Raw genomic sequence first — 227,597 nt, 5'->3', positions numbered from 1 at the left:
AAAATCGTACTTCCGTTTGAGCCGTGTTATGCCTGGATGAAGCCAAGTAAGTTAAAAATCGTACTGTATTCTACATTGTAAATTTTTTCATTGGTTTTCTCGTTTTAGTACCCATGTGCCCTATCTACGAACGTTATACATGCTGCAAACCTTGCATCGAACCAGCGTGCCGTACTCAAGTCATATGTACGAAATGTAGACCGTGTACAGGGGGTTGTGTCTGTATAAATGGCTACATACGCCAAACTCCTAACGGAAGATGTATTCCAATTTCTGCCTGCAGAACAATTGAAATCTTTTTCTAATAGATAATTCAATTGTGAAATGGTCTCGTTGGATAAAAACAGTATGCGAAATGTAATTAATAAACAAATGTTGTTTTTTGAACCTACAATAAGTGAGTGTTTAAAGGCCCATAATAAGGCGAAAGCCGTCATAATGGAATAAATAAAATAAGTGAGTGTTTAAAGGTGTTATAATTATGTATGAAAACACTATGCAACCGTTATTGCAATTAATGCTTGTATACTACCAGGCTTTTCCCCCAGGGTATAGGCAGTAACATGTGTGTTCAGTTTTATCAATACCAATTTAGCATAGATAGAACAGACATCAAAGAAACGCGACATTCGTATTCCACATTTGTTTGCAATTTATGACTCTCTACTCTGCTATTATCCTGTTTTCTCTGCTTTTGTATTATCTTACCTGATTTTCTATTTGTGACCTTGTTCGTCGAAGAAGATCAACTGCAAGCTAGAAAGGCTATATTTGAATTCAATTGTTTGCACAGATGGGCTCGAAAGGGTGCGATTTTGTTCATATATAGCGTGTCCCAGTGTCACTGTGAGAGAATTTGGTTTTCTGAACTGTCTTCAATACTTCAGTATGAAGATTCATATAGCATTCCTTCTGTTGGTCGCTGCCGTCGTCCTTCATGAAGTACAGGGGCATGTATCACCTGTTGAACCCTGTTTGGCTACAATGAAACCAAGTAAGTTACAATTACTGTTTTTTTTTATTCTGTATTGTTGGTTTGATTGCGAGTGAGTTTTACCTCTTTTAAGAGCCAAAGTGTCCTGCTCATGAACGTTATACATGCTGCAAAACATGCTTGGAGGCTACGTGTCGCAATAGCATCATAGCTGTGAAGTGTGCTGGTCCCTGCCTTGGTGGCTGCATTTGTAAGAAGGGTTACATACGCTCCACTACTAAAGGAAAATGTGTTCGAATCAAGGCTTGTCCAAAAGTCGTCAAAAACAATATTGCTGTCCCAGACTTGGGCACCAGATAGGATGATCAACGATGTGTATTCAATACAGAGCGGGTGTATTCTTGCTATTTGTAAATGAAAAACTGAAATAAACTCGAACATTATATTCAGAAATGTAGCTCTGTTCTTTTTTACCATACAAGTATCATACCCTCAAGGTACCCATGACGAATAGTGAATAGATCAAAACTGTAACGCCCACATCACATCTTCAACGTGAAGAATCCGGACGATATAATGCGCGGCGGGACCCCGCGTGTCAAGGATGTTAGGCCTCTTTACTTTGAGTATGTATAGCAGTTGATATAAGCAGTTTAGTACATTTGTGTTGTTTAGTATTTGATCGGTCTTTAGGACACGATACATAACTACATTGACGTTTATATTTACTGTTCAAGTGCAATAGTCAATTCCATGTTTTAGTTTTCGTAAAAAGTTTTCAAAAAAAACATAATTGAAGACTTCGCTGAACTTTAGTCTAGCAATTAGACACCGGAACACAGATTCCTCCGGTCTCCTTACGCACATATCCTGGTCTACAAAAACATCCCTCAGCACAGAGAAAGCAGTTTACATTTAATTTTAGAGTTGAACAAGTTTTCTGAACGCAGGTGCCACAGCACGAATAAACTTCGTTCGCCCTGCAACGGGGAATTTGCACCGCAACTACAGCTGAAATTAATAGAAACGACGTTAGATTAGAAGATACAAATGCTGACTTCAGGATACATTTTTACCATTAGCTGGTTTTCCTTGCAAGGTTGAGCAATAGGGTGAAGCATTTGGGGGGCTTAACGCTGAAACAGTGCAAATTATAAGACCGCACACAAAAATAATGTTCCTGATCGACACCATGTTCCTTGTCGGAAGATCAATGCTAGTTGCAAGTGTAAACTGACTGCATCGCAATACGTGTGCGATACTTTATTCGATTGTTTCAGGAAAGTACAAAACTCGTTCGCTATTCCCGCTGTTTCAATTTGAGCAAGTGTTTTCCACGCTGCAGTGGGAGGAGTCGAACTTAGTCCGTCTAATGTCTAACAACATCGAAGTGTTTAACCAACATGTGGCTTGTCGCAACGAAACAGCACGAAAACACAACGAACATTTCTAATGATCCTGTTGTGGCCATTTGGATTGATTTTATGGAAATTTTATTTTAATTAAAGAACAGTCCAAGTGTCGCAATAGAGACATCGCTGTGTGTGAGTTGTATACTTGTTTATGCTTGTTTGTCTTGTTCTAATGTGGTTCATAAGGGATTTTGTTCAATACTTTAGCAACATATATAAGGAAACATCCTACCCAAAGACCATCGCTGTGTGTTGAGTTTAGTTGATTTTCAACTGCCTATTTCGTTACCACTATATGAACTGATTCTGATGATAAGCTGTTTGTCGAACTAACTACATGAAATATCGTTTATTTGCTAGCTCCACGTGTTTAAAAATCTGTGAGTATATTGAAAGCAACACCTATGTTCTCTGTTCAGCTGTGTGACGAGCCTGATAGATACTTTAAGTAGCGAAATCATCACCCAATACGGAGGGTGCTTTGCTACCCTTAGTCCCAATTATTCTGAAACCATCCCATTGCAATGCTAGCTCAAGCAATGCTACTATTTCTCGTTATTCTCATCATCGTACGGTTGCGCCGCCGACTGAATCAACAGTTCTTCTTATCAACTGATGTTTTTCAAAATGGATTGGTTGAGCTGAGGTTCACTGGCACAGCAACAAGCTATTCGCAAGAAAAACGTAGCGTTCATATATTTAGGTTATGCACCATAAAAATTCAATATAGTTCCTTCCTTTTCGATTTCCCTGTACTTGAAATATTCGTTATCATGATAAGTTCTCATCAGTAACAACACTTTGCCCGAAAAAGCGTACTGTTCCTACCAAAGTCATTTTGCCCCTGGGAAAATTTGTTTGTTTAACCTATTATTGTTACATTTGTACCATACAATCGTTTTAAAAATGCGTCATCAAAATATTCAAAAGATGCCACATTTTATTTTTGTAAGGGTGTTTCCTATACCAAGCTCTCGAATGGAATATCTGGACTAATTTCGTTTACTTCTTATCACTCCCTTTATCCTGCACGACCTTGTCTATCGACGAAGACCAATAGCATCCACTGAACTTTGGAAACGATTGTGTGTACAGATGAATTTTTAAGATGCGCAATTGTTATATAAAGCTTAGCATTAGTTCCACACAGCAAAAATTTCGGTTTTACTGAACAGATCTCAATTGACGAAGATCGACATGAAGGTATATATTGGATTACTGTTGCTGGTCGTGGTCGTCGTACTGAACGAAGTAGAAGGACAAAATAAACCTGTTGAGCCGTGCTTGGCCTGGATAAAACCAAGTAAGTTATAACTCTATGATAAGTTATTATAGGCTTTTGCTAGCCAGTGAGTTTCATATCTTTTTAGACCCAACTTGTCCTCTAAACGAACGTTATACATGCTGCAAATGCATGGAGAAATACTGTGGCAATCAGACCATTGTTGGGCATTGTGCTCTACCGTGTCGTGGTGGCTGCGTTTGTAAAGATGGCTACACACGCCTCGTTTACCCGGGTGGGACATGTATTCCGATTGCATCTTGTCCAAAACGTAACTGATTTGCCTCCCGACACTGTTCGCTGACTACTTGATTAGTTTTCAATAAAGTGTTCTGCTTTCGATCCATTAGCAAACCAACTTTCGATTCGTGTATTACGACCATACAAAAACAACGACCATAAGGAGTTAGAGTATTGAGAAGAATCGACTGATCTAAATGGCCACTGAAAGTACCTGCTTTATTACCAGTATACAACAACCTCTAGGTCTAGGCCTGATTTTCTGTCAGTCCTGCATTCAGGAAATTCGTCCGAATGGGATGTTGGTTCGGTCCGTTCGTGTGAAGACCGGCTCCGCTACCATCATGTCTCCGGGCACTATCAAGTACCTAGACACTTGAATTAATCAAATAAATCATTGTGAATTAATTTGAGCAGGCACGATTACTTTATTGAAGGCCATCTATTTCGTTTTCATCTATTAACTTCAGCCGTTAGTGCAGACAAGATTCTAACCATGATCCATGCACAGAGATACATTCTTGTAGATACATTTTAGAACCGATACATTGTAGATACATTTTTTCGCTTGAACGCCATCTTATGTCAATCCGTTTTCCCTGTTTTTCATTTTCGAAGAAAGCTTCTGGCTAGTGGTAGATACTTGAAACAGATACCAAAGCTCGAGTTACTAAGTAGCACTAGAAGACCTGTTGGAGATGACAAAGAAAAGCATTGCATTATAGCATTACAGAATTAATAGCGTAAGTATTTATTGTAGTAAGTTATTATTACAACCAAAAAATATACAGTTGAACTTTCGCTGATATTATACCTCAGCTTCCTCAGATCATGATCTTAGTGATTACCTCAGACCATCCTAACAATGTGCCAGCGTCTTTATACTTAGTTTTGTTCGATGTTTAATGCACATCGCTTTTTTTATTTGAGTCAACAAACTACACAAAACTGTTAGGATTTTTTAATGAATTTTGTTTGACTTATTCCGAAAATTTATTTCTCCGAAGATCCATTGGTTGGTAGGAATAAACAACTCGCATAGAAGTTGTGTCAACTTCGTATAGTTGTGTCTGTTGTGGCATGCGACACGTGTAATGTTTTTGAAACAATTTTCATATCGTTGTTTTTCAAGTACGGAGTGTTTCACTTCCGCTGTTTTGTTTTCTTGTTTTAATGCAACATTAACTTGTCTGTCGAAGAAAATCAACATATTTACACAGATCGTTTGTTCAATTGGAACCAGAGCGTTGGTGATACTTCCTATATAACACTCCATTATGCCATCAAAGGGAAAATTTGTTCTTACCTCGGTTATGCAGGATGAAGATTCATATCGCATTGCTTTTGTTAATCATTGTTGTCGCATTTAGCGATGTAAACGGTCAGAATGATTCGAATTCCGCGTGTGCGAACGGTTCGACACCAAGTAAGTAACATTTATACTACTTTATTGGGTATTTTTCAGTAGAATTGTACATGTAATTGTAATTGATTACCATGTTTTTCAGCACCGACATGCCCTCCAAAAGAACGTTACACTTGCTGCAAATGTGGAGAGCCTACGTGTACTTTCAGACGCGCTGGCCAATGCCCCGGTTTGCCGTGTGTTGGTGGATGCATCTGTAATAAGGGTTTGATCCGGAGCAGAAACAATGGTAAATGCGTGTCGATTATTTCTTGCCCCAAGAGTATAGGCACATTTTTTCGGCCCGTTATATAGACTTAAGTGAAAGTTAGACTTCAAGGGAAGATTCAAAATAAGACTTATCTGCCAAGTTTTTTGTTAAATTTGTTGAAATGTTAAATTTGTAGATGATGATTCAATAACACAATAAAAAAGATAAACTATACCATAAATACCATCAGCAAAGTATTTCGTTTCCACGATTGAGCAGAAACTCCCCCAGGCAGCTCTGGCGGATCGACAAGTTCGCATTACAAATGGTACAATTATTTTTCACCTTAACATCTAAATCCAACCGTTCGCCTGTAGTCATCCATTGTCATGGTAAAGTGCTCATCATGCATTGATGACCTACAGCAATATGGAGCCGAATGGGCAACGGGGAGGAAACAAAACAACTGGTCTGTAATTTTGATTTCACTGTTCAATATGTATCGGATCGCAGCATGGCGCGATAAAGTTACCGTCCGGAGAGTTGATAAAAAAATCTAGAAAACCCTTGACAATGTCTAAATCCCCCGTGATTGATGAAAGGCACATTGGAGTTCTGTGGTTCTGCTTAATTTTTTGGAAACATTTTCCGACATGATAATTTATTGTTTTTTGAGTCTCTCATTCTGAGACTACGAAATGCTGATAGATTATCGATCTTTTTGTAAGTTTAGCTTATGATTTTTCTATTTAAGATATATTTGTTATACATGTTTTAACTAACTTGTGTAATAAATTTTAAGAAAAGAAGTCCTAATCGAATTGAATAAACATAAAATATATTATATATTGTTTCCGCATAGTCGTTACAATGAAGTTGTCAAACAGCCAGTTTAAACTATTTTACTGTCTACTCCAACTCGCTGTGCGGCCGCATCGTAAAGCACCACCACTAGCACCAGTAGAGTTTTTTTTTCTTCTAATTACCCACAATTAACATTATTTATTACATCATTTACACTAAGGCTGGCCGCAACCCTCTGGCGGGGCAATTGAAAACAGAGAAAAGTCCTTCCCACGTCGATCAATAGCACATTTGCATTTTCTCAAAATAGGATAGCAAGTGTTTAACGCGTTTAAGGACACCTCGCAGGAGCACGGACGGTTGATGTGGGACAATAATAAGTGCACCGCGGCATTGGATTCCCGCCAATAACATTACTACCACAGTTTTAAAATGACGTCTTGTGTTTTTAAGCTCCATATTGTTCATTTTTTCGCCATGCAAGGTTGGTATACCATACGTGCACACTCACGCGGGCGTACCTCGCAATTATTCCCCTTTCTCCCATTTTGCAACAATGATACGGTCGATGATGATAATGGAAAAAAACGGATTTTGCACATCAAGCGAACTTGAATCTTTGAAGCGACCTCCAACATTTGCTAGAAGCTATCGATGGGTTTACTATTTGGCACGCCACTCAGTCAACGATTGGTGTTTGGTGGATTGAAACGTAAACCGTTGAAACAGGAAGTTTGAATAGGGAACTATAGTAATAATAGTAATACACATGTGATCGCATATTGAACGATATTGGGCGATATAGGGAAAACATATAGTGATACTATTTCAAAAGTGTATTCTTTACTCTGAAAACTCGCCAGGGAATGTTGTATCCATAAAAGTTCTTGTTACCGTTGAAACAGTTTCACATCACTTGTAAATAATTGTGAAGAATCATGAAAATTATCGACAAAATGGATCTTAAAGAGAAGAACTTTAAAAAAATTGGACTGATTTGTGTCCTGGTTCTTGTTTGTGGAATGGTGTTCAGCTACGGAATATTTCCATCAATTTTGCGCTTCATGATCAAACAGGTATGCTTCGTTAGCTGCCTAATGTTATTTTTTTAAGGTTTTCGGCATGTAGAATATAACCTTAACGGTTATTAAATGGAAATTAGTTACGGAAATTTCATTACTCGAACAATTTGCAGAACGTCTTGCTGAAACCGGGCACACAGATACGCGACATGTTTGAAAAGATTCCGTTCCCGCTGGATTTTAAGCTACACATCTTCAACGTGACGAATCCGGACGATATAATGCGCGGCGGGAAACCGCGTGTCAAGGATATTGGGCCGCTTTACTTTGAGTATGTATAGGCGGTTCATTTTTCATCCGCAAGTGAAGATTTGATATAAGCAGTTTCGTACATTAGTGTTGTTTAGTATATGATCGGTCTTTAGGACACGATATATAACTATATTAGTGTTTATATTTACTGTTCAAGTCAATTCCATTCCTTATTTTGTTTTAACAAATATCATGATTGTAGACTTCGCTGAACTTTAGTCTAGCAATTAGACACCGGAACACAGATTCCTCCAGCCACCTTACGCACATATCCTGTTCTACAAAAACATCCCTCAGCACAGAGAAAGCAGTAAACATTTAGTTTTAGAGTTGAACAAGTTTTCTGAACGCAGGAGCCACAGCACGAATAAACTTCGTTCGCCCTGCAACGGGGAATTTGCACCGCAACTACAGCTGAAATTAATATAAACGACGTTAGATTAGAAGATACAAATGCTGACTTCAGGATACATTTTTACCATTAGCTGGTTTTCCTTGCAAGGCTGCGCAATAGGGTGAAGCATTTGGGAGGCTTAACGCCGAAGCAGTGCAAATTATAAGACCGCACACAAAAATAATGTTCCTGATCGACACCATGTTTCTTGTCGGAAGATCTATTCTAGTTGCAAGTGTAAACTGACTGCATCGCAATACGTGTGCGATACTTTATTCGACTGTTTCAGGAAAGTACAAAACTCGTTCGCTATTCCCGCTGTTTCAATTTGAGCAAGTGTTTTCCACGCTGCAGAGCGAGGAGTGGAACTTAGTCCGTCTAATGTCTAACAACATCGAAGTGTTTAACCAACATGTGGCTCGTCGCAACGAAACAGCACGAAAACACAACGAACATTTCTAACGATCCTGTTGTGGCCATTTTGATTCATTTTCTGGAAATTTTATTTTAACTAAAGAACAGGGTTCGATTGTCAAATGGTTTGCCAATGGTGTGTATCAAGATCTCTATACGAAGTTTCTTAATATGGCGCCAAATCCGTTCTTAAATCAATTCAAATATTAAATTATGTTTGTCACTAAAACATTGGGTTAATTTCATACTGTACATTGCGAAGTACTCCTAGCTAGAGTTGGTAGATTTTAATCACCGTCCTTCACAACAGGACCTGATCACACGCAAAGGAAATCCACATTACCCTCCGCAATATGTTAAATGACTAGTCAAATTCACACCAAAGTGTCATCAGAGATATGTGCCTGAAGATGTAACAGTGTACAAGATGTTTAGCATTTTATTTCTTGCTGGGATCTTCTGAACCTCAAATTCATCCCCTTCTACCGATACTTTACCCTTACAGATCGCGAGTGGACCAATTCTCTTTGATTGTAGAATACGTGAAATATAAAACGAGCAACAAACGATGGACTCTTAGTACACTTTCAATTTAATTGTGATATATGTGATAATTTTAGAATCGAATTTTGAAGTTTGATGCATAAACCATGTGGATCATTGCTGATTTAGGAATTGTGCGATTGTTTGTCTCTTTTTTAATCATGAATTTATTATACACTTTTATTCGCATAAGTTTCATTATCAGTTGGAACTTTGATTTCAACTATTCAGCCCTTTAATATCCACTACTATCAGATGACCAACTGTCATGCTATCCTACGACGGAGCGACATTCCTTATCCGGAACGCAGAATCCACCCTCCCGTTTGCGAGTGTAACCGTTATCGCAGTAGCATCCTTTGTAACATCGCGCATCACATAGCTTGTCTCTTGATCTATCCGCGCATGTCTCCTCGAAACACATGCCACAGCATCGATAGACTTCATTTTTACCGCATTCCACTGTAAAATAAGAGGGAAGGAGAAAGAGAGAGAATTTTGAAAAATGTGTTCATTGATTGTTTCACATGCGTCGTGCGTACTATGACGGAAACACGTCAAAACATCTTTATTCTTCACAATCTGCTGTGCGCAACACGCAGCCGCACACGCAATCAGGAATATCACCAAGCACTTCATTGCTAAAATGTTGCAGACACAGAATTAGAAGCCCGTCGTAACACGTATTGCAAATGGGAATACCTTTTGCACAGCCGTTATATGGTATCGGCAGCTAATGTTCTAGATGTAGAATCCAACTGTTTAAACAATGATTCCAACAAGTTTTGCTGACTCAGTTTCACATATTGCAGATATTGTTTTGCTCAACAGGGTGATACTGTTGTGCCAAACAGTCGAACCTGTTTTTCACCTTGCAGAACAGAGTAAGAACCAGAATAAACTGGTTGAATGTTTTGTTATACTCACTATCTCTCGATATATTTAAAAGTGTCAAGTCATACAAACCGAAATATTTACACTCTTCTAAAGCTTTTCTCCTGAAGAGTATGTTGCTGAGTGTGTCAAGTATTCAAACATTGTTAATTTGATATCTCTCGATATCTTGTGTTATGCAGTTACAGTCGCGCTTTTACACTTGCATGATGCTATTATTTTCTGAAGTAAATCGAGCGGTAGGTACAGGACAGTAATAATATGGTAACATATTTACTACTGTTTCACATCAGGGAAATTTTGAAACTATATATTTTCATCATTCTAATCATATGCACAACTCTTCAACAAACTTATCAGTTTAAGCAATAAACGCAGTTGTTACGCTTATGCGTTAAACATCAAATCTCATTATTGAATTGCAAGAAATTATTTGAAATAAATGTTTGCATAAGTGCCGAAAGTGTCGAACGCATTACCTCTCGTTGAGTTCCTTTGGCAAGTGAAACCAAGTGAACTAGTGAATACCTATAGTGAACATATGGCTAACAGTATCAAAAATGTGTTGATAAAGTTTGTGTAAATCATCTTCTGGCCATTTTTAATCAATGTATAACTGATATAGTTACAGTTATTGTTTGTATGCATATTTACAATTATTTGTGACCGGAAAATCTTTCACTCTCATATGAAACTTAATGAGAAGCACGAGTAAAGGACAATTTTTGGCTTTGTTTAACCATATGTTTATTAGTAACTTAATAGTGCAGTGCATTCATTTCTACAGATGCTCTTAGTTTTTCACGCAATATATCGGATAACTATTCAATCATAATTACTAAGAATTTTTACCGCCATGCTATGTTGTCGGACCATTACGGACTGATGACGAAAGGGAATGATACTGTAGGACAGTTTCGGAATGGAATGCAAGGTCCCTTCGTATGTGCACGGACATAGCCTACCATACAGAAACATCCCTGCACACAGCGAGTATCAAGACATCCAACCCATCCCCGGCACGTATTAAAGCTGCACAATCCGCAGCATAGGAACACCTCATTTTGGTCACACTTTTCTGAAAGACAAACAGAATAAAATTAAATACTGTACGTTTAAAAGTAAAGAAATCAAATAATTACTCGGTATGCATTTAGAGTCAGTAGTCGTGGTACGTAATGTTGTAGCTAATGGGGTGGTTCTGGTTCCCGTGGGGGGTGAGCTATATGAGGTCAGTGGGCCTGTTGCTGGCGCAAAGGTAGTGACAGTAGATGAAGAAGCGGTAACGGCTGTAGTAGGTGTCGTGTTTCCACCAGCTATTGGTGTAGGCTCAGTAGTGGAAGAAGTGACAGTAGTAGTATTATCACTCTTAGTAGTTGTAACTGTGGCTGTTGTCGCATTGACAGTAGGTTTTACAGTGGCAGTTGAAGAAGTAGAACCGGATGTAGATGAATTCGTTTGGCCACCAGATATAGGCGTAGAAGATGTAGATCCAGTCGTCGCAGAGGCAGTAGTGGAAGCGGCAGCTGACGTAGAAGCGGTACCGGCTGTTGTAGCAGCCGTAGAACCACCAGAAGTAGAACCGGATGATGTTGAATTCGTTTGCCCACTAGATGCAGTCGTCGCAGAGGCAGTAGTAGAAGCGGCGACAGATGAAGGTTTGGTAACGGCTGTAGTGGCAGCCGTAGAAGCACCAGAAGTGGAACCGGATGAAGTTGAATTCGTTTGTCCATTAGTTGCACCAGTCGCAGAGGTAGTAGTAGAAGCGGCAGCTGACGTAGAAGCGGTAACGGTTGTATTAGCAGCCGTAGAACCACCAGAAGTAGAACCGGATGAAGTTGAATTCGTTTGTCCATTAGTTGCACCAGTCGCAGAGGCAGTAGTAGAAGCGGCAGCTGACGTAGAAGCGGTAACGCCTGTAGTAGCAGCAGTAGAAGCACCAGAAGTGGAACCGGATACAGTTGAATTCGTTTGTCCACTAGATGCCGTCGTCGCAGAGGCATTAGTGGAAGCGGTAGCAGATGAAGATTTGGTAACGGCTGTAGTGGCAGCCGTAGAAGCACCAGAAGTGGAACCGGATGAAGTTGAATTCGTTTGTCCATTAGTTGCACCAGTCGCAGAGGCAGTAGTAGAAGCGGCAGCTGACGTAGAAGCGGTAACACCTGTAGTAGCAGCCGTAGAAGCACCAGAAATAGAACCGGATGAAGTTGAATTCGTTTGTCCATTAGTTGCACCAGTCACAGAGGCAGTAGTAGAAGCGGCAGCTGACGTAGAAGCGGTAACGGTTGTATTAGCAGCCGTAGAACCACCAGAAGTGGAACCGGATACAGTTGAATTCGTTTGTCCACTAGATGCCGTCGTCGCAGAGGCAGTAGTAGAAGCGGCGACAGATGAAGGTTTAGTAACGGCTGTAGTAGCAGACGTAGAACCACCAGAAGTAGAACCGGATGAAGTTGAATTCGTTTGTCCATTAGTTGCACCAGTCGCAGAGGCAGTAGTAGAAGCGGCAGCTGACGTAGAAGCGGTACCGGCTGTAGTAGCAGCAGTAGAAGCACCAGAAGTAGAACCAGATGAAGTTGAATTCGTTTGTCCATTAGTTGCACCAGTCGCAGAGGCAGTAGTAGAAGCGGCAGCAGACGAAGAAGCGGTACCGGCTGTAGTAGCAGCCGTAGAAGCACCAGCTATTGGTGTAGCAGACGTAGATGCAGCCGTCGTAGCGGCACTGGTGGAAGAAGTAGAATTGGATGAAGATGAAGTCGTTTGTCCGCTAGATGCAGTCGTCGCAGAGGCAGCAGTGGAAGCGGCAGCAGTTGAAGGTTTGGTAACGGCTGTAGTAGCAGCAGTAGAAGCACCAGAAGTGGAACCAGATGAAGTTGAATTCGTTTGTCCATTAGTTGCACCAGTCGCAGAGGCAGTAGTAGAAGCGGCAGCAGACGAAGAAGCGGTACCGGCTGTAGTAGCAGCCGTAGAAGCACCAGCTATTGGTGTAGCAGACGTAGATGCAGCCGTCGTAGCGGCACTGGTGGAAGAAGTAGAATTGGATGAAGATGAAGTCGTTTGTCCGCTAGATGCAGTCGTCGCAGAGGCAGCAGTGGAAGCGGCAGCAGTTGAAGGTTTGGTAACGGCTGTAGTAGCAGCCGTAGAACCACCAGAAGTAGAACCGGATGAAGTTGAATTCGTTTGTCCATTAGTTGCACCAGTCGCAGAGGCAGTAGTAGAAGCGGCAGCTGACGTAGCAGCGGTAACGGCTGTAGCAGCAGACGTGGAAGCTCCAGCTATTGGGGTAGCAGACGTAGATGCAGCTGTCACAGAGGCAGTAGTAGAAGCGGCAGCAGACGAAGCAGCGGTAACGGCTGTGGTAGCAGCCGTAGAAGCACCAGCTATTTTTGTAGTAGACGAAGATGCAGCCGTTGACGCAGCTTCCGTGTTAGGACTTGTGGAGTTAACTGGGGTAGATTCAGTACCAGACCTAGTGGTAAAAACGGGTGTGGTGTTTGTATTTGGAGGTGGTGTCTTCGTTCCAGGGCTTGTCGTATCAACTACAGTTGAATACTCAACTGTATCAGTATTCTCAACTGTAGATTCTGTTTCAGGACTTGTAGTATCCACTGGTGTTGTCTCCGTTTCAGTAGTTGTAGTATCTATCGGGGTAGATTCCGTTTCGGAACTTGTGGAGTCGATTGGGGTAGATTCCGTTTCTGGACTTGTGGTTTCCTCCTGGGTAGTCTCCGTTTCAGGACTTGAGGATTCAACTGGGGTAGAGTCCGTATCAGGGCTTGTGGTATCCACAATGGTAGTCTCCGTTTCAGGGCTTGTAGTGTCAACTGGAGTAGATTCCGTTTCAGAACTTGTAGTGTCAACTGGAGTAGATTCCGTTTCAGAACTTGTAGTGTCAACTGGAGTAGGTTCCGTGTTCGGATTAGTACTATCAACTATGGTAGATTCCGATTCCGGACTTGTGCTGTCAACTAAAACAGGTTCCGTATTAGGGCTTGCCGAATCAACTGGGGTGGGTGCCGTGTCGGGATCTGTGCTGTCGACTGGGGTAGTCTCCGTATCAGTACTTGTGGAGTCAACTGGTGTAGACTCCGTTTCAGGACTTGTGGGGTCCACCGGAGTAGATTCCGTTTGAGGACTTGTAGTATTACTAGCCGTAGAAGTCTCGGATGCAGCAACAGCTGCACCATATTTAAACTTTGTATCAGTTTGGTTACCGGTAGCGGATAAACCAGCAGAGAAAATATTTAACAAAACAAAAATTATCACAGCCACCGCCATCGTTGATGCGCTTACAGGCGATGAAACAGCAGAACGATGGTACTGCAACATGGCGCTGGATAATTTAAGTACTTTTCGACTTCAACTGTGTAAACAAATGCTCTTCTTAATGAATTCTTACCAAATACATTTTCCACATCAATGTCTCTTGAATGTTATACAAGTACAGGCAACCTATCTTTGCTAACACGAATGCCTGCAGGAACCCAGATTAGAGTTTGAAAAAGTAGACTAACCTTGAAATTGCTCTGGTTTAATTTCTTGCAAAAATGTATACTGGGACAAAACCGTTTCCCCACTCTCTCAAATGCAAAGCCGTTTTTGGCACATCTGTGCATATATTTTCTTGGCTGGAGAAACGTATACGTCATACAAATGTAGGTTTTGGCAGTTAGTAACCGAATCAGAGCGACATAATTGAATTCTATGACGATTTCAACATGAGACCCACTGGTCCAGATATTTTGAGTAGAAAGCTTAATTTAATTCGCATTAATTTTTGGCGTTAAACAACCCATCAATTTTGGGGGTATGCTCAAGCTTTATTGTAACCAACAAAACAACCCCGGGGTGACATGTTTAGTGATGTTCTCGCTAATCTTTCACACTCTTAGGGAGTGGAAGGAAAAGTACGACACCGTAGATAACGTTGAGGAAGACACACTTACGTTTACACTACGCAACACATGGATTTTCCGGCCCGATCTATCCGCATTGACCGGGGAGGAAATCGTCACCGTACCCCATCCGTTGATTATGGGCGTTCTGCTAACAGTGCAACGTGACCGCGAAGCAATGATGCCGCTGGTAAAGAAAGGCATCAATATCTTGTTCAACCCACTGGAGTCCGCTTTCCTGAAGGTACGCATCATGGATCTGCTGTTCGACGGCATATTTATCGATTGCAGTAGTCAAGACTTTGCTGCCAAAGCGCTTTGCTCCGGAATGGACTCCGAAGGTGCCGTCAGCCCGTACAATGAAACGCATTACAAGTTCTCGTTCTTTGGAATGGTAAGTTAGACGTCTTACAACGGAAAACAATCAAAGGAAACAACCACTGTACCTTGTTGTATCGTGTTTCGTTAGCGCAATCATACCGAGGCTGGCCGTTGGGTTGTGTACCGGGGTGTGAAGAATATCCGCGACCTTGGACGAGTGATTTCGTACAACGATGAAACGGAGATGGATATCTGGGATGGCGACGAATGTAACCAGTACGTTGGTACTGATTCGACAATATTCCCACCATTTCTAACCATGCAGGATCGGTTGTGGGCTTGGTCGCCGGAAATTTGTCGCTCCATTGGTGCACACTATGTGCATAAATCGAAGTACGCCGGGTTACCGATGAGCTACTTCGAGTTGGACTTTGGCGATCTAAAGGTGAGTTGTTCGGTTGTGATCGATCTGGTGGTAGTATGAACGCTCCGTTGTTTTCCCATAATGTTTCTAGAACGAACCTCACAATCATTGCTTCTGCCGGGATCCGCCAGATGATTGTCCGCCGAAGGGCACGATGGATCTATCTCCGTGTCTGGGTGGGCCTATTATCGGCTCCAAGCCTCACTTTTACGATGCTGACCCGAAGCTCATTGAGGCGGTGGATGGACTTGAACCAAACAAGGAAGCACACGATGTGTACATTCACTTTGAGCTGGTAAGTTCATCTAAAAACGGAAATCCATCAACCTAACAAACTCATACCGATAACTGTCGTGTTTGATATGCAGTTTACCGGAAGCCCTGTCTCGGCCGCGAAACGTCTGCAGTTTAGCATGGAGCTAGGCCCTATCAACGACCACGAGGTATTTGGCCAACTGCCGAACGTGATTTTACCGATGTTTTGGGCGGAGGAAGGCGCATCACTCAACAAAACATGGACCAATCAGCTTAAGTATCAACTGTTCCTGTAAGTAGTACATTCAACACGCGATAGGTGCGGAAATTAATGTTTTCTCTTGTTTGTTTACTCTCACCACCGGAAAAGTGGCCTCAAATTTAATGCGACCGTTAAATGGTTGACTATCATCATCGGTACGGCTGGTGCTGTCGGTTCGGCTTATATGCATTTTCGTAAGGAAAACAAAACCACGAACGTGGCACCGGTTGACGTTTCTACGCCCGAAACGAATACTCCGTCTGGTAAGGAGAGCGTTGCGAATGTATCGCTTGGGAAAAACCTGCCACCCGTTATCGATGGCTTGGATAAGCCGCCGAAAATGTTGGCATCGGAGTTACAACAGGAACGTTACTGAAAACGGTTCAATGCTGAAATAAAGTTTTACTGTTCACTTGTTTGTGGTAGTTGGATGTTAGTACTTGGCACGTGTTATTGACAAGAATGTTGAAATAAAATTATCTAAATCTGTTTTTATCTCTCGTTTTCGTACTGAAACAATCTTACACGACACTGACCTTATTATTTCCACGAATATCAATATGAGCGATTAAAATATGACACATGAACGCATTGTAGGGTATTTTGATTTATTAGATTTTCTCTGCAATCACATATTGAGGGCAACTGTTAGGCAAGGAATGTGCAATCACATCACGAAGGGTTCAAATTTAATTATATCGAAAATCCAATATAGTTTTCAAACCCAACTCAATATGCTTATATTGCCTTTTCTATAATGAAAAATTCCACAAAAAGGCAATTGCTGGCGTGGTAGCGAAAAGGGTTCGATTAACTACTGCTTGCTCGGCGCTTGTGTTGGAATAGTTCGGGGACACTTTTTTAGTCGAATGCATGGACCATTCGGAGCGAACTGCCTCACATAACCCTTCTTGCAGTAGCAACCTTTGTAGCACACGTCCGGACATGTAGTTTCATCCTCCAGGGCACATGTGCGCTGAACGCAAGAACCACAGCATTGATACTTCTCTTTCGCTGGACAAACCTCTGCAATGTGCATGAAACGAAACAAAATCAACAATTGTAAATTACACCCAACACACCTTCATTACCTTTAACGCAGTTCGATTTTTGGGCATGGATTGTGGCGAATCCTGCGATCGCTATAAAGCAGATAATAAATGACAACTGCATCGTTTCAACGTTACACTCGTTCGCGGTAGCACGGTATTGGTTTATTACCGAAAGGGCTTCGAAGTGATGATATATCCGCTTCGGCTTTTATGCTCTGTAGATGTTGTTCGAATATCGGAATGGCGCGAGCTGTGTTAATTCATCTGAGCAAATATAAACAGCCGGAAACGGTGTTCCGTACACTGTTGTCTTCCTGTTGTTTCATTCTTATTATTAGATGTTTACGACTTCAGACACCCAACAAGGAAGCGTTTCAGGGTTTTTCTTTTGATTTTTCCACCAGCAAGATGTGCGAAGAGTTTCATAGCAATTGTTTTACTGTTTGCGCCTGCCGGGTATGCAATCGGGTGTTAAAAATGGACAGCGACATTTAGGCGTCAACGTTTTTCGCTCAAGCCACGTACGAAACGATCGCAATCAGACCGCTTCGTTGGATGAACGCATCGGAAAATAACGCACCGTGTTTCATATAGCTAAAACTGTTAAAAGTGATATAAAAAATAATAATAAAGTAATATAAAAGTAATATAGAGTAATATAAAAAAAAACTGCTTGCTTTTTTGTCATATAATAATTTATTAAAGCAATGTAGTCTCTGTTGTACGTGTTATGTATTTACAAGGTAGTGTTCATTCAATTTACAAGGTTCTGTTTCACCGGTTATAAAAGCTATATAAAAAAAACACATAAACTCCCCAGTTAAACTAGCTTTACAGACTTACCCTTTTGGTTGCTGAATTCAACCAAACGACAAAACACTGATTTGCATTACGTACGATCGTTCCCTTATGAGCAAAAGTGTACCCATACCAATAAATACAGATTCTAATCCGGCGTGTTAAAAACATGTTTTCGCGCCTTAGATAAATTGCATTTTAATACTATCATTATCATTACTGTACGCGTTACTCTTTTTGCTGTTGTTGTTGTTACCTTTTCGAGCTTCTTTCCATCCTACGAATCTATCACAACTAAGAATTATTCACAATTGTATTGTTTTGAATGATTTCCGAACTGCTACGTCGTGTCGCGTCAAGGGTCCAAAGCGTAAAGGATGCATGTGTGCTGTGCCTATGGTTTAACCATTCCCACACACTGAGGAGGGGTTTGTATTGCTCTAGCAAAACATAAATAAACATATCACATTTATTAATTCGAGAGCAATGCTTATTAGCGTTTGTTTTGTTTTCTCCTGCAATGCACTGCGCTTAATGAAACAATGATAAAGTCAAAAATATTGCACACACGTTAACGGTTGAGGGGTTCATTTGTGGAAACAATTCGATGGATATCAATACTTTGCATAAATGCACTATTGCAGATTGCAAACCCGGACACTCAGCGCGCTGGTGTGCTGGTTTGTTGAATTTTTGTTTTGCGTTTAGCAAACGGGGCTAGTAATAAGTTAGTCGTACATCTTCTCGTGCCGTTCGGTGTCATCAGTGAAGTTTTTCCTTGCCCAGTTGAACTATCCGCGAATTCAGATACAGCCGGGTCAGTGTACGCAGTAGGTAAACGACAGCGATGAAGAATAGCATCTGGTCCAGACAGTAGTACTGCAGGAAGCTAGAGACACAAAAAAAAACGTGAGCATTAATCTCTTTTCTACACAGCAAACATACTTGAACGATCATTAGACTACGATGGGGGATTTTTTTTTCGGTACACCAGCATTACTCACTTTAAATTGCGTGCTGGGGACTGTAAATGGTAGGCACCGTTGTGACGAATCACGTACTCCGTCCAGTAGATGGCCGTCTCGAGTGGTGTAGATCTTTGGTCTTTGAGTAGAATCTGTCGTCGCCTGAGGAGGAATTAGACACAAAAAGTTATAACTTACCCACCAATCTTCACGTTTCGCCCAAATATGGCTACTTACTTCGCTTCCCTGCGATACCTTGGATCGTGGATAACCTTGTGGATGGCGCGTATCAACTTTTCGCTCGTTATCGTCTCCAGCTCCAGCTTGAGCGCATAGCCATCGGTTACGGCTTTCGCAGCATTCGCGTCATGGTCACAGAACACCGGCATCGTCACAATCGGTACACCGTGGTACACGGTTTCGAACATGCTGAGCAACCCACCGTGCGTGACGAACGCACGCAACTTCCGATGGCCCAGAATGTCCTGTTGCGGTAGCCATCGGGCAATTCGTACGTTGGTTGGCAGATCGGTGAGCAATGCCGGACTCGCCTCATACTTCCACAGCACCCGGTACGGCAGGCGAGCGAACGTCTGGACGAGCAGTTTGCGCAGGTGGTCCGGCATGTTGGCCGCCTTCACGGAGGAACCCATCGAGACGTAAATGAAACCGGATTCACCCGCACCGGCAATAAAGTCTTCCAGGTCTTTCGGCAACGATGCTGCCGGTTTACAGTGAATGCACGCGATTTCTGCCACGTTCGGTAGCTGCGGTCGGGGATAGGTAACGGTTGCCTGTCCATTCTGCAGAATGAAGCTAACGTTTCGTCCCAAGCTCCAAATGTTCGGTACATCGGTGCCGAGATGGCGACGAACCATGTGCTGAAGGTACATCATCGAGGGCTGCAAACGGAAACGGAAGGAAAGTGGACGATAGTTGTTTAATATTGTTTCTTTTCCAGGTATTGGAGGCTAACTCGCGTCCAGAAGGTTCGGGACAATCCATCGAAAGATGATGCGAAGTTAATTATCTGCATTTTTCTGTATCTGTATTTCGGTATTGTATTTGTGTCTACTCAAGGATGCTGGAAAATAAGCGGTGCGAAGCGATTTTCTTACCCTTGACATGGGGAAACCGGTCAAGAGTGCTTCTGAGCCGCCGGGACGATACCGGTGGCAACGTTTAGCTGCAAGGTGTCAGGGTTACCTGGTACGCATGCCGTACACGAATCTCGCTCCGGGGAGGACGAACATGGTAATTATACTATGTTTTACCAGCAGGCTCCGAAACTAGACCAAGACTAGCAAGATGCTTACGGTGTGTCACTGAAATCCGGCACAGAGATGGCGGTGCGTACGCGTTAGGATGCGAGTCTGGAGGTCGTGTACGCCTCACAACATTTGCGCTGTACGGTTTCGCTACACTGCCTTTCCATCTTTCCAAACACGAACGACGTAACATCCAAGGGCGTCAGCCTTACCCGTCCTTCTCACCGCCGTTCTAATGTAGTCGATAAACTGATAAATAGCAGCTTAAAATGAACGTGTGCCTTCGATGTGCAGCATGTGTTATACCGAGAATTTTCCCACTTATGCGTAATATTTCCATTTACACGCATGTCTCTCTGTAAATCGCACCGACCAAGCGACTGTGAGATCAAACGTTGCTAAACCAATAATTCTATCAATGCGGTAAAAAGTATCAATCTAATAAACTCGATCACATACCGCAACACTCATTAGCGAGCGCTAATCCTTCCGGCTAATGGCCGGCGGTGAGCGATGTACGGCATGCTCGGATACTACAGGAATTAGGAAACATTCAAGCGCATGATGGTACATTTTTGCCACCCATCCGGGTGGAAGGTTGATTATTAAAAGAACATTATTATTTAACCATCCTGCACGGGCACGGGTATAAAGTTTCATGCTAAACAGACCGCACAAAGTCCACCAATTTCGGGTCAATATTTTTCCTAACCCGGCCCGTAATTGGTACGCATTAACTGCGGGATAGAAAGGTGAGCCATTAACGCACCGATCATGTCGATCTGGAATAATTAGTGATGTAATTATCTGTGACTGACCTGTGAAACCTGAAGCGTATTTGACTGGCACAACATCGACTAGGTCCGCGTTTGGACATTAGGGGGAGGGCGTTGAAAAATAGGCAACATAAAGGTGAAAGGAGTTCTCTAGAACGGTTACAGTCTGTGGCACATTGTGGCGTTTCAACTAAACTCGCTTACCAAATTACGATACGCTACGACTAATTGCATAACGAAATTGGAAGGATGGGCTCAACTAGGGCCGTGTTTAACAAAGAATCAAAACCACTGCTTAAGTTTATGTAAGTAACAACGTTGACCGGACACTTCTGACTAAACTGTACAAGTTTTCCGTTTTGGTTGCCATACTTACTGTGTACACGGCATCAGCGATCAGCGTGTGGAATGTGTTTGATAGGCGCTCAAAGAAGTTCATGTCATCCGTGGCCGGCCGGTAGAAGACAGGGGTCGTGGAGTATGGTACCGGATTTCCTGCCCATGCCATCGTCCCGGTGTAGAAGCCGACGGTGTTGATGTACATGAACGGTACGCCAAGTCGATATACCAGCCCCAACGCACATTCCGGGAACGCTCCATCCAAGATCAAGAGGTCAAACTTTCGGCCTAGCAGGTCCATCGTTTCCTTGTCCTCTAGCGTCGCATCGCATACCTGCAAAGGGATGGAAATGGAAACAATTGATAGGGAGATACTCCTCTTGTTATAATAATTTAAAATTGAAATAGGAAGTGAAAATTAATTTCATTTGTTTGCTGAAGCGAAATAATGAACACAACCATCTCTTACTCGAAGGAAGACTTCTAACTTAAACTTAAACTATATATATACTTAAACTAACTGAACTTTCTAAAGTGAAAAGAACATTCTAAAACAACGATTTGCCACACGTGGCAAAATCTGGTACGAAAGTAGGGTGAGAGAGAAAAACACGAATCCTTCTGTAAAGCTGGTCATTCGAAACGGAACATCCACTCGTAATCATTCCTCAATTTCATTGCATATCGCAACCCATGCCACGGCTACGAGTGTTTGCTAGTTCCCTTGATTTAACTTTTCCCTCGTGGGTTTCGAAGGGATTTTTATTTTGTTTGATTATCCTTTGGCATCCACTTGACGATAGGATCCCTTTGCGGAGATGTCTTGTGCATTGAAGCGATCACATTGTACGACCTGTGCCGGTGGTTGGGAATGTGCGCACTTATGAAATTGTTTGAAAAGTTTGCAGTTAGTAAACATCGTCAACTCCGTCAGTTTATTTTGGATGGGGTGTTAGGGAGAAAATTGGAGAATATTACCAGGTGCATATAAATTAGACAATATGCATTATTGTTCCTTTCAGATTGTGTCTATATAAGTTGAATTTTGTCTATATAAGTTCTACGGTCTTGGTTTTATTAAACTAATTGAATGGATGCGCTGGAACAAGAAGGTAAGCTCCTTGGTTTATGGCAAGAATAATAGCAGATAATTAAGACATCGGAACTGATGGAAATAGCTGAAAATTGGGTAATGAAAATAACGAGGTAATGGTGGAGATCTCCATATAAACTAATATAGATGCTGTTCAAAACTACAGCAATTTCGACCGATAAGAAACGGTGTCGATATCAATATTAATGGTGAGATGTATACTAGAGTTGCTTTCTCCAACAAACATGCGGGTAATGAGGTTTCTAGACCTACAATACTCGAAAGAATGAATTTGAGCATTACACTTTCGTCTTCAACATGAACAGCCCTAACGAACTAACGTTGTCAATAAAACAGAAGCATAGATCCATCCATCCATCCCATGGCTTCGTTATGTACTCACATTTCAGTTGAGAAATCACTTCATTGCACTAAAACAGCTCGTCGACAGATTGTATTGTGCAACGTTTCCACACGCCTGGCTGAAATGCAATCAATAAATAGACGACCCTGTACGATCGAGTCGCAGTGAAGCATAGTGCATTCGATAGTGAGAAGCTGCTGTTCTCTTTGTCAGAAGATTCTGACAGTAGTTTCGTAACCGTTTCGTTGAGAAGGGAACAGAGCATATTCCAAACATGAAATTATTTGTGCTTTGCTGCGTTGCGTTGCTGGCTGCAATAATTGGGTGTTCCGATGCTCAAGACACGAAAAATGCGCTTGGGAACGGAAGTCAGCCCGAACAGTCCTGTGTTCCAACAAGTAAGTGTTACTCCAAAGCAGGAGATTTTCCATTTTTGGAAGGAAACTTAACCGTAATTCAGGGACAGTTTTGTGCGTCCTTCAGAAAAAGACATCACCATACTCTTGTTTTTGTCTTATTTTAGAGGTTTGTGAAGATGGTGAGGAGTTCAACTGTTGTGGACCATGTTTTCAGCTGACCTGCTACGGCAACCCAATCGATTGCGGCGGTCAGTGCTACGCGGAGTGCTACTGTGCTCAGGGCTACGTACGCGAATACCCCGGCGGACGATGCATTCCGGAACAGTTTTGTCAACGACCCATGCTGCCAATCCTGTCTGATTACGATGAAAGCTTATAATAAATAGTGGGATTCTTTTCTGTATGCTCACCAACTATAGTACGCATTGTTCAAGATCTATTTTTAAGTAGGTTGAAATCCTGATGTACAAACATTCCAACGCCTTGAAGACTTCATACGTGTCGTCACGAAGGCGGGTCGTTGTGTCTAGCCAACTGTAAGCAAACAGTGTATGCGATGACGAGGAACTGATTCCAGAAAATAATGTATTTAACATTGTCTATTGAAACAGCTGAAGGCTAAAGACAAAGGCCTTTACGACTATACGACGGAAGCGACTATAAAAATCATGTACTGTCGCCAAGAATCTCGTGAACAGTTTCTTGTTGTCAAACGCGTGAGGGTAGTGCGTATTGTAAGAATTAATTCATCATTTTAGTTGTTCGTCATTTTCAACCATGAAGGTGCTCGTAGTTGCCCTGCTGGGATTAGCGGTGTTGGCTGATATTGCGTATGCAGAAAATTTGGTGGAAACAACCTCCGAAAAATCCGAAGTCGAAGAAACACCCTGTTCAGTGGGTAAGTTGTCTGCGAGTAGGCGTATTGTTAACCGCTAGAACTAACGCCTTTCCGTTCGGAATTCGTTTAATTCAGAGGAGACATGTGACGGACAGTATGAAGAGTACAAATGTTGCGGAAAGTGCTACCAAATATCGTGCTTTACCAAACAAATCGATTGCGAACAGAAGTGCACCAAAGGATGTTACTGCATAGAGGGATTCGTTCGTGAGTACGAAGGAGGCAAATGTATGCCGGAACGGCTCTGCCAAGTTTACCTACGCCGGGGTTTCAACAGCGGTTAAATGCTGAAGGAAGTTAGTGTATGATGCGAAACATGTAAAAACCCTTACGAAATAAAGCTTAATCTTACAAATTTCAAGGGAAACTGTAACTATTTTTTGATTGATTCATGACACGAAAGATTAGTTAGCTAAATTAAGGTTCCGAAAAGTTTTCTACGATACACATAACGGACTAATCATTGGCTAATCTACTGAATTATTGTAAACTGTCAGCTTACAGGTATAGGAGGAAACACAGGTATGGAGAAGGACTTCGTTGTTTTTACTTCACTTTAGAAAAGTTTGTCTAAAGCCGCAACAACCAGCATGTTCGAGAAATATTTTTTATCTGTTGGAGGTGTTGAGCTCGTATCTGATCCGCAGTACACTTCAGTCCCTCAATAAGGGTGTAACTCATCACTGCACACAATGATAAACCATCTCAAGTCGCTTGATTAACTGAACCAACATTTAAAAAACTGTGAAAACATTCACGCTAACGATTGGTGAACCGAAATGAGGCCATATTCTACGGATAGATTTTACCAGCGAGAACGCGATAAACCACCTTTACCATTTTGCTGTGCTAAGAATTTCTTTACGAACAGTTTTACTTTCAATTCACTGTCTTTAAAATGAAATGCTTAGAAGGAACATAATGAATTTCATTAAAAAAAAAAACACTTACCTGCCATGAATATCGGAAAGCATCCCACAGGGACAGGGGCATATCACCGCGCATCCGTGCACCGAGCAGATCCCAGTTCGTGTAGTTCCGAATGTACTCGACCAGCCCGGATGGTGTTACCTCCTGCAGGCCGTGCAGCGTAAAGTCAGCCGGAAAACCGTTCAGAAACGTTATATTATGGCCACTGGAGAAGAAACGAACAATGTAGGTGGTTGAAAATTTGTGATGCAGGATGAGCTACTGGTTCGTAACATGGAACAATTGCAGAGTGTTAGTAGAACATTGCATAAAATGGTTCCACTGTGTCGTTGTGTGCTTTCGGTTGTACTGCTCGGTTTTAGGTATTTTGAAGGTTTGTTATTTCACGAAAATAGTCATCAGGGATAACATTACACCATGAACTTAATAACCTAATGATTAAATTGTTTCATATGTTTCATAAATGAATCTACTGAAACATTTGCTGTTTACCGCACAAATGAGCTGCATCGGTGGCAACTAATGCCGATTAATTATGTTGTTAGGCTCGGTTGTTGGGCAAATCTTAGTACGGGGAATATTAAAAAATGTAAAACATTAAGCATATTCTAACAAAAAACTTTGAACGCACACGGAAGTAGGATTATTCTCAAATTGCAGTTATTTATGGTGTGCCGTAACGCATGCTAAAATGGTAAACAGATGTGATCTAGGAGGCTGTTTATTTTACATCATTATCAACTATATGAGAGAAATAAAATAGAATATTTGAATATTTTAGATAAGATATTATAATTCTTCTGCTGTATTACTACTAGATCTTAATTGAAAAAAAAACCGGCTCTAACTTCGCGTTTGATGGATTCGAAAGAACTTGTCACAACACACGACTTTTAGTTTAGCGTTTCGAGGAGTTATGCAACTATTTTCTTTTTTTCATTATGGCCGTTATGCCATACTGATGTCCGTGTGGTGAGGATTAAACGTTGTATGATAACGAAGCAAAGCTTTCAGTGAAGGGTTTGTCTTTTTTTTGTTGCTTCGATCGTTAGAGTGAGCCTTGATGCACACTGGCAGCTTTTCAATTAGCCATGAATCTATCGTGGATAGTCAGAGTGGCAAAGAAGTTCACAACGAAAAAACAGCTAACGACGATCAAAATTAATTCCACAGTGGCTGCACGTGTACCAGAACACTTGATCCAATAATCCAATTCCCGGGTTCACCGGTGCCGTAATAGCTTGTGTACCTACGCCTGATAACAACCGCGTTCCGGTGCACTACCTTTACAGTGGATGCACAAACTGTCGGCTGGAAGCTTACCTTAACACCGTTAACAATCTAACCTATGCTAGGTTGTTAGTACCTACCGTGGAATGAGCCCCTTTGCCAGCTCCAGGAACGGGATCTTGTGGGATTTGGTACCACCCATCGTGATCATCAGTATATCGGAACCGGAACAGCATGATGCGGCCAGCAGTCCCGCCAGCAGCACGATCCGCAGTGTCATAGTTTTTGTGCTAGCTGATGGTGGCTTTTTTTTACAAATGGGATAAAAGAACGTAAAACGGAAAAAGTCACACGTTAGTTCAAAGGTACAGATTTATACGAACAGAAACAGATGCGAACGACGGTTTATTCACAAAGTATGGTTTAATTCTACAGCGAACGGATTGACGAACAGAAACCAGGTCGAGCTGTTGGCAAACTGTCGAAAATCCTCTTCAGAATACATCGACCAACACAAAGTAATCAAATGAACGTTTAAATGTAATCTTCCAAATTATTTATTCCACATGTCGCAGCAATTGATTTCATCTCTGCATTGGACATGATGATATGCTTCAATTAAATTTTATCGCAGAGTACACACTTGCTTGCAAAACAAAACATATTGTACTAACGTTAATCGCGCTGACACTGATGCTCCGTGAGTATTGTGTTTAACCAACGAATTATTTTAATAGCGTTTACATTGTGAAATTAACCATTACTACAGCAAAACAGGTCGAATGTCAGTAGTAAGAACATACTTTCGGTAGCATTTATGATGCTGATTGCATTTTAAATTTCGTCCATTCCTATAGTAACTTCTACTATAACAAATGAGAATTATAAAGTATCACGTTAGTTCTTTACCTAAAGTTCCGTCATAAGGAGCTATAATAACACAATATATAAAAATAACTTAAAAAAAAAACACTCATAAATATTACACCCCTTGAAAGCTCTCTTGAACAATTCGTTTCGATAATTGTCGTCAAATCTAACATCTGGACGGAAATTGACGGCTTTTGAGAAAAAAATTAAATTCAACTACTTTTTAAACGGGGTTTGACAACACTGCAATTTGCTATCTTATCTTTAACTGAGAAATCATTTGCTGAGAATTGATATATCGTTGTACTTGTTGAAATAATCGCTAAAAACCTTCATTATTTTCAGGTTTGATTGGGAAGATTCACCTTCTAATTGATGTTCGATTAATGAAACTTTTCGATGGTATTCAGAATGGGTTCATGCTTGTAGCACGAAGAATCATCTGTTCTGTTCCACAGCACGCAGTTTGTGCGTTATTCCACTGTAGCTAATGCATCTGTGGTACACCGTGTGCAACGCTGTGGAAAACGTGACGTACGACCTAGTTTCTACTCCTAACCGTATGATTATCTGCGTTCGCTAATATGCGTTAGCATTGGTCATTTTTTGTTCGGCGTTAGTTGAGGTACCTTACTCTTGCTTTTGTAGGAAATTACCTACACAGCTGCCGATGAGAAGGTGCGTAATGACCCACAAAAGGAATTTGCACCAAACGTGCCTACAGGTTTCAAATCAAATGCAAAAGAGGCTTACCTTTCCTCGCATTAGAAGTTGTTTTGATCAAATTTCAAGCACACGTGAACCATATTCGATGACGGTTCTATTTGCACAATTGTGGGACGGTTTCGTTGTTAGCTGCAGTGCAGTTGTAGAAAAGTGGGTTTATCAGTCGCACTGGGCTTCTGTGTAATATCGAGCGTGATACAGGATGAAATACGAAGCTTTACTGAAAATCTCTTTACTGTTAGTTTTTATTACACTTGTGGGTGCGAAACGGTGGGCAAGCCTCACATTTTCCGATCCTTGTTTGGAAAAGCGCAGTGAGTGTCAGTTGGTATATGGCGTTTACGCTCGATACGCTTAGGCATAAACTTTTTAATTTGCATCAGTGTGAAAATAAATATAGACCAGTATTCTGAAATGCATTTTTATCCCTTTTACTCCTTGCAAAGTGTGCCCAAACAATGAAGAATTCATCTGCTGTGGACCGTGCGTCGAGCCGACCTGTTTCAAACCGAACCCCAGGAAAAAGTGTGGCAAAGTGTGCGTTGCGGGATGCTTCTGCCAACCAAACTACATACGTCGCGTAATTGGGGGACCGTGTGTTTTAGCGGACAGTTGCCCACCGCTCAAGAAAGTTACTAAGACACCATAAGACGTTCACACATGAGTGACGATAAATATGTTGTAAAATTGTTTGTTTTCTTTAAAATGTACTGCAAATCTGGTAAGATACTGGTCTACGTGGTAAGATAAGTTGATACGGCCAGGTCCTTCTATCGTAAAAAAAATCTAACCAAATAAAACAATTAATTCAATGCAAATGCATTAGCAATATGATAGTATTAGTTTTCTATTTTTGACATTATGGAACCACAAGTTCAACCCCAAGTTTTTGTTTTTATCAATAACGATAACGCAATGGCATGATGTTTTCCATCATCAGAACTAACTCTGATAAAAGATATAGCTGATCGTTAGCTGATCTTTAGGTTACGCGTTTTTTACGGTACACAAATGGACACAGATGACTTAAAACGTCAAATTAATTTAAACAATATCGTCATGAATGGAAGGAAAATCTTCCATTTTGTTATGCATTTGTAATACTTGCCTGTTTGCCACCGTTTTAAGTTTTCCACAACACAGTATACCGTATGATTGTGTGCGAGAAAAATGCGATAAAAGTAAGTTCGCAGTGTTTTAACGAAGAATTCTTGACTATTCATGACTGACGGACTGAAATACAACGCCACTACCGATATTACCACTTTTCCACAATGTTCTGATCGTTCTGCACCAGAACACGGTCAAAATAATGTGATTCGACAATGTCAATGCACTGGCTCATGTAGAAGCAGCTGCAAATTGTTTGTTAAAGAAGATCCTTTTTCACAAAATGAAACATCGGTTACAAGAATGAGCAGATATTTACCGTGAGCAAGGTGCATCCACATCATTCGGTCGTAGTCTTCATGCAGCTACTATCCTAAACAGTATCCATTCGGAATTACCACAGCTTCGCCAACAAAAACGGGAAAAACAGGAAGGAATCCAAAACAATCCACCACATAAACACATATTTGCACCGTTTTTTTCTATCTTCATTGTTCAGTTGTGCACAACACTGTCGCTGTTTGCTGGATGAAACTGAGGATATAAAACCAAATTCCTGACAAGATACTCTCATCATTGACCAGCTATAATGAAGCTTCTGTTAGTGTTTTCCGTGCTGCTGCTTGCTAGCAGCCTCGAGGCCGAGCGCTGTACTCCAAGTACGAATATAAGCGACCTTCAGCAAGACGTACTGCAGTTTCTAACGCCCTATTTATCCTTCCAGTGAAATGTCCGGCCAACGAAGTTTGGAGCTGTTGTCCGCCCTGCCCGCAAAGGTACTGCACACCAAAAAAAATGATGTGTGCCGCTGTTTGTAGACCAGGATGCACCTGTCAGGCGGGTTATGTTAGGGACGATGCAACTAGCAAATGTATTCCGCAAAAGATGTGCTACGTTACCAAATCTCCGCGATAAACGGAAAACATTCGTCATAGTTGTGTTTTTTAAGTGATGGAACAAAATGTGGGGCACATTACTGTGAGAAATAAAATGCAATTGCATTAACTCAACTATATCATGTGTCTTTTTGAAAGCAAATGATTCTCGTGTGCCTGTTACATTATTTTTTTTATTTCATAAATTCTACTCATCGGATAGCATACGAAGTCACAGCCAAATCAATTCGTCATACATTCGTTGAAGTGTACTAAAGTTTAGACTATGCTAAGTATGCTGCTCCACGTACGCGTTTATCAGAACGATATTCCATGAAAAGAAATATTTTCTTTCTGTTCGCGAGTTCCCTAAACTAGACGATCATTTTTCACAACCGTCATGGAAGTATGAGTGTGGTGCATCCACCTCATCCGATCGTATTTTTCACGAAGCCTTTACTTTCTTGTTTTTTGCGTTACAGATATTTAGGTAAATATTGATTCAATCTGCAGGCACAGCACTAATACCGAACGAAGCAGTAGCTACAATATTACCAGGATCTCCACGTTAACACATTCCGTTTCCTTGTTTTCATTGCTCAGTTGTGCCGGTTCGTTGCTTAACATTGTGGATATAAAACTCAAACACATATGAGCTACACGTATCATTTGCTGGTTAAAATGAGGCTTTTGCTAGTGCTTTCCGTGCTGCTTCTCGTTGGTTGCCTCGAGGCCATCCGTTGCGTTCCAAGTAAGATTTTTGTTTTGTTTGCCTGTTTGGCTTAGAAAGATTCAATCCTTGTGAACTAATTATGGATTTATCGTTTTTTTGCAGAACGATGCCCCAGAAATGAAATTTACAACTGTTGTGCGTCATGCCCGGAGAAGTATTGCACCCCAACGGATGTAAATTGTCCCACCGTTTGTCGGCCAGCGTGCGTCTGTCGTGCGGGTTACGCCAGGGAATTCGAATATGGCAACTGTATTCCGAAAAAGAAATGTAAAAGTGCACAAATTCCCACACAATGAAAACAAAGCATTTTGATAATAAGAAGAAAAATCCTTTAAAGCCACGCAAGAGAATTATTAAGAAGAATAAAGTGCATCAACTGTAGTCATTTGCACATTTGTTAGAAATAAATAACATTTTTCTAGAAGTTGCCAATATTTTTCCTGCTTTCCATAATCGTCGGGCAAGCACTGCTTCTTTATTCGTCAATTTAGCATAAAATTTACTTAAGGTCTTCCTGACAATGCTTCTGTTTCCGATGTGTTTCCGATTCAGCTCGTATGTAATAACCAAACAGCGTTGAAACAGCTACGTGAACTGCATTTGATTGTGGTTCTTCCCAGATTCTACCGTCGCTAGAATGATGTGTCTGCATGCGAAAATATTGCCCAGCAGCTCTAGCTTAAAACATTCAAATTTAAGGCGAAGACGAATATCCATTTACACAAGTGCATAAGGCGAGAAGTGACAGACACACGAGAAGGATACCAGCTGAAGAAACGTGAAAAAAAGACGAAAACGTTCTGTTTCCAGAAGAATAATGCATATCGGAGGAGAATTTTATCTTCAATATCATCCACAAGATGGAATATCCATTCTTTGTCAGAATGGACATGGAGTATTTGGCCAAAACTTCCCAGCCTCGCCTGAAGAACAGTGTACATTAAAGCGCACTTTTATCGTCGATCGATCGGCAAGCGACAAATGTTGGAAACTGTTGCAAATGACAGCACCGCCTTTTCCCAAAAGCTCCCGACAGTGTTTCGCCATGAGAACAAACAGACAGCGATTGCCGATTTGCACAGCTGAAGTGTGAAGCTTCTTCGGCGTGTTGTACATGCCTTCGGGATTACAATCGATACTGTTCAGTTTGGATAGAAACTGGTCCGTATCTCGCACTGTGTCGTGCCATCCGACACTCAGTGCGAATCGGTATGAATTGGGTGATCGTTTTGTTATTTGCTGCTGGGTGTGGAATTTGTGTGGCTCAGACCACCACCACGAGCCCACGTCCGGGTACGACCCGGACTAGTAAACCCGAACCGAAAGGACTAATTCCTTTGACGGCTGGAGCGAAATGTCCCATACGTAAGTGAAAAACGGTGCTTGGAAACACCTTGGAATGACGGGTCCGGTACGGAATTTCTAAGTCCAATCTGTTGCACAACCCTTCTTATCCCTTCCTGGCAGGCACCTGTCGACGCAATGAGGTACTGAGAACCTGTGGATTATGCTACGATAATACTTGTTCCGGTCAGGCAATACCGATGTGCCAGAAAATTTGCTACTGTGGCTGTTATTGCAAGGTTGGTTACGTACGGACGACTACCGATGGACCGTGTGTTCTACCGAAGCAGTGCCCAATAGTTCCTATAGAGGATAGCGGATAGAAAAATTGTCATAAAGTATAAATGGGGTTTGTTCACAAAGTACGCAGCAATTGAATTTTATTTACTAATGGAGTTTGCATGGTCAAAGTTCACAAAATTGGTGACGCGTGTAGGTAATAGGCATGCAAACGCTTCCCGCAAAAAGAAAACTGATTTTTGATCGCCGGAAAAATTACTACCATTTTAAATGTTCGTTTCCTGTGCTTAACGGAAAATCGATCCATTATAATCACAGTGGAACGCCATTTATCGTGGTAATGCGCGATTGGCCGGATAATAGATATATCTTTTTATCTGATAAATAATAATGTTTATTGAGGAGGCAAACTATCATCTGACTCACTCGTTTAGAATACTTTCGAAACTTCAGTGTGCTGTTGTATTTCAAAATAATCAAAATGTAAATGTAAATGCTTGAGCAGTTCTGTCAGCAATTGCAACAGCCAGTGGAATATTGCTGGCGCCTGATTTTATGCAACAAAATACCGCAAAGCAATACATGTCACCGTAAATGTACAGGTTAGTAGCAAGTTCTTATTAGTCGATCGATTAGACACCATACCGACCATGAAGAAAAGTCCAAACTAGTACACGGTGCCCTCTGATGTCAAACACAAATATGGTAAACGCCAATGCTTGAAAACATTTCAAAATGTCTGCGCCAGCATCTGTTGGAATGGAAAAACTGCTATATATTTTACCTTCACGAAGACATCATCACGGTCAGATGATGAAAGCCGCATCTAGTTGCACCGGTCAGGCAACGGAAATTTTATGAAAAACCTGTTCTAAGATAGAATATTTACCAGCACAGGTCATATTCATGGCATACTCAGAACAGTTTTTTTTTCAATTTTGAAGTGTCAACACAGTATCACTATTTACATTAAAATTTTTTTGTTTCCCTAATATGAATTCCTTTTACGCGATATCTTTGTTCATGAACTACTTTACAAATATTGAACTACTTTTCCAATTTACCACCTCTTTTAAAACATTTATTAGTCAATAATTCATCCTTTTTTTACATGAAAATTCTTTGTGTTTATTTTAACATTTTCCACACATTATAAATGTGGGAAGCAAAGCATTTTATAAGTAGTTACAACTACGAGCTATTCAGCTCGTAACGAAAAACTTTCACTGTCGCACATCGAAACACAAGAAAGGAAGAAGCAAACGCGGTGTTATTGTTGCGCCATGTAGCACCATTGGCAGCTTATAGGTTCATCGAAGCATGTGGATAGTTTATAGTGCTGACCGGTACATATGCCGCACGATTGCATAACGCCTTCGGTCATACGCGCTGTAATTCATGATCCTCGGACGACGAGTGCAATCGAGGCGTTGCTACGTTGCTGCTTTCCTCTTGACCAAGAAACGTTTTCATGAACGGTTTGCTGGGTTGACCTGCTTGACGCATGCAATTAGCAGGTTGAGATGATTTTATTTTTAATGATTTTTCAGGTCAGAGCTGTTGGCTCACCGGTCGATCGAGAATGCTTATCTTGATCTCTTTTCATGCATGCTGTGGAGTGAAAAAAAAAAGTATTACGAACCGGAGGGCCCACGAGCTCGGCAATGAGTTTTGGTGTAACGAATCAACTTATTTTTCTTTTACTCGCGAGTACTCCATTAAGAGGGGTTTTACCGACACATGATTGCGTTAATTTAATATGCGCTGTGCTAACAATATTGAGTGAATAACATAAACTCGGAAAACTACGAGAATATCTAGGTTTGTGCTTTTTAAAAGGTAAAATAACTATGAAAACTATCAAACAAAACGATCAAAGTTACATTCACTCTGTCAATAAAGCAATTGCAGCTAAACAAACAACCTAAACATGAACAGCAACAGCAAAAAATCAGGAAACCATCAATTTGGCTAACATAAACAAGACCTTTATCGTAAACACAATGTCAGCCCTGTTTGATCGTACCGTCGCGACTCGTTATGGTGGTATTCCCATCGAATTCACGGTTAGTTGATTTGTAGACGAGTTCAACCGGAGTTCAACTGCACCTTTCCAAATGACTGCTTGCCGCGGAAGAAACCACGATCAATGATCCAATAAATATCGCTTCAACATACACAATGGATAGATTATACTTGCAGCGTTGACTTACTAATTCCCTTTTGGAGAAAAATCATTATAGGACATTTGCTGCCAGTGAGGTGATTCAGTAAGGCCTTCATTTATTTTTTTACTTCCTTTTGACTGTCAATGGCCTAGTCTATTTGAATTGTGTCATTAAGTTTTCAAATTACCCGTCATTCGTTAGTTCATGCATTTCTCTTCTGATATATGTAACTTTCCATTGCTGATTGATCAGTAGGGATCATATTCGTTATTTTAAACTAATTTTTCCTTGCAAACATTTTGTATATTTAGAATAATAATAAACAATAAACAATTAATTAAATAAGCCGTAACCGTACAAAAGATAGGGTATATTTGAATTTGAGTTACGAAAACGTGACATCCGTTTAATAGTTCTCAAGCTCCCAGTGACTTTCCTGTTCCGGAACGTGAGGTAAAACATAAATTATTGACGAAATCTCCCATATGCAAGGACTGATGTATTTTGAAAAGTAGTTAGGCAGCATCAATAATATATACTTAGAGTACTCGGGAGATTGTATGAAAATGCAACTCGTGAGATGATTCTTGCACACGTGCCCGCATTTGTCAAGCATACGATGGATCCTCAAGCAGCATTCCTGAAGATTTAACCCAACCCTGTGAAACCGGTGCTGGAACGAGCAACGGAATGTAGCTTCATCATCGTACGCAACACAGCGCAGGTATCAACCAAGCAACAGTCACGAAATTAAACGTTTCACTTCGCCACGAAGCACAATTTTCTACTTGCGATGAATAAAATATTTCTTGGCGCATGTATATCGAAATAAAATTGAATATTTCCGACTCGTTTACGCCAGGGAAAAGCCGCGCCAGGTGCGCATTGTGTAACGGGAATAACCTTGATTCATGCAAATCATGCCACAATTGCTGCAAATCACTCATATCGGTTGCTTGGGGAATTGCTGGGGGAAATTGAAAAACGTGTGTGGAAATTCTTTTACAGGCAAATCCAAAAGTACCTTGTACCTGAGTGTAAACTGAAAATCTGGTACCGGCGCTGAAGGTATGTCCTTTTGGACAAGGACGAATGGTGTATGTGCACCTTCACATTTACAGTCAAGAGGCTATAAAATGTTGCACAATACACACTGGAGTAACGTAGTAACAATAAAACTGCTCACTTTAAACATTTTCAGCCGGCATCGTTATTTCGTATGCACTAGAAAACATATGCACGATTTTTTACAAAGCGGAAACAACGGCCACATCCGACCCGGAAATTCTGATCTCACACACATTGCATCTGAGCATCACAGCATTCCACTTAGTGGCCTAGTGGTCTGATGTGTCCAGTGAATAGCAGACACTTTTGTCTGTTTGTTCGAGCAAACTAACAACATGGTGACATTTAAAGGCGCCTCGTGACAAACGACCAAATGGATAAAGAGAGGCGTAAACCGAGCGTAAAGCTCAGATGCTCCAGGGTTGCGAATGATAAAAAGCACTTTCTGGCGCTGCAAGGGATTCTGGATGAAGAGAAAAACCAAACCCGTACCGTGTAGGTTCAGATTTTTCACATTACACTGAAATAAAGCAAAAAAAGTATGAATGGCCGTAACACAGGTCTGTAAAAATGTTTATTCTGGGGCGTTGATACAAATATGAAATGTGGAAAGGAAAAACCCCCGTCATCACATGTCATTTGTTTTAATGTTTTTTTTTCTCTGTGTTGGAGTTTTGCATCAAAAAAGCTGTGTGTGTACAGGACTTTTGTGGAATAATTTGTTACGGAAACACGCTGTTCCCAGCTGGTTGTTTCGAAGGGACACTTTTTTAATTGATTACCGCTCCAATTCTAGCAAATACCACGTGAAACCCCCACTACGTATGGATGGAAACTCTTTTGGCACCTTTTGGAGAAAACGGAAATCGGTGGTTTAATCGGGTTTGCTGTGCATGCGGTTTTAAATGGCAAAGTATCATGCTCGGTTGACCTTGTCTCAAGGCTATCCGGAACAGGTTAATGCACTCGTAACGATTGATTACGAGTAGTGCATCTTGCAGCCACGTATTCGGTATTCGAAAACATTACCAAAGAAGTGAACGTACATGAACGCACTTTAGCAACAACTGAAAGAATTGGGTGGTAGATCTTAAAGTCGTATTACGGGTTTGCACATTACAATGCAATACTGTTAGTGGTGGCTGAAGTACTGGAAGTTCTCCCCTAGAACGTTGCAACTTTTCCATTCACTATGTCACGCGTGAAGGTTACGTAAGACGGGGTTTTCAAGGGGGCTGCAGATAAAACGAGTTGGCTTTTGTCGTATGTATCGGTTGGAGTTAAATGCTTTTGTACAGTTCATGTCATAATTATAAGGTTACTGGCGAAATAGCAGCATATGGATTTAATCGATTCTTTTTTTATTAAATTTTGACGATCAAAAATGTTTTAAAAGCCTAGATGTTTGGGATAAATTTTAATGGAAATAATAAAAAAACTCAACTTGATAGAACAACATAAATATATCTTCTATTTTCAATATGTAGACACGTGATATAGCAATAGGTTACCTCTTTATCAGTTCCCCTTTAAGTATGTTTTAAAGTGTATGTTGGAAACATACAATGAGTCATGGTTTTATCCACCCCGAAACCTATTTCAATACTACCTTGAAATTACTATCACTACAAGTAACACATCCAAAACGGATGCTGTACACCGTGTAAGAGCTGTCAATGAAGGTAGACCGTAACGCTTACTGCGATGCTACCATTGTCTCCAGGTCGTGCGTGAATTTATGAGTAAAACATACATAACCTTACCATGACCCACACATAATAATCTAAAAATTGTTCATCTCCAAAAAAAAAAAACGCCCAAACAATCATGTACATTGTGTCACCGCGACACCGTGACACTGTGCCCTACCAAGCGCATCCCATTCGCGAGACGATGGTCTGTCATGTCTTGCCGCCGAAAGAAATGGTAGTTTTTGCGCAAAAATTCATACGCGCCAAAGCGACAACAACAACAAAAAAACGAGCAAATCAAAACACAGGTAACGTACTGCGAAACCGAAATTACGCAACGCGTATGACTGACTGACTGGCTGACGAGACGCTGAAACAATTTCGTGCTGCCTGCGAGCCATTTGCTGGAAGTGCGCTTAATTTCATACGCCCGGATGAAAGAAAGGAGCATAAGATGCGAAGATAAGTGGTTAAACGGGAACGAACTCAAGTGTTGTGCGAGGGTTGGGGGCAGGGGTGGACGGGAAAGAGGAGGAAGTAAAAGCTTCGAGAGCGCAAACGAGTGGCACAGATCATGTGGTGCTTGTGTTTATCCTTGACCTGAATGTGAGCAGCGGCCGGTGCGCTTTTCCTCGTTCGGGTATTTCGGAGCGTATGGCCCGTGTTTTGTTTGTATTTTATATTATTTGCGAGTTTCTTTGTTTTGTTTTGCTTATTTTTTTTCGGTGCAGCCCACCGGTGCTGACCTTGAGGTGGCGAAGATCACCAACTTCTTGTTTGGTGTGACGGCTTTTGTTTTTGTTTTCTTCTTTCACGACACACCTTTTATGCGCCGCGGCACGGTGCGTACGATGGTGTTCCCACGCAATTATTTTACATTTTCACCTCAAAAGCTACCAGTATTCTATCGAGGTTTCGGGGAAGTCTTGGTGGTGTGACTCACATTCAACTTTCGGCTTGTTTTGCTCTTGAAGCTGCACAAAAATCATAAAAACCGAAAGAGTTGTTAGGAAGCATTCGTAACTGATATTTAAAAACTAAAAACTATGCATAATCAAAGGGGTTGTGATGCATGTAATATGACACTTGATAGCCTCCTAAGATTTCAAATTGCATTTAGAACGATCGCTTAAAGGGCCGTTTGATTTATGTGTTTTTAAATATTTTTAAACCATTCAACAATGCCCGGTTTTGAATAGAGAAAGCTGCGCCATTATCCACTGCTTTTTAATCAAACGTGTGTCCAAACACCGACCGCCCACTGGTGGATGACATCCAATTTCTAATCAACGCACGCATGCCAACGCTGCTTCCCATCCCATCCGTGACGATGGTCGTGGATATGAATCAAAATATATTAAACTGGTGGTAGGCCGTACAGCCCATTTCCAGCTTAAGTTACGACCCCGGGGGTGGCACGATGCAAGGAAGGATTTTTGTGCCTTCTTTCCCTTACTTTTACCGCCAAACCGCATTTCTTTCTCGGCGCCGCGCGTTAGTATGCGAAACGGGTTTTTGTTTGAGAATGAAACGATCTGTTTATCCTTCTGGTCTCGGATGCGTCAAACGGTTTACGCCGATGGCCGCCAGAAATGGTTACGCATAAAGCACAAAATCGATTAACGCTGACAATTGTGAAGGAAGTAACCTTCATCCCCGGTAACGATCATCTCTATTTGGGAGTTGGGAGTTTATAAATTGCACCAAAAACACTCCCTAGACCATTGTTGAGACAATGAAAAAACAGATAACACTGACAGTGGACCATTTGGGTGCGGCGCATGTTGAAAGAGCAACAGCAGCAACAAGAAAAAGCGATACACGGTTTATAAAACCTTTCAAAAGTGTTTCCGAAACCCTTCCCTGGTTGTGGGGAATGTGCAATTAAATCCAAATTAGATTTTTGCACGTTTCACCTCGACGGCGGCAAAGCGGCACAAAGATGGCGTCCAATTTGATGTGTTGACGGATGGGTAACGTTTTGATACGCTGGTCGCATTTTAAACAATTGCAGCGGTGTGTGCCACAGTGAAGGATGCAAACTCATCCACCTACACATGGGTAATTGGATGGAACGGAGTAGACAATTCCCGATACAATTAGTGTTTCCTAGCTTTTGGGAAATGTCTACTGTACGCTGTATACTTTCATAATTTGTTTTACACACATTCATAGTTTTATAGATTGCTAAATCTATCTGCTAGCAATGTTTTCCAAGGTTTTCGGATTTAAGTGATGAAATTCGGATCATTACTGTATTCTTTTCGGGTTGATCTTCAATGTATAGAGGGAGATGCAGAACCTTTCTTCTTTGATGATCTACTGAAAGATGGATTCAGTTTTAGACAAGGTCTTCTCACCATACACACCTACGATACTATCCGACAGAACAGATATTTGTAGAAAGTGCAGTGGAATCCTGATCTATCTGAGCACTAGGTAAGCTTGTGAAGAATCCAGCAATGCCTTTAACTAGATCTTGAAAGACATTTTGAGAAAACTTATCATTTATGCACATATATCGTGATGATCATAGCTGGGACCGTTTAAAATCTATTATGTCCAGTACTCGCATACGCCACTGAGACAGTGAGACTCTCTGGCGTTAGAGAGAAAAATACATCAAAGGATTTCATTCAGAGATGCTCAGATTTGCACAGCGGAAAATGCCCAGAAGATCTCGTATATATAGAAGGACATGGGATCGACCGAGCTCTACAAGAAGATGTATAATAAAGTGAAATTTATAACTCTTATTGAAGTTACGAACTCCTTGATCGTGTCTGTCATTTTTGGCTTACTAGAATTATTTGACCACGTAGCCGGATATTTAGTTCTTGCTTTAAAGTCCTGTCGTGTGAACCCTTACCGGACCTCATTATCGCACAACGTATTAGACTATGCAGGCTTTGGTAGGTTGTTCATGGTATGAAAATGACACTAGACGACCGAGCCCATGAAGTAGTTTTAGAACATCAAAATGACCAAAGGAGGTATGATGGCGTTGATGAGTTCAGTAGCAAAAGCGCAATAATAGATTGACTGACGACGGAAATCCTTTCTTCTTTTTCTTCCTCTTGGAGCTAGTACTGAGGGATAAATCAAGTTTACTAGAATTATTTTAACACGTAATCGGTCAGTCCAGTCAGTCGTGAAACAGACGCCGTGTCGTTCCTGTTGTACTGCCGTATTAGACCATATTTACGTATTACGAATTCCAGGCATCATGCTGTTTAAAATATTAATGTTTGAACAGGCTAAAATCATATCAACCCACAAAAGTACTACTAAACGTGTTTCCAAATTTGTTTTGTATGGACAGAATCTCCCAGATGTTGTGCGTAGAAAATGCGCAAGATAAATAGTAGCCCTAATTCAATAGAAAATATAACTTTCTACGCATTTTCCTACGTCAGGAACGAAATTTATCAGTTCATGGTTTACATCTAGCTCAGAGGAAAGGAAGAGTTCGTTTAGATCTCTTCTTTATTTGTAGAACACAAACCAACCAGCTAACGCTTTCTCACGTCATTTATCAAAAGCACACATAGACAAAAAGAAAATAACAACCTGAACACATTACATTGCGCAACCCATTCCCTCCGACCCAATGGAATCACTTTAAAATGGTACGGTTCCATCAGGTAACTTTATTTACTTAATGTGTTTTCCTTCGGTACGAATGATCAATTTTCGGCCGCTTCGCAGTAAGATGGGTACGAAGAGAAACCAAACAACAGCTACGATACTGGGACAGTAATCGTAAAAGAAAAGAAGGAAAACGGCAGCACACCAGCGCCAATGTGCCAAATGTGCCGAAATCAATCAAAACACACCGTAAAAACGTTCCAGCTGAAGTCTTAAGCCCATTGACGCTGGTTGATTTTCTGTTGGGGTTTTTCCCCACGCTTCCCGCGGTCCACCGTCATGGTACACAAACTGTGCCATTCGGTGGCCGACGACGGTTCGACGGCTACCGTGCAACAGATTCGATACGACGAGCTCCAAGAGATGTATTCGCGGCTCGATGTGCATGGGAGGGGGGGTGGGTGAAAGGTGGACGGGCAAAAGTGTGCATGCATGCAATTACACAACACTCGGCAGTGGGACAACCCGCTGCAATCCCGCTCAGAAAAGCTCATCCACCGCAAGACGCAGCCATTGTGGCATTGTGTGGTCCACCCTCAGCTCGGCGGCTCCACTCCCCCTGAAAGCTCAATGGCCTCCCCGCAATGGCGTTGCGCTCCCAGGGTGGAGAATGATGAGTGCGCAGCGTGGAACACACAAGAGACGTGACACGGTTACAGGGTTCGGTTGGATGATGTCGGTGATGATCATGATGGTGATGATGATGATGATGAAAGATTAAATAACGCCAACCCGTAATGTGTGTGTGTAACTCTCACCTCGTGGCTACCGGCGAACTCATCCCAACATACTTCCCCAAATAACCACCCCCTCTCGTTTCCCCACCCCCCCCCCCCCCCCCTCCCCATTATGGAGTGGGTTGGCGCCAAACGCTCGACCACCTCGACCGGTCACGGTGAAAAACACATTAAATGTACTTACATTTCAATTGATTGTGGTCAACAAGCGCCCGACGCGTGACGTTGCCGACGCGCCGACTTGCGCTCGGGTTCGGTTGCGCCAGAAGCGGTACAGCAGGCGCTAAATTCGTGCCCGAGCTTATCCGCAAAGTCCGTCCGTCGGGAAAACCCGCAACTGGCGTTGGTGGTTGTTGGTGTAGTTTGGTTGGTTGGCCTCTCAATTTCTACGACCACCGGCCGCGCACACCTCGTGCGGTACAGCACTACAGCAGCGAAAACCGGCAGCAAATCACAAAACAAACAAACCACCGAACCACCGGAACGGTTTGTGCTGAAAAGCTAACGAAAGTGAGAGTTTTTTCGTGATCGAAGATCTTGGGCGAACTCCTAATGCAAAATCGCAAGCCGCGGGCAAATACGGTTTCTTCCTTTGCTTTTGCTTTGCAGCAAGCTTCACACACACGACATAATCAATTCACACCACACATCTGGGCTATTTTGGGGGGGTACGGAACAAGGGTTGGTTTTAAGGGTGATGAATGTACCAAACTGGCAGAAAAGTTACTCGCAACAAACGGGGTCCAAGAAAACTGTTACCGAATGTGTTTTTATTTCGTACACGCACACAAAATGGTGCACAAACTATCCCCCCAACTCCCTAATAAAAACAAGCACAAACAAATAAAAAAAAATGTAAACCAATGTTGTACAAAACACCTTCGGAACAGTTAATGGGACACCCTGTCGGACGTTCGGGGTTCCGGTTTTCCTTTGCATGTGTTACATTAATACTATTACTGCCATTTCCACTTCATCCCTTGTTTCACTTTCGGCCATGACACACCGGATTGTGATCGAGCATTCACTTACACACACACACACACACACACACAAACACTTAACACCAAGACTCAAATGCACGTGCGCGATCAGCTCTTGGGTGCCGACTGTGACTCTTGGCTATCGGTTAGCTTTCCCCAAACGATCACACTTCCGGTGGGGAACCCTTTTGTCTTCTGCTCTATCCCAACACATCAGCTACTGCAAGGGCCCGAACACTTCGACGACTTCGACACCAAAGCAACAAAACATAGTACAACGCTACCAGCAACCGAATTTGCCAACATTGGACGCATTGTTGATATGGCTATTGGGTTGCTTAAGGGGTTGCGAGCGTTTACACACAGATTAGAGCGCGAAGTTGTGCAGCAAACGACGTCGCGTATGAGAGAAAAGAATTGTTTATGTTAACCGAAACCTTTAGGTAATTCAATTAAACTCCCCTACTTCTATTATGATCACAACTTTATTAAAGCATTGTTGAATTTCTTTAAAATAATAAATAATTTGCAATCATCACAGACACAAACACCAAATTAAATCAAACACAAGCACATGACTCTGGCTAGAGATCCCCAAACAAAGTGGCAATTTCCGTTCCGTGTAGAATTTTAATATATATTTTTTATAAACCAATATGATGTACCCCTTACGTGCTTCAGTGCAGGTTTGTATACATTCGATTGGATAAAATAATAGCACAGGATAAAGGTTGGTGAGCGGATTCGAAAGTGGTACTGAGCAAAAGCGAAACAGAAAGCAGCAACGTCTGCAATCGGCCGCGGTACGATCGAAACTGAAAGCGCACGACGGGTTGCTGCGTCTGAGGTTCACGGTGGCATGATGTGTTACGAAGAGGGGAAACGGTGGGACAGGGCCGGACCGCAGGTGACCGCGGATTGGAGAAGGGAAGGCCGTCCGAATGCAAATGATGATCATGCTGATGATGATGATGATGATGATGATGATAGTGTCTGCCGATCACTGACCGTTGGGGAAGGTGCGTATGAGCACGCACAGGCTATGCGTACGTCGTATGCGCTTTGGATGCGTGGTGTCAAACACACACACAAACACTTTTCATCCTCTCAACTCGAACCCCCGTTTTCCGTGCTCCAGGAAGTTGATCGTGTGTCGCGGAACACACGCGCTCGTACCCTACGGGGTCGAAAGTGGTCCAAAACAAAAGCGCATAGAAACGTACCAAAAACCTGCCTATCGAGGGGTGTTGCTTTTTTCCACGATTTTAATCGCCGGCACGAGCTCGACAGCAGAACTCGAACATAGGGTGGGATGGGTGGGGTTAAGAGAAAGAGAAAGAGGGGGAGAAGGCGAGCAAAAGCTCTTTCCGGCTGCATCTTAGGCGGGGTGTTAGCAGATTAGCCGGGAATGAAAACACAACTTCTTCCCTGGCGATGATGGTCTCGAAGCCGGTCGAGCGGCAGAGTGCAGTTCAATCGACCGTGAATAAAGTTGCTAAATATGGGGATGGGGTGTTCGTCCGGTAGCAGTGAGGCTTGGGTAGGTAGATATCGGGTGGGTAAATGACATCATTTCAAGCGTTCCATTGGGGTTCAGTTAATTACTTGTTTTTCTGTTGTTACTGTCCACGTTTTGGCAAGCTTGGTTGACATTTCGTTGTTGCATATTTATTCTTTCAATCCTTTGGTATCCGTTTCATAATCTTTGTACAGTTTTTCGGTGGCGTTTTGTTGACATCTTTTCGGATTCGTACGTGTTATTTCTTTCTTCTCTTTACTAATGTTTAATAAGATAATGGAGTCCCACCCTGTAATCAAACATTTGTTTGAGTGAGCTGGAGTTATCTTTCGAAGAGTACATCCAAGCAAATTCAACAAATGATAAATAATTAGAATCGCATTAAACTGTTGCCAAATGCAGGATCGTGTTGAGTATAAATATAATTGATGCATGTTCTTTAGTTCTAAGGACGTAAATGCTTTGCATTTAAAAAATCCCACTATGACGTCTAAAATCAGGCTACTATGATTCAGTACAGGAGAACCAGGAACAAAGAAATTTTGACATTACCGAAACGAATCTGTGGTGTTCTGGGTTCTGTCATTTACTCTTTGAATGCAGTTTTGATACATCTTCACGCTAGTCATAGGAAATCTTGAGTTAATTCCTAAATCCACTCATACTCTGAGCTACTCTAAGTGCACTGGAATATTTCAGAGCTATGGTGAACTTCTTTGGAGACTCCGGTTTCTTCCGGATCTATCCGGATCTATCCAACTTCCGAAGGATTATTCGTTTTCCACAGCAATGTCCTGCACTTTTATATGAATATTCGCATAACTTACCAGCAAGTTTTACAACAGCTTTAAACAAACTTATGAATTATTATTTTTAGGATTTCTCGGATATAACATGTATGTGCTAGAGCAATATTTGATCGATAGAAGAAGAATAGAAATACGATAAGTAATTACTCTCTTTGATTTGGTTTATTTGGTTTCACATGAATCACTTCTAATGCTGCAACTAACATGCTGTTCACGAAACGAGTTTCAAAATTCAACCGTATGTAAATGTTTCAACAACCCCTTAACAAGATTCATATGCTTTTAGCATCGTTTTAACTGTGATGGTGCTGTACAATGTTTTATATTAATGCGCAAGAAAACAAACCCCCAATTTGAAAGTGCACGACAACACACACTTAATTTGCTTGCAATCTAATGCGGTCGGTTACCACATAAGCTCGACCACACCGCATACACGCTACCGTACACCGGGCGAACACGTGCACCTATTGGTGCTGGCGGGAAATGTTGCTGCTCGGTGCTTTTATTTGTCTTCATTACTTTTATGCGATCGTTACACCTACCTACGATGGCGTCGCTATCGCACCGTCTTTATTAAAAGTATGCTCCCGTTAAGTCGTAAAATCCTTTTTCCGAGAACCTATGCCGAAACCGGGCCGAGTGTTTGTCCAGGTTACACAACCTCGATGCTCACGATGTGTTGTTGCACCGGCGCTACTCATTAGTGTGTGATGATAAAACTAACTAAGCGGGCCATGGTAATGTCCAACATTTCCTACAGCTTTTGTCTTGTGAGGTGCCTTTTGACATGAAGGACGGGGTTTGTAATGTGACGTTTGATAAACGATATGAAAGGATTCATGTTGGACCTAATGGAATGCTTGATTCTGAGGATACTGTTACAGTCTAATTGTAGTTTTGAGAGAAGCGATGAATATCTAAGTGAATAATTCATTCTTTTCTTTTTGTTTCCTTAGAATGTCTAGGTGGTATCGACTTATTTTCCCCGGTCCTGTCGTGTCGACCACGGAACCGCGCCAAATAAATCATTCTCTTACCTATCTTTTTGCCTTCAGTTACACAACATACAGTTCATATTGATACACTTTTTTCTCAGAATTTCAAAAGATTATTTTGTTTATCTGTTTGAGAGAAGAAAGTATAACAATTACTCTCAATGTCTTTTTCTGGAAATTGTTTTGGAAATGTTAGGCGCCAAATTTGTTTTACCATTCCACATTTAATCAATCAAAAACATGACAAAAAAGAAACCTACTTCCTACACATGTCTTGTAAAAAATAGATTAAACCACCCAAAAAAAAAAGAACAACTTTCACAAACCGAGAAATGCGAGCAGTAAATCCGATGCAAGATACTTTTTGTGTTTACATACATGATCACCAGCTGACACCATGTGCCATCTTATTGTTCATCCATCAGAAGCAAGCACACCCACAGCTGGCCACAAATTGTTTACTTCCACCGTTCTGCCAGCAACAGGAAGGCACGTGTTTATTGTGTGCTACATACAGAATGCTGTCGAAATAAGACACTCTGTTCGAATTGGTCGAAAAAGAAATCTGTGTGACCAAATTTTACTCACATTTGTGTCAGCTACTTGGAAATTTTCTTAAAGTATTTATACTAAAACTAAATAGTAAATTCAAATGATATCTTTCTATAGCATAAAGAGACGTAGTATGCTCTGATCATTGGCACAAAACAAAACTTTCCTGCACGGTGTATTTGACAAGCGAGTAAATACACATCTTTCGCAAGGAAAAGACACGAACCAGTGTTGGGTGGGTGAACCAGGCCGGGTTTGTCGTTTTTTCCCGCCCGCTATTAACCAACTGTTTGGATAAACTGCCCATTTAGTGTACGGCACAAATAGACTATGTGCATGATCCACACGTCCTCCGTACGCTCGTGCCATCCACAATGTCGTATTATAACGTGCAAAAACTGTTTTCCGAAATGTTTTTGACTGTTTTTTTTGGTTTAGGGGTGACTTTTTTCCACGCCAGATTTCACAGTGTAACGGACAACGCACTGAGGTGCCCTACTGAGCATTTATGTTGCACGTTGCTCAAGACGCAGTGTTCCATCTGTTGCGCTGTATTAGCTCAGACCGTACATCTGAAGGGTGTTTGGTGTTTGTAGTACAGCATAAGAACGAACCGACGGCATCAATGTGTGCAATGTTGATACTGCTAATGCACCGCTTGTCGAGGTACGCATTACCTCATTCATAATTTTCAACCCACAACTGCGCGTCTCGATTTCCATCCACCGTCACTGTCACTCCGGCCGATGATTACGGTGTGCATCGAATGCAACCGATATTGGCCAGCAATCACGCACGAAACCGATGGCGAATCGACTTCTGCCCGATACCGGTTGACTCACTCCGTTGCGCTAATTGAGCGGGTACGGGTTTATGCTGCGCTGGACACGAACGGCAAAACGTCGATGATCCTGACCTACCAGCGTAACAGATCCTTCACAGTGGACGACGAATCTTTGATCCGATCCGGTGAGCGTCTTGCGGTGCGGAATCGCCGAGAACGTTTGGTTGTGGCAGTAGTTTACATTGAGCTCGCTGCCATGTGCGATGCAAACACGATATGCAACTGGTTTTGTGTCGACTGGCCGAACCAGCAGCATGCATTGGATTGTTCGAGAGCTTAATCAGGTGGATGCAAGTTGCTAAAGAACTTGCACAAGACAAGTAAGAAACGCGGTGCGAAATTTAGATACGCTCAATCGTTGGATACTTTTAACAGAACATTTTTTGAACACAGTTTTGTGTCCATGCGCGACCCTTCCGGATCAATCTCCCGTTCACAGGACTGACTGTTAAGTTACGGGTATATAAAGTCAAAAAATGCCAGAAATGACAGCCCAAGACCTCTTGAGACTTGAGACTATGGTGCTGGTAAAGAAGAAGATGGAACGGGTCGTGTTTGTTAATAAATGATTTTTGTTGAAACAATGTTGTAATAAATTACGCATGATCAATGTAAAATATGTAACCCAGCCGTTCCAACACGAATAGGGGAATAATAATCATAAAAGCTAAATTTATGAAAACAAAAACAACGTGTAAATCTTATAATTATATTCGATTCCTTTTTAACTCCAAGCAATCAAACGATCAAGCGAAACGTGTATTACAAATCAGGTCTATAACTGTACGCCAACATCAATAAACGCCTAAAGTTATGCAATGCTTTGTACCGTAGCACGATGGCTTTCTCACGGATTCTTCAGCCGCCTATTGTGGATGAAGACAAACATCCTTCAGTCTTTTAAATCATTTTGAAGTTCTCTGTTTACAACCCTCACAAAAGGTCGTAACGCATTGCCTTGTGCTCTCCATCTGTCAAATTTGCACGTGAGCGAAATGCACGTGGCACATCCCGGGTGGGGTGTTACAGTTCTAGTAATGAAAGTACACAAGCTCAGAGTCTTATGCAATGTCTTCAATCCCACTGCGGCAAAAGGTGCGCTCAATTGTGTGAGATACTTGTGAAAATGGCACCCACCACCATGAAACAATTCGCCTCCAATTCGGAAGCCACACTACCGGCATTTGTGTACTTTCCTTCCGATCTTTCCCATCCTACGCCATATCCCAGCCTGCCACTGAAGTAACTCGACCCTTCAGAATCTACTTACTTTTGTTTCGTTTCGGAATATTGGCCCATTCACTACCCCAGCACACAATTGTTCCTTCATTGCTAAACACGATTTAACACCTTTGAAATGATTGTTTTCTATTATTTTTATTTCTCTTTGTTAGCTTTTACTTCGAAAAACATCGACAAACCGGAATTGGTGAATCATCTACATTATTTATTTGTCCGATCCGAAAAATATTAGTTCCTAGCAATTGAATTACAGTTCTAAATTTAATCAATTGTATTTATTCCAATCCTATTCGTACAATTTACCACATTCAACGTGTAATTCTCTTCAGCTCTTAAATGCAAAATAAATATTTATTCGCTTTCGCAGCCTACTTGCTGACTATAATCGTTCCCAGGCCAACGACACGATCAGACCACATTCAGGAAATGTTACAATCTACTTATCGTCACATTCATAGGCCATTTTCAATGGGTTCTGTATCGCTAATTGGGACTCGTTTGTTGTCCTTTATACTCGATTAAAATGTGAACTTTTTCTTATAATTACGCAGTATTTGTAAGAAATACTTTCTCTACACTCTTTTACACATTCCCTCATTCCGTCTACTATAACATTCGATATCTCTCATTATCGTTCATGCTTGGTGGGTTGAATTATAATTCTTCACGTGATTTGTGTGTCTATTCCGAAAGCTCGTTCCTGTTACAATTGCATTAATTTTCTTGACTTGTATTATTTCCTAATTTAACTTGTTTCGATAAAATTACACCACGGAAATTAAAAAAAGATTTGCACTCGGTTTGGCATACTAGCATCGCTCACTAAAAGTGGGCTCATTCTTTCAGCGAGCGATGGAAAACTGATCAATAACTATTGAGCACAGTTCTTGCGATACATTCTCACTTGAATTGGTCCAGTATGAAGACGGAAAACGGTGCATCTGTTTACCCTAAACTAGTCAACTGAATAAAAACAAGGACCACTTACCACTTACACAGGTGCTTAACTGGTACATAAGGTTTTCCACTGATTTACTCCTATCACGTGCTCGCTTCTATAGTAAATTGGACCGAAAATTCTTCGACTTTATCAGTATCGATTTTCCACTATTAATCACAGATAGTTCAAAGTCTGGACGCACGAACCGGGAGCCCGCATAGCCACCGCTGCGTTCGCGTGCACCATCATCGTGCATCTCGTTCAGCACCGTTTGGTCCAGAGGGGAACGACTAGTCGCCTTGTCCGGATGCGATGTGCTCGACACATCCACCACCGACAACGGTGCGGTCGGCTTCACTAGGCTAATTTTGAAGCGGTTTTTCTTGCGACAAAAATCAAAACTGCACTCCACCATATCCCGGCTGCTCTTGGTCAGCTCGCGCTGCATGGTGGTGGTGTTTTGGTCCGCCATCTGCATGCCGCCCTTGTTGCGCACCCGGGTAAAGGCGGCCCGGAACTGCGTGTTCATGCCGACGTAGATGATCGGGTTGTAGCAGATGCTCGATTTGGCGATGAGCGCTGGCAACACTGCCAGCCCCGGGCCGATCAGTTCTGGCGGCCCGAACTGTTCGATGAGCGCAAAAATGGCGTACGGTGTCCACGCGACCATGAACGCGACGATCATCACCGCCACCATGGAGGTGACACGTTGCTCGGCACGATTTATGCGTCCCACGCGGGCGGAGTTCTGTAGCGTGGCAGTGAAATGAATAACATTTGAAATGGAAATGGGGTTAGAATGTATTTTTAACACGCCGGAATCAGTGAGGCCTTTTTTTAAATAGGAAAACATGCAACTCGCCTTTCGCATATTGACGATGATGTTGGTGTAGCTGTACACAATTACGATCAGCGGGACGACTAGTCCAAACACGAACAGAAAAATTATGTACGTTGTGGCGTTTCTCGTTTGGGATTCCCAATTCACCGAACAGCTGACGTTGGTGGCATTCGTGAAAAACAAAGCGAAACAGAAATATATTGCATAGAAATTGCCTGGAAAGATATTTGTTGTTCAAACGTGGTTACGAATGCTGAACTAAATCAATGTTTGCGTGTAGTTGCCTAGCAACCAATTGTCCATCACTATTGCAACAGCTAGTGTAAACATAGATATGTAGGTTTTTTTTTTGTATTTATGAATATATGCATCTAAAAACATTAGAAAACTATGCTTCAATTCCACATAAAAACATCCCTATAGAACACTTGTAATAACAATATTATACTTGCAAATTGTATGGGAAATATAGTTTGCAAACAAGTTGCAAACAAAATAGAGCATTTTCAACAGCATGCACAAGTTCAGCACAAATTTTCATCCAGCGGTTAATGTTACTGCTGGAGGCGCCCGGTACTTCACTAAAATGAACAGCGATCGAAGGAATGTGTTTTCATGTGAATAAAGTCTTCGAAATGAATGAAGGATAATTACATAAATATTTATTTTCATTATCTATCGAAGATTATAAAGCGATGACCCGAGAATAGTGATTTTCACTGCACTGGCCATTGGCTTTAAAATGATTGCATATCATACGATAGATACGCATAGTTCGTTACCAGCAGTAATCTACTCCGGATCATCACGACAGACAACAACACATCTCATTGTCGTTTGTAACTACGATTTCCCTAATACGATACAGAAGTAGAAATCCAATTCCATCCAGTATCCTTGGCGAAATATACTCCACTTCCCAGCATTTGTACGCCGTTTGGTCGGAATGGAACAATGCTCCAGCACCAAAGTCCAACGCTCTGTAATGCCATCAATTTAAAGTTTCAACAGTACCTAGAATGTGCACTCATCGTACCGCATGTACTGGGATGGAATTTTTCAACAGACAGCATCCCAAATCCATCCGATATGCTAACCTCCCTTTCCTATTACGTGTACGACTCAATCAATCAAGTACCTCCTGTCAAGAAGTATTATTTCCCGGGAGGAAATCTAATCTCACGAAGCATTCTACGCAGTCCCTTCTATGTTGGTAAGCTTCGATGATTAGCTTGATATTTTCCGATTGATTCGTAAGTTCGTACGATTGGAGAAGATGTGTTGCCCATGTTATTTCTGTCGTTAATCCATATTCCGATTAAATATATTTAGCTTAATCGTCCTTCCCGCACTGAGCACAGTGTATTACGAGGTAGAATTAATCAATAATTAGTAGAATGTATATTTAATCATTGTAGAAGAGTTTTCTGTGCAAACAGGGCAATTACGGCGATATCCTTAAAGATTTAATGGGAATGCTGCCCTTAATGTTGTACGTATAATTTAATTCAAAATACCTACGCCCTACCTGAGCAGACGAGGTTGCTCATTACCCTAAAACGCTCCGGTCAACTTCACCAGCTTCTCCAAACAACACTCTTGCTTCCTTTAGAACCCCAGCCACATCTACGCCTCATCTACGCATCACTGACCGAAACTACGGTTGACTTACCGGTGGTTCTGCACCGGTATGCCATTTTGTACCCACCTAATGTCAGCTGCCTCCTGGACGTACGCTCCCCAGCCAAACAGTGGCGGTGAGGTTAAGGCAAACGAGTAGCCCCAGATGAAGCATATTGCCAGGCCGGCTCCTTTGCGTGACAAATTCCGTGATGAGAATGGGCGGCTGATGAGACAGTACCGCTCGTACGAGAGCACCGTAAGCGTCGTGATGGAGGTTATTCCTGGAACGGCAGGTGATAAAAATATCAAAGAAAATGATTCCCCAAGCGAATGAGAAACCGTTACAGACATAAAAGCCAAACCGGCGAACATGATACGCTTACAACGTTCCGAGTTACCTGCAATTACAATATTCTTCCACGGCGGGCTCTAAACAATTGACTTTGAAGTGGGAATGGCGAGTAAGAACGACACAGAAGTAACAAAAAAAACGGAACGTGCATTAAACGTCCCTAGGAATAGGAGAACGGGAAAAAAGCATTAACACCCTCCGATTCACTATCGTCTATGTCTGTTAGCAATATTTATGACTTTCACCCTCAAACTCCCGGTTCGTCGCGTGCGTTATTGTTCTGATTTTAAGAAATACATCAATGAAAGAATGATTTGCATACGGCTCATACAATAACCTTTGTTCTGAAAGTAATACGAAAATAAGTCATGCATAAAATCTAAAGTTCGGCTTGTAAAGAATATTTATTTTCAAGAATTATTATTTGTATCACGGACATTCATTGAAATAATTTTCTGCAGTAAATCAATTTAATCTACAATTCTGCTGCAAACATCAGCAAGAATTATTGAGTTTTATGATTAAGCAAACCATGAGACTAATATTGGTTCGTGTGAAACAATTTCCTTACTCATGAACGGAATTATGATTCAATTCGAAGAACTAGAATTTATGTTTTATTCTGATACCATTAAAATAAAATCCCTTCCTAAAATCACTAACTGATCTTATAATGGTATAAAAATAAGAAATGAAATGTGCAGAATCTTCGGCGTGGAAAAATGCTCATGTGCGGAAGAAGAATACCACATTCAGTTGGGCAGTTTTGGTCCAAACTACAAAATGATAAAGAAAGCCTACAGATCTCGTTACGACATTCCTATCCTATTCCGAACCGAACCGAACAGATTAAATAGATTCGTAAATTGCGTATTGATAGATTTATGCCCCCTAGTTTACGATCGCATCATTGGCGAACGTGAAGTTGACTTCGGTCAGCAAAACTAAGTATAGGACAAAGTCTCTTCATTAAATAAAAGGGACACGGTCCCAATGTCACAAACATAACACAATTTCTCCATTACGAAATCGAGTAATTCTGCCGCTGGCTGTGCTAAACAAATATCGCTTTCATCCTTCGTTAGCACACCCGCACATTTGGGTGCGAATGGGAAAGTTTTGAAGAACTTTCTGCCCGTCACATGGGTATGTAAAGACGGCTAGGTAGTACCATTAAGCGAGTGCGGTGTACCACAAAGAGATAACGAGTTCGACACAAACCTCACTGGAAACCTCACGTTCTAGGCTAAATACTTACAGTTGAACGTATTTCGTATCCTTCCTCTTAAAGGACGCCGATCGGATTCATACTCGCTTCTTAAAGCCATGGAATTAGAAGGCTTCATAACGCATTCGAAACACTCGCTATATTGAACTATAGGATCAATCTCAAAGTCGGTTCATCCTGTTATGGAAAAGTTTTGTCGCGCTTAATCGTTGTACAAAATAAAAAGGTAGATGTTTGATGCTATCTATATTAATTATGAAACATAAACAAAACAAAGGTTGAAATGATTATCGGGGCATGATTCAAGCAAACCGTCTTCCGTTGCTTGCTCTAGGGCAGTAAGTAAATTAATACGAAAAAATGGTCTTTTTACGGTATCGAATCTCAAGCTCTGCTTTCCAGCGGTTTCTGCTTTGATTATTGATTGTTGTTGTGCAATGGGAAAGGTTAAGGGATGTCTTTAAAACAAGACACGGTAAAACGCAAACCCCAAACATGAAACGAACGAAAAAAGTGTTTTCCTATCGCGAAAAAAGTGGGGAAACCAACAAAGATGAAACGGGACTGTTCAGTGTTGCAAAGTAATCATGCTCTATTGATTGGTAAAAGCGGTTCTGTTTTGTTTTTTTTTTGTTTGTGCCTTCAAAACAGGAAACAACCCTCTGAAACTGTACAAGAAAGGAAACACACGGGAACCAACTAAACAGGAAAAACAATGAAAAACGGTTTTAAAAGAATGGTTCAGATAACCTGAGATGCTATCATGGAACAAGGATGAAAGAAATAAACCACCACTCGACAAAAAGTTAATTGAATAGTCGAATATCTTGAGAGGGAAATTTTGGGAAAAAAAACCTTTGAGCGTACAGTGATTAAAACAAAATTGTTGTTCGTAGTATAGTGCAGAAAATCGGGCACGTTGTTTTGCGTTAAGAAAACTAATTTCATTTTACGATTTTAAAGACAGCAGGCACATTAACCAATGAATTACCGAGCAAAGACATGAAAAACCCGTACGCCACACACAGCGTCCGGCCGAAGATCCAGCGGTGCGAGATGGCCGACGTTAGCGTCAGTGGGTTGCCGATGATCGACACGGAAAAGTCGGAGCAAACCAAATTGAATAATATGATGTTCATCGGTGTCCATAGCTGAAATGGAAGGAAAACAGGACCGGGGTGCGTACGCACGTTAGCACTAATAGGGCAATTATTTCAGACGACAGCAAATCGAATCACACAAATTCATTCACCCCGTCCGTATCTCTTATTGATCGATGAAAGATTCCCACGGGCCGATGCGGGAAAGTTTGCTATTCTGCGGGTAACCGAGGCGAATGGGATCGCACGCATATCGTGATACATGTCATATCAACAGTGAACGGGGTTGACCCGTCAAACCTGGTGACAGAATTCATTTCAACCAGGAAATGGATTTATTCTGATGCGTCTTTTCTCCCCTTTTGCACGTGTATTTCAAGCCAGCATGGCATTGGCGTGCAGGTTGCGGTGTCGTTAAACAACTCCACGGTTTTCGTTTAAACATTCGCCGTACGTCATTCGTGGAGTACAAATTTTAATGGGGAAAATCCATCTACACTCACCTGCATATCCTTGGACATCAGTGCAATCACGAACAGGTTGAGAAAAAATCCAAAAAAACCGATACAGAACAGAGTGACGGCGGCCACATTGTAGGCCCATGGTGCCATCAGTTCCTCGTAGTCTACCGCACTGGATGCCACATCGGTAGGAGCCTCGTTCATCTTCGCTGCGGCACCATGTTTCGGACGGTTCGTTCGGGCAGGTTTGGTTCGTTTCCTGGACGAAAGGCTGCGAGCCAGGCCAAACCACAGGACTAACCCGATCCTGCAACTGCGGCCCAATCAACAGATTCCTAGCAAAGGAAGCTTAAGGCATCCGAAGTATTCGTGCGGTTTATTATTTTAGCAACAACATTCTTATGCGTCTCAGCTCCAAGAATGCAATCAAATTGATGGTGTCTGATCGACTGGGACAGGTGAAAGAGATAGTGCGACGGACACACGATAAACACTAGTAGCACCACGTTCCGGTCTTGTCAGCACATTCTGCACACATCACCATTTGTCTGTATTGTCGTTAATTTCACCACGGTCTGTTGCACTCAGGCCCGTGTCTGCAGTGGCATGCAACAGCTGATATGTGTCATCAATGGAAAAGATCCGTTTTGTATTTTAGCACTTAGATTTTAAAGATTAAACCCTATTTTTAATAATTGTTTCAACCCCTTTAGATGATATTGCGCATAAACACATCTGAGCGATATATTATGGTTTAAATAATACATTTACAATAAATTTAAAAAAATGTAATCTAAAAACCAATAAAATATGAAATATACATTAAAAACATATAAATTCTGAGTAATGATTATTATACTAGGTCTCGACGCTTCCAAGAAATGTTTCGTGAGGAGAATTCTTCTTGTCTACAGCTTACAAGATATTGATTACAAATACAGAAAATTCCTTTCGCTTTGACTGCTTCTCTACATTACCGGTAAACTGATCACTGAAATGGGTAGAGACAGTGATTTTAGGAAGGAATGTCATTATAATTCTTATTTCGACGTAATTTTCCAACCGGTATGAATAAAACATGAGCTAAAATGATTTCGTAACTGCGAACCTTTCTTCAAATCAGGTGACTTTGGAATGGTCGACAATAATCCTTCGCGGCTACAACCACAATCTTTCTTAAAGAAATCGGATTGAAAAAAAAGGAACAGCAATGGTCTTTGATACACTTCTGTACAAAGTATCTATGACACAATTTTGAAATATATTCCAAACCAGTAAAGTGTTATGTACGAGTTTTAAAGAAGAATTTTTAAATTATTTTTACTTTCGATTAACAGATGGTATGAAAAGAGTAACAATTATCACAACACTTTTTATTGTATGCATTCAATCAAGTATTCAATTAAGATAATTGTTTGAAAGATCTTATATTATTTATACAAACATTCGGTAATTAATCATTGTACCACACACTAGCACCATTTTCACTTGTATCACAAACAATTTTAAGTTAATTTCCACTTTGATTTAACTACATCCGTTGAATCGTTTAACACACTTTTGTATCCATTATTTACCAATTTCCACAATAAAGCATTTGCACTAAATTTAGCCAAACTTCATCCACTTCTCCAAACGCTATCGCATTGTATCAATTCACAACACTCGTTATGCTAGGTTTTGGCACATCGTCTTTAAGCTACGACTCAATACAAGCAGAACACGCTTTCCACGCTACCATTCTACGCCAAATTACGAACGATAGCTGCCGTTTGTTCGAAAGGCCACATCCGAGGTGTGGTGAATATCGGTATGTCCGTTCGGTACAGACTCCGACCGACAACTGAATGGATCAGCATGCCAACCGCTGATAAAATACCTTCCCGCGACACCTACACCATCCAGGATGCAAAACCGGATGCTGTGACACTCACTGTTTACCGGCGCTTTCCACTGTTCGGGTGAACTTTCCCGAGAGTTTTCCGAAGATGCGCTCTCCCACGAAAGCCGGCACAGTGCAGGCATTGTCTTGCAGCGTGCCGGTGCTGGCGTGGTATCGCAGCTGGGAGGTCACGGCCATAGCGTAACCACCCTCTCGCAGTTGGAAAATGGGCAAAACAAACAGTTTGAGATCCCTTTGCCCATCATTAGGCGGGCACTCAGCGGGTAAGCTCCTTCATAGCCGGCTGTTGACAAAACCGAAAGTGGTTGTGAACAGGCATCGGTGAGCCGATTACCATGGCAACCGGGAACTCACTCTAGTGCTTCCTTGCGCGCTGCGTGATATGTGTTTTCTGAAGGATGTTCTAAAATCCCCGTTCAAATAAACATTATCAAAAGCCATGCTGCTGAAACGTGTAAACGAAACATGTGGGACGTCGAGCGAAATACATGGTGGTACAAGTTTCATGATAGCTGATGCTATTCCAAGGTACTAGAATCCTATAATATGCAACTATGTAAGACATCTCCCAAAAATATATCGCAGGAACAATTAGAGTTTATATAGCTGGGACGTGACTACGAGCACGTCAATTCATTACTTTCCACGCACATCTTCATCATCCTTCAACGATAAAGGCTTCATTTAACATCCCATAAACTCACCCTCCCATGCGATGGTGGAAATCGCAACCCCCCGATATGCCAAAGTGCCATCGTTCTTGAGCAAAAAACCATTAACCCGTGCTTGACAAGAACACCAAATCAAAGATGTGTACGGCTCGCAAATGATACATGATACACGTACCAACCGTGCGGCGAATATTTGCGGCTGTCATAACATCGGTTACGGATGATACCGAGGATGAATGCGTATTTTTATCACCTTCGACCCACCGGCATGCAGAAATCGTTACATTGGTTACGGATTGAGCAACGGATGTCACGGAATGTCGTAAATTGTGACTGCACGTCTTACGATGATTTGGCCACTAAAGGAGTGTTGAGCATGCACGATAACACCAGGACATGTGTGACTGAAAAGGGAGATCATAACTTCTCGAAGGAGAAAAGGATACATTTTTCAAATGATGTTCGAGGGATGTGTTCAACAATTATTCACAAACTTCAACGTGTTCCAATTAGACATTCTAGGACATGTGTGTGTGTAGTCGCTTTAATGGGATCTAGAGCTGAATGCCTAATTGATAGCAATAAGCGTGTCGAAAGAACTTCTAACCCTTCTTAGTCCTTTATATACAGGACTTTTTCCATTTGGTCATTCTCTCTTTTTCTTCTGCGAGTTCACATTTCTACATGTCTATCAATCAGCCTGGAAGTATACCTCATGTCTTCTATTTCTACAGCAAATTCTAGATGGTCTTCATTACTTAGAAAATTGCTGAGGAGTTATCCTTATAGTAAGGATGCTTTTTATTATCATCTATCTGTCAGCAATGCAGATTGTAACTTACAACTTTGTCTGCAGCTCCCTTATGCTAATCAAATTTCCCACACAGCAATGCACCCTGCTCAGGTGCAGACAAGACAACAGTTCTCAGCGCTGGAGGAAATTCATCTCAGTTCGGCTTTTGCACGATGTGCGATCAGCACAGCATCGCGAGTGTCGCCGATGAACAGCACCCGATTTCACATCGGGCTCAGCTCAAAAACATTACGAGAAGCTCAGTATCTCAGTGATACGTCTGGTGTTCCGCCGTGCGTAACGTAGACGATCCGACGAGAAAGTTACCGCAAGAAGGCAGCGTCAGACAAGCGTTACTTCTAATTCGACTGTCATTCATATAGCAGTGACTTTGTGACTCGAAGTCCGTTCTCTTTGTTTCAAATGCATGCTGTTGAGTTGAATTATGAGTCATAAGAATGATGTCTTATTTTTTATCATCACAAAGTCCTTCCAGCGACTATATTTCTCGCTAAGGTAAAACACACTATCAGCATTACGTTTAAAGTTTCGATTTCCTCTAAGAAACATACGCCTTCCTAACCAAGTCCTACGCTACACTGGCGACATGTTATCAAAGGTCAAGTTCAAACCTTCGGATAATTTCATCGGGAGCTGCCACGCTGCGCTAGACTGTTGTGGAGCAAAATTCGTACACGCGATGCTCCTTATTTTTGCGATGATGCTCCTACTCGTGCTTGCGAACGAACGAACGAACTTTTACCGCCCGTACCGTGCCGTAGCAGCAGAGGACGCTCACAGAGGGATCTGATGAATTTCGGTAGACGAAACGCGTGGGTACGAAATACGTATTTTATTAGAGCTCACGCCGCCACGGATGGTTTCAGTCTGGTGCCGGATGCTGTAACAGATCGTGATGGTGCCGCTGCCGGTTGCTTCCGGATTCTCAGTCCGCACCGAAACGGTGCCATTGTGAACACTGGTAAAGGCATCTTAAAGTGTGCTAGAGTGAAAGCGCTGTACTTGTTAAATTAAACGTGAAAAGGCATTGGGCAAGGTTGAGAGGATATTGGGTGCTGTGTGTTTGAAAATGTTTACCGATCGTTTTAAATAGTGCCTTAAGGAAAGTTTCGCACACCAAGTGTTTTTCTTTTAGCGGTGGGAAACAAGTGAACCATCTTTGTATCGCTGCGGTATGTTTCAAAATAAAAGTGAAAATTTACAACCAGAAAACCCGGTTCTTAAAATTGAAACATATTATAAACAAGCTTTCGGGCGGCTCCAGACAGCTGTAAAAATATTACGTTATTGTACCATTATCGGTCGAGAAAGAATTTAATTTACATTTTCTGCAAACAGCTCGTAGTGTATCCCAAAAACCCAATACCCAGTCCAACCTAAATTCAAACTGGATTAGGAAAAAAAATGTATCGAAAATGTTTTTGCAAGCGCACCGAAGGATAAAGGTAGCGTGCTGGTTAGCGTTTCGTGGTACATTCTTCACCATATTGTGCGTTGGACAAGGTAAGTCGTACCATTCCATTCGTTGTGTGTGCGGAGGGGTGTTTGGGCGAACACACTAAGGAAAAAAAGGTGATAAAGACTATAATTGAATCGAAGATAGTATAGTGCAGTCACGGGGCGCTAAACCTGCCCAAAAAATATGGCTTCCTCGTAATAAAAACCAGTACCCTACGATCGTTCATTGGTGTGGTGAGGATGACGATGCTAAAAGGTGATAGTAAATACCACAATGGGTAAAACGGTGGATGAACGATACATTAAATATTAACTTCAGCGAAGGGATACACAGCGATGGTGCCGGATTTCGTGCAGTGGTTTATGAAATATTCAAAATACTCACAAACACTTGAAAGAATTTAAATTGCAACACAAATTATATTCCACGGATGGGGACACAAAGGTTACAGCCGGGTGGTGCTCTATTGTTGCAAATTCTTTGTCCTAATTAGGACATCATAAGCATCCAAAATTATGAGGTGCACTGCACAATGAATTATCTTACGAACGACCACTTTCGTATCAGATGATGAATATGTCTGGCTTCGATGGAAAAGGGTAGTACATACCCTTTTCCATTTTATTTTTAATGTAAAAAAAACCTTTAGTCTACGTTTTACGACGAAACGATGGCACTTTTTTGTTAGGACCATGTATTCCATGTAGGACAAAGAAAAATGTTTCTACAAGCATAAGGAGGCTTCACAATACTACCACCGTTGGGCAGTAAATAAAATGACAGGATGCTGTATTCTAAGCATCGAGAAAATTGAATCATGTTTCTGTTTAATAACCCTGCCACAAAGGAAGCAAAGCACACGAAGGGAGAGCGAATGAAAATATTTGTTTTTCAATGTGTAAAACATTTTCAGCAAAACATTCACTCAACGTTGTATTTTAAGCTTTTTCGGCCGGATGCCACAATGCCAACATATGTTGTGTTATAAAACCATACCGTCTAAACCTCTGCTCTGTTTGGCTTTCTGCAAAACTTCACGTTATTTGTGGTGGGTTCTGGTTCGTTTCGAAAAACACAGTCAAGGCCGGTTCCCTCGAGAAAGTAAGCGAAATGTAAAATAATGATTCAAATGCTCTAATGATTGTGGTCTAAAAAATCAACAAGGCAAGTAAAAAACCAATTTGATCCTATTACTTTCCACGCTATGTTGGGGTAATTTTTGGAGCATTAAACAGGCAAAAAAAGGGCCGGAATAAAATGCCCTTTCGTGGTTCAGAGTAGGAAAGGTTTCAAAACTAATGTGGATTGTAACCTAGTTCAAGTTAAAAAAATAAAACAGGGAAAATGTATTTTCTATTAAAATGTATAACTAATTTAACTTCTATTGTTATAAAACTTCTGAGCCGTATTCTTTCAATCAATCAAAAAATCTTCACAAAACGATGATATTCTTCTCTCGTACAGATTGTTTGCATCGCATGTAAACCAACGGTTTCGCGTAGAAAACTTGGCACACATTGACATCATTTGACCTTCTCGAGCAGGCATGCAATTGTCAAGAATACCATCCACGAACACCGCTCCACGCTAGCCCGTGTAAGTGCTAACAGTTCCACTTCAACCTGTCAACCATATGCCGGGGGTTTCCAGGCATGGATCATCGCTAGCAGGATGTAGCATCGAAGATGTACGACGTCACCGATGCTGCCTCCATCAATTCCGACCACCAGGAGCTGATGGCACCGTGGGCCTACAATGGTGCCGCCGTGACGCTTTTCTTTATAGGGTTCTTCGGATTTTTTCTCAACATCTTCGTTATTGCCCTCATGTACAAGGATGTACAGGTAAGACACGGTACCACACCGCGGCAGTCCATATTTGCGTTGAAAGGGAAGAACAAACAGGACACACACCGGGCCTGTTCGCCTTCGTTCGACAATTGTTGACGCTCTCTTAACGCCACGAGACGGCCAAGGAATACCGGCCTGCGCCGCTGGGAAATTCCTAACGATTCATTGGAACACTGTCCGTCCGGTGACAGCTATGTGCATTCGTTACGCTTCACGCAAACTTTGTCCGAACACATGTCCAATTACTTCGTGTCGTCCTAACGAGACGAAACGCTTAAGTGCCGTACATCTTTACTATTACTGTGGTCTCCATGCCGTTTGCCAAATTTTGGCCCCCGCACTTTGATGAACTTTGGCCGGGCAAGATTCAAAAAGAAATCTCCACTCACAAAAGCAACTTTCAAGAGTCGATTCAAGTATGGACGGTTACTTATGAGGTACTCAAATATTCACAACAAATTGTAGATTTGCTGACCATGTCACGCATGCATGGTCAGGAGAACTTCGCTCACCTCAGAAAAACTTGTCCGAAAGTGTAATTGCGTTTGAAGATACTGGTAAAAATAACATCCAATACTCTCAACATTCACAATTCTCACATGAGCTCACGTGCTTTAATTTGTAAACTTTTTGATAACTTAGGAAGAAAGTAATTGTTTAGGTATTTGATCTACTTTAATGGCCTTCTAATTCTAATGTTACCAAGAATAAGTAGTACGGACTGCATACTTTCAGGCGCTTGTGCTTTAGCAAAACTAGATTTTTGTGATAGTCTTCCGACTATGCAATACATTTAAAAGTAACTTTTCATTTGTCACGATCAGCAATGTTAACTCTTTTAATAGACAGTTGTGAAACAACTTTATCGTCAATACTGCACAACTCCCGGCTCGGTTGTTTCGGTTTGTTTGTTTTTTCTATTTGAACAATAAAACAAGACTAGCGTTTCAGCACTTTCCCATCTCGATTTATCTTCCCTTTTCAGCTATGGACGCCAATGAATATCATTCTATTCAATCTAGTTTGTTCCGACTTTTCCGTATCGATCATTGGGAATCCGCTCACCCTAACGTCCGCCATTTCCCACCGTTGGCTGTTCGGGAAAAGTGTCTGCGTGGCGTATGGATTTTTCATGTCACTGTTAGGTAAAGTAAGAAAACGTTCACGACTGTATCGAGTCCGGTGGGAGTGTGTTTATAGCAAAAACAATTTCTATCTTCATTTACTTTCATCATTTAACATTTCAAAGTGCAGCTGCCGTTGTGTTTAATCCTCGATGGACAGGTGATTTATGTAGAACATTATTTTATTTCGTGGCCTAACGACTGTTTTACACTAACTGAAGAAACATGCAAATTGGTACGCTTTTGTACGCCACTAACACCCTTTAGCAGATTATATATATATAAGGGCATTAAGCGCAGCTAACCAGAGCCGCGCGAGAACTCTTTCGAAATTTATTCAGCAATCACCATCAAAGACCGTGCTACAAAGCTCTTTGTTCCTAGCGATTGCTGCCGTGCAATGCTCGGCCCGATTGGAAACAGCGTAAGATCGGCCGGTCCAGCCAGAATGATACGAAAAATATGCAAACTCGCCCTTTAATGTGACGCATAATCGCGTTTCCATTTATTCCGCCCGCAAGGTAGGACATTTAAATAGGAATGAAAAATAATCTAAAAATTGACGTACGACCGAACGCCACCAGTGATTATTATTACGGTTCAAACCTCAACGCCCACTTTGGCGGAAAATGCTGACGAAATAATAACACGCTTTAAGGACGCTGTTGAATTATTCAGCTTGCCCGTACAAGCTTGCAATGTAAAAGAAACGCAATAGAAGTAAGTAAGTAAATTACTTTCGAATCGGTGCTGTCGCACGGGCTGTCAATCATTGCCCATAGTGAAACAAAATATAATTATTACTTTCACCTATTAAAGCTCGGCGAAACGACAAGAAAATGTGCGTTGACCGCCATTGGGAAGTTTGAAGAGCAATTCACTTACTTCAAGCTATTAAGCACTCAGCAAAAGGAATAAATTTTCATTTTCATCTTCATATCATCGTCATAATTTTGATCCATCTAAACGCTTCATCATCTGGCCACAATGAAGTGATGTCGAGCCTGGGAAACAATTCCTCTGCTAAATGTTGCCGGGCGCTTGAATCCGTATGTTCGCCCCCGTCTTCATCCCGATAAGCAGAACCGGCAGTTAATTGATACCGCTGGGTTTTGCTTCCCAAACAGTGCACAATCAGCGTACGGCAAACAGAACGCCTCCCCCTCCACACGGAGCGTTATCGAAATTGATATTGATGTACGTGATTAGAAAGGAAAAGACTTCATGGTCGAAATCGTCGCACCGTCACCCAAGGGGAGAACGCGTTCTTTGCCGGCTCAGGCAAATTAATCTGCACCGTAATCCGACGCGTAGTGATTTCCATTTCCTAATACGATTAAGCTGCTTCAGCTCAAAACCAACACCGTGTGGATCGTGTGTTGTTTGCAGTCCTCTGCATCACTTTATCAACTTTGAGGCGCTTGAAATGTTGCTGACTGACATCTGTCAGCAATTTGGCGGTCGAGCCATTGCAACACGCCAATTTCGCCGTGCAAATAATGTCAATTGATTTCTGTGATTTTTTTTTATTCACATATTTATTTACCACATACGTATCATGTAAACGCATGAAGCATTTCAAATATTCGTCCCTTTTTCCATTTTCCACCCTCGTGGCAGGATGGTGAGGATTTGCGTCATAACAATTTTAACATTTCATCAATTTTAGCATTTTGGGCTACAGAAAAAAAAATCAAAATTCCATCAACGACCGTAAGCAATTTGTTCAGTTTAGCATGTTTTGATTCTGGAGTGTGTAGCACTGCCTACTATGTTAGAACCGTCCTCCACTACTAACGGGGCCGTGCTCATTAGAGGTTCAATCCGATTAGGGATTATATCGGAGCTTTTTACCGTCTACTTTTATTGGTACTTTCAAGCAAACAAACGGTAATGGCGGAAACGAACCATTGCGACTTCATTCCGCGACAGGCTGCCTTGGGACTGATGCGAGATTCTACGCATATGATAACGGAACGCGTCGTCAGGTGGTGGTTCTAACTTTTGCACGATTGATCCCATTTCTTTTGACGTGAGATTGCCATCGTCACTCCACCCCGACGCTCCTGTTCCCTTTTTTGGCATCACACCGATGAAGTTACGGGCGAGCTTTTCATTGTGCATCAGAAACGGTTTACAAATTTTACCGTGTTGCTAACAGTTTTTATTTTCCATCCCTCGATATACTTCCATCCCAATATCCGTTGTACCGTGAGAAAATTCCCTTTGCGGAGTAAATTATTCCATCGATTGGGACCCGGTTTGGGAATGGTTGTGAGCTACCGTACGCTTGGTTACGGTGCCATTCATTCAACTTCAAGCTCAAATTGATAAATTTCCATCCGCGGGAAATTGAAAAAAAAAGCTTCCATGCGTTCATACATCTTACCAATCGATTAAAATTCCCTTTTGGTTTGACTTTCGCTACTTGCCACGATCGAAAGTCGTACGCGCGGGACAACCGGAGAGATTTCTGTACGTAACGATCGATCATTCAGGTACTTGGCACACATCAGTAGACTGGTTGCGAGCTGTTGGCAACGGGATGAAATGTTACATGAAAAATTCATTATTCAGTCAGCACCATTTCCTTGTGGTTTTTGTAGTATTTGTGAAGGTAACATCAATACAAACATTAAAAATGAAATATTGGACAAAATTTAATCAATCACTCCCAGTGTGTCCTACAATTTTTTTTTCAGCCCAATAAAGCTCGTTTACAAATTTGCTCATTTTTATTTTGTTGGCCTAAGTAGGCCTAAAGTTCCATCGTGTACTATAACTGTACTAAATTAAGTATTAAGTAGCTCGTTAGTACTAAAAATGCAACATAATTTGATTATTCTTTCACAATATTTTCGTAGCTTTATTAACCATAGTCATACTCTTGAATAATTAATAACTATTTGTTCACATCTCTTTTATTACTTTACTCCATCCAACCGTGTATGTCAATGGTTCTCGCAATGGTGGAACTGAGTACAGCAATAGAAATATTGTATTATTTGTGAAGCGAACCGGGTAACAAACAAATGTAGCAGTGTGCGTTTCCTGTTTTCTTGCATGGAATCCGTTCGCAGGAATCACTTCAATCACAACCCTTACAGTGCTGTCGTACGAGAGATGCTGTTTGATCAGCCGCCCATTCACCGCCCAGAACCGCTCGAAACAAGGAGCCTGCCTTGCCGTGCTGTTCATATGGAGCTATTCATTTGCCCTTACCTCGCCGCCACTGTTTGGCTGGGGCGCCTATGTCAACGAGGCAGCAAACATAAGGTACAGTTATTGACTATTGACAAATTGACATAGTGAAAGGGGGAGAGAAAAAAAAACATGCACCACCACCGTCAGCTCCATCCTGCCGAAAAGTCGTACAGAGTCGCAAACTCATTTTAATTCGCTTTTTCGGAGCATCCCCTTTGGCACTCCTTGCGGAGCAGCGGTCCATTCTGCCTATTATCATAGAACCCCTTCATAACCTTCAGGAACACCGTCTAGGGCCATTGAATGTAGTGTATTCCACGGAACTGACGTCGCACACACACACATCCGTTGACCCCGACGTGGGTAGTTTTGGCAGGTACAAAGCGATGCGTCTGTTACCTTCTCGATGCCGACCGCTACCACTATTTCCACGCCATTCATACCCAATTGCACAACATAATCATTTAGCGAGAGATAGTAAATTCATCCCACTTCCTAACATTTGTCCATCCGTGCCGGATGCTCGATGTCACGTTAGTATACGCACCCTTGATACGCGGTGCGCCATCCGCTACTCGCACAGGCATAGTGCTATTCGCCGGAAGCGAACCGGCTCCGCACGGGAAAGGTGAATAGCGTTTCAAACCATAACGTGAATAACGTCAAACACACAGCGTTATTAGGCTGTTAGGAGCACTTTTTCCGCTTTCAATTGAATTGCCCAGAAAACCCAACATAACTATAGCCGCTTTTGTCGACACTAATCTCAACGACACTGCGGTACCAGTAATAACATTCTTTAGTAAAGGTCCATTTGGGTTGAGATGGTTTTCCACCACGCCTGATACGGTGGAACGGTTAACGGTTGGCTGCATGCAGCACACACGGAACTAATCTCCGGCTCCGGCCGTAGAGTACTGTGATGTGATTTGATTTTGTACCAACAATTCCGCGCGGTTTATCGTTGGCCGTGTAAGAATCTTTGCTCGATGCTGATGTCAATATCATGCGTGACGGGGTACCCTTGGGGATGTAATGTGAATGTATTTATAGAAATAAATCATCAAAGTACGGTCTTTTTTCTACTATAATTGCGTTTCATGCATGAATGATTTTGGAAATCAATCTTCCCTTCAAAGCGTCTTTCAGTTTCTATATTGTCAATCTTTTTTTTTTATAACTTTGACATTAGAACAACCAGGGCGCAGAAAGTTTCACAATATTCCGTTTCTTTATGAATAAGAAAAAGAGACTTTCACAGGCTTTTATGATTACATCTGCAAGAAGTACCTCTGAATATTTTTTTTAAAATCTTGTAATAGTTTAAATAGTTATAGTTTATAGTTATAGTTTAAAAACAAACTTTTTTAGTTTAAAAACAAAAGATTTCAAATTGACATGAAATAACTAAAATTAACAATCATGTAATCAAATTCAATCAATACAAACAGAATTATCTCTAAACTAGAAAATTAACAAGGTGCAATGGAGGCGCCCAGTCACACTGCTTTATTCGTCACCGACTACCTGTCCAGTACTCCCCTCGGTGTTGTTCTACAGTCTCTAACCAACCTGCTCTTGTCATCTTTTACTTTTTGTTTTATTTAAGCTATGGAAAATGATGCAAATGAGGTAGTTCCGTTGCTCGATTGAAGATAGCTAAAACAAAGGCAAAAAAACCCTTTAAGGCATCCCAACATAATCCACCCAGGGTGCCGAAACGGTTTGAAAGACCCGTCTTTAAATCTAATACAGGAAGAAACTACGTTCAAGATTTTGCACTGATCTGATCAATAAAACATTTTTTAGAGACTCGTTCTGTTTTGGAATCCTCTTATAAATGCATAAGGGATTAAATTAAAATTATTTTTATAGTTTGGAATCGGAATGAGATTATTTCTACTGCCCTTTGATGTGTTTGCTAAACTTTTGATAATTCTTTTGAAATTATCTTTATTCTACCATGGTACCATTGCATATCTACCGTTTCTATTATGAAAAATTACACTGGGATTTGTGGATTTGGAATTGTTCCTATTGCTCAAAAAAGGGACAGCTATAATGGGCATTGACTTTAATTGATCATTAATATGGCATCCTAGATTGTTAAGGTCAGTTCAGTTGATCAACTGTTCCAACAGTAAAACTCACCTTCTTCCAAAGCGTATTAAAAACTTCCTCTGTTTGTAAAACATTACCCCGTGCGGCATGACAACTGGCTCCACTGAGAAGGTTGCATCATTTACTCCATTTTCCCTTCACTGCACGAAAAATATGCAAAACTGGTGGTCTGTTGGATAACGGTTTGTTTGTACTTTTCTACCCCTTTGATAAGCTGCTCGGTGAATTGGGAGTCTCAGACGGCGAATGCAACGAGCTACATCATATTTCTCTTCATATTTGGCCTGATACTCCCACTGGCAGTCATTATTTATAGCTACATCAACATCGTACTCGAAATGCGCAAGGTAAAACTGCTGCAGTCTCGTACGCCCAATGTTCTTCGTTGTGCCTCGAGCAGAGTACAACTATGAATAGATGAATGAATTTATGCACTGGCTTGTTTGTTTTCCTTCGCACGCCTTCCTTCCAACGTAACAGAACTCCGCACGCGTGGGTCGGGTAAACCGGGCCGAACGACGTGTCACCTGCATGGTGGCGGTGATGATCGTCGCGTTCATGGTCGCGTGGACACCGTACGCCATTTTTGCGCTCATCGAACAGTTCGGGCCGCCGGAACTGATCGGCCCCGGGCTGGCAGTGTTGCCAGCGCTCATCGCCAAATCGAGCATCTGCTACAACCCGATCATCTACGTCGGCATGAACACGCAGTTCCGGGCCGCCTTCTGGCGCGTACGGCGCTCGAACGGTGTGGCCGGTCAGCTGGAGAGCAACAACACCACCAGCCGGGAGAAGGACTCACGCAGCACCGCGAAGGATGTGCTGGAGTGCAGTTGGGACTTTTGCCATTGGACGGTACGCAGCACCAGGGTAAACATTTCGTCCGACGACCGGGACGCTCGGTCAGCTGATGAACGGTCCGGGGACCGGGCGAGCGGAAACATTACAGGTTTGAAAGGGCGTGACCGACAGGTGGCACTCAAACTCTTGCACAGCAATCCACGCTTCCCGTCCAGTGTCGAACCGGTGGCCGAATGTAGCGCGTCGGACGTGGTCAATAGCGGAGATGATAGTGCCAAAATCGTTCGACAGGACTCGGAATTATCTGTGATCCATGACGGTAAGGTACTCGTTATCAAATCGTCAAAACCACCTTCAGATATGTTGTAACATTTAAGCTATTTTTATACATCGTGGAACGAAAAGGTTTGGAAGCCGGTCAAATGTGTAGAAAAGTGAATTCCTAGGCTAGCCGTATATGAAATCAAACCATACCGTAACTACTATTTATCAAACATATCCCTAAAGGATAACGTTTGCGCATCAAGGTTTCAACGTACCATAAATAGGAAAATTGATAGTAACTTCGATGCTAATTTATATACAGCTCAGGTATAGTGACAACTCGTAGTGTACTGTTTTAAAATTGATCTTCCTTCAATGAAAGCATGAGCCCCCTTTCAATGAGCGATGTGTCAAATTTGCCATGTTACATACAATCAGGAACAACGATTAGGATATGCTTATGTAAAATTCTCTTCCCGCACCAGTGCTGCATGAGCTTTTTTTTGTATAATTAAATAATAAAATTGTTTATTTAACTCGAACTAAGACTGTGTAGTTTGAAGCATATAAATAACGATAGCATCAGAAATTTTTTGTTAAATTGCTAATAGCTATATCAAATGTACGCGTCACCATCTGTACAAAACAATGCTGCTGCCCATTTTGGTATATACGTGCACGTAAAGGTGCTTTCTAATTTAATATTGCTGTATATGCCTAGCATGATGTCAATTTTAAGGTCTTAATGTAATGAAATAAAATAAAACAAAACAGTACAAAGTACGATCAAATCGAATTGGTTTTGCTGTTTACTTATGCAAACTTTAACACTTAATGTCAACTTAAAAGTTTATTGAGAAAAAGCTACAGGATACTTTCATGCTTTAAAGGGTAAGTACATGTTTTCTAAGTCATATATCCAAAACATAAACTCCTTGCTCCTCCTACACTGCATATTTATGTTGTTTTTTCTTGCGTTGTTAATTAAAGCTCCGTGTTCTTGAATGTTTATATTTAAAAATTCAATTTTGCTGCTGTCAGCAGCCACAAATAGAAAACAATTTGGAAGGAAAACAACAAGGATATGGATATCGAAAAAAAAATCGCATTCGTAACCCAAACGCAGCGTATTTATATCCGATGTTGAATTTTCGCTTTTTTATTACCATCCTGAAATGCTTCTCGTTTATGCAGCAGCTAAAACATCAAAGATTAATGCTGCTGCTCACCGGCGCCGATAGATAAGGCATCACTGAGCGGCATACCATTAAGCGTGTCCGTATCGAGATCGTGATATTACGTTCTGACGGTTCCATTTCTCTCACACGCTGTTCACAACCAACATTGATTAATGTATCCTTTTTGCCTTTTTTTGTTTTGTTTCGTTCTTATACCAAGAATTATTGCGGCCATGAACGGTACCACAATTAACAGCACGAACGATCTAGATGCGATTATGATAAGGACTGGCTTAACTGAATGTTACCAACAAAAATGTCAGACAAAACGATTGACCAATGTACCAACATCCAGCTCTAGTAAGAACAGACAAAAAAATGCAGAATGTAGTAAACGTGACAGTGGGAAAAGTTTTTCCTTCCCTTGGCAGCAATTTTTCAGACCATGGTTACGCCTCGTTTCACTCAAACCATTCGCTGTGCAAAACAAAAATTAGGGAACAAAACCTCCGAAGAGGTTAAAAAGTTTTCCAAAATTGCTTACACTGCTTCCTTCCACTTGCGGTACGTTCTACCTACAGCGAAGATGATGAAATTCTTATTCGCTAATCGTACTTACGAGAGCAACTTCGGTATTTCCAATAAATAAAGCTTAAACACATGATTCTATCCTTCCGAAAAGTTTTCCAGTTTATTTGTATTTCCATCCCTTACTTCTCGATAACTACAAGGAGAGACTGATGCACATCATTCAACCAGAACGGAATTTCACAAATAACCACTCAGAAAGTGTTCCGAGGATTAAACGAAGGAAAAGAGGAACTCAGATGCTTCCTTGCTGAATTCCTTCTTTTTGTTGGGTTGGCTCATACCAAAGGTTGTTATGTCTGTGTTACGCCATGACAGGAGAAACGAGCTGATACTTCATAATATTGGAGTTGATGGTGCCGAAAATATGACAGAATCTGCCACGTGTTGTCAAAACCGGGAAAGCCTTAACAGTAGCAAGTAGTAGAAAGCCTTACGAGATGAATCAATTTACACACGCATCCCGGCTCAGACAGGCGGCACGCCATAGGCCTTTGGACCTACTGAATATGGTTCGCTCAAAACCAGCACCAAAATCTCGCCCCCTTCAACAAGCGCTGATATAACCTAGAAGCGGTCCCTCACTAATCGTCCATTAAGCTGATGGAGTGTACTCTCGATTTTGTTGGAGATTTAACTTTTTCCTGCTTCTTCCGGGATGCCGGGTCATAAAGGCAGACAATGTTTTAGTCTCCGTTCCATCGATGACAAGAAAATCCGCCCGAAAAGAGTACCCCCCGTGGTAAAGTATAAAAAATATTCGCAATACAACACGAAAAACACGTGATACGAACACATGGCGGGGCACGTTACACATCTCTATCAAAGCCTTTAGACATGTCAACGTAATATGTTGACAATGGCATGTTGTGCGTGTGTTTATGTGTGTGTGTGTTTATGAATCGCAACATTTATCAAAGCGTCAGCCATTTTCCACTTCACTCCCACTGAGCACAGTGTCACCCAGTCACCCACAGAGTTCGAGTTCGAAATTCGTACGCCGATCGCCCTACCCGGAAAAGCACAATCCACCCGGCTTCCTACACAAAACATGCACACTCATACACACGTACAGCGAACATAATGTAGAGCGCATACCAGCGTTAACCAAACCAAAGCTGCCTGTATACCAAAGTTAACGCAACGAATGAAAAGCAAGCGACACCAAAGCTGCCCTCGAACCGTGCCCGGAAGGATAAAAAAGCAACCGAGCGAAATGAAATTCAAACAATCCTTCCCAAATTGGGTTTTAGTTTCTAGCGTTTGCTTTGGTTCGCACACCGCAACATGGCAGCAATTGTGCTTTGTTACGCGCGGTTGTTGCTTGCCGGTCGCGCTGTTGTCCGCAACAGCCGAGCTGCAACAAAATGCTGCCACATCAGCCGCCATCATCGGCGAATTTCTACACAAAAGTAGCTTAACAAAAAAAACAGCACACCATCTTGAGCGGTCGTTTATTTGCTGCTTAATTTTGGTCCATCCTCCCCAACACGAACGACGATAAACTTGGGGAAAAAATTCCCCGATGTGGATAAATCATTTATGGATTCCACAGTCGTATCGAACAAATCACCGCTTGCTTCGATTCTTGCCCAAACAAAGTCATCCTGCGATGAGTTCATTAATATTCATTTGTTTACGTTGTAACATGCGCTCAGCGGCAGCCTTAGTTAAAAACATCCTGTTGAATCCATGCCCTCCCTCCGTAAGGTCACTGGATGTATCTGATGCCATTCTGATGGTAATATGATTTTAAAACAAACACTCTTCACATCGCGAACTGATTCGTCTTTCGGACTGTTTTTCAGATTGATACACCCGATTCATCCCGCTAATGGACGTGTGCGACAACATGAACTTTAGGCGAAGCTCCTCAGTCAGGTGCCGTGTGGGACGATACAGGGTGCTTTTATTCGAATTAAAAAGGTCATAACTGGAAAGCAAAATATTGTCGAATATTATACTTTGCAATTTGACAATCCACGTCTCAATGCGTTGCGCTGTGTGCATTGTTGGCATTGGCTTCACAAAGTACACTGTCCCGAAGTCAATCTCCGGCCTGAGGAAGGGGAATCCTCGGTGGAAGCCTTGCGGTAATCATCGGCGAACTTTTGTGTGGGCCCACGAAGATTGGCATATGAAGCAAGTTGCAATCAACGGAGACGACTTTAAGAGGCTTAAAGTATTGTAAACGTCTTAACCAGATAACCCGTCCGTAATGCCGACGAATCGGGTTTATCAATTTTCTCACATTCTGTGGCTTGATGCATATAAAAGTAATTATATTTTTACCATGAAATGTTCAAGCTTTACATAACACACAAGATCATACTATTTTTACTCACCAGGGCCTCTTTATTGTCAACGAGCGTCATACGTCATACGGTTTTGCTAGAAAAGGGAAAGAAGAGGTTATGATCAGCTAGTGTAAGCTACCGAGAAAACGGTAAACGCTAAACGAACTTTTGGAGCGCGGCTTTGATAACTTTGTTCAATATGAGGTTTGGTTTTATCGCGAAGAGAAGGAACTTGAGAAGTTGAATTGATTCTCGTTGATAAATTAGGTTATCAAACTGTCAAATTAAAAAAAACAGATTGTCTAAATTTAAATGCAAGCAACTATGCAAAAGGGAGGAATTCGGCCCATTTCCTCCCCTTAGAATTACATTTCATCAAAGGTTGAAGTAAAGTTTTAAACACCCACCGAAGCCTTTAATCTGCGCACTGCGTTGGATGTGGTTGTGGCGTAGGCGTTGTTTGAGGGGTTTGTCTCGACGAGCACTCGAGCTTTAGAATTGATTCATGCTGTTGTGGAACACCATAAGCAAATTCGTGGAATCCGTACAACGTAAGCGCTTTCCAATTTGTGATCACACCGAATTTCAATCTCCTACTCGGACTCAGCGCACCCGTTCGATATCCAAACGCTTCTTCTGTTGACTTTGCAAAGCCGACATCGTCCTGGCGATGAGCTTCTAATCTGCAGGCCAGAAGATAATTCCAGTGAAAGTATTGATATTTATCAAAATTTAATTTCCATATCTGAGCCGAAACAAATTCGTACATTCCTACAGTCTTTATGAATCATCATATCGTATCGCATCGGTTCAGCAGTAGTTCTTTCTGATGTCCAAAAGCTTGTTAATAGCTCAGATCTTCCCACATCAAACTTCATTCGCGAACGAAGGACGTGATTGATATTATTCGTCAGTACAAACCTTTGAATCAAACAAGCGTATACGATGCAGGGGTTGTAAAAATCGCATTACGTTACGAGATGGGTTCGACATAACCCTCTTCTGGTTTAATGGTTTAACATCAACATGAATGGTTTAATGATTGTAATATTTTTCTTTTGACCTCCATATTTCATATTTGACCTTCACAATGTTTTACATTCAATTTCGGCTTCTTTCGCTCGACTTACAAATAATGACATTATCATCCTCGGGCAGTATAAAATGGACCAAACGGACCAACCAAATTCTTGTTTTACTTCTCTGCATTTCATGCGTCACAGCAAACAGAATTGATTTCACAAAATTACACGCTCTGTGACATAAATCACAATATTACTTCTCTGTCAATTATCGCTGCTGATTTTCCTTTCATTTTAGCTGCTCTTACGGCTAAATTTCCAGTCCTACAATGCTCTCTAGATTTGTCTTTTTGTCCCAACAAGTCACTGAATGCATCCCTCCTGCTTGGCAGAGCAACGTGTTGAGCGTTCAAGCTTACCCGCGAGGCTCGTTTGACCGGCACAAAAATTAATTATCATCCTCTGGTTAATGCCCGCTTTCGGTGTTTCTGATGCTACAGACCAATTGCCAACCAACTGCTAACGTTGAAAAAACCACCCACCACCACCTCATCTGCGCCGTGTGGTACTACACTTCAAAGAGCCTGAATTTCCCAAAAGGCAAATCACGCCGAGCCGGATGCTAAATCCCGAAAAAGGTAGAACAATCAAAATACACTCTTAATGCAGTGCATCCCGTGCCGCCGCAAATGATTACTGCTGAATTCACCCGTTTGGTCGTCTCTGCTTTAGCTTTAGCGCCTAATTAAAATATGTAAAACGTGTACGAATCCCATAACGGCGAGCGCACAGTGCAGTGTAAGGGTTGAAACGGACGTTAATGTAGTCGACCGTTCATCTTCCGGCTGTGCAATTATGGTTTTAGTGAAAAGTTCGCAACAGAGAGTGGTCGCCTTGCAAAAATCTGCTGAATTTTTAAACTGCGTTGAGCGCCTGGCACTAAGCCAAACTCCCACGAGAGTAGAGCAAGGTTGGACGAGTTTTCCAAGTAGGACTACTACTACTACTACTACTACTACTACTACTACTACTACTACTACTAATACTACTGTTGCCACACTGACCAAGGTGAATCAGAATGTCCCATAATGAGTTGCCCAAAAAACGCGCCTCGAAACCTATTCGTCACCCATGGCATTGCGCGAGCGGCCCCGAAAAGCCTTCGAGAAGATGGTTGTAATTAATTTTAATGAGGCTCAAACCTAATCTGTACATTGTGTAGTGTGGCAAATTAATTGCCACGCTGTAAAGTGGTTCGGGAAAGAAAATGGCTACTTATTCGTACACCAGCAGCGCACCACTATTCGGTGCATTTCGTGAAGAAATCGGTACAAAACGTGATGGTGCTTGCTGTTGAAGGAAGACATTATTGTTGCCTTTAAGTAGATCTGCTTTAATAAAAAGGAAGATGCAAAACCATTTGCGTTTCATTATAACAAAGTGAGACTACACAAAGTGAAAATGAGCCGAGTTTAATTTTTATAAATTATTCATCGCTGAGCTCCACGAGAAAGTTTATCGTAATTTCAATGAATATGATAAATTACACTACATTTACATCATTACGTATCAATTCCAACGTTGTGCCGGATGGTTGGGAATTCGAACATTCACCAGCAATGGAGGCTGGTACGGAGGGCAAATTTGACAGCCAAACTTCATCACTTATCCAAACAGCTAAAACCCTTTGAAGCAAAAATATTCGCAAATTCGGTGTTCTTGTGTAGGTTGAATGGTGCAGAAAAGTTTCCCCGTGTTTCAACCTTGTGTCAATGGACATATCGTACCACACGTACCACTGTTTGTACTCGGAACGGCCTTTTCCGTTGCTCTGGTTATCTTTTCCGGCAGCTAAGATGTTGTCCGTGCGAATAATTTGTGTAAAATTATTATTGCATTTTTCATTCAAAACTACAAACGATCAAACGGTTCCTCGCATGAATTAAGATTAAATGAATATCCTCATCCAACATAGACAAGGCATACAATAGCTTATTAGCTTAATAGATGGATGTTTTAATTTTGGGAGAAAAATTGAGAAATATTCCTTACACTTTTTGTACATAATGCCTTAAATATCTTACAGTACGACCTAGTTGTGCGTGAAAACTTTGCTTAAACAGTATCCAGAAGGAATTGTTCGGAAACTGTTCCTCACCACATGTCTGCTGCACATGTGAAACTTTCAACCGTGCACGACTTCCTAAACATCATAATTCATCTCGCTTGTGCAATGCAAAGCTGCAACAATTTTATGCACCATGTTCACATTTCCATCATGATGCTAACGCTGTCGGCCATAAAGTGCTGGAAAAATAAATTACATCCTTCGTTTGACTTTCCGAGGGAAACGTTACGGGCGTGCGATCCCTATTTATCTTGCGAATAGAAAATTTCTTTCCCGTTTTTGTGTTTATATTAACTTATTTGATCCCATTTCCAACACATTTTTTATCATATTGCATTACTAAAACCGAAAAGCGGTTTTTATATGCTGAATTTCGAAGAGCTGAGATATTTAAAACCCTTTAGCTACAAACTAAACAGCTCGTATGTAATGTAAGTTCATGGAAAGTGTTTCATCATCATACCTTAGTTAGTTTCTTTGCCTTTATTTGATGGATTTTTCATTCAAATATATGTAGCTGTCAGAAAATTGCAAGTATTCTCTTTGCTAAGCAATCTTACTTGATTCTTTGAATTCTTTGGTGAATACGAGAGATTAATATTGGAGAAAAATCATAAATTCCTGGGAGACAAAGGATAGCCTAACATCCTTCTTACTTAACACAGCTTACTCCATCAATCCAACGTCTATAATAGCATAGCATTTTTGGATAGCATTTTTTTTAAACATTAGGTTTTCTCTAAAAAATGTAAAGTTTTTGTTAGTAAGGGGTAAAATTTTGTTTATCTAGCAAAACATCTTGCGCTTGCCTTCAAGGAATATAAATAAAAGTCGTAAATTAAAACAATATGCTCTGATATCTACCTGGTACACAACCTTTGTCCGGACTGCATCAAACCGGTATTAGGAATTCATAAAGTTGAACATTTCTTAAAATGTTCAATTTACCCTGTTGAACGTCTATGAGAATCAATCGTTTCAACCTGCGCTGAGGACCACCGTATAACTCCACTCATAATTGACATTTACACAGAACCACGTTTTTTTAATGAGAAATGCTATATTGAGTGTTTCTAAATCCAAGACAAGACACAATGCCCCAATTCATGATGATTTCTACAATAATTTTTGCTCGAACGGCCATATCTGTGTAATCTCTGTAAAAGCATAACAAAATCGATCCAAAAACACTGCTTTTTGATATTTCAAAGAAGGGCCAACATTAACTTTATTCCTGTATTCCTCAGAAGGGTTTTGTAGAAAAATTTCCGCTGAATGGTGTCATTTTGATGTTCTCGTACCCAATCAGGTAACCGTTCCATAACGCCAAAATTCTCAGGAATTTTTCAACATTAAGGGAAAAGCTGTTGGTTTAAATGTCATGATTAGCAAGTGTTGATTGAAAATAGATATTATTTACCGAAAGTATCAATGGCAGTCTCACGATCTGTTCGATTTCCTATTTCCAACGACACTCAAATTACAAACTAAATCCTGTTGAAGAAAAACCAAACTTATATGCCTTATTCATTCTTCCATATCGACCTATGGATCATTTTTCTAATACGAGGAGCAAAACTTCTAAATCCGTTAAAAAAGCCAATGGTTCATTAATATTTCTTCAAACAGTTTGCAAACAGGAACGGATACCCATATAATCATATCAATTCCATGCTTATCTCATCACGTCACAGAACATATTGCGGTAGGTACGTTTAATTTCATGCTTCGCTTCATACGCAATCCTTTTCTTTCGAGTTATTGTATCATTTCCTACGGGGTTGTACGGGATTGTACGGGATAGTATAAAAACTTATACATACAACGATATGACACCTGCCCGACACATGTCCGGCGTGCCAGTGGTGCTGCTGATGAAAATGAATGAAGGTACGTTCTTAAGACACCCCATTATTACGTCATCAATCCTGATCAAATCCCCCAGAAAAGGGGGAGCAAAACTTACCAATAACACCAATCAACTGGTCATCGATCATTTGTCGGTGCTGAAATTGACAGTTTCGAATTCGTAACACCGCCTAAACTAAATGCTACTGTTGGTGATGCCTACTGAGATACTTGGAAGACGCACACTGTTGGAATAGTTGCAGTTTATTCCATTGCAACCAAGCAAACGGTGTAGGAAACAGAAAGCCAATGCAGCAAAGGTGATAAAACTTTCATTAAGTCTTTGTAAATTATTAATGATTTACCTATTCCACCGTACTATTTTCATCCAGTTCAATGTTGTTGTAGAAGATGAACATCCCAGGACGCAGCACATTAAAAGTCCTACGTGTAGACATTGTGCAGGAAGTAAATAGATGTGTGTAGTACGATGCAAAGGCAACCCCAAGACTGGGTTTGAGGGTTGAGGTTGAGCTACATCGATATCAGATAGCCAGAAAGTCATCCGGCCAGCTGCTCAGGATAGGAAACACGTACAACATTGAAAGTCACAGGGCCTGTCAACGTACGCGTAGGTGTGACTTTTCCTTTGCTGCTGACACAACTTTGTGCCCGACGAAGTGCCCCCAAAAAACAAGGGCAACAAGGTGAAAGACGTTTAAACTTTCTGACACTTCCTTTGTTCGCTCAGGGACACTCCCGAGCGCACTGTACCGCTGACCGTGAACTTGCTGGTGAAATTAAGTTCAATTTCGATCTTGTTTTTGTAAACTGGTTTTGTAAATTGCGCTCTCAAGCCGGAAGTTGAGACAAAATGGACAATCCCCGATGAACAAAGCTCCAAACTTTTGCTACGAAACGTTCTTCTTTCGCACAACAGTATCATTTTATTTAAACGTGTAACAATGTAATGCATTGCTTGCTTGCATCACATCAAGCCGGAGCGATGCGTTCCGAATCGACAATCTTTACCGTAAATGCAACACTCGCGATAGAACTCCCGTTGTGCTTGTTCGCTGAAGGCCACATCAAACAGATGCGGCAAAAATGCGATACGAACAATCGTTGGGATGTGAAAAGGATTCAGCTTCAATAGCTAACCTTGCACCTAAAGTCCTGTTTATCGCGCGTTCGCATACGTACGAAGCGCCTTAGCTTGGGCGCCTTCCGATTGATTGCCTTTGAGGTGCTGCTGGGCTCGCATTCCAACGCGGCTGTCCGTGTTTCTCTGTACCGTGCGAGCACACCGTTCGTTCGACCATCCTCGATTGGCCTTTACCCACTGAGATGCTGCCCGGGTGCACCAACGACAAGCGGCAACCGATGCGGAGGTCGCGGTCGTGTGTTGCAAGATGTTTCGCTGCAACCCCTGCTACCGGTCCACCGGTCTCTTTTTCTTTGTACGTGGCTCGCACGAAAAAATAAAACTGGTGCATCGCAATGCACGCTCAAACACTCCGTTGCACACCATGCACCCGCCATGCTTCGGCGTAGGCATGATTTATTTGCTACATGCCACATTAAAGCAAACGCTACAGCGACCATCGAATCCCTTCGATTAACTGTCATCAAAGATCATGCTCTTGCGGTGGCCAATTTCCCTTTCGTTGATGCGATGCGATGGCTTGCACGTTACGTTTTCTGCAGGAGTGGACCATGAGAACCGGCCACGCTAGCTGAGCGCTGTACGGCCGTGGACAACGAGAAAAAAATAAAAACACAGCGTAACATTCCACATTTGGACATTCCGCAATGTGCGGACGGGTAGGCTACGTGCAGTGGACAGAGCGATGTCGTTTGCTGGCCGATCATCTGTTCCTCGCCGTGCGCTGCTTGTTTGGGCTTCCCTTAACGAGACGGGGCCGGTTAGCGAGCCCGATGACACCGTTCAGGTTCGATCTATAAAAGCGCACGGTGCTGGAAGTGTGCGATTGAGTCAGTCCGTGTCGTTCTAGCTACTCACTAGCAAACATCACAGTGAACTTCCTCGGAACATTCGTTCTAGTTCCATACTTCCTCTACCTACCATGAAGTCTTTGGTAAGTCTATTCATCATTGTCTAGCAAGCATTTAAGTAACCGTTTCTTTGATCCGTTGTAGATTTTCCTTGCCCTCATTGCCATCGTCCGGGCAGCGCCGGGATACCCCGGTGGATACTACGGTGACCACGGGCTTTCGTACGTGGCTGCTGCTCCTGCACCGATCGTCAAATACGCAGCTCCCGCCGTATCTGTCGTACATGCGGCTCCCGCTCCAGTGCTCAAGTACGCCGTGGCACCGGCCCCGATCGTGAAGGCGGTAGCACCGGCAGCCACCAGTTATGCCACCATCCACCAGGTCCATGCCCCGGTGGTACATGCCGCGCCGGTAGTGAAGTATGCCGCACCTGCCCCGGTGGTATCGTACGTCCACTCGGCACCGGTCGTTGCACACGCTCCCGCTCCACTGCTCAAGTACGCACCAGCCTACCACGGATGGTAAATTTGTCATTTGTCAGGACCAAAGATATGTCCAGTGAAACATACTAGAACCAAGGCGCTTTCTCTCGAACCTCCTTCCCACTTCACGTTTCTGCTCGAAAGCTAGCATTTAAAGACCGTCGTGTAATTCTGTTGTTGTGTGTGTTTTTTTTAAAATAAACAACCAAAGCATATACTACTCACCTTTATTTTGTAACGCAAAGTAACACCCAAAGTAACAACCAGCTCAGCAGAAGCAAAAAAAACGTGACGTTGATAATTTGTTTTGAAACCACTTAGTAAACATCCTTAGGGACCGATGAGGCCGTTTCTTTGACTTCGTTTCATTAAACAAATCTCCTTCGCTTTTTTTTTTGGACAGCACACCGAGCAATAATGAAGAACGTAACAGACGATGTTGACTAAATGCTTGTTCCGTAACGTTACCGCTGTCGTTTACAACAATTTTCATAAATTTCCACCATTCCTCGGTGAAAACGAAGGAAACACCGAACAACATTCCATTACGGTTCGTTTTTCAAGCGTTTCCTACTTCCCGTTCGATGTTTCCCGGCGGTTTGCTCAGGTTTAATCTAACTTTATGATACGCATTGTCGAACGTTAGCGTGATGAAATGTCTCTCGGTCTCCCCAAAACAAAAACCCCTCATACCCATCCTCTACCACCACTTCCGTTCCTTTCGTACCGTACTGGTGCAGCATTTAATTACCAAACGCATTCTATTTGCTGTCCCATATTCCAACCATTTTTGGAGTGTTATTGTAGCGCCGAGTAAAGCTCACTGTTTTGACAACTGAAAATATCGCTCGGGGCTGGCGGGCGATGTAAGTTGTAAGTTACTACGCCAAAACATTTACAAACGCCGCGGTCATACCACTTGTGCCAAGTGGAAAGTGAAAAGAAGTGAAGGAAAACTCATCAAACTGTGCAACTGTGTGATCGTATTACATTGCTTTGGAAAATGAAGATTTAACATCGGTGTCGGCATCGGTTCCTCTCCATTGTCTCTCATGTGCTTCCGGAGCAAATGGTACTTTGTGATTGCTTTCTTATTTCACTCAGCTTGCGGAATCACTCCGCCTAGATTTGTTTCTTCGCTTTGCAAAGCGAGATGAAAATTGATCAACCATAGCAACAGCCGCACTGCCCAGGGACAACCCCTGCTGACGGCCCATTTTGGATTTAATCAATGAAATGACAAAATTTGCCAGGTAAGGCGGAAACCAGATGCTCGATGGTTCGATTGAGGCTTAGTGAAGAGATTTCGAATAACACTGGATGAGCCGTGGCCCCGACCGACCCGGCCCTGTAGAAGCAATCAAAAATCGGTAACAAATTACAACCTGTGCTGTCCCCTGCCCCGTTGAACGGAAGGAAACGAAAATCAGGTCCCTTGCTAATGGTACAGCAAACATCATGTATTATTCCTGCAATTTCTTTTGATTAAACAATTCAACTATATCAGGTGTTTAATTTTGCATCCAGAGCGTGCCATTTTGCTGCCATCTCTAATCACACAGTGCTATTTTGTTGGTTTCGGGAGGAACATGCCTTGCGCGGCCCGGAAGAAAGCTGTATCGCGAGAAGCAGAACAACGAAACAAAGAGAGTCACGGTTATATTATGCGAAATGAAGTGCTACAGTATGAAATCTGTCAAACTGTTATTAATTTGTGATCAAATAGACACAGAACAATCCCTGATCAGAACTTCCCGATAAGAAAGACCTTCAAGTAGTACGGGCTCCAGCGTTACCAAGCATTTTAGAATAAACATGAAAAACCTCACGTGGCAGATGAAGATGCCTGAAAAATTCTCAAGGCTCTCAGCTTCAACGACCTCCAGACTCTTGAAGTATTGGGAATTGAAGCTTTAGAGTTGAATTCCTATAAGTCAATGTCTGTAGTAAATACGTAAACGTAGACGAAAATTATCCCTTTGGGTCAGTTTTGTCTGTGAAACCACTGACTGTATAGTATTTGCATAGCTGTGCGGCCATGACAGCCTTCGCAAAACTTCTACGCTCAAAACACTTTTCATTATGTGTGCACTTGTCGTATCGCTTTCCGGCTAAAATGGTACCGGACGACCCAATGCGTACAGGCGTTTTGCTATTTTTGCTTCATTCTCGGAAGAATGGCGTACATCTATGTTTTGACTATTAATGTGGACAGGAGAAAAAAAGCGTAACAGTCCCAAATTGTGACGAAATGCGTTAATGGATTCGCCCCGAAAACGGTCAGGGCCAACAATGGTGCTCGATCCTGAGCGAAGAATTCAGAGAATGCCCTCATGCAGGTTAAAGGATCTCAAAGCGATTTCCACGCCAGCGTAAATGAAAACATGTGTTACTTACTGGAAAATCCACCTTCTTTCAACAAAAGAAAAGCATCAATGAAGCATCTCGAATGATTCAAGATGTGTACGGTTTGTTATAGGAACAAGTTAAATTACTCCCCTGGACATAATTTCGTAGAATTCTGTCTAGAGTTCTTGCGAGGTAGAAAAGTATGGAATGAACGTTCTTAGATTTATTATTCTAGTTACTTTAATACACCGTGTAGTAAAACGGTAAAAGGTTTTGTTATAAATGTATCATGGTTTATTACGGCTTTTTGACGGCATCGATACAATTAGATTATAATCCACGACGTACGAACAGAGAGAGACAAAGCGCGCTCACTAATTGCCACTTATTCTATACCCTAACTGAGTAGTCACTACTTCAGTATTTACTATCATCTAAAGCCTGCGTTACACTACAGCAATGTACATCCATAACAGTTTAGTTGATTCCACTTAGAAGGGACTGATAGCAAAAGTACATGCATGGTAGGAATTAATTTAATTCGATCCAACTAGGCTATGTTTAATTATTTTTGTTTTAGCATAAATTGGAATGCGGTTATTGCAACCAAATATCACAAATTAGACAAACGTTAATTAAACTAGAAATATACAGAGTATAACCCTTTCAAATAGAGTAATTCAACATTATTTGTTTTATAAATGTAACATAATTAACCATGGAATGTTACGACCAGAACGGTTCATAACTTATCAACCTTTCATTACCCCTTGCAACCTGGGACATATACAGTGGTATCCATTTGTCCACATACCGGTCAGAGCATGAATCATGTTTGCTCTAATATTCGACAGTCAATCAATCTAATAGTGTTGCCCATTAGCGATCAAAAGTACGCCGTACATCCCTGCGCGTTCGTAAGCAATGGCAACAACCCTTGAACAACGCCGTAATGAATGCAGCACTCGGGTGGACGAACCCTTGCGAAGCGAATGCGTGTGTGCGGTCGGCATTCAAGATTGAGCGTGGTGCTGAATGTTAGATAATGGTGGCCCTTACCTACGCACCGCAATCCAATCTGGCCTGCAGTTTCTATGACGCTGTATTAATTTCACAAATGCAGACACATCAGCACACGAAAGTTCACGGGTCAAACGAGCGAGTGTACTAACATACTTACAACAATATTAATTTGAGCATCTTACCGGACAAACGCAATTAGCTTGGCATTTGAACTGCTTTGACACAACTGACTCATATTACTAGGTGATTGTTACCGACAAAGAAGCTATAGAACTTTTCTGTTTTGTTCCATTATTGAAACGTGAAACCTTTTTGCAAAATATTATGCACTATTGCAGTGATTTTTTCTACCTTTTCAAAACTTTCGCCATTTTACTAGTGCGCACAAAGCGACAAAAAAGGTCCTTGAAACAACAACGATACAATGCACGCCTGACGTTAATTAAATGAAACTCGTTAAAATCTTGTTATACTGATATTTGCTTGCACCTATTTTTTAAACAATTAACAAGTTGTCAACTTCAGATGGACGTTACAGAATAATATTTTGTCCGAAACACATCGTAAAAAATATAATATTCGATCGCATGGTTTGAAAAGCAAGTAAAACATTCTCTTTTTATGAAAAAATCCAGTCCAAAAGGGAAAATCGTTTGAAAGTGAGTTAATGTATTATATCAGCTACTGTGAAATAGATCTCACAGTTCCGTGCATAGTGGAAAACGACATCAATTAATTGGTGAACTTTCCCGTGCTATGAGCGACGATGATGAGCATTAATCGTGTCGGAGAAATTGCAGGCAACGCTGCCCAGGAGTACGGAGCAACAATTACGAATCATGCCCAAATCCAATGATTGTCTACAATCCCCGGGAAGGTCCTTGCCCGATGCGGTACCGAAGGATGGGCGTTGTGGCGTCGTCGTCACGCTACACCGAACGCCCATGCCAAACAACAAACAGATATGGGGCTAATAATAGTGCTAAGCCTAAAGCCTCCCCAATCGTGTACGAACACACCGGGTGTTGTGGTAGTTGTTTGGTGGTGAGAATGCATTGGATTGGACTGCGGCATTCGATACCGGTGGTCAGGATCCGTGCCGATGCGGGCAAAGCACACGGCAGGGCAAGGATGTTAAGCCCGGGTCGCAGTATTGTTCGTCCTTCGGATAGTCTATGACAGTCATCGTCATTCAATGGCATAATGTAGCGTACCGTAAAGCAGCGGCCGTTGCCGGATCGTGCACATTCGCCCAGTGACCGTCCGGGCAGTCTCGGTGCATCGTACCAACAGACACGACGGGCAAAGCGTTCCTTCCTATCACAACTAGACCGCAGTGATTAGCTGTACTAGCTCCGCCAAGTGTTATTATTTAGGAAGCAATAGGTAGAGTAGTGGGAATTGTGTTGAATTTACATCAGGTTCGCAAACAAATCCCTCCACAAAATGGTGCCGACATGCTGTGAATGATTAGTGGCGCAAAATCGAACCAACCGTTTCGGGGTTGTAATAATATTCACCAACTAACAGCGACCTTGACACAATAGCCCGAACCGTGCCGGAAACTTGCCATGCAGCTCGGGTGTACCGTGGTAACGTTTAAGCGTCTTAAAAATTTCGACCGGAAAGTTTCGACGCGGTCTGCCAAAAACCGGGCAGATGTTGTGTGCCGATAATATTACCGAGTATACAAACAATCTGGTGATTTAGCGATTCGCAAACAAAGCGTTTTAAAAGCACAAACAAAAAGGAATGGAACAAGCGAGAGCGGACTGTCTATCCATCTCTACGCAGTGACTAAATCCGTGCCTAAAGTCCTTCGGGGCATGGTCCGGGTGGTTCGAAATAAACAAGTATCCAGTGCCAGACCGTGTTCCAGAGATCCATCCTACGCTCGTCCAAACATTTCAACAGGGAAGAGAGTATTAAATGCTTGTTTTGTTGGTTGCCTTTTGGTGACTCGGCTAGCACCGTAATTGTCTCCCGTGCTACATTTTCTATAGACTCGCATTCACTAACCTCTGCCAGGACGCGTCGCCTTAGTGTGGTTTGTGTGTTTATGTCCTTTCGCAGGCTTTACATGCATTCCACCAGCTTGCTAGCTGCACGGTAATAACTATGGCAAACAAATCTAACGACCGGAAAATAATGGTTTTGTGGGTCTCTTCTGTTTGGTTGTCCTTGTGTGCTTTTTTTATTTTATTAATGCATCACACAACATTAATCCACGCTGATGCAGTATGTCAATAGACACGTGCATTGTGCTGCACGTGTTGTAGGGAGAATGAGAAAGTTAGCCACCGTGTGCATCACAATGAAATATGAAAACCGGACACACCGTACGGACTGTGGAATGGTTTTACTGGCAAATGGTGTATTCGCATGCTACACGTGATCAAAACACACAAATACTTGCCGGAATCTATCGCTTCCCATCATCATCATGCAATCTATCTAGGACTATCGATCCACCACATCCGCCTCTATTGGTGTGTGTGTATATTGAATAAAGCCTTAGCGTTGTTTTTCGTCAATTTGCCACATTTCGAATGAAAACCAATCGGGCGTGTGGGTTTTCCGTGAAACTAACTTCCGACTGGAAGCGATTTTTTCTATGGTTTTATGGTTTGTTTGTCCTCCCACCATTCCCTATGTGTTTCTCTCTTTATTTTTTGGTTATTCCTTCCAGCATGAAACAGCATTAAAAAGGGGCAATAAAAGGAAATTAACGCCTTGCAGCATCCGAGTGCCTTAGACAAGAAACCCCGGCGCGCCTTGACACCGGACATGTCTACGCAACGTATTTGGACGACTGATAACAACCACGGACCCGATTATGGTACGTTATTTATTCTTTTATTACATGCTTTTTTATAGATTTAATCACTGCAGGTAGTTTTTTTATAAAGTGGTTTGTCAAACCACTGCACCACGTGCGTTATGCGCTTTCACTTTATCGCTTAGTTGTTGCTCCTAATGTGAATGTCTCAAAAGAGCAACCGGTAAGGGCGGTGGTATTAGCTTTCAAAAACAGCCCCTTCCCGGTATTGGTATCAAATCTCAGTCTTTTAGTGTTTGGTTGAACTGTTTCTTTGCTTTAGTGCCTAAAGCGTAAATTGAACCAACTGAATAGATATTGTGGGGGAGTAGAGTTGCTAATCATAGAGAGGAAAGAAAGAGATTTTGTTACTTCATTAGACAACAATTTCTAAGAACTTCCACCAATGATTTGTTTCCCTGGTGCTGTGGTTGCTTTTGTAAATACACACGTTTTTGCACGGACTACGATCGATGCTACTTCTTCAGGCATGCTGTTGTTGTCTTTTAATCTAACGCTATCTTTTGGCCAATGTATGATGCTGCATACAATAACCGAATTCCAAGAACTCCAGCTCCCCAACATAATAACCTCGGTGGTATTTGTCTTTTGCTTGAGCGAAAAACTAATAAACAGAAGATGTGTTTATATAAATGAGGTTGAGTGTTGCTACTTCTCAAGCCAGCAACTCATCAAGAAACACACTACACGTGATGGGTAATCAAAGATGAATGAAGCAACGAGATCAAATGGTTGTTGAAAGTTGGAGTCGAAATAAATCAAAGTGCCGAACCACGGAACGATGCTATTGGTTACATTTGGACTGAAGATTAAATGCAAAATCAAGCGTCACAGCTGTAGTGCGTAGCTGTGCTAAATTTATTATGTATGAGAAAGAAGGAATATTTTAAACCGAGAGCTACATATAATCCTTTACACATTGGGACTCTAAATGTTTGAGTGCGAACAATTCATCTCATGAGGTACCTCCGGAAAAATATTATATGAATATAAATAAATATGACATAGTATAACTTAGACACAATTTGAGGTCCTTCAAGTTTAACCCAAATATTGACATGTTTACCTACCAGACCTCTGTTACTAGTAACTCATTGTGGGGACACAGAAAAACTGTTCAATACTGTGGGAAATTAAGCAGATGGTTACCTGGTTTGCCTACCGTACACACCGGGAATCTAATAACTTGGTGAGTTTTCAATAGCAAAATCATGTTCACCTGATGACCTGCATAGCACCATACGTACAAATTATGCATGCATCTGGCCGGGTCAATAAACCTACCAACTATCCGCACCGCTTTGTCGTTCACAAAGAGGGGCATGAAAGCGCCAGGATACGTTTGTCAGTGGGTCATTCCTCTTTTTTTATGCCCGGTACACCCGTTGCTTAACCGCCCGGCTATGAAAGGTGGTAGATGGCCGAGCATAATTGAATCTGTCAACCAACCACTAATACATGCACTGGTCAATCATCACGCTGTGTTTAGCGAACCCTCATTTGGGCAGCAAGTGGAAATTTAGTGGGAAGGACTGGAAGGACGAAGTGGAACGGTCCATGTTCTAATAACAGGCTGACCTGATTGAAGATATCATGTGGCGAAAGTTGGAAGCTCAATCTTTATCAAATCCAACATTGCCTGCTTCGGCAGTAGAATGTCAGTGTAAGATATTAGCAGAAGTAACGCGCTACTGAGTTATTAATAAATAGTTGGACAAACATAGTATTCTGTATAACTTCAACTGTTGTGAAATTATGTTTCTGAGAATAAACGATGCACGTTTAATAAGTTTGAAGAAGAGTTTTTTTAAACAATATTTGCAGCCTTATATTCAACAGAAAGCAATGATATCTCCTTTAACACAATCCAGAAAAGAATGCCCTAATGGCCAACTGAACCACATTAATTAAACCCGAGCCTCCATTGCCGCGGCAGGAGTTTTGCATTTATGCTTACTTTGTACTATTGACATAATTAGTTTACGTTTCCTCGTTACTAGTACAAACTGATGTGCAGCCAGTACTAGATTTGATTACGATGCCTTTGCCTTTAATTGATTTTCTCGCCCAAAGTCTTGCAAAGGTTGCAAGTAAAAGTTGTTAGTCTTCTGAATGGTAGCATTTAATGATACAATTCTTCCCAAAAACGGAAACGATATTGCTATCGATTAAAACGCTGCATGAGCAATTAACATTAAAAGTTGGCCAAACCTTCGTCAGATGTGTCCTCTGTCACCTCGTGCTGCCTGGTAGTTGATAAAGTTTCTGTTTTTCTTACTCCTCCGCTTATTTTAGGACAAAATTCGGAGAAGAGCTCCATCACACATCCCAACACAGTGCCACCCGCCGGTAATCCCTACCTAATCGGTATCCAATCAAGGTAATGCGGGAAGCTCCCCGTTCCCGATTAGCTCCAAACATTGTATAACCATTAACGCTCGTTGTGCTCGCCTATCTCCACAATTTCCGTTCCAACATCTTGCCCGGTTTGGGACGGTCACCTACAGATTCCGGCGACGATATTATCACAAATCGATAATGCTATTTCTGCTGCTGATAATCTTCATCCTGACGATCGCTATCATAGTAATAGCATGTTTGCGTGAGTATCACATCAACCTTCAACTATCATAGATCTGACTCCTGTTGATGCGACTGTTGACTCCGATTCTTCCAGTACATTTCCCGCCCGAGATCTGTCACACCGCGGACTGTCTGCGATCCGCGGCCGCCCTCAAGCACAGCATGGACCTGTCGGTGAATCCTTGCGAAGATTTCTACCAATACACCTGCGGTAATTGGGAGGATGAGCATCCACGGCCCGACTCCTATGCCAGCTTCGATTGGTTCAGTGAGCGACAGGCGAAGATTTTGCGCAACATCCGACACTACCTGCAGGCTAACAATAGCGAGTTCGATCCAAAACCCGTAGTACAGGCGCGTGCCATGTACACGGCCTGCATGAACCTCACTGCCATGGATCGGCTCGGTTATGAACCGGTTTTAAAATACCTCAAGCAATTCCATTTGCCCCCGTACCCGTCTATTCTGAACGTGACGGATGTAGCCGAGTCACCCGTCTTCAAGGGATATGACTTCGACTGGGTACAATCTCTGGCCAAGATTAAGCAATTGCTTGGGATGGACATCTTCATTGGGTTCGATGTGTACCCGGATCCACGCCACCGAGACTACAACCGGTTAGTGCTGGGAACTCCCGAGGGTGGTTCCGATTTGCCATTGTAAGTACAACTTCGATCCGTGTGCGATCTCATCTTCGAATGTGGCGTACCGTTTAATATAAAAACAACTTCACAGCAACACCGATATCCTGAAGCACATCCGTCATGGGAGAACTCGTCGCAAGCTGATGGTCAGTGCAGATGACAAGGAGGAAGACGAGGAGGAAAATGACGTGGATGCAGATTCGGCGTCTGTAAGTGCGTACAAAAAGTTTATGATCGGAGTGATGAAGCTGTTGGTGAACCATACCGATCCGACAATCAACTTACAATCCTTTAATGCGCAATTCGAGAAAGCTGCATCGATCGTGGTGCAGTTTTCGGATTCAATCACCAAGGTCGGTACTGGACGTGAGTCACAACTATGATTTACTGACATCCTCAACTTGATCACTATTTTCTAGTTCAATCGAGAAGCCGAGAACGCTTCTAAAAGTACAAACTTGGAGGATCGTCTCAACTTGCAGGACATCGTGTACTACACGGTAACGGATTTGCAGAACATCACCGACACGTACCTATCTCCGAAAGATCCTCTACCGATCTGGGAAAAACTGGTGGCCAGTGTGTTTGAAGGGATACCGGAAGCGCAGCTCAATCTGCAAGACGAGATGATCCTCACGAGCAATGCGGACATACTTTACCTGAAGCTGCTTGTAGAGTATCTTTCCGTGACACCGCTTGCTCACATCGAACTGTACATCTGGTGGACGGTGGTGGAGGAGCTGATTCTCCACACCACGATGGAGGTACGCAAGCTGTACTACGATTACTACAAGTCCATCACACCAACGGAAGGGTTCAGCTCGCGGACCCTTTACTGTACCGGTACCGTAAACCGACTGCTCGGAATGGCCGTCAGTTACGCGATCTCAAGCGATAACTTTACGCAGCACACCAAACCACGGGTGCACGATATGCTCCGGTACATACGGACCGCGTTCGAAGGGCTCGTACGCGACACCACCTGGATGGATTGGCCAACCAAACAGTCGACGTTGCGTAAGTCGGAGGCAATGCGAAGCCTGATTGGCTTTCCCGAGTGGATTCTGGATCATCGTGAGCTAGAGCAGCATTACAATGGGGTACACATGGCCTACCGGCGCACCCTAACCAACCGCAACAAATAACCGCGTAATGCTTGTTTCGTTCATTGTTTGTTTCATGTTTGGCAACCCATTTTGCGGTTGTGAATATCAGCTGAAAGTTAACGAGAGCACCCACCTGGAAAATATGATGGAGGAAATACAGCGTAAAAACATCATCAAACTTCGCCGCTGGCGACAGAAACATGAACTCAGCTGGGAAACTTTGCCCACCAACGTGAACGCGTTTCACACATTCCAGGAAAATGCTATAAGTACGTACGTTTAATATTCGGCTGTTGGTGGGTCATTCCCCGAGGCTTCCCTGCTATCCCCTAGTGCACACCATCCTAGTACATCCCTTTCGCACTGGGAGGACCACAAGGGCGCATGTTTGGGCCACCCATGTATAAGGTTGTTAACCTTGTTTTTATTTTCTCTGTATGGTTGTGATTCTATTGTTTTAAATTTCTACAAATTACCACGTCCGACGATGCTTCCAGCCATACCGATCGCAATCCTGCAGTACCCGTTCTACCATCTAGGGTTGGAGTAAGCAGTCTTCCAAGATAAAGATATTCACAGAGCACAGCGAGCACACACACAAACACACAACAGCACAGAATTATGTTTAAGAAAAAATGGAAGGAACCATGCTTACACACCAAAACATCGTGACAGAGCAGCACCAGAGCTTCAAAGGTACTATGCCTGAGGTTGTCATCACACAAATAAAATAGCTGAAGTAACAAGAATTAACGCACTATACACGCACATCCGTTTCGTTGCACATAAAACTTCCCTAGGTTTAGTGAGATTAAGCTGTGCACATTAAACAGACCATTTGAAACTGGAATAGTTGAAAATCTACAACTAAAACACACACTTTGTATAGCGGAGTGCATAACTTACGGCGTTTTTGCAATGCAGATTGCATACTTTAGCTGCATTACGCCAGCAGGTATGCAATTTATCGTAGAAAAACGCTTTAATCCTGCCTGTTTGTGTACAGATTCTGTTTGATCCCCGGTAAAGGGCTGTCCCCGGAGGTTGTGAATCTGTCGTGAGGCTAATGAAGTTTTACTGCTTTCCTTTTGTAGGGCGCTAAACTATGGTGCACTGGGCACTATCCTTGGCCATGAGCTTACACACGGGTTCGATGATAGTGGTAAGCGTACGGACGGGTGTTTTTACTGATCTACAAGCGCATTACATCATTTTCTGCCCCATTTCCAGGACGTCAATTTGATAAGAACGGCAATCTGAAGCAATGGTGGACGAACAAAACTGTGCAGGAGTACGTTAACCGTACGATGTGCTTTGTAAAACAGTACAGCCAATACTACATACCGGAGGCGGACGATTATGTACGGGGCCGTTACCTTTTTAATTAAGCGATTTGTCAACTTTCGTAACGTAATTATCTGCTATCGTTTTGCAGATCGATGGTTTGCTAACGCTCGGTGAAAACATTGCCGATAACGGTGGCGTTCGCGAGGCATTCCGGGCGTACCAACTTTACGTGAAGAATGCTGGCACGGAACCGATGCTACCCGGCTTCGAGGATTACACGCACGAGCAACTGTTTTTCATCTCGTACGGCAATATTTGGTGCGAGTCAAACACGCAAGCTGCTGCGAAAGCCTATCTAGACGATTCACACTGTCCCGGAAAGTTTCGGCTGAAGGGTGTGCTAACCAACTCGCCCGAGTTTAGCCAAACGTTTGGCTGCGAGCCGGGAGCTGTGATGAACCCGAGCAAGGACAAATGTCGCATATGGTAAGCGGAAACGCGTGTCGTGTGGCATCATGTGGCCGCTATTGCGAGTGCCAGGTTTCAGCGAGTCTTCTTAACTTAGAAACTTAGCAACAGGACACTAGCGTTAAGTTAATGCAACAAAAATCTCATCGTAGATGTAATGTGTGATACAGCACCACAAAGTACCCAGTGAAAGTGATACAGAGATATGGTGAGAGATGAAAGTGATTCTTATAGCAATATTTTAAAGAAATTGTTTTCTGAATGTTTAAATAAACGTGTTGAAATGGCTGAAATGCAACTCCATATGGAGGATTTACTGTACTAGCAATTGATAACTAGAAATTTGATTGAAATTGTTTTGCCCCTGCTGAAACGTTTTATTAGTTCGAAACAATTAATTAGGTATTCCTTGCTTAATTGGCATTACAATCACTTCGTGGTCTTGGCCTGTCGCTCACGGGCGAGCGCAGTCGTCTGGCAATCCAATATTTCCACCTGGCGACGCATCAATGGCATCGTTCCATCTCAATTTGGGCCTATCACGTCTCCTCTGTCGATGTAAATTAGGTAAAAGAATTTTACGGACTGGATCTGTAGATCTTCCTCTCGAACGGAAGCTTGTCTTCTTGAAGGGGTTTGTCAGTTTTCAACAAAGTACATGTCTCAGAGGCGTATACATGTGCTAGAACTACATAAACGAACTCTCAATTTTCAATAAACACACACTTTCCATCCCATCAGTAAATATATAATTATTGTTTTTATAAAATCCATTTTGCAACGGCTGTAATTCCAAATTCAAACTCGTCCATTGGCATTCGAATTTATACCAGCACGAAGTTGGGTGACGTTTCGACGTTGACGTTCCTCTCTCCCGAAGTTGTCCGACGTTTGACAGCACACGCTAAACATTTTTTGTTCACCACAATCGTTTCAGGTAAATGAAATGATTTAGTAATGAATATCGGACGAACATACAGATCATAATCGTTGTTATTCTATTCTAATCCCAAAAAGTGAACATTATTAACACGTGTTTAGGAAAACGCTCCCAAACAGCAATTGCCCTCTCCGGATTGCGTGTGCGAGCGGACAAGAAAACGTTCCTCTTTTTCTTTGCTTCTTCCTCTACCTCATCGTATTCAGCCGTATTTGTGCCGTTGTCACAAAGTGAGCTAGCAGGGTGGTGGGTCCAAAAAGCAGTAGCAGCAGCAAAGAACAAGGTAAATTGATCGGGAATTAGTGCAAAATCGACTGTCCAAAGTGTAGCGCGTGATTGGCAAACATTTCCCTGCGCGATTTCAATCGTTTGGGGGCAGGAAACGGGTTTCCAATTGCAAATTTTGCCTGTTTGCTTTAGCCAGAGTGGAACGCAGCGGATTGACTCATCAGCAACTTTCGTGGTGTAGTGGGAAAAGCGGCTGGGCCCAGCGACATTGGCCGTAAGTGCGTGCCCCTATCGTAGTATGTGGCGACCAATTGGTGACTTATTGGGAAAATCGGAACATTGAGTGTTGGCAATTTAGCAGTAAACGAGCAAGTTCCGGTCAAATAAATCGAATGCACCATTGCTCTTCACTCTCCGTGACTTGAAGCGGGCGCCTGTGTTGTGTGCGTGTGTGTGATGGGTGGATTCGAGTGTCTGGAACTGTTTATTCAAAAACCGCAATCGGCACGCTAATTAGGTGAAAAATATTCATCTGCCGTTCCGGCGTGGACTGTGTCCCGCAGGGCGGATATTTCGCGCGGTGGCCACGCATATGTCCAAACTGTCGGGACGACGAAGAATTTCGTCGCATCGAAGAGAGTGCCCGTTTTCGTTCGTGACCGCCCGGCAGTTGGTGTTGGTGCGTATAACTGTGCTGCGGAGTACATGTGTGCGTACGCGTGTGTGCGTTCATTGAAAGCGCGGGTGCATGAGCGAGAAAGAGCACAAATCGGAAAGTGTGAACAGTTTGCTAGAAAGAGAAACGGTTATGCACCAGGTCCACATGCCAGAGCGAGATGGGGCGAGTCAAAATGGCGTTTCTGGAATGTGATGAATTTATTATTCGTTGTCCGTTGTTCTCACGCGCCCTCCAGCCGTACCCGGTCAACCTTCCTGTACCGTGCCCTGATCGCTTCGTGGGCGAAAGCTAATGGGACTGTTCTCCAAAAAAAAACATCGAAATAGTGCCAGCCCCTGTCGTAAGGGTGATCTGTTGTTGGGATGGATTTCTGTGTTGATTGTGTTATTTTTTCGGTTGTGCGTTGCCATCTTTCCGTATCGTTTGCATCGAGAAGTGCATAGAGGGACGTTCGTAGATTCAATGCTTTCTTTTGCCCGATGAAGCGCAACATACTTGGACTCTGCATACCATCTGTCAGGGCAGGTTGGCATAGAAATTGTTTTGACGCAGGCAGAGGAAAGCATCACAGCAAACCATAATTCTTTGTATCGAGTAGACAAAGCCAATAATCAAAAAGTTGTGAATGTTTTTAATTTTTCAATAATTTCTGCAGTTAAAAATCGTCTGCTGATAAAGTTGCTTATGTAACTAAAAAAAATCAATCCTATTATCAACTCAGCTGACACACATGGCGATAATACCAGAGATAAACAGCCCCCTTGATGCCAGGAGGAGGATATGTCACCGTTGAACCGTTGATTTCAGAACGAATGTTGGCAGCAAACCGGTGCTTATTAGCACAATCATTGAGATCGAAGATTGCACAGCCAAGGATGCTTGATCAATTGACCACGTTTGACCGAAGAGCATTAAAAGAGAAAACGTCTGTCTTCACTAGTAGTCGCCAACCTAGAACTATCTAGCTTCTGGGCGCCAGTAAAAACCTTCCCCTCCCAGCGGAGACAAACGCTAAGATGTCTAGAACAACTTGGGCTTTGGAGTTTTTTTTGCGATCAATAAATGGTGCATGCTTCCATCAGCAGCAGAACAGACAACATCTTCGACCTATAGCCAGCTTGGAAAGCAGGAGGAGAATCTGCTTCCCCTCAACCTCCATCACGCCACCGGAACAGCAAATGTGGAGAGCTACACTCTCCAGCAAACACGGTACACCGTTATGATGTACCCTCATTTTGCTTACCACCTTCGCATTCACGGTTTCGTGGGCATCGCGTACGCTTATCATAACCGATAACCGGGTGCGTTCTCATTCAGCGCGCTATCGCGAGATAACACTTTGCTCAAATAGTGGTGTACGCATCGCAAAAAAAATGGCCTCAATGTGTGCGATGCATCGAAATGTACACAAGATTGAACACTGTTGATTGTGTACTGTATGTTGGGGGGCCTACAGAACTTCCAGAACATGCGTAATGTGCATAATGCGAGAACTATATTGCTAACTTCTACATTTCCTCCGTTTTTTAGCGGTCGACGATAGCGAGACTACATGACTGCGTCAATGAAGGGAATTGTATAAACATTGATAATGACTGCCAATCTACAGATAAAGCACAATTTTATCGTTACCACTTGGGTATGAGTCACGTTCACAACTTGCTTGTTTGTGATTGTGTGAAGTGTTCGTTGGTGGGAATGAATCAATCATTTGTAAGAAAACGTTCAGCTATATTTTCATGTGGCCATATCGATCTAATGATACCTCAAATAGGTGATCGTTTAACACTTCCGAACAGATCGTGTGTAGACGACAAAACTGGTATCTCATAGTAGATAGCTACTGCAATCAAACCATTTGTGTATTAATTACCATTAGATCTGGAAAGATTCTCGAAATGAGCAGTAAACATTCTACTATCCTCCAATATTCGGATCATCCCTATTGCGAACTCCATGAAACGAATACGTCAAATACTCTTTCAAAATCATATCAATTTCCTTATACCAAGATTAGGGCAATAACGGGGAATTACTAAGGTTTTCCACAGGCGAAATCTCGCACAATGCACATTAGGAATCTTTGACCTGATATGGACATTAACATTGAAGAGTTTCGAATGGAGCACATGAAAGGACAATTCCTGAGAGCATTTCAGGACTTAATGATGCCAAGGAAAAATGTGGGTCTTCGAACCCACCGAATGATGTAAGGGTGTCGTAAGCATGGGATTCTGCTTCCTAATATCGTTATCTTGATAATTCAGCGGCTTAATAAGTTAATTACACTGGTGTGAGACAAAAAGTATTGCTCCATTTTGGATAACATTAAAACAACGGCAAGATTATTTGTCTAATACGAAAATAACACTCTAAAATTAAAACACTGGAATGGAAAAACTGGTTTATTTGAGGCTTGATGGAATTACTGTACTGAGACCATCGCCAAATTCATTCGGCATTGCGTCATTAGCATGCCATTTAATACCATAGAGAAAAGTGAATCGATTTAAAAATATTATTTCGTGTTTGCCTTTCTTCCCAATCACTTTTTGGACAACAGCACTTCAATTCATCACTTGATCACAAGAGTATTCTCCATGTTGATGTCCAACAGGGCCTGTTTTCGATCATCCAACAAAAGCTAAACCCTAGTTTGCATATTTTCGCCCACAGCGTTCGCGAAACACGTCGTGAAGCTGCCAGACCCAGTAGCGTATCGCTTATAACAAAGGCTAAAAGGCAGACGAGGAAGGCACACGTGTGAGACCAAGGCGGGTAGATTTGAAACAGCAGCAGAATGCAAACAATAAAGTGCGTGGTCGTCGGTGACGGTGCCGTCGGTAAGACTTGCCTGCTCATTTCCTACACGACCAACAAATTTCCATCCGAGTACGTACCGACGGTGTTTGACAATTATGCCGTGACGGTCATGATCGGTGGCGAACCCTACACGCTCGGTTTGTTTGATACAGCTGGTAAGTGATGCCGGTTCCTTGCTGGATCGAATGTCCAGACAAAATGTATGCTGCATCTAAACCTGACCAAATCCTCTGATGTTTTTCTTTCATCCCACTATGTTTACAGGCCAGGAAGATTACGATCGACTACGACCATTGTCGTATCCTCAAACAGACGTTTTTTTAGTGTGTTTCTCCGTCGTTAGTCCCAGCTCTTTTGAGAACGTTAAAGAAAAGGTACGCTGACGGGCATTTAATCATATTCATTCGTTCTATTAACACTCGATTCATTAATAATGTCTTGCAGTGGGTGCCCGAAATAACGCACCATTGTCAGAAAACTCCGTTCCTGTTGGTGGGCACGCAAATTGATTTGCGCGACGAAAACAGTACGCTGGAGAAATTGGCTAAAAACAAACAAAAACCCATCACCCTCGAGCAGGGTGAGAAGCTGGCCAAGGAACTGAAGGCGGTGAAATATGTCGAGTGTTCTGCGTTGACCCAGGTATGTTGGATGGAATCGTCACTTCAGTGGAACGAGGATATATTCGCAATTGTTGTGCAACGTTGTGCTAATCATTTTGTGTTTCCCACAATATTTCGTTCACAGAAAGGGCTGAAGAACGTTTTCGACGAGGCAATCCTGGCAGCGCTGGAACCCCCAGAGCCAACGAAAAAGAGGAAGTGCCGATTTTTGTAAAAAAAAAACACCCATACAAACACCCTACCTACTATCCGTTTTCGTGAAAACATTCTTTAGCACATGACGAGATATTCGGATGATTGTGTCTTTCGCGCACACACACAGACACAAACCGCATCGATCGTCATGAGATCAGGATAAAAATCATTAGATCTTCTTCGTATACTTTCGTTCTTCTTCATAACACTTCGGTTTTATACACAGTCCCGTTGCTTTTCGTAAGGTTTGCAGTCAGGAGATGGTTTGTAAACGGGCCGAAAGTACGGCTGGGCAGGCACAGGGCACCGATAAGCAGTGCGCTAATCCGTAGCAATGGTTTTTCGTTGTTTCACGTTCCCGCATTAAGCCTAAGGTTGTTTGTTACGAGCATGATAAATGGGTCGATGAACCATTAAGGAAGGTAAAGTTCCCGATAAATCCCACAACAGCGTTGTTACTTGCGCGCCTCCTAATTGTAGAACAGCAAATATTTGTAAGCGAAACAAATATGTGCAACATGAAGAACATACAACCTCAAAATTGCAGATATGAAGAAGATGATACAGAGACAAAGGCATATAGTTTTGTTGTCCTGTAAGATGGCAGTGCAAAAAGCAAATACCGCTAATTACATGATTTGCACACCAGCTAGGAAACAAACTAATAATACATTTTGCTAATTAAGTGAGTGAATGTAGAACTTAGAAGAAAAATCCTTAAGGAGCAAATCCTTAAGAACGAAGATTGAGCTGGGTTTCTTTCGTTTCCTTTCAACCCAACCAACAAAAATTAATGCGAAACTAAAGCACACGACGGTTTACTGTGGGTACGTGTCACGCGGGCAAGCTTTAGCCTAAGTTTGAGAGATTGATAAAAAGGCCAACATATTACCTATACGATAGGAGGAAGGAAAGACAAAGAGGGGACAGCAAAAACAAATATATATATACATAAAGAAAGCGAATTATAAAGCGCATAAATATTAAGTTACATACATGAACACAAATACTGACGGTGCAAAGAAACAAGTTAAAACTAACAAACCGCTCTTAACAGCAAGAACAAACAACAATGTTAGGGCATCAGGAAAATCCACCACCTCCCTTACTACCCGATTTGCGCGCGGGTGGTTGCGTTTCGGTCACTTTTGTTAAGACTGGACCGTACACTCGCTTGAAGTTTTGTTTTCTTGTGGCTGGAAAGTTCCAACCGTGTATATCGCACAGGGGCGCAAATTCTCCAGGAGAGTGCGCAATATTACTATAAACAGCATGGACAGAAGGGGATAAACAAGGATTTCCTAAACCTTATACAGCTTTTTTACACTACAGGATCGTGACGGTAGTTATTGGTATACAAGAAGCAGCACTGATTTAAAGAGACAAGTCTAAAGGAGACTAGAGAGAGACACACACACACAGCCAGGGTGTGTCCTTTTGTATTGTTAGCTGTGTACATACAAGGGCGAGTTGATAACAACACGAAGACGTGTTGATTGTGCCGGAAAACCCAGCAGGATACAGAGTGCTGAGTGCTTTTTCCCTCCCCATATTTAACCGGTTTGATGTTGCACTGCTGCGTAACCGCATATATATGCGCCTCAGGTTGTATTTTGCCTCGTCTGTTTCACTAGAACCCAGTTTTGTATTAAGGATATTCAGGATCCTAGCTACTAAAGAACGAATCCAACTTCAATGAGATCAATGAAACACGACCGTTTGATTAAAGTTTTGGATGCACCATCGTGCGAAAAGTTGAAATTGATTTGAATTGAACTTTTGTGAATTGATAGACAATTTTGAACTAAAACAATCGATTTGTTTTTTGTTGTTTATACTTCACCGTCGTGTCATCATTTTAATGCCTTAAAAGACGATAAATTCAATACTACTACGGTACCGATATTACTATTCTATAACACTTTGAATACACCTTCTTCTTTTCTGGCTCATTTAGTCGCCATGTATGCCACTTTTGCCCAAAAGTTGCTCGTACTGAGGCAAATTGTATGATCGGTCTCGAGTTCGTTGCGAGTCATTTTGTGGAGGATCGGATGAATGTTAATTTAGGCAAAGAATATAAAACGTTTGCGGCAGGCGAATTTCGTGAAAAAAGTTGCCCAGCTTAGGCAAACAAATAACAAATTAATAATTTTGCTCGTGAAAATTTAGACAAAAGTTTTGTTCGAAGAAGAAACACGTTTCTTTTTTTTACGATGGGACCGAACAGTCTCTAGGATAGATCGTTTGTATTATCCCGAGGAAAAAAATTGTAATAAATATATTGTATTGTACACAATCCCACAAGATAAATGCGCGATAAGGGAGACAAGAGTTAGCGTACACGGAATATTCTTGTCTTTGCACTGTACCATAATCGCCGGTCTTTGCAATTCCGGCTTGAACAACAAACTGCTGGCTTCTGCTTTGTTAATGTCGTGCGAAAGTCAATGACGACCCAGGCACACTGTTAGGAAATGTTAGACAGATTTGGTGTGTTCTCCACGATGGCTTTTTGCTCGTCCACCGGAGTGTAATATCTTGTGCAAAAGGGAATTTGGACTTTCGTTCCTTTATAGTGTAGTTTTTGGAGTTTTTGGTATTAACTGTTGCATTACATACCATTTGACTGCAAACATGATTTCACGTGCGTCTACCATTCACATGCTGCTGGTACTGTATCAGGGCTTACCTTTCTATCCAATTCTTTTATTATTTAAAACAAAAAAAACTTATGTTGATAACACAGCATGTTTCGAGAAAGAAGGAATAATTATATTTAACGGAAAATAAATATTAAAATAAAACAAAAACACATTTTTATACAGCTAAGAGCAACGGTTTGTCTGTGCGTTACTTTATTCCGCATCGTGTTTTAAAGTGGGTAGTACGAAGCAAGACTCCCGGGCTTCCGAAAGATGGAGTATTGCGAAGCTTTTCTAGCATTGAGTTTAAACAACTCGCAAATTATACACCGCAACGATCAATTACATAATTTATTGACGAAAAACAAATGCTCTGGCTCTATACATCTATCAAACATAGTGAATCAAACTTTGATGCTATTCTTCCGCACGGCAATAGAACTACGAGGTTAGGGTGGGAGCTGTGTCCAACGATGGCGCTTGTTTTGCTGCTCCAGCTCCCAGCATTTTAAGCTCTTCCGCTTGCCGAGCTGGTTTTATCACGGTGAAATACCGGTAAACACGTACTCCGAGCATGTAAGTGCCGTACAACGTCAGTCCCATGCAGGTGTACACGACTCCGCGGTGCAAACGATCGAACATAACATTCCTTGACTGTCGCTTCATGTTGGCCAGATTAATCTGCAGAAATACAGGAGGTTTGGGTTTGGGTTTTAATGGAAAAGTTTTTGCACGAATTGCCCTAACATTTTACCTGCAAATGCCAATGTTTTGATAGGTTTTTGTTTTGCAATGACAAAAACAAATTGACATATTGTGGAATGTTGTTTTCGAACTAGCATCAAGAAGTACACATCTGAGGTGTCTTCACAAGACCATAACCAAAATGAAAAGATTGGATAGGATCAAATAGCTTTTTTCCGTGATTTCCTCATAAATCTTCGATATTTTGTGTGATCCACAATACTGGGGATTTTTTCCACAAATTCTTTCAAAAGTCATCAAACGGAAAATCGGAAGTAGGCAAGTGTTCGAAAAACGTTCCAGACACCTGCCCTCTATATACGTTGGCCGTAAACGTAGCGGACAGCCAACTGCCAACCTTATTGTTCACTATTGTTTCCACGAGCTGTCAAAACGGTGTCGTGCTACGAGACCTGCTGCTCAACAAAATATCAAATAGTGAGAAAGATCGCGAATCAAGCCTTTTTCCCGTGTGGGTGCGTGCGTGCGTCCGTCCGTCCGAAAAAGTTTTCGGGATTCTGGTTGGCCATCTCCACAGCCCCCGCCAAAGGAAGAACGTTTGGAAGTCGGTTGTTAGTGTGTCGCGAAATCGTCGGGCTCATTGTTCGCTTTCTAGTGTGTGACTCGTGCGGTTGCCAGTGTAGTGAATTGTGCGTGCGTGCGTGGTGTGTGTGCAGGTCCCCGTGCGTGTGTGTGTGTGTGCGTGCGGCGGGGGTGTGAAGAAAGGGGTGCGCAGGGGTAAGAGGGTGTGGGGAAGGTCGGAGTGCAGTGTGTGGCCAATAGTTTCTGTGGGGTTTGGTGGTGTTGTAATCGCAAGTTCTATGTTCTGGTGCGTGATATCGTCGGTTTTGCATAGTTTTCTGCGCTAAACCCGCGTTGTAAATAAGTGTAACTCCATCCACCCAGCATCGATGGCGGCATTATCTTCGCGAAGGTATGACCCACTGCTTTTATCATACATTGGGGGTACTAACCCACTCCGGGGGGTTGTTTCCGTGCTAAAGATTTCGATGCAGTGGCACCGAATTGCAAAAGTGGACAAAGTGGCAGCTCCAAGAACAACAAAAGAAAAACGATTTAAAAGAGCTATGCTCGTTATCATTGAGTTCGACGGGTCATAACGAGCGTATTCTTGATAATGTGAACCCTCTCGAACCCTCCTCGGGTGGGTGCAAATGCGCGCATGTGTTTGTGTGCATCACACTGTGCGAAACATTTTCCTTTCGGATGGATTTGCTGTAGCAAAACGGTTTTGCAAAGGCTACTATGGTGCTAGTACGCTATGTCGTTCACCTTCGCCGCCTGGTTGCGCCCTGGTGCATTTTTTCTCTTCTGTTCACACCTTGTCACACACCACTTTATATCCACCCCCGGTGCAGCAGCCCGAGGAAGGACGAATTGTTCTTGCTACACCCAGAAATAAACAGCTGAGAAGGGAGAGTTAGAGTGAGACGGGCAGTGACGGGCAAAGCAGGAGCGAGATATGCATGAACCAAGAGGGAAGAGAAAGTATGTGAGCCTGACTAGAGTATGCGTTTTAGGGGTTGGGGTTTCACCCCCAGCTCCATTCACCCCCATCCCCTTCGGATGTTTACAACGGATTCATGTTGTAATATTTGGTCCGAATTCTGTGCTTGCAAATGCCATTCTTGCCGTGCACAGGACAGAATGGAGATTCCGTATATTCCATTTACAATTCTTCGTATATTACACAAGTTGCTACACTGGGAGTGTAACACTTCCTGTGTGGTGCGAGTGTTCGGATCCGCGAGTGCAGCGATTGCTGTGGACAAAGGAAAACTTCGTCCTTGAGCTATCCGAACTACAAAGATTTTTTTGGGGGAGAGCTTGGTATAAAACCAACCAAGGAATGCGGTAGAGAAGAGAAAGAAATTAACGCACATCTTCAATTGCTTCTCACCGCGGGCATGAACGCTGCTGCACACGCTTGTTGCTTACAAAGTAGCTGACTTGCTGTTTGTGTATGATGGTTCCATTAAAAGAACGAAACCCCCACCAACACCGCAGAACCCATTGTCCCCGAGGGGTTGGAAATTGGTTAGCAAAATTAGATGGAAGCGACAGCGGGATAACTGTTCACAGGGGTCAATTGAATGAAAACGGGTCAGAAAGTGCATTAAATGGTCAGTTTCACGTTACTAGCCAGCTGTTTCTAGCGTCCCAAAGCAGGCGAGTTCACCAATTCTCCCCCTCCCCTTCCCCTTCCCCTTCTCTCGTACACAACTCAACAACACCCTAGGGGGTGGGAAACGGGGGTGTGGCAAATACCGCCTGTTGTCCACGGTTTCGTTGTGCTTGTGTGTGTGTGTGCATCTGCTTTTGGATGGTTTTAACCCTTGGATGAGCAAACCACGCAAATGCGCATAGATCCATCAAAGGTGATGTAACGTGAACTTCATGGATATGTAATCTTTCGCTTACAATTGCACGTTGCAATGATGCGATGAAAATTTAAGCAAACGCGAACCGTTAAAATGTTAAGTTTTTTCTTCTAATTTTTATTTTGTTGACAAATTATCTTTATTCTATTGTTGTGTTTTTTTCCTTGTTGGGGGATAGTTGTGTTCCCTCCTGGCTGGAATCGTTTTATTCCCCTGTAAAATGACCCCTTTTAAATGCCATCGTTGAGCTCATCGCCCGTGAGAGAAAAAGTCGTGTTTCTGCGGCCTCTGTAGTGTGCGCTCTCACACAGTGGTACAATTTATGATGGTAATGTGTATAATTTTCCCATATATTGTTTTTCAATCCACGCGAACCTTCGTCACAAGATATCAAAGTAACCCAGCGAGCGAACCACCAGCCAGTCAAACATTCCATCTTTCCCCTTCAACGGAGTTGGCAACGGCCACCTAACAACGGATACAACATAGTAGTGATGATACAAAAAAAGCGAATATTGGATGGCCAGGGCAGCACAGCAGCGAGATGAATAATTAAATGGTTCAACCTACTGTGACATTGTTGCCATAGCGCACGGGGCCAGACAGCAGGCAGCAGGTTTGGAAGCTGCAGAAGAAAATTCCATAACCCCCGGGCCTGTTCCGTGTGCTGTTATTGTACGGTTATTGCCCGGCCACGAGCTTTCCAGGAGACACACCATCGGATGGGGTGGAATAAAATTTAATGACTTAATCGCGCTTAATGTGCGTAATGCTCATAAATAGCGTGATCTTTTAATAGGAGAAGATTTTTTCTTCGGTTCGGTGGTTAAAGCTGGGTTGTACGCGTGAAGCACACGCCCGAACCGTGGAGTTGAACAGCGGGCGTTAATTAAACCGCAAGGCTATTGGGATGATATCCCGCCATTAATTACATTAGTGTAAATAGTTTTATTTTTATATTAATGATGTAAAAGTAATCGAATATTTATTACTTAGAAAGAAGTCTTCCTAACATGAAGATATTCAAGAAGCCTGAAGTTTGACACTAAGTCGTCGGAGTCATGATCGTACAATGTTCACGAAGCAATTCTTTATAAAACCAAATTCTTCGACTATAAGTAGTTCCGTTTCCTGAATGTTGGAACCACGGTGCAAAAGCTGAACGGGCCCTTGCCCTGACGCACATTCATTCGCACGGCGACAGTACGTCTGTAAGTTCACACTACGTTTATGTTCGCGCATTGGCCAAAGGGATGACAGTCGTCGTGCCGGTGGGTGATGTCGGACACATCGGTCACGGTCTCTCACACTTATACCACGGTCGAAGGAAGCCAGAATCAGGCGGACACTCAATTATGTCATCAACAAGAGTACACGATGCAGAGTGTAGCGCAAACACAGCAACGCAACACTAACACATACGCCCTCTTGGATGTGTTTATGAACGGTTAAAAGAAAGGGCGCGATCAAGTTGCCGTGGGCACGCAGTCATTGAAAGGCAGATAGGACATGCACTAGCAATAATTGCCCCCGTGAAGCTCATAAAACCCCTCCCCCCGTTCGGACACGGAATTAACACGGTCGTCAACGGTCGAAATGAGTCATTATGCCGTTTCACTTTCGTACGTGGACGGGCTGAAGGTTCTTGACTTCGTTTATCGAAAGATCGGACGGAACCATGGCCGGAACCCGGTAGAAACAGGTTGCTAGGTCAAGCAAATCGACAGCTGATGGAAGGAACGCATTATCGGTGAACTTAAAATAAGTGTAGCGTGAACGCGCCTGTGCATGCAACAGGCCCTCGTGAGGATGCAAATGAATCATCGGATTAGATAAAACCCCGGTGCATCTGACGATTGAACTCTGGCACGGAATTCGTTCGAGGAACGAAGAAGGAACAAGTTTTATCGTTTCGTCTACACGAGAGGGGTCACATTGTTTGGCTGACGATCAAAAGTGGTCGATCCTAGTGCATGTGTTGCAGATGGATTGATCCGATGCAAGCGCAAGCTCTCGTTATACGGGCAATTATCGATGCGACGAGGACGGGAATCGGTTCAAATTGTTGGCACGTGGCCGATTCACCTGATGTGATGATGACAGATGTCTTTTCTATTGCATGGCTGCCGATTGGTAAAATCGGCATTCGAAAAATAGCGTCTTTCCGCAGTGGCGGAATAGAGTGTAAAATGTTGTAATCTTTGCGTTTAAAATTAGAACGATACACCAGATTCTAACATAACTATTGTGTATAATTAATGCATTTATCAATAAGAAGAAGAAATAGCTATTTTCCCCCAATTTACGATGACTTATGCTTGATTTTGCTTACAATCTCCATTTCCAGATGGTTTCATCGATCCGTGTCCGGCGTGGAGGCAGAAACAATGCTTTTGGAGCGTGGCTTCGATGGTTCGTTTCTCGCCCGACATTCCTCCTCCAGCCCGGGCGCATTCACGCTGTCCGTTCGGCGGGGTCTAGAGGTGACCCACATTAAGATCCAGAACAATGGTGATTTTTTCGATCTCTACGGTGGTAAGTAACATGCTGTCAGTTGAGTCCCGGTTGGGCCCTGCATCCGCATCCGCTAATAAAATGTTTGTTTGTTGCTTTTTAGGTGAAAAATTTGCCACCCTATCCGAGCTTGTGCAGTATTACATGGAATATGGTGGTCAGTTGAAGGAGAAAAATGGACAAATCATTGAACTGAAACAACCATTGATCTGTGCCGAACCTACTACCGAACGGTAAGAAATCTTTTCCGAACGCACTGGGAAAAAGTGTTTAAGCTGGAGACAGACAACCGTTTAGTGACCGTTAGTCACCAATTCACGAACTCATACAAGCGTTCTAAAATGTTGGCTCCTGTTGTGATTCCATCCACAATTTACGAACGAATAGAGGTTTCGGAAAAACAAGCGTGCGATACACATATAGATTGTTTAAGATTCTTTTAGAATATTGCGTACAATCCGGGAGGTTGGTTATAAAATAGGATCTGTACAATATTGATACAATACAAAAGGGAAACACCAACTGCACGGACAGTCAATACAAAGACTTCATCAAGACTTGGTCGTTAGTCTTGTTAGTGGCACGGACAAACACAGAACCCTTGTAGGTGTTAAAATCTTAGACGAGACGCTATCGTACATTTTTTTCAGGTTTCTCAATGCCCTATACGGTTTATGAATAAAAAAGGTTTGATTAAGATAGGTAGCTTAGATAGGAATAGATTAGATTTAGCAATACAATGACAAGTTAGAGGGAATTAAAAGGCTTTGAAAGTCTTACGCTTCTTAAGTGGATGATCCGTCCTATCGAGTCCAGCTTGTAGATTCCTTTAACGGCTTAAACGAAAGCAAAAAAATGGTAATTGAATAATTATTATGTTAAAAATGCTTAATTAACAAATTATGCTTAATAATGTCAATAAGTAGTATCCTCATTCCCCACATAAGCTATGAATGCTTCGTTACCCTTCGATAAATTTGGGGAAAAAACGTATCGCAAATATAGATTGACCAATAAATCGATAAGTCCAAGAGTAACGAGTTGAATATGCAGGATATAGACAGTGTGATGGATAATTCTAAAAACGTTTTAAATTATGTGAATATGCGTAATATATTGTTACGCTTATGCATACGCTATGCTTGAAGATAAGTATTCTTGAGTCTGAACAAAATAAGATTTTATTCTGTTTTGTGTGTGCATTACAAAAACGATAGAATCTGTAAAGTACTGCGATTGTTGTCGATCACACGTGACTACTTATGTACTGTTATGTATCAATTACCGGGTTACTTATTGGATAACCTAGTAGTAACTATTAATTAATAAAAATAACGGCTGAAAATTGGTTTTCCAAGACACATTTGGGGATTACTATGAACAGTTTTACATGCAGTTAAACAAAGATACCCTTTATTGATACGAATTGGGGTCAATGAAATATCGTGTCGCATCGTATGTAAATGTGAAAGACAACAAATGGACACCAGACCACTGAGTACTATATTTGGGAGGAAAAAATATATGTTATTTGTTTGTGTTTTAGAAGGTCAGTAGAGATTGTGTCAAATCAAGGAAATGGCCATCCATTGCCACCGCCAAGGTTGGGTTACTCACGCGTATGGCAGGTTGGCATGATGATGGTACCAGTTTGTCGATTATGCTACTAGACCGTCTGTCGCTAAACAAATTTTGGTAATCATCGACATTGAACTTTTCGTGATGCTGAAAATATTGCAGCTGAATCGGTTTTGACCGGTTTGATCGGATGATTATGATTTGCATAAATTTGGTTGTAGCCCTGACCGGACCAGTTTATGCTTGGGATGAATTTTATTTTTGGTTAAAGTTGAACTCGAGACCAGTTAAATGAGCAGCGTTCGAATGATTCAGTGGTTGTGCAATAATTATGTGTCTATGTTACTCATTTCAGCTATCGATTTTGCAAGGAAATTTGTGTGTGTGTGATCTATTTTCTTAAACTCATTAAGAAAGGATTAGCTTTGCTAAATGCAACATAACGTACAGTTTTTTTTAATTCATATAGAATGATCCTAGCCGTACTGCTACATAACGTGTTGTTTGTGTTTGTAAATGTTAGAACTTATTTATTAACCACATGATGAAGTGAAGCCTTTAATTCCCAAACCCACACTAGAAGAGATCTTTCTCGTGTCGCTTTAAATGAAAGCCCCCTTCCATTTCAGTATCATCGTATGAGGAGTGCCGTTGCCTAGAATATTGACAATCTGGTGATGTTATTGCATGAAGTAGCCCTTATGTTTTTCCATTCGATTGAAACCTCTATTCGCAATGACGTCATAGAATATTGGTCGCCTGTGTGCATTCGGGCATACAAATTACCTCATTTTGAATGAATCTTGGTTAACCTCCGCCGGGTCCGTCTCATTCATTAGCCGTACGTGCAGGTATACATATTCGATTTATGGAGATGCGCAAAACCCAAGTACTATTGCACCCATGTCACTTCATCACTTTTATTCACATGGAAACAGCATGAACATTTAATAGAAGTAGAATGTTTTGGGTTTGTTAAAAAATCCAGCGCTATTTCATCCATGTAGTTGTGCATTTGCATACTTCGCCAACGCTGTTAATGCGATGATCACGGGAAAACATAGCAGAGGATATAAAAAACGACTAAAAAGAACAATAAAATTAAACACTTTGCATGCATCCTGCGGATTCGTGTACTGCGTCTAGTGCGACGCATGGTGCGCCCATGTACTCGCGCATCCAACGAAAGTGACATTTAACGGCAGTGTATTATACACGCGTTGGCTTCTCCGTACCAGAATGATTGAGCACGACTGACTGCATCCTAGGTGCGACACACACAGCGCCCCAAACGGAAGCGGTAAGAGATGTGCGCACAATGATCAATATTACGGAAGTGTGGCACCCGGTACGGTTTGCGGTCACATTCAGCGGTGATCATTATCGCAAAGTAGTCACTTCCTTCCTCATGAAAGGGCGCCACGATGACGTGATTTACTTTCTGTTCGTTGCAAGCGTTGTACCTTTGGAAGAATCTTTAATGATGTGTATTGCACCCACCAAGCGGACGGTTCGCTGCAGTGAAAGGAGTAGCTAAAGGCAAGACTTGTACATTCTCTATGGAAAAAAGATGTTTCAAGGCTATACAGAAGTTAGGTACAACTGATTAAACAGTGAAACAAACCTGAAGATCGCGCGACAAAAACGAGGAAGCTGACGGTACAAGTGAACAGTACACGAGAATGCTTGTTGGGAGAGGCACATGATTGAGGCATCCTGGTTGAAGCTTTCTAATTTAATAGACCTTTTTATAAGTAGGTAGTCAAGCGTAGGGGGGACAACTCACGCAACAAATGTTCAATTCTAAAAACGGAAGGCAATTGAAGGGAACAGACTCTCTTCTACTTGCTTACTTATTATACTATTATTTTTATATCTAAAATGTGATAACCTAAACTTGTGCATCAGAATGAAAAGGATTAGTGCAAGAATAATGAAGCTTATCGCTGAGAAGTGACAAGTTTGCGCCGTAGTAACGAAGTTGATTTGCATAGGTTTATTGTTTGCAATTTAAATAAACACATAAATATCAACTGCATTGCTCAGTCAGTTGTTCAATGCTAATGTTAATTCCATCATAGGGAAGCGACTCGAAAGTGATGCCAATGGAGGCTGCAATAAAATGCCAATGGGTTGTTTTCGCTGCAACGAGAAACATTATTTAAAATCTTGTTCAAGGAAGCTTGAGTTTTTAAGTGTAATTGTAAAATGAAGAAAAACAGTTCAAAAGAAGCGGAAGAATGAATTTCGAAACTGCTGAAGGCATTTTTCTGTTGCTAGGGGCTGCTCCCATGCTATTGTGCAGTATAGCTCAATTATTGTACTTAGAATTTAAAGTGTCTGTTGGCGTACGTGCATTGCTGAACGAACGCCAGTACGACCTGGGGTATATCTTTCCGTTCGAATCGTTCCCCTTGTTCCTGCCCTGCGTGAGGTCAATTTACGTACAGAATTAAAACAAACCCCCCGTGCGGCATCGTGTCCTGCATACTAAAACTCTCCAACGATCATACCGCAAGTTCTGGCCGGAGCTCCCTGATCATGTCCCTTATGTCTGCTCATCCATCACAGGAAGCGAACGTGATCGAACGTATACAGGAAATGCGCGAAAGTCTTCGCGCAAAACAGAAGCCTTGACGGCGGTGCTGGTAAAGTTAGCGCACGATTTTCTGCACTACACAATCCGAAGCAACTTTGAGCAACCGTTGAGGTCTTATCGTTGTCATCGAAGCGTGTTTACCGCTAGCTAACAAGTATCACAGATCACGTCTTTATAGGTTTAGCTGACCTTGTCGAGGTAGGAAACAAGAAACCATCGTCCTGGGAATTGTCGTACGTGATCTTGTGCGTAGTTGCCTCTAGAACCAGGACGTACAAATTTGCGTGAACGATGAAAGGGAAAACCCAAAATTTGTCTAACTATTCGCGTAGATGGTTAAGCTAAGACTTTGATTAAAAAGACAAACGGATAGGATAGATACATTAGTTCCATCAGTGTCATTCATGCGCTGCTTCATTATACAAATACTTCAGCTGTACGGTGTACGGAATGCCAAACGAATTACTCCCTCACTTAAGAACAGTGAGTTTTTGCGCAGTTCTTCGACGAGCATTAGTCATACAGTTGGACAGGCAGATGGATATGACACCGCCCCGAAATGCGTTGGTTTGATGGTGGAAAGATCGCACCTTCGGGAACCGGATCGGGCGACCATGTTCCATGTCAGCCATTGTTTGTTCGCTCCAGTTGTTTAATTCTACTTTCTGCGCACCAAACGAACCCAAATCCGTCAGCGTGGGCGAATGGTGTCTGCTTGGTTTGTTTTTTTGTTCGTAGGCTCAATTTCTACTACAATCGGATGATCGAAGTTTCGGTGGACTGGTTTCACATTCTTCTGCACAACACAAGAAAACTATTTTTAGCCTCGTGCCGAAGGACAAATCGATGAAATGCGACACATTCCAGGGTCCCGGTACTTGCAATCCAATAGTTGTTGGTTCCTAAGTTCCTCACAAAGTTCTTTTAATCAATTCTCTAATTACTCTTGAACTCTTGTCTTGAACTTGTATTGATCATTTCCGTTTCTGCCGCTTCTTTGTAGTCGGAAAAAGTCGGCGGTTTGTCGCTGAAACATGTGCCAATAAATACGACACGAGCTTTATGCGTCAACGTATTTGTTTATTGTTTCTTCCAACACGTTCCAGCGTGCCGTCTTGTTCCCCCGTACCCTATTCAGAGCTTCAAAAGAATTAGTTTGGCAAGTACCGGGCCGTAAATCACTTGCCAATTGTGAAAAACGGCAAGGAAATGACTTGCAACGATGAGAGCGGAATTGTGGTTTATCCAAGCGCGGCCAAACACACTTTTAAGGTACCCTCTATAAATAGGTTGCATGCACATGGCGACTCCACTACAAAGTGTTAGGTGTACGATCGGTGGTAGTGCACGGTAAGGTAAGGTGTGTGTGTGTGTTGGAATTATATTGCCGTTTAATGGACGCTCAGCAAAAGGCGTAATCTAACGTAATGAGCGAATGAAAAGAAGCCCAATGCAACAGGTAACCGGGAATATGTCATCCGTAATGAGATGGAGTGCGGGAGCACTGGCCATACCTGAGAGATATGATTGGCCATGAGTTTTGAGGTTCCGTTAATGAGTTTCGCACTTCGGGGAGTCGGTCGGCACGGTAAAATTTTGCCATCAGATATAAAGAATAGAATGCGAATATCAGGTCCATTGGTGGACGTGGTCTGATTTCTGTTCGGAGCAGACTGCACGTTACCTCGACACGTGAGAAATATGTCCAGCTGTGTGCAGTGTAGAGTGCGGGTGTTGTATATAAATGGACGGTGCAAATAAAGGATCCCGTATTGGGGAAATGTTTTTAACAAAATGAAGTCTAAAAATCCAACACAATGAGCACCTAACCCCTTGAGGCTTCAATGAAGTGCCATATGAAAGGAAAAGTTACCTCAGAAATGGCACATTCTTCAACGTTTTTATTAATATCTCAAATTATATCCTTAATTTATATCCGTTATCATCAGACAACCAACAACGAACATTCCAACTATTCGTCCAAACGAACCCTAGGGTTTTATGGAGATGCCTACACACAGAAACAAATGGCCGCACCAAATTGACAAACAATTTCATTATCACCTCATGGTCGAGTGTTTTGGATGATTTCCAATACAAAGAGGTGCTCTGATAAAAAAAATAGCATAACACACATAGCAAAAACTGACAAAAATCACCCCCGGATGGTAAATTGTTGAGCAAACAGCAGAACACTTCAGTTGTGTTCGTTCGTCTACGAAAAAAGTGTAAATTTTCGCTTGAAAGCATAGCGTTTGTTCTGAGCATCCATGTCCACGAGACGATATTTGCTAAGCAAAAAGTATAGTCGACTGATGAGTAGCAGCGACCGTAGGGCAATTTTATTATAACACGTATTTATTGTGTGCGATACCAGAATAGAGATAGCAATAACCTAGGCTACAGTTCTCGTTCCAATCATAATCATCTGCTATACCAATAGGTCAAGTTCAAGATCTTTTTGTCGTCGATGTGCCTAAACAATCTCTTTTGTAATGAAGTCTTTTGTTAGTCTTTGGCAACCTTAAGCTGCGTTCACGGTACACAAACTATTTGTTATCATGCTTGTCCAAAATTTGTCATTTTCTATCACACCGAGTGAGGAGGTCACTTTGGCAGGTGTGAATTGACTGTAAGAGACGGGCCCCTTAGCGACAGATGCGCGCGCAGTGCAGTTGTCTTGCGGGCACAAAGGCTTTTTCCAACTCTCCGCAATGTCTGCAAGGTTATTTTTACTAGCTATCGCTGAATTGTTCAACCACTTTTGTACAGCGGAATACAACAAAAGGAAGCTTCACATTTCCATCTCTTGCCCGCGTCGCTTTTCTTTCTCGGCGAGGGAGGTGAGTTTGTGCATCATCAGCAAATGTTCAAATTACATCTGCAAATTGTAAATCGCTACGGTAAACTTGTGTTGTGATGTGTCTTTCACAAGCTTGAAATATGCAAGGAGGTTGCTGTTTCGATCAGGACACTAGTACTCCATAAACCCATTTCGATAATGTCAGGAATGCTTTGTTTTTGGGGGGGGTTGTTGTTTTTCCCTGATTGTACTGCGTCACGAAACAATGCGTCCCCGGTGGCGCTTTCGTTCAGTTCCGAAGCTGATTATTGGGTTTGATCGTCATCTCGTCATTGATCGTAGCGTAGTGGTGGTGGCTGTTTGCGCGCTTAATCCGCGTAAGATACAGGTGTGTGTATGCCGTACACCTGCGATATCGACAGACGGCCACGACGTCTGGCTGCGCCAAAGTGTGAGAAGAAGTCGAAGAAGGGATGCCTGGAGTACGCCGTAACGAACCCAACGACCACAACTCGCTTCAAATTCGCGCTTCGCTACCACCGTAATCATCTGGTGCGCGGGGCCTGGCTGCTGTGTATCGGTGTACCCGCAGTGTACCGGACAGATCACACAAACACCAACGCAAGACGGTGACACCCGGTTCGTCCGGTATTAAATGACACGCGATCGACCACGATCGGTTTAGTGCGGCGGATCAAGTTCAGCAAGCAGTAGCGCGCATCTCGAAAACGAGGCGATAGTTCGCAGTCAATTCGAAGCCCCAAAACCCAAAGCAGACAAAAATCATTCAACAACGTTGGGTGAACTTTGCAAAGTTGTGATATCAGTACACGGGAATTTCTGGAATTTTGGAGCACGGAAGAACACTAAGCTGCCTCAGACACGTTTAGTGTTCGCCAGCTTGTGCCAAACAGTACTTCGACAGCCACGCCGGTGCGTGTGAAATCTAACTTGCCGTGCAAAGTGAATTGTATTGCCTGAATCAGAGAAGAATCAAACTTCAGTAAACTGATCGAATCGAAGATCGTCTAGACGAAACGCAAGCAAAGAAGGGAGTGTCGAAAGTGGTAGTGCCGTGCCGTGTAAAGATGAGTGGTGGATTCTTCTTTGAGCACATCGTCGAGTTCCTGCTGCCGAAGCAGCAAACCCAGAAGGAAGCCGATGTGGCGAAGTTCCCAGCCCAGTCAGTGATGAGGAAATAGTTTGGAATTTTTGTTCACACATACTGTTTTTAGTTTTAATCGGAAACGTTACCGTTTTGGTGTGCAGTTCACGATATCCGCAAGTACATTTGAGTGTGACGTACGCTCCGTCCAGGAGAAAACAAAACGGGAGGTAAAGATGTTGAAAAAGTACGTGCTCAAACTGACCAACACGATCGGTACGGTCGACTATCTGAAGCGCCGTTCATCCACACCGACGGAAGTGATCCGCCAGCAACAGCAGCAGCAACAGCAACAGAACCAACAACAGCCAGAAAACCTTTCTACGTCGCAGAAAGGCTTCGGGAAGTTTTCGCGCAATGGCCGGAAATGTTTGCGGCGACGTTTCTCGAGCATCTCGTCCGCCGACAGTGGCATCCTGGAGGAGATCGATCAGGAGGACGAGCTGCAGGCACAGCTACAGCAGCGCCAGGAGCAGCACCTGCTACAGATGAAGGAGAAGCAACTGCTGCTGAAGGAGGAGCAAGAGGAGACTGACTCCGCGATAACGACACCCACATCGGAGGAAACGGAGCACGATCTTGCAAGCCGTTTTCCAACGACCCTCGATACGTCGCTGCTGGCAGTGCCGGTAGCACAGATCATCATCTCCACTGCGATAGCGGAACTCCGGACCGCACTGCTGTTCTATCCGTTAGTATGCACCTTGTTTGATTGATTTGGAAAAGCCTGCAGGAAACTCTAGGCGCGATTTATTCTTGGAGACGAAACCCCGGAGGTTACGCGTGCTACTTGCCGGAAACAATTAAATAACTGTGTGGATAAGAGTTGCTCACCGCACCGCACCTCGGTTGGTTAAAAGTGGTCCGAGAGCTCCGTGGTGGTGTTGGTGTGCAAAGGGTTAGATCTTAATTCCCCAGCGATCTTTGCCGCAGGTTCAGCCAGCCGCGAAAGTAACGATCGGCCACAATAGCTAAATTGGACAGGTTTTGTGTTGTTTTGTCGCAGTCTCCTTGTTTTGCTTTCGATGTCTCGATGTAGTGCGGACAGCGAATCATTTGCTATCCTCGACCCCGTTGTTCACTTCCACGAGGAGGAGGAGGGACATGGCGGTGCGGTGACGCTTGGGTTGTGGCCATCGACGCGCAGGTGTGGGGTAATGTTATTGTTGGATAAATATTACACTTTTATAGCATTGCCCCCGCGTGTCACATTTGCTGCGTAAAAGCTGTAGGTGTCAATTGGTGGACATGGAAGAGTTGCGCTGTTGGTTTTTTTTGTTGCTCCTTCGTTCCTTAAAAATATTATTTAACCTTTTTTTTGTAATGCGCAGAATAAATAGGCAGCAAGAGAGAAAGAGGAGATTTAGTTTGTTGTTTGTTGAATGGGATCATTCCGTGCAAATAGTTTCGGTGAGAGAATCGGGGGTGGGCTATGCTGGTGGCACAAGGGATATGTGTGTCCAATTTCGGTGAGGACGTCTTAAGCTAAATTGGTTCATTTGCTATGAACTGCGAGCTTAAAATATTCTCTCAACACCCACCTACACACAACTACTTTCAATTTCGGTTGAATAGACGACGCTTGCGGCGTAAAAAGCTCGAGCTGGAGGTCCAAACCATGCTGCTTTTAAGTTTCGATTTTTACACTCACCTGAATAAGCAATATTATCGTACGGTAATATGTGATCGGACACAGAGTTGTGTACACCGATCACGTGCAGATCGCATTTTATTGTTACGTCTTTTGACTAACATTGCAAAGCTCGCGAAGCATCGTAAAACGGTTCTGTGTGTTTTTTTATTGTACTTATCCCACTAAATGCGAAGTCTGTCGTTAAGGGATCTTGACCTTCTCGAGGGATCTCGACGATCGGTTGCATAACTACACAAAGATTGGTGGAGTTTGTACATAAAACTCGTGAGGTTTAGTATCCATAATTCTTCCCCTTAAACTTAATTTTGCAAATTCGCAATCGTGTAACTAACGGCCAATTGCTTGTTGCTTATTGTGGGCAACCTTGAACATACGGTGACATCTATTAACATTCCTCGGACGGCCCGTTGATCCTATGTGTCACAGGTATGACATTTCGTTTCGTGACCTTCAGCGCACGAACGGAGAGCGAAGGAGCGAGACGCATCTGTCTCCCCATCCACAGAGTTCAAAATATCACGCGAGCATTAGTTATCCCTCGGGATATCTGTCAACTTTTCTGCAAACCCTTTAAGCCCCCTTTATGTCGGCTTGTGGAGAATTACCTAGCTGAACAATATTTCCATAAACGTGAACGTGACGCCAATCTGTGCCTATCATATACTCCCAATACGACCACCCCCCCGAGGAGAGGTAAGGCGGACCTGTCAATCGACTGTGAGGGAACGGATAGGGAATTTATGCCGGGTGAGCACCGGCGGCCCCTTACGGTGCTTGGAAATAGGATGTTCGCATATCGTGACGGTGCGGTTATTTTACTATTTTGCATATTGCATCTCGTTTGCACTAGATGCTGCATTAAATGCCACCTCTAGTGTCAAGATGGTTCCAGCTTATTTTTATCTTCCCTCGTTTTCTCGAAACTCCCCGAAATGCGTTACCGCATTCGGTATAATTGCTTGGAACTAGCTAATGACATCAGTCGAGTTGTTTGGGATTGTAAAACAATTTGAATATCCGTTTGAACGTTTATTAAGCATTATACAACCATACGCTGATGAACAAATATCTTCTGCGACGGCATAGATCGGTCCAGAACGGCCAGGATGGAATAGAGGCAAGCGTGGCTCGGTGGAATATGTGAAAAGGGTTTTGCGTATAGTGCTGCTGTTGTGAACTAATAGAACCTGTTTATGTGAGGAGCTGTGTTCTGTGCGAGCAAACGAAGCGCTAGCGCTCAATAATGGCTTCTGGCCTAAAGATGCCATTGATCATCGTGAGCATTTTAGTGCCCAAACTCGTGTTGTTAATATAATTTTCTTAATTGTATTCATCTTCTCAAGAATCTGTCCCACGCTATGTAGATCACGGGCGTGGAAAAATGGCACATTTTTGAACAAACAGAGGCTCCGCTGCACGATCGTATTAATACGGCTGCTTAAACAATGAATATTCAATGGTGCGCTATTTGAATTGAATGCTAGTTTGTTTGATAGGATAATATTTTCTTACTTCCATTGCAAAAACAGTGGAAGAATTTCAGACATATGCAAGACAATATGAACACAGGGATGTGTACTGCTTTAAATTCGGCCGTGATGGTGCCGGTTTTTTACACAACACATCCAATATCAAGTCTCGTCAAGAATGGTTGAGAATGAATTACAAAACAAAGAACTTTTTTTTGCTTAAAATGAAATTCTTACACAATTGATGACTATATGAGTCGCTCAATACGATCGCGATCAAGATCACATTTATTGGTAATGAGGTCGTGTAAAGTAATGTTAATATAACGTTTTATTTCCTTTTAAATACACAAATACGCTTCCTTTGTTCGTGAGACAATATCCCATCTACGGGAGGTCTGGAAAGACACACGTCGATGAAAGATCGTGATGATCTCATGATCACATCTCACATGCATTTGGAAGCGGAACGTCTCTATATCGACTTTACTATTGGATGTGTCAACAGAATGTCGCCGTGCGGAATTGTTTACCTACTCAAACACGCACACGCAAACAGGCTACCGCAAACGCCGGGAGACGGGGTGCTCGATCTTTATGGACTCGGCAAAACATTTGCGTTTATTCTTAATTACTAAATCGCGAAGGCTCTTCGCTCCCTCGCGATCGTGCGTGTTCGCGATGTGAATTCGTTTCGTTTCGGTGTAACACGAAGTTGCCAAAATTGTCAACTGCATATTAGCATTCAGACATCAGATATCATATGAAAATGTAATCACTCTTAGTATTCTGGGCAAATGTATTAAAGTAACGCTCCATTATCAACATACAGAGCATGTTGGAGACATGTTTTCCCCCCAGACTGGAAGCTCAACACAGCTGTATCAAAAATGTAACATATCCACACTGACGAGCTTGGTTGATGGATTGAGCAATGCATCAACCAACCACCACAACACCGTATCATCTACGGATATACAGGCGTGTGCGAGTGTTCATGAGTCTCTTTGACCCTCTGTGCCCATTGAGCGAGAAACCCAAGAAGTATACAAACCGGTAAATTACGCAAACCGTCGAACCCTTTTGATAGCGTCCCTTTCTACTGCGTGTACTGCCTCTCCGCCACAATGTTGATGATCACCTCCTCCAGTGTTTTGTATCGCGGCCTCCTCCCTTGTGCACGAAGCGGCGGGGCTTGGATGAAGTTCTGTCTGTAATGCAGTGCACAAAACACAGCTTTTGGGGGTTTTCGTTTTCAACGGGTCCTCCTAGGGGTTGATTGCATACAGCGCCAGGCGACACTAGTGCGTTTAGCAACTGTTGTAACACATATGCTGGTGGTGTTCGATGCGCGCCATCGCCGCATGAAACTATGTCAAATTATGAAAGATAAATATTCATCAGAGTGTGTACAAATATTTAAAAAAAGCACACTATTTCCGTTGGAATAGTTACGGGAAAACGGGTGTTCACCCCATTACGATGTTAAACTGCGTGGTAGTATTTAAGGATGAACGCATGATTGTCTCATTCAAAAACCCACTTGACGGCAGCGTTTCTTCGTGATGTCTGCATTTCAATTAGCAAAAAAAAAGTGGAAATGTACGTCAGCTTTTCTCGTCGTGGAGTCGCATTGTCCATGTATGGACATTTTTCTAAGAATCATTGGCAACATTTATTTGCACGAAAGCTTAGCTGATTCATCCTTTGGCGGCGGTTTCAGACTGCCGAACAAATTCCTCATGAGTCACTTGCCGGTGTTGTGCCTTGCAGCAATTTTTATACACCGTTTGTGTTGCGTTACTTCTTTATATGGTTATTGCTTTTAAGAAATGCAAATTTGTGACGAATCATACCCCTCTCGCCCTCGAACGCCGCTCGGTCGGGTCATCCGTCGGGTGTGAAAACCATTTACACTACACAACACGATGCTGCTGTTGATTATTTCCTTTCAAATCAGATTCCCTCTGCCCATTGCAACACACTGTTACGTGTTTTTTTTTTGCCCGGGGAACTACTACGCTTTGTCTAGATCCGGTGATAGCACTTCCGGCACGTTTTGTTCACTGCTCTGTGAATAGCAAAGCGCTACAAAAGTCCAATGGCAAAAGCACACCAACCAAAGCTTCCCCGAGAGCTTTTGTCACGCAACATCAGCATCGAGTTGCGCGTGGTGCTAATAAATCCATTCGCGGATGAATCAAAACTTGATAGCCCTCTTCTCGCGGGCTCTTTTGTGTTTGTTTGCGGGAAATGTTCCCCCTCGCCGTCGTTCGGATACGATGACTGCATTTTTCCGTGCGTGCGTTCTCAGAACAACCCATACGCGTGACACGGTCACGATGCAACATAGTCGTGCGACACAGCCACTCCACGTGCAACAACTTGTCCGTGCGACATAACAAATCGAGCACACGCCACCCGTGCGTTCTCGCGGAACGGACGTCAGAAAGCTTCTGAGTCTTTAGCTGTGCACAACAAACTCTCAGTGTCAGGTTTGAAGATTACTCCGGACTGCACGAGTTATTCTGCACTTCTGTGCATCAGAACCCCGGGATTGGATCCGTGTGTTGTGTGTTGTGAATGGTGAAAATTTTGTACCAAAGTGTCTAGAACCGAATACACTCATCGAATCTTCCGACGTTACGGAACACACTTGAACTTGAACTTCTAAAAAAGTTAGATCGTTAGTGTGCTGCGGTCCCGTGCCGTTACGTGGGCAGTGAATTTGTTTACGGATTTATCGATTAGCAGTTCCACTGGGTAAGAGTTCGCGTTGGTGGTCCCCTGTTTTGGGTTCGATTCGACATACGAAGAAGCAAAGAATAAACAAGCAGTGGAAATATATCAGACACAGTTGCGACGCTGCTTATCATTAGTTTAGACGAGCTCTGTATAAATGGGATCCAAATTGCGCTGATAATTTTATTTTCTTGTCCAATTGTGTGAAGTTAATCCTAATAAAACCGTCTCTTTTCCTTCGTTTCCAATTTCAGATGGTTCCACGGCAATCTGTCCGCTAAGGAGGCGGAAAAGCTTATCCTAGAACGCGGCAAGAATGGTTCGTTTCTAGTGCGTGAATCTCAAAGCAAGCTCAGTGATTTCGTGCTTTCGGTCCGGGCGGACGACAAGGTGACGCACGTCATGATTCGATGGCATGTAAGTAATACCGCGGTGTGCAATAGATAAGGAATTCGCTTTTTACCCTCCCCATTCCAGCCCAGTGTCTCAGGTGCGATAAGAGTAAGCTCGTTTGAGAGTTTTCCCACTTCACCTTCTTAAATACACCTTTGGTTTAGCTAGATAAGTCCACTCTGGACGTTAGTCATTTAAAGCACCGTAAATACATATGTGTACGTGTGTGCGTGCGTGTGTGTGTGTGCAGAGCAAAGCATGACGACTCTTATGTTAATGCTCGCTTCCTTCTCAACGTGTCGCGACACAGCGGAATGACCTTGGCACTAGCACAGTATGCCGTCGACCAGTGACGCATAAAACGTTGCGGTTTTGGAGGGGCAGCAGGACAGCAGGGGGTGGGCAGGCGAACAGCAGCGCCCAGACGACGGACGGCTGTAGCCCTTCTGCCATCTGCCGAACATGGCACGGCGACGAAGGTCTTGTGCCGTGTTTGTAGCGATTTAAACCGGCAACAAACCCGAACGACTGTTGCCGCTTTAAGTTGTCCGCTGTTTACTTTTTTTATGTATACCTCTCTGGCGTTGGCCAACAACAATAATTCCAAGGGAAGTTGTCGCTTTATTTTGCTGTGGTAATTGAACTGTAGTGGAGTTGCTAATTATTAGCATAAGATATTAGACGTAGAACGAAGTTAGAAGAAATTATGTAACAGCTCTAAAAAAATAAATTAATAGATGGAAAGATGAAATGGAAAATATTCAACAGTGCAACAACTTGCGAGAAAAAAAGTAAACCACACGAAAAGCTTGCGACATGAATTGATGAGGGCCAAATGGGAAAATTATGCTAAACGCAATTCCGCCAACCTTGCCCCAACTGGATCAAGGTGACAATGGTAGAACGAAGAGCAATTACGCCCTAGAATAATGAATGGAACAGCATAAACGTTTTGGGCAGGAACGTGTATAGAGGAGGGACTAGCATTATAGATTTTTTCGAGTTTCGGTTTTGCGTAAGCTTATGTTTATTTGGCCGCCTAATGCAACCTAATACTAATGCAATAATAGCAAGGAAAATGGCATGTAAAACATGGCATAATTGGATGTTGTTTGTAGGGTTTCCGTTGTTTTTTTTTTGGGGATTATTCGATCGACTATGTGTCTGGTTATTGAGAGTTCATTAACTTGTAACTAGAGTATTTTGAGTCTCATTCGGTATCGTGAATCTCTAGAATACTATTTGATAAAAGTGTATTAAGATTAAAAATTCATGAAGATGAAAGTGAATATTGTCATGAACTTCAAAATATTCAATTATTTTCACATCTTCGGCTGCTCCCAATAGATCGTGTTCCAGAAGGTCTTCAGCTCTTCAGCAAAAGAAATAAATGATCTCCTATACGATCATTATGTTACGGACTCTTTTAGTTCTTGTGAATATGCCTGAAAACTTCCAAGGAATTATTTTGTGATTTTTGAATCATTGGTGATCAATTAATTTGGTGATATTCATGAATCTTTTGAATGGCATGATACTATGGAGATTCATTTACCTATCAAACTGACTCAGGACTCGGATGACTCATCTGAAAAGATTCATTTAGTAGAATAATCCATACAGACACATAAGAAGAGAAGGAATCGAGTCAACGTTGTGGGTAATATTCCGATAAATAAATATTGAACCGAGCGTCTATATTAAGCCTCAGAAAGTGATCATAAAGCTATAGGACGGTTAGCAACATACGACGGACGTGACAATCGACGGACGAACGCAAAAGGCACACACACACACGCTACAGGTAGCGTACGCCCTTTTGGTGGCGTTCGACGACAACCTTCGAATTAGTCATAATTAAATCGTTTATCGGCAGTTTTGCGCAAGTGTCCGTGTCGCTGCACTTGTCAGTGGAAGACACCGGTCAGGGCTGGTGCGTACTTTCCCATTTGACCGGAACTTCGCCGTTGTGTCGTTCGTTGTTGGTAGACGTTAGACAGAAACTCTTCCGCTTATGGTACGTCGAATGTATTCGCCCGATGACGCCAGTTGTCGGATGTGTACAACGGCGTATTGGAGAATGACAAATAAGGTGAATCGGTTACCACTAGGGGAAGATGACCCTCTCTTCTTCACGTACGGCACCGCACCCGGCACGAGACGACACTGGAATTCATTGAGCGATTTTTTCGCTTCGATCCCACCCGTTCCTTCATTCCTCCACCCGAGCTCCATATTAAGCGTTCCCGCAATTTATGTATCTATTTTCTTTGCAGGAAAAAATGTACGACGTTGGCGGTGGACAAAAGTTTGCTACCTTGTGCGACCTGATCGAACACTACAAGCGCAACCCGATGGTGGAAACGTGCGGTACCGTCGTCCATCTGCGGCAACCGTTCAATGCGACGCGCATCACGGCGGCCGGCATCAACGATCGGGTCGAGCAGTTGCAGCGCGAAAACGGTGGCCAATCGTACGGCAAGGGCGGATTCTGGGAGGAGTTTGAATCTCTGCAGCAGCAGGAATGTCGGCACACGTTTTCGCGCCGCGAAGGCCAACGGAACGAGAACCGCGCCAAGAATAGATATAAGAACATTTTACCATGTAAGTATAGGCCAGCGAAGCAATTATTTGGAGAACTACATCATTGTTTGTGTTGAACAGACAAATCAATCGACTTCCAAATATTATTATGTTGCGAAGGATGTTGATGATTAAGATCCTCGTTTTTCCGTCAACATGCCGTGAGCGCAACGCTTCTCACGGTCATGTGATGTTTGCGCGTTCGGCTGTGGCCGCCGTAATTAAAATCAAACAAGTTTCCAGAGCGCACTTTTGCCCACAGTTCTAGATGCGGTAAACACACACACACTTAGCGCGAGACCCACGCAGCAAACCTCCGCAGAATTATACTCTCTGCCTCGTGACGTTCTGCCGTGAGCGGCGGCACGCTGGGAGATCTATAAAAAAGGCATCTTTTCAAAAGTCGACGCCAAGATACTTGGGCCGCCCTCGTCACACACAAAACACGCGCTGCTGCTAAAGCGGTACAAGCGGGCATGCCCATATACGACGGGCGACCGACTACAGGAAGGATCGAATGCGCGTATGCACGGGTTGTTATTTACATACAGATAAAATGCCAATATTTCAATCTATCGCCCGGTCACAATCGGGCAAATAGCATCACATTTTTTGCACCGGGAAACGGTACTCCACCGTCACATCGGGCTGCCTTCGCCACCATACTTGCGTTGGTTGCGAGAATGCTAATGATCGCAATTGAATCAACACCACGAATTAATCGAACTCTGTGAGAGAGTGGTGTTTGTTTGTTTTTTTGTTTTGTCGGTAGTATGTTGGATCGATCGTGTGAACAAACTTTCCGAAGCGCATGCAGCATAATGGGCTCGGTGTGAGCTTGCTCGTGAATCAGGAAGCGATCGATAATCGTTGGCGGTTCTGTCCGGTTGTTGCACTAATAGCAAACAATTCATTCAGCAAACTTTTCAGCCAACCAATAACGGAATGTGCGAGCTGTGAAATATGCAATAATGTCGCCGACAGCTCTCGCTGTCTCGCTGTGTCCTCCATCGTCATCAGCCGTTATATTATGGCTTATTTTTCATATCTCTGCTGGTCGAATCGATAGCCGCATTAACCTCAAGGAAGGTCACGGGTATGGTCAAGGTTATGGGTTGGCATCCATACAGATAAACTGTAAGGTGGTAGCACTCTTTTGCTCTCTTCGGTTGGTTCCACGCGACGACCGTTACACAGCACCCCCATCCTCGCCCTCGATTGTGCATGCCCGATCGATTATTGTGCATCATGATGATGATTAGGGTAAATTGGTTGAAAGCCCTTTTGTTGGCCCGTAGAAATATGTCGCCAGCAACGTGCGCATTCATGAAGCGACGGAATACACATTAAACCTGGTGGCGAGAAAGAGCCTGGAAGTGGCAAATGTGGACGATTTGGTCGAAAAGCATCACTACTCCCGCTTACGGAGCGAGAATCCGCTGCCGGAGTGTCGTGTGTCGCAAATTTGTGCAAATGACAGGGAAATGACAGCAGGGGAAAAAACAACAACAAAGAAGAAAAAAAGGCCACGCGGGTGACAACGTTACGTAAATGTCGGTCAACCGAGCCGAGAGACCCGTGGGGCTGTTTCATGTGCGACGGAAAGCGCGTTTGTTTCTTCCCTCACTCGCCTTCAGGTGCGATAATTAGATTGCCAATCAAGCTTCATCATCATCACAATGGGACGGAATGGTTAAAGAACACGGTCTATATGTAGATATGATCCGTTGCTAGACAACCGACCGAGTATAAGCGGAGATGCAAATGCGGCTTTTAAAATTGCACACAAACGGGTAAATGGTTGTGTAAATTGGATGATTTCAACAGAGACGATTGTAGATTTTTTGTTAAAAGTTCTAGAGATGTACGCTAAAATGTTTCAGTGTTCGGAACTCCATGTCATGTGCGTAACACACGGAGCGCAACATTATTTGATTGAATGCAATTTAGACGCAATTGAAAGCCCTCGAAGTTGTAGTCATTAACAGAAATGAGTGTGCGTCCACTGTGGGAGAGGTTAAGGCACTATTTACAGTAAACTTCCTACTTTTTTTAACAAGTCTTTTGCACGAGATCGTGTAATGGGAGGCAAACGATCGATTACACTTTAAACGATCGTGATGTTATCGCGCAACTCCGATATCTCCGATGTCTGATCAGTGTAAACGGGAACGTACGACCAACCCGCAAGAAAAAGCTCTCAGAATTTGTAAATTGTTTGCAAAAAAAACCCAACTAGTTCTCACTTTTTTATCTCAACCAACAGAAAACATGACGTGAGTGATCTTTCTATTTGCCTTTGAACGATTTTAATGGGAACTACCAGACAGACAGACGAATGATTAACAGAGACACACGTTCTGTGCGCGCTCGCGTAGAATCGTTGCACCTTGAACGGGATAGTGAAACCTGTTTCTTTAGCGACATTGCGCATATATCTTGCAGCTACGCTGACAATTTCCGGCGTGTAGACGAAGCGTCGAAGCAGCAGAGTCCCGGTCGATTAATGATGCATGGATGATTTTTTTTGTGCCCGCACCTCATCGTAATTCTTGCATTGGCGTATTATTCATCCTTGTGCTTAGCGAATATTGTCGTAGGAGGAGTCGATTCTACGGAGCTTTAAACTTCCGGTGACACTAACTTTTTGGTCGGACTTCTTTCGGCAATCCCAACACACAGTAAGGTAAAGAATTCTTTGTTTGTGTCTTCCCATGCGCGTCCAACAGTTGATCATACCCGGGTGAAGCTGAAAGACGTGGACAGTTCGCTACCGGGTGCCGACTACATTAATGCCAACTACATCCGTCAACCGACCGAGGCGGAGCAGTGTGATATGAGCTCGTCGTCGGAAAATTTGGCCCAACCGAACGGTTGCACCGGGAGCTCGCAACCGAACGCCACCAACAACAACGGCACCAACGGTAGCAACATCTCGTCGGCGTACAGTGCCGGGTCGGGTCAGCCGACAAAAAATTGTTCCAGCTGTCAGCTGCTCAACAAACCCTGCTCCCAGTGCTCCCTAAAGGCCAACAGCGAGGTACTGGTGGAGCCACCCCTTCTCGCACCGGAGCGACGTTACTAATTTATCTTCCCGTTCCTCCATATAACCGTAGATGAAACACAAACGCAACGAATCGATCACATCCCGAATGCAGTTGCAGCAACAATCACCCCACAAGCGGGACGAGAAGGACATGTTCAAGACGTACATCGCGACGCAAGGATGCCTCACCAACACGATACAGGACTTCTGGAACATGATCTGGCAGGAGAATACGCGCGTCATCGTCATGACAACCAAAGAGATGGAACGGGGCAAGAAGAAATGCGAAAAGTACTGGCCCGATCCGCAACAAAGCAAAGAATGGGGGTACGCGCGGGTGCGGTGCCTGAGCGAGACGAGTACAGCCGACTATACGCTTCGCGAGTTCCTGCTGTCGTGGCGTGGGCAGGAGGATCGCAAAATCTACCAGTACCACTTCCAGGTATGGCCCGACCATGGCGTTCCGGGTGATCCAGGTTGTGTGTTGAACTTCCTGCAGGACGTGAACACGCGCCAGGCCCAGCTGCAGCTGGAGGGATTGACACCTGTAAGTGTTTCCTTCCGATACGGGTGTTGCGAACGATAACTAACGATTCTTCGATGTGTCGCTTTGTAGGGTCCAATTTGTGTACATTGCTCGGCTGGCATCGGGCGAACTGGAACGTTTATAGTGATCGATATGATTTTGGATCAAATTCTGCGTCAAGGTAAGAATCTTTGGAAGTGCTAAGATCGCAACAACGATCCTAATCGAATCTTCTGCTTGTTTTAGGTCACGAATGTGAAATTGACATCCAGCGGACGATCCAGATGGTGCGCTCGCAACGGTCCGGCATGGTGCAGACGGAAGCTCAATACAAGTTCGTCTACTTTGCCGTCCAGCACTATATACAGACGCTGCTGCAGCGGAAGCAGGCCGAAAAGCAGAGCCTGCAAGTGGGCCGCGAGTATACCAACATAAAGTACGTCGACGAAATCTATGTCTAAGTAACTTAAGCGCCTTCCAAACTAATTTAGGTTACACCCACATCCCGTATCACGTTCGATGCCGTGTGTATACTACTACTACTACTACTACTACTACCACTACTACTAGCGTTTTTTGCAATAGCCAACATTTACAAGATCCCTGTTATTTACGTTTTCCTTTCGTTTCCTGAACGGTCTGCAAGACGGCCCGTGTTACAAAATCGCCCCTTATGACACGGTTCTATGCGTATCTTCTACCGTGCTGAATATTGTTGATGCATTCTCATAGACTTTAATAGAATAGTGCAGTAGTAGAGGTGACAGCGTGTGGACGGGCGGGCAGGAAGGGAATAGAGAAAGAAAATGGCAGGGTACGGTCACATCGGAACGCGGAATTAGTTGTAAATATCGTACATTGTTTCGCTGCGCAAAGTCCGTGTCAGTTTGCGTTGTTGGCTTGTACATCGTTGTGATATTACTTCTACTCTATAATAATTTAAATGCTTTTCTTCGTCGCAGTACATTAGTGTTGTTTGCGGATTGACTTAAAAAAAAAAGTTTGGCAAATCAAATTGCAGCTGCAACCAGTTAGTCAGATGTGTAAGCTGTGTGTAACCATGAGCTTGAGAAATATTTTCCCATTTTTGGAAAGACAGACGCGGAGATAAGGTACGCATTGCGTAAACATACAAAGCGCCGGATGAATTTTATGGCAAACAATGCAAATATAAGCATTCACTGAGCGAGAAGTGAATGTGCCGGATGTGCAATAGATGAGGTACATGTGCAATAAATGTCATCTGTAGTTGTGATGTTGCTCCAAGAGTTCCACGTTTGTGAGAGGGTTTAAAGTACGCCTATTTTATGATAAAGTATGCCTGCTAGCTTATGATTTTGTTACAGCATTTAATTTTTGGGGTCAATCTCGTGCAGCTTTAAGCAGTTGCATCCGAAAGGTCAATGGATATTCGAAACATTAAGGAATATAGATAAATGACATTAAACATCCCGCTGTATTGCAATGATAGACAAGAGAATAGTGGGCATTAGATTTTAACTCATTTCGGTTGTGTGAGAGGGTAGAAGAAAGGCTAAATATTTATTCGCAGCATATGCCACGAAAGAAAGATACATTCAGCATACACCATCACAAGAAATGATACGAAAATTGAACATTTCAAGCGCTAAGATAGTATTTCGTGTTCGTACACATAAGTTAGTTCTTGTTGCATCTCTAATCGGTTGGATTTGATCATAAAAAAAACATATTCACTGCCGTATTCCTATCCATACATTCGATCCGCTTCCGTGTGACGGGTTTATGAGCTGATGAGTTTTTAACCGTATTCTATGCATTGTATTTCACACTCTGATCTTACCGCGTACGAGCAGATATGCATGCGACTCGAATGATCTGCAGCGTTCCCAACTGCCCCCATCGCTGTCAACACTAAGCTTAAACACAAGACAAGACTTGCAGAACAATCGTATGCAGCACAACCACACTATTAGGTACCATTTGCGCTACGAATCCGTTTCGTGTGTTGTGTTACTATTCTTCTAAAGGCATTTAGTTTAATTCATTCTATTGATTACTTTCGTTCAGTGCTTGATCGTGATATGTGTATAGTATACTTCGATTTCTATAAGTTTTAATCTTATATTTAAGTTGCTACTTGTGTACCGTACATGTTTAGCTGTGCATCCGAGCTTTTAGCATTATTATGAATTATTATGAATGTTTGTAGTGTTTACCTCCTTTACTGCGCCCATCGCGCATCGTCGAACATTTGTTGACTAATGTTTCTTCAATTTCTTTCCAGATCTACGTCTGACTCACAGTTACCATTGCCACGAACTGTGAATGATTTAAACAACTCATTATCAGGTAAGTGACCCAATCGGTCTCCTTCGGACGCGCTGATTGCTAACAATTTGTTTTTTTTTTTTGTATTTCAGTATATGAGAACATTCGTGTACCACCGCCAACACCACCGAGAAAATCATGACAAATGGATTTTTAAACCCTTTTTAAGGCAAATGCTGTGAAAACAACCACCACTCCCTCTCCCCCTCGACCCCTGGTCTTTATACATCATGGACATGTTTTCCATAAATCTATTCTAACCTCCCCCTATTCCCCCTTGTGTGTGACACCATTAGGACGTTCTTCGTTGATGTGAAGCTTAAAGACACGTTCGAAGTGTGGGTGTGTTTTTTTTCTTTTCCGTTGCAATGCAAACAGTACAGTTTAAGGGCGTTTTCCACGCACTTTGGCGCAGTTTTGTATAGTTTTGTTTTAGAAGTGTGCTGTATATGATTATGTTTATGTATATGCTACTGCAAAGGTACAATGTGATGTGTTTATTCTGTTATCTGACTATATGTTACGGCGTTAAGCAAAGGCGATGGTAGAGAGAGGGATCGTACACATTCAATTCCTGTAGGCACACCATCGTAGCGAGTAAAATGCGCCTAGTGGTTGCAAAATGCAGTAAAAACTAATTGGAACCTTTAAAGCTACTAATAACACACGCAAAATTCGATGATAATAGATAGGACCGGTTGATTAATGGTTGTCGATTCAGTTTTTAGGATATATTGTTGCATTTCTGTATCGTTGTACATCGTTGGATCTAGAACCGTGTTACGCATATGAAGCGAAGGATAATGCGCACACATAATCTGGTCTCGCTGATTGAGCGCGTGTGCGCGCGCCGATACACAGTTGTTTAGCGTAAGTGTGCTTCAGCTTTGATTGTGAATCTTAGCGCGAGAAACGAATGCAAATATTCGTGGTTTTCTTGTGTTTTTTTTTTTCACATGAATTGATTAGATATTTGTTTCCTCAAGTCCTTTTGCACAGTGCTCTGTGTGTACAATGGATAAAAGGACATCCACTTTACGCGTTACGTGCCGCGTAACGTTACGGTGGGCGTGATATGCAAACGCACCGCGGCATGTGCGTAAATGTGTAACGCTTTTTGAAGATAAAAATGCCTATTCTTCAGCGAAACATGGTATACTAAATACTGAAACTAAAACAAATACAGATAAACTGCGTAGCGTTGATAAGACGTACTATATATACATATGTAAAAGGATAAGGAATAGAATAGAACAGAACAAATTACACTTGAATAGTCGATTTCGAATTTTGACTATGGAAATATGCAAATCAAATCATCAGTAACAGACAAAATAGACTTCTATTTTTATAAACTGACAAAATCTTATAGAGAGAAAACAAACAAACAAACATACATACAAAACAGAGAACACTATTTGTTGCGTAAACACTATTCAAATGGAGATTATGATAGAAAACCGGAATACAGGAAATCCGACAGTGGGAGATACAGTGGTTAGCATGGGGTTTGAAAGAGAGTGGAAAACAATATATGTGTAATATCATCGCCAAAGGAGGAGGTACAATTGCGGATACACGCTATAGATTTGTTGTAGATTGCGAGATGCCTAGTGAAGGAAATTCAGGACCAGAAATCACAAAAAAAGACATGATCGAAGCGAGTGGAACGCATGTCCTAATGACACGTACACATTACTGTACACGCACACACAATGCAGACAAGAGAGTTTGTTGCATCCAGAAACAAATGCACGTAATACGTTTTATTTTTAAACATCAGTACATCTATTATGCGTCTGTACATTTATTGTTGTTAGCATCACATTGACAAGAGGGGAACGTGTAGCGACGTTGTTTGCTTCCCAACTTGCCGAACAATTGTTCTATGTAATCTGGCTATCTCTCTGTGTAGGTTCCCGAAAAAGGCTTCCATGTTATACGTTGTAAGCGTTTCGACGCAACCATATGATCGGTCTCCCATCACCACATAGTTGTAAGTCGTTACACACGTTAAATGGCGGCAACAGGGACAATTTGTGTAAAAGGCTAACACACTCAACTAGGATAACGTTGCTTTAAGCGTGTGTTGTACAGATCTTTCTGCACTAATCTGCTGTAATCATTCTAATTTTAATTATCGTTTGTATTGGTTTCTTTGCAACCTTTAAACTTTTTTTTTGTTGCTTATACAGCAAGCATTGTTGGGAATTTGGCCGATGATGGCTGTTGTTACACGGAGCAACCTCTACTCTATTTTGTTCTTTTATGCTTAACACACCTTTGTTATACATAGCTTGTTAAATAGTCAGTTTTACAACAATCGCAGTGGTAAACTCATTTTATCGGATTTGAAACTTTATAAAAGTTAGACGTTATCATTATCCTCGAAAAAAGTGTAAGGGCGGACAGACAAAAACTAAAGCTGAATGTGATGTAGCGTTAAACGACGACGAACAGAGACATTTGCCGAAAGTCTTATATAAAGGGGAAAGCGAATTGGAGGTTATGTTTCGTTTTCGCGCATTGTTTCTTTTTTTTTCTATCCATCCAATCCTTCTTCCCTTTTTTAAGAAACACGGATACAAAATCAAACACTGTACCGTCTCTGTACTAATGAAACGCACGATGAAGAAGGAAGGACGAGAGTGAACAAAAGATAAATAAAAAAAACACACTTCCAAGTAAACCACTCTACATCCAAATACGATAAAAGAAATTGACAAAAACGTAGTAAGAAATAAATGGATTCGTGCGCGTGGTAAATTATGTTCGCTCAGCGCAGGCCAATTAATTGAATGAAACCAATCTGAGAACTAGACATACAAATAGGCACACAGTTACACAATAAACAATAATAAACGTTATTGTATGGAATATAACATGAGATTCCGTGTAGTTGGACGAGATATGCATGCGTGTATGTATTTATTCGAAATTATAATCATACCTTGCTTGTTCATTTGTATTACGCCAATCGCTCGAGACATCGACAGATTCCTGGCAAATGTTACTAAACGAGTAGTCAAGTGCTGGTGAATGGAAACCCTTCAAGGCTCTTGCTTTCACCAAGGATCTGCCTCAAGCAGATGAGCGCTTCAATTTGGCCAATCCGGAGTTGGAAGCTCCGGGTTCCGTCTTCTATAAGTCAATCCAAATCCGTACACGATACATTGATGAGCGAAATAAAGGATGCTTTCAGTTTCATCCATCTTGCAAAAGAAACGATATACGATCCATCCATCGTATGCAAAAGAAGGGGATGGGCAAATTTATTCCACGCTGCAGGTGTTACCTCTTGAAAAACATGCTCTCCTGGTATCGGAAATCTGAATACAGCAATATTCAACAATAGACAGGAGAGTCCGTCCCCTTGCCTCAGTCCCCTGTGAGATTCGAACGAATCTGACAACAGATTCGATACTCTCACCTTGCACTGCAACCTATCCACGGTGGCCTCTAACAGCCGGATCCCATCTTCTCAGGAAATTGGTTCCACTGCATGATGGTCCATAGCTCCTTCCGATCTATGGTATCGTATGCTGCCTTGAAGTGGGATCTGGCGCTCTCGGCAATTCTGAAGGATCTGCCGGAGAGTGAAAATTTCGTCGGTGGAAGATTTGCCTTCAACAAACCCAGCTTGGTAACTGCCGACGAGATTCGTAGCCAGAGGTCCAAGTCTGAAGAACAGGACCTGAGACAGAATTTTATAGGCGTTGTTGAGGACCGTGATGGCACGAGAATTCGAGCATTCCAGCCTGTCGCCCGGTTTGTAGACTGGGTGAATGAAACGTCGTCACGTCCGGTAGTTCTTCCTGCTCCCAGATTCTCACGATCAGTAGGTACATTTCGACGGCCAACCTCTCCGGTCCCATTTTGGAGAGCACGGCTGCCAGCCCATCGCTGCCAGCAGACTTTTTGGTCTTATGCTGCTTGATGGCGCTGACAGTCTCATCCAGAGATGGCTCTCGCTCGTCTGTCAGGAGATTTCCTTCCGCATTCGATCGTTCGATTAAATTCGACAGCAATTGACCGTGAACGGTTTAGAGGACTCCTGCCTCAGGCCAACAACATGAAGCGGTTGTAGCGCTGAATAATTATTATTGTACCAATCGATTGCCAACAGTACAAACAAATTTAAATGTTTACATTATACCACTTCCGTCACGGTTACAGATTTGACAGTTGTGGAACGCTGCACGTTGGCAGCACTGTGCGATGTTATGCGAAAACGTCAAATGCCAAGCTTGCCACTATAGCTTTTCCGGTTTGGCCCTTTCTTTCCCGATCAACACATCAAGATGGGTAAGTCGCCGCCTGTCCATATCCATGAAATTACCGCTCAGAAATGAACGAAAATGCATCGGAAAAGTGTGTGACTGAGCGTGTAATGGCTCGCAGCAGAGCCTACCACATGAAGTGAGTGAAAAGTGGGGAAACGAGATGGTTTGTGCAGTGTTTTTCTCCGTTTCAAAAGTCCACGTTTTCCGATGTATTTGTGTTATGGCTGTAACATCGCCGCAGCCGTCTGGAGCACCCCGTGGTGGATGATGGGTGTATCGTGTCTGCCGGGTGGGAAATGTGGATTAATAGTTCCCCGTGCTTGGCTGTTTGTCGTTTGCAGGTATTAGCCGCGATAGCTATCATAAGAGGCGAGCCACCGGTGGCAAGAAGGCCGCCATCCGCAAGAAGAGGAAGTATGAGTTAGGACGCCCGGCCGCCAACACCAAGGTAAGTTCAGCAAATTAACATCCCGCGACCCTCTGCAAGCGATTAAACGTGCTTTGACTGTTGTCTTTTTCAGATTGGTGCAAACCGTGTCCATCTCGTGCGAACCCGCGGTGGTAACAGGAAGTTCCGCGCGCTCCGTCTGGATTCGGGCAACTTTGCCTGGGGCTCGGAGGGTATGGCTCGCAAGGCACGTATCATCGATGTCGTGTACAACGCATCGAACAACGAGCTGATCCGTACCAAGACGCTGGTGAAGAACGCGATCATCGTTATCGATGCCGCACCGTTCCGTCAGTGGTACGAAAGCCACTACCTGCTGCCGTTGGGCAAGAAGCGTGAGCTGAAGGCCGGCGAGGAGGATGTGCTGAGCAAGAAGCGCAGCAAGAGCAACACGCGGAAATACGTGAAGCGCCAGAAGGACGCCAAGATCGACCCCGCGGTGGAGGAACAGTTCAACGCTGGTCGTCTGCTCGGTATGTAGAGAAGACGTGAACGAGGAGATAGTGGCTGGTGTGTTGAATTCGGCGTGTGGTGTCGGAAGATTCTTGCATGATGATAACCAAGATGAGACTCACGTCTGCGCTTCGGTGCAGATTTTGCCAGTTGGTGTGCTCGTTTTGAGCTGCCTGTGCTGGACACAGTGGGAAATGATCCACCATCGTCATAGTTACACTGACAAAGATCTTCCGCACGTACCTGCGCCGAAATGCACCTGTTCGAATGATCGTTTAAAACAATTCTACCTTACTAATGATTTGTGTTTTCTCCTTTGCAGCCTGTATCGCTTCCCGCCCCGGACAAGTTGGCCGTGCCGATGGTTACATCTTGGAAGGCAGGGAACTTGAATTCTACCTTAAGAAGATCAAGAACAAGAAATCCAAGTAAGCAGCGCGTCGATGGCTCTGTGGTGGGTTGTGTGGTCAGTGTTCCGTGTGTTGTATCGGAGGAATTGGGAGAAGGAAACGTTGGTGTGATGCCGTGATGGTTTTCCGGATTGCAGAAAGGAAATCGATCGATCGGCAGTGCTGCTACGATCCGTTCCTCATCGTAGTTTTTTAGCACTACAAATGCCAACTGCAGAAGAGCAGCAAGACAAAAGAACGATGGAAAGAGTGCGCCGAAAGGAGGAATAAAACAACATAAAACCACAATTGCTCAAAGTGTAGGTTTGTTTTATTTGTAGACATGTCTAGAATCGCACTGCAACATTGGATTATCTAAAGGAAGAAATACAATAAGATCGTTGATTCATCATGACGACCTGAGAAAATGTTCTGGTTGGACGTACAAATTATCAGTTGCCAAATGATCCTGTATTGCTTATATGTATCCTGAATTAGTAAGTATTAGATTTTATTCATTTCGTCAGCATTTATTATATTAAATCTAATGCCGTTTCATGAAACAGAAAGGCAGTGAAAGATTTTGTGTCCATAAATTAAATTTTCGCTCGGAACAATAATTTGGTTTCTTAATGTCAAAAGCATGACCGCGGGCTGACTCACTGTTGTGATTGTTTGCGCGTGTACTTTGTGGCTATCGCGCAAGAACCAAAACATAAACCAAAATTATCTGCCTGCATGCTGGAAGTTGTCAACGGCGCGGTGCAAAAAAGCACACACGCATTAGATCAATAGAAATCGCTACAACGAGAGTGCTCCAGCAAAAAATCAGTGACTCCGTCGTTGAATACACATTTCCTGTGGATAACACTATCTACCTCACAGCAACGAAGCGCGCAGCATCCGGGAGGACATGTGTAGACGGCACGGTGTTAAATCGTAGTGCGGTAGGGTAATTAAGTAATTGCGGCAGGATGGCGCCTGACCTACATCTTCCACCAGCGGCAGAAGCTCTACGGATGGTTTGCTATTATTGATTGTTCCGTGCAACGTTGGCCGGTGACTAAATCGGTGGAAAATAATGATACCATGGATGCGTGAAAAGTTCGCCGAACGACGTGCCCGCTGGCAACAGTCCCGCAGCAACAAACAACCGCGGGGTCTCGGCGATGGAACATCTAGCTGCAGTTCGGTCTCTTCCGGAACGGGTCCGGAACCGTCGTCCGGTACATCGACGCCCGGTACAAATGTATCGCCCGTACATCAGCCAGCAGTATCACGTCACCACAAGCATCGCCATGGGCAACGTGCAGCAACGAAAGGGCATCATCAATCGCAGCAACCGTTACCGTCTACCAGCGGATCATGGCGCTCGAGGTAAGTTGTGGATGCAGGTGAATAAGTGCCGATGGATAAGATATTCAGATGGTGGTTCGGGTCTCGTAAAAATAATAAAAGCGCCAGGTAAGTTGTTGTGAGTTTGATTGGCTTTTGCTTCTGGATAGCCACAACCACCGTACACCGTTCGTATCGTTCGTTCGTAGACGATAGGTCAGTGAAGATGTTTAAATATTCATCAAGCCCCGAATGTCGTTATGTGCTAGGGATAGGACGATAAATTGGGATATTCATGTAGAGGGAACGGCGCGCTCCAAAAGCAACTCTGTGTTCCATTTCGAAAATCGATTGAAATCCGAGATAGTGTGCTGATGTTTCTTCTTCCACCGATTACTTATCAACTGCTTTTCTTTCCGTTTTTGCTTTTAGATCATCCAAAAAAGAGACCCACGATGATGGCCCGTCTGCCCACTGCTCCACACAGTCGGTTTTGCTGCGCATTATCAGTCCACGAGGTGGCATGGTTGATGTGGAGGTGCTTCGTACGCTAACGGGGAGACAGCTTAAAATGTACGCCCTGGAAAAATTTGCCAGCAATGCCTTTACGATGCCACACTTTTCGTCCGATTTGGATGAGCTGGCGGATCGGTACCGTATGATAAGGTCACACAATAGGCACATTTTCCGCGATGACGATTTGCTTAGTGATGTTAATGATGAAGGTAAGCATCGTATGAAATGCATCTGCCAGAATGGAGGATGATAAATTAAAAAATATGTTTGATTACAGAGGAGTTTCTACTTGTGGCCAAGCGTATCGATGCCACGCCAGCCGAAGAAAGTCTTAAAGGACCCTCGCCGGCGGAGATACTAGCCGCCACTCGTCACATTCCACTGTCCCGCATAAATCAGGCATCAGTTAACTTTAATCTAGGCATGCTGCAATCAGACGTAAGTTGTTTATTTACCCCAAATCAACGTCACCCTAGATACGGTTGTGTTGCTAGTACGGATGGGCAAAATCATTATTATTTTGGTGTCAGTTGTCAAAACCAGTGTCGTATCCGGAGCCGACCCTAGCGGATTCCGTTGCAAGTTCCTAAGTCGTTTTCGAAATCGATTACGGAATCAATTCTGGATACGAATCCAGAGTCGATTTGGGAGTCGATCCCGGATGCGATTACGAAGACGAGTTCAGAAACGATTTGGATGTCGAATAATGAATCGATTCCAGTATCGATTACGCTGTGTTAAATAGTATTGATTGGTTCGTATTCCTGCCACAGCTACAACAAGATCTCCGACGCATTATGATATCACTCTCGAGGGCGTCCGCTTACGTGCACGGCACGGGACCATGTGCTGACAAACTGATCGCACTGTTTCAACAACGACTCATCAACCGAAAGCGTCACCAAATTAGCTCAGTCGAGACGCTGCTTGAAATGGGATTTTCGTTGGATAAAATTAATCAAGCCTTACAAATTACGAAGTACGTACGAAGTATGAACACAGTATCTTCCACCGAATTGATACCTATTTCTCAATTCACTCTGCAGGAACGTATTCCCGGCGGCACTGGATTGGCTAATACAGAACGATAGTACGTCGAGATTTTTTAACTGTGATAAGACCGCTTCGATTGCGTCCACTTCCGCCATGACGAATCAAATTCCGGCGGATGCAAATGCTGCGGCTAACGAATCGACGATCGACACGGACTATCCCCCAACATCAATCGCCGTTGTTGCGCTACATCGTGGACGGAAGAAATCAAACATCGACAGTGATAGTCGGTCAGCTTCAACGCCATCATCTGTTGGAAACTCAATCGATGAGGAAGAGTGCGAAGACGGAGAACATGTGGATTCTTTTACAGTTGCGTTTCACAGCCCTTTGTGTTTCGTGGTTCTGTGCTGCTGTGCGCTAATTAACATATATTATATTTTGTAGATAAAACGTGAAAATATTGCTGCCCTGCTGGAAATTGTACGGCTTTACTCGGAGAAAACAGTCGTACCGATGCCGGAATTGGTTTCCTCCATTGCGGAAATGGGCTTCGAGGAGGAAAACGTTCGTGAAGCATTGATAGCAACACACAACAATCAAGCGGCGGCCGTAAGTGAATTTTCGTGATGTAAAAGGATCTTTTCACCTTTCATGTGTTCCCCCCTTACGCAGTGTGAATGGTTGCTGGGAAATCGGGCCAAAAGTGTGCAAGGGTTAAATGATGGCTTGCCGGCAGAATCGCCGATCCTGCGTGTTTTGATGGGTTCACCACAAGTACAAATTAGCCTAGGAAACCCGAAGATGTTTATTGGTAAGCAATGAAAGGATGCGTTTTGTTCCCGTGTACTGATTGAATTTTCATTCTTAGCACTGATCTCAATGTTGGACAACTCCTCAACGATGACTATGTGGCTTAGCGACAACGACACGTCATCTGTGCTGGGACACATTCTGCGCACGTACCACGAGGAGAAACACATTGTTGCCATCAATCAGTTTAACAATGCACAAGGAAATTCCAGCAGCAGCCAGCAGCAACAGCAGTAATGCGACCCTCGTCTGACGGACCCCTGAGCTGGTTAACAAAACCTGCAACAATGGTCAATATATACCACTAGTCTTTCGTACAAAATATGCAACAGCCACAGCAACATGGGGACTATGACAACGAGGACGACATATGAGATGTATTTTCTAGCTTTCCCTGTTGCGGGCAATCGTGGAGGTCAATGAAAAACATTAAAAGCGTTTTTTGGAATATTTGTAAAAAGACAACAACAAATGCCAGCCTTGAGAATTTATGCGTTTGTGCTTTGTGCTTCTTCGCCACCTGGTGTGACAACGATCGAATTGTAAGGTGTAGTGCATAGTTACGTGTTGCATTTCACAGCAAGTAGTTTACCGTTGTTGGCCTCATGTTTCGATTGCTATAGTATTAAAATGGAGAAGAGAAAAAACAAACGATAAATGCCATCCTACAACACTAGTCATGCGTTACACGCTTTTCTAAGTCAAGTTATCTGTTTTTTGTAGCAAAGCACAGGCTTTAAGATAGTTGTAACTTTGTAGCACTTGTGGACAACAGCGCGACAGATTATAAGCACCCATTCCGATTGTACGAAGAATAGATAAGCAAACGAAAGCGTGGTGAAGAAAACGCCAAAGATGCTGACACTATATGAGCAAAATCGAGATATTTTATAAGTGGTCAACGAAGATTTGTGATTTAAAATGGTATATACTTCTTGTGAGCAAACCATTCACGAAACGAAACGAACGTACATAATAGCAACCTTGCGAAGGGTTCAAATGGAGATAAAGAGAACAAGCACAATTCCAACGAAGGACAAAAGAAACATAAAATATATGATCTTAGGCTATAGTGAAACGAATGTCAATCAGATTACTCCTTGTGTTTGGTGTACTTTGTCTCAATTGCTATCACAACACTTCCTCCAGGGTTAATCGCTGCGACTTAGGACCAGCGGTGGATCAAACGGTAGGCGGAGTAGGCGATCGCCTAGGGCCTCGCCGTGTTGGGGGCCAACACGGCTACAAATCTGCAGATACACATTTTCGCAGATGCAGTATCCCTAAAAGAAAACCAACTGGTGATCGTCAAACAAGGCAACATGCATCCTACCTAGTGGGCAATGGGGCGTATTATTTCGGTTCATCCTGGCAAGGACGGAACAGTTCGCGTAGTGACACTGCGCACAGCATCCGGTAAACACGTCGTACCGGTTGGCAATGTTACCCAATTCAAATGAGCTCAGCAATTTGGATAAGAAGATTGGCACTGGCACTGAATAGCATGCAGCAATAAACCATTTTTACGTTTATTTACTTTCAGTGATAACAAGGCAAGGCACATACCCATATATATCCATAAATTCAATTTCTTTGGTGGCCGGAATGTGAGAATTAAGGTTTATAAAAGAAAATTCCTTTCACATTCCTAACAAACGCATTAGAGTGAAGGGGGAAAAGGCAAAACGGATCCTGCATCTCTTTCGTATTTTGCGCCGATCCGTCCGTCGAAAACGCTCAGAAACGGTGAAATTTTTGGTTTCTGACACCAAGAGAGCATGATCAATGAAGAGCTAGTTCAAAATATCCGTACCGCGTGGTAGCATTTCATATGCTGTACCCTTCCCTCTAGTGATCATAGCGCTTGATCCGTCGACTGATCTTTCTTCTCTTTCCGTTCGTCCAAATGTTCTAGCACCCTTATATGACTCGATCCAAGTTTATTTTTATGGAAATAACAATAAGGAGTATTGAAATCATTTATTTCTGTATGGAATCCTCCTAAACTCCCAGAAACTCCATGACGACATGAGATATAATTATTGCGAAATAATTGAACAATAAACAATACATAATGTCTTCGGAAATAGTGGGACTGCACATTTCCTACTGCTAATAATTAAAAATCTTAACTGCTGTACAATTTTGAGACGCACTGTAGGCACTGGATGGATGAAATGAGACGCAGGATTCTCCTCTCAGTACCTGAGCTATTTACTCTATCGCTCGCTCTCCCTGGTTTGATAGTATGTGTAACTAATAGCCAATAGGAGAAGATCTCTCATTCTGATACCATCAAAGCGAATGATAACGTGAGTATGCGATATCAATATGTTATGTACAAACATGGCGGATCCTGGTGCGGATCAGATTGATGTTATCTCCTTTCGTGGATGCTCTCTTGGTGTCAGAAATCACAAAACCGGTCGCTTTTGGCGTGTCCGATCGCGCATGCGCGGAGACTTCGACGAAAGGAAAAGCGCTTCAAAATAATATGCAATGGCGACTGCGATGATCGTGGGCTCCTTTAGCTTTTGTGAGGTGGACATTAAACACTAACGGTGATTAATTCTTTCCATTTTGCTCTCTGTATATGTGATATGTGATATTAACATCTATTGTACTGCTCTTCATCCGTATCGTCGTGTGCTGAGCGGTGTCCACGTCCTTCGGGCACCGGCACAGCTCAGCTCGTCGGTATATTCATGCAAACTATATACTCAGCATAAAACCGCATGCAATTATGAGGCGCGATCTGCTTCTGCTGGTGGCGACGCTTCCTTCTAAACGCTTTTACGTACATACGTGTTTATATGAAGCATTTTGTGGACAGTGTTTTTGTGTGTTTATTAAAACTTTATTTAATAGAATAAATAGTTTGATCTTCGGTTTTGTGGTTGAGTTGAGAAAAGGGATCAATGGCGGATCAAGGGCATCAATGCCCCCCAAATTCATCGTTTTTTAAATTAGAGGCCCCATTTATAATTCCGCCCTGGGCCTCCAAGCGGATTTTTCCGCCACTACTTAGGACAATGGCTGCGATCACTATTCGACAACAATCGGCCACATGTAATGGTTGAAACCATTTTTAGATTCTTCTCAAGATGATGGGGAATATCATTCTTTCTTTCTGAGACGGGTATGGAGCCCGGCACTGGAACTACGAAAACACGCTACCCAATCTTCTCTTATCAAACAGTATTGGGTTTATTTTCACATTTGTTTTCTGCTCTCTACTCCCAGTCCTCTTCCAATCTGCACACCAACACCTACTATCAGTTAACAGCTCACAAATAAATTAGTCTCACATTCTTCTGTCCATCGCTACTATTCATCAGTACAAACGCTTTCTATTGCTACAGGGTTCACAATCCTTCGCTCTTTCTCTCTAATCTCATTGGTAATTCCTTGCAACACTTTCTTTTGTAAAATTCATGCACCCGCCACCATATCATATTTACACAGCACGTGTGGGATTCCTGCTCAAGTAAAAATGTACACAGCATCTGGACTGAATTCAAACCAGCTGCATCATGACGTCGAAATGGAATATGGAACAGTTTCCTTGTCACGTACACAGTTTTCTTTTAATTACACCACCATCCATCACTCATGTAAAACGTCCCATCCCTTCATTCTCCGCGTTTCCTATATATACAAAATTGATTAAAACTCTTCAAAACGTTGTAAGTATTGGTGTTATGGGGTGCTTCTTCACGCGACAGGGGTGCAGAAATCGACCGCGTTTTACTTGTCGTTGCTACCATCGCTAGCGTCCATGTTACGGTGCACCGTCTTCAGCACGGCGTGCGTCTTGTGAATCTGCTGCTTCAAGTCTACCTCGAGCTGCTTCTTAACCTTGTTGGACGATTTAATCTTGTCGTAGGCCACCGCCAGACATTGGCGCGTTTTGTTGTACCGACGCACCAGATCCCGATAGTCCACCTCGATTTTGGCACAGTCGTGCTTTACAATCGTTGTTGCTTCGCCCTGTTCCTGTTCGCCACCCTTCGACGACGATTCTCCGTCCTCTAGTTTGACTGAAAAGAGAGAAGAAAATGGAAATTAGTCAATCGATCCCAATGGGACATATCGATTCGATTCCAACGTACCGTCCTGGGCCGGATTCAAGAGCAGATTTGACATCGATTTCGTCAGTTCCAGGGTTTTGAGCAGGGGACGCTGTTGTGGCGAGGTGGCAAACTTAATCTCTCCTCCGTGCACTAGCTCCACGTTCGACAGGCGACCAGGATCACTCTCAATGCCGAGATCGGGTGAGGAGTTCTCCAGTTGCCTTCGTCCAGTCGGTTCATCGTCGGTGCCCGACGTCGACAGGTGCCCACCGGCGTCCTGTGTGCGTGGACTACGCGTGTTCTGTTTCAACCGCACGATCGCTTGCAGCTGCTCGTTTAGCTCGTTCTTTTCCACCTTCAGCTGCTTGACCTCATCCCGCACCAGTCCAAGTTCGCTCTCGAGCTGACGCTTCTCATTGAGCGCCTTGGTACGTTCGACCGCCGCCTTGGACGCTTGGAGCGTTGCATCATCTAGACTCTTCTTCATCGCCAGCACATTACGCTCGCAATCGGCCAGCTGCTTCCGGAGTGTCTCCTCCGCCTGTGCCATCGTCGATATGTCATTGTGCGCATCCTCCAGCCGATAGTGTAGCTCGTCCAGCTCTCGCACCTTCTCCTGGTGGATGTTTTTGGAGATGTAATTTTGTGCCAGCGCTGTGTCAAACGACTGCTGCTTCAGCTGCAACTCGTTGCGGAATGATTCGGTTAAGCTGTGGCGAAGTTCGTCCAGCTGTTGCTGCTCCTTCGCGAGTATTGCGTCGAGTTCACGCTTGTGCCGTTGCTGTAGCTCACCGTACTCGGTGTGCATCGTTTCGAGCTTCATGACCGCAACACGCAAATCTACGGCCGCCTGTTCGCGCTCCTTTCGCAGTTTTTCGATCAGTGTATCGCGCTGCCGGATGTCACTCTCCAGCACGACCAACCGTTCCGCCGCTCGTTCAGCCTTTTCTCTCGACTCTTTCGCCTCTCGTTCCCACTGTTCGGACAGCTGTCGGCTACCGTTCACCTCGGATTGAACGTTCGCCAATCGCATCCGTTCGCGCTGCAGTTCACTGTCCAGATCTACTAGCCGGCTCTGGATGTTGAGTATGGTTCCGTTTTTGTCCTGTAGATCTCTATTGAGCGAAGATACCATATCCTGCAGTTGTTTAATTTCGGCTGTTGAAAACGCTTTACGTTGTTGCGCACTGAAACCACCTGCTCCGGAAATACCGGACAACGCTAATGGCTCATTGTCGGAGGTAGAACTGAGCTCCAGCGCACCGGATGCGGATGTGTTGATTGTGGCAGCTGGGCCAGTAGACGAGTTCTTCTGACTCAGCGCCGTGCTGTCCTCTAGACCGATGCGTGCCTTCGACACACCCCGATCGGGTTCGGACCAAGTTTCCGAGTCGGAGTAAATCTCCCCGACATGTACGGATTTGCGCTCCTTGCTTTCACGACGCCGAGGTCGTTGCTGCTGCTGCTGCTGATGTTCCATCAATTCACCCCGCAGAGCCTTGTTCTCTGCCCGCAACGTCTCAATCATTTGCTTTGTTTGATTCATCCCACCGAACGTGCTGTGGCTGTTAATTGTTTGTCCCTTAACGTTGGTCATTCGGTTTTCTTTGTCGTATTCTTCGGCATCATCGCTACCACTCGGACCGGGCCCTCCAACATCTCCGATCGAATGATCCAAATACCCGGACAGACAGCTAAGTTGCGCTAGACTGTTATTGCCAATCAGCGACAAACCGGTCACCGAGATGGACATGTTAAGGCTGCGCGAAAGGTCCAAACTTCGATCCACCGCATTGCGCATCGCTTTGCGGCTGTCCGTCGACAGTGAACCGATCAGTTCCTTGTTCCTGAGCAACGTGTCGAGAAATCCGGCCAACTCCTCTAAACGATGCGTCAATATGGCACACATCTCCGCATACTCCTTGCGCGATTTTTGCGCCCTTTCGGTCTCTTCCCGCGCCTTGATGAGCTCATCGTTCAGCTGCTTGATGATGGTGTTGCGATCGTTACGATGATCGCCAGTGCCGCACAGCTTGTGTATGAGCGTGTCGTTCTTCTGCTGCAGGAGCTTGGCCCGTTGCACCAACGCATCGTACTCTGTCTGGCTGACCGGCTTACGGTCTTGGTCCACGATTTCGGCCACCACTGGCAAACTACCGCCCACTGTACCGTGCTCGGACGCAAGTGATATGTTCTAAAGGGGAGAGAAACAAAGCAAAGGCGTTTCATTAGAATAAGGGGAGAAATCATAATGTCAACAAACAATCACATATATTATATTATAACACACAAAACCGTGAACTGTTTGATGGTGCAAAAGGGATGATGGGCGGTCGTGTAACGTATGCGAAAGTGGTGTTAAATCATCGTGTGCTGGGTCGATATTTTACAGACCTTTTGATTTCCCCGTTCCGTCACCAAGATATGACAATTTTCATATAAAGAAATATTACTCACAGTGGATGATTTGATTAAGCATGTTTAAAACAATTTTAAACTCCATAATATAAGCAAAACAATTTAAACGAATAGATGCAGGAAGAATAATTAGGAGGACATCTGAACGGGGTGGGGAACCCCGAGTTAAAAAGGTTCCAGAGAGCTCTGTATGGCAAGATGATTTAACGGCGACTTGTACTAATTGTGTTTGGACTAGGTTTTCCACCACGAACGCTTGGCTGCAGTTTGTTGTTTTATGCAAAGTATGTACAAAAAAGGGCATTAAAGTAATGGTGCTGCAGAAATAAATGAAATAAAAATGATAAAATACCTTCCGACTCAGTTCACGACCATTCAATTCTACCGGCTTTACGGTATACCATTTAACCGGCGATAAGGAAGGAAAGAATTAACATAGAATAAAATAAAAAAATATTTTAAGAATCAGATGCAATCATCTTACCGAATTTCGCTTTAACTTTTCCAGCTCCTTATCCTGCTCGGTTATTGTTTTGATAAGCTTCTCAACCATTTTGCACGACTTGGTGCATTCGAGCGTTTTCTCCCTCAGTTTGGCTTCCGTATCATCCAGGACGCACAGCTTCTCGGCCAGCTCGGAACGAACGTCAAAGTTTTGCTGCTTAAGTCGGTCGATCTGTAAACAATTTGAACAACACATACACAAAACATTAAAACATTTTGCCAAGGAAATAAACATACCTCAACCTGACCTTTATTGAACCACAGATAAATTTAGTTATTTCATGAGCAAATTTAGATTTGGAATAGATAAAATTCATTTTGTTGCGAAAAAGCGTCGCGAATCAGAAGCTGGGCGTTACAACGTTGCTCGCCAGTTTTAGCTTTTGCAAACACCACTGTACGGGACTGGTGGGCCAATATTCCTGTTGCTCATGATTGATTTCATTCCAGCAATTTGCTCGGTACTCATCACCCGTGGGCCGTGATTCAACAATAAAATATTGATTCACCCATTCGTTGATAACGCGACGGCACATGAGCTGGGCCATTGGGGAGTTGCTGTATCTTTTGCCCCTTTCGGCACTGTAGCTCTGGAGTTCCTCACAAGGGAAGCAAACGTTTGGCAGATTGTTCTGCTCAATTGCCGTAGTATCGTCGGTTGTGAAAGATTGTGCTACATCAACAGACTTCTCCACCGTAAAACACTCTTGCTGCTGCAGTTGGAAATATTTGAGTGTGGCTTCAGTCATTTCCTTACCGATCATGAGCATCATCGTGCGATCGTTTCGATTTTTTAATAAGCATTCGCTGCCAGTTATTGTATGAAACGATTCCTTAAGCAGAGTAATTCATAGAAAAGAACGGATGCATTCAGAGAAACCCATCCCTTAAACATGTAAATTACCGTCTTTAACACTTCCATCTAGAACTCACCTCAACGTTAGATTGCGGTTTCTCAGATTCTTCGCGCAGTTCCGCATTTTCAAACCGCAACTCACCCAGCTCCACCTCTAGCTGACTTATCTTGGCTGTCTTTTCGTCGATCACGGTTTGCAGCTGTTCCACCTGGCGGCTCAGTTCTTCGTTCCGTTCCTGGCACTGCCGTACCGCGTTGTCCATTTCGAGCAGCTTTAGCTTCTCCTGCACACTCAGCTCACTGTGTTGCTGCACCGTATCGAGGAAGTCTAGCAAGCTCTCACCAACATTATCGCGTATCGAACCTTTGCCGGTCGTGGTGTCGTCACCGTGCGCGTGACCGATCGCCCCATCTTCGAGGCCCGCTCGGCTGGTCGACAGGAGCAGTTCGCGATGCTGGTGCTGCAATTCGCTCGCCATCTTTTCCAGCGACTTTATTTCCAGTTGGTGCATCTCGATCCGGTTGTTCAAATCGTTCACCATCTCCCGGTGTTTCTCCTCCGCCTTCTTGTGGCTTTCCTCCAGCACTTCCATCGCCTTAGCCGCTTGACAGAGCAGGTCATGCTTGTTCTGGAGGTCCTGTCGTAATGATTCTACCTCGACCTGCAAGTTTAATCGTGCGTTAACATCATTGACTACCGTAGGAAATCGTCGTACAGTTTATGACCGCCTTGCCTTGCGCGTGCTAACTGATCCGTGGAAAATTGCCCCATAATTCTGAGGGATGGCTGGATACGTACCTTAAGATCAATGTTCTGCTTCAAATAATTGCCATCGCATGACGTGTTCGTCGTCGTGGATGATGAGCTGGTCACACCCAGTATGGGAGTGTCACTGTCCGTGCAGATGCCTGCCTTCTGCTCGAGGAAGTAAATGCGTAGCTTCAGATTGAAGTTTTCTTTGCGCAGCGTCGAAATTTCCTCCTCATTGTCGCGCAACGATCGCACCTGAACGGGCGAACCGTGACCGGCGAGGGCATTTATCGACGGAGAACGAAATCCCATCGCATCTGTAAACGAAAGATGTACACAAATTATACAATCGCACCGGGAAGGTTCGCATTACTAGGCGCATGGTGTTGCGAAACTCGCTGAAGTACCGGACGAAGTTTCGAATGGACGGTGTATGTGTACAGTTGAGGACGATTTATGCGAATAACCACTGGACATGATGGTTTGTTTTTCTTCTCTTTGCTGATCAGTCGGCGTAACATTTTCATTATCGCTCCAACACAATTTTCGTTTCACTCCTTCCATTTTTGATGCACTTTCAATGGAATCTAAGGAATGTTCTTCGCTAATGTCGATTGTCTTTTCTTTTCCAATACTAATTATCTTAACTGTTTAATCGAGCGAGAATTGCAAGCACTGGACGAGTCGGATTAACTATCGGTACAAGAATAAACCTGCTTTGATCAACCTGTCAGTTACTTCAGTATAGTGTGGCTAGTTTGTTGGGTTTCACAGCCTACTGCGTTAAATTGACATTCCTTGCTAGTTCTAGGAAGTTCCATATTATTTAGGAGTTCAGCTACTCAGTTGTGGATATATTAATATATGTCCTTTTTCTTCACTATTCAATTTGACTGGTTCTGGAAGTCTGAAATCTTCTTGCAATACCCATCCTTGTTGTTGAACTTAAATTCTAAACTCAAGACTCATACTCTCATATACTTACACGAGTTATCCATGGTAGCATCCTGATGTACACCGGGACTTCTGTAAAGAGAAATATGAAAGAGATACAATTAAATCAAGAAAAATCTCGATCTATCGAATCCTTTAATTAATAATGATACGTTTGAAAAATTAGATATAAACAATCTCTTTTCGTTACAACATTTCTTCCCCGTCTATGCTGCTTAAACGCTCTCTCCTACACACCATAACTCACCGAATTGGGGACACAACATGAGATTTACGCGCTAAAGATCACAATTTAAATCAAATCGATTGTTCCTGCCCACAGGTCGCAGTAAATATTGCCTCTCTTTTATGGTCTGATTGATGTGGACCATTCGTCTTGATTGTAACCCGTGGGTGAATGCCGCCGTGTTGATGTGCTGCTGCAACAGCATCATCATCTTTTGCCGGCTATAAATGATTGTTTAGATCGAGTCGAAGCAAAGTACGATCATTCAAGGGAGGAGATGATCAAACGATATTCCTTCTGAAAAGAATTTGGGGAATCGTGCCCCACGGTTGATTGGCCTACACACACACAAACAGTCACACCCACACCCACCCATTCGTACTAGGCCGACTCTCATGACCGACCGACTGGATGACTGGGTGGGTGGTGTTTTAAGTACGAAATTGCATCACTTTATAGCACTTATCATCCGAATGTTTTGTGGTTGCGCTGCTGAGTATAATCATTCTACTCGGGTCTCTCTCGGAGATAGATTAGATAAATGATGATGTCGACCGGAATTGAAATGTGATCTCATGTGTGTGCTTTACGCGTTCTACTCTTGAACCCAAATAAAATGATCTGAACATTTTTTCGCGTCAATTTGCTGCCTCTGCTGCTGACTGGGTCAGGCTGCGCCAAAAAGTACGTTCTAATTGTGCAGTGTTGTCTCGCTTCCGTGTCTGTTCGGCGGGGCCATATTCATTAGGCTGCATCGTGCAAAATACCCACACTCGGTGCATTAAAAAGCAGGTTGATTACGCCCAGGGCGTTGATCTTTTTCAATGTCGCACTGTGAGACTTTTGTCGGCTGCGGTTAGTTTGGCACTAACCATTCGCTCTCGTGGGGGAGGGACACTGGTGTCGCCGGTGAAACGGAAGCAGACCAAAGTTCTTTGGCTTTGCTATTTTCATGCACTGAAGCATCTTTTGCTGAGGATGGTAGAATCGTACATTCATCATTTGAGAATATGATTTCATCAACCGCTGCACACAACGCGGCGTTCAATTGAGTCAATTATTAACCTCTTTTTCAGCGGCTTGTGCATGGTCCAGAGGGTTCAGAATAGCCAAGCATTGGTACGTTCGTAGACCAAAAGACGGTGAGTCTTTGTGTCCTCGCACACTCACTATTTGATTTCAGAGATTCTCGACGTTACAAACCCCAAAATCCCTGAGAATTACCATGTGTTTTTTTTTTAGCAAGATAAGAACGAATATATCCCTTCGTATTTGAGTTCTGTATCGGGTGCTCTGAAATCAATAATTCCTAGTCAAACAGTGCGTGTGTTGTTCGTATTTACATGTGATAAAAATGATGTTGTTTGACGTGATTGCCACATATATTGAAGGTATGTATAGGCATGTAAAACTTGAGAAACATTTCGTAAAACCATTCGGAACGTGACTCACTTCAGTGCGATTTAAGTGACCCCTACTCTTCCATTAGGATTGCGTTAGTGTTAAATTCTGTTTCCGTGACGATCTGGTCTATTAGGGAGGGATTTATTTACCCTAAACACGCTTCTCCCATTAACGATAATAGCAGCGGTTGGGCCTAGTAATAAGTCCAAGGATTTCTCAAAATTCTTCAAAATCTTTTATGTTACTTAACGCTTATCAGTTACGGCTCACTACAGCAGCTTGAGCAACAATGTTTGGGGGTTTTCTCTCCATTCGTCAGTTTGAATTCTCCCTTTACCTCTGAAGTGTATTGCATAAAACCCACTTTGAGGGTGTACCACATGCTCTCCATTAGCCCATTACTCTCGTTCCACATTTGTACCACATGCACACTCGAATGAATTGCCGCCCGGGATGTTGGGAGGATCACTTCGATTTCAACGGCCCCCGGGGCGGAACATTTTTAACTTTTGCGCTACGCACCCACAACGCATCACTCAGTTTTCATTGGACCACTTTTGCTCTTACCCGAATCCGGTGCCGAATGCCGATCGCCGATTCGGCGTAGACGCTGCCGTCCGATTGGGTGTGTATTTGAAGATTCCAGACATGATATTGTTTGCTGCTGTCGCTGCTACACCACTGCGTGTTTTTCCCACCGATCGTCCAAATCCCGTATGTTATTTTTTTTTGTTTGCTTCCCAGCGCGTTCGGAAGCACTCTATTTTTTTGGTTTCTGGTCACTATTCTTTGGCACATAAAAATTGGTTCCTTTCGGATGTGGTTTTCCCCTCCCACGCCCAGCAACACCACTTTATTCAAAAGTGTGTGCCAGATCTGTTGGCCGGTACGGAAAGTGTAAGCATTTGGCGGAAGAACAGAAAACCCCGGGCTCTCGTGGAGCTGCTATTGCTTACACACTAACCCAACCAGATCACCGGAGAGCGATAATGGACTGTCTGCGGATTTGCCTGTGGAGCTTTTCACCTAAACACTCCGACGCACTACAACACTAACCCCCCAATAGGTTATCCCACCGGGGTTTTAACGATCATTTTGGACACCATCCTGGGCGAATGTAACTGGACGGAATAGCTGCGGGATGCTGGTACCGCTGAAACACATCGTTCATTTTTTTAACTTCAACAATTTATGCATTATTTTTTAACACGATCACATACACACACACCGGCACACTTTTCATTTATACAAACGGCATGTTTTCGACAACTAAAAATAGAACACATCGTTAAAATTTAACACCCGCAAAGCCACTAATCAATACCATGCAGGTCGATCCGAATATATCGCGATCGTTGATCTAACGTCAGTTGGTACACTTGTGTGGTGGAGGCGCCTGGTGGTGATAATTATTTGCTTAACGAAGCACGTGGCCTAATGAGATCAGCGGACCAAGTGGTGTTTATTTTTCATTATGATAAATGCTACCCGAAAAATCGATGTAGAGGATGGAAGAGGCAAGTTTCTATAGGTACTCCATGGTCCCCATGCTAGCTGTAGTTGTAGATATACGTTTTGGAATAAAATTGCATAATTAATATAATTATAGGCTAAACACAAATTTAGTCGGAAAATGTTGGGAAAATCAGGAGCATTCATGTATACAAAGCCGATGATTTTTCCCGCAACAACAACATATGACGGTCATCAACTTTTCTCCGGATAGTTTACATTAAAATGATGGCAGATTGAAATGGATTAGTACATTTCCTTCGCCTGTAAGCTGTGGCCCGATTGAGAAGATCGTCTAACACATTTCCTGCGGATCAATTGTCATTAGCGCCGGAAACGATACACAACCGTACCGAATACCGGCAAATATAACCACAACATCGTACAATAAATATGATTGAAGACAGCAAAAATGGTAAAAAAAGAACGAACCCGTGTAAAACAAGTCAAAGAGGTGCCTTGTTTTGCACGTAGCAAAGACGAGGTCTCTCCTCTACGACCAACGTCGCGTTGTTGGCTTTGCTTTCTCAACATCAGCGCCATGGTCATGTTTTGCATTTACTAGTAAGAAATACAGCCGTTCCGTACAAATCAAAACAGAACCAGACGCAAATCAACAAATCAGCTGCCTCGGGCGTTAGTCAACGCTGATCGTACGAGCACGAGCCGTGATGATTTCATCGGATAACACTTTTTCCCGCATATGTGAGCAACAAGCAGAAGCAAACCATATTTCTCCAAGTTATGCAGTGATGAACTCTGTTGATGATGTTGTACCAGAACAAATTCCCAAACCCCCATTACACGGCGGGGAACGGGTCCAGTGTAGAGTCAAGGCCTGCCCGCTCATGAACAATCAGTTCATCCTTCTCGTGAAGTCATTGTTGAAACAATGTCCAAAGACCAATGCGTACTGTGACGTATCGCGGCGTAGTGTCCGGTGCTATTTCGCTCGAAAATAGTGGTAAAAATGAGGCCAAAGGGAAATCCCTTGCTGATGTGCTGCTGGCAGACAGAAACATTTGTTTACACACACACACGGCAGTCGCTTAAAATCGATCAATTAGCTACACCACGAAACATAACCCCCTGCTTTCAACTGTCTGCCATTATGAAACTTTATAAAACAACACAACAACGGCGAATAATGATGTATTTTACAGTTGCATCTTTCAACACACGCGCACCACATCGTGCACACCACGAATTGGTTGGGCAATCAATCCCGCTACCTTTTCCGACCTTCTGATGCTTCCGGTTGAAGCGGGAGGTGAGTGAGAAGTTTCCCCATGCGGACGAAATGGATGATGATGACGAATGGGAGTTTCCTTATGTAAACACTCGCCGCCTCCACTCTCAAAATCCATGCTGTTTTTCACGTTTTCCAAACAGACTATGCTGGGGACACGTTCACGCTAAGACTAAGGCTGATAATCAAATAATATCTCCGACATTAAATAAAGAAGAATTTCTTTTCTTTTTGCTTACTATACTAAATCGAAACCTTCAGACATCCGCCCAGTTGTACACTCCCACGTACCTTTACTTTGTTATGATGTCGGAACTTTGTTGGTACATCTACACCGAACCGCTCCCGTCGTATATACACAGTTTACAGTGTGAGACGTTTATTTTCGGTTGAATGTTTTCTTCGACCCAATGCGTGTACGCGGTTCCCTTGCGATTGCACCTCTGTGTGTTGATTGAACATTGGACCGGGTACCCGACCGAGCACAGCAATGCAATGAAGGTGGTACCGACAGTACAACAGAGTTCGACGACGACAATCCGGACGTGTCTTTACCGTCACCAGTAGCACTACTACTGCCATCCGAAAGGTAGACACACAAGCAAGCAGGCGTGTGTTGTGGTGTACTAAACAAGCAACTCACCATCAGTTTGCCCTTTACTGCAAGTCCTGTGGTGCGTTAGAACTGGGTCACTATTGTACGCTCCACCGTAGGAGGTCTCTCAATCGCTCCGTACTGTGAGTTACCTGTATTAAACAGAACTTTCGGACCACATCGACACAGAGTGTTCCCATTGTCCGCGAATGGTTTCTCCTTGGAAGCCGACTAGAAGGTCCTGCGGCTTCGCAGTAGGTTCGGTGCGGTGGAATTTGTTTACACTATGCGCCAAAGCCATGGTAACCCGCCAGTATGTTTCGTGCTGTTGCGGTTGGCTTCAAAAGGGTATTTTTGTGTTTTCGTCCCTCCAAGTAAACTCCTTAGACTGCGACCGGAGTGGCTAGTGACAGTATTTTTGTAAACGTATTTAGCCTTAAATTCAGAGGATTTGTATCTGTCTCGAACATCACACGAGAGCGGCACGAAGGGCATTAGGGTAAATTGATTTGCGAGCAGCGTACAGCTAATCCATACCAATGTACCATCCTAATCCAGCATCAAAATCACACACACCACCCATATTTGACCTTTGCACGGATGGGACTATTGATCGCGCTTGAGTTATGCAGCTGACCGGAGACTTGTTGTTATGTGGCCTTTGGACGATCGATCGAGTAGTGACGCTGTGAAGGTTATGGGCGGCAATTCAATGGTCCTAAAAATAGAGTAGCTGAATGAGAAAATCAAACCAATGCAGTTCCCGATGTCTGCCAAAAAGGAGAATAATGTCGCGCATTGAATTGGATTACATCCCAACATTGGTTTTCCATTTATTTGATTGAAATTGATTTCACATGAATTGATGTTCTTTATACTGTTGATGTTTTGCGCACAAAGACTTCAATGAGTACAGCAGGATAATGTAAACAAATTGGTGTTTTACATTAATGCATCAACACCAACTATGGAGGAAGTGGAACTTTACCCAAAATCGCAAGACTTCAGCAGTCGCCACCGGTAACAAGAAGCTCGAAACATGTGTCTAGACACTAAGTTACTTTGTCTCGTCAGTGGAACTGAGTTCGGTAGTAAACAAAATGCAATTTATTGAAAATCGTACATTCGCTTTGACCATCCCCAGACATGCACAACAAACAACAAACTACGCCATCCACTGCGTGTTTACAATCATTTGTCCGACAAAGATCGATTGGCGCGCGGAACACGGCGGAGGAATGCCGAAGGGATGCACGAAACACACACACACACATTTGTACTAAAAGATACTTGACTTTTAGTCTACCGAACCCAACAACAGCAAACGGTCACCGCAAACCGCATACCAGCCACACACAATTGCACCTTGCGTCGCGTAAACGAGACGCAACAACGATTGCTTAAACGGGCGGCTGGCGACACGGTGTCGTGAGAACTTTGAAACGGTTAGTTCAAACTATTTCTTCGCTGGCGCAGCCGGATTTAGTAGCTTCTGCAAGAGTTTTTGGCACCATTTATCTTACACGTTTCCTCGGATTTGGTTCGCTGTGTTTTTCCTTTTTATTCTAGACGAAAAAAAGAACATTGCCTTTTGGTAGAGTTGTTTATGGTTCGTTTTGAAAAAAATAAATATTGTACACATTAAAACACTCAATTGAGATCACGCTGAAGGTGATCGCGCGTGTGTGCGAAATGAGCGGCACACTATTGTGGACTAATTAGCATGAAATGTATAATTCAAATTGACTGGAAGGGTGTTAAAATACGTGGGGAAGAGAATAATGTTTTCCGTCAATTTCGTCTCTCAACCCTAATGCCTCCAACACTGTTTTGCATACTAGTTGTCTCCCCTATATGAGACGTGATCGTGGTCGACACAGGTCACATCGAAATTACACAAAAATTAACGTCTCTGGAGCACAAAACAAACGGCCCTGGTGCAGAAGAACGTAGTGACAAACGTGAACGACCACATAGTTCAAAGAGGAACTAAGTCGGCCACGTGGGCGTGGATGATGCGTAGGATGGGTGTGCATTTAACCATGCTTCACCGAACGATCGTACAATATTGGGCATACTACTACCAGGCGAACAATTAGCATTCAATCGGTGATCGGCAATACACCACCAATGTTCCGTAGCTACAGCAACGTGATGTCGTTGTTCCAGTGATTTCGATTCAATTCGCCGTCGCGTCCGGTACTGCGTGTCCCACGTGCTTGCATCGTTCCAATCGAGATGATAGATTACGCAACACGTGTTCCACGCGATCTTTTGCGATCTCGGCCCAAGACACCCGACTGTTTCGTGTGTCGGAATGCCCGCTTTGAGGATGTCTATTCCCAATGGATGCGTTGAGGCATGGTACTTCAAACGACAAAAACGTGTGCTACACGAGACACCGCCTAGGCGAAGATCTTGGCAACTTCAAGAAGACGTCCACATTTACGGAAGGTAATTTCTGACCAACGCGACCAACGAGTTGTCGCGATCGGTGGAGCCACTGTCGCAGGAAGAAGAAGACAACACCGGCACCTAAGCTACGTCGCAATGCTAGGTGAGGTCGTGGACGTTTGGTAAAAAGATACCGCGCCACACGCACCACGAACGGTTACGCACGGTGCGGATAATATGGATGGATGGATGGACGAAATACTCTACACACCGCACAGGAGAAGTTGTGATTTAAATTTAGACACATCTCGCACACAGCACATCGCATCCGCGGGACACAGAACACACCGTGGCCCATAGAAACGTAGGGCGGAGTCGTTTCGTGTGTACCAAAAAGCCGTAAAAACGCGGTGTTGGAAAAATGCAATAAACAGCTCATTCAGCGGATAGCTTTAGAGAGATTTTTTAGATTCCGCCAACGTCATCGGGAAGCGGAATCTGACGAGATTAGATTGGGATACACTAATACGCTATTATCGGCTGGTAGGCAACAAATCCCACTAAATTCCAGTGATGCGCATTTGCAGGAGAGATGGTCGATGAGATGAGGTTTTACTTTTACGTATTCGTCTTAGAGCCTGTTGCCAGATTCGATGGGGGAATACGAAACTTCGAGAGTTAGACCAACCGATCGACGATGCAACAAACATTGTGGAGGGCAAAGAGATGTTAAGTGCATCGTACAAATTTATGGTATGGGATGGTAAGCGAGACACTTACGTTAAAATTTGATTTAAGCGGACAGTTGTCCGAATTCTTGGAGATCCGGGTTCTAAACATAGTGTTCCCAAAACAATCCCCGTTTTTCCTTGAGGGGAGAAGCATTTAACTCGTAGTTTGGAATATTAGGTGTAATATATTCTTCCCGAAGCCTTGATAACATTTCGGGCTTTTGTTTTGAAACCGTGCATACTATAAATATACCCAGTGAGGGATGATCTCTCCATGCGCTTATACGTTAATGTTTACAGTAAATTTTATGGACCGTTTCGCTGGTGGCAATATTACCGCAGCTGTGCGATGGTTAACGATCGGAACCCGCGACATCGCGTGGGTGAGACTTCTCTTATTATGAAATTCATTCTTTTCCCGAGGGTATTTCGTTAGAGACAATTTGATCGAAATTCTTTCCGACTCGCCAAGAGTGGTTAGAATGAATCTAACCAAAAGTGATCTTTACTACCAACAACGCCATGTATCTGCTACCGTCTCCATCCAACGTATTTTGCTTATAATTTATAGTTTGTTTTGATTGGCATCGAAACGGGCAAGATGCACCCAGAAAGGAAGCATATGTATCCGTCCGTTACCACCCGATGTGCTCCTCCCACATCGTCTTTGATCGTGCAGCACAACACGGCACGTCTGTTACAATAGATCACCGCCCTTGCGGATGGCGTTATGATGGCAACATCAAGAGAGCAGAGGAAACCAAGCACGGCCGCCGTGTGGACGAGAACACGTACACCGACAATATGATGGGCCACCCCTCATCGGGCAGGAGGACGGAAGGGTACTGTTATTTTTAAAAATTTTTCAAAAAAAAAAGCTTCCCCACACTGTCGATCAAACACACATCCTTTTCCGCCGTCGAGAGATGTGTTTCGTTTTCGTTTCGGGTTCGAGGTTTCAAGCGAAATATGCGGGTTTTTGAACTCGTTGAGGCCGTTCGTAATCCAACCGTTGTGCGCGAGGAAAATTTGGAGATCCAACGCTCAATGTATCGCTTCATTCTATTTCTTGTCCGCTTCTGGAAACTGTGGCCGTTCTTTCGGCGGTTTCTTAGTGTCCCTCACTAGGCTGTCATTGGATATGCATTTTCCTGTCACCAGTGAATGAAGATGCGATGGGAAATGGAAATGGGACCGCACACGTAACACACCACCGTGCTGCAGGCAAGCAAAGGAGAATGATCGTTAGATGATCTTAGGGGGGCCGTACTGGGCGGCAGCAATACATCCCCGTCACAGCCCCCCCGAATGAATGGTGTGTGTTGTGGAGCTCTCGGCTCTCGTCTTGAAGGTTCTAATTAAAACACGGTAAATTAATTGCCACGATTCAGTGCTTCGCGTGCCGTACGAAACCCGATGCACCGCACAAAGAGTCCAGAACTCCCTCGGGACAGTAGAAGGAAGATAGAAAGTTGGAAGACGTATTAAGCATTTATATTAAGCAAAGCTGTGAACAAATCTTGTCCATTAATCAACTTTATAGAAGTTTTTCTCCAATAGACCAAAGTTTTAGTTAAGCTCAAATTTTGTACAAACAACTTTGTCTGTTCATCAAATATCTTTATAAATCCGAGTTGTCAGAATGGTTTTTATTTCCATTGCCAAAATCCATTTTACAACTCCTGATGTGCAAATATCTGCTCATCAAAATCCAAAAATAGAAAACGTTCCAAAACGCCCAGCATCTCCACACGCTGAGGGTCATCGCTTTATGGTCGCACCCGGTCCCCCAAAAATCCATCCACCTCATTCGCTCCACAAACACAAAACTGCTCCACATTTGCCAACAAAAGGAAGGAAAACCTTGACCGACCAGAACGATACTCCCTGCTGCAAAGCGTGCCTTCATCTCCTGCGCCATTCAGGCACGTTTTGTTCGTCCTATTCTTGTGAGCCGCAATCGCTTGCTCGACGGTGCATTTCCCGTTGCCGTTTCGGGCACGCACGACCGATTTGGGATTAGAAGCAACCATTTTCATCGGCATTGCTGCAGCAGCAACAGCAGAGGGTTCGGGGTAGACCGATGCTGAGGTAGAGGAAGACAGGCGAACAAACTGTTCCACACACCAGCCGCGCACACTGATGACTCATCAATAAACACCAACAGCGCTGTGATACCAATGCGATTTTGTTGTGCCAGACGGTTTTAGAAATTGTCTTGCCTGCATTAACTGCACTGATCCGATCTCTGATCGTGGACATAGCAAACAGCAGCACCATCACCACATCACATTGGTGCACGCGCGCACCGTTTTCACTTTTATCGATGCACTTTTCTAACACCCAAAGATAAGAAGAGCAATGCGAACGGAAAACCACGGCACACACCACTGGCACAGTTGATCTGTTAATTGCCTCTGCTTGATCTTTATCTCGGGCAAAATGCAAATTACGGCGCATTTGGGCGAATAAACCACTGCAGTATTACCCGCCGTCTGGTGATGTCTAATGGATTTGCAGCTTAAGATAAGTGGACTTATCTATTGGGTGACCAAGGGGTACTCGTTCGAATCAGCACAATTGAAAGAATATTTATCTATTTATTTGTTCACGTTCTGTTTGTATGGCATCGTCCCGTCAGCAGAAAGATATTTGCACTGCACATTCATCCTGCAAATACCCACGAAGTTAAACCACCAACCAATGTGCCCGGTTTTGTTTACAATGCCATTTCCACCGAGCTCGGCAGCGTCACATTGTCATGTTGGTGGGTTTTATTTTATTAATCAACATTGAACTTCTTTGTTTAATGTTTTAACATATTTAGCACATAACAAACTAAGAAGTCGCACTAAACTATCACTTAGAATCGTTTTAAGCTCGGAGCACGTTTGGGGTTCTTTGACGTCGTAAATAATATAGACCTTTTTTAATTAGTTTCGCGTGTGTACTGTCACCAGGCCGTGGGCCTTCGGAAAAGGTAAAACGGCCACAGCGTGGCGCCCCAGTTGTGGGGTGGGCCGGGAAGCCGATACCATCAAGTGCGCATGGTCGGTGTATGCTGTGCTGAGAGTAGAATATCATCCGAAAGGGCGAGAGCAATACGGTGCACGACCCAGCATCCTTCTTTCACCATTTCAACATACTCTTCCGCTCATCAGCAGTTTGCTACTAATTCCATCACTAACACACATAAACACGCTAGCGCAATTGGATAAGCATGGTTTCAGGAGGAAGATTTTGTCTGTGTTGCGTTGGGTTTTAGAGAAAGTAATGCTACTCTTTCTTTATTAACATATTTTTGATAACGTTACATTTTTTGCTGTCTTTGTTTTGTTTCTGGCTTCTGGTAACAATAAACACATTTATATTTATTCGACAGAAATGTTAATGGAAAAAACTGAACATGATTTAAAAACACCATCCGACACACACAGTCACGCATTGGTAGAAGCATGGAACATATTTCTCTCACGGAAAGGGTAGCAGAAGCAGCGAAAGACCGCACAAACAGAGGAAGTTATCTAATTTCACAATCATACACCACATCATCACCACCAGAACGGACCACCACCGCAAAACCACCGCGTTTTCATACGTTTCCGCCTGATTGGACACAACAATGAATGCTATTGTCGTTCATTGCTGCTTAAACAAATTAACCCGACAAAATACCATTAATATCAATCTGCCGCCGAAGAAAACTCAGCAAACGAACAAAACTATCCTGCACTAAATGTACGCCACACAATATCATAAATGCAACCGAAATACACTTTAAAACTGTGCCCGAGCAATGGCAAATATTGAATCGAATGTGCGAAAGCGTGCGCGTGGGTAAAAAGCGTAATATCTTCAACGGGACCGCGGCGTGTTCCGCTCCGCGATCTGTACTTCCGAGATTTCACGTGAATACTAAAAAGCGGCGACCGATGCACGAGGCAGAGTGGCCCACAGCAGCAGCATCGTCGTCGTGACAGGGCCTGGTGTCTTTTGCGTGTGTTGGAATGACCGGGATAGATAAACGTTTGCGCGCGTACAAGAAGGCAACCGACGACGCTCCCTAAAATAACGTGAAACACTACCACTACCACGTGGCAAACGTTCCTGTGTGTAACGGACATACACGCTGTATGTATGGCCCGCTCATGTTCTACGCATTGTACGATGGAAAACGCAGCTCACAGCATTAATGCGGTGCGAAGATGTGCTGGCCGTTCACAGGAGGCCGAACCCGTAACATAAAAGGGTGCTCTCTCAGCGTACACAGGGAGAGTGTCGTTTTCGGGCCATGGCACATTGAACACACTCTGTGCGTGCAATGACGCGGTTCAAATGCAACAGATGTGATCGAGCGTGCAAAGGGAGAGCAAGGGACGAGGGCACACACATACCAATGCAGCAGCGCTGTTCAAAACACATCGCCACGGGTAGTGGACTACTGTGATGGAGAAATTGAAATCTGTTGTTCCTGGTGATATGCTGCACCGAGAGCCACCAAACATATGGGCTGGTTGGATGCGATGTGACCCGATAGCATATCGAAGCGCACGTGGTAATCGGAAGCGCCTTATGCCGGCTGCATTCGTGTGAGGCATATGATAGCAATACACACCCAAAACCGCTGAAGATGGCAAGCAAAATCGTTAAGAGGTCGAAAAAAAGGATCATCCTGAGCGTTGTGGCCCATTTCCAGGTAGTTCGCAGGAAACAGGAAATTCTTCTCCTTCGTATTTCAAATGTGTTTCCTTTGCACAACAGATGTTTCCTATTTCTACGTTTTTCTTTTTAGTCTTTTTCAGTTTTTCTACTTTTTCAACATGTGGCTGGCAAGCGTATAGCTAAAAAACAAAGAAGATTTTTTTGTTAATTCTTTGCAAGAACACGAAATGCATTTAGTTAGAAATTTTATAAGGAATTCAAGACATAAAACAGAAAAATAGAGTAAGAAAACCGATCAATTCAAAGCAGACGTTCCATTTTTCCAAATCAATTTCACAGCCTACTATGTAAGAAGGAGCTGAACAGTGTAAAAGCACATAAGCAATAGGCAGTACGCTTTCAACATTGTAGACAAAGAAGAGAGATGAATAGCCTGAAAGTGAAGTGTGTCTATTGTGGATTGCTCTTTGATTGCCAGCGTGGGGACACAACACAGTTACTGGCGCACCTGCAGAACGAACATTCGGAGACGGTCGGTTACGAAACAACGCAATCTTCTACTACAAAAGCAATGAATGCGAATGACACGCAAATCTGTGGCAAGAAGGAGGAAGCGAATTTTAACCATTCATCTTCCAGTGAAGATGAAATTTCCGAAACGGAAGTGTTACTTCAGAGAGTGCGACTTGGATCTCGGGCAAGTGATCCTCACAATAGTTCCATTGGTACCAGCAGTAGTACGGACGAAACTGAACACGTTCCATCGAACCGTGAGCGACGACCTAGGCCACAAGCATCAATCGAATCGCAACGATCGGTTCTCTATCAAACGTCACTCAGCAGTTGGCGCCCCGGGGGACAACCCGTCTGCTGTCCGGATTGTGGTGCCCATCAGATACCGATCGTTAGATCTCACTCGAATAGTGTCACCTGGTCGTCAACGGTTGCTTCCTGTTTCCTGTTTTGTTGGCCACTGTGCTGTTTGTCGTGGTTTTTGTCGGAACCCACCAGTGAGTATCTGCACTGTGCAAGATGCGATCAGCTGTTGGCCAAGCACGACATTAAATCCGAACGTGTCTCTCCAAACTATGAAATGCTAGACCGCTTGGAATAGCTATTGTAATTCCGATTACGTATTGACTACTCATAACCGTTGGCATATCGCCTTCTGTAGAGGGAGCACATATGGTATGAAATAAAGTGGACATTCCCGCATATGTTTACTTACGTATGGTCGGCGAAGCTGGTTAAACATTCCCGCACCTGGCTGAGCTGACTTTCATCAAGCGAGGTGCTAAGTTTCGGTACACTGGAGCTCATCCTCTGTGTCAGGGATCAACCGTGAACGAACTGCGAAAACTCGGCCGCGACGTTACCACCGGATCGGAGATGCTACCGATTCTGTGCGCGAAGAGGTTCACCTCAACACTGGTTGACAACGATACGAAAATAACACTACCCTTTAACCGAACACTACTTACAAACGAACTGCACTAGATTTGGGTTTCAATACGTTCAACAAAACTTGGCACAAAAATGAAATTTCATTTACACAATACACAAATTACAGCAACAATGCGCTGGCAGGCATAATGGCGGGTTTTGCCGTTGTTTTTCAAAAAAGCGGCATCTGTTTGACATTCGCGCTTTGTTGTGTTGTGGCTAGCATACTGGGCGTACGAGATATACAGCGTTGGTCATATTTTGAACTTAATTTACGCAGTTTTTAGGTTTCTACGTAGAAATGTATTTTGTGTAATTTATCCACTATGCCTTCTTTATTTAATTCATTTAGATTATTTAGCACAATTTTCCGATGGACACGTTTTGTAAAGCGGCTCTGAAGACAAATTTCAAAGAGACTTTCAAACATCTTTTTTAAATGAAACACATTGCTTTTCGATCAAAATAGGGCTACCCATTGGGGAAGCGTAATCATCAGTACGTTACACAGAGAAAATATGCTGAAATAAGAATAAATATGCTGTGCATGTGTACCCTCAGCACTGATTCATTTCCCTTTTTCCGCTAGATCAATTTTCCCCATCACAGAGTATCTACACACCTTGGCAGAAGATGTCATTTGGCCATTGTTGTGACAGTTCGTGTTTGTCTCCCAAGCGCTAGAAAAGCTGCTGTGTTTTCCCCTGGAAGCCGTTTGTTTATTGCAAACGCAACTTGGGAAAGAAAATGCATCCAGAAATCGGCCAAACCTACGAATTATCAACCCACACGTGTCGATTATGTTTGGGAAGCAAGGAAGAACTCGAACCGCTCCATGCTGCCCTGACGGAAAACGAGATGGCCAACGTCATCGGTGGCCTATTCAAGATAGATGTGAGTAGGATTGGTATGTGGAGCGGAATTTTACGCAACAATAAACGGTTTCTTTGTTTTTAGCTGGAAGAAAATTGGCCTTTCCACAGCGCCTGCATAAAATGCATCAAGGAGGTTCGCGTGATTGAAAGCATTCGTTCCGAAATCTATGAAAAGAATCGGATATTCGATGTGCTTTGGACGTACGTCAAACAGATGCATGGCAGAATAGTTACTATTGTTTTAACATGGATTTCCTTCTGTTGCAGCCAGTACAAGCGTATCCATTTAGAAGCCGATTCGATTAACAAGGGCAAAAATTCTGCTTCGAAGGACAACGTAAATAACCTACCCGCCGAATATGTCATTGAAGAACTGGTGGTGGAGAAGCCGGAGGTGGACATGCTGCAGCCGGATATGTTGCTAAAGGAGGCAAACACTCAGCCGGACATAATTATTAAACTGGAAGAACATGACGAGGAGGAACTTATGTGCGAAGAGTTGACGCTTAACGAAAGTGATCTGGACATCGATGAGATTATTGAAGAGGAAAAGGATGAAATGAACGATACGAATGATGGCAGCATGATTGAAGCACTTATGGCGGAACAGGATGACACCCTGCAAGATGTGGCCGAAAGCGAGTCAGAACATCGCAACGACAATTTGTACGAAGTTGTTAACGATGAAGAAGGTTCACTTGATGGTGAAAGTTATTTTGATGGAACGAACATGCGCTGCTTTATTTGCATGGAGTCACCAGATTCGGAGAACACGCTGGAGGAACATTTGAACGTTGCTCACCAGGATTTGTTGCCATACCATTGCAACAAATGTCTGCTGCAGTTTAATTCCTTGCACGATGTAAATCAGCATCTCATCACGCACGTGTTTCCATTCGTTTGTTTATACTGTCCAATGAAGTACTGTAATGAGGAGTTACTGAGCAAGCACAACAAGGTGTGTTGCTCGTACCGCTGCGCCTTATGTCCGGCTGAATTCGCTCTCAAGACACATCTGAACGCACACAAGCGGCAACATACGGCAGAGCGACGGAATAAGCATAAGTGCAGTGATTGTGGACGTACATTTCCACAAGCGATCAAATTACGACGCCATACTCAATTGGGCTGTACCGCAGCCAAGGATGTGCAAATGCGCAAAAACGTACGCAAACGTACGCTGGAACCCAAGGCTTCTTCTGGTGCAACGAAACGCTCTACGAGCCAAATGGCTTTAAATCTACTCATGTGTCAGGTGTGCAACAGGAAGTTTGACAACAACTCCTTTCTGGCGCGTCATATCGAGCGTGATCATTCAGAATTTCGGCTTACCCTCTTTCCGTGCAACATTTGTTCGAAAAAGTTTACCTCGTTCGAAAAAAGCCTACGCCACCAGGCGTACCATCGCCGTGCGACGGTAAAACCGATCGAAACGAAAAAGACGAAAGAATCGGATACGGTGTGTAAGATTTGCAACAAAATGTTCCGCGTCGACCATCAGCTGTTGCGTCATCTCACCGAAGATCATTCCCTTACACTCGAACTGTTTGAGTGCGATCAGTGTACACGTAAGTTTTCGACCGAATTCAAGCTGCGCAAGCATCAGTACAACAGCCACCGGGAGAATAAACCGCTGTTCGTGTGCTCACACTGTGGGCAGAAGTTTGAAAAGAAGCTTACACTCAAGGACCATGAAACGAAGCACCTGGGGATGCCGGCGTACAAATGTGATGTGTGCGATAAGACGTTCATTCACAAGCATAGCCTCGATCGTCACGCGCTGGTCCACAGTGACGAAAAGCATTTTGCATGTGATTTCTGCGGCAAGACATTCAAACGCAACACGACGTTGGTGGTCCATCGACGAATACACACTGGGGAAAAGCCGTATCAGTGTGAACCGTGCGGTTTGCGGTTCATCGATTCCAGCACACTGATAAAACATCGCCAACGGGCACACATGAAAGTGGAATGACAAACTGACGATGGTTTAAAAGAAATAGACCGGTCTGCAAAGAGTTTGAAGTCGTTTTATTTGTTTACGAGTTGAAAATGAACTACCAAGCAGTAAACGTTTCAATCAGACGGATTTCAATGTACGAATTCTTCCTGGACTACGGTTTGTACAAGTGTTTGAAATATTTTAAGTTTGTGAATGTACATTGATCTCCTTCTATTTAGTTTTTAATTGATTCTGGTACGTACTAAAATTGAACCCATCGCCCCTCTATCAAAATAATGATTTATTTGCTCATAAATTTATAGATGTAATACATCCAGAATGCGAGAATAAACACGGATATGTTAAAAGTTAAGCTAGACCATTAGAGAGAACTCTGAACTAATGGGAACTGAGAACTACTGATCTGATCTTCGATTACGATATAAATCAGCACGTTACAAAGAACTCTTTTGGGATTTAGACCTCGGTTCACTTGGCTCCAGTTCCAAGTTCATTCAAATGCTGACATAGGTTTGAAGACAACGACATCATTCACCTTTATTGCTAATGAAATTTGTCCAGAAATTTGATTTACATTATATTAGTCTCATTAGAATTTGTCTCAGAACTTACTATATCAAGAAGGCTATGTCTAAAACTGATTTATCATTAATTCAGCTATGTTCGTGAGGAAAATTATCCGAATTTCCTTGGCCTGGTAAGCATCAAAAGACGAACGAGAAGTCTTTGAGCAGTTCTAACAGACGAATGTGATTAGAATGACACCGAACTACCCAGATCACGGAAAGAGGACCAGATCCAAATTAAGATGAAGTGATGGTCCGTTCTCTGCAAGGACTTTCTTTAACAGGTTAGGTTTTAAAATTACTTTAGCGTCTTTTCCATCTCAACTTATAGTCCAGTTATGCCTCAACACATTTCTTAAACCCGTACTTACATAACTGTTACTCAAATAATGTATGAATTTTCGCAAATATTAAACGTAACCAGACATAGAATAACAAACATTCACACCGTTCCTTCGCCGACAGGTGTTGCTTCAATAAATGAAACGTTATAACCGAATCAACTGCGAGACCTTAACTACCTCTGTCGCTAGCATTTTCCCCGTGCTGAATTTCGCATTTCCATTTCCGGCCACACACAGAAGAAACATAATTTATACCCACATATCCACACTACCGGCCACCGGTAGAATCCCTGAGGTGGAATTTTTACACAACGACCGAAAACGAGCGCTCGATTGTAGCGAAACGGTAACGGTACCATTCCATACACATACTACACGTGCAGGCATATTTATGCGCCCGAGACCCGCCATGTGTAATACCTTCCGGCGATACACCATCATATCGGTTGCACGACATAATAAATATTGTTGCTGAATATATTGAACAGCATTTGATCATGTATGTACATTTTGATGAGGTTGTATGGAATGGAGATTTGCCTTCCGGCGGTCGGGTAGCATTGTGCCTGGCGTTGGATAGAAGATCGCCTTTTTTATGCTCTTCTGCACCAAATCAACTACAGCCTTCAAGAGCCTCCAATTACAACGGATTGTTAGCCAATTTTTCTACGCGTGCTAAGCGACATAAAATGTTCCCGCTTTGGAGACATATTATCGTTTCTGGAATGAATTATTTGCCTCCGAAGCGGTGTATTTCACAAGGTTTCTGGAAGGATTTTATTAATTTCTTCTAATGTAAGCTGTTTGACCACAGACTCAAACTGAAACCCTCTTGCCCAAGCCCTTCTTGCTGGTCCTGCATGGTTGAGTTGTGGAAGACGCCTTTCTCCATTTCGATAATGGACACTAATTTACTAACCAGACATGTATAGATGCAAGCCACATTCCTGCTGGCCGATTTTCTTACAATGTGTGCAAAATTGAACGGTTTTTATGTGGTGCCAGCCCGTAACCGAAACATAAATTTAGCTCCAGAATCGTGCCCGGTCTCTTCCGGGCCCTGGTGGCTGCACGAAAGAAAGAAAACCGCAGAGAAATTCAAATACTGTCAAACCCCCCTTGGTGGAGACGCAAAATAAATTCCAATTTGCGAATGCATTAACACGAGCCAAGTGAAGCCGTATTTTTTTAACACTTCCATTAAAGCATGATCTATTTAAGCGCAATTCGTTCATGTGTGTCCCTTCGGTCGGGAAGCCGGTCTGGAACGACTTTTTGGAAGATGTCTCGAAAACATTCACATACTGTGGTCAAGAAACAGTGCACGATGACTAAAGTAGCATCAAAGTTTATCCATCCGCATCCGAGGGCAAATGTGTTTATAATTTAATTAGGTACGCAACCGTTTCGTGCAAAATGTCTTTCTGTAAAGTTGTGAAACGGCTGACCACAAAGTGCTGCTGTAAATGTAAATCGAGCTCTACACTACTCCACCATACCAATGTGCAACTGCTTTTGTTTGTTTGTTTGTTTGTTTCGGTGTTGTTTCAAACCGTTTGCATTGTGCGGTTTGTATTTCTTGGTGGCGCATCTAATTTGTTTACGCAATGGGCCAACCAAGCGAGGGCGCCGGCCAAGGGATGGGTGTGAAAATATGTAACTTCTTCTAATGTGTTGTTGATGCAGATTTACGACACCCAAACGCGTAACGACAACACGCGACACTTGATGCGATCGGAGCAGGGGAACGGACGGAACACCCAACCCGCGGTGACACTTGCTGCCCGTGGCCGAAGCTTCGGTTAATTTAGTTTGCAGCCTGTAGGGTTAACTCTTTGGAATGACGCTGCTTGGCGTGTGGTGCGCATTTCCCCCTTTTTCGCAGCATCCAGGACACGTGGCCGGCACGTGGCGTGGAGGCGTTTCGTTTGGCGGTTTTGGGCGCCGGGCGGATTTTATGCGATCAGTGCGATTTGGTAACAGTGCGTTGTTTACAAGTAGTGTTTACACCATTTAATTATCCAATTAAAATGCTATAGAGGCAAGGGCATGGGAAGTAAAATATGATCTTTTCTCACATAATCTATTTTTTCCTTAGGGAATCTGCTTAATGGTACGATTTAAATATCCATTTAAACAATTAATATTTCATGTATTACTAAACTGTATTAGAGTGTAAACTTCAGTTTTCATAGAAGTAATTATTATTGCTGGTTGAAAAATTCGGTTAGAGTTTTTATTTTATTGCAAGTTTTACAACATCCTAAAGTGCCGAAAATCTGAGAATTTTTTCCAAACTGTCTCGGTTTTTCAAGTTTTAATATAATCAAAATATTCTATGTGTGAAGACACCTTCATACGAAATGGTTCATCAACAAATAGTACAAAACACTATTTTGTCGTTATTTTAAACAAATTTATTCCATTTTCATTATACAATCAAAGATATCTTTAAAACAATTCCCGAAAAGCCCCTCTTTTTCTAGACCACCCCCAGTGTACTAACCCTTCAGGCTGCTGCTAAAAGTATACAATATTTTTATGAATAATTTTATTTGTTTCGTTTTGTTTCAATTAGCAGATTGCATCAATCATATTACCCAGTAGTTACGGATGCATATCAATCGCATTGCGACAGACTGCAATTCAGATTGATGTGACGCAAGGACGTCTCACCCCCGTGGGTACCGTATTTTCTAACTGCACTCACTCATCGAACAACATTTGCCACAAATAAATGCGATAAAATATGTGAGCAGGCAGAAAAATGCGGACCCCAATTCGGACACACCATGACATACACGACGACACACCGGCATTAGATTGTAGTTTGCGCACACTGGTGCAAAACTATTTTTGATAAATTTAAATGATCAAACCATTTGTTTTGCCGGTCGGTGTCGGTGTTTAGCGTAAAGTGGTCGACCAAATTAGTCGACAGGGACCAGTGGGTGGGTGGGTGGTATCTCCTAATCTTTTCTACCCCTGTCTGCCACAAGCGGTCCGAAGGGTGGTCCGGGGGTAAGAAAAAAGACGGAAAGGAAACATTTTTGCTAGGTGCATTTATGTTTTTTTATTTTCCAGAGTGTTAACATACCGGGGACGTTTGGTTGACCATAGGTGAGATTAGGTGTCCCATCGTACGGAGTTACCAGCTCGTCGGATGTTCCTGTACGTATGCATAATGAGTTTTATATTTCTTCCATCGAAAAACATCACGGCAAATTATTCCGTTCGAATTCGAATCCTAACCATTCTTTAATATCTAAGGACAATTGGAATAACTTATCGGTTTGCTACCACAGGGCCACACCTCTTTGACGGCTATTGCAATATGATTGTTGAAAAAAGTACCAAAATCGGTGATCTTCTGTGAAGGAAATGGCATAAAAATGACGAAACAATAAAAATAAATGCATCAGCTCGATAAAAGTAGAAGTAGCAAAGGTTTAATCCATCTTATGTAAATCAGTAGTGATCTCTATCAAAGTTACAAAGTTTATATAAAGGAAAAGAAAGATCCTATAGTAAAATAAACTCTTATCTTTTCTCTTTATTTTAATCTACACATAAATTGCCGCTTTAAGTCATCACGGTTTGGTGTTTATTAATTTTTTAAATGATTTAATGAATTATCGTATAATTCCAGCGCAGGTTTCCCACTTCTCAGCAAAACGCAGTGCGAAAATTTCCTATACGCAGGATGACCTTTCAGGTGTGATCCGCAACGAAGCAATCCCTCAGGAATGCCGGTAATTTTAGCACACTCTTGCTGAATCTGCTGCAGTTCCAGCACGGTCGGTGGAAGTTCCGGTGCATGCTGATTGAGATTACCGTAATAGTGATAAAAACATCGGAACATCCTATACACCGACTCGATCGCACCGACGTATGGGTTTTTGCCGTAGTAACTGTCCTCTTTGAGCGGACTTTCAACACGCAGAAGACATTCGTTGGTACGATTCACGTACAGCGTATCATCCACGTCGGGGTTGAAGAATTGGCGCAGTAGTTCGGCGCGCAGCACATTGTGCGTTGCCTCGTAAATGCGCAGATTCAGCGCAATGCAGAAGATCAGTTCTTTCGCCGTCTGGGTATCTTCGTACCGGTGTGCCAGGTAGGGCCCCAAATGAGACGATTCGATGCGTAAATACTCGAAACAATCAGCCTGAGCTTCATCCCAGCTTTTGGTCAGAATGTGATGTTTTAATGCACTAGCGGGTAGAAGGAAACAAGCGCCACACAGTATTGTAAGTAGACGGCGCATCGTATTGTTAGTCGCACTCACGTTCACGTTGGTTCGTAGATCTACGAGAGTAGATACAAATGTGATCGTGGCTGCAGCTTTATCACGCACTCTTATACTCCGGGCTCCCGAACAGTGGGAGTTTTATGAAGGTTTTTCTACGAAAGTCGGCATGCAGTGTTGCAATGCAACGACGTCAGCCGTGCAATATGTGACAACATTGTAGTGTAAATAATTTTAATTTCTAAATTTCTATGAAAATGATATGTTAGCATCATCGTAACGTTCACAAGTTTCGTTTAAAAGCACACCTGATTGTGAGAATATCTTTTTAGTTTTGTTTAATGTTGTTTATTGTAACAGGGTGACCCAAGTCGTTTGACTATAACCATTTTAAAGTCGGTCTTTTTGAAAGCATTAATAATGAGAAGGGTAGCAACACTATTCCGTAACGCATGTGCATATGAACAAAATCATAAGCAGCGACATCTCTGACGGATTTCAGAGGCTTACAGATGCAATGTTGAGGACGGACCTCAGAGAGACCTGACTCAGATGATAACCAAAACTCGAAACTGTACAACATTGAACAACTATAGTTGTTTAAATATGTATTCAGCCAGACTATCTTTAAATGAATGTTTCAGAGTTCGACAGAGTTGAAAAGAATAATGAACAATGGTCTAACCGTGGTAAACACCAAAACGACACGATTGCGACTAGCTAATGTTGAGAGTGAATGTCTAATGCCTCCCCAAAAGTGTTAATGAGACTTATATTCGGTATAAGGCGAAGAGGATAATAATAAAATCAGTAATCAAACGAGTTGAAAAACCAAATGAAGAATAACAATAGGCTTAAAAACCCACGCTAAGCCAAATTGTGATGTTCAAGATCTCTCCAAGACGAGAGACGATCGTCTGTGAAGAATACAATTAATACTATCAATCAGTAATATTCTTTTCGTAATTCGACACCAAAATGAAGTGGATTTTGTGAAAAATTTAGTAAAGCAAACAAAATACCCTCCAGAAGTATAACAATTATGAGCCTCAAGTTATGAATGATCCCAAGCCAACGGAAACAAACACCTCACCAAAACGGGCAAAATGATAAATGTGTTTTAATTTCATAATTGGCACAATTCATATTTCGATAACGGAAAGTCAACCAAATCGTTCGCAATCGTTCCGTTTGCGTCGCCTTCGTTGGTGTGGTGATGCATGGAAGAAAAACTTTTCCCCGGTCTTTGCTTGCCATATCGGTATACTTATCGAAAAGCGGGAATTCAAAAAGAATTGCAAATGGATGGCTGCATTAAAGCGTGGAAAGAACGCGTGACGCGGAACGGGGCGAGAAACGACGGTGTGATTGTAATGAAGAATTATCGTTGATCAAGCTTCCTTGCTTGTTGGTGTTGGTGGCGGCCCCCGATGCAAGGGGAAAACGGGAAATAAGATTTGCAGAAACTTACGCCATCGGCTGCGGGAGAAGAAAACCGGGAAACGCAAGTGGAAATGAAAATTGCACTAGGCGAAATCAATTCCATCAATTGACAGTTTGGCAGCGGCCGTTTTGTCGCCCCGACGCGAAAGCACCGTGCAAAAGTCAATTCAAAATGGAAAACCCCGCAGTCAGGGGAACGAGGAATACGAGGGGGTCATTTTTCTTGCAGCAATTGTGCGTCGTTGGAACCACCGGGAAATGGAGTTGGAAATCGAAAATCGAATTTGAATAATGGACGAAAGTGGCCTTTTGATTGGGAGCGCAAGAAGCGCACGAATTGGGCAAGATCGGTGGTACAAACTTACCGAACGGTCGGTACTGCCACTGCTTGGCCAAGAGATGGTTGCAACTCGGATGGCAAAAATTCTCAACGACATCCGAGCCCGGCAGCCCGGTACGGACGGCTGTGTGACCATTGCGAGGAAAACGATGGGTCATTATTGGATGATAAATTATGAATACAGGCAAATACATTAGCGTTGAAAAACAGATTTTCCCCGATATTATGTTTCTTGTTGGGTGCTCTGCTTTGTGCTGCTTCCGATTGCGGAAACTGTTGTATTCCGTTTGCTGCCGGTTGTTGTTTCCATCACCGGAGCACATCTTATCGTCCGGAGACATGACTGGTTGTTGTTTTTGGTGCCGCTTCGCCTAAATAGTACCTTGCGCGTTGTTTTAGTGTTTAGCACTTTAGGCGTAGCAATTGTAGACGCTTTTTTTTCTTCCGTTTTTGGTGAATTTTATCACGCAACACCGAGTCCTCAGCACCATTCGTCCGGCGAGTGTTTTAATTTTCATTTCCTTGTCAACCCGAGAACTTTGACAAATGGCGTTGGCAGGTTCGGAGATTTGTTTTTTTCCTTCCTCTTTCTCTGCTTCTTGCCATGTTTTTTTTCTGTCACACTGGGTAGAACCGTGAGGCCGTAAGGATGTGATTTCTTTTCTTAATAACTTTTTTTTGGTCTGCCTGTGCACTGTGCTTTTAATTTTCGCGCACCGACTCCCTCTCACTTTGTGTCCAATCTCACCATAGGCTGGTGACAGGTTTTTCCTCTTCTGGCGCTGGGTGACATTTTCTTACCCGTTGGGTGGACAAGAAAAGTTTAGACTCCTTCGTGCAAGAAGGGAGTTTTTTTTCCTTCTTCTTCCCATCGTCTTCATCTCAACATTTGGTCAGCCAAGACGGTGGACGGTGTAATGAGGATTATTTGTTTCCGTTTTTTTCGGTGAACAATCACTGCTGAGAAGAATTTTACCCTGCGAACCGGAATGGACATTTTAATTAACGATTGTACTTTGATTAATTAAAAAAATATGCTAATCCGTATGTTAACGCCAAATGGCTACCCGGGCAAGTGCTCGCGTAAGATCATGAAGATGTCTGTTTTTTTTAGTCCTGAAGGCCTAAACTATAACTTACTTTTGCGTGACCAAATATACAGCACCAATACGCACGTCGGGTCGTAGCTGTAAAGTGTGAGGGTTTACTTTATAAAATAATTCAATTCCCTCACCATACCGGGGCCGTAAATACTTCGATCGGATCGAAGTGGATGTGAATAATAATTTGTTATAGGTTTGGCATGTGTTGCATGAAAAATTGGGCACTACCGGTTGTCCGCTCGCCGGGGACGGTGTCACTGCAGGCTGCAGGGCCACGATTCTGCTCACTATTTGGCAACATCCAATCCGCTGCAAAAGTGTAAGTTTGTGCAAAATTTAAATAAATTTTACGACCAACAGTACCGTACGGTGAACATGGTGTTCCCGGGCAAGTTAATCGAATGGGCGGTAAAAATTGATTGAGCAAGGTCACGCGCATTAGGAATTTATGGCACACTATCGCGCACTTTCCGGTAGGGCGCAACGATCGAACCGTTTCGGGGACATAGGGAAATCAATAAATTTGTCTCAAAAAAATAAAATTGCACTTCCAGGTCCCATTCATCCAGCGTTGCATATACATACGAGGCGGGAAACAAATGTTGTGTGTTGGTGATAAATAAATCAGATCATCGACGATTGCTTTGCGCGATGTCGGGGTACCGTGCACACGACTAGCGGAACCTATTCCATGCAGATGTTGCAAATTTATAATAATTCACTAGATTATCTTTCTCGAAGGTGCCGAATGCGCATGCCGCGGGGGCATTTCGATGTGGTTGTTATTGTTGTTTGTTGGGAAACGATTTCAATGGCTGTTAAGTCTATTCGTTACGAGTGCAAACCTCAGGTTATAGGAGGAGATAGGGATCAGGTTAAGTGATTTAATCGGTATAAGTTGCGCAAAGGAACATTAGACTATATTAAAAAAGGATAGTACGACATTTTGTACTTCAATCGATCCTAGTTCATCGTCCAGTTCATTCTAGCTTTAACATCAACAAATACTAGAGATCTTAATTTCCAATGTCGTCATTGACCATGCTTGATAGTTTGTCCATCCTCTGGTGATATCTGGTGAATTCCAAAATGGGCAGATACTCACTTACTTGTGCTACCACCGCGGTCTTATCCTGCTGCAAGAGTCCTCTAAACTGTTCACGGTCAAGCGCCCTCGTGCCCAGTAAAACTTCCTCCTCAATCCCTTCTGTCCATGTGGACAACCTAAAAGCGCTTTACAAACAGGGTCGTCTGGTATCATTCTAATGACGTGACCAGCCCTCCGGAGCCTGGTGAGTCTAATTTGCTGTACAACAGTTAGTTCGTAGTACATCTCGTTGAGTTCTTTATTGTAACGGCTCCTCCATTGTCCTTTTGCACATATGGGTCATACATATTTCTAACCATCAAAATGGGCAGAAATATCAAATGGTTGACTATTTCAATTAATTTGGTCGCGATTACCTTCTCCTTCGATAGACCAGTAGATCAGGACCAGAAGAGTTCGTTTCATCATTCATCACACGTGTGGTATATTGGTAACGGCGCCGATCTTCACGACAGGACTGATCCTTAATCCCATCTGGTCCTATCTGGACCAATCCTCCGTAAGCAGGACTGCCAGCTTCGAGTATACAGTCAGTCATTTTTACTTTCTGCAGCAACACAAAAGAATCCAACCGAATCGTGTACTTCCGAATTGAAACTGTCATAGGTATATATGAATTATTTTTATTGATTAAAATCATTACCACTCGATATTTTTCCCCATTGAATATAAAATATTTGGCATCAAAAACTGAAAGCTTAAAATCCAAGAACATTCTATTTCTATATTGTTAAGTTTGGAACATTATGACACAATTTCGTTATTCTACTTTCAAAATATTTAAGATATTAGTAAAGAGCAATCAAATGGAATGGAACAAAAGAGGGATATTTTAAATGTCTTCTTGCACCATACCAACCTCGATCGAAGAAAAACGTTCGATGGCACGTTCAAAAATCGCGAATCCATTTAAACCCCTTTCCCAGTGTGAGGCAAGAGCCCGAAACGCGACACAGCTCATGACAACAGCTTCATCGGTCATAAAATCGTCGTATACAATCACCTTTAACCGCTACCAATAAGGCAATTTCGATGCGCCTTCGCCCCGTCACCGAAGGGTGTTCATATAAAGGTGTATTCTTTTCGATGCTGCCGTCGAGAAACCCGGGGCCCCACATATTGAGACAGGTTCACATGCGTACTGCTCCAAAATAACAGAGCACACCGTTTGAAGGCGTTTTTTTCTTTGGTGTCCGTACGGTTGAGCATTCATTTTGGGAGGATTGTTTTCGACAGCCTCCCGGGTCAGGTGTGACCGCGAATCGTACGGCCTCCCGTCCGTTCGATGCCTTAATATTGCGATGTGAAGCAATCATAATAACAATAACAGCCACGTTCCACGTTCCCTTGATTGCTTTCGGTTGCAGCGGTCGAATGGTTCCCTTCCCCGTTTGATGCTTCGTCCTGGTAGCTTGTTCCGAGGAAGGGTTGTGGGCAACGCTAAAACAAAAAAAAGAAGGAATCACGTAAAACACAGTGAATCCCAGGACAAAATTGTATGCGTTTCGCAGAAAGTAGCATCGGGATCGGTGCGAAACGATCGAAGATGAAGATCCTTAAAATAGATATCCAGCGGCAGTGTGTGTGTGTTTGGTTTTGTTGTCATTTTGTGACTCGGGCCAAAAAAGGTTTTCAAATACCATTTTTTATTGCTTCCTTGGCCATGCTCTCGGCATCACCAACCAGCCAGCATGTTCTTTTGGTTTCGTTCACCATTCACATAAAAGTGGATGCGGTTTTTTGATGTTTTTGGATGCGATTTTTTTACGACGCTTGCAAACCGCGCCCGATTTTCCGATTGTTGTGAACGGTTTCCCCTCCTATCGATATGGGAATAGTTTTATTGCCATAAAACGCTTTTCTTTGCTGTACTGGAACAAGTGAAATGAAATAAGCGATTAAACAAGAAAGTAACGGATTGAGGGTGTTTTCGATGAAGATATAAAAAGAAGTGTTGGTTTTTAATAATTTTCCCATTTTCTTCATTGCTTTGCAGACGTCATGTGCTGCGAATCAGTGGCAGAATTGGTTAAAGTATAATCAATGTGCAGCCCTTTTGTTGAAGAACTGAACGAGAAATGGACTCAAACAACTCTATTTTCAAGTGCCATAAAGTCTTGCATTTTGGAGATCTTCATTTGGTCAAGCAAAAGAGCAATAGTGATCTACTCTTGTGTTGGCACTATTAATGCTAAAGAACGATTGCGGTTACACTTGGCATAATTTCCAAAGCTTTGATTTTGTATAGCTTTTGATTGCTTTACGAAGTTCGTGCATCGAATAGATAACGAACGCTGCACAATAAGCATAACGATGTGGCACGGTTGCTTCGATCCAGCAACCGAAAAACAATCCAACTATGTACATTTGTGAAGTAAAATAACAACACCACCCAGTGACACTACGAGCGCAAAAACGAAAGCACACAAAAAAGGCAATAGCATGAGTCGGAAAAACATAGCCACTACCCGCCGAACGATCGGAAGGAAATCGTCTAAAAGTCGTGGCAAATTGATACCGAAGAGCGTACGGGGTTTGCGGTTTATGGCATCGCCAGCACACAGTCCGGCGATGCACACGTGCTGGGACAGTAAAAAGAGGATACACCTTTATTACCATATTTTCCAGATTCAATTATTGGTGCGGTTGGTGTCCGTTCGATTGGAAAATAAAGAAAACCAACCTCAGCGGTAGGATGGCGCTGGAAGCGTTTAATCGAACCCGGCGAAGCCCGCACCCAAATCACAGAGCAGCAAGGGCAGGGTTCCGCTTCTGGATCGGTGATCAAATGTGTGATTGCAAAAAAAGGCACCCATTGATCGAATGAAAGACGTAGTTCATGTGCGCAATAACGTACATTGTAAGTGGTTATGTTTGATAAAGCGAATGAATACAGACGCGTATTGGCATATTTTGTGTTTCTGTGTCGCTTACGGAGATATTTCCATAATCTCATCCTATTCCTAGTGGAAATTGTAATCATTGAATTTTTGAATGTTTTGAAATATAAGAATGTTCCGTAATGGTTGGTAGATAAAAATGTTTACAAAAAGGCAGATGAGAAAGCAAACATCTCAAATGAATAATTTTTTATTATTGTAAAACAATATGAAGTATAAATTGATTAGCAATGTCCATGTTGGAATTAACTGCAGACATTAACGTATATTGGAGTAGCTTTCGAGAATACATTTTCTTATATAGACAGTTTATACAATCAAGACATTGAACATATTCAGGAAGGAGTGGAACTGGACAGGTCAAGATCACACAGCAGTTGCCGCAAAGTGTAGTGGACACTGCTGTAGTGGATACTACTATATTCTAGACAAACATCCCGACGCATTGGCTATCTGTAGTTGCAGAAGAAATGTGAAATGTTTCAGGAATAATTCTCTAGGATTCAACGTCTTCTTCGAGTAAACTGTATCTAAAGGATTAATGTTCAAAAACCATTGATTTTACTCCATTAGCCATTTTATATCAGTTCAATAAGACAACTAGTTCGACTATCTTCATACCAAGAAGTTTGACTTTGAGATCTCGTGCAACGAAATTTCATTGCAAAGTGCAAAGTTTTCTTAATGCTAAGATACTAGACTACTCAGACAAAGTCACAGAGTGACACAGAGTCATTTATGACTCACAGATGGTTGGCGTGATGGTTTTAGACAATAAACATCTGACAGTAACTAGTTTATAATCTTCAGGTCTAGTGGCCAGAGTCTAGTTCCTCAAGTCTTCTGAAGCATTCGGTGTATCAGACATTATTGGATTCTAGACTTTCGGTGTACTAGGTGCCTAAAATACCTTCAAGAATAGCTACAAAATTTAAATTCGGTTAACTAGTTTTCAATAATCTACGATTATTATAAGCGAAAATCAATCATCACATGCTTAGCAACGGTTATGTGCAAATGCTTATTTTTACTGTGCTATGCTCACTGCCATAATAATTACATCACCAGTTGACAATAACGACCCTTTAGTTACACGCAGTGATGGCGCTAGAATGGGAAGTCCATCCGGTCGACACCACTCAGCGAATGTGATTTATGGACGCACTTAAAAAGGAAGATCCAGTTCCAACGGGTAAGGCTGACCGGTATCGCTTAACCGGAGACAACATAATTGACCATTGAAAAACTGTTCCCCAAAAAACCGTACCGAGCACAAAGGGCAGCGAGGCATCATGCGACCTGGTCGGTTAACAGTGTGTCACTACAGATTGAAAGCGGGATAACCAAACCAGAGGAGTCGGATCTTCCCGTGCGGATCCGCAACATATCGGTAGCGAATGTGCACTCAGCATCGTACACCTTTTTGTGTCAGGTAAGGATCGCTAACGCACATCCCGGGGTGTTTCGTTGATTCTTGAGCTTTTCAGCTCTGTCAATTGAGCAACCGATTCGAGGCTCTATTTTTCCTGGTATCCGAGAGGAGGGGTGCGCTAAACGGTGCGCACTTCGCTTGAAATGGGAGCAATAATAATTTTTCACTCTAGTGTCACTTATTTGTAGCAATTAAATGTCCATAAATAACGTCAATTAATCTATTATGCCCAACCAATGCCCATATGCATGAGAACTGCAGGCATTCGGCCGCACTTGGCTGTGTGTGTTTTTGTATGAATGTTTAGCATTGCGCCCTGAGAATTGAAAAGACCTCAGCTGAGTTTGGAAGGGTCGCATCGAGCTGAATCCGGAACCGCTTACCGGGGGGTATCGCTTGCGGCGGCAAAAGAATATTTGGTCTGAATGAGTCGATTGAAATGGAAAGGTGATGGCGACGGAAGATTCAAACCGGAAACTGAATGCCATTGGCCATCATTTGTGCACCGAATGATGGAAGATTGCTCCCGAGGGATTTTGGACTGCGAAGTTGTCCTGTTGCTTCGTGAGTTTCGGTTGCGTATTTGAAACTGTGCGCTCATAAATACAAAACAAAATAAGAACTCTCGGGATGGAATCAAGACAACAAAAAAAACCGACACAGGCGACTTTTAGCCCATAAAAAATAGCTCTGTCTTTGTGCCGGGAGAATTGTGAATCATTAAAAGTGATCACAACAGACGGTTGCATACAGTGCAACCTCGTCAACCATGAAACACTATCCTTTTTTGTATTTTCGGTTTGCAACGCGTTGCAAGCCTGGAAGGGAATGGGAAATGGGAGGCAATTTAGGAGGACGCGATAGTTGGAAGCTCATAAATTATGCCACGAATCGTTTTCAGCGAGTTCATTTTGATTGTTGATGATGGTTTTTTGCTTAACTCGTGATATGGTGTGAGTGTGATATGCGAGAGTCGTTTAGTTGAAAAGTTTAGGAACTGGAACTGATCATTAAATAGGATTTTAATTTAGATACGTTCAAGACTGTTTCACACTTTTCCACATAATAATAAGTTTTGTGGTGTCCTTGAAACAACAAATTCTATTCCCTACATTGCATCAAATATTAGCATAATTTCTTTGGAGATGAATTGCTTTCATATCTAACTTTAAACATTATTTCCAACACATTTACTACATAGTTATCATTTTTATCATAAATTAATAATAACATCTTACTTTCCTTTATATCAAAACGATCATAAACGATCATGTTGTTGCACCTCTTTTGCTCACCTATTTGTCTGTTTGCATCACGTTACCATTGACGTGCCTGGTCAATGAAAAACTGCAGCAATGCGGCACGGAATGCCGACAGGGATTGTACGATGAGGCGTAGAAAATTTTAGCTGAATATTATTGACTCCTTGCAGTCGCTTGAAAAGGGTCCCTTGTGTGGGAAATGGGAACGGAAATGAAACATTCTTGCACACACATACACGCACACGCACATCGGCATGGATTGTTTAGTTTGAAAAGCTGAAAAATTCAACCAAAATCAGGTACGGGACGGATGGATACAATGCACAGGCTTAGGACGAATGCTGTAAAAGTCAACATCATTTCGGGGTGCTTAACGAAATGAATGATCCCACATAAAGCAAACAATAGCATATGCGAACATAAAGCAGGGAAACATATCTGTGAAAAGGGAATTATTTTGAGAATGTCTAATGTTTGCTCGATTAATTGAGCTAATTGTTAATTATTTTTAGTACCAAACTTAAGCTAGTTTCATGAAACATATTTGACTAGTTGAAGCTAATTTTGTAGTTATAGATATATGGGCAGACTGTCACAAATGGCTGCAAGTCAACTGTTTGAATCTCAGTGCAGACAGCAGCAAACACCGGAGCAAATACCGGATATCCGAATACTGCTCCGAAAGCAATCTATTTAGGGGTTGGAAAGTTACAAAGCAAAAAAGTCAAAGCGATCAACAGACAATGCGCTCAATGCGGCTGACTGTCACCCATCCATTAGCCATTGTTAAAGAGGGATCCGTTCAATTTCCTATTCCCTTTTTGCAACCGTTTTACCTTTGCTACGCCATTGCAGCGGCCATCCCATCTGGATCGGGGACCGGTATGGGACCGAACTTCCAGCAAACCGATGGGTCCCGGATGCATTCGGTAAGGTGTGATAATTTTACGGCAGTTTAATTTGTGCTGTGGTTTAGATGGAACGGTGATGAGGAGAAGCCGGCATGGACGTGTTTAAAAGTCGTAGAGCATTCGGTATTTCTTGTGCTTCATAATAACCGTAACCAGTTCAAAGTGATTAGCTTTGTAATGAGTTGAAGCTAATCGACTTACGCGTTGATAATGATTGCAAGACAATTAATGCATAATAAGATGTTACCCTTAGTATACATCACTGTGAGTCGCTTAACCTATTTCCCTAAAATTCAATACAAAATACTAGTCAGAAGCAACTAATGGCAATACAAGCGAGCAAATAAACTTCATGCAACACAGAACAGAAAGAAACAACAGCAAACATTACCAGGTGAAACATTTGGTAATAATGCAAGTTTCGGCACACGGAATACGTACAAACTCCCATAATAATTCCGATTGCACAAACCGGCAGCTGCAAACTAGCCCGTCAGCAAAACTTTCACGCTTTCTCAGGGTGCAAACAACATTTTTGCTCAATTTTCTACATTTTCTAGTTTTTTTTTGTTCGCTGTTCGACTCCCAAAAACAACGGGGAGATGTGAATGAATGGGTTGAATGGGCGAAGGTGGCCAAAGTTTATTTCGCGTTGTGTGTTTGTGGTTTTCGCTTCCGTATGCATGGACGCCGTATGTGCAGCATGTTGCACTATGTATGCCAAGGTGTATAGGGAAGATGGACGGTGTTTCGGCGGTTTTGGGGGTTAAGATTTGCTTTTGGCCGGAATTCTACGACATCGTTAGGCAGTGTAATATTAACTGTCGTTAGCATTGTATTTATTTATTTTTGCGGTGCTAATTGAAGGAAAATGGCTAAACATTTTATCGTGTGGCAATTGGTACTGCACATTAAGTATTGCACATTTTTTTATGTAGTATTAAGAGATTTATTAAAACTGTTCAATTTTAGAACTCTTTTTATTAATTTTCCAACATAAAAAAATCATACTTATCACACTTACTTATCTTAAATCAAACAGTTTTTAGACAAGAAAATAAAGAAAAATTGAATGCACTTCGCAAAAACATGTGAAAAAATGCAGAGTTAGTACGCGCGCGTGTGTGTGTGAGAGCTATGCAAATGGTGCGAGAAAAGGATTACAACAGACGTACACGACCCCATGTCGTTGATCTGCTGCACCCTATGCGCAATCGCCAGCGCCGGATGTCACCTTTGACGATAATCTTTCTTGTTTTCCGACGAGTGTCCTCTTCTCCCCCCTCCCCACGGCGGTAACCCGGTGACAACCCGCGCATAGAAGAGCCACAGTCACTTTCACCCTCACAAAGACAAAGTGCACGCTAAAAATTACGAAATTATAACAACCCCGTCCCGCGGCAGCCTGCAACAACCCCCCAGAACAGTTGGCCGTATAACCAGAGAAGCCAAAGCATCTCTGTAATCTGAACATCATTATTGTGTTGTATAGAAAATGAGTAAAAACCGAATCGAAGATACGGAACTTGCCGGGCAAGCGAGTGCGGCCCATTAACTCTCCTCCAGCCATGCTGCCATGTGTGGGTGTCTTGTTGTTGGTGCCACCCGAAATGCAAGACAAAAACGGGCGGTTGAAACAAAACAGAAGAAAAAGAAAGGGAAAAAAAGGATTAGCTTCACATATATGAACTTCGCGCACAGGAAGGCACTCGTGGTTGTTTATGTTGCCGCACCAAACGGGGCCACGTGTGTAAGTGTGTACCCTCCCCTCCTGAAGCTCGGCTGTGTGAAGGGATATCCGCCGGAAAGGTTGGTACTAATGTGAAATAGAAGCCTTTTCCCCCGGTCCAACACCGTGTGTGTATGTGGGGGGGAAACAAGTTTAAGATGAGGAGCAGATGTAAGATGGAGCACATGATGGAGAGAGTGAGAGATGACGATAGCCAGAGCGAGAAGGAGCGAAGAATTAATGAACTGGTGCATTGACTGCGATGGAAACTCATCCTATTTCTGCTTTGCCCCTTTTTCCGGACTTTCCTTGCATGAAAGAAAAAAGACACCAAGCGCCATCACAGCATGGCCGGGCATTTTGTTCGAGCATAAGCGGGATAGGTTGCATCTTTTATGCTGCTTTAATGTTGCCCCGCTCACATGGTATGCATGTGGTTGTGCAGCTTGTTAGTGCGCAAACGTCGACATTGGATGGATTATGTTTTGTCTCTCGCTTCCTAACGCACCCTGCTGCTATATTTCCTGTTCGTCTCGTTTATGCTCGTTCGCAGTTCAGCAGTAAGTGCGTGTATGAGAGCCAGCGCATACTTCGGTGCTCCACCTTTTTATCCCTTTTTAATCGATGGGCGGAGCGAACGGATCTCTCCGTTGTGGCCGGGGTTGTGTGGTAGACGTTTGGGATGCTGTGCTGAGAAGATGTTGAACAACTGACCAGAACGGGACGTTTTGCTGTTGCTGCTGTACGGGGTTCGCCGGAAACGGTTGCTCCTTTGATCCGAGAAACCTACGACACTGCAAACGGGAAGTCTATTTTGATGATCGCTTTTACACACCATTGTTTTCCTGCGTAATCGTGTCCGTGTGTATGTGTGCGGCTTTGATAGTGATGCGTTTGGCGAGTTGATAAACAGAGTATCGAGGCCTACCTGATCCGGTTCGAATTGCGGCGGACATCATTCTAGCACGTTGCCTCGCATCATCCGGATGTGTATTGTGTGCGTGCGGAGTTTACACTAACCGAGCGTGTGCGTGACGTGTCATGTTGTGATGGAATTGTGCCGTGATTATGATCATTTTTAATAAATGTTTGAAAAAGATGCGTGAAAGATTTTAATTTCCAACGCTATTGGAAATAAAGTTAATGTAAAGTGCTAAAATTATAAACAAATATTGATGAGTTGAGTACCACTGGGGCAGTGAAGACAGTTTAAACTAACAAGTGTGCGGAAAAATTGTGTTGTTACGAAATTAACCAAGTGAACTCAGACAGAAGCTCTTCAAGAAAGTTTTAGGAACGAAGTGTTTGTGGCAATACAAATAATTTGTGCAATTTATAAGAATTCGCAGTGAATGGAAATAAGTGAAAGTTTATCAATTGACCTATGCTGCACGAGGAAATAAAGTTGTAGTTCGAAAGGTGATTCCATAAACGGTGTTTATTTAGTGGGAACGTGATGCGTACAGCTTGTGCAGCAGTTTGAATCCAAGTTATTGATGATAAGGCTCATATAAATATGCTATTTTGAGAGAAAGATCAACAACATTTTAAGAATAACATATTTTTGAAGGTGTCCGCGTGACATAAGCGTTATTGCGTCGGAAGTGAAGCTACCCGTTGGAGGCGCTGAATTTTGGCAGCGCCTGCATTCGTGGGGACGGAGTCGTACGGTCCTGACGACCCGGTACGCACCGGGTACCAAGCGTTGACGCTGGCGGCCTTCAGATCACCTGGACTGCTCGGAACGCATGGATTTAGCTTCGGCAGCAATTTCGGCTTCCGTGATCCATCGACGACGTCGCCGTCCGCCACGTACGACACGTCCGGCCATCCTGCCCTACCGCCCGGTGCCGCCGGTTCACTGCTGAACCTTTCGCAGCACGCCACCAGCACCCACTTCCGGTCCGGCGTTCCAGCACATCACGGCGATACCGGCAGTCCGGTCAATTTGTATCTCGGCAGCTCCGGGGCGATAGTGCGTGACGGTGCACACGATCAGCATCACGGTGCAGAGAGTCCCTACGGGCGATCGTATCACAGCTCCGTGGACGGCACGGGACTTTCGGCCATTTCGGAGCATCTGACCGGGGCGGGTCTCAGCGGGTCGTACGGAATAGAGCAGGAGAAACCGGATCAGGACGACGAAATCAATATCCTGCCGGACGGATCTCGCGGCAACAGTCCGGTGAACGGGCGGCTCAATAGTAGTAACTACGGTTCGGAAGGTAGTCCGGAACCGGAAGGTCGGGAGTCCGGCTCCAAGCATCGGCCCGACGAATCGTGCGGAAGTCCACTGGGAAGTGCCCGGTCGTACTCTAGTCAAACTAAGGACGGCGAGCTGGTGGGACTCGGTAGCTATCCCCTGTCAGGAAGTCCCCACGGCGGCGAAGACAGTGTCGGATCGTCTCGAAGTCCCGAAAATCTTTCTCACGGCGGCGGTACCTGCGGCACACAGCCAGGATCGCTTCAGTGTCATCAACCATCAAACGCTTCGGGATCTTCGGTTGCCTCCTTCGCGCTCTCCGCAGTCGGACATCAACTGGCACATCAGCAGCACCAGCACCTAAACCACCATCATCACCCCCATCATTTGCATAACAATAATAACAACAGTACCGGGGCGGTAAACCACAATCATCTGGGGGCCAGCGCGAAGGGTAAAACTCCCCACACGATCTCGGACATGCTGGATCACAAGTTGCAGCTGAGCTTTCTTGGGCCACCGCTGGCGGCTCTTCACTCAATGACGGAGATGAAGGCGGCCCAGCATCAGCAACACTCGCACACACAGCCACACCCCGCCCAAGGGCCCCATTCCGGTCCGGGGAGTCCCGGCGGGCATCAGACGGCAGTATCACAGACGCAAACACACTCCAGCTCGGCCAGCAATCCGCACGGTATCGATACGATACTGTCGCGGCCACCACCCGTCACCACCGCCCAACTGAATGCCTTAGGAGGTGAGTTTGATGGGTTTTGGGAGGTGTTCCGATGTTCCAGAGATAGTAAAACCAAAAAAAAACCCTAGCTAGCTGATAGACCCGAAAATAATCTCCATTCGCACGTGCTGAACTTTTCGTTGCAGGCGGAATGCCCCGCTTCACGGCGGCCGTCGCTGCGGCAGCCAACATGGCGCAGTATCTGTCCCAGAACCACGCCAACGGTCCGATGAAGGCACACGCCGGCCCGCTCGTCGACCGAACGCATCTGTACTGGCCCGGTCTGCAGGGTTTGGTGGCCAATCCGATGGCATGGCGAGATCGGCTCGGTTCCAGTAAGTATCCTTCGCACTGTACACCGTTGATTACAGGGTTGCTCAAGGGGTACGGGAAACCCTTTACCCCATGAAGTGACACGGTAGATGACACGCAGATCGTGCCCAATTCCTGGCCATGGTACCATAAAATACCATCCGTCCGTGCGTCCAATTAATCATCGAAAATTTGATGGATCGCCGTAAAAACGATGATTGAATGTCGTAAAAGCCGACGGTCCAAAAACTGTCGATGCAGACAGTAGGCCGTGTGCATGCGTCCCAGGGGTTGCCATACGGTGTCGATTACAAGCTGTCCGTCACTGCCCCTTACTACTGTGGCGGGTGTTGTGCGCAGGCATGTGCAGTGCGTGTAATTGGGCTCTAATATCGTCGCATTAATTTCAATACCACTTATGCAGGGCGAATGTACATTCAGGTCGCTTGGGGATGATCCGTTTCTTGGGGAGAAAGTGTTGGGATGAGTGGTGCTCGATGGCAGTTGGTGATACGTTTAAGTTAGCTTATTTTTGGTAAGCTTCGGTCGCAATTAGCTGTAGTACTGCGGGATGATGGGTACTTGCTATCTGGATATATTAGTGTGTTATCTTTACTGATGAATTTTGGGGGGAATAGCTTTGTTTGTGATGTCTATCCACTTATTATGCAAAGGGCTGCTTTGAGGCATGAAATGACATCAAAAGTGAATTACTCTATTGTTGATGAAGAAATTTGATTGAAGAAAATATTCATAGTGAGATATACTAATATCAATTTAAGGCCCTGCTGAAGCTGACTGATGGAGTACATGGGAATTTCGAATTTGAAAGTTTTGGGAAGATTTAAATAGATCCAATTTAAATAGATATTTATTCACTAAAATGAGAACTTCCAGGATACTTAAAAATCCATGTGTAATTTCCTTCTTTTTGATGTATTTTACACTTATTCACTGAAGGCTACTGAATTTATTGATCCATTGATATCAGAAATTAATTTTACTCATCTCAGCACCGCCTTTCGTTGCGATGGTCTCCATTTCGATTGGGCACTATTCCAACGATCCATTAGATATTAGACAGACAGATAACTGTCCCATGGTTCTTTGTCACTTAGTGCACGCTACGCATGAAAGTGCCAATACTGGTCACACAGTTCCCAAACAACCGATGTATCGACTTATTAGCACGGGTTCCGTTCATTATGGCCTGAACTGGTGTTCGAAGAATTGCCTGAAACATTGTACGCATTGGTCTCGGGCTGTACACACGAGCGCATTGTCCAAAACCACCATCATGAAGCTGTGGTTTCGTACCTTTGTATCGGTGTATAAATCGGCTACATCCCGATGCGTCCCTTGAGTGGTCGATATCTGGGACATTAGCATCTGAAGTCATCCAGTATCAGGCAGCGTATTAGTTGCAGACATATCTCCATGGGTAGCTTGCATCTAGATTTTCCACAGACAGGGTCACGATTTAGAATCTACGTGATGCGTGACACACCCGGTGGCAAAATCTGCACCAAGTGCACATTGTTCAACCCAGTTCCCAGGTCCCGAACAGGATGAACGACGGCGAGGACTAAGAGGTTGCTCAGTGCAATGCAGCATGCTGCAGGCCATCGGTCCGGTGCATCGGTCAGTGCTGCTTTGCACTAACGTTTGTGTCCGGTGCCGCTGGCCGGAAGAATCCGTTGGGAGCCCGGGACAGGACGAACTCCTGAAGTCACCGGCAGACACGTTAACAGACTTTTGACTCTCTATTATAAGTCGTCCATTGCATGTCAATAGCCGGATAATGATGATCCCGGGGCTTGCGCTGCTGCCGCTGATGATGACGATGATGATGATGGGCCGAGCAGAATTGGTTTGAAAATTGGATCGGACCTCCAAGGCCTGCTCTAAACAGCATCACAGAAGGAACCACCACCGCTAGGGAAGGCACAGGACGCGCCCGTTTATTGCACTCAACGGCAGGCGGTCAGCATTATGGTCCGGTGCCGGTGAACGTGCTTCTTGAAATGATGTGGAAATTACGAGGCACTTCTCATCGGGTGCCCGGCCCGTCGATGTCCGGTGTTTTCTGATGAAGTTGCTGCAAATCGCAAAACAGCAAAGCTGGTGGCCGAAAAACATTCGACATGGAAGGTGACATCAGGCGGGCTTGGTGGATCCGTTCGGTGGCCAGTGTCCGGGCAGTTTTTCCAACCCCACTGGGAAAGTATCATCAATTATTCGAAACATGTTGGAGCAGTGTTCCACCGGCCACTCCTCATCTCGCTTCCATTCTGAAGAGTGCTTTTAATCGTCGCGAATCGTTCTTGTTTCTGGTGCAGAAATAAGGACCAGGAACGTCCGGTGATGATGCTTTGACAGAGATAATTGACCGATAGACAGCTGTTAAATTGTTTCTTTATTGATTTTCTACGGATTGGATGGCCGGAATGAAGCTGGGGAGTTGTTCAAAATGCACGAACAAGAAGGCAAATTCTGTGAGGCTTTACGGAAGGATATGTTTCGTATCGTAACGTACCCCGGGAAGATATTGTCAGTCGAAGGGAATAGATTGTAACTTATTCAATCAGCTTGATGTAAGTACAATGTTCCAGTACACTGCTTCCTCCGCACGGAGAAGTTTCATCAGGTGAAATATGTTGTCAACGGTGTTGAAAGCATCCTGATTATCTGATTACAAGTGAAGTGATGTAAAATCACGATCACGAGGTACGTAAAAAAGTCGTAAAGCGACAACCTCGTTGCCTTATGGGGTTAACTAATCGATGCGCAACGCACACACACACGCTGGCAGATGGGGAAATAGGGAAATTTCATTGCTAAACCCATGGGAAGGTAAATAAATAGTATTATCAGCGCGCGATATGCGTCCATTATCACGTCAATTGTATCGATAGGTCATAAAAATAAATATTGTTCCAATCGATCAAATCAGACAGCGCTTGTTTAGGGGTATGCCGAATGGAATAATTTCCTGATGTTGGAGTGTTGGAGCATGTTTGCGACTTTAACTAATTTCGGAAGTCATTTTAGGAGATATTTGTGGGAAGTAAAATTTAATGAAAGATGTTGTAAATAATTTTCTAAACACTTAAATTCCTGGACTTGGATTTATTCCCACAACAGATACAACAGGCTGTAGGTCCTTTTGGACCTGGTCGATTTTCTTATCAGATATTAGCAATCGCCACCATCACTCAGAGCTAATCGAAGGACAAACGGAACACCTAACCCCGAACACCCAACAACGGCACGTGACCCATCGCAGTTTGTTTAGATATGCAGCGTGCGTGCACGATTTCACGATGGTTGGAATTTTATTGCATTTAATTAAACCCGGTACCCGGTGCCCGTCGGTTGGCCATGTTTCCGGTACGCTTCCCGCCCAGTCCCGAACCACACACCAAACCCCGGATCGAAGTAATCGTGGCTCGATAAACGGCATGTGTTGTGCCGTCATATTCTTCCGCACGGCATATGATCAGCATACGGTAATTTTCTGTACCGCTTGTGGTGGCTCCCCAACGCCACGCATTCCGTCGCAAAAGCTTTTCCGTCCCCGGATCCGTACGGTCGACGTGCGACATCGAGCAAACATTTCTATTACATGCAATTAACAGTCGAACGTGCCATGGTTTCTGACACACGGCGTGTGTTTGGTAGTGGTTGTCGACTACAGAAGGCGAATGGCGTCGAGATTTTTCATCCGTGCGATCGCATTCAGTGAGCATATTCTTTTCTGGCGTCGATAAAACACCGTAACGTGACAATTATAATGTTCTTAATAGCTGAAAATTGTTACGTTTTTCCCACCCAAGAAAAAAAAGAGATTATAATTCCAACGACGTTACATTACCTTTACGATTAACAAAAAACACTCACACATATGGAATCCAAACGACCCGACGACGGCAAGTGCATATGTAATACGGTGTTGATAATGGAAATGGTTTGTTTATTCCATTTCGCTTGTATCCATCTGTGTGCTTACGATGGAGACGCTTTGCGCTCAGCGAAGTTCATCGAACTTAATTGCATTTGTGCAATTACAGCCAGTTCGATAGTGTTTTTCTCCTCCTTTCGTTTCAACCACTACTTCTAACTTAAGTTAATTTCATCGGTTAAGCTCAAACCAAACAGATACAACCCAGCATCGCGGTTGAGCTTTTCACGGGGTGTGGAAAAATCGATGCACTTCGTAGTACGGGGTGGATTTAAATAAAAATGGCTGCAAAACGTGCACGACCACAACCGACCAGCAGCGTCTGTGATGGGTTGGGTATAAAGGAAAATGGTCATGGTCTAGCATGCTGGGGTTTGAATTTTCCCTTTATACAGTCAGCTAACACATACACAAGTAGCGTGGTATAAGCGATGGCGATGATGCGCTTTGGTGGAGAATGTCGAAGGTTTTATGCAACGAGTTGAAGCAACACACACGATCGTCAGCGATGCTTTTGGAGAACTCGTTTGGCTGGTGTGTTTTAGTTTCAAAAGGAAAAAAAATGCACACAAAAAAGCTGCATTCGTACAATGAAATGGTTTATTTGGAAGCTTTAGCTGTGTGTGAGAAGATTCTGAATCTTGATCCTTGAATGGAGATGAAAAATTACATAAATCATTAAAGGACCATGAATGAATTTGTTCATTTTAAAATCATTTATTATACACTTTTTACATATTCTTATAAGAGACATTAACATTTTTTATCTTACAAGAGTTGGAATATTATATTTTTTAGAATTTCAATATTTATTGAGTGACTTTCTGATAAAATTAATTATTATTTAAACAATTTTCTTGTTAAAAGAAGGAACGAACAAATTATATTATTCAAGTATGTAACACTTCCAATCCCTGACCTAGAGGAACATTAATGATGCCCGATGGCATCATTCTTTTCCCCGAATCAGCAGCATCCTCTCGGACCCGACTTGTTCATAAATACCTTGTTGATTATTTTTTGAAACAAAGTGTCTCTTCCTTATTTATGCGCGGACCCTAGCACCCACCCCCCCAGGGGGTTTTCGGGCCGAGTTTCCGAACATTCCACAATGCGTCCACATGCGTCCACAACTATGTCTAGTGTTTCAAACACCATCAAATCATTGGTTCCTCGTGGTGGTGGTCGTTTTACGCTCGACGTAAGGAGAAAAACGAAAAAATCCTCCCATCCGGCCAGGATCTTGTTGATGAGATTCGATTTAAATTTGATGACCATAAACGCATATTATATGGCGCCGTTCAGTACGCCCCGAAATGGGTGTTCTATGGGTGAAAATGAAGGCCCGAAAAATATGTACGTTCGGCGCGTTTGGGCAGGCAGCGGTCGGGGCCTGCTTTGGGGCGCGCTGCAATAAAGCGATGAAAACGGAAAACGAGACACGTGTTAGAAAATAGATTGTGCGGAAAACGGCACCAACACGAACGCGCGCAGAACGCGCAGAGAGGCCGAAGCAAAATGGAATACATTCATAAATAAATGAAACATTTGCACCATTCGCTAAACATGGAAAAACGGCACAGCTAAACCTTCGGAAAGCCGGGCCCGCTTCCACAGACTATGCTCGTTCAGCAAGACGTGCACACAGTTCAGCTGATAGCGAAGAGAAAGAAATCTCATTTTCCGACGAGCTGCCCTCATAAATATACATAAAACGGCGGTGAATAGTGGTGAAGATTCAGTATCTCTCGCGTGGATACACCGTTGGAGCCCATTCGTTCCCGGCGAGCTACTACTCGCATCTTGAGATCGATGCTGACACACTTCCACACAGCTGTGTGAGGCGAATTTTCACCCATCGGCTTCACCGTGCACGTCTGGTGGCGCTGCCCGCTGCCATAATGATGTTGCTCCATAATCATCCAATCACAGAGTCTTCAAAAAACCATCCCCAAAACGTCGGCACAAACCCGACGGGGGAAAACGGAAAAGTTCGTACAAATCCTGGACGCTGTGTACATACATCCCTACTGTGGGGTGGATACTGCTGACAGAGGACGGAGGGGGAATGGTTTTAAACATCACCCACACAGAGATATTAGTATCATACCGTTGTGTATGTGTGCCCTTACTATGTCATGTTCAGAACGAGGGGGGTTTGAAGCTGTGTAAGAACTGTGCTTGATGATTATGATGCTGTGTGGAGCGTTTTCTTGTGCAAGCGAGATAACTGCAGTTTCGTGCGCCTGTGTTCGTATTGTGAAAGAGATTTTCCCAACTTGGTTGTGTGAGTGTGTGTGTGTGTGTGTGAGGGTGTGCATGTGTGCAAGGTTTTTCCCCTTTTATATCGATGTGCAAGAATGTAAGTGGAGGCATGGTCTTGGAAGGATTTTATATTTTTATCCAAGCACCCGTTGGGAAATTGAACGCAGACGTTGAAGATCTGTTTTCATGCCGGTTTTACAATTTACTTAATTTTAAAACATTTTATGAACAAACTTCTTTATTTACTTTGGACAAAGAAGATGATTTATAAATAATAATATTTTGAGGTTGTTGATAATCTTTCAACTGACACTTTCGTCTAAAAGATCACGTTGTTACTGTTTCCAAGCAGTGTTCTTCGAAACTGATCATACAACCAAAAAACGAGTGTTAAACTTTAACTGTTTTTACGGGCACAGTGAAGATGAAGACAGGCAAATGTGTCTACCTACCGACAAGGACTTCCAGGCACGGGGAAAGATGTAATGTCGGGAGTACATCACGTGATGTGTCGTTAATATAATAAGCACCATCTGCCGATAATGACGTGGCCAGCATCAAACCGGCATGCCTTCCGAGGTTCTGAGCGACTGCCATAGCCATATAGTGAAACAAAGCAGAAAAAAAAGTGCGGTGTGCCATTCGGTGTGCCGATCGTTCTACGCTATGATGAAGTTGACGTGCCACAGCTTCCAGCACGTTGACAGCTACCGTACAAAGAAAGAGATAGGCGGGTGATTGTTTTTCCTCGATGTGAGCTGCATTAGGCTGAACGTGGATGAATGCTGTCGGTTGTCACTTCCTGCTCACCCCCCACAATCGCTCCCGTGTCTGCGATGTGGGCGATTCCCTCCCGATCTCTTCCAGACTAATGATCATTAAATGTTATAATTCCGCAGTATTTCGCGTCATTTGCTGGCCATTATGCAGCAGAATGGTGCCGCTTGACTGATGCTACCGACAAATTCTTTCTCCCGCTGGAAGATGCGCAAGCACGATGGTGAGGACTTTTTCCACTGTTCGCCTAAGATTCGAGAGAAAGAACGCTTGGCTTTGGCCGTCGGTATGCTTAACATATTGTGTTGTTTTGCTCGGTGGAAAAAGGCGACATTGTTGCACAGCTGATACCCTCTACCCTCTAGCATTTCAATGGTATCATCGCCGTCTTCGTCTAACATCGCCCAAGCCAAGGTGTTGGGCTTGGATTTAATATAGCATTTTTATGTTTATGGCTCACTTGAACGGTGACGCAGCTTCCGCTAACTTTAATGGGCGTTTGTCGTTCGGCATCCGACGGTGCCGCTTGCGAAACCTCCGACGAGTTGGACACTGTTTGCTATCGGGGTGCTGGAAGTGGTGCCAGAGCGAAAGGCTCCCGGTGATTATCGTTATCATTATCGTTCTAGTTACTTTACACTGTTTAATGATGTTTGGACAGGGGTGATGCTTAGGTGTAACAGCTTCTTTACGCGGTCACCTCGGTGTGTTGAGGTTTGGGATGTGGCCTGTAAAAAGCTCGTCTAAACGTTTGTGGTTACAAGCAAGTGGGTGTACAGTTGAAATTGTTTCCGAAAGATTTTCTCGCATTCCATTCGTTTTTAATGAAGAGTATATAAAGGTAGCAAAAAATCCTTAAGTAGTTATGAATTTCTTATATTCACTATAATTGCAATGCTCTTTTCCAAATAGTGCTCTCCATAAACAAATATCTGAGCTCAGTGCTCCACACAACCGGACAATAAATTATGGCAACATAATAACCATTCTACTTGAAATAAAACAGCCTTTAATTGATGTCCTTCTTGGCTTTTGGGCAAATATTTGCTCTTTAGTGTCCTGTTTTGTGACCTCAGTAAATTGCTCCGACTATGAATCTACGACGACATTCCAGCAGCTCCCAGGGCGGGTCATAAAATTGATTTGTTTTTTTTTGGTTCTTCTTCTGCTGACCATCGAGATGGTTAATAGTTCGCTAACTGGTGAAACAATGGGCCAAGAACGGCAACATCATCATCATCATCATCATAACCTAAGAAACCGAAGCGAACTATTCATCGATAATGCCTCGATATGGTGCGGTCCTTGGGAATGGTCAATGGACGTTCCGCTTGCTTCGCTAATTATATCGCTTCAACCCCGTTCAAAAGCCCATAAAATTGCTCTATTCCGAATGGGGCCGGTAATGGTCGTAAAAGAATTATCACCCATTTGTAATGGTTTGTACGAATGTTTTGGTCAAACATTCTTTCGAAGGTTTCGTGGTACTGCGTCTCATCTAGGACGCTGGCCGCTGTATGGCAAGACCCGGGCAAAAGCGAAACATTTTGATTGGCTTGACCGTAGGCAGGATTGATGGAGTCGGTGGGTTGTTTAGCCTTTCGATACTCTCCGCCTCTAGATTGAGACTGCATCATTCGGAAGACGGTACATTTGGCCTTTATATACGTGATTAGGCGGTTGCAGCAGATCATAAATCGATAAATTCGACTGTGCTACCCAAAACCACGATCCGTGGCTCGGGTGGCTCGGGTACGCGCTACCGGACGGCGAGTAGTGACAGTGGCCGGGAATTAATTTTACGACCATCGCAATGCGCTCTCCAAGAACCATTCGCATGCCTTTCGCCTGCCAATCTCCACGTTTGCAGGTTATAACTTTCTACACACGCTACATGCGCCAAGACACTGGCAGCACGCACCTAGCGCACGAGGAGTGATGCGCTAGGGTAAAATATTTATCGCATTCATTACTTTAATTATGATTGCCGTTTTAATTGCCCCGCACGAAACGCATCCTTTCGCGTTACCACCGTTCCCGTCCGTTGGGAAATGGTGCCTTTTATTGGTGGAACTATACACGTTCCTTTGGAACGTGTTCCGTATACCGGAACACTCTGCCCGGAAGGTAGAATACCGAGGTCCAAGGGTCCAGATCAATTTCGGTGCACGATAGCGAAAAAGGGGTTACGTTCTTTTCGACATCATGCCTTGGTGGTGGAATTTTTGGGAAAACGATTATAAAAGAAAGGAGCAAAAATTTACATACAAATGGTTGGTTAAAATGGTGGAAATATGAATAATTAATCCAGTCTCCCTGGTGTGGTCTCCGATTGGGCAAACACCGAAAAGGGTTCTGCATTATACTGCACGTCGGCTCGGATGGGATGGGATTTCGGGGATTGAAATAATGTTTGGAACACTTAGCTGCTATGAGCAAGGCGTGATTTCGTTGTTAGTTTAGCTTTAAAGTACTATCAGAAATTAATGAAATGCAGTTAACTCTTTCATGGCCTTTATTTGCTTTGGTTGCTTGGTTTTAATTGAAAAAACACTCGATTTAGATGTATTTTAGTATTAATAATGTTTGCATATTGGATTAATATTTTGATGTAAGTTGAAGTCAGCAATATCATAAATTTCATCAAACATATTCCATCCGTGAAGGTTACCCATACAATCATGCAACTGTCATATGATAAATCTTTGTAGCGCATCTAGATCCTCAATGTTTCGTTATCGCAGGCATCGTGTTGCAATTACTTCTACTCTCGATCGCCAATACCCCGTTTGGACATGGGACTCCACACGTGGTGGCACTCATCCTTCGCACCTACTGTGTCTCCTGGCACTGTGATCAATTAATTACTATCACATCCCATCTCGCCTCTATGTAGTTTTAATTGTAATAAATGTTACGTTTATTTTATAATTATACCGAATCGATGTTTTATGCCTTCTGTGCGACATGCGACACGAGCCATTTTCGCCATGCTCGCACAACAAACCCCCAGCAAACCGGGGAGGTGGGGCCGCAACCGGGGGTTTGATCAGATACTGTGTGCGCGACCACAAGCGAACACCCTATCGAATGCACATTCGGCTGTGCAATAATGGCCATGCTCAAACAACCCCCACAATGCCGGTCGGATTCTCATTATCTTGGCCAACATTCATATGTCATAGGCATAATTATTTCGCTTTAATTATATTCCGTTCCACCCGGAAATGGGACCCATCGACCGAAAAGGGCGGAGGGACTCTGGAAAGCCCTGACTATCTATTGGCCCCCCCCTTATGGGGCTTGAAGTGGACGCTGGAGGTGTGGATGTCATTTCCGAATCGCTCGTTTTGTGATATAATTTTCCACGCTTTCCAGAAACACCAGTGGCGTTTGTGGGTTGGCGTGTCGCGAGAGCTGGTGACACCAGTCGTGAGGGCGGGTTTTGCCAGGGCGCGCCTTTTGGAACATTAATTAGAGTTTCATTAGTTTTAGATATTAATTCTCTATTTCGCCAAGCGTATTGTGTCCAGGCGACAGCGGCAGCAACAGCTACGTCATTTACAATGTATCACTGTCAGCTGAGGAAGACATTGAGGCATCGGACACAAAATGGGAGAACGAAAAAAAAAATGCCGACCAATAAAACGGCTGCGGCTCGTGGCAGCTATCACTCCATTTAGAAATGATACGCAAAACAGAAGCGACATTATTTACGCTGTATTCAAATTGGTTTCGACTATCATTAGCGCGTTGCTCATGATTAATTGTGTGCGTGTGTGCGACGCCGGGAAATGTATGTTTCGGTAATGTTGCAACAAATTAGTGTCAATGCACAATATTCTGCAGCTTTGTTGCATTGCGGCTTGTGAAGTATTTTTTCTTCGAGTTTTTAGCCTAATGAATGTTTTATATGCTATTCCTTTCATGTTAGATCGATTGCCGTGCTGGGTGAATAGGTTACATTTATGTTTTCCTCCCAACACACACTCACACAATGTTTTCTGTGCCAAGACAAAAATGTTGCTCTACTTTCATCAAAAAAATGAAACACACACAACGTAAACGTATTTTTCCCAGCGTTTTATTTTTTCCTGCCTGCCAGCTGTGACCACTTTTGGCGCGCCACGGAAAACCGTTGGCGATTCCCGGGGTTGTTTTCATATATATATACATATACAGCCTCGTAGCGCTATACACCGAACGGTCTATACAACATCATCATCACCACCGTCATCATCGTCTTTGCGTTTGCTGATCAACGACCTAAAGCCCACCGTTGGAGGGGGCGGTGAATGTTGTTGTACGACGCGGCTATCATCGTCGGCATTCTCTCGTTGTTAGCCAATTTGTTTCTGCACCCACGTGGCACCACTTCTTTTTTTTATTGTGTGCTCTAGGATGTAGGGTTTTGTGGGGTTTTTTTTGCGGTGTTTATCGTCACAGGAGGCTTTGCCTTTCCGCGTCCATTGACAGACTGGTTTGGTACCGTGTTGAGGAAAAACGGCGAAACATTTGTACATCGCCCTGTTTGTAGCGATGTGGTGAAAAATGAGATTTAAAGGATTTGTATCAGCTTTAATATAACGATTTTCACCGTTGTTTGACACTCTTTTTCATTGGGATTGTGTGTACTATGGCCAGGGATGGAGCTAAATTAAGGCCGGAATTAAAATGTCCACCATTATCATCCAGCCTGAAAGAGTTGCTTTTAAAAAGGATTGAAAAGCAATGTTGTGTTGAAGTTCCTTAATGATCCTTGTTGAGAATATTATAAGTAATTAACAATAATTTATATAAACAGTTTAATATACGAGGTATTCATATAAAAAAAGCATATCATCAAGTTGATGTACCACAGAGCAACGGTGTGTAGCGGTTGCTACTGTGGCGTGTAATTTGACAGCTATTCCCAACGCCTGGGACGGAACAAAAAAGGTAAACAGTAGCGTGTTTCGCACGCATCGTACACGCCTCGCCATCTTCACTGCGAGATGAAGTTATAAAATGCTCCAAAATATGCCACCAGTAGTGGTAAGCAATAATCTTAAAATACCGAGAAGCTTGTAACGACCTTGCTAACAAGACGCGCACGCCAGGCTGTTTGTGCATGCGACGCACGTAAACTCCCTGGTGCGGTCTGGAGCTACCACACGTCGGTGACAGCTGCTTCTGTGGCGCGGTGGCCTTTACGTCTCCCATGTCAAACCGGAGGGTTTGGAAGCTTAACCGAAGGTTTGTCGTGTGTGTAGAACCGGTCTCCACCGTATGGTCCAGACACACACGTCTAATTATCTTCCTTCTTCTGGAGGCGGCGAATTCTAATACCCGCCCGTTTCGAATGGTTACATTTTGCTGACAATTTTTATTTTTCCTATTTCCACCCTTCAATCTCCCGTCCAGTGTCCGCCAGCCTGTCGCAGAGCCATCACGCCCAGGACAAGGACGGCAAGAAGAAGCACACCCGGCCCACGTTCAGCGGTCAGCAGATATTCGCCCTCGAGAAGACGTTCGAGCAGACGAAGTACTTGGCCGGTCCGGAACGGGCCAAGCTGGCGTACGCTCTCGGTATGACCGAGTCGCAAGTGAAGGTAGGTTACCGAAGTTTCGCCCCGTTTTTACGGACATCTATTGCACCTCATAAAAATCATAACTGGCTGCCGGGTTTCGGTGAAATTGAAGCGTTCCCCAAAACGTTCCCCTGGTTTTGAGAGTGTAACACATTTTTCTGATTGGCGGTTACAACCGCAATCCGATCGGAAAATGTCTACAAACGTGGGATTCGGTTTTAACCCTTGTCGTAGCCCGAAAAGTAGAACCCGCCCCAAGCGTCCAAGCGGTTGAAAGTCTGGGCAATATAAATATATCTGCTGCTAGCTGGGTTTCACTCGTGCTTCACCCACATACGCAAGGATGCAGGATTTTCAATCACCCAGTTTTACAGCCTATAAACTGTGGGGTATGAGCGATAAATCATTGATATTAGATCAGCGGGTTGGTTACGGTTGTTACGAGTGTGCACAGTGCGTGTTTCTGTGCGTGTTCGTGCCGGTTTTTATTGCGAGTTGATTGTTTGTAGCTGCTGTGAGGGTATTGAAGAATATCCAGGCACATCACTGAAGATCGAATTTATATTTTTGGACCATGTTCTAAACTGCACCTCTGGACATTTGTATTCATTTCTGGCCTTGCTGAAACATGTACCAAATCATGGTTTGGGTATCGATTGAACAGTTACCAATAACTTTATGAATCTTCTAAACAAAAATCCTTGAATAATGTTATGTCTTTTAGAACACAGTAACTGTAAAATGTAAAATGTAATTTAATATGTAGTAAAATGTAATTGAAGATAATAGTTACGCAAATCAATCTATTCGAACAACAACGCAATATTAAATTGGAAAACGCTCTCCACAACTCCACAACTTAAACGAATCGCTTCTAACGCCAAGACCATTTCTAGAAATATGTCCTTACACGACCTGTAAAACGCAGAGCTTGGGCCCGTACTGTGCGACGTCCAAGATAAGCTGGGCTGTGGGAGTAGGGTCAGTCAGTTACGACGCCACACGATCGCAACCAGAACCGCAACCATCACCACCTTCTAAACCACACCAACTCGAAATGGAAAAGGCTTGAAAGGATAATCGATGGGATTTTGATCGTTCCGTCTGGTCGGTGGAACATTTTTGTCGATATGTTGTTTTTTTGTTTTGCTCTCTTTCGATGTTGATACTGAGAAGAGGATGTAGCACAATGTCCCGGAGTGTGTCTGGCGGCTGTGTACGGTGGTCAATTGAATTAAAACCTTCGCAGCATTTTCTCGGACGCAGCCACCCCTTTGCACGGAGGGCTTTTTTTCGTAATGCGAATCCGTGTGCTTTGGTTCGAAGGAAAAGGGATTGCACAAAGCCACACAAGGAAAAAGGGACGTCTTTTGGACGGGACGGGAATACCACGATAGGGGAGAGCTCGCACACGGGGGTTTTTCCGATTGGCCGGTTTGGTCGACCCCGCGTTCCACTGTTTACAAATTGGGTAATTTTGTGAGGATGTTTTTCAATTGAGGGTTTTAGCACCTTTGATTGACAGCTTTGAGTTTGAGCGAGCTGGGTACGGGTAACCCGGCTCCGAAAGCTACCGATTTGTTGGCCGTTGTCTTGCGGTTGTAACGCACCGGTACATGATTCATGCTCGTTATCCTGAAGGCGATCCCTTCCCGGATACGGGATGGCATTTTTTAAATGGTTCGATTTGTAAGGATTTCTGTCAAATAGGGGATTTGTGGGTATTAGGTGGGATTTTGCGTAGAATGCGTAAGTCATGTTTTGCTGATATGTCTATGAGGTTGGAATAGTGTGGCGGGATATAATTGTATTGTTACTTTGGATGTGCCATTTTTAACAGAAGCGAGCGTGAAGAAATGCGAATACCTTAAAGTTTAGATTTTAGGTTTTAAAATACAAATCTTTAGTTTAAAGAGAGAGTTTAAACAAAGATCGAGAAGAGAAATAATGTGCATTGCTAGTAAATGATGGTAGAACAAATTTATGCAGCACTGCTACGCTTTGCTGTACGTAATCCAACATTTCTCCCAGAGGAATACCCAACACCAAGCGTAGCATTAATAGTTTCACGCAAGAAAACACCACACACATCCCGAAAGCAAAAACAAAAAACAAACATTCAGCCCTCCACACCGAACATGGTGCGAAAATAACGAGAATCATCATCCCTGTTCATCCGTTCCAGCAACGACACGTGGCTGGTAGGAGAAATGAACGAACGAAAATCCTTTGTTCAACCCACTGCCAGCATGTTATCCTTTCGCTATCATACCCGCACTAGCAAAACATAATGCAAATCTGTTCTTTGTGCGCTCAAAAACACGACGTCCGTACAACGCCGTCTTCGCTGGGGAGGATGAGCCCGTGCCTCGTGACGGAGCGATGTCACTAGTATCAGCTATATAATCATGCAATTTCCCTAATTGGGGGGCTGAACGAGAGAAAACCTCATCGACGGGCGGTTTCTTGCCTGTGGCCCCGACGGTTAAGAATTCTTCTAGACGCTCTACCCATAACAACCACCGAGCAGCGTGCCGATGATGGGTAATGGAGACAAAACCGGTCGTTTTGCCCTGCACACCGTTTCACACATCGAGAACTTGTCCCGGCTTTTTCCCCCCGGTACGATGATCCCTCCCGCTCTTCAACCCAACGGTGTGAGTGGGTACACGCGTGGAAAGCGTTTAAACGGTATCATCTTTCCTAAATACCCTCTTAATTTAACTACATGTGTTCCGCCGAAAAGGCACAACATTCGCCAGAGGGGACTACTAACAGGGGCAGGGGCAAATTCTAACTTGCTGTAGTAGGGGAAGCAAATGTACGCCAGCGATTGAGGGGTTGTCGTGTGTTGTCATTTGCTTTCTCGCTGGTGGAAAATGATTCTGCGTCATTGCGCTTTTTGTTTTGCTGTTTGTCTTCAATCGGACGCCGAGGGATCGTTTTCGTTTGGGAAAAAAGCATATGAATAAGGTGAAAAGCAGTGAATCATTGTTGTTGGTTGCGATCATACAGACAAGAGGTTTCTTTCCTACAACATTTATCAGAAAAGTTAATTTTGGATTATCTTAAATAAATGATCATATTTATTGTTCGTTGAAGTTCTTTAGTTTTTCAGATATTCCTTAGACTACTGAACACTTTATGAATCTTTTGATAATTCTGAAGATTCATATGAAGAACTCTATTCACAGTATTAGGCAAACAAATAAAGTGAGAAAAATACGATGTTTCAAATAATAACTTTTATTTTAATGACTTCCTTTCAAAATAATTGTTCTTAGAATTATGTTAATAATGAGCTCACCAGTTGAATAAGGCTGCTTTGGTCTGTCTGTGTGGGCCTATATTCGTAAACCAATTAAGCCAAGATATAGCACACAAATTTAATTACGGAAAGCATACGTGATATGTAAATAATCCCTACGAAAGGCTTGTCCTTCTGTTCGAAAGGAAAACGGCTATGTAAATACTTTTCAACCATATCATAGCACTTATACACTTTCCGCCTTCGGGTGTTTAGGGTTTCCGTGTGGAGGTAGAATAGATGGTGCAGGATGCCGGGAATTTTCCCGGTTCAAAATTAATTAAAGTACATATGTGTTTGGCAACCGTGTCGACCCGGTTAGTAATGGCAAGGATATTTTTATAGTCATATTTATCGGCAAAATAAAAACTAAAGAGAGGTAAAAATAGGAGATGGTTAAAGGTGTAATATTTCAATTGCATGGGTAGGAATTTTATAGAATAAAATTCTTAATAATTTTGCCATTTATTTTGCGTTTTGACAATGAGGAAGCTCTAATTATTCAGTTCCTATTGTGCTATTGTAAGAGCGATCCCTCCAATTGCGTGTGGCTTTACTTCCGAACCGATCCATCAAATTTCTCTCCCATTGCGACTGCACCGTAGCGGCATAATTAGTCACTTGGTTGATCGTCTTTTCAGAGCGTACATGATGTGACTCAAAACATACCTAATCACTTAGTAATTTCCCTTCCCGTAATCGAGCGTTGCCAGGAAAAAAGTCAACTGAGACCAAACCCAAAACAGGGACAACAGTTTTCAGCGATGCTTTGTGATGCAAATTTTCCGATGCCACCTCATCCTTGATCCTAGACCCATCCCTGGTGGAAAACCGCATCACACTGCACGGTACCGTAATCGGTTACGACGAGTTTCACCCTTCGAAACCAACCATTCGTCATGGTCTATTACGAGTCGGTAGAGGCACCCGACCCTCGCTCCACAATTCCTTTATTTCCCTAGTGCAACTTCCCTTAATCGCGGCTGAGAAAAGTCACACTTAATTCCCTCGAGAGAGAGAGAGGGAGAAAGAGAATGAACAGGAAACTGAGGGATGGTGGTTCGGTTCATTTCGGTGGCGGTGACAAAAGTTTAATAGATTCAATCAAAATCCCATTAAAACCGTTCGTTACGCCGCGCACTGTCTTTGCCGCGAACTGGCATTTTCGGTTCATTCGGTTTTTCGGGGTTGCAGTTGCCGTCATCGTTTACGGGAGGCAATGTGGCAAATAATGGGTTCTGCGTTTCAGAAAAAAAAATAGTTCCTAAGACGATGCTGCCTAGAGGCCTAGATGTAGGCAAGAAACCCAGGAAACACATTTTGATGTGACGGGTTTTCCCTCTTTTGCCAGTAAGCCTTTTTTACGGATGGCGATGTGAGGTACGGCTCAGCTGTGGTTGACTTTACTAAATGGGGATTACCAATCAGATAAAATGCTGTAGAGCAGGATTTAATAGCAATTAAAATGATAATTACAAAACCCGGAAGAGAGATATCCGGTTCGACTGGGTGTGTTTTTGGTGAAGGAAAAGGATTGCTCCGAGAACGCAATTAGTGAAGCAAATAACAGTGTGTTAAGATAAATTTGATAGAATAAATCAGGATTTTTTTCTCCTAGTGGCAACTTTCCGTTAAATAGTGTGATTATAAAATGAATTAACTTAAAAAACAACATTAAAATAATGGATTGACTTTGATGTTCGCAAATTATAATGCTATGCAATAAAACATCATCTTCATCACGCTGAATGCATGTAAAGGTGAAGATCACCGCGAACGAGTGGTGATGCCTTTCAATCATGATGCTGTCGGACATTTTATTAACATGCCATAAAAATCATGATGCATTTAGTCAATTAACCTGTTTCTTTGCCAACACGTTACGCCACGGATATGGTCTTCGATGAGCCATACATTAAGTGAGCGGAGCGGCGAAGAGGCATCGATACAATCGGATCGATGTTCCGGCACACCGATTAATGCAGGCGCCAATGATGAAATGATGATCGTTTTGCAGTATGCGTTATCGAGAAAAAAAGGAACATTGATCAGTGCAACGGAGCTTGCACGGAGAAGCAAAGCAAGCGGAAAGAGAGCGATGGATCTTGAAGCACTACGCGATAAGCAATCAAACACTGATGAAACACGACAAATCAATAAGCAAATTAGTCAAGATAGAAATGGGAAAACCATTAGCGGTCGAGAAGGATGAGCCTTGGGTGGGGAGATTATTCACGGGCTAAGGCGTACTCATCCTTAGCCTCTTCAGACCAGACCCGTCCGGGCCACTCTTTCGTCGCGTCGTTCACCGACTGCGCTCACGGCTTATCTTAAAACGATGCCATAAACGTCCGGTATTGGCGTTTTTTGTGAGGCCATGCTGGCCGATCTTTCGCTCTCCGTCTGCGACCCTCTTGGCGAATGGTGCGATGATTTTACGACCCCCGGCACGGAAGATTCTCATCATATATCAATCAAACGCGCCCGTTACGATCGGTCTGCAGTGTGGTGTTTGATGATCACATCGGTATGTAGACCGAGACAGCGAAATCTTTCACCCTGTGTATGCTGTTCTGTAGCCGGAGGAAGCAGACCCCGCCAGATAAACGTAGCCGTGCAATAAAAGGTCATAAAAAACTGTACCAACACCAATACCGCATATATGCATCATCCGTACATTCCCACTCGGTCAGGAATGATAGTGGAAAAATCAATTTGAAACTGTCATAAATCGACTCATCGACTCATCGAAATCTCTCCGCCAAACCGGTCAGTGTCCATGTTTGTGCCCGCAGCATTATTACAGGCAGGTTGTATTTGGAGCCGTCGATCTTCTCGCTGTACCGTTGAATAGCCTTTCTTAAGGGGTAGACGCGACATGTCCCATAAACCCATGACCGCTGGGCCCTCTTGTTCGAACCCTCGAACGAGAGTGTTGTAAAAATTCCTCGCCTGCCACAGTAGGTCTCGAGGACAGCAGCATCACCTTCAATCTCTCGGGGTCGGGGTTGCGCTAGCTGTGAACAGCCTGATTTAAGAAGTTTTTAATGTGCCAAAAAGCTTTTGTTTTCCGTGAACAACCGTCCGGTGTAGTTGGTGGCTACATGCTACAAAAACCGATCACATTAGATTGATGTTTTTGGATGGCTGACATTAACCAGAAGACGAGCGTTTTTCTTGCAGTAAAAGCACGAAACGATGACAATCGTGGAGCCGTAAAATTTCATGATCAAAGATATCGTTTTGATAGCTGATTCATAAAATCGGCTAAAGTAAAAAAAAAAAATGGAGGAAAATACAACCCAAACACACTGCCACAAATGTGGGCATCCTCTTGTCTTTTGGGTGTGAGTGTGCGTCAAGGATGAGACCCGTTTATTTTTTATTTAATGGGAAACTCCAAATAGTATCCTTACTGTTAGCATTACCAATATATTCAAGGACGAGAGAGAGAAAAGATATCACGTATACAAATGTAGAAGAAGAGGCAAACAACAGTCAAAAACAAAAGTGAAAATAATAATAAAAAAACTCCACTCCTCATCACCCGTTTGATTGTCGTTCGAGAGCTGGGCGACTAGCGAACCCTGCATCAGGCTGGCAGTGGATGTTTTGGTGCTTTTTAGTGCAACGTTTTTTTTTAGCTAAAACATTGCTTCCATGGTAACCCCAAAAAACCAGGCAGGCAATGGACCGTCCCGTGCAGCTATAAAAATCGGAGAAAATTGAATCAATATCCCATGATAATCTATTACTTTTCTGCTGATAAAGTCGAAATGAAGCGTTACCAAATAGCTGTTATCGATTGTACCACTATCCGGGGTATGTACTTGGATGATGTGCCTTTATCGATCGGTACGGTTCGGTTCGGTTTGATTGTCTGTTCCTTTTTAGCAGATAACACAAAGAGGAAAGTTATACCTCCACTGCCCATGGGTGCATCTATTGCTTATAGTTGGTGTGTCCTGATGGAAATGTTGCCTATTGGTTTGATGAATTCTTTGGATATTTGTGCAACAAGACAATCTATTCCTTTAGTATAATATGTTAATTGCTAAATGTTTTTATTTTTACTACACAAATAATCTTTAAAATGACACAAAAGAATATTTTTTCCCTAAATTCTTGGTTCTCCAATATTACACAATTCTTTAACTCAATATGGGCTTACTAAACATTAGCTTCAAAAACAAAATTGATGAGGTGAGCGATATGCTGCAGAAAATTGTTAATTGTACCATATGCTACCGAAATCCCTCGTGGCCTCATGAGTAGTCTAAGGACGCAAGTGGACATGCTGATTGGGGTGAAATTGGAATGAAAAGTTATGAAGGTGACGGCCACAGGCTAGCAGCAAACCGGTGAGGGTGATCATTGATTGAGTCCGATTTTGTTTGTAGGTCGTTTGTAAAATATTGTGTGCCAATTTACGAGCAGTCGAATGTTCCACGCACTTTCGTTTTAGGGGTTTTGGAAAGTTTGACACTTGATGGTGGTGAAAAATGGAATTTACATTTGTAAAGTGCTACGGACTGCAAGGAAATTCAACAAACGGTAAGGGGCAGGGCGATATAGCCGCACGAACTTTATTACCGTCGGGGTAATTAAAACTGTGTCACGCTGTAAACAAATAATTAAATTCTTTCCACCTTAATAAAGCGGCTGAAGCTTGCTAGGAGGGTGGAGAATTCAATTTGCTCCACAAAACAAGCGACATATTTTAACGATCAGCCTCACCGTACCAATAATCAACCTGTTTATGGGTTGACAATGTGTAACAAGCTTTGGGTATATAAAATTTATTGCAAACGATCATCCGCCGTTCCAGTGTTGCCAGGCGATGGGAAAAAACACACTGTTCTGTGCACACACAACAAAACCATTACGTGCTAATGAATGCTTGAGAGGCGAATAAAAGATAAAAAGCGAACTCAGTGCACTGCCACCAACGCCCGGTCGCTTGTCCACTCGTCGGAGGCGTAATGACAAACCATCTTGTTGCCATGGTTTTGGCAGAAGCGAACCGAAGTCCTTTTCGGCTCAATCAGTTCAAAATTAGCATTTGTAAATTGTGTGTATCTTAGAACTTTTAATAATTATTCCGAACAGTTTCCCCCAATGCTTTCTGTTTCCCCGAAGGACGAAAACAACAGACTCGTTGCGGTGTTGGACCATCCACCAAACTTGACCCCATGTGCTGGAACGGCTGGGGCATTATAGCCGACGATTATGTTGCCAGTCTGAAGGGCCGGATATTAATGATGATGCTGAAAATTGGGTGCATGGTAGGTGGCGTGGCATAAAATCTTTCGAACAAATGGAGCCAACCACCTCGACGGCCATTAGAACAGCTGATGAAAGTGGGTTTTTGGTACGTTGTGTGTTATGGCCTAAAATGTAGCCCCGTAGTAAAGGAAAGCAACTTTTCACCGGGTAGAAAAGAATAGCTTAGCCCTTAATTCCATCATGGAGTGAATGATGGAGATGGAGAGAGAAAAGAGAACAGAGACAGAGGGAGAAGAATAATAAAGTAACATTTTTCACCTAATGCTGTGATTCAGTACAACGCGCCCAGTGTTAAGGACGCTTGACGGGATTTGCTTGCCTGTTTCTTTGTCTATCTTTCTCTCTCTGTTTCTCTCCTTTTTAAGGGTGAATCATCATCATCATCATCATCATCGGGAGAGGGTGTTTATTGTAACATATGCGTTCATAATCCGGAAATAATTCCACATAAATCTTGAATATTAGAATGCAGAATTCAATTTAAGCCTCGTTAGTAGCAGTGAAAGCAATTGGGATTTGTATTTTTTGGGTTTTTTTTTCTATTCAATTCCATTTTTTGTCATTGTTTTGGGAGAAATTTCGACAGTTTTATTTATCCCTATGTTTTTGTTTTTTTTGTCCTTTAATTTGAAGTGACAACAATAATACAGTAGGGTCGAAGAGCAATGCTGTGTGATTGATTAGTTTATCATATTTTCTTCCATAATAATGCAGGTGCAGCTGAGTTCCTAATACATCAAAATTGCGAATCGCCGATTTTTTTTTTGTATGCAAAACAAAAACAACGACTAACAACTATGTTCGCTAACTATGTTTGCCACAATAAATAATATTTCCCACTTTGGGTGCTTCCAATTTCGCGCTGCAGTGCAGTGACGTATTTTTCACTGTCACCTTATTACACAACTGTTACCCATTGGCAAGGTGCAGTACAAGCAGTCGTCGTAAAATGGTCGATCGATCGTTTCAATAAAAGTCCGGCCAAAACTTTGCCCGTCCGCCTCTTGGATTACTCGACCCTGTGACTGTGAGCGCTGTTGCATCTGTGCGCACTTTGTGATCCAAATGTGTTTTATTCAAAGTACTTTGTAAGCATTTATGTAAATACTTTCCGGGGTGGGAGGGTGGCATTGGTGGGAAATGGCGGCCGGTAGGGACGGAGGGTGGAGTTGGTTTGGAGCGATTTAGAAATGGTGTACCGTTTGTAGCGAAAGGAAATTCGTTGAATTGCGGAATACATTTGTCGCTGTTTGTAAGCGACCGTTGCTCCAAGGTTGCTCCAACAGCTCACCGTTGGAGGGAGGATACGGTTGTCCCCATGCCTGTGCCGAACGGCCACACATGCCCGAGTATGATGTATGAGTTCGTCTTTGGCCACTAGGATAATAGGTACACTGTATGTTTTAGACATTGAATGGGCTTCCACGCTGGAATTGATTCGATTTTAAACAGTGTGTTACACAAAAAATGCAGCTCGTAATAAAATGAAACATGTAACAAATGAAACAAAATAAAACAAAAACCCCTTTTCGCAACACTTTGTTACTAAAACTTCACAGAAAAACAGTCACATTGCATGCCTTCATTATGAGAATGAACTGGTGTACACTTCTGATTGGTAATACCAATAAATTCTATGCACTATGTGTGCGATAGAGCAGTTGCGTAGATGGTGTAGCTTTGTATAAACAAAAGCATAGAATTAATAGCCAGACACCGTACAGCGATAGGGAAACTCCACGCTTAGGAAAACCCGAACGCCTGCACGTCCACTCAGAATGTTCCGGACGAACAGATGCTCAAACACGAAAGCAAAGCGAAAGGATAAAGAAATCAAGTCACTCATAAATAATGATTAAACTATTTGTCCACCGTAGCGTACCACAGCACGAATGCCTGCGAACGTTGTTCGAGTTGATCTTCCGAGCGTACGGCGTCCGCTCCGTGCTAAACGATCACGTCCTTCGTTGGGCTGTTCGAGGTCGGACGGATCCCGTATGGATGCTCCAGATACGATTACTTTCGTACCGGATTCGCATGGTTGTGTTTAATTAAGTAGATGAAAAGGATTTTATTTGTCAATTCCTTCCTCCGGCGTTGCACTTTCACCGCATCCACGAGCGCCCCTGTTATCGCCCTAATTTCCGATAAATCGTTTTTAATTTATGACATACAAACAGCGATCCACCGACCACCACTGTGCCGGGGCCGAGTGGGTGAAAAATGCGCACGCGGAAAATCGCAGGGGATGTTCGTTTGTTTGCCCGTCGGTTTGGCATATCCGGCACAATGGCAACAAATAAAAGCAGGAAGCAGGCGAATTCAAAGACCGTCTCTGGGCGATGGTGTAAATTGCCCTTTCGATGTCCGATTCCCGCTTCGACAGCCATGCGAGGTGCCATGCGAGGCTCGGGAAAAATTGACAGCTTACTGCGCGTTGCGTGATTTTCCTCGCCCTGTCGGCGAAAGGGATGTTAAGGGAGGCGCAAACCTGTTTCCTATGTGGACGAGCAGTGCCGCACACTGTTGAAAAGGGATGCAAAACCTTCATCGCTATACAAGCGTGTGTTGCAATGGAGGGTGGCATTTAATTTCGCTAAACGCTTCCTTTTATTAAATTGTGTCCCGATTGACGGAAGGGACGCACCGTGGGTGAACGGTGGACGAGGGTCTGCTTAATGGTGTGGAATGTGGAAAGTGCTCTGTTCCATTACAAAGGGTAACGGAAGTGATTTTTCAAGGTTCTTTATCGAATTAGATGAGAAGTCAATTGAATTAGCTCGTGAAGATCTCGGAGAAGTGGGCTCTGAAGGATAATAAGGGACAGCCAGACACAGACACACTTCCTTGCTTCGATGTGTCATGATGATGGAAAAGGGGAATTTAAGGAACGTGATTTCACGAATTTTTCTTCCAATTTAATATTTTAATTAAGAATAATGAAGTGATCAACCAAGGTTGCTTTCTTGTTCTACAACGCACATGAAAGACGGTTTTCAATAAACACTCGTAAGTACGCCAGTAAATCACTTTACATAATGGAAATTGATGAGAAGAAAAAAAGGTTTTCCCCGGGAGCTTGAATAAAACGATAAGACAGCTTTCAACGGCCCTCTCATCGACACCGATTATCGACTGCAGCTAGATGTCAGATAGAGTCGATAATGATCATCGTCTTTGCAGCACAAAACCATAAATCACTGATTCATACTTTCCAATCAACGCATGACACATCTACGCTGCGTACGATTCGCGTGGCTCCGAGTGGCAAGATTGTCGTACCGCCGCCATGATTTGTGTGTTACTCAATAAAATTCAATCAATATTCAAACCATTCTTTGCCCACTTGGAACACAGTTCCGGATGCGAATTCCAAACATTCATCCCCATCCACTGGTGGGGAACTGGTTTGATCTAGCGAGAAATTCGATAAGCGCGAAAGGAACAGGGCAAGATAATCATTTAGTGCACCGTGGAATGTTAGTACGACCGAACTTCCGGCACTTCCAACCGGGTAGCAAATTGCATCGTGCACCGTGTCCCAAAAAACCGATGCTTGACGCAATAATTAGCTTCCCTTAAAGGCATGATGCGTACACGACAGGCCGGAACATTCCCCCAAAATGCAAATCCATGCGGCGAACCCGGGACCAGGACGATGAAATTCAAAACCGTTCCGTACCGTTAAGGATGAACCGTAGCCAAAGAATCTGCCCATCCAACTCCATTAGCCACCCGGCAGCACATCGGGTATTTGGCTCGTTCGGCGCTGCAGCATGGGTCGCCAAAAAGTCGTCAAAGATAGCAATGGTGAGATCATTAGTCGTTATCATTAGGTGAATCACGCCGGCGTCCAGTGTGTACGTAATGGTTTCGCGTACCGGGGGGTGGGTAACGCACTGGACATTACGATCCGTTCGGGATGCCACTGACGTGACATTTCGCTACGGATGGTCAGTTTTTCGTTTCGTTCCGAGGCAACGCAGTTGCTGGAAATAATAATCAACCTTATCGCCATCCTCATCACCATCATCGTCATCTTGCTCCGTGTCGTTTCGTTGCGTTCGTCACGATGGTGGGTCAACGGTGGCCATCATCATCGTTTGACATCATGCGCCTCATGAAGCCATGAAGCCAATGGTCGATGATGTGCTTGCGCTTTTGGTGGGTAATGGCGACTGTGCTGGTTTCGATGGCAGTTGTGCTATAGGGAAATCCGTAGTTCCGAAAGCATAATGGTGGAAGCCTCAATCTTGGCCGAACGTTCATTGCCGCTCGGGCTGCGGGAGATGATATTTAAACTGAAATTTATGATGTAAAATTTATGCTTCCACTGCGGGTGCGTTTTGCATCTTACAAATGATGCATGGTTTTAATTCGATTAGCTCCAAACGTGGATACGCGTATGCCGCTTTATCCTTCTTAATTTGTCAACATTATGCTGCGGATACTCAGGGCGCGTGTCGGCTATCACGTTAACACGTGGTACTTTGGTGCACTGATTTTCAAGTCGATAGACACAGTAGGCCGCGTGTCAATGTTGTTATTTTAAAAAGCGTTAAGCCTGATCGGTTGTCCCTGCCGATAGAACAACATTGAAACGACCTTTAAAGCGCTCTAGTTTTAACAACAAATATGTTCTGCATCTCAGAGGGATTTTTTTCCGAATGTCGGACTGTTTAAAGTTACTTCAGTCACGCGCTTGGAATACGGCAGCAAACCCAGAAGGACAACAACAAACGATTTATTATCGAGCTGATAGTCCCTCGTTCAATTTCGTACACGTGGTTCACGTGGTTGGGGGTGAAACAACCCCCTCTCTGGCAACAACAAAAAAACGCACACAGCATCAAGCGAGTTGTGACCGGTGACAGTAATCGTTTATCTCTCGCAAAAGCAGCAAACTTATCCTAACCATTGGCGTATGATTATTATCAACAGGAGGAATAAATCGGACGATAACCAGAACAATACGGACGCTCTTCTCTGGGTAGCAATAAAAAGTCAATGTTTTAAAATTGGCTTTTTATCGTCCAGCGCGTTCGAAGTTGCGAAAACCGCAGCGCAAAACCACATCGGATGGGGTCGTCCAGGCGTGGCAGGCGTGGGTTTTCTGCGCTTCGAATGGGCTTCGAATTGTGCGCCATTATGGGTTTCATCTTTTCTTTTTCTCCTGGTTGTTGGCAATTCGTTTTGCTACTTTCATGTCTCCCCAGAGTGATATCGTGCCCCTCTGCCTAACGGTGGCCCATACTAGCGCGCGCAAGTAAGGACAATTTGGTCGGCGAAGGCGGCCTAAGTAAGACACTGGGAAGGGTACATTATATTGCGTTTAAAATTTTCCACCACTCAACATCAGCTACACGAGCGGACGAAACGATGAAGCTGATGATGATCTTTAGTGTCGGTTTGGTGTGTGGTTGGCGTGGTAGTGATGGTCGCACCGAGACACCAACCAAGGGATGCGTCAATTGTGAGCCTTCGGTTGTCTTTGTTCCGGGGAAAAGTTTGTGTCTTTTCAATTACATTTCATCGGTTTTGTGTGAACTAATTTTGTTGCACGCCTCTCTGGAGGAATTTGGCGTTGAATAAAAGGTGAGCAGTGGATGATGACCCATGGGTGTCCTTGCGAATAAATGCTGGAAAAGTTTGATAATTTTTTTTTGCTTCGGAAAAGACGATGAAAACTTTAAGAAGCTTAAAGACTGGCTATGCGTGATGAAAATTCTGAGAGGAAACATATTGTGTTATATTACGCGAAGAATTCCTCGAAGGTCTTCGTTCTCAGCTATGAAGCATGAAGCAGGACTGACGAAAATGAATAGCGAAAATTAAACTGAAAATGCGTCTTCTTTGAGATGAAACAAGCAAATTAGAAATTAATTTGAACAATAGAAGTCATCGAATAGCAACGAAAAAGAAAGAATAGAACTGCCGCAAATGTTTAAATCTTGCCTGCAAACTTCTTTGTAAAATAACATTTGCAATTTAACAACATTTTACTTTGGTAATACATTCAAATTGGCTGAAAAACTGATATACATTTACCAATAAGGCTATCAATTACTTCAAAAGCTTGTAGCAATCCAAATTGGTTAAGGGAATTTCAAACTATCCGTTGAAAGGAAATGTAGAATATTCGCTCATCAGTTATAATAATCCGAAAGGCGAGACACTTTCGGGCTGTGCCGGCTCTTCATCCTTATCACATCATTACGAGGAACGGCACCGAAAGTTGATCGTCGCCCGAACCCATCCTTCCAGATACGGGCAAATGTTCATCAATTCAATGCAGCGCACGCCCTCCCAGCTGGTGGCACCCGAGAATGAAAAGCGGATTTCATTTTCCTTTTGCGCCCGCGCATTTTCCTCCGCACAGGAGCGACACGAAAGCGACACGATGATGGGGAAAAGTAGAGAGAGAGAGAGAGCGATAGAGACAGTGACCGTCGCTGTAAGAAAGGAATCGGGAAAAATCGGCAGCCCGCAGAGGGAGTCAAGTGCGAAACCGCCATTCTGTGCGTCAGGCCCCGGAAGAAACTCATCCCCGCCGCATGTGTCAAGACGGATGTAGACAGGATGTTGTACAAAGGGCCAAATTTGTAAGATTGGCGATGTTTTACAAGTGTGAGCACGCGCATACTCAAGCCCGCGGGAAGGAGGAACGGTCGGATGTTTTGGCGCTGGGAGGATTCGCTGCTGGTAGTGGTAGTGGGCCACTTTTCTTCGGTGGTGTTTGTAAGGGAAACGTGGCCCGGAATGGAATCACGCTTTGTACATCGTTCGAATGCCATGTTTACAGTTGAAGGGGATTGTTTTATTTGCGTGTTATTGGGTGGCAATAAATAGCACCGAAGTGGGGTTATCGTTTCACTGCAGCGATTGTAAGTTGATGAAAGATTTTGAGAAGGATACTTTCTTACCCAGGCTGGTTTATTAATATATTGACCATCAAATCATTGTAGAATAATCGTTCTTGAGGTTTTTCTTTCTACTTTCGATTGTCGATTTAATGAAGAATGAGTTGTTGGTAATTTAACATACTCCTGTATCTCGAAGTTTCTTATCAAAAACATTATCAAACACTGATAATACTTCAAGTATTTAAATTTCTTAATTGGCTGAACTGAGTTTATTGTTTTAAAGTTGATTTTCATTAATTTTAGAGATGAAGATCGGTGAGTTTGGAAGTTAACAATACTTTAATTCTGCTAACTAAAACTAAAACCAGTAGATACCGATGTATGATTAAAATATTCCCTTTGCGGCCGAGTAAATTTCCTCACTCTGATGACTTCGCTAAGCTGTCGTGTATTAAACCACAGATCTATTTACCCTTCGGAACGATTATTGGTTTCTAATTAGCTTCGAGGCTCTCGAATCAAAACTGCACTGAGAGCTTATTCGGCTGTACACACACCGACCGGACCGCTTGAGCTTTAAGTCAAACAAAGACTTTTGGGAGGCCAGCTTCTTAGCCCACGAGATAAATTCAGTGGAAAACCACAATCTTCAAACGGGTCCTCACCCGATGGATGTCACTCGGGGAGATGCGTTTACCACTCTGCGTTGACCGGTGGCAACCGCTGGAGACCGCAAGGAGAGTATTTTAATTAAAATTCGTCCAACTGTTCCGATCCTCACCTTAATCGTTCCCGTTCCCTGCTCGCCGCTCGTTGCTACCGTTGGAATTGTTTGTATCATTTTATTGTCCCTTTCGGTAGTCATAATTTGTTTCACGATGTGGCACCCGATGGTGAAGCAGTGACATCTAGCCCAAGCCCCCTTTTGCTTAATGAAATACTACGCAGTTAAGCGAGTTAAAGCTGAGCAGAGAGAGAAAAAACCAGAAGAACAAATGAATAAAAAAAACATCAGACTGCGCAATGATAGTAGACTCATAAAAAAAGTGCAGAGTGTTTAAGAAAAAGGGTTATGAAGATAAGCGGGGGTTTCATCTTCAAACATTGTCCCTTGTGTTATGTATGCGAATAAGACATACATTCTTAATTCGCTATCTTGCCGTTGGATGGTGGATGGTTTATCATTCCAAACCCCTTTACCCCTTTTACGAAAGGGTCAAGCACGATTTTTTTTTCTTTCATTTTGTGTTTTTTTTTGCTTTCAATTTTATCTTCAACTTTTAATCTCATTCGGTACAATTCATAAAACAAGAATCATAATTACAATTCTTTTTTTTTCCACGGATGGGTCTCCTTGGGTGGTGGAGTTCGTGAAGATGCAGTTACAGAGCTGCTGCTGGGGAAGGCGCAGAACTTGTTTTGTTTTGCTCTGTTAACGATATTTCACGGCAAAAGTTGAAACGCGACCGTAATTAAAATGCAGATCATCATCGCTGGCTAAAACTGGGTGGTCTGTGTAATGGAAATGAAACTAGGTGTGCCTAACTTTTCATTTAACTTAAATTTTAATGTAACAAATATTTTTTATAATTTAATAATATTTATTGCAAAGATTATAGTATTTTAAAACTTCAAATGCATTGTGGTTCTAGTAAATATTATTTTTTTACAAACTATTATATAAAGTATAACAATTATGTATGTAACAATTTATGAAAAAAATAATCAAAAGCTTGCGAAATGAAATACCATAAACATATCGTAATCGAATAACTCGACGTTAATAAAAATGAATAACGATTTAGACCCAACTGGAGCAGAGAGACATCAATTAGTGCAGGGATGGAAACCGATCCAAATGAGTGCCAGAGAACTGAGGAACTGCATCAGTAAAGGTGTGCAATAATAATATTGCAAGATGCACGATCACTACCACCAACACGCCATTCATTCGTGGCGCCATTGCTCTACAAACCAAGCATTCAGGATAAGCCCATTTGGAGCTCGCTAAAATCCAAATGGATTCACATTGCCGTTGGGGAAATGTTGGGGACAAGACAAATGGAATATTGTGCAAAAAATGAAAACCCCGAACCCCGCAGATGAGAAAGGGATGAGAGCAAGAGCAATAAACCAATTAAAATTCGGTGCATATCTTGATCGAAATTTCGAGCAGAATAAATTGAAACGGGAGTGGACTGGAAGCCCGGGACGGGACGGCGAGAGCGAATGGTAGGGCAATGTCGTCTGCTGGGATGAATGAAAAGGACACATTTTCGCCATGGGATGGGATGGAGGCGCACAGAAGCCATCTATTTCAATGGCCAGCTTGCTTGTGCCGCTGTGCAGTTAAGAGCGAAGAAATAAAACCACTCAAAATCGGACTGCAATGAAAATGGAAGAATTTTTGTCCGACAGCAACAAAAGGAGGAATAAAAGCAATATTTTCTTCTGTTTTTCTTTTTGTCTGTTTGGTTCCGAATGCCCCGCCACTTTATCGTCGCATCGGAATGACAACCATTTTGCCATTGGTCATCGCATAACTGTTTCGCTTTGTATTTGGCGTTAGCCTCGATAGCCTCGTATGTATGATTGTCTCACCAACCGCCATGCATTCCATTTGATGAAGGCAACAAAAAATGGACAGCCTCGTGTGCATTGAATCATGATCTGGCGGTGCACCGGACATTATCATGGCCCCGAAAAAATAAAGGAAAAACATCGTTTGGGAGCAATTCGTGTCACCATTTTCTCTCTCTCGCTCCCTATTGTGTACTAGTCTATGTTGCACAATTCCGTTTTTTGTAGTGTTTTCTTTCCCACATAACCGATCTATAAAAGGGCCCGAAATGGAGCTAAAGGTTTTCCTCGAGCCGAGGAGCGCATTTAAATGGAAACCCGGCACAGCGGGTTAGCATGTTTGCATTAAATTGATAGCATTCCCTGGAGGAGACTGATACGAGGAGGAAAGCAAATTGGACCCAGCGGACCGACGAACGCGCCAACGAGTACGGGTTGTTTCTTTCTGTTCTTCCTTTTGCCTGGTGGACGGAGTAAACTCACGGAAACACGAAGAAGGTGGGCCATAAAGATTGCACTCTGTTTACGAGCGGCAACTATGGAATGCAACACAGGGTCAGCACGAGCACGGGCGTAAAGTGATAAAACCGGAAAGACATGGATGTAGTTGCGCTTGGTCCATTTACTGTAAATGGCTGTTGTTCATTCAAATTTGAATTGTTTTTATGATCATTTTATGCATCTTTACATCTGCTGTTATAGAAAAAAGGAAATGATTTAAATGTATCGATCGATGTAGCGCATTTGAAGGTGCAAATGTCTGCCCAAAATTGAACAATGCTAAAGCTCCGATCGGATTAGTTAGTGAGGCTAATGCTCTGTCAAAAAATCACGGCTCCAAAAGTGACCGAAGTTAATGAGATATACTATACAGGTTTCTTTTTCATTTTCCTCCACTCTTGGCGCTCCCATACTATGTGTCAGCCTGTACAGAGTTAGAGGATGGCCAGACAACTCACAGGGAGCATGAACAAAAACTTAATGAGAAAAATGCCACCGTCAGTTTAATGGATTTACATAGCTGCGACTTTCAACACGGGACTCTTGAGGACAGCAGCAGCAGCAGCAGGACTCCGAAATGAAGAAAAAAAAAACCTAAAACATAATTGTTCCATGATTAAATGCACAAAAAACATCACGCAAAAAGTGATGTCATATCGTAAAAAACAATAACACCAAACCCCGGACACCATGTTGTCGTGGTGTTACTGACTGTGTTGTTTTATGCTTTTCATGATTATGCACGGTGCTGTTCTGTGTTCCTCCATTTCTCGCTCTGTTTTGCTCTCTCATTTTGTCATTCTTTGTGCAAGTGGTAGTGGTTTTACAATCCATTGCTGCAACAGTTATTGTAGAAATGTTTGCAAGTTTATCTAATCCTGGGAGTGGAAGCCAACAATAGAAAAGTGTAGATTCATATTCGTTACAATTGCCTACCGCTCCAGTGGTGATTATGGAAAGAAAAGAAGTTGCTGAGCTTCGTCTTAATTAAAGTTGATTTTAAATTTATTATTCTGTCCTTCTCTCGGTTGTTTAAATCATTCTAAAATGTTACTTCAAATCATCTAGAGTTTTAGAATTTCTTTCATTGCATATCGCTTGAGTACTAAAGAGTTTTGGAATCAATTATTAAATTTAAGGAAATTGATAATGTAAAAGCTTTAAGCTCCCTTGACACGAAACTGCCAACGAAGATAGCTTATCATTAATGAGTAACATTGCTCCTACGGCAAGCGTACATCTGTGTTATCGTTCAACTTTTACCATCAAAAACCTGAACCCAACTCCCACCTACTCAGGACAAGCTTCCTTCAAATCCTTGCTGCTAGGGGGCCAATTAATACCACTTGACGATTATTAATGAATCTTCATTAATAAACACACATTTAAAAGTAATAATTATGCTGTACTACCGCCAGGCAATGGTTCGAGTCCGCTGTTCCTGTTTAAACGGTGACCTTTTTTGTGCTCCAAAAACCTTCCTTTCTTGGGTGAGTGCTGGAAGGACAAGACTCATTTGTTCGTGACTTTACTTTCCAGGGCGAACGAAAGAAGGGACGATACGTCGGGGAAATGGGGAAAATTAATTATATTAGCTTTAATTACGAGCAAGAGGAAAACGATGATCAACTGTGGCTGGAGAGCGTTGTCACAATTACACTACCCAAAGTACGTTCCCTCTATTTTCCATCGATTCCATCCCGAGCAGAAATCTCGTCTGTTTGGCTGTATTTATTTATTTTTTGTATTGCTCACATAACAGCACGAGGAAGCATATGAACGTGTGCGTGTGTGTATCGTTCTGGCTGTCTCGAGCGGAAGCGGCAACATAGGGAAAAGCCACATGTGTTCCATTTGCTTTCTCCGGACCTTTGCACGAAACAATCGGAATGAGAATGAAGATTATATTAATATAAATCAGTGCACTCCATACACTCCGCACTATACGTGCTTGACCAGGAGCGTGGAGAAGGCAAAAAAAAAAACGGTCCCAACACAGCTCCACTCCATGCTATCCGGTTTGGGTATGTACGGATATCCGGCACGGACATTATGGGAGGCCGCCATCCCGAAAGAAAGCAAGAGGTGAATAAAAATCGGTAAGACAACTCCACATCGGTGCACGTGGGCGAGGTAACACAATCTGAAACCACGCGCAAAATGACCAAACAATGCGAACAGCAGCCGTGTGTAGCCATTTGTGTTATGTTTCTATCAGACAATCGGAGTTGCATCATTTTTACGTTTGCGACTCTTTTGCACAACATCTTTACACCCGGCCCGACCAGCCCGGCGGCCAGCGTTCTTGCGAATGTGAGATTGCTAATGCTTCCTTGCCGGGCAGACATTAAATGCGCTGGCCACCCTCACATAATTACACGTGTTACAGCTAGTAAATTAAAACAACCACGTGCACAAAACGCACACAAACAGGATGGTTCGGCAAGGCGTTTCTGGTGGAAATCGGACACCGGTGTGTTTGGTCATTTGTGAGTATTGCATACTAATTAGGTGTGTCGGCGAGGAGTCTACGGTTTGGGCACTGTACGCCAGCCCGACCGATTCAACCGCAAGCATAAACATCGAAACTCTCTGCTAATGGTCATTTACACAGCTTCCGGGTGAGTCCCAGCAGAGGTGGAAATGGTGGCGCTTACGACAGCTCCCAAGGTGAAAGATATAATCTAGATTTAATGGAAGAAAATTAGCAGTGCACCAGTGGGTCTGCCAGCAATGGCCACGTGTTGGAGACATTCCAAAGGTACCGGAGAGCGTTGAAGAGCGTGCTGGAATAATTTAGGTGAACCCGAAACGCTGGACAAAAAACATTTCGGTGTGTGTTTTAATATCTCGTTTTTTTGTTGCCTCACAAGCGACGACGATCACGTCCGACATGCAAAGCGGTAGTGCTTCATGTACCCGAAAATAATGTCAAGTACCCACAACCACATACACGGACAATGCATCGCACTTGATTAAATCATAAAAGGGCCACGGTTTTCGCTCCATGCTCAGCAAGCTTGGGAAGATGAGCTCGCCCATCACGCGGCACCCTTTAAAAAGGGGTGGTTTTGCTGAAAAGAGATCCAAGATATCATTGGGACGCTTCGTTTCCGGGGCAATCAATCACTCAAGCTTGCGTGTGACATGCAAAAGCGTAGCGTTACTGCCGCTGGGGCTTTTTAGAAGTTACGAGTTGCCAGCATTCGCATGGCGGTATATTGTTGAAGGTCCGCTCATAAAAGCGTGTGTTGTGTTCGGTTATTTGGCGGCATTGTGTTAAAAAGTGTATGAAATGTTCTAGCAAAGTTGGTGGAGAATGTCAACCAGCTAACCCCATCCCTATTTGGGGGTTTTTGGTTGCATGACTTGAAGTGACCTTTTCACGCTTGCTAGTGTAGCTGGCAAACAATTTATCGTACTTCGGTGCAAGCATTGGGTTTTGGTGGTTCGGAGGACTTTTCTAAGATTGTTGGATTTAATTAAATTGATCCTCACATCTTTCGTATACCATGCGTGCACATCTTTCGTATACCATTCGTATACCATCTGATGTGTTATATGAGATGTAATTGTATTACATAAAATTAGTTTACAAAGTGTTCCCAAAATATATACAAATTTTATCAATGTCACGTTATAACATCACCAAACTGTTTAATATTGTTTAATAATTCCCCAAACCTGTTCACAAGATGAACATTCAACTTCATTTGCATACGAGTTCATTCTCATTTACGAGACTTTCTATCGGCGGAATTACGTTCAAGTGATGATTTTTTCCCGAGCACACTCGCGCTACAATATTCAATCAATTAATTATTGTTTACTCTGTGTTCAAATTGTACAAATCCGTGCTCGAGGGTAGACAGCGGGACGATTCCCAACACCAACTGTTACCACCAGTATATGCGAGCATGCCCACTGTCGGTTTGTTCATTGAAATCAGCTTCATCGGATGGTTTTACGGTTTTTCGTTTGTTAAGTGATACGCTTTTTCGTTTGTTTCCATCGTTCACTAACCGGGAAATCGCTAATGCCTCGCATGTCAATCGATGAGTTTGGAAGTTATGTCCATTTCCTGTCGCATGTGCTCTCTCTCTTGTGTTCGTTGTATTTACTACTCAGCTCACCACCTCTCCCGGTCAGTGGCCACCTTTCATCGACCATGCCTACGAAGGATGATTAATTATGCTGCTGTTTTCACCCTTTCGTCCCACAAAAAAAACGACACATGCATACATTCTTTTCGACTACAAGCGCAGGTTGGAACTCGCGTCCCGTAACCGATACATGTGTAGGGACACAGGCTCTTACACCTGCCCGGCGAACAGTTCCACGGATCGTACAGATCAAACCGATTGTCACCGTCATTATGGACGCTTCTGCGTTCGGGTGCTTGCCTGCCATCATTGTCATTTGTCAGGGAAGTTGCGTTGAAGGGATGAAACAGGATCAGCACCTTGCTTCCATTGCCTGCCCATCCTTTCAACTCCGGTGTGGGATGAAATTTATTATTAATGAGTATTTATTTACATTGGTTGCGCTGGCAGCTTTCGATGGGATGCATTTTGAGGTTATGTTTTGAAAGGTCGGTGATGTGTTGTTGCATTTTTTATTAGAGAATACATCCTTCTCACATCCTTTAGTGAGCTAGTATTTTTATTTCATCGACAATGAATGATAGTTTGGTGATCAATTGATGAATAATTGCTATATTGTGTGAAAATGTGCCTATTTTGTATAAGTACATCACTCTATCACTCTAATAAAAGTATGCAATTTAGAAAAATTCATATGTTTATCAAGAATTCATGGCCCTCTGCACCTGTAAGCACAATTTCCTCTTACAATCATCTCCTAATATGCCGGCGGGATCACGCACAAAGTGCCAGTGGTGGTCAGAGATTTATCATACTTTTATTCCACAAGATCGTGTGGTGAACTTCCAGCTCCGTCCCATTGAAATCTGTGCCGACGATCGATATGCCGCCGTGTAAATGTTTCGCATGTGCCGCGGTACGTTAAGCGGATTATTAAAACATGACTGCTGGTGAGGCCGATAATGATCATTGAGAAGAGTAAAAGGGATTCGGTGCAAAGAAACTACGAGTCATTGTGCGTCTTAAGAGGGCTTGAGTTTTTTTTTCCATCGGTTCGGTTTGGCTGGTTTTAGAAAGACATTTTTTGACACAAATAATTAAATTATTTTGACATAAAAACGTTCTTTTGAACTAAAACTTCTTTCTTTGTATTTTATCTCCTCACAGGTATGGTTCCAGAATCGACGCACCAAGTGGCGCAAGAAACATGCGGCCGAAATGGCGACGGCCAAACGGAAACAGGAAGAGCTGGGCGATGGTGATGGGGACTGCAGCGAACCGATGGATTCCGATTCCGAGAGCCTGGATCTAGTCGACACCGGAAGCAACCAACGGAAACGCTGCCGGATGGAGGACGATATGCGACATTAGCGTTAGCGAATGTTGCGTCCGCCACGCCCGGGGTAAGACTATATCACCGACCTTATCAGTGATAACTCATCGAAGCGACCAGTATGTGCTTGTACGTGTGGTACTTTGAAGGGATGCAAACTATATATAGGGACAAAGGATGCAGCATCACCGCAACGCACACACGCAGAGCAGAAGCGAAAAGAAAAATCGAATTTATTACACGTTAGTTTTAGCCATTCAGGGCAAGGGAAGCACGGTTTTTACTAGAAAGCTAGCCGTGGCAGAGGCAGATGAAGCTTACTCGCATGATATGCCGAACCAGTTTGGTTGTTTATTTTTTTTTTGTTTAATTAGGGACGCTATGTAAATGTATGATGTATGATTGTTGTGTGCATGAGAACGGGACGGGTCTAAATCGATGGGCGACTGTATGTATGTACTTTACCACTCTACCATACTACTCTGTAGGAGACTTTTTTCTTAAACACCCCAGACCAGGGTGGCCCGATATGTTCCTCGAGCTGAGGGTTTTTTAGTGTACAAACAGTAAAGTAGCAATTAACGGATTCATTCCAGTACGGTAGGGCACGATAAAGCATTAATCGGAAGCAGCTTGCAATAGGATAGAGCGTATTGTGTACGATTAGGTTCCTTGTAATCCCACAACGAGGCATTCCATATAATTTATAAACGAGTTCCGATGCACTCAGGCAGTAATAAACGATTCACTGTGTTCGTTATTCGTTGGAGAGACTAAAACACATTTGTTCAATTATCAATGGATGATGCGAGTTGCAATAAGACAGAACAGAAAAACCGGTACCAGAAAAGGAAGACAGTTCTTTTGCGCTGCACTCTTTCGTTTCGTTTTGTTGGTGTTGATTTTAAACAAATAAACCAATGTATAAATTTTACAAAGCCATTCCTATAATGACATAAATTTGGAGCTGCAACCGTATCGAAAATACATTCCAAAACAAACAGTGAAAGCAAGGCAAAGCGAAATGGTGTATAAAGTAGAAAGTCATTTAAGTTGACACCTTACCACACACACACACACACACACAACACTCATGTAATCTATTCGAATTGTCTCAACCGACATTTCAGCAGGGAAGATCACGGCAGCAAAAACAAGCATGCCACGGAATGGAGGTAACAGATACAAATGTTTTAGTTCACTAAATGAAACGCGATTTAAAACAGTCGAAAGAAAATTAAAAAATCAACATAATCCGTGTTGAAGAGAGAGGTTAAGAGCGAGAAAGGCACCAGGACATGCCACCAGCAGTGGGTTTTGAGCGAAGCGAGCAAACTGTACGTCAACAGTACGTCAACAATAAAGTCAGCAAAAGTTTAATAAATACACTGGAAGGTAATCGAAATTGGGTAGCACGACTTTGGCTTGTTGACTTTTGCAATGCATCCGAAACTTTACTTTAACATTTATTTATTAATAGTTTTAAGGTAATTCCGTTCTAATTGATGAAGTTAAATCAAAACTCCCCTAGAATGTGGTGCAACGGAATTATTTCCTGTTCTCATGTACTTCTTCTAGTTCCGAAACTCTGTTGAGCTGTTAGCTGATCTGTGTTGGATTTATCTTCCGAATGATCTTGTCTGAGGTCCTAGCTGTTTTAATTTTCTGACGTCTGACTTGTGTTAGGCGGTAGAGTTTTGTTAAGCTTTGTTTAAGGATACTACAGCGAATGAACAGGGTTTATTTTGGGTTGAGGCCTTCTTTGAGCATGTTTGAGAATTCTTCTGCATTTATTTTAGAGCTTCTTCAAGTATTTAGCAGACAGTCACCGTTGCTTATCAGGTTGCCATATTCTCCAAATTAAAACTCTTGCAAATAGCTAGTTCACCTGGACGAGTCAACCATAGCCTAAACTTTGCATCTTTTAGGTTATGGCCAGGAGATCTCTTATGGCCAGATGATCCGTTGTTATTCTTAAAAGTCGTGACATTATCTGATTATTCCTCTCTAAAAACTGGAGCTGCTTCAAAACAGTTTGTTTTTTGTTTAATCATACGTGGTATTAGTTGATGGTTAGCTCCTCTCAGTAAAAATAGCGATATTAACACATTGTTCTCTCACTTATTCAATTTCGCTGCCTGATCCTTATTACACTTATTTGTCATACCAATTTATGACTATTTCTCCAGCATAATGAACAGTTGTTACATGCATTTCGCCAATATGACAACCATTAATTAATTGTTGCCGAGCAGTACAACAAAGCGAAATCGGTTCGTGTCCCTTTTCGAGTAGAATGGGATCAATTTACTCCGAGTTAATTGCTATCAATAGCCGTATCATTAATGTCTTTCGGGTGTACGAAAGAAGGAGCAGGCAAAAACCAAAAGGCAGGACCATTCCTATAACGGCCTGTTGACATGTAACCCCCCCCGGAACAGGGAAAACTCTCACCCGGGAAGACGATATAAATTAATCTTCCCTGCTAAACTGCACTGCTAAGTGCTACAAATGATTGGTGCGAGTGCGTGTGTGTTGTTTGCTGCATTTTGCCAAAAATTGTCACCATTTCGCACAGTCACATTAGAATAGAAGCAAAACAAGAAAATTGGGAAAATCACCCCAAAATGTGCACCTTTCGTAGCACCCAACAAAATCCAAAAGACCATCCGAGAGGTATTGATGGATTTTCGAAATCGTATTATTGTGTTTTGCCAACCCAGAAAGCAAAAAAAAAAGGGACCTCAAATCCGATATCGAGCGTTTGATTTGTGTTCGTTTTTATTATTTTCCAGCCAGGGGAAAAATATTTATATCCTGATTGACTTTTTGCACAAAAGCTTTTCCACACACCGCACATCTGCTTTGGCATTATTACGGGTTGCGTCGCATGGCCCGGCAATGAATGGGAATGGGAAGGATAATCGAATGGTTTGGTCCGTTTTGCTTGTCTGGAAGCAGCATTTTAATCTGGCTGGGGCGCTTTTTCAACTTGCTTCCGGTACAGCTCGTCCACATCAGCCACTTTCAAAGGTGCAGACACGTCTCGTCACGAGCTGTTTCCTTACCTTCAACGGTGATGCGCTGTGTCTGGTGGGCGAAGAAAAATGCCGGTCTAAGGAGGCTACGGATTTCTCAAGTGACAGTTGCTGCTACCGAAGCGGCGAGAGTGGTGAAACGTGATGGAATGCAGCAGTCGGACGGTCATCTTGATGGGCGAGAATGCCGGATGATTGGACGACCCCCGGACACGGTTGATAAATATTGAACGCATCGGCAAAGGTTGGTACGGATCCGTATGGAAATTTGTTCAGCACCAGCAGAGTATCATCATCCTCATCATGCAACGTTGCAATGTGTTGCTGTTGGCAACAATGTCGACTTATCATTCGAATGTTTGCGTTTGCGCATAATTTGAGGAGAGTTTCAAAGTTTTTCTTCTGCTTTGTATTGAACAACTTCGTATGGTAATGTGTGTGGGTGCTTAAATCATGTTTTATTCTAAAATTGTAAGCCCTCAGCCCCCTTACTTGATAAACGAATATAAAACGATAGATCGATTGACCTGTGCGTCAATCTCGCACGAGATGTGATTGGATTCTTCATGATTGATATTGGGACAGCATAATCAAGGCTCCACCAAACTCTAGAACAGAAAAAAAACGTCACAACCCGGGGGTATTGAGGTGAAGGTGAGGGTGTTAGGGGGTGAGAATTTGATTATTAGCCAACAGATGTATTTGAGATGAAATTCATTCTCACTCAGAAATGCCTTTTTATTCGTTGTTTATTTAGCCACAGATTGAACATGTGATTGGAATGAAAATGGATTTTCTCGTCAGCAGTGCATACCTTACAAAACTTCGACAAAATTTGTATAAAATTACCACATTTTGATTAGGGTTTTCATCTTGTCCATTTGTCCGAATTTCTTCTTAAATTGTGTTAAAAACTTGATTTGGATGTAGAAGGAAACATAAACAATTACACCGAAACTTGTGATGTGTAACTGAATTTCACCCATTAAATTGCAATCTTATTTCAATTGGGAAAGAAAACAAAACGAAGCGCAAACTTTTTCAACCCCCAGGTTTTGTCCGGGGATGGAGCTTTTCTACCGATCCAATCTAATTTGAATGCTTTCGTAACGTGACGGTGTCACTGCTGATGGGATGATACTTATTTTAAAACATCCCTTCAGATTAGTGGCCATGCCATAGCTTGCTGCCATCGGCAACTGCTAGCCAAAAAAAGAAAAGCCTTTAAGCCTTCAACAATGCCGCAAATCGATTAGCTGATGGAGGTGGATCATACAAAAGCAAACAAAAAAACAGGCAATCAAACAAAACCATCCCCACCCACCCCAAAGCATTACGCCCTCAAGATCTGCTTTCAGTTATTAAATGTGGCTCTAATGGTGCTGAAAACGATCGTCTATTGTTTAAGTACATCCAGCATTGGAAGCTGCAAAAGGAACAAGATCCTTCTCCGTCACCAACGAAACGAACACCAGCGGAACCATTATAGGCTGAGTACTTTTTTGTGGTCTACTGGTGTGGATGTGTGTGTCGTGCATAATTACGATGCGAATGGGATTACTCAAAGTTTTCGGCAGCCGAAATAAAAACGATTCCTCCGTTCATCAGGAAAAGCCCCTTAATCTTGCCTGCAAGGCATTTAGCGGTTTTTTGAACGGCCATTTTTGTTTTGTGTCACGTCATCGCGTAAGGTGCGATTTTGTCCTCTTTCTTTCGCGCTTACGTGCACAAACGGGGTGAGTAAATTATTCCACCACCCGGGACATGTTACCGTACCTCAACAAGCAACCGTTTAAAAATGATTTCCACTTCGAGTGGAAAGAGAAAGACGATGACAAGGACGGAAAACAAAAGAAAAAGCACCAAAATAAAAATAAAAATAATTACACCCCAAATTCGACCGACCGCAGAAAGCCGACCCAATGAGTCACAAAACAAGAGCAAATCCGTCATTTCATTTAAATTATAATCGATTTTTAAACAGAAAATAATTGGTCTCTTGTATAT

General features: G+C 43.1%; 21 protein-coding genes across 27 annotated transcripts; 15 read left to right on the top strand and 6 right to left on the bottom strand.

Moving 5' to 3' along the window:
* The first annotated feature begins 7,226 nt into the window (after positions 1–7,226).
* LOC128298792 (sensory neuron membrane protein 1) lies at positions 7,227–16,400 on the top strand. The gene is made up of 7 exons (XM_053034577.1): positions 7,227–7,364; positions 7,484–7,641; positions 14,760–15,156; positions 15,232–15,528; positions 15,599–15,802; positions 15,876–16,054; positions 16,133–16,400. Exons 1-7 carry the CDS (start codon positions 7,227–7,229, stop codon positions 16,398–16,400), a joined length of 1,641 nt encoding a protein of 546 aa, XP_052890537.1.
* Positions 16,401–16,838: 438 nt separating this feature from the next.
* Positions 16,839–17,197, bottom strand: LOC128298797 (chymotrypsin-elastase inhibitor ixodidin-like). Its single transcript, XM_053034581.1, has 2 exons — positions 17,116–17,197; positions 16,839–17,050 (listed from the first exon to the last, which is right to left on the bottom strand). Exons 1-2 carry the CDS (start codon positions 17,195–17,197, stop codon positions 16,839–16,841), a joined length of 294 nt encoding a protein of 97 aa, XP_052890541.1.
* A 1,439-nt stretch (positions 17,198–18,636) lies between these two features.
* LOC128298793 (UDP-glucosyltransferase 2) lies at positions 18,637–26,376 on the bottom strand. Its single transcript, XM_053034578.1, has 6 exons — positions 26,237–26,376; positions 24,888–25,071; positions 21,260–21,556; positions 19,077–19,741; positions 18,879–19,001; positions 18,637–18,763 (listed from the first exon to the last, which is right to left on the bottom strand). Exons 1-6 carry the CDS (start codon positions 26,374–26,376, stop codon positions 18,637–18,639), a joined length of 1,536 nt encoding a protein of 511 aa, XP_052890538.1.
* LOC128298795 (uncharacterized) lies at positions 22,954–23,417 on the top strand. The gene is made up of 2 exons (XM_053034579.1): positions 22,954–23,077; positions 23,203–23,417. Exons 1-2 carry the CDS (start codon positions 22,954–22,956, stop codon positions 23,415–23,417), a joined length of 339 nt encoding a protein of 112 aa, XP_052890539.1.
* On the top strand, positions 23,816–24,220 carry LOC128298796 (cysteine-rich venom protein 1-like). Its single transcript, XM_053034580.1, has 2 exons — positions 23,816–23,936; positions 24,012–24,220. The coding sequence occupies exons 1-2, from the start codon at positions 23,816–23,818 to the stop codon at positions 24,218–24,220; spliced, it is 330 nt and encodes a 109-aa protein (XP_052890540.1).
* Positions 26,377–27,894: 1,518 nt separating the features above from the next.
* LOC128298804 (cysteine-rich venom protein 1-like) lies at positions 27,895–28,341 on the top strand. Its single transcript, XM_053034591.1, has 2 exons — positions 27,895–28,006; positions 28,139–28,341. Exons 1-2 carry the CDS (start codon positions 27,895–27,897, stop codon positions 28,339–28,341), a joined length of 315 nt encoding a protein of 104 aa, XP_052890551.1.
* A 1,050-nt stretch (positions 28,342–29,391) lies between these two features.
* LOC128298910 (uncharacterized) lies at positions 29,392–32,077 on the top strand. The gene is made up of 5 exons (XM_053034719.1): positions 29,392–29,461; positions 29,527–29,578; positions 30,160–30,167; positions 31,611–31,775; positions 31,878–32,077. Exons 1-5 carry the CDS (start codon positions 29,392–29,394, stop codon positions 32,075–32,077), a joined length of 495 nt encoding a protein of 164 aa, XP_052890679.1.
* Positions 32,078–49,112: 17,035 nt separating this feature from the next.
* LOC128305904 (vertebrate ancient opsin-like) lies at positions 49,113–55,002 on the bottom strand. The gene is made up of 5 exons (XM_053043542.1): positions 54,841–55,002; positions 54,229–54,388; positions 51,743–51,938; positions 50,056–50,188; positions 49,113–49,941 (listed from the first exon to the last, which is right to left on the bottom strand). Exons 1-5 carry the CDS (start codon positions 55,000–55,002, stop codon positions 49,309–49,311), a joined length of 1,284 nt encoding a protein of 427 aa, XP_052899502.1. The 3' UTR covers positions 49,113–49,308.
* Positions 55,003–61,330: 6,328 nt separating this feature from the next.
* On the top strand, positions 61,331–69,395 carry LOC128305896 (vertebrate ancient opsin-like). The gene is made up of 5 exons (XM_053043529.1): positions 61,331–61,489; positions 62,481–62,640; positions 65,700–65,895; positions 68,159–68,291; positions 68,425–69,395. Exons 1-5 carry the CDS (start codon positions 61,331–61,333, stop codon positions 69,112–69,114), a joined length of 1,338 nt encoding a protein of 445 aa, XP_052899489.1. The 3' UTR covers positions 69,115–69,395.
* Positions 69,396–80,157: 10,762 nt separating this feature from the next.
* LOC128298543 (cuticle protein 16.5-like) lies at positions 80,158–80,611 on the top strand. Its single transcript, XM_053034299.1, has 2 exons — positions 80,158–80,169; positions 80,231–80,611. The coding sequence occupies exons 1-2, from the start codon at positions 80,158–80,160 to the stop codon at positions 80,609–80,611; spliced, it is 393 nt and encodes a 130-aa protein (XP_052890259.1).
* Positions 80,612–86,727: 6,116 nt separating this feature from the next.
* On the top strand, positions 86,728–92,932 carry LOC128297799 (endothelin-converting enzyme 2). The gene is made up of 11 exons (XM_053033499.1): positions 86,728–86,779; positions 89,075–89,159; positions 89,287–89,381; positions 89,457–90,021; positions 90,098–90,359; positions 90,426–91,106; positions 91,222–91,381; positions 91,610–91,658; positions 92,207–92,274; positions 92,343–92,473; positions 92,548–92,932. The coding sequence occupies exons 1-11, from the start codon at positions 86,728–86,730 to the stop codon at positions 92,887–92,889; spliced, it is 2,490 nt and encodes an 829-aa protein (XP_052889459.1). The 3' UTR covers positions 92,890–92,932.
* An 852-nt stretch (positions 92,933–93,784) lies between these two features.
* LOC128299902 (cdc42 homolog) lies at positions 93,785–101,179 on the top strand. 5 transcript variants are annotated; one of them, XM_053036044.1, is made up of 6 exons: positions 93,786–93,804; positions 93,885–94,090; positions 97,391–97,692; positions 97,802–97,911; positions 97,982–98,179; positions 98,285–101,179. In XM_053036044.1, exons 3-6 carry the CDS (start codon positions 97,515–97,517, stop codon positions 98,372–98,374), a joined length of 576 nt encoding a protein of 191 aa, XP_052892004.1. In that variant the 5' UTR covers positions 93,786–93,804; positions 93,885–94,090; positions 97,391–97,514; the 3' UTR covers positions 98,375–101,179. The 5 variants fall into 5 exon arrangements, with proteins under 5 accessions (XP_052892006.1, XP_052892004.1, XP_052892003.1 ...); XM_053036046.1 differs by lacking the exon at positions 93,885–94,090 and having other exon boundaries at positions 93,785–93,804; XM_053036043.1 differs by lacking the exon at positions 93,786–93,804 and having other exon boundaries at positions 93,821–94,090.
* Positions 101,180–101,199: 20 nt separating this feature from the next.
* On the bottom strand, positions 101,200–101,771 carry LOC128299901 (uncharacterized). Its single transcript, XM_053036042.1, has 2 exons — positions 101,755–101,771; positions 101,200–101,681 (listed from the first exon to the last, which is right to left on the bottom strand). Exon 2 carries the CDS (start codon positions 101,664–101,666, stop codon positions 101,442–101,444), a length of 225 nt encoding a protein of 74 aa, XP_052892002.1. The 5' UTR covers positions 101,667–101,681; positions 101,755–101,771; the 3' UTR covers positions 101,200–101,441.
* A 379-nt stretch (positions 101,772–102,150) lies between these two features.
* Positions 102,151–107,904, top strand: LOC128309680 (tyrosine-protein phosphatase corkscrew-like). Its single transcript, XM_053046122.1, has 3 exons — positions 102,151–102,678; positions 106,494–106,681; positions 106,764–107,904. Exons 1-3 carry the CDS (start codon positions 102,656–102,658, stop codon positions 106,895–106,897), a joined length of 345 nt encoding a protein of 114 aa, XP_052902082.1. The 5' UTR covers positions 102,151–102,655; the 3' UTR covers positions 106,898–107,904.
* Positions 107,905–114,341: 6,437 nt separating this feature from the next.
* LOC128309661 (tyrosine-protein phosphatase corkscrew-like) lies at positions 114,342–132,402 on the top strand. The gene is made up of 9 exons (XM_053046101.1): positions 114,342–115,496; positions 120,925–121,087; positions 123,340–123,667; positions 126,376–126,686; positions 126,763–127,239; positions 127,309–127,399; positions 127,465–127,654; positions 129,485–129,549; positions 129,621–132,402. The coding sequence occupies exons 1-9, from the start codon at positions 114,982–114,984 to the stop codon at positions 129,668–129,670; spliced, it is 2,190 nt and encodes a 729-aa protein (XP_052902061.1). The 5' UTR covers positions 114,342–114,981; the 3' UTR covers positions 129,671–132,402.
* Positions 132,403–133,784: 1,382 nt separating this feature from the next.
* LOC128309678 (40S ribosomal protein S8) lies at positions 133,785–135,529 on the top strand. Its single transcript, XM_053046120.1, has 4 exons — positions 133,785–133,833; positions 134,153–134,259; positions 134,333–134,732; positions 135,035–135,529. The coding sequence occupies exons 1-4, from the start codon at positions 133,830–133,832 to the stop codon at positions 135,142–135,144; spliced, it is 621 nt and encodes a 206-aa protein (XP_052902080.1). The 5' UTR covers positions 133,785–133,829; the 3' UTR covers positions 135,145–135,529.
* Positions 135,530–135,849: 320 nt separating this feature from the next.
* LOC128309665 (ubiquitin-associated domain-containing protein 1) lies at positions 135,850–139,820 on the top strand. The gene is made up of 8 exons (XM_053046104.1): positions 135,850–136,478; positions 136,869–137,161; positions 137,230–137,390; positions 137,726–137,931; positions 137,999–138,317; positions 138,393–138,557; positions 138,621–138,759; positions 138,817–139,820. Exons 1-8 carry the CDS (start codon positions 136,183–136,185, stop codon positions 138,993–138,995), a joined length of 1,758 nt encoding a protein of 585 aa, XP_052902064.1. The 5' UTR covers positions 135,850–136,182; the 3' UTR covers positions 138,996–139,820.
* A 2,128-nt stretch (positions 139,821–141,948) lies between these two features.
* Positions 141,949–162,575, bottom strand: LOC128309659 (centrosomin). 3 transcript variants are annotated; one of them, XM_053046097.1, is made up of 7 exons: positions 162,316–162,575; positions 148,346–148,386; positions 147,409–147,677; positions 146,687–147,271; positions 145,734–145,925; positions 142,871–145,025; positions 141,949–142,798 (listed from the first exon to the last, which is right to left on the bottom strand). In XM_053046097.1, the coding sequence occupies exons 1-7, from the start codon at positions 162,405–162,407 to the stop codon at positions 142,506–142,508; spliced, it is 3,627 nt and encodes a 1,208-aa protein (XP_052902057.1). In that variant the 5' UTR covers positions 162,408–162,575; the 3' UTR covers positions 141,949–142,505. The 3 variants fall into 3 exon arrangements, with proteins under 3 accessions (XP_052902057.1, XP_052902058.1, XP_052902059.1); XM_053046098.1 differs by having other exon boundaries at positions 148,346–148,383; XM_053046099.1 differs by lacking the exon at positions 162,316–162,575 and adding an exon at positions 150,512–150,693.
* A 640-nt stretch (positions 162,576–163,215) lies between these two features.
* On the top strand, positions 163,216–165,804 carry LOC128309663 (zinc finger protein 883-like). Its single transcript, XM_053046103.1, has 3 exons — positions 163,216–163,424; positions 163,488–163,606; positions 163,673–165,804. Exons 1-3 carry the CDS (start codon positions 163,278–163,280, stop codon positions 165,378–165,380), a joined length of 1,974 nt encoding a protein of 657 aa, XP_052902063.1. The 5' UTR covers positions 163,216–163,277; the 3' UTR covers positions 165,381–165,804.
* Positions 165,805–169,885: 4,081 nt separating this feature from the next.
* Positions 169,886–170,545, bottom strand: LOC128298909 (general odorant-binding protein 69-like). Its single transcript, XM_053034718.1, has one exon. The coding sequence runs from the start codon at positions 170,543–170,545 to the stop codon at positions 169,886–169,888; it is 660 nt and encodes a 219-aa protein (XP_052890678.1).
* A 12,368-nt stretch (positions 170,546–182,913) lies between these two features.
* On the top strand, positions 182,914–222,590 carry LOC128298908 (uncharacterized). Its single transcript, XM_053034717.1, has 7 exons — positions 182,914–182,926; positions 184,396–185,314; positions 185,369–185,715; positions 185,841–186,029; positions 190,077–190,079; positions 198,413–198,600; positions 222,387–222,590. Exons 1-7 carry the CDS (start codon positions 182,914–182,916, stop codon positions 222,588–222,590), a joined length of 1,863 nt encoding a protein of 620 aa, XP_052890677.1.
* The last annotated feature ends 5,007 nt before the right edge of the window (positions 222,591–227,597 follow it).

Source organism: Anopheles moucheti, chromosome 2 (assembly GCF_943734755.1).
Source record: "Anopheles moucheti chromosome 2, idAnoMoucSN_F20_07, whole genome shotgun sequence".
Classification (NCBI taxonomy): Eukaryota; Metazoa; Arthropoda; class Insecta; order Diptera; family Culicidae; genus Anopheles; species Anopheles moucheti.
The sequence above is the reverse complement of the archived record's forward strand: the minus strand, read 5'-3'. Positions and strand labels throughout refer to the sequence as shown.

Coding starts and splice junctions, on each gene's coding strand:
- LOC128298792 (XM_053034577.1), top strand. CDS start 7,227: ATGAAAATTATCGACAAAATGGATCTTAAAGAGAAGAACTTTAAAAAA. Junction 7,642..14,759: donor ATTGGGCCGCTTTACTTTGA/GTATGTATAGGC, acceptor TCACACTCTTAG/GGAGTGGAAGGAAAAGTACG. Junction 15,803..15,875: donor TGTACATTCACTTTGAGCTG/GTAAGTTCATCT, acceptor TTTGATATGCAG/TTTACCGGAAGCCCTGTCTC.
- LOC128298797 (XM_053034581.1), bottom strand. CDS start 17,197: ATGCAGTTGTCATTTATTATCTGCTTTATAGCGATCGCAGGATTCGCC. Junction 17,051..17,115: donor AAAATCGAACTGCGTTAAAG/GTAATGAAGGTG, acceptor TGCACATTGCAG/AGGTTTGTCCAGCGAAAGAG.
- LOC128298795 (XM_053034579.1), top strand. CDS start 22,954: ATGAAATTATTTGTGCTTTGCTGCGTTGCGTTGCTGGCTGCAATAATT. Junction 23,078..23,202: donor ACAGTCCTGTGTTCCAACAA/GTAAGTGTTACT, acceptor GTCTTATTTTAG/AGGTTTGTGAAGATGGTGAG.
- LOC128298796 (XM_053034580.1), top strand. CDS start 23,816: ATGAAGGTGCTCGTAGTTGCCCTGCTGGGATTAGCGGTGTTGGCTGAT. Junction 23,937..24,011: donor AGAAACACCCTGTTCAGTGG/GTAAGTTGTCTG, acceptor CGTTTAATTCAG/AGGAGACATGTGACGGACAG.
- LOC128298793 (XM_053034578.1), bottom strand. CDS start 26,376: ATGACACTGCGGATCGTGCTGCTGGCGGGACTGCTGGCCGCATCATGC. Junction 21,557..24,887: donor CTTTCCGATATTCATGGCAG/GTAAGTGTTTTT, acceptor ATCCCTTTGCAG/GTATGCGATGCGACGCTAGA. Junction 19,002..19,076: donor AGGTATCGCAGGGAAGCGAA/GTAAGTAGCCAT, acceptor ATTCCTCCTCAG/GCGACGACAGATTCTACTCA.
- LOC128298804 (XM_053034591.1), top strand. CDS start 27,895: ATGAAATACGAAGCTTTACTGAAAATCTCTTTACTGTTAGTTTTTATT. Junction 28,007..28,138: donor TCCTTGTTTGGAAAAGCGCA/GTGAGTGTCAGT, acceptor CTCCTTGCAAAG/TGTGCCCAAACAATGAAGAA.
- LOC128298910 (XM_053034719.1), top strand. CDS start 29,392: ATGAAGCTTCTGTTAGTGTTTTCCGTGCTGCTGCTTGCTAGCAGCCTC. Junction 29,462..29,526: donor GGCCGAGCGCTGTACTCCAA/GTACGAATATAA, acceptor TTATCCTTCCAG/TGAAATGTCCGGCCAACGAA. Junction 31,776..31,877: donor TGGAGCGAAATGTCCCATAC/GTAAGTGAAAAA, acceptor CCTTCCTGGCAG/GCACCTGTCGACGCAATGAG.
- LOC128305904 (XM_053043542.1), bottom strand. CDS start 55,002: ATGAACGAGGCTCCTACCGATGTGGCATCCAGTGCGGTAGACTACGAG. Junction 54,389..54,840: donor TGATGTCCAAGGATATGCAG/GTGAGTGTAGAT, acceptor CTTCCATTTCAG/CTATGGACACCGATGAACAT. Junction 50,189..51,742: donor CAGGAGGCAGCTGACATTAG/GTGGGTACAAAA, acceptor CACCAACGTCAG/CTGTTCGGTGAATTGGGAAT.
- LOC128305896 (XM_053043529.1), top strand. CDS start 61,331: ATGTACGACGTCACCGATGCTGCCTCCATCAATTCCGACCACCAGGAG. Junction 61,490..62,480: donor TCATGTACAAGGATGTACAG/GTAAGACACGGT, acceptor TTCCCTTTTCAG/CTATGGACGCCAATGAATAT. Junction 65,896..68,158: donor AACGAGGCAGCAAACATAAG/GTACAGTTATTG, acceptor CCCTTTGATAAG/CTGCTCGGTGAATTGGGAGT.
- LOC128297799 (XM_053033499.1), top strand. CDS start 86,728: ATGTCTACGCAACGTATTTGGACGACTGATAACAACCACGGACCCGAT. Junction 90,022..90,097: donor GGTGGTTCCGATTTGCCATT/GTAAGTACAACT, acceptor ACAACTTCACAG/CAACACCGATATCCTGAAGC. Junction 90,360..90,425: donor TTTCGGATTCAATCACCAAG/GTCGGTACTGGA, acceptor ACTATTTTCTAG/TTCAATCGAGAAGCCGAGAA.
- LOC128299902 (XM_053036046.1), top strand. CDS start 97,515: ATGCAAACAATAAAGTGCGTGGTCGTCGGTGACGGTGCCGTCGGTAAG. Junction 97,693..97,801: donor CGGTTTGTTTGATACAGCTG/GTAAGTGATGCC, acceptor CTATGTTTACAG/GCCAGGAAGATTACGATCGA. Junction 97,912..97,981: donor TTGAGAACGTTAAAGAAAAG/GTACGCTGACGG, acceptor AATGTCTTGCAG/TGGGTGCCCGAAATAACGCA.
- LOC128299901 (XM_053036042.1), bottom strand. CDS start 101,666: ATGAAGCGACAGTCAAGGAATGTTATGTTCGATCGTTTGCACCGCGGA.
- LOC128309680 (XM_053046122.1), top strand. CDS start 102,656: ATGGCGGCATTATCTTCGCGAAG. Junction 102,679..106,493: donor GCGGCATTATCTTCGCGAAG/GTATGACCCACT, acceptor CTCCATTTCCAG/ATGGTTTCATCGATCCGTGT. Junction 106,682..106,763: donor TTTTTTCGATCTCTACGGTG/GTAAGTAACATG, acceptor GTTGCTTTTTAG/GTGAAAAATTTGCCACCCTA.
- LOC128309661 (XM_053046101.1), top strand. CDS start 114,982: ATGTTGAAAAAGTACGTGCTCAAACTGACCAACACGATCGGTACGGTC. Junction 115,497..120,924: donor ACCGCACTGCTGTTCTATCC/GTTAGTATGCAC, acceptor TTCCAATTTCAG/ATGGTTCCACGGCAATCTGT. Junction 126,687..126,762: donor CCCTAAAGGCCAACAGCGAG/GTACTGGTGGAG, acceptor ATATAACCGTAG/ATGAAACACAAACGCAACGA.
- LOC128309678 (XM_053046120.1), top strand. Junction 134,260..134,332: donor GCCCGGCCGCCAACACCAAG/GTAAGTTCAGCA, acceptor TGTCTTTTTCAG/ATTGGTGCAAACCGTGTCCA. Junction 134,733..135,034: donor CAACGCTGGTCGTCTGCTCG/GTATGTAGAGAA, acceptor TCTCCTTTGCAG/CCTGTATCGCTTCCCGCCCC.
- LOC128309665 (XM_053046104.1), top strand. CDS start 136,183: ATGATACCATGGATGCGTGAAAAGTTCGCCGAACGACGTGCCCGCTGG. Junction 136,479..136,868: donor AGCGGATCATGGCGCTCGAG/GTAAGTTGTGGA, acceptor TTTTGCTTTTAG/ATCATCCAAAAAAGAGACCC. Junction 137,932..137,998: donor CAAGCCTTACAAATTACGAA/GTACGTACGAAG, acceptor TTCACTCTGCAG/GAACGTATTCCCGGCGGCAC.
- LOC128309659 (XM_053046097.1), bottom strand. CDS start 162,407: ATGAGCTCCAGTGTACCGAAACTTAGCACCTCGCTTGATGAAAGTCAG. Junction 145,926..146,686: donor AACCGCAATCTAACGTTGAG/GTGAGTTCTAGA, acceptor AATTGTTTACAG/ATCGACCGACTTAAGCAGCA. Junction 145,026..145,733: donor AAAAGTTAAAGCGAAATTCG/GTAAGATGATTG, acceptor TCTCCCCTTTAG/AACATATCACTTGCGTCCGA.
- LOC128309663 (XM_053046103.1), top strand. CDS start 163,278: ATGCATCCAGAAATCGGCCAAACCTACGAATTATCAACCCACACGTGT. Junction 163,425..163,487: donor GTGGCCTATTCAAGATAGAT/GTGAGTAGGATT, acceptor CTTTGTTTTTAG/CTGGAAGAAAATTGGCCTTT. Junction 163,607..163,672: donor ATATTCGATGTGCTTTGGAC/GTACGTCAAACA, acceptor CTTCTGTTGCAG/CCAGTACAAGCGTATCCATT.
- LOC128298909 (XM_053034718.1), bottom strand. CDS start 170,545: ATGCGCCGTCTACTTACAATACTGTGTGGCGCTTGTTTCCTTCTACCC.
- LOC128298908 (XM_053034717.1), top strand. Junction 185,716..185,840: donor CCAACTGAATGCCTTAGGAG/GTGAGTTTGATG, acceptor TTTTCGTTGCAG/GCGGAATGCCCCGCTTCACG. Junction 198,601..222,386: donor TGACCGAGTCGCAAGTGAAG/GTAGGTTACCGA, acceptor ATCTCCTCACAG/GTATGGTTCCAGAATCGACG.